Source organism: Zalophus californianus, chromosome 2, assembly GCF_009762305.2.
Source record: "Zalophus californianus isolate mZalCal1 chromosome 2, mZalCal1.pri.v2, whole genome shotgun sequence".
NCBI lineage: Eukaryota > Metazoa > Chordata > Mammalia > Carnivora > Otariidae > Zalophus > Zalophus californianus.
In genome coordinates this window covers 53,641,671-53,930,028 of record NC_045596.1, presented here as the reverse complement: position 1 = coordinate 53,930,028, position 288,358 = coordinate 53,641,671, and the positions used below count along the sequence as shown (strand labels likewise).

At 35.5% G+C, this 288,358-nt stretch overlaps 1 non-coding gene across 1 annotated transcript; it reads right to left on the bottom strand.

The window, feature by feature from the left end:
- Nucleotides 1–82,866: 82,866 nt before the first annotated feature.
- Nucleotides 82,867–82,972, bottom strand: LOC113926101. The gene has a single exon (XR_003521179.1). It is a non-coding gene; the product is annotated as a U6 spliceosomal RNA (small nuclear RNA).
- Nucleotides 82,973–288,358: the final 205,386 nt, after the last annotated feature.

Sequence of the window (288,358 nt, the reverse complement as noted above, 5' to 3'; positions counted from 1 at the left end):
AAAGAGAGATAAGACCGACACAGATGGGGTTAATAATTATATCAGAAATACATCTAGTTGCAACACAGGTAGCTTCAAACCAGATAATTTAGAAATAGTTTGGATAATTACTAATTAGGTCTACTGACAGCAGAATTTGAATTATTCATGAAAACCTGAAAGCAGAGGATAATTCATTCCTGAATACCTCTAAAACTAATTGGAAAGTTGTTTATTCTATTTTGCACTAGGTGATGTGCTGATAATTATTTCATACTTTATTTTTGAAAATTTTATTTTAGAAATATCTTCAAGTGACAAATAGAACACATTGTTAAGAATGATCTTGTGCCTCAAAAATTATCTCAAAATACTGTATAGAAAGCCACTTTTAGTTAATTACTAAACTCAAATCTATGAACTTTCTGAATTCCTCTCTCAAAATATTAGGAAGATTTCTTTGGCAAGGGTTTTCAGCAATTTTTCCTGTAGTTTATTTTATAATATTGATTTTTACTGTTTAAAATATTGCTATTTATTTGATATGTATTACATATATAGTGCTTCTTAGATTCATTTTCATTTTTTGCAAGTAGAGGGATATTCAATATTAGCTTTCAGAATGATGCCTTATATTTATAGATTATATGTTTTTATTTCATCATTAACCGTAATTTGCTTGAGTAAATCTTTAGGAATAGAAAGACACAATTTTAGTGATTAAGAGTTTTCAGATGACAGAGCTATTCAAATATTTATTGATTTAAACATTCAACCATCTTGTTTTTGAACAACTAATATGTGGCATTCTGACTTTGCAAGGCAATGGAAATACATAGTTTTGTGTGTGTGTGTGTGTGTGTGTGTGTTGTTTGTTTGTTTTTTACAATTCAGAATCTAGTGGGTATGTGTGGTAAAGATGGTAGCTAGGTGCTTTCATCTGGAAGTTCTGTTCTCCTTTCATAGTGTGAAGAAATCCCTGGGAGGGAGATGCCCAGTGAGGGCTACATTTCCCCTGCACATTTAGCATTCAGGCATTGCCATAGGACAAGATTTTTGCCTGTGGAACGTGAACAGAAATGATGTTTATTAGTTCCTGTTTGAGATTTGTGAATATAGTTCCAATTTTTTTATCTGCTCTTTGAAACTTGAGGATGGCAGGGTGATCAAAAGAAGCCTAGATTCCCAATCACCACATGGAAGAAAGCCACCCAACTGCCAAGAGAACTGTGCTTGGTCTGAGAACCTTCCTGCCCCATGGCAGCCACCCCACTAAAGACTGTGATGACATATAGCCACAAGAAGGCACTCCCATCAACCTCCACTTGTTAGAAGAAATGGCCAGACACAAAATTCCCTCCACACCTAACACTGAGTAACCTTTCCTCTTTTGAAATGCCCAGCAACTATTCACTTGCCCCCTCCAGCCAACCTGTCGGCCAAAAATATCTGGAGACCAATTAGAGAGTCTCCCCTGCTTCCAAAGGTACCGTTTTAATAGAACACTTGTATTCTTCTTTATAGTCTTTAAAATTTACTTTCCTTTCTGACACCTTTGATCCTCTGATGAAATAACAGTGATGGCACATGGGTTCTCTTGCCCAAGTTTATAAATAAACAGGCTTTGTTATTTTTGTCCCAGACCCAGTTTTGTCTTTGACAGGACTTTTAGGAGTGAGAAATAAACCTTTATTGTTAAAATACTGACATTTTGGGCTGGTTTATCTCAGCAACCAGCATTACCTTACTGATTCTGGATGATAGCCAGGAAATCATAATTTTAATATTGTGCTAATTCAAGTACAAAGGGCCTATGACAAGAAGGGAAGGAAGCTGTGGGAATATATTGGAGTGCCACCTAATGTAGTTTTGGGTGTTGGGGGCAAGTACAGTCAGAAGAGGAAACATGCAGGAGGCGAGATTTCAGCTGGGGTGTGAAAGACAAGTAAGAGTTAGCCAGCCCAAGAGGAGATGATTAGGGAAAACACGAGAGACAGTGGGAGCAGCATGCAAAAGGCACAGAGATGAATGAAGGTACAGAGCATGTGCACAACAGTAATGGGGGTGAAGCAAAGGGAAGATGCTATGGTGGGCCTTTTGTATGATGTTATCTTGAATTTTTAAGTCGCCAATCTAATAATCAGTAATAGCAAGTTTCTTAGGGGTGTGGGCATGACAACAGGGAAGGACACCAGTTAAAAGTCTGTGGCAAGAATCCAGTTAGGAAATAATGAAAGCCTAAGGAATAACCATTTCATTGGGGATAGACAAAAATGACTGCAGTTGGGAGCTCTTGGGGAGGTAGAACTGAAAAAGCATAATGCCTGAAGGACTAAAGGAATGGGTGGTGGCATGAATTAGGAATTAGTAAATATAAATTAAAGGCACAGGGCATACCTCGGAGAGGAGAAAAGATGCATTATTTAGTTTCAGATGTCTCCATGGGGACGCATTGGTAGACTACCTGAGACTGTTTGGAACACACGACAGGGGTCTTGGGTGGAGACATAATTTTAAGCTTGTCAGGAAGTGCATAGTAACTAAAATTATGAAAGCAAATAAAGACCGCATGGGAAGAGGGTTAAAAGAGTAGATAATGAAGAGGACTTATGCCCAAACCATACAGGACTGTTAAGAAAAACATCTCTTTGCATTAGGATGGAAAAGCTGGGGCAGAGATAAAGGATAAAGAAAGATAAAGCACTGAAAAATTCTGTGAGGAGGTTATTTTGAGCAGAGACCTGGATGAGGTGAAATAGAAGAGAACTAATGGGAGGAACAGAGATCTTTGTCCCTTCACCACGACCAGTTTCTTTGGAAGGTTGGAAGAAAAGGCACAGTGCAGCCAGTTGAGGACTAAATGGGAAATGAGGCTTAGTTTTTGAAGGTGTTTCCCTGAGGAGGAAAAGAGAACTAGACAGTAGGTAGAGGGAGACTTAGAGAAGACTTAACTTAGTTTTGTTTTTAAGTAAAATTAGAGAACAAATTACCTTTGAAATGCTTGGGGGAAATTGGGGGGAAATATGTGGTAGAGAGGGAGGAATTGATGGTGCGTGGTTGATGGAAAATGCTGATAATTTTGTTTTTGGCAAATAGGAAGCTATAGCTCCAGCTACATTTTTCTCCCTGAAGAAGAAAAGAAAATAAGGATTAAATATCAGATGACTTGAAGAATCACCCTAGGAGCAACAGGATGATTCATATGTTTTATAGGCTTAATATCAACATTCCTCTTTAATTACATTGATTCCCTTAAGTCTTTCAGACCTTTCTACAGTGGATTTTCTAATCCTGCCTCAGAAGGAAAGGTTGCTTCCTTGAATTTCTATGATCATAATATTGGATCCACACAGAGCAGCATGTTTTGCTGCAGTTTGGAACATTCAGATTTCTCAGACAATAGTGTTTCAATAAAATTTTTGAGAGATGAGCAAAATTAGAAGCCATATATATTTTCTAGCTTCAGTATATAGTGGAGTTATAAAGTTAAGTATGTTTTTTACTTTATAATATATTCTTATAAAAATAATCTCATACACATTTGTAGACAGTTTTTTTGCCATAAAACGTACCATTTCATTCAAAATTGCCTTGTCTCTTCACATTTTTCCATGATAGTTATGCTTTTATTATAATTTCTAATTAGAAGATCCTCTCCATATTTTTATTCCATTCTGTTTTCCCATGATCTTCAAAATCCATTTTAAGTTTTTTTACTCTATATGTTTCAGTAACATTTTGGGCTAATGATATTTCTTTCCTTCTTCAGATTGTATAGTTGTTATTATCTGTAACAAGTATTTTGGCCTTTAACTGAATTCGGTCTTACTTCATGTGTAAATTCTTTCTTCCCTATAACATGTCAAGAAACTTGAAGGTTTCCCTTCCTTCCTTCTGGTAACATAATCTACTGCTTCCTTTACAAACTGTTCCTCCTCTACTTGGCCTCTCAGCTTCGTGGCCCCAATCTCCCCCAAACATGAATCTTCAAAGCCAGCAACAGCAGATCTTGTCTTCATGTCACATCTCTCTGCCTCCTTTTCTGTTGTCATATTTATCTCTGATTATAATTAGGAAAGGTCCTTTGATTTTAAGAAAATATGTGATTAGATTGGGTCCATCTGGATAATCTGCCCATCTTAAGGTCCTAACCTCAAGCATATCTGTAAATTTCTTTTTGCTATGTTATGTAACATATTCACAGGTCCTCATGAATAGGTCCTCATGAATCATTTTGGGGGTGATTTTTCTGCCTGCCACCCCATCAGATAGTAAGGTTTGTCTGAGAGACAGAGATTGATCATTCATTTAGTCAACAAATATTTATTGAGCATTTAATATGTGACAAGCACTGACATAGGAACTTGGGATACATTATTGAACAAAACAGACCAATATCCCTGATTTTGCTGATTATTCATTCTAGTGCCATGTGTTAAAGACAGGATCAAATTTCACCTCAGTGGTAACCATGGGTTTTCCAGTTTTGTGTTGATAAATTCTCAATTTTGCTTAAATGAGTTTGGATAGGGCTTTATCACTTGGGCCTAAAATGACCCTGCTTAATACAAGCAGTAATAGACTTAAAACAATATTTATTGTGTGTAATACAGTACTACTCTGCTTTTATTAATTGTACCTAGCTAAAATTTAAGATATCCATCAATTTTCAAATTCAGAAGATTACCCAATTATTTACCCTTTGGTCATTCAAAAAATATTTACTGAATAACCACTGGTGCCAGGGTGAAACTGATGCATATTTGACTAATTTCACACAGCTTACAATGTGTCAGATGACAAATATTGAACTACTGAACACACACATATATTGATATAGATATAAGATTTCAAGTCATGATATTGCCATGAGAAAAGTTTCATGAATGAAAGAATAGCATGCCACAGAATGCCATGGGAGAGGTTAGCATAGGCTAGCTCACAATTGAGTAAGAGCAGGTTGAGGGAGTCAAATTGACAGATGATTTTCATTTTTTTTTAAACTTTTTTTTTTTTTTAAGATTTTATTTATTTATTTGACAGAGAGAGAGACAGCGAGAGAGGGAACACAAGCAGGGGGAGTGGGAGAGGGAGAAGCAGGCTTCCTGTGGAGCAGGGAGCCCGATGTGGGACTCGATCCCAGGACCCTGGGATCATGACCTGAGCCAAAGGCAGAGGCTTAACTGACTGAGCTACCCAGGCGCCCCCGATGATTTTCATTTGTAAATGAAATGTAAACTTCAGGGGTGTTTCAAGGGTAAAGATGTGCAGTTGAGGATCTCCAAATTATCATCAACAATAAAGTCAGATTCAGTACCTATCCTTCTATAGCATTCATCTTTCAAAATCTAAAAACGGTAACACATCAACTCTCATATTAAAGATAGATTTGTGTGCTTCATAAAATGTGGGTCAAAAAAGCAGTTTTTTTTTGTCAAGTTGCTTTATCCTTTTACTTACTTTAAGAATTCTATACTCAAGCTTTTCTGTCTTAGACATAGATACATAACTTGTAAAACAATGTTAGTAAAAAGTCAAAGATGATCAAAGCAAAAATACCTATAGACAGCATTTTCAAGGACTAAAGGAATTTGAAAGACAATAATTAATCAGGACAATGTGGTAGAACTAACACTGGATTAAGAAATTAGGAAACCCATGTTCTAATCTCCTTTCTGCTTATGATTCATTTCGCTTACATGGATTTCAGCATTTCATGTATAATATAGAACTTTTTTTCTTTCTAAATTTTCTTGCAACTTAATATTCTTTATGACTTTAATTCACGAAAGTACTCAAACATATGAAGGAAAGACATTCTCTTACTGTTGAGTGAGTTTTTGGTGTTTTGGCAAAAGACAATGATAGCACTGAAATATAACTGAATCCAAGTCATTTAATAGTAAACAGTTTACTGGCTGGTTTCTTTCATTATCATGTGGATTGAGCCAGGGAGGATGCTTATAACACTGGAATACCAAGAAATTTACATTCTAGGACCTTTAAAACAAAGAGTCTTCCTTATCTCAAGTGCTTTGAACTTGGCCACAGTCTGGGTTTTTAAGGTCATTCAAAAGTTCTGAAGCCAAATTGAAACTCTGAAGTTCTCTTAGGCATTTCGTTTCTATCATTCAAATAGCACTTCTCTTGGGCTGTTTAGCATTATAGCTTTGGTTATTTTTTACCTTTGTTACTTGACAACACTTTCTCTCTGAGGTCAAGAATTATCTGTGTCTTATATATATTTATGTCTTCTGAGATACCACTGAAAAATGCCTGTATTTTAGGGGCATTTGATAAATATTTGTTGAAAATATAGATTTTTTTTTTAATATAGATCTTAAAGTGAGTTCCCTTGTTCCGTTGAGGGGCGTCTGGCTGGCTCAGTAGGAAGAGCATGCAACTCTTGATCTTCAGGTCATCAGTTTGAGCCCCAAGTTGGGTGTAGAGATTACTAAAAAAAAAAATAATAATAAACTTAAAGAAAAATGAGTTCCCTTGAAAAAAAATCAAAAGATAAAATTCAAGAATATTACACATCAAAAGAGCCTTTTATTTGAAAATATTTAAAACATCCTCAAAAATCTCAATATTATGTAACAGTGGCAGGGAAAAAAATACTTGAAAATATCAGTGTCACATTCTTTCAATTGAGGTCTTAAAAGATTCTACCCTTACTGAAAGATTAATTTAAATTTCTGAGGTGCATAAATAATCCCACTATTGTAACTGAACCAATGTGTTTGCTCCTTGGTGAGTCAGAACCTATACCAGGTTGAGTTGTAGCACAAAGAAAGGTTTACTTGCAGTGAATAAGGAGATCATGGGGAATGACTTCCAAAGCTGTGACTCCCCAGCAAGGGTGGATGGCTTCCTTTTATTTAGGATTATAATGAATATTTAGATAGGGCTATTTGTCATCATATGTAGAAGCAGGCATAAGAGTGTGCATGTGCACTAGGGAAACATGCCTATACATACATTGCATGTTATGTAAATGAGGCTGAGGCTCCTTGGGTGGAGATTTTAGTATTATAATGAGCTAAAAGTAGTTGTCAGTCATTCTAGGGGTCACTCCAAGGTCCATCTGCACAGGCGTGAGTCAAGTGTTCTGCTCAAACTGGTCTGGGTGGTCTGGGTAGTCTGGGTCAGCTGGAGGAGGGGCGGTTTCACACTTTCCATTTGCTTGAGTTAAGAGAGACACTGGAAAGAAGAGCCTAAGGAAAAATATGGGACAAAAGTTGGTGAGTACAAGCAGGTGGGCAGTAAAGGTCAGGTCTTGGGGTCTCGCTGGTGACACTGTGTCACATGGTTTCTTCTGCTAAAAGTGAAAATACCAGAGACATAACTATGATGCCAGAGAAGAGCAAGAATTCAGGTATCCTCTCTTAGATATCCTTGTTACGAATATTTTGAATAGCATTTGCCAGTTGCAAACCGGAAACAGATCCCTGTGTTCCCCACTTCTGGCCCTGCCACCAAATCCCCCAGGGAAATAGTTGTTAGGAGGGCTGCGATTCATTTTATCTCATCAGGGCCTCTCATAACAATCTGGATAACATGTAATATCTCTGTATTTGGTGAAATGTGATGTTTAGTGGTGGGCACAACAGAAAGACTCTCTGTCCTCATTATGATTATGTATCCTGACAAAGTAAACATTACATTTCCTTGTCAAGTGTCTGTAGTCCTGTGCATGCTTGGTAAACATTATCCTCTACTCTCTAGACATTATTTTCAATATGGGTTGCATTTCTTTTGCGATTCAATAGTAATATCTGCTCTTAAACACACAGAGTGTGTCCCTTATTCTTTAGCTGTGCCATTTGTCAAGAGGGTGACTGAGGTGGAAATGATAAGTAGAACCATGACAGCTCACACATGCTCTTCATTCAGACAGGGGGCTCACTCAGCCTTTCTGCTGTTGGAGTCTCACACCATCTGTTCAGGCTTGTTGCTGGATAGTACATGTTCTATGACTTCTCCTTAGTTATCACACACCTTCAGAGGATTGGCCCGGAGAAAAGATTGTGTGCTTTTCCTCCATGAGTATAAATGACTCAGAAAGATACCTACTGTTTCTAAACATAAACCTCTTCTTTTACAGAAATATTTCTTTGCAACTCTAGGGTTGGACATATGTTGCATTGTGCAGTTACCTTTGGTGAGGTGAATGTTTGGGATGTATCTCTGATTGTTTTTCTTGTCAGTGGCCTAAATGTGAAGTTGTCTCTATGAGGTCCTAAAGGTGCACTGTCCAGGTTCTCCCTGTGGCCACATCACGACTTGAAGTTAAAGCTGGCAGCAAGGGGGTAAGAGTTGAAAGAATGAGCTTTTATGTCAGCGAAAAAAAGAGAATGTCAGCCCTGCTATTTACTAACTGTGATTGTGAGCAAATTGCTTAAAGTCTGTGTGCCTTAGTTTCTTCATCTTAAAGAAGACTGCCTCCATGGATATGTCATGAGGATTAGGGTGAGGTAACTGATGTAAAATGCTTCACAAAGTGCCTGGTGCCCCATGAATTCTAAATAAATAGTAGTTACTCTTATGATTGTTATTGTTGTTAAGCAGGACATTTTCAGTGTCTGGGTGCCAAAATTATTCACACCAGCCCTCCTAATTTTTCTGTTTATTATGTTCAGAGAATTTTACGCAGCTGTAGAAAATCTTGCTTACGTATTTAAAACTGGTCTCATTTATTTTCCATATTTGAGAATCACCTGTATGTACTTGTCTAGATTTTATGCACTTTTTCCCATTCTTCTTTGGGTAACTAGTTCAATAGGCATTATTGAGGAATTTCCCAAAAGAATAGGTGAAAATTGAGAGGCTAAAATTATTCATTCCACATTATTTAGTGTGAAATCTTGAAACTGATAGAACATTTGTGGACACAAAATCTTATAATCAATTAGTAACATGTTTTGAATAATGTCTCTTCATTTTACTCCCTTGCTTCCATCTCCCCTGAACACATTTACTACCAGATGGCTTTAGGATGTTTTTAGGCTATTGAACAGACTGGACTGCATTCTGCTCCTGAAGGGCTGTTACCCACATGTAGGTTGTTCATGAAACAGAAGAGTAGAGTAATACATTGTGGTAAAACAATTTTATATTCAAGGCAAAGAATATGTCTTAATTTATTTGCATTCATTAAATAAACATTCTTCTAAGTAGACACATTTCAGTTGAAGGATGAGGCTATGGATCTTGTAAATGTGTTTCTTCTGATGCCTTCCCCCCTCTGACTTCTCTAGAAATGCTTCCCTTTTGATGAAATAGAAGAAAGAATTAGCAGTACTTGCATTCAATACAAGCATTTCGTATAGATTCTGACATATCTTTATAGGCAGAAAGTTTAAACATATTGTATACATCAAACTGACTGTCCTCACTGTGTTAAGAAAAAAAAGCAATTATTTTAAAAGTCACAGTTCCATGTAAAATATTGCTTCAAGAAGTTCTTTGGCTTTGAAGTGGTGTCTAAACCTTTGCATCTTTATGAGGTCATATTTTTCAGACTGAATTTTAAAATATATCTAATAAATGTATGTACACATGTCAAGGCAGAGGGATGCTTTGTATATGAATTTAATTAAGCAATAGGCCACTTTGGGACTTGTTTTATGGAGCCATTTGTTTCATGTGAGTTCAACTGCCCAAGCTACCGTGCAATAATGGTCTCATAAAATTATACTCTGGAGGGTCTTATTTCTACTATAATGTGCTTTTACTTAAAATTTAGTTTAATAGCAACACTTTTCCTTGTATATCAACTGTATACAAGTATTAGCTATCAGAAAATTTAATAGTTAAAGAGCTCTTGGTTTTCTGTATTTACTGTTGGAAATTGTTCATTCAAAAAGAAAAAAATGAGAAAAGAAAAAATGTACGTATTACATTAGTAATAATCTTTGGATTTGCTATCTAATTATCTTTTGAAATACTCTCAGTTAAATCACTTGGGAGTATTTTTGCCCTCAGCATGTTCATTGCATATATGTGCTTGATCCCAGCTTCACCTTCTTTGAAGGTACACCATTTACAGCAGTATTTCCTGGTGTGTGCCAGAAGATGGGCTCTTTATTAGGAAGGGCTATGGTAATCAATTGAGACCTAATTCTAGTTTTTAGTAAGCTTGCAGTTTAATAAGAATCTTTATGAAGATTTGTCAATAAAAGTTCGTAAAGTACTTGCAATTTACAGCAGTGTGTACTGGATATATTTTCAAGCCATGAATTGGTAGGCCACAAATGTATCATTCTTTGTTTTTCTACAATGGAACTTAGTTTCTATCTTGAGCAAGACTCCCTTAGAGCTAGGCAAAAGTGGCCCTTGCCCAGAGTGCTGTACTCTAGAAGACCTAAATTGTCTTATATACAGGTACCCATCAATTTAAAAAAAAACACATAGGTTTTTCTTTCACTTGGAATTTAGCACTTAGTGCTTGTACCCCTATTATCGCAAATACCTGCTCTCTTGACTAGTATTACTTCTGCCCCTGGGTAATATTTTTCTTCATTTCTTGAAAAGGCAACTGTGTCCAAATGCTATAAAAGTTGTGGGCTGTGCCACAGATGGCGTTGGAAATAAGCATAGCTTCAGAGTGAGGGGAGGATCAGAGCCGGGGAAGGGTTTGGGTAAGAGACAAGATCAATTAATTGAACTGTCAAATGCTTGTAATAAACCCAACAGATTCTTGCAAAATATAGTATCATTTCTCAGTAGTGCTGAGCATTTATTTTCTTGTTGCTTTTCACATCCTAATTGTGTTTCCAAAGACACTCACAAATAGCAAGTATTCACAATATGTTGCAAAGCTTATAATATTTTACAGGGTTAAATAATTCATATTTCTCTTAAATTTGTATTTACTTAGGCTTAGATAAAACTTTCATGAAGCGTAATACTGATTGTTGCTTTACATTGGTAACTAGACAGAAATTAAATGCAAAATTGTGATGAGCTGTACTTTTATAAAATATTTGATAAAATTTAATCAACATTTTTAAAATTAAAAATTTTGGCCTTATTTAATATTTTTTATTTAAAACTGATATTCCTAACTACTTCTTAAGAGTTCTTTTGAAATTACTTAAAAATAATTTGAGGGAAGAATAATTTCAGGGATAACATATGAGGAATATTTTTTATATTCATTTCATTATGAGTGACTATATATTCAGATTTGTGTACTTTAAATTTAATGACAGTTTATTTTTTAACAATTTAAAGGAAATTTAAAAAAACCTCAAAGAGGGGGTCTGCTTAATTTTTTAAAACCTGGGAAAATTTAAACAGGTGACTGCCCATTTATTTATTATAATTTATCATAAAATTTATTAATAAGTCAAAGAGACAATGGGGAATACTCCTGTGTGACCCTGGAAAATGTACTTAAACTTGCTATGACTCAATTTTTCTTCTGTGAAATGAAAATAATAAAATGCTTACCTCATAGGGTGCTGTATGGATTGAGTTAACATACATGTAAAGTTCTTAGAACTGTGCCTGACGCACAGAGTGCTCTAAGAGGTTTTCATCAGTATCAGTATGATGGGAAGGGTAGATGTGATGGGTAGAGTTAAAGACCAGATGAAAGGAAACAATATGTAGGGTATTTTCTATTAATTATTTATTTACTTATTTATTTTGAAGATTTTATTTATTTATTTGACAGAGAGAGAGACAGTGAGAGAGGGAATATAAGCAGGGGGTGTAGGAGAGGGAGAAGCAGGCTCCCCACTGAGCAAGGAGCCCAATGAGGGGCGAGATCCCAGGACCCTGGGATCATTACCTGAGCCGAAGGCAGACACTTAACGACTGAGCCACCCAGGCACCCCTCTATTTATTTATTTTTTTAATTAATTTTTTTTCTTTTTTCTTTTTTTTAAGTAGGCTCCATGCCAAGCGTGGAGCCCAGTGAGGGGTTTGAACTCATGACCCTGAAGTCAAGACCTGAACTGAGATCAAGAGTCAATGTTAACCAACTGAAACACCCGGGTACCCCAATATTTATTTTTATTTGTGTCTGTTATTTAACTATACTTTGGATTCCATGTATAGGAAGGAGCTAATGGAATGAGGAAGGTTGCCAGTACAGGACAACTGGATAATGGTTGGATCAAAACTCTGAAGGCAGCAGGAAAGGACAGGAGAGAAAGCATTTATGAAAGAAATGCCTTGGGAAAAAGAAGCAATGCTTTTTCCTCTGACATGGGGATGAAGGTGATGGTGATGGTAAGGAAGCAGATGAAGGACTTTACTCCTCTCTGTAATGTGAAGTTGAAATTGAGTTAGATGGAATCCAGCCCATGTATTAATGGGAGGAGATAAGGAGAAAGAGAGCTGCTCTGAACCATCTAAAAGGATCGATGTGTGATGGCCAGGACTTGTTAGCATCATCAGTCCATATAATTGTCATATTGACATGTCTGGGCTTTCAGAAGTCTGGCGGTAGAGGAGAGCATGCAGAGTTTGGATTTATTTAAGTGATCATTTTTCAGGATGTTGAACTAGAAACATATTAGGGTAAAGAAATTGAGGGCGCTGGCAAGAGGTTGGTTAAATTGATATACAGATTTAGGATGGACAGTTAAGGAAATAAGGTTAGAAATAAGGTGGTAGGGCAAAAAAAAGGAGGGACAAAGGAATCAAGATCCCTTGAGGTCAAACAACACACAGAGTACAGTGGGCATGAGAGAAAGAATCAGCTTGCCAGACAGGGAATAATGAGTTTCTGGTTTCAGACGTGCAAAAATTCTCACAGAGGCTCTTTTCAAGACTTCTTAGAAAACTGTGTAAAGGAGTCAGGGTATGAGATAGAAATCTTGTCCTCGAAAGTAAAACAAAACAAAAACATTAATCAGTTGTTCATCAACCATACCTATTAATTATAAAAATTAAGCCTTTAAACCAGGTGCTTGCTTCTAATATATGTTAAAGAAAATGAGTAATGGAGGATGCTTTGCCAATGCAGCTTGCTCATAGACCTTTCAGGGGAGCAATACCACAAGTCCCCAAGAGTGCTGAATAATTATTAATGGAAGAAGTGTTCTACACTTGGATTGAATCACTCAGCCAGAAGCTGCGGGAGGTGCTTTCCATCTTGACAATGTAACAATGCTCATTTGCAAACAAGTACTTAAGTGAAATAGGACCAACTTAATGCAGAGCTTGAAGTCATGGCCTCTGGAAAAAGACTACTATCCTTACAGAATTCTCTGTGCCTCAGTTTGTGAAATAAAGATAATAATACTATGCACCTTAGGGATTGTAATGAGGACTTAATGAGTTAATATTTGTAAAAGCTCTTAAGACAGTGCCAGGCACATGACAAGACTATATAAATAGTATCACACAAAGAGGTATAATAATAATAATAATAATAATAATAATTAATAATAATAAAGAACATCAGCAAGTATCAGTAGCAAGAATACTGGAGTAACTAAAGGTCATATGCACAGTTCTCTGATCTCTCAGAGTCCCATAATGTTTCACACAACATTTAACTGCCCCAAAGAATATGACTTCAAGTTACCTTAGGTTATTAGAGGACATTTTCTGAGCCCAGAGCTCTGAAGCCCCTAATGCTGGACTCTGCCAGTGGATTTATCTTATTGTTCCTTCTGGCCATGGCTCCACAGTGTGTTCAGTATTTGCTTGGTCAACACTGTCTAATAGGGTCTATTCAGCTTGCTGGGCACTGCTGTGCATTCTCTGCTGAGCTCTTGGTACACTAATAATTATTTCATTCACTTTCATGTCCTTCCAGCTACTGCTGCATTTCTCTGCTCATTTTAACATCCCAGTTTTGGGCAGGCATTTTCTATGTAAGGTATCTTCACTCTCTGATTGCCCAATCACTCATTAAGCCATTGTAATTTTGTTTCCTCTCTCATCATGTCAGGGAATCTGTTCTTTTCATGATCACCAATATTGCCATACTCAATTTCTATTCTTTCATCTAACCTCTCAGCAAAATTGATATAATAGCCCATTTCCTCTTTATCAAAAAAAGCATTAGTTCCTCTTAGTTTCCAGCATACTGTTTTGATTTTCATCCTTTTTCTCAGTCTCCCTTATAGGACTACTTTTTTTTTTTAAGATTTTATTTATTTATTTGACTGTGAGAGATCAAGCACAAGCAGGGGGAGCGGCAGGCAGAGGGAGAGAGAGAAGCAGGCTCCTTGCTGAGCAGGGAGCCTGATGCGGGACTCCATCCCAGGACCCTGGGACCATGACCTGAGCTGAAGGCAGACACTTAACGACTGAGCCACCCAGGCGCTCTAGGATTACGTCTGTACCCAAACCCTGTGAAGCCCAGAGCTCTCTTCTGTGTCTCCTTCCTTTATATCCTTTCTGAGTAGTTTATTTCTTTCCATGGCTTTAAATGCTTCCTTTGAACTCATAGTTTTCAAATTGATTTCTCATACCCAAACTACTTTCTGAACCCCCCCGACAGTTTGGCAATTTGCAACTGTAGGGTTAAGAGAGAAAAGACTTGAGGTGGAGAACTTCCCATTTTGTGGGCAATGAATAGATCTTCATCTGCCTAATGGTGACTGGCTGTCCTAGGCACTTTCATTATTTCCCTACCACATAAGAAGGAATATTCAATTCTTGGTGACAGTTTAGGGTTATCTGACATACCAGAGGAAGCAATTAAATATGAATTTTGTAACAACCTTTTGTTTCCAGGCCAAATTTCCTGCTGGAACATCTGTCAAAAGAAGAATAGGAGCTAAGTCATATAGAATTGCCTTACTTTTGATTTCAGTTACAAAATCTGTGCAAGACTTTATTGACTTCCTGTCATATTGAGTTCTAGAACCTCCAGATAAAGGTAGCCTGGAATATTCTAAAATTTAGAGAGTTCTTGTGCTTTATTACTTGGGAGGTGCTTGCTTAGTAGAGAGTCAGGTGCCAGTGAAGTTTCCTGAGGCAGTAGCTACTTTAACAGTGGAGAGTGGTGAAGCAAGCTATTCTGTATGAAGAGAATCTGGAAGCCATCAAAAGCATCTCACACTTACTACGTCCAGACCAAATTTCTGCCCCAAATCTTTCTTCCTCTAGTTTTTCCCATTTTGAGCACTACATACCCAATTATTCAAGTCAAAATCCCTCCCCTCACTGGCTACATGTAAATGATTAGTAATTCCTATGGTTCATACTTACAAAATATATTCCAGATTTAGCTTTGCTCTCCATCTCCAACTGCCACCACTCTTGTCCAGAAAGGCATCCTGTCTCATCCAAACTATGACAATGGCCTTATTGATAGTCTCTCTTCTTCTCTTGGCTCCATTTTATTCTATATTTTACTCAGTAGACAAAAGATTTTGAAGAAAATGAGAACATGTTACTCTTTTGCTTAAACTTTTTAATGGCTTGATATTTCCCTTAAAATAAAATTAAAATTCTTCAGCCTGCTATACAAATCCCAGAGTGATCAGCCTGCACCTGATTCATCACTGTCATCCCAAGGCCTCTTTCCCTTTGTTTATTGGACCAGCCTCTCTGAACTTCTTTCAGGTCAAAACATGTCAAGCTTTTCTTAACTCACTTTGTTGATAAAACTTGTGACCATATTTAATATTGTCTCATTATTCATTCACATATCCCTTCGTTTATGTTAAGTATGTTCCCACTGTGTGCCAGGCATTTTTGTAAGTGCTAGAGATAAGAGCAGTTAACAAAAGGGGGAAAAATCTGCTATTAAAGATCTTACCTTCTAGTGTTGGGGTGATAAGGAATAAAAAAAATAAATTAATAGGATGGCAATAAATAAGGTCTAAATGTGATGACTTAAAAAAAACAGTTGCATGAGTGTATTATTTATAAATATGGATCACACAGGAAACAAAAAATCAATAACAATAAAAAGTGTTGAAAGTAGTATATTATGAGCAGTAAAATTAAATGTAGAATGTGGAAGAGAAGGAGAAAACCAATAATTCTAATCATAAGTTTTTCTTTTGATTTTTATCCATGTCTATGTAATAGTTAAAAAAAAAGAATTTTAGTTTTAATACAAAAAACCCAGAATTGAAAGCATATAAACTTTTATTAAGGGACTGCTTTTGACATGAGTTGATTTTAGATACCTCAATTTGAAATTTTATGTACAGCTTGGGTATTTGTATAACATGTATAAGCGATTCGATATTTCTGGTTTTTACTCCATATATATGTTGTCCTTTCTCTGGAATATTGTTTGGAGGTTTTGATATGTGTGTTTCAGTGAATGGTATAAAAGATAGAGAAATAGAGTATCTTCCTGTTCTTGTTCCTTATTCCTCTTAATTTTGAAGCTCAGCAACTCTAGTTCACTTTTATGTTAGTATGGATTTATTGTTGAAAATGATGAAAGATTGGCTTTCATACAGCATATCATGTGCTCTGAACAAATATAGTCGTGCAATATATATTTTAGGTTAGATTTAGTCTGTAAAAACCGGGCTATTAGATTATGTACACAGTTACACGGAGCTCTTCTTTGTTTAGAATGGCTAATGTCTTAGTATTCATTTGAAAGAAGAAGAAAAAAAAAATCACATCTTCAGCAAATGTGGCTTGTGGTGATGTCTACCAGGCTTGCCAGTTTTATTCTAGTCAAGATGTCACTGTGAAAAGGAGAAATCTTCAGGAGGGAATGATGTTCAGGGTTACCGTTCTATGCTCCCTCTTCTCTCTGTTTCTCATGTTACCTTCAGGTTGGAGCAATTTTATCCTGAGCAATGAGAAAGGAAAAATCTCATTTTTCCCCCCATGCCTCTGGCAGAAGACCAGGAACCCTCTTCTTTGCTGTTTTTGTGCTTTGGATTTCTGTCTCTCAAAGATTTGTGAGAGTAGATTTTAAAGACTGTTTTCTGTATTTCTAGTTCTGGTACTAGGTGTACAGATATTCCCTTAAACATGTGACCAAAATATCCTTGTGCAATATATGATCATGAAGGAATCTATCACTCCCCTAAAGGGAAAATGAGTTCTGTTTATATTTCATTAAGCAGGTTAGTTGGTTAGGCGCTGCCCTGAATCCAGCCAAAGATAGGTACTTCTGCTTCTATGAATCAATATACCCCAAAAATAAGATCTCCGAGAGTGAAATTCACAGAATTTAAATAGAGTTCTCACAAGAAAATGTGAACAGTAATCTTCTGTGTTCTGATCTGTTTTACTTGTCCTCGTTGAAATTTCTCTCTGGATTTACCTGGAATCCTTAGCTTGAAGGAGTCAAATACATTAAATGTTTAAAGAGTATCCTTTTTAAGGGGTAAGAAAGGACCTAAGGTTGGATGCCTCAAAGAGCTTTGACAATTTTGATACTTAATCTTTGTGATCTCATGAGTCTCCCATGACTTCAGTTCTCCTTGTGTATTCTAATCACCTAGAGAAGTGGTTAATGGTCTCTATTTTTTATCAAGCTTCTGTGTGGGATTTTTCCTTTTGTCTTAGTCAGCTTGGGCTGTGTCTTAGTCCGTTCAGCCTTCTAGAACAAAATACCATAATACCATTAAATAACAAATTTATTTTTCACAGTTCTGGAGTCTGGGAAGTCCAGGAATAAGGCACCAGCAGATTTGGTGTCTGATGAGAGCCTGCTTCCTGGTTCATAGACTGCTGTCTTCTTACTGTGTCCTCACGTGGGAGGGAGGGAAGGAGGAGAGAGAGAAGGAGAGGAAGGAAGGGAGAGAGATGAAGAAAAAGCACACTTATCATCTTAAGGACACTAATCTTTCTCATCTTATAAGAACGCTAATTCTGTCATAGGGACCCCATCCTCAGGACCTCATCTAAACCTAATTATCTCCCAAAGGCACCACCCCTAAATACCATCACATTGGGAGTTAGGGCTTGAACATATGAATTTTAGGGGGTCCCAAACATTCATTCTGTATAATTCTGCCTCTGATCCCACAAAATTCATGTCCTCCTCACATGTAAAATATACTAATTCCATCCTAAAAGTCTTAACTAGTACCAATATTAACTCTAAAGTATAAAGTCCAAAGTCTTATCTAAATATTACCTAAATCAGATGTGGATGAGTCTGGAGATATGATTCATCCTGAGGCAAAATTTCTCTCCAGCTGAACTTTTGAAACCAGATGAGTTACGTGCTGCTAAAACACAATGGTGAAATAACCATAAGATAGTTATCCTCATTCCCAAAGGGAGAAATAGGAAGGAAGAAAGGGTTGTTGGTTCTCAAGCAAGTACAATACATAGCAGGGCAAATACCATGACATATTAGCCCTCTTTGGTTTGATGCTCTGCCATTCAGACCCACTGAGGCAACAGTTCCACCTTCTAGACATACCATGGGGGTGATGGTGGGGTGATGGTGTCATCACCCCCATGGCTCAATGGGGTGGCCCTGCCTCTTTGCCCTGGTGGAGCCCTGCCTATGCGGCTTTTTGCAAGGGCCCTGCCTAGGTGGCTCTTCTGGGTGGCAGTCCTGCCCTTGGAAATCAAGGTGGAGGCAGCCTTGCCCCCCAAGCCTGTGGTGGGAATAGTAGTCCTGATGATCTCTGAATTACCTATGGAGACTTTTTTTTTTAATTTTTAATTTTTTATTCTTTAAATTTTTAAATTTTAGTTAATTTTATTATGTTATGTTAGTCACCATACAATACATCATTAGTCTTTGATGTAGTGTTCCATGATTCATTGTTTTTGTATAACACCCAGGGCTCCATACAGTACGTGCCCTCTTTAATACCCATCACCAGGCTAACCCATCCCCCACCCCCCTCCCCTCTAGAACCCTCAGTTTGTTTCTCAGAGTCCATAGTCTCTCACCGTTCATCTCTCCCTCCGATTCCCCCCCTTCATTTTTCCCTTCCTTCTCCTAATGTCCTCCATGCTATTCCTTATGTTCTACAAATAAGTGAAACCATAGGATAATTGACTTTCTCTGCTTGACTTAGTTCACTTAGCATAATCTCCTCCAGTCCCATCCATGTTGATATAGAAGTTGGGTATTCATCCTTTCTGATGGCTGAGTAATATTCCATTGTATATATGGACCACATCTTCTTTATCCATTCATCTGCTGAAGGGCATCTCGGCTCTTTCCACAGTTTGGCTATTGCGGACATTGCTACTATGAACACCGGGGTGCATGTGACCCTTCTTTTCACTACATCTGTGTCTTTGGGGTAAATACCCAGGAGTGCAATTGCTGGGTCATAGGGTAGCTCTATTTTTAAATTTTTGAGGAACCTCCACACTGTTTTCCAAAGTGGCTGTACCAACTTGCATTCCTACCAACAGTGTAAGAGGGTTCCCCTTTCTCTACAAACTCTCCAACACTTGTTGTTCCTTGCCTTGTCAATTTTTGCCATTCTAACTGGCATAAGGTGATATCTCAATGTGGTTTTGATTTGAATTTCCCTGATGGCTAATGGTGATGAACATTTTTTCATGTGTCTGTTAGCCATTTGTATGCCTTCTTTGGAGAAGTGTCTGTTCATGTCTTCTGCCCATTTTTTGACTTGATTATTTGTGGGGTTTTCAGTGTTAAGTTTGAGAAGTTCTTTATAGATCTTGGAAATCAGCCCTTTGTCTGTAGTGTCATTTGAAAATATCTTCTCCCATTCTGTGGGTTGCCTCTTTGTTTTGTTGACTGTTTCCTTTGCTGTGCAGAAGCTTTTTATCTTGATGAAGTCCCAAAAGTTCATTTTTGCTTTTGTTTCCTAAGCCTTTGGAGATGTATCTTGAAAGAAGTTACCGTGGCCAATATCAAAGAGGTTACTCCCTATATTCTCCTCTAGGATTTTGATGGATTCATGTCTCACATTGAGGTTCTTCATCCATTTTGAGTTTACCTTTGTGTATGGTGTTAGAGAATGGTTGAGTTTCATTCTTCTCTGTGTGGCTGTCCAAGTTTCCCAGCACCATTTATTGAAGAGACTGTCTTTTTTCCATTGCATATTTTTTCCTGCTTTGTCGAAGATTATTTGACCATAGAGTTGAGGGTCCATATCTGGGCTCTCTATTCTGTTCCATTGGTCTATATGTCTATTTTTGTGCCAGTACCATGCTGTCTTAGTGATCACTGCTTTGTAATATAGCTTGAAATCGGGCAATGTGATGCCCCTAGCTTTGTTTTTCTTTTTCAACATTTCCTTGGCGATTTGGGGTCTTTTCGGGTTCCATACAAATTTTAGGATTGTTTGTTCTAGCACTTGGAAAAAAGTCATTGGAATTTTGATCGGGATGGTATTAAAGGTATAGATTGCTCTGGGTAGCATAGACATTTTAACAATGTTTATTCCTCTGATCCATGAGCATGGAATGTTTTTCCATGTTTTTGTGTCTTCAATTTCTTTCATGAGTGTTCTGTAGTTCCTAGAGTATAGATCCTTTACCTGTTTGGTTAGGTTTATTCTAAGGTGTCTTATGGTTTTTGGTGCTATTGTAAATGGAATCATTTCTCTAATTTCTCTTTCTACAGTTGCGTTGTTAGTGTATAAGAAAGCAACAGATTTCTGTGCATTGATTTTGTATCCTGCCACATTACTGAATTGCTGTATGAATTCTAGTAATTTGGGGGTGGATTCTTTTGGATTTTCCACATAAAGTATCATGTCATCTGTGAAGAGAGAGAGTTTGACTTCCTCTTTGCCAATTTGAATACCTTTTATTTCTTTTTGTTGTCTGATTTCTGTTGCTAGGACTTCTGGTACTATGTTGAACAATGGTGGCGAGAGTGGGCATCCTTGTCGTGTTCCTGATCTTAAAGGAAAGGCTCTCAGCTTTTCCCCATTGAGGATGATATTAGCTGTGGGTTTTTCATAGATGGATTTTATGAACTTGAGGAATGTTCCATGTACCCCTATACTCTGGAGAGTTTTAATCAGGGAAGGATGCTATATTTTGTCAAATGCTTTTTCTGCATCCATTGAGAGGACCATGTGGTTCTTCTCTCTCCTCTTATTAATGTGTTCTATCACATTGATTGATTTGCGAATGTTGAACCACCCTTGCATCCCAGGGATAAATCCCACTTGGTCATGTGGATGATCCTTTTAATATATTGTTGGATCCTCTTAGCTAGGATTTTGTTGAGAATTTTGGAATCCATATTCATCAGGGATATTGGTCTGAAATTCTCCTTTTTGATGGGGTCTTTGACTGGTTTGGGGATTAAGGTGATGCTGGCCTCATAGAATGAGTCTGGAAGCTTTCCTTCTGTTTCTATTTTTTGAAACAGCTTCAGGAGAATAGGTATTATTTCTTCTTTGAATGTTTGGTAGAATTCCCCAGGGAATCCATCAGGCCCTGGACTCTTGTTTTTTGGGAGGTTTTTGATCACTGCTTCAATCTCGTTACTGGTTATTGGCCTATTCAGGGTGTCAGTTTCTTCCTGTTTCAGTCTTGGGAGTTTATAGGTTTCCAGGAAGGCATCCATTTCTTCTGGGTTGCTCAATTTACTGGCATATAGTTGTTGATAATAATTTCTAATAATTGTTTCTATTTCCTTGGTGTTAGTCGTGATCTCTCCCCTTTCATTCATAATTTTATTAATTTGGGTTCTTTCTTTTTTCCTTTGGGTAAGTCTGGCCAGTGGTTTATTGACCTTATTAATTCTTTCAAAGAAGCAGCTTATAGTTTCATTGAATGTATCTACTGTGTTTCTGGTTTCTAATTCATTGATCTCCGCTCTAATCTTAATTATTTCTCTTCTAATGTGTGGCTTAGGCAATGTTTGTTGCAATTTCTCTAGTTCTTTAAGGTGTAAAGTTTGTTGGTGAATTCAGGATTTTTCTATTTTTTTGAGTGAGGCTTGGTTGGCTATATATTCCCCCCTTAGGACTGCTTTTGCAGTATCCCATAGGTTTTGGACTGATATGTTTTTGTTCTCATTGGTTTCCATGAATTGTTTAAGTTCTTTGATTTCCTGGTTGACCCAAACATTCTTGAGCAGAGTGGTCTTTAGCTTCCAAGTGTTTGAATTTCTTCCAAATTTTTTTAAATATATTTTTTAAGATTTTGTTTATTTATTTGACAGAGAGAGACACAGCGAGAGAGGGAATACAAGCAGGGGGAGTGGGAGAGGGAGAAGCAGGCTCCCCACGGAACAGGGAGCCCAATGCAGGGCTCGATTCTAGGACTCTGGGGTCATGACCTGAGCCGAAGTCAGACGCTTAATGACTGAGCCACCCAGGCACCCCACTTCCAAATTTTTTCTTATGATTGAGTTCCAGTTTTAAAGCATCCTGGTCTGAGAATATACAGGGAATAAGGTCAGTCTTTTGGTATCGGTTGAGACCTGATTTGTGACCCAGTATGTTGTCTATTATGGAGAAAGTTCCATGTGCCCTTGAGAAGAATGAGTATTCTGTTGTTTTAGGGTGGAATGTTTTGTATATATCTATGAGGTCTATCTAGTCCAGTGTGTCATTCAAAACTCTTGTTTCTTTGTTGATTTTCTGCTTAGATGATCTGTCTATTGCTGAGAGTGAAGTATTGAGGTCTCCTACCATTAACGTATTGTTATCAATATGACTCTTTAATTTGGTTAACAGTTGGCTTATGTAGTTGGCTGCTCCCATGTTGGGGGCATAGATATTTACAATTGTTAGATCTTCTTGTTGGATAGACCATTTAAGAATGATATAGTGTCCTTCTGTGTCTCTAACTACAGTCTTTAGCTTAAAATCTAATTTGTCTGATATAAGAATTGCTACCCCAGCTTTCTTTTGAGGTCCGTTGGCATGGAAGATAGATCTCCATCCCTTCACTTTCAGTCTGGATGTATCTTTAGGTCCAAAACGAGTCTCTTGTAGACAGTGTATGGATGGGTCCTGTCTTTTTATCCAATCTGCAACCCTGTGCCATTTTATGGGAGCATTTAGGCCGTTCATGTTGAGAGTGATTATTGAAAGATATGAATTTATTGTCATCATGTTGTCTGTGAAGACTTTGTTTTTATAGATTGTCTCTGTAAATTTCTGTTGTATATCACTCTTGGGGTCTTTCTCCTTTTATAGAACCCCCCTTAATATTTCTTGCAGGGCCGGCTTAGTGGTCACATATTCTTTCAGTTTCTGCCAGTCTTGGAAGCTCTGCATCTCTCCATCCATTCTAAATGACAGCCATGCCAGATAAAGTATTCTTGGCTGCATGTCCTTCTTGTTTAGTACCCTGAATATGTCTTGCCAGCCCTTTCTGGCTTGCCAGGTCTCTGTGGATAGGTCTGACGTTAGTCTGATGTTCCTCCCTCTGTACGTAAGGAATCTCTTCCCACTAACTGCCCTTAAGATGGTTTCCTTGGTTCTAAGATTTACGAGTTTTACTATTACATGCCTGTTTTGTTGGTGTTGGCCTGTTTTCCTTGATCTTGGGAGGGGTCCTCTCTGCCTCTAGGACACGAATGTTTGTTTCATTCCCCAGATCAGGGAAATTCTTAGCTACGATTTGCTCAAATATATCTTCTAGTCCTTTCTCTCTCTCCACCCCCTCAGGGATCCCAATAATTCTGACATTGGAATGTTTCATGGTGCCACTTATTTCTCTGATTCTATTTTCATGGATTGGGTGTTGTTTTTTCCTGACCTCCTCTTTTTCCTTCTTGTCTATTAATTGTTCTTCTAGATAACTAATTAGTTCTTCTGCCTTGCTTACCCTAGCTATTAGATTATCTAGATTAGATTGGATTTCATTGATAGCATTTTTAAGTTCTGCCAGTTTAGCTTTCATTTCTGCCCTTAGAGACTCTATGTTGCCATTAGTCGGTTTCTCCATTCTAGCTCTTGTCTTCACAATTGCTACCCTGAATTCCATCTCCGACATCTTGGTTATATCTGTATCCATTCGTAAATCTGTGGCAGAGGTCACAATCTCTGAGTCTTATTTTGGAGGTTCCTCCTCCTAGTCATTCTGTTGAGGGGTGGTTGAGGTAATGTACAGAGTCCAAATTATTGACCACAACCCAAGCAAGATGCACCTGTTTTATAGGGACCTTAGGGTTGCTGGCCTCTTGTTCTCCCAGCCTGTCTTCTGGGGGAGGGGCCTGCCGCCCTGTTACTCAGGCAACTCTGTTTGGGCAGAGTTGCCCTGCCCCCTGTGGGGGCGGGGATGGGCTCAGTGAAAACCGGTTTTTTGGGGCTTTTGTTCTCTGGTGGCTTTCCCTGGCGGCTTTCCACATCTCTTCCAAGAATCAGAGCAGAAGAGATTGTTTTTAACCCTCTTCCTCAGAGCAGAGAGATCGCAGTCTGTTCTTCAGTGAGCTCTCCAGGCCACACTATCTCCGTTTCTGTCTATGCTGCTATAAACTGCAGCATCCTGGGTTGTGTGCACCTCAGCAGTGCTCCCAGTCCTCATCTCCTGGTTGGGGCATATCTCTGCTCTTTGTGCTTCTAAAACTGCCAACTGTCCCCCTTTTGCACACGTGGCCCTTGAAGGATAATGCATGTTTACAGCCTTCCTTCATTCCATCGTATTTGTCTGTTTCCTTAATCCCAGCAGGAGGTATTTCTTTTGGTGTAATCCTATCTCAGTTCCTGGATTCTATTGAGATTAAGTCCATGGTTCACATCAACATTCATCTCTCCATCAAATAATTGGTCAGCCATATTTTCATGTTCTCTTCTGAACATACTTTCTCATTTTTTGCAGTATGGACAGGCTGAGGATTTTCCAGATCTTTAAGTTTTGGTTTCTTTTAGCTTAAAAATTACTCCTTCAATTCATTTCTCTTTTCTCACATTCAACTGCAAGCAGTCAGGAGGAACCAAACCACTCCATCAACACTTTGCTTAGAAATCTCTTCAGCTAAATATCCAGTTTCATTGTTCACAAGTTCTATCCACAGAATACTAGAATACAGTTCAGTCAAGTTCTTTGCCACTTTATAATAAGGATAACTTTTCCTCTTGTTTCCAATAACCTCATTTCTGTCTGAGACTTCACCTTCAGAATCACTCTTAACATCCATATTTCTAGCATGCACTTTAAAATTCTTTTAGCCTCTACCCATTACCCAGTTCCAAAGCTGCTTTTACATGTTTAGCTATTTGCTATGGCAACATTCCATTCTTGGTACCAAAATCTGTATTAGTGAGAATTCTTGAAAGAAACAAAACCTATGTATATGTATATAAAGCCTACATATAAATAAAATAAAATATTATTTTTAAGATTGGCTCATGATTGTGATTATGGAGGCTGAGAAGTCCCATGGTATGCAGGTGGCACATTGGAGACCCAGGCGAGTCAGTACTATCATTCCAGTCTGAGTCCAAAGGCCTAACACCCAGGAGAACTGGTGATATAATTCCATTCTGAGTCCTTAAGACTGACAACCAGGATAGCAGATGGTACAAGTCCTAGTCCAAGGGCAGGATGAAGATTGATGTCCCAGATCAAGTAGTCAAGCAGAGAGAGAGAAAGACAGACAGAGAGAGAGACAGAGAGAAACACCGACAGAGAGACAGAGAATTCTCCCTTCCACTGCTTTTTTATTCTAATCAGGCACTCAGCAGATGAGATGAGGCCTATCTACACTGGTAAGGGTACTCTGCTTTACTCAGCCTGTGGATTCAAGTGGTAATCTCATTCAGAAACACCTTCCCAGATACACCAGGAATAATATTTAACTAAATATCTGGGTACTCCATGACTCAGTAAGTTGACACATAAAATTAATTATCACAAGTATACATTTTATTAGATCAAATAATTCCCAATATCCCATTGACAGTAAAGTTCTATTTTTTTAAATTTTTTTTACTTAGCACCTGATCTTTCAGAACTATTTCTTCTCCCAGTTTCTTCCCACAAGGGAGGCCTTGACTATAGAAAAGGAAGTGTAAAGTCAACCATGCAGACTTCTATACCAATCCTGACTGTATGCCTATTTTGGAAAAGTTGATATTGTATCAATAGCTATAAAAACCAAGAATGCTTCAAGAGCCTTGTAAATACATCAACTTAATAATAAATATTAAGCCTTTCCGGGACTATTTTCAGATAGTTGCAACATTCATTACCCTTCCTTTGAAAACATCAAATTCTAAAACAATAGCATAATGGTTTTGTGAAGAGTTATTTCTAAGATTAAATGGTGAGAGCCCTTTTCCCTTTGAGCATGTTTGTATATTATTCCTTTATAGCATGTAAATATGTGTGCATATTGAAATACCATACAAATCAAAATTAATTTTTTACTAAAGCAGGAGTGATAATAAAATCACTACCTTTATGTGTACCAGCAAATAAAAGAGAATACTCATTGGGTATACATTTGTATTTTATATGATGTTTTTGTCCCAAATCACCAAATGTGTTATGCAAAATCTAATATTTCACATTTTAATCATTGATTTTGATAAAGTAATGGCATTAAGAATTTACTTAATATAGTAATTTAGAGAAACAAAGTAAAAAAATACCTCCCCCAAAGAAAACAATAATGTGCATGTTATAGGTACAGGAAATTTGGAATGTTTTAGATTTCCCCAATAAATAGCAGACATTTAGAAAGAATTGCAGTATGCAACATGGTTATCCCAATTTTATTATGCTACCTTTCTAAGGGCAATGGGCTCTTTTCCATCCACTGCTTCCTCTTTGACCTTGGTGCTTTGTTGTAAAGGCATTTAGTTACTGCTTTTATGTGATGGCAGAAATACCTGATTTGGCAAGTGTGTACTTTATGAAATGTGATATGGCATCAATCATCATTAACCCAAATATCCCCATCACATGCAGGGCCTGACCCCATCACATCTGGTTTCCTATTTGAAAATCCTTCACTTTGTGGAGGTTTTGCTGATAACAATGCTCAGAATGATCTCTAGGCAATGGAAACTGACAGAAGATGAATTATCTGCCACTCAGGAGGATGCCCTGACCATGGAAACAATCAAGTACAACTGTCCGTTATTATTGTTTTTTCCCCTTGGCTTTCTTTATTTCTTGGATTAGTTTCGAGCTCAGCATCTGCTTTAAAAGCCTACTGAAAATCTCAAGAGAACATACAAAACAGAGAACTCCCAGGGAAATTATTCTTAGTTGGTAGCAAATGCAATCTTCTCCTCTTTGTTGTCCAAATAATATTTTGAATTGTGACACATTAATTTTTCCAAAAAAGCACTTTAAAGTTACACTTATCTCATGTGTGGGCATCTTAACACAAGAGTTTTTGTTAACTATTAAATTTCTGGACAGATTATAAATTTGTGGTTAGGAATCAGGGGTTTTATTCTCCTGAAAAGCCTTATGTAATTGATGATGTGGTATCAGTCACTAAAGACGGCTGCATATACAAAATATTTTTATCCTTTAGGATTGACCCAAAGTTTTATTTTAATATATCTAATCCTTTGCTCACTAAACGCTAATTCTGGACTGTTTTACAAAGAGACTGAAACCTGAACACAGCTTCCTCCTCATCAACAACATATAAGCAGCAGCACAGAGTTCAGGGAGCAGATAATCCTACTTCTCTTTTTGACAATTCAAGATGTTTCAGACGCCTTTGAAATAGAGGGGAACAAGTTCGATGTTAGGTAAGAGGATCAAATCAGAAAGTGATCTTTGCAACTTTGTGCATGAGCAAAGAGGACCATTTGAAAATTTAAATCACTAGACAGGGAGTTAAGGGTTGTGGAAAGGCCAAGGGATTTTGAGGTGTTAGGAGAATTGTAAAGGGAAAGATTTCCTAAAGATTTCTGTCTAGATTAGGGTGCCAAACTCAGTTGCCAATAGGAGCCAGACAGGTGATATCAGTTAAGTGAGTTATGGACAAGCTTTGTTTGCACATTAGAAATGCAGCAATAGAATTATAACTTCATGTAACCATATGAATGAATCTCACAATCTACTCAAAAGAAGGCAAACGTACAAGAATATAATCTGAATGATTCCATTTTCATGAAGTTCAAACAGACAAAGCAGGTCAATGGCATTAGAAGTTAGGATAGCAATTCCTTCGTGGGAACAGTGAATGGAAGAAGGCACAAAGGGGCTTCTGGGTGCTGATAATGTTCTCTTTCTTGATCTGGGTGCTGGTTGCATAAATGAATTCAATTTATGAATATTTATTGAGCTGTATACTTATGACTTGTGTCCTTTTATGTATATATGTTTTACTTCAATTTAAAGTTTAAAAAATATGTCCCAACAAATCTTCAAATCCACAAAATTATTTGTCTGTCTTTTTTTTTAAATCTAGAGCCTAAAGTTCTGATTTCCTTATTCTAGTCTTTAGAAGAGGTGTGAATACTGGGGTGCCTGGGTGGCTCAGTTGGTTAAATGTCTGCCTTTGGCTCAGGTAATGATCTCAGGATCCTGGGAGGGACCCTGTGTCAGGCTCCCTGCTCAGTGGGGAGTCTGTTTCTCCCTTTTTCTCTGCCCCTACCCTCACTTGTGCTTCTCTCTCTCTCTCTCTCAAATAAATAAGTAAAATCTTTAACAAAATAAAAAAAGAAGAGGTGTGAGTATTAAGAGTTGTTTCTTCCCCAAAAGAAAAACAATTTGGTACATTGTGACAGTAAATAGTGACTGGTACTACTAGGCCTTGGTATCAAGAGAAATAATAAAGTGAAGTGAGGACCATGAAAACTAGGGAGTTACCTTTCTACAGAGGACATCTGCTTTTATATTTCATCAGATTTGTACCATATGGTTATGTGTGCTGAGGGCTACCAGGTTTTCTAATTTTTAAATTAAGCTAGGAATCTTGATTTTATTTAAAAACTCCACATTTTCCGGTTTTTTTTCTTCAGATTTTCAGTTTTTGAGTAATCTTTTTAAGTACTGTGACACTAGAGGAAGGAATGGCTACAGGTCAGATTTGACCTCCAGTTTGATCCCTTTGGTGTAGGAGGGTTGGTTGACTTCTGGAAACTTCTGTGCTATCTCTGTTGATGCTGACAAAATTTAAGAAAGGAACATAAAGATGAGTGGGGACAGGAAGGAACATACACGTACTTTTTAATTGAATTTTGTGTGCGATTTATGACAGTGTTAATGATAGTTTCTTCATTTTCACCTTTGGGGATCTAGAAAATGGGGTGTGACTTACATGCTCTGGCATCTCAAATTTGAAGAATGGTGGATTCTATGGCTTTCTTCATTTTCCAAACTGCTTTGAACATGTTTTCTCTTTGATTCTTCCAAATGCATATGTATTGGTTGCTTACAGTGTTCTAGGCATTGTGCTAAACATTCAGAATTCATGTTCCCATTTAATGCTCAGATACTGTGATTGTCCACAATTTGCTGGTGAGGAAGCTGAAGCTTCCCTAAATTTATAGCAAGTTAGTGATAATCAGGATTTGAACCAGGCTTGTAGAGCTTGTACTCTTAACTACTAATCTATCACTAATCACTAATTTTATCATTGTATCTAGAGATATGTAAATCAAAAGACTTCAGGCCTGTATTATACCTGAGAAGACTGAGGCACAGAATCTTAAGGGACTGGAGAGAACTAGGGCTGCTATTTAATGAAAGAAGTTTGCTACATGCCTTTTGTTCTTGTTCCTATACTCCACCCCCCCCCCCCACCACCCCCAAGGTCATCCAGGGAGTGAATTTCATTTTAGCAGATTTCTCTAACAGTAGATTCTTTCCTGTCACATAGCAGTATAATTATCCTTTATTTGTGAGTATAATCTAAATAAAATCAACTTAATCTTAGATGATAAGGTGTAGACCAAATAAGAAGTGCACTGATGTCTGATATGCATACTGAATTAACATTCTTGATGCTTAGGATAACAACTAATGGTGCATCTCCTCTAAGCTAGTGAATTAGAAAGCCAGGCATTCATCCAAATATGCAGATGTTTAGCCTTGTGTAGGCAAAACCTCTGAATGACTGATACAATTTTCACTTTGAATTATATTCTTTGGTGCTACACAGTGGCCGAATATCAGGCAAATGAATGTATGACTTTAAAAAGAATTATTTCAATCTTGACCAACAGCAGCCCCAGTTGAGTGGGCAAAATATATATTTTATGGCTTGACTTATTCTTATATTGTACTTATTTAAATTTTAATTGGTCCTTTTGAGTTTTCTAGTTTTCTTCACTAAACCAGTGATTAAGTTTCACAATTCTGTTTACTAGATGGAATTTAAGTGATCTCAATAATCAAAACAAAAATTAGTTTTGTCTGTTCCTCTTTCTCCTATTCAGTCTGGTCAGGAAATCATAAAATATTTAATGCAACATTTGAAATCCGAGAGTTGTAGAATTATCTCTTGAAATAGGTTGGAATGTATCAAACAAAGCATTTTATTTGTAGTTTTGCTTCCTAAATGTTTACAATAAAAATAGGGAGACAGCTTTATTGTATTTTTGCTAAATTCATTAGGACTTCTATTCAGTCTGTTAATTGTCCCCTCCTGTTGTGTGGTCGTAATGAAAATAATCCATTTTTAACCAGTACCCTCCATTGTGGCCCTGACGTTTCCATGGAAATGAAATAGCTTGTTCTGACATTATTTGCTGTACATATTTACAGCACATTAGGTAACACCTGGGCATTGAAATCTTGCAGTACAATAGGCTTCTATTTTTAAAGAACACCAGCAATACCATGTTCCCTTCACATTAGTTTCTTGCCATTTTGGTGGATGAACATGTGAGCAATAATTACCAACACTGGTCTTAGGTTGGCAGTTAGATGAGATTTTTCACTAATATATATTATTATATTATATTATATTAATGTAATATACATATATAACAAGTAGAAATGTACTAGAATCTTCACAACATAAAAACAGAAAATCTTATCTTAGTCTATTTTTATTAAATTATAAAAATGCATTCTTCTCCTTAGCAGGTGTCTCAAATACATATGTGTAGTTGTATTTGTATTCACCATTTGTGCATGCCTAGCAGGTATCAGATGCTACAATGATAGCCAATGCTACAAAGATGAATAAGATATATTTCCCTGACCTCAGAGAGCTTAAATTCTAGAATGTCAAATGACAAATCTGAGTAATAATGTATAGTAAACATCTTCCAACTTGGGTAAGCCCCAGAGCTAAAAAGCACTATCACATTTAGAGTCAGATGAAAGGTATAAAGATCAAATGTCAATGATCACCTTTCCTTTTTAAATATAGTTTCTTAGGTGATTTTATGCATGGCTTTGGATGGATACATTTTGGAGGATCAGAGAAGCCATAATCCCTGCCATCTACACATTCATGCTTATCTCTCCCGGCTACTTGGCAGAACACACATACCTTTCCTTTATCTTTCCCTTGCATACCACACAACAATCTCAAAACAATTATTTAATCTCTCAAATTTATATTCCATTCCCACATCATGGCAGGCATTATTACCTAGTTTTCTGAGATTGTCTGACTCTCAGAAATCTCATTTCTTACATCAAAATTTCTACATATCTTTATTCTTTACATATTTTCCTCCTGCTTCAGAAATAGAAATAACTTTCCTCTTCAAGGCTAATATTCTCTACCCATGGTCTTGACTCTATTATCTCTAACCTCTTTTGGGTCCCAAAGTTCCCTTTGGCTGTGGTTAAGATTGTCTCTCATATTGTCACAGCAGCACTTATAGCAGGATTTAAGGCAGTTCCAAAGAATTCCTTCTGCTTCTGGTAAAATTATGATTCCACAGCTTTGACACTGGCCAAAGCAGGATTTTAGGAAGCCCCAGAACTCCACATGCTTTTAGTAAGACTATCACTCCCTATACCCATCACTAGCCACAACATTTCTCTTAGTGTGACATACTGTTGATGAGACCAAGAATCAAGTTGATTCCTCACATTCTCTAAGAAACCATCAGGATTAATTTCATCATGCCCTTCTTCGGGCACAAATTCAAGTCCCCGACTCCAGGGACATCCATCATGATTTTAGCTTCACATGGCTCAATATGTTCGCTAATCCGAATCGGTCTCTCTCCCTTCCCCAGTTGTCCACCCTCTTCTGCTGTGCTCTCTACAAAATTCCCTATATCTTTTGCTCTAGGTAGTTCTTCACCTTTTATGCCAAATGAAGTCAGATATCCTCTTAGAAAACAGCTCTCTGAATGGTGACATCATTTTCTTCCATATTCTACTGGGACCAGAGATAGATTGGATGTCTTCCATGTTTCTCATCGTCTCTTCCAAGTCCCTGTCTGTCCCTTTTTTTGTCAAAACTCCCAGTTTGTTTGAAGCAAATGACTACAGCATCCTCTACACTTCTTAAACACTCATCCTCAAAAGTCCCACCTATGTCTTCTCATAAGAAGACTGCTGTTTTATTAATTCATTCACGATGTCTGTTATTTTTCCTAGTATCTTGAACATTGAGATAAGTGCTCTAACACCCTAGACCCTCAGTTTCTTGGCTGCATTATTATCCCTAATGATTATGTCCTCTACTTATCCTTAAGGCATACTCTGAGCTTGTCATTATGAAAAACTACAGTTTCCACAAAATCTTGATTTCAAGGATTCTACTCTCTCTGCTAATATTTCTGGCTCCCTTGTTTCATTATGACTCCTACAATTCTTCTACCCTGTATACCCCTGAGGCATGCCACCTTTTTAATCTACCTATAACTTCACAAATCTTCACTTTTCTTTTTATTTGGATTGCATTGCACTACTATTTTTATCACCTTCATACTCCCTTGAATTCACTTCAACTCTGTTGTCTCTCTTTTTTCCCCACATTGCCTGGTAGGATACAAACACTGGCTAAGCCCTCCTTTTAGGCATACATGCACCACTGCAGCCAAAGGCCGCTGGAGGAAAAACATAAATGTACTCACTGGTTTCATTTTAAAATCATAATCGCAAGCTTCATGTGTTTCCTCAGGACTGCCTAGCTATCCTCCTCCATTTTAAAAGTCAATTCACCTTCTCATTCTTTCAAAAGATTACTGCACATCTTCTCCCCTTTCCTTAGGGTTTCAGTATCCCTTTCACCTTCTCATTGTGAGTTGATGACTCTCATCTTATAGCACTAAGAAAATAGAAATAATCACAAGACAAATACTCACATTTTTTTTTCACATGAAACCTGGCCACTCCCTGCATCTGGACATATAGTTATTGCCTATCTACCTTTTACCATGGATGAACTTTGCATTTGTGCATTGGATTACAGTCCTCCTGACTGACTAAAATTAATCCCACAATTTTCTCCTTTCCTTTTTTCTCTGTTTTCAGTGGTTTTGCTGCATAACAGACCACTCTAAAATTTAGTATCTTAAAACAAGCATTTTGTTATCTCTCGTAGGTCCTGTGGATCAGGCATTTAGTAAGTGATCAGCTGGGTGGTTCTGTCCAAGGATCCCTCATGTGACTGTAGTCAGAACATGGCTGGAACTAGCACAGATGGAGCAGCGTGTCAGGAGCAGCTGGGGATTGACCAAGTGTTTCTTTCACTTCAGATAGTCTCAAAACTATCACTCTGTGATATCTCTGCCTGGGTTGCTTTGGGTTTCCTCACAGTGCAGTAGCTTTAGGGCAGTCAAAACATTTACATGGTAGTTTAGGGCTATAGTGGGAGTGTCCTAGTAACCGGGGTACATTTCACTATCTTTTCTGTCCTAGCCTCAGGACGACAATATGCTTCACACAGCATCTGTCTGCTGATCCTTTTGATTATAAGACAGTCACAGACTACACAAATTTGGGAAAAGGGACATAATCCCATTTCTTAATAAGAGGAATGTTAAGGTCCCATCGCAGGATAGCATGTGGGAGGGGATATATTGCTGTAGTCATTTTTGGAAAATAAATCTGCCTCTTGATTAGTGAATATTTTCTTTACTACTAAAGTATTACCATCCACATACAAAGGCACTGCAAAAGCATTCATCAAAAAGAAAAAAAAAAATCCCTCTATCTCTATCTGCACCACCCGCCCCTGCTGCCTGTATACTTTTACTCTCTTCCGTTGCAAATTTTTCAGAAGAGTTTTCCATTTATAATGTTATTTATTCCCTCAGTGGAATCCAATTTCATTTCTACCTCTCCACTAAAATACTCTTGAGAAAGTCATCCATTTTTTGAGTCCAATTCTCATTTGACTTCATTACTTCATGGTATTTGATAGAATTCATGATTCCCTATTTTTGGAACACTTTTCTTGTGTGATTTCCCAAGCTCCACTGTCTCTGAGTTTTCCTCCCACTCTTCTGGTGATTCCCATTCCTCTCCTTTGCTTCCCTGATCTATTTAAGTTGGACTGCACCAAGATTCATTCCTCAACCCTCATCTAGTTCTCTTCTACACCTGTGTCCTAGATTATCTCCTCCAGTCCCCTGGCTTTAAATTACACCTCTTAGTCATGACCTCCCAAATTTCAGTTCCAGTCTTAAACTCTCTGTACTCTGGACTAATATGTCTGATTGCCTTTTTCACATCTCCACTTCGGTCATCACATAGGCATATAACATTTAATATGTCTAAAATAAAATTCTGTCACCGCCCCACCCTTGCCCCCCCCAAATATGCTCATTTTTCAGATTTCCTCATTGTATAAAATGGCACCCTCATTTACCCAGGGGCTGTGCAAACATCTAGGAATGATTCGTGAGGTCTTTCTTGTCTTCATCCTTGATAGACTAGTCACCCAAATTCCTTCCATTACACTTTTAAAATATACCCAGACTTTGTGAAATCCTCACTATCTCCACCGCTGCCATTCTAACAAATATATGTTACAGCTGAGAGTAATTTATTGGGGTCGACAACAAATTTTGTCTATCTCACTTCTTTCCCCCCAATAACAAAAGTTATCTTTAAAAAACATAATTAAAACAATTTTTTTTTGCCCCTAATCCTTAAATGGCTTCTCCATGTATTGAAAATAAATGCAGTGTCCTTATTATAACCCACATATGTGTTCCTACATATGCTGGTCCCCATCCACCTTTCCTCCCTCATTTCCCACCACTCTCACGCTGCTCACACCTTTCTAAACCCTGTGGCCTTCTTGCTGTGCTTTGATCCTAGCAAACCCCTTCTTTCCTCTGGACCTTTGAAATTAGTGGCTTTTTTTTTTTTTCCCTGCCTTGAACATTCCTATACATTTCCAGTCTTCTTTTACTGTCTTCACTGTTTTCTAGATTCTTTAAAGATCACAGAAAGCATAGTTTCTTTCAGTATCTAGGGAATGTAGTTATCCAGGTCATGAGACTGGAGTTCTTTCAGAGGTTCTCCCATCTTACTGCACATGAAAATCATTCATGTAACTTTCTAAAGTACAGAATTCTAGGCTCTACTTAGGCATACTGAGTCATTACCTTCAAAGGTAGGTCCATGGATCTATACTTAAACATTTCCTGCGGTGTTTCTTCTAGTGGCCAGTTTGTGGGCTAGCATTTGGGAACTACTAATAAAAGCCTAAGGATGTAATCATCAAGACAGAAAAAAAAAAAAAAAAGCCTAAGGAGCCTAAATTCTCTTTTGATGATGTCGCATATCTTGGTTTTAATTTCCTCTCATCATTATTTTTCTTATACTTCCTATTCCAATGAATGTTCTCCTGGAACATAGAAAAAGGCAATAAAATAGGATATGAGACTAATATTCTTTCTGATATTCATTAATAGTAATCCATTCACCAACTTCAGTAAATACCTTCTATTTTATAATAGCATGTAAACTGAAACATACTTGTTTTGCCATAACACATCTCAACTTTCGTGAATTTTTATTTATTTCTGATGTAACACATCATTTGGGTGCATTAACCATACATATTTTATATATTGCTCTTAAAAATCGAAGTTTGAATGTTTCCATGTATTGGTACATCTGTTTCTTCAGATAGATCTGTTTCTTCTTTTTACCTCACCAGTGTAATTTGGTTTCCATAGTTGGTTTCTTGGCCTTATATATCCCCTAATTCTTTCTAACATTTCAAAATCCCAGACCATGAAAACATGCTTGCTTCTTTGATTTAAAAAAAAAAAAAAATCGGTTTACCTCAATTTGGGACAGCGTTTTCAATTTTCCTGCATACAGGAACCCCTTTATAGCATCAACCTACTTAATACACCTCATGTTGTCCTGGTTATATTTTTACTGTCTGTTGGTTGAGAAAACCCAAATATGTCTGTGCACTCATGGATCCAATTGCTGCATGCCTGTTATGGGTCTTTTAGAAATTTAGATATGAGAAACATAGCTAGTGTTATGGAGAGAACATGTTAAAATAATTGAAACATACCAGTTCCCCTGGCTGCTTACAGTGTTTCCCCAAAATCATAAAAATGAAAATGGAAATACTACTCTCTATATAAATGACTTAGTACATATTGACCCCAATGAAGATGTTGGTAAAATCCGGGAGCAAAGAACTATGTTTAAGTTTAAGTAAGTTGTCCTAGCATCCCTCAGCCTCTTTAATGGAATTGTTAAAACTGGTCTTCTTTGACTATCTATATGGAAGAAACGAGGTGAAGATAGAAAAACTGGTAGGACCTGTTAAAGGGCAGGTCTTAAGTTTGCTTGTCCACATGACTGCATCAAATAAAGGAGTAGAAAAAAGAGGCATGGCTGGGCATAAGCAGAGGAGGCTAGTTTTGGCCAAGTCTGCTTATCACATGAATGTAGGAGTTGATAATTTAGAGAAAAAGCTTAATATGGGTTTGTGACTTCTAAACATGGTAACACTGCTCACAAATATCTGTCCTCCAAGAAATGTCCCAGGTAATAAATAAGTAGCTTAACAAATGTGGCTGCCATGTTTTTTGGCCAATACAATGCTCTTCTTTCTAGCTTCTTTCTATCTAGTAATGGCTTTATGACTCTTTTTCTAGCGATGAATTATGAGTCGCTGTCAGCCAAGTGGAGTTCCTGGAATGCTTTTAAATTCCTGATAAAATACGACACATTTACCAAGCATGCCACTTTACGTCTTGTCTTTCACCTCCTCCTCCCTGAAATTCAGATGTAATATCTGAAGTTTAGCAGTCATCTTGCAATTATGAGGCCCCAAACCAACAGGCTAACGATGGAATGACAGAAAAATAGGAAGCTTTGGTTTCTTGTTGAAAAGAAGAACCAGTGCCAGCCACTATTAATCTCCAGACTTCTAGTAATATATGAATAATGAATCTGTATTGGTTTAAACTACTGTTTGTTGGATTTTCTGCTATTTGGAGAACAAACTCCTAAGGGATGCAATCCTCCTACCCTACAGTAGGTGGAACAAAATAGGAAAGGGAGGGGAGTAGAATCTGGTAAAAGTTATTCTGCTCCTGTAGAAACTCTGGCCCACAGTTTGCAAACAACTTGTGGTCTTATCTTATTTTTCCAAGCCAAATTCTTAAGAATGCAAATAATCACTGTATCTTTGTTTTTACTTCCTATAACAGATAGTACCATGCCTTGCGGTACTTAATTCCTTTCTCTTTTTTCTTCCTGTCCAGATTGGAAAAAGAACCCTATTGATAATAGGTTCTGCATGCCAGGTGTTATAATAGGGATAGAAAGAGAATCGTGGTAGCTCCTGCCTGAGGGAATTTCACAACTTAGTAGCAGAGACAAACAAGAGCATGCATAGCTGTGACATGTCATTATATATGCATGAACGGGGAAATAGTGGAGAAGAAAGGAGCTATATCTAATGGGCAAGTGAGGAGGGCTATAATGATTTCCATATTTTTTTGCAGTAAGTTACCAGGTTAAGAAAATTCTTTTGTAATGTATGTATAAGGGAATTAGACAATTTTTAGTGTGATGTGTCTTCATGAGTTGGATAAACTGCTAAAAAAACTCAAGGGTAGAATAAATCTATTTGACAGGAGAAGTGATGTTCATGGATCTTGTTAATATATATATATTTTCTGAAACATTCCAATCTTTTTTTCTATGTGTGTGTGTATGTGTTATGAAATTCGTGTCATGCTGTATCATATAGTATGTGTTGCCCTGTAACCTGCATGTTTGCTATTTCTCATAGACATAATTTCATGACAAAACACAAGTATCTATTATCATTCATAATGACTATAGACTATTTCATAATATGAGTGTATGAGCAATTAATTTAAAGTATTCATTTATCATATATTTAGGTTATTTAAAATTATTTGAATTCAACATCCTTGTATCTAAAAAATATACTTTTACCCAATTCTGCAACTTAAAATTTATGGGAGATGGCTAGCTGAGGAAGGTCACATAAGCTATAATTAATGTAAGATAGCCCAAATGGCTTCCTCTGTGTGAGTGATGTGCATGCATACATTGCTCAAATGCTTTATCTGTTAACCTGGAGCCAAACAATGTCCTGTTGTGGGAGAAGAAAGTCCTTTTTCTATTGGAAGCTGTATCTGAGGGTCTCAGAGTCCTCCAAGGAGAAATTTTTCTCCTGTATCATTTAAATCGTTAGTGAAGTTTGATATTGGACAAAATCTAAGATTTATGTAGTTTGATTTGACAACATGACCTTTGTGTCACCACAGATAAATTCCAGAAGTGCCATTTCTGGGTGAAAGGGAATGCATTATTTTAGAAACTGTGGAACATGTAACTGGTCTATTGAACAGTCTGAATTAGGTATGGTTAAATAACCTTGTTCTATGCTCTCTCAGATTTCCTTTTTTCTTTCTTGGGGGACATCTTGGACAATTCCCTCAGCTTTTTTGGTACATTCAGGTATATATAAGAAAGTCTAGTCAATTCAAGTCCAGTTTAAAAGTCCAACTGCATGTCCAATTTATTGCCCATCTCCTCTTCTCCTAGGTGCCCCCCAAGCCAGGCTTGGGGAACTTGGAGTAGAAATGAAACAGTCAGCTCCTAAGACATCTATTCCACCTCTGTTTTCCCTCTTACACATCTTTTCTTTTCCAGCTAGTAGAACGGGGAGGTATGATAAAAAGAAAAAAAGAGAGAGAGAAAGTGTTTTTTACTTATAAGTTTCTGATTAGGGTCATCTCTTGGATCTCCCGGCTGTTTTTCTCCCGTGGCAGGCATTCTGCAGGCTGGCTCTCTTGTTGTGTTTGTGTGATTCTAGAAGGGGAGCTCCTCAGTGCTCAGTTCCTTGACATGCGACGTCTGCTTTACTGATATCTGTCAAACACACCCTAGGTCCTCCTTCCGGTTGGCAACACAGCCTTTTGTTTCTGGGTTCCCCTTGCTTGATTGTCTGCCTTCGTGACTTTCAGACCAACACGATGTTTCAAGTTTTATTGCTTTTCATTATGTCTACTTTCTCTAAGACAAAATCGGCTGGAGTACAGATGACACCACGCTCTTCCCCTTCTGCTCTATCTTCCCTCTCAACTTCCTGTGTCCACTGCTGCTCGAATATTCCTCTGTGCAGATCATTCAGTGTGCCATATTAAGAGCCCCAGCTAATGAATGAGGTTCAGTGTGCCATTTTAAGAACCCGAGCTAGGGGGGCCTGGGTGGCTCAGTCGTTAAGCGTCTGCCTTCGGCTCAGGTCATGACCCCGGGATCCTGGGATCGAGCCCCGCATCGGACTCCCTGCTCCACGGGAAGCTTGCCTCTCCCTCTCACACTCCCTCTGCCTGTGTTCCCTCTCTCACTGTGCCTCTCTCTGTCAAATAAATAAATAAAAAAATCTTAAGAAAAAAAAAGAGCCCCAGCTAATGAACGAGGTTCTGTGTGCCATATTAAGAGCCCCAGCTAATGAATGAGGTGGCAGTATCTTTAATTTATTTTCTCAGAGATTCATGATTTGGCTTTAGGGGAAGAACAGGGAGGGCATAGCTTCTCTTAGCTTAAATACTCGAGATACCCTCTTCTTTGCTGGTCTGCTGTGTTCATCAAACATGAAGAATGTGAGGCTTGTATGAAGGATAATTATTTGTTTTCTTCTTAAGAAATACTAAAAAATTACCTGACCCACCAACTCATTTTGATATTTATTGCTCTTGATTTTGCGTCCCAGACCTCAATTCTTCAGATATCAGGAAAACTCTCATTTAATGTCCTTATTCATATGAATAAATTATCTTCCCCAAAGTCACTACTTTTGACATCTAACTGTCCTTATGAGAATTGCTTACCAACAATGAATATTAAGATTTATTTAAGTTTTACTCAACAGGTAGTTCTAGAACTTCCTTTATGGATGTTTTAATCAGAATTTCTTCAGTTAGGCCGAATTTTTAAAAATGTGTTTATTAGCCATTTGTGTTTCTTATGTAAATAGCATAATCATGGAGTTTAGCTCGTTTTTCCTTTTTTTTGATTTTATTTATTTATTTGATAGAGAGAGAGAAAGAGAGCACAAGTAGGCAGAGCAGCAGGGAGGCAGAGGGAGAGGAGAATCAGGGTCCCTGCTGAGCAGAGAGCCTGATACAGGGGCTAGATCCCAGGACCCTGGGCAGACGCTTACCCAACTGAGCCACCCAGGTTCCCCTAGCCCATTTTTCTAATGGATTATTCATACTTTGAATACTGATTTGTGGAATTTATATTGAATATAATATATATTCAATATATAATAGAATTATATTCTATTATATATTGAAGATCCTGAGCATTTTATTGCTATGTACATTGTAGGTTTTTTTTCAAACTTTGGTCTTTGATTTTTCACTTTATTAATGATAGTTTTTCCTTTACCATATTTTTAGTCTTTATGTAGTCAAACTATCAAACTCTATCCTTTGAAATACGTATTAAAAGTAATTTCTCATTCTAATACATTTATGGTTTCTTTTTGTTATTTAAATATTTAATCCATTTTGAATTCATTTTGGAATAAAGTGTGATAGATATGACAATCTGCCATGATATTTTTTTTGGCTTTTTAAGTTTTTATTTTAATTCCAGTTAGTTAACATATAGTGTTAAATTAGTTCCAGGAGTACAATATAGTGATTTAACAATTCCGTACATCACCTGGTACTCATCACAACAAGTGCACTCTTTAATCCCCATCACCTATTTAACTCATCCCCTTACCCACGTCCCCTCTGGTAACCATCAGTTTGTTCTCTATGATTAAGAGTCTGTTTCTTGATTTGTTTCTCTCTCTCTCTCTCTTCTTTCCCTTTGCTCATTTGTTTTGATTGTTAAATTCCACATATGAGTGAAATCATATGGTATTTGTCTTTCTCCGACTTATTTTGCTTAGCATAATATTCTGTGGCTCCATCCACTGCATTGCAAATGGCAAGATTTCATTCTTCTTTATGGCTGAATGTTATTCCATTGTATATAAATACCACATCTTCCTTGTCCATTCATCAGTCAATGGATACTTGGGCTGTTTCCATAATTTGGCTGTTGTAGATAATGCTGCTATAAACATTGGGTTTTGTATCCCTTTGAATTAGTATTTTTGTATTCTTTTTGTAAATACCTACTAGTGTGATTGCTGGGTTGTAGGGTAGTTCTATTTTTAACTTTTGAGGAATCTCCATACTGTTTTCCAGAGTGGCTGCACCAGTTTGCATTCCCACCAACAGTGCACAAGTGGTCCTTTTGCTTCACATCCTCACCAACACCTGTTGTTTCTTGTGTTGCTGATTTTGGCCATTTGGACAGGTGTCTGGTGCCACTACAGTTTTCAATGTTCTCAATAACCTCTATCTCTTTAAATTCACCTTTCTTCACTAGTATAAGGAATTATTTTATACATTTGCTTATTTCATTTATTTATCTATTTACTCACCCATTTATTTATTCAGGTTTTAATATATCATATGATAAGGCTTCTTACATTATTTTTACTTTCAAAGATTTTATATTAGTTATATTTACTTTCAAACATTTACATTTCATGATGAATGGTATACCTTTTCCAATTTTCTCATTCCAAAAAGTCTCTTTCTTTCCTTTCTCCCTCTCCCTCCCTCCCTCCCAGCCTCCCCCTCTTCCTCAATTATGAACACCATCACTCTGTTTTATTGACATGTTCAAATAATTAGCTCTGGAAACAAGTTTCTTAATTCATTAATTTCTAGTCTTTAATGAATAATCTTCCTTTACTTTTCATATCATTATTGCATTTTTCTTTTTTAACATGTTGAATTGAATGCCCAGTTCAATTGTTTTTATTCCTTTTTTCTTTAATTATAAAGCATACAGCACTAGCTTTGGCTATAACCTTAAGATTTGGTATATAATCATTCTATCGTTACTAATTTTCAAGTAGCCTATAATTTTGGTTTCATTTTCTTTTTACCAAAGAATATGAAAATTTTTCTAACTGCCTAGTCTTTTAAAAAACTATTCATCTGATATGAATATCACTTTGCAGTCAGAGTATGGCTTGTAATATGGCTCCTTGTCAGGGATTTTATTTTCTTCAGCACCAGTTCTAATTGTTATTTTTTTCCCAATATAGGTAGTTTATATCTTTTTATTACATTTTTAAACCTCCTTATAATTTTTAAAAAATTTCATCCTCTTCCATTTTCTTCTAATATTCTTGCCTTTCCAACTAAAGCAAGTTTCTTTCTCATGATTTTCTCTCTGACATATAGTAGGTACATTTTGCAAAATTAGAAATTAAGTTCAGGAATTTTCTTCTTGTATATGGAGCTACTTCAAAGGGTATGTCTTTCCTCTAGGTCTTCTAATTGCTCTTCTTAGATATAGAGAATAAATGCCAAGTTTTATGGTTAGTTCAGGGCTTGGGTTTCATGGTCATGGAAAGATGTAGAGACAAGTAAGAAATATTTTTCTACTCTTCCTCGGGTCATGTGTTTCACTTAGGAAATTATAGTGTTCCATGAATTGTAGAAGGATTTCTTTAATCAGATACACATGCTTTAAAATAAAAAAATAGTCCTTTCTAAATTTTGACATTAGTTGCTTGGCAGTATTAATTTAAGTTATTGCAAAAATTTGCCATTTTTTTTGCATTGAAGCAGAAGTATAAAATACTATTCCTAACCTCCAAAATGACAATTTTCATAATTTATTATTATTATTATTAGTTTGCTGCAAAAGACTACTCATGTTTGCATTTTAGCACCTTGCAAAGTGCTTAGTATATACCATGTCTTTAATAAATATTTAATAAATAAGTAATCCTTGATTGCAGAGAAATGAAGAAAAAGGCAAATGATATTTTAAATTGCTTTGGTGAACTAAGATTTTAATATTTCAAAATTATACTGCATGTGGATTAAGAAATTAAGCAGATGGTCTAGAAGTAAAATATACTTAGAAGTTTGTTTTTTCAGATGCTAGGACTACCCAATGATATAAAATTTCCAGTGACATAAATGATTTCCTTGTTCCTAATTTAAGGGAATTTTTTTTCGTGCTGCCTATGAGATTTTTAGACTCTGCCTGCAGTATCTGTCACTTCTTTCTAGTCTTTCTCTGTGTCATGGACATGTTTTTAGTTTGGTAATAACTAGCAACAAAGTTGAAAGAACAATTAAATTAAAAAATCTGCTGACTTTTTTCACAAATGTTTCATTTCCTCTTAGTACTTCAAGAGAACAGTTTTGTGCCTTCCTTCTAAGGGACTGAACAGAGGTTGAACTGTGTAGAGCTTATGCTTCAAACTAAGGATCATGGAAATCGGGACCAACTCCTAAGCTGAAGCAGCAGCTGGAAAAAGACCAAAGACAGGAAAGAGTGGAATCACTTGATAATTCAGATAAAGCTAGCTACGCATGAAAGTAGAAGGAGTTGGAGATCTTAAGTACTTGGTCTGTTTATTCCTTAGTCTGATCTGGGCTTAAAGCTGAGCAACTCCTTAGTCAGGTAGCACTTCTCTTATTGTCCTAAGAAAACATTATGCACCTTACACTGTGCTGGGTACTATGAAGGTGTGAAATACAAACACTATCCTTGATGAGGAGACTCATTCAGTGAATTGAAGAGTGAAGGTTTGTTATCATGAAATTCTAATAAAGTAAGTATTAGAGATGTGAGCAGATGAATGAAACCTTCATCATGTGATACCCTGAATTCTGCCCACCCTACTCATAGGTGCTACTTTCAAAGCTTCTGTTGAGTTGTTGAGTATGCAGAGTCTTGACTGGAGTTTGAGCAAAGGGGCTGTAAGAAATATTTGTTTTATTTATTCTTATTTTTTTATTTCCTGGCAGAGCAGAGGACAGAAAAAAGAGAAATGGGAGAAGAAAAATAAGAGAGGATGGTCAAGTGACATAGAATAATGACAAAGTGAACTTTTAAGTATAGCACTATTTAATATTGAATTTTAATTATTATTTTGCATTTCATGTTAGGTACATGAATACTTTCTTTGACCTGTTTTTATGGAAACATAATAAAAGAATAGTGTTCCAAGTTTGAGTCCATAGTGGGATAGAGATAAAGGAGAGTAAAAGACAAAGTAGAGGACAAAACTCCAGCACAATAGAGGTCAGATGCAAGGAAAGGGAACCAGAAGTGACTAGGGATTCATGAACCCCACAAATTGACAGAGATCTTACTGAAGGCATTGTACCTTCTGTAGCTCATGGAAGGTAAAATATTATCTGGCTCTTAAACTGGGAAGAAAACCACAGCTGATATTTAGATAACATAATAGGAAAGGAAAAATTTGTGTGGCACACATAATAAATCACCTGGTGAAGTAAAATGGGCAAATAACTGGGAGTTCCAGTAAAAAAAAAAGTCATGTGACCTTAGCTGGGGCTTATATGGTGATTTGGATACTAAGAGATGGCACAGAATTATACTGTAAATATGAAAAACATAAAGGCACTTCTAATTTGTACCAAAAATATCACAATTTAGACAAGTAAGCGAGGTAACAGTTTTGAAAATAGAGATGGTCCCCTACCTACAATGGTTTGACTTTTGATTTTTTTTGACTTAGGATGGTGAGAAATTGATATGCACTCAATAGAAACCATACTTCAAATTTTGAATTTTGATTTTTTCCTGGGCTAGTGATAAGCCGTATGATGCTTTCTCGTAATGCTGGGCAGCAGTAGCTGTAGGTGCAAGTCAGCCCCATGATCATGAAGGCCAACAATCAATACAATTCCAACCATTCTGTACCCATATAGCCATTCTGTTTTTCACTTTCAGTATAGTGTTCAATGAATTACATGCTATATTCAGCATTTAATTTAAAATAGGTCTTGGGGCGCCTGGGTGGCTCAGTTGTTAAACGTCTGCCTTAGACTCAGGTCATGATCTCAGGGTCCTGGGATGGAGCCCCGCATCGGGCTCCCTGCTCCACAGGAAGCCTGCTTCTCCCTCTCCCACTCCCCCTGCTTGTGTTCCCTCTCTCGCTGTGTCTCTCTCTGTCAAATAAATAAATAAAATCTTAAAAAAAAAAGGGTCTTGTGTTAGATGATTTTAGCCCAACTGTAGGCTAATACAAGTGTTCTGAGCATGTTTAAGGTAGGCTAGGTTAAGGTATGAGGTTTAGTAGCTTAGATGTATTAAATGCATATTTGACTTATGATATTTTCAAATTACGATGGGTTTATTGTATCATATAACCCTACCGTAAGTCAAGGAAGATCTGTATAATGACATTCAGAGTTGATTTATGGACATTTAATGTCAGTTGCTGCCTAAGGAATATGATTTGAAGAAGTCAGAATAGTTCTTGTGTTCCCATCATGGATAACTCAAGCTCTAGGCAGATATTAAACAGTATTATCAGGTCTCATAAGTGACATCTCTATTCCCTGTCTTTAGAGTCAATTGAGAAATAGATGGGCGTTAGAAGATAGAGAACAGATTAGGTCTTGCAGATGTAATTGCAGCCAATATGTGCTAGATCGATCTGATACTACTCCGGGTCTTCCTATTCCAGGCCCGTGAGGCATAGACACCATTGCCTGGGGACACATCGCTCTTCTACTCGCCTGGGGAGAAGAGGAAGAAGGTGTGTGAATTCCCTTTTGTTGAGGGCTTGTGCTGGATTAGCTCAAACCAGTCCACCAAGTGTCACATTCCACCCCCATACAGAGGAGGAGGGGAGAAACAAGGAGGCAGGAGTATTTAGATAAGATCTTTTCTCATGGAAAACAAAAGGGTATCAAATAAATCTCCCAACTTCAATCCCAACTACTTTATCCCTTTTGAACTCTATATAACCCTTGCAGGAATAAAACATGCAGTTGTTATAACTTGATCACACATTGATGTCAATTACTTTATCAGTTCCTTTCCAGTGTGGTCCCTGATGATGCCCAGCAAGCACACTGCAGCCTTTGTAGCGCATCCTGCACCAGGAGCCAGACACCATTCTCCGCCTGGTTCTAAAACAATGCTCCTGCTCTTGTTCCATGAACCCCACCTTCTGTCCTGCTGCGTTGTTTTCCTGACTCCACTGCTGTCATGGTGCCACCCATATGGGTGGGGGAGATCTTCTAATCTGGTTTATTTAACAGCTAAGAGAAGCTTTGGCAACCAGAGGGCAGACAGAACATGAGCTCACTGGAGATAGAATTTCTAACATGAAAAAGGCATTGACAGGAAAAATGGGAAAGAAACTAAAAGATGAGATGAGAGAGATTGTGCTGAGAGTGCCTACTTAATTATTTTGCCTTAGGGCCGATTTTTATGACATTAAATTATTTTTATTTGAAATCCAGATAGATGTGAAACCCCATGGAAAAAATTAAGAAGTGTGGTGATAAGGACAATGTGAATATGCTTCACTTTAGATATCAATTATTGTGAATAATGGACAGTCAACAACTGTGAACAAAATGGTTTAATATAAAAATGTGCATACTTAATACAGCCAATCAAAGCAGATAACTATATATATATATATATTTTTTTTTTTTCTTTTTTCAAATCTAAGTAGGCTGAGAAGATCCATGAGCCTATTTACCTAACATAGAATTCCGGAATAATAAGCTTTTCAACTTTTTGTCTTCTAATGTCATTAAAACTATTATGTGTTTGTGCTCTCTGTGATGTTATTGATGACTTGAACTGTAAGACATTTATATAAATAAGTGAATGCAGTTAGAGAGAGACAGGAGAGATATTGAGGGAATCTGCTTGTTTTTTAGAACATTTGAGCTGAAAATATTCTATATGTTACAGCTCTTTCTCTACCATACACATATGCAGACTGTCCTACATTTGAAAACTCATCTCCTCCTCTTGGTGGTTGGCTGGTATTTTTGTGAAAGCAGCCATTTCATTTCAGTTGGGCATTAGCTCGAGCCATCTGCTGCAAGGGTTTCCCATGGTCTATAGCCATGACAGTGTTTGAAGTTATGCTTCAGGGTATCTTTAAAAACATTTTGCTTCTAATTTCTGTTTGTAGGTACCCTACTTTGCTCCTCATCCATAAGCTGCTTGAATATCCTGAGCACATCTATCCTCCCACTGATTCAACTTAGCAGATCAACGAAGCAGTCCATATTTATTGAGCTCCAATTAAGTGCAAAACACAGGGAGGTGGCTCTGTTGTATTAAATTTCAATGTAGGTTGACTGGCTGCATTCCAGATCCTCCTTGTTGGTAATTCTGACTTGCCATTTAATGATATGTGGTACTTTTAGATGCTGCCAATGAACTGTTCAAAAACAGAATGGTTCCTCTAGAAGAGATATGTGAAAATTATAGAAAATAATTAAATGTAAGATTTTTTTTTTTTCTGGAAAAAGCAGAAAAGTGTTTTGCTGAGAATCAGAATTATCAAAACTATTATGGTAGTGAAGTGAACTCTAGTTTCCCCAGACAAAAACATCCAGGGAGCTTTTTGGGATGAGCACAGTGCTTCCAGTTAGGTGCTATAAAACACTTTAATCCCTTTGCATTTCAAATTTTTCCAAATTATGTTCAGGTTAGACAGTTATGATGAGGCTTATGACTTAAGTATGCAAAGAGCACATCATAATTATGATTTGAGGTATGAAGGTAAATAATAAACATATTTAAATGGTCTACTATTAAGATAAAGTTAAAATTTTGTATGAGTTAGCTTTCCGGGGTGTTACAAATTTCATCTATATGACATAGAGTTGAGATCATGGATGTCAGAGCCTGACACATATGCACTGATAACTGCCTCTAATACTCAAGAACCTTGGCAAAGGCACTGCAAGTTTCTAAATCTCCTCTGTAAAAATGGGGATAATAATACCATTACTTCATTCAATTGTTTTGAAGCTGTTATCAGAGAATGTAAGTTCTTCATATAGTTCTTGACACATAAATGTTAGGTAGTGTACCTATTGTTATTATTCTTGCCCTTTTTGAAAATTACCATAAAGAACAATAATAGACTCCGAGAAACAAACTGAGGGTTTTGGGGGGGCGGGGGATGGATTAGCCTGGTGATGGGTATTAAGGAGGGTAATCGTATTGCATGGAGCACTGGGTGTTATACGCAAACAATGAATCATGGAACACTACATCAAAAACTAATGATGTACTGTATGGTGAGTAACATAATTAAAAAAATAATAGATGCATAAGCACATCATGCTCAGTAGTCACAGTGAACAGAATAAAAAATAATAAACACTGTTCATTACAAAATGACTGATACGCATCAGATGAGAAGTAGATAATACCTGATGTTATTAATGACAATAAAAATGATGGTGAGGGGCACCTGGGTGGCTCAGTGGGTTGAGTCTGCCTTCGACTCAGGTCATGATCCTGGAGTCCTGGGATTAAGCCCCTTGCTGGGCTCCCTGCTCAGTGGGGAGTCTACTTCTCCTTCTCCCTTTGCCCCTCCCCTACTCCTTGTGTGCTCTCTCTCTCTCTCTCTCTCTCTCAAATAAATAAATAAATAAATAAAATCTTTAAAAAGAGTGGTGGTGAAAAGAGCAAACTGTGCTTTGAAAGGTTTTTAAACCTTGATTCCTTCAATTTTTCACATGAGACTCTAAATGTAGTCTCTATCTCATAGACTTATACGACAGTGTGGTGAGATAATACATGCAAATCAGTTATGGGCAGCATAGTGTTCGGTACATGGGAGGTGTCAAAGCATGCAGCATCACCATCGTCATTGCTGGCATCATTATCACTAGGTTAATCTTGTGTTGTGGCCATCTCTTTTGATTGATTTAAACTACTTGATAAGACACTCTATGGAGGTTTTGAAGTGCCCCTCATACTTCTCCTTCTATATTCTGAACCAGTTAAAGGATAACCATAGAAGATGACTGAAACAACAGCTTCATAACTAATAAAGCTCGGCTGGAGGATCCTACTTAAACCTGCAACTGAAATCAGGATTTCTGCTCTTTCCCCAGCTGAACTGACCTTTCCACCCTAACGTGTAGGTTTCTATCCTTTCTAGGCAGAGCCTACTCTGATAGACTTACATCACATGGAGCAGAGCAGAGTATTTGTATTCAGAGGTAAGCTAGATGGGAGAGTGCACCAAGAGGAGTTTGAGCTACACCTTCTCAGAGCTTATTTCTTGATCTCATCCCTAAAATGAGCCATTCCTCTTCTCTAGTGAAATGTGAATGAGAGGATGTGGATATCTTTCCTCCAATACCATTCCCTCCTGGGAGGGCAGTGTAAATTCCTCCCTCGGTGAGATTGCGAGATATATGGAGGTAAAGCCATACCTATCAATCTGGACCGACATGACACACTTTAGACTCAGCAAGCCTCTCCTAACCCCCCCCTTTTTCCTGGATCATTAAGTAAGACTTAAATTTCTTGCACTTGAGAATTTACTAGCTGGAAAATGGGTTTTTGATGGACAGCACTTCTCTCTCTTGCCGCAATAGTTTGGAGATTAAAGAAGATAACTGCCTTGGAGATGCTCCAAGAGCCTCACATAAAAGGAGCCATTATGTTCAGGTATCATGGACTAGATTATGGGTCTTGTAGATTGCTAACAATTTTAATAGCTAGTTTGTTTTTCTTTAGCAGTAATTCCTTCTGATATTTTCCATTTTTAATCAGGCAGAACTTACCTCCAAATTTCCTTTGTTTGTCAAAACATTGTTTTCTCCAAAAAAAGTTGAGGCATCTTTCAAGAACAGAAAAATATAGTCTTTAAGATTTCTTGACATTTATACCAAAATAGCAATATAGCTGAAATCAAATGGGAAAACTTAGAAAGCTAGAATGATAATTGCAAAAAAGGGGAGGGAATGAAACAATTTTCACCGCTTTTGTTAAAAAGTTTATACTTGTCATACTATGCTACATCTTATTTTTGAAATGCATTGAAAGTTGTCACTGGTTTGATCTCAGATAGTATGGCTGCCAATTCCTTCCCCAGCACTCTGCCATTTGGCTTCTTTCCAATGATGCCATGTGTAGTTTTCCCTTCCCTCCTCCTTTTTCTAAACAGAGAGGAAAACAGGTCCATTTGGTATTAGCCTGCAATCTGTATAATTGGAATTAAAATTCAAGACATGAATATGTTTTTAACTCAGACGGCCAACTGCATTCACAATTCCTCAAGTTTCCATTTTTAAAAATCTTTAAACATGATAGTCTTAAAGCTTATAAAAGAATATGGTCTGGGTCGAAGCCAAAATTGGAGTGATTTTTCTTTATCAATTTTTGGCTTATTATTTTTATTTTTTCTTAGATGTCTTAAAAGTGACATGTTATTGTACTCTTCACTGGTTTCTAATTTGTCAAGTTCACTTTAAAAAAAAAACATTATCCATTTACCAGATGATCTTTATATAGTGTATTTTATAAAAGTTATTTCCTAGTATGTGAAACTTAGAGAGGGAACTCAGATTTTCTGTGTCTTGATAGTATCCACATAAATCTTTCCTTCAGTGAACAGAGCATTGATTACTAGGATATTAGGAGACAATAGTGTTTCATATTTTTTTCTTCTAAACTTGTCATTTATTCTTCCATGCTAGTGAGCAATCCATCTAATCTGTATGTCAATAGATATATCCACATACTATGGGTAGGGTCATTAGCTACCTGCTAACTTCTAAGAAAAATTAATGTACTTATTTCACAGGTCCTTCCTTCTAAGGAACTTGAATTGATCTATACATATGTCATTGGTCCTCACCAAATGTTGGGGGGAGATTTGGCAGATGTCTTTATGTTACAAATGGTTCCTCATGAGGCCTTACTTTGTTTACCACCTGGAAAGCTTGTGGTGGACACAGTGGATCTGTCACCAAGACAGGGGGCACTGTCTATAAACCTTTGGGGATGGGGGAGTGCTATGTGCACAATGGGGACATATTTTCCCTGGGTTTTGCAATCCCTTTGTGACATCTGTTCTTATTTAATGAACTGTAACCACTGATGCACTCACTAATGCTCTTGATCGGAAGAATTTCTGGGCTTTAAGATGGGGAGAAAAGAGGTAGATAAAACAGCTTCTAGCCTTTTCCTCTCTTCATTTCTTATTTGTCTCCCCCTCCCCAAGGGTAAAGGCAAAGTGGGTGAGCAAAGTAAAAGGACAGTCAGTCTTGGACACTGTAGAATGTACGATAGAAACTACAAAGGTGAAGGTTTAGATCTCTAAGAACTTTGCCCTTTTCTTTCTAATGCCCTCTTTATGTTGAGTCCAGTATAAATAAATATATCGCTTGCACTGATCTTACGAGCAGTGAGTCAGAATACATAACACATTCCTTGAGCATAAAGATGTTGGAAATTCAGTCCACAGTAGCTGATCTAATAGGCTGATGATCAATAAGCATATTAACCAAGTAGACTCATCCTAGACAGTTCATATCAGTGACTGGTTGCTCCTGCTGCCACTCGCTGAATAAGTTTATGGATGTTTTGGCTCCAAATTTTTGAAAATGAACCTCTCTGGATGCCAGAATTGCTGGTCTGCCCTGCATGTTACAGGTAGGAGCCGGGCTGTCTATAGATGTAAGTGAATTTGAGAAGCAGTGAAGTGGAAGGGACTCAAGGACTGTACCAGCTTGCTACTTGGACGGTCTCCAACACAATGTCAAAACAGCAGGGACTCTCTGTGCACCTGCCCAGGCTGCACTTAAAATTAATGATTATTTGTGAGAACAGACAAGGAGGAAGATCTACTCTGTTCACAAGTTTGTGGTGTGGATTAGCTTCATTGGTATCTAATGGCTGACTGCCACCAAGCTGATCTTTTTTTGTACTTTCTGGCTCCTTCTTCAGGATGCCAGAAGCTCTTTGTTTAGCTAGTGCTTTATCTAATTCTGGCACAATCAATTCCACCTCATTCTCTCTCAGCATAATTGGCAGGACTCTATTGTTTATAGGGAAGGTATTTTCCCTCTAATTTAATACCTGGAATCTTTCTATGTTTCTTCCATTAAAAAAAAATATTTCTTTGTCCCTTTCCTATTTTCTTTTTTTTTTTTCCTCTCTCTCTCCTCCTTCAAGCTATATGAAAAATCTATCATGTAACTGAATTACCAACTTCTATTGTTCTTTCCTTTTCGGGTCTATCTTCCTACTTATTTTTCAAAGTAAAATTAAAAAAAAAACCTCTCATCTCAATGTGCTTCTTTTCCTTTAAAATGCACAGTGAAACAGTAATTTATGCATAAGCATAGAGTTTGTTCATTGTTTAGTAATATCTATATTATATAATGAGGCTGGTATATAGAACATTTCAGTGATACAAAAGTCCCCATAGTAAGTATAAAGTTATCTATTGTAATGTCCCATAAACATATTTTTATTGCAAGTCCAATGGGAGTCCTGCTCATCATTGTCATTTTCATAGTTGTGTTTATCTTTAGTGAGTACCTGCATGATACAGAAGATCAGATAATAATTTATCTTAGTAGCTTTTAGGGCCGTTGCCTCCAAAAATCTTGGCTTGCTGTTACCTCTCAGTTAAACTTTTGAAAGTATGCCTCCTACCAGTCAGAATGGCTAAAATTAGCAATACAAGAAACAACAGTTTTGGTGAGGATGCCGAGAAAATGGGAACCCTCTTACACTGTTGGTGGTAATGCAAACCGGTGCAGCCACTGTGGAAAACAGAATGGAGGTTCCTCAAAAATTTAAAAGTAGAATTACCCTACAATCCAGTAATTGCCCTACTAGGTATTTACCCAAAGTATACAAAAAATACTAATTCTAAGGGTACGTGCACCCCGATGTTTATAGCAGCATTATCTACAATAGCCAAATTATGGAAAGAGCCCAAATGTCCATTGACTGATGAATGGATGAAGATGTGGTATGTGTATGTATACACACACATGTATATGTATATATTTCACTATATATATATATATATATATGGAATATTACTCAGCCATAAAAAGAATGAAATCTTGCATTTGCAATGACATGGATGGAGCTAGAAAGTATTATGCTAAACAAAATAAGTCAGTCAGAGAAAGACAAATACAATTTCACTCATATGTGGAATTTAAGAAACAAACAAAATGATCATAGGGGAAAAAGAGAGGCAAGCCAAGCAACAGACACTTAACTATAGAGAACAAACTGTAGTTACTAGAGGGGAGGTGGGTGGGTGGACAGGTTAAACAGGTGATTGGGGTTAAGTAGTGCACTTGTGATGAGCACTGGGTGTTTTATGTAAGTGTTGAATCACTAAATTGTACACCTGAAACTATTACACTGTATGTTAATTAACTGGAATTTAAATTAAAAGAAAGTGTGCCTCCTATATATATTCTAATTTATAAATCATATACCTATATATATCCACACATATACCTTTATATATATGATTACTACTGTAACATAAGGTACATTGTAAAAAATATATAAGCAGACATTTAAAAGTCTACAGTGGAATGAATAAAAATAGAAGTTCTTCTATTTTGTTCTTGCACTCCAGTAGATTATATTCTGTATACCCAGAGATGCATACTTTGGGGATTTGTGAGTCTCATATCTGAGTGAGCATTAGAAGAGTCTGGAGAAATTTTAAAATTTCCATTGTCTAGACCCCTCCCCATATCTACTCAGTTAGGATCTCTAAGATTGGAAGGTACTGGTGTATTTATTTGTGAACACTTCGTGATTCTGATGATCTGCTATAGATGGGATTCATTGCTTTAGGACAGATGTTTTTTAGAGAGAGTCACAGTTTGACATGAAATCCATCTGGAGGCAGTGAATAGAATGTTGGGATTCCCAAGGGTCTTTTGACATGAATGAGGCATTAGGCATTGAATTGGCTCACCCAAAAAGATACTGAAGTTCTAACTCCCAGTATCTGTGAATGTGACCTTATTTATAAATAGATCTTTGCCAATGATCAAGTTAAGATGAGGTCATCAGTGTGGGACTTAATCTAATATGATTGATATCCTTATAAAAATGAGAAATTTGGACACAGAAGCAGACATCCACATAGACACCATGTGAAGATTGCAATTATGCTGCTGCAAACCAAGAAACTACCAGAACACATCCTTCTCTACCACCCTCAGAGGGAGCATGCCTTACTGTCACCTTGACCTTGGATTTTTCCAAGATTGTGTGAAAATAAATTTTTGGTGTTTGAACTACCCAGTTGCGCTACTTTGCTAGGGCAGCCCAGGGAAACTGATGTAGAACCATCAGTTCTTTTCCCTGATGCAGGGAAAGAACCATTTGCAGCCAAACCAACCAAAACAGTTTGAACCAAATTAAGCCAAAAAGGCCACACCACCCTACTCTCTAGTTTTTCCTATTCTTTTTCGTGTTTCTTTCCAACATGAAGACATGAGAGAGTGTCTACTTTTAGGATGAATAGTTTAAATATAAAATGTTCTGATATAATTGTGCTTTAAGAGAACAAAGTATAAATTATATTCCAATACGAAAGGAAACAAAAACTTAAAAAGAAATAGAAATGAAAAAAGAAGATGAGCAACTATACCAATACAACCACTATAGACATTTGGTATGTTCCCATAACTTTCCCCCTTATGTACTATTTAAAAATATATTGAAGAACTTAATTAAACGTAACATATTTTATATGGGTGGATAGATTGAAAATATTATCTATATTCATATATTTTACAAAATGTGTATAGACTTTGACTAAACATATCTATTTATCTATGCTCCTTAAGAGTAATAGGAAAGAAAATAAATCCACATAGGCAAAATGAATGAGAGAAGATAACAGCAGAAAAGATGTGTCAATAAAATAGTGGAAAAGAGAAAACAAAGAATAAATGGTAATTGACTTAACAGTTCAGAGAAAAGGGAAATCTGATTGCCTGCACTGGAGGAGTACAGTGCAATGAAGTGAGTCATTTCCTTCTGAGAACACCTTGAAATACCAGGAATTAGAACCAGTAGGTACATCTAAAACTGGAGGAAGGACTTAAGACAGGAAAAAATAGTTGAACATTCTTATTCTTTGCAGATTCCACATAAGGAAAGTGATTCTCTCATATTTTTTTTTGCAAGGTACTTGTTCTGATGAAATAAAATCCCGGCTTAACTAAAACAATTTATAATCTGGGCAGTTGAATGTCTTAGAAAATGGCCGTAATTTTTTTTAATTCTAGTTCTGCCTGCTTTAAAAGTTCATTTTTTCCCATCATCTGGTGAAACTTATTAATATGCAAATAGTGATTTTGTAAAAATTTTTTTCTCTTAGATATTAAAGGGAGAAATGCAGAGACTAAAATATCATATTATCAGAAAGAATTTTTACAAAATATAAAATAATAAAATGATATATTTTTATAGGATAAGCCATGCCTCAAAACACTGAAATGTACTTGTTAGAATAATGAGTGCAAAGTGCAATATGACCTTTTTATGTGAATTAGGTAAAATTAATTCTGTCCTAAAAATAGCATTACTCCTATTACCTTTATTTAGAATGATGCTTTTAGGTAAATAATGAACTATCAAACAAAGGATGCTTAATATGTGCACAATTAAAACATGTTAATGCCAGTATTTGCTAATCAATACAGATAATGCTCAGTTGGTTTTTGTTATACATGGTTCAAACTAAAGACATTTCTTGGGAGAATAGTATTTTGGTCATTACAATTTCAATTATGTGTTAGAATCATTAATTCACAGATCTTGGGTGAACTTTACTTGAGGTGAAACTCTTCCAGTTTGTTCTATCTCATCTTACAGGGATGGGGTTGCAGTACTACCTATCATATACAAGGATATAGTTAGTATGCTTATAATGATGATTATTTAAGTTATAAAAAAGTTTGGCTTGGGATTTAAAAAAAATGAATCTACATGATGCAGTATGTCCAAAGTTCAACTACTCCTTAGAGACAGAGACTCCATTAATTCTGAATATACAAATATTTTTTTAGAATGAAGTATGTACAGTGCTTTTCTAAGAGCCTTGGCGTGTCTAGGAGTGACCTGCATAACATGTAGTGACTGTTAAATAGTGAACTAAACCAACTAACACTATAAGCTTACTTTCAAATAATTCAATTCAAAATAAATAGATGATCTTATATTTCCCTGATAGTCTTCTTGTTCCTTTTTTTTTTTTTTTTTTGAAAGAGAGAGAGAGAGAGTGAGCAAGCTGGGGGGAGAGGCAGAGGGAGATGGTGAGAGAATTTCAAGCAGGCTCTACACCCAGTGCCAAACCCCACAATGGGCTCGATCTCACAACCCTGAGATCATGACCTGAACTGACATCAAGAGTCAGAGCCTTAATTTACTGAGCCACCCAGGTGCCCCTATTTCCTTGGTATTCTTAATGGTCTTTTAGAGCAGGGCTATCTGAAGCTGATGAATTTTTTAATTGTCGAGTATCTGAATTCTCGATAGGAACTGAAATAGGCAGAGATAATGAAGTGTAGATGGTTTCTCCTATTGACTATAAGGGTTTTAGGTTCCTCAGGTGACTAAAATTGTTGGAGATGTTACAAATGACATGGGAATTTGTCTAGAGGAAATATCTGTTACAAAAAGTAAGAATCGATCATTTCCTTGGAAATACTAGCTCCTCTTCTGTTTTATTTAAAATTAATTTTTTTTCAAAAAGAGATCAAGGATGTCTGTTTGGGTTAATTCTATATTGATACACCTCCCTTTTATACTTCTCATGTAGCATTTAAGATCTTTTAATGGGTAACTAATTCCTAGCAAAAAGTCATTGATATTTGGTACCATTTTTATTTTATTTTAAGATACTTTGTGACCTATACTTTTCCCTCCTTTCTTTTCTTGCTCATCATCTAGGGAAAATATGTATATTATTATGTTAGAATTCAATCAGGTTTGCAGTTTTTTAGTAAAAATTTAATTATATAGATTTTATTTAAGAAAGCAAACTAATTTCATTGTTTTCTTCTATAAAAACAACACACTAAAGAACATACTCCTGATTATTGCAGAGTCTTAAGATATTTTAAGTGGATTATTTGGAAAGCATAATATAAGAAAAATGATTGATTGATACTAGAACCAAACTTTATATTTGAGTGTAGTTTGTGCATATTTTATAATTTCAATGAACTAAATTTATTGGGGGAAGAATAAATGGTTAAAGGAGCTATTTAAACCTTCTCAAAGCCCATTGGCTTGAACTTTTTCCACCAAGTATGTCATTTATCATTCCTACTGAGTGAGTAGAAGGTTAGAAAATTGTCACATTGGTGCCAGCACTTAGTAAATTTTTTTGAGGGAGAAGAAGGAAAATCTAAGATGGCAGATTAATACACATTCAAACAGAATAGGTTTCTAAATATTGAAAATTCATTTAAAAATATTTAGTGATGACCATTTAGGGTTATTCTGCTGTGGCTCAAAAATGAACAAAATAGACATGATCTCTGGTCTTCTGTCACATTCTAGCGGGAGAAACAGACAATAAAACAAGGAAACAAAAAAAATTTAATGAACTGCAAATTGTAATCGAGTGCTATTTAGAAAAACAAACAAACAAAAACAAACAAAAACATGGTACCAAGGTAGATGATAACAAGGAGGATTTTTTTATTCTTCCTTTCTTAAAACTTAACTTTCACTTTAAACAAGGGCAAGGAAGATAGATCTTTGACAGTGGCATTTCAAAGACTGGTGAAATGGAACTATATATGCAAAGAAAATGGAGAAGTATTTTCAACAGAAGGAGCATCCTGTTCAAAGACTCCAAGCCTGGAAAGAGCTTGGTGTGTATTGGCAACAGGAAGAAGAAGCATGTGGTTGTAGTTGAAAGAGAAATGTGACATTCTATGGGATTGAAAACTGAGGACAAGTTAGTGGTTAGAACAGATGGGTCCTACAGGCCAAAAAGGAGGCTTTGGTTTTTATTCTAAGTGCAAAGGAAAAGGCTTGAAGGGAAGTAAGATTATCCAATATTAGTTTTAAGAAAATTCTTTCTGCTCTTTGGAAAACAAATTTGAGGGGAATAAGAATGGAAGTATGGATTTAATTGAGAGTCATTTGCTAAAACTTGGCCAGAGACTTTGGTAATCTGGACTAGAGAGGTGTGATTGGAAATAAAGAGGATGAAATTGAGACATGTTTTAGAATCATAAGTAAGAATCATTGATGTGTTTGGTGTGATGCAAAGAGGATGAAGTAAAAAAGAGGAACCAAGGGTGATTTAAGTTTCAGACTTGTCAAATTAAAGTTTGATGTGAATTTCTAAATTGGGAAAATGTTGAGGGGCAGGTTTTAAGAAGGAAAGAATAAAACAAACATCTATTTGGCTCATGTTATGTTTGAGATATATGAAACCTTTGAATAGGAAGTCAAGGAAGATGGTGAATATGTACATTTGAATCTCAGTGGATGGGTTTTTCTCAAAGTCATGTGAATGAATGCATTTGCTTAAGGAAGACGATAACAGGAGAAGATAAGAGAGTCTAGGATCAAGGACTTCCCATCATTTAAGATTGTGAAGAGGAGCAGGAGATAGCAAAAGGGCTGAACCACAGTAGGCAGTGCAGGAGAAGAACCCTTGGAGAGAGTTGTGTCCTGAAAGCCAAGAGAAGAGATTATTCCAAGATGGAAGGGCGGCCTTCTCTCATGAGAAGGCTGCATACAGAACAAGAGAGATAAAGAATATTTGGCTACATGAAAGTGACTTTGACAAGAGCTGTTCTGGTGTCATATATTTTTGCCATTCCACCAAGTCAGCTTTACTCATCTTCTTACTAAAAATGATAGTAAATAGTAACCTCAAGTGAGCATATGAAATTGCCATGGGAAGCTACAGATTTTTGTGAAAGAGAAATAGACTTGACTTTATTTAAACATAGCCAATTTGATTTCAGAAAGTTGGATGGAAACAACTTACGAGATTTTAATTCAATTGCTCTAAACTCATAGACCTTTTCCTAGCTTGTTTGCTAAAATATTTGAGGTTGTTACTAATACCATGTTGATCCCACTGTCAGATATAGGGATGGCAAAGAGTCAAGAAATAGTCAGTGCTTGGTTGGGTTATTGTTTGTGTCCTATATCTACACTTGGTTGCAATGAGAAGTAGAATTATCCCAAATGCTTCAAATGAAGAGAGCTTTAGTGAGCAAATTATTTGCAGGAAACGCATATTAATAGCAAGACACATGAAGACCTACAACAATGGGAAATTTTTGCTACCCCTAGATCTCATGGGACAAGAAGAGGAAAGGGTGTTATTGGCACCCAGAGAGCTGGTATTATGGACGAAGACAGCTCAGTGGAAACAACACTCCTGGAATGCTGAATTATTGCCAGGGACATTGCAGTGAAAAGGAGGGGGAGTCAGGAAAGAAATAACCCCTCTGCCTCTCATCTCATCCTTTAATCTCCCAACTGTGTCCTCTCTTTGACCAAACCTAAGCGGAGGCAAATATCATGGTGATATAGTCTGTGGAGTTCAGCCACTTAGAATTCAGGTCAAAAGAGAAAAAAAAAATTTAGAAAAAGAAGGTGGGTGGCTTCTGGTTTCTGGACAGCATGTAAGGTCTGTGGAAGTCATCACTCAATCCTAACAATAAGTAAACAGCAGAACAAAATGAAAATTAACAACTCTTTTTGGATCCATCAGAGAATTGAGGTCACAGGGTAAACCACTGCTCCCAAAATTGGAAAGACAGACAGATATAGAGAATAACAAGTTACCAGAGCAGAGACCCAGGAGCAGAAACCTCTGTGGGAACATCTGCTGGGTGGGAAAACCTAAACTGTAACTGACAAATTGCAGGAGGCTCAGTACAGACAAACTGGAGAGTTAAAACTCCGGGAGGGCAAGTCTTATGAGGGAACACCTACACTTTTGTGAGTTTTACTTGCAGGATGTCTGCCAGGTTATAACAATGAAGATTGGAGAAAAATCCTGTTGGGCTTCCAGTAGAGGGAGGGAAAAGTAACCATCTGAAATATATCAGAGCATTCTTTTCTTAAAGCCAGCATTCAAGAGAAGCTATTTTACCACAGCCTGACCTATTGGGGTTTAGTCAGAGCCTAACTGACCCACGGGAAGGGAAATATTCAAGTCTACCCCTCTGGCCATCCTGTTCCATGTTAAGGATGGGTGAAAACTGAGAAGCATTTGAGAAGTACAGTCCAGGGGTACAGATTCACTACAAGATTGAGACCTAATCAAAGGACGATAGAATTCTTCCCCTCCCCCACACCTCACCACCACATTGCTAAAGGCCTATTTACCACAATGCCTTTCACTTAGTACATTAGTTCTCAAAAATAAATTACAAGACATATTAAAAGGCAAAAATCATACTTTGAAGAGACAAAGCAAGCATCTTAACCAAACTCCAATATGAAAGGAATGTTAAAATGACCAGACCAGGAATTTAAAACAACTATGATTTATATACTAACAGCTTTAGTGGAAAAAGTAGGCAAGAACAAAAAATATGCAAGAACAGATGGATAATGTAAAGAGAGAGATGGCAATTCAAAGAACGAATCAAAAAAGAAATGCTAGAGATAAAAAATACTGTAACAGAAATGAAGGATGGCTTTGACAGACTAATTAGCAGACTGGACATGGCTGAGGAAAGTGTCTCTGAACTTGAGGCCATGTCAAAAGAAACTACCAAAACTGAAAAGCAAAGAAAAAAAAGGAATATTTAAGAACTATGAGACAACTATGAAAGGTATAACACACACACAATGGGAGTATGAGAAGGCAAAGAAAGAGAGAAAGCAACAGAAGAAACATTTGAAAAAAGAATTTTCGGTTGGTAGACAGCAAATTGAGAATAACCAGAATACTGGGTTATTTTACTCCTATTTTTTTGTAAGAGGAAAATAGTAAAAATCTCTTCTGCTTTTTGATTGCTTGTGACTTGGTGGGGGAGGATAAAAGGAAATCAATACAATTTATATATGAGATAAGGTAGAGAATTATTTGCTACATTTGGTGATGTAGAGAAATGGAAGGAAAGAGAAAGGTAATAAAAGTAATGTGATAGTGAAGGATGGGGCAATGTCCTATGTCACCTTTTGCCACATCCCCTTAAATCATTAATAAAGTGTGAAATTCCTGCAAGTGTTGGTGTTAGGGGGTCATTTCTGTATAACTGTGTCAAGATTGAGCGTAGCACCTAGGTTAGAACTAGGTAAATACAATTCATAGAGGCAAACATTAAGAGAAATGGAACCATAAGAAAGTCAGATGTAGGGAATGAACCCAAATCGTGGTTTGGTCTGGAATCCTTCATTTGACAAATTGCAGGTTAGAATTTCATTTACCTAACTTAGACGATTCCGGGTTCCTTAAGTGTTACAGCCTTTCCTAGATACCATACCCTCCTGTAAATTGCCTCAGTATTCACAAACCATGTTTGTTTGTTTATCTTAAATAAGGAGGTAAGTGTCTATTGGGAATTAGGAAATTAAATTGGGTTCTGGGACCCTATACGCAATGGGAAACAATTTAATCCAAAGCAAAAAAAAAAAAAAAAAAAAAAATCAACAGGGTTGGTGAAGCTGATTATTATAGCTAGTTTGTGTGTCTATATCAGTAGATTCTCAACCCATGGGTTAAACTTTGACTAGAAAAATATTCAGGTTTTTTTTTTTTTTTGGTAATTACTTTGTTCTTTCATATTGGGTTGGTGGTTTGGCATGAGGAAGGAGAAATGTTATTCTGTTGAGTTCTGTCATTCCAATCTTGCAAGTTTTACTTTGTGCTTCCCAAATGTGTATATTAATTATATGGCTAGAAATACAGCATTAATTCTTGGCAATCACTTCAAACACCCATTCATGGGATCATCTATCTGTATTTATTATATAATTGTATCATTGCATTAGCTTCTTATGGACAATTCTGGAGCTTTGTGCTCATTCATCTAGATATTCTTTCCATAAATATTTATTACATCCCTACTGTGTCTGAGGCACAGTTTTCAGTGCCATATTGCCATGGCCATATATGCCATATCCATGCCTATATCATAATGCAAAAATTAAAGTGAAGTACTGAAGACATGTCAGTGAAAGAGAAAGGAAAAAAAAAGAGTAGATTAATGAATTTCTCATCCATTTTCCCATGAAGTTGCCTCCTAAAGGTATTTCCAAATTGTGTTTGTGATTGTTAATTCAATTTTTTATTTACAGTGAGGTTATTGATGACTTGCTTTTATCTAACTAAATTATGGTTTTTAATATTAATGGTTATATTTATTTTTTCTGATCTACATAAAATAATAATTTCATTATAAAAAATACAAACATTTAGAAAATATATAAATCAAATGCAGCAGTTCACATATTCTCCCTTTGTAGATTTAATATTTAGCTAAATGGAATTTTAATAATACATCAGTTAGTAACACAGTGAATATTTGAGTTAAATTATTATGGGATAGTTTTATTATAAGCATTTTTTTCTTTTGTTTCTATGATATTAATGCTGCTGCAGACTTCTAATTCTTCAAAAATACTTGTTTATACTGCTGAATACTTGCTTTTCTGGGGAGAACAGAGGCTTGCTCTCCTCTTACAAATTGTTTGTTGACAGTGTTAAAATTTCAGGGAGTAGTTTGAGACTGGAAGTGGCCTATATACTTTATCTCCTTTAGGGCTTTTACTGCTAGGGTTTGGCATGATAGTCCGTGGTAGTAATACTCAATTCACGTCTAGTTGGCAAATTAACACATCAACTAATTACACCTGGGCTTTGGGCTGCAGCTCGTGTTGGCAAATTTATACAGATTTTCATTAACTCAAATGGAAAGATAGGGACAGACACGATTAAGGGCACCAAGGTCAACTCCTTTTTGATGCTTGGAAACATGAGAAATTATGATTTACTTCTGTCAGTTGATTTCTCCAGAGTACCTCACATACACGAATTTTTCCTTTATTAATCATTCCTTCTACTATCGTTTGAAAGATTGTCTTTTTAAATATTTTTTACATTCTCTAAATTAATTTAACACAGTGCTATATTTGTTTAATGGGCTATTATTTTCTCTCTTTTAAAATGTTAAATAAATGTAAAATAGGAAGTGAATTCTTCTCCCCAAAATAATTCATATACTTGCAGTTCTTATCTATATTGCTAGCACTCCTCAATATTCTATAATTTAGGACTTATAATTATTTTTCAGTTGAGAATTATTTATTTTCCCAATGTCCCTCTCTTTCTTTATTTCTAGAGAGATGTTATAAAATGACATATTTTATATGGATAAATAAGTACAAAGGGTGCTTAAATATCAACTTATAGTTCCAAAATCAAGTTTTCTCTTTAATCAGCTTTGAAATTTCTGGATTTCTGTTGTGAGAAATCATGGCATCTTACACTTTTTTTTTTGTCTGTACTCATTTCAAATACATTTCTTAAACTTGTATTCTAGACTGTAGGTTAGACTGTGAGTTCTGTGGAATCAGGAACTATATTTTATTCTTCATGTCTTCCCCAGCATTTTGCTCAGTGTCTGCACATGGCACAATATGGAAAAGCATGGGAAATACACCTAAGCCCAGTAGTGGAATTGTGTCAATTATACTCAAAAAAAAAAAAAAAGTACACCTAAACCAGACTTTGGATTTGAAGTAGATCAGAAAAGATGTCCTGGATTAGGCCACACTAGAATTGACCCTTAATGAGTTAATTCAAAGAAAGAGAGTGTGGGAGGATATTTTAGGTATTTAAGACATGCTATTTGAAAGTGGTGATATAAAGGAGATCATTGAAGTATTCTGTGACTTGCATAGCATTCGATATGACTATGGTGTCAAATGAATAGATGAGGCTTGAAATATTTGTTGAGGCAAGATTGCAGACATCTTGTATACCATGCTCATAGAACTTGAATTGTATCCTAAAAGCAATGTACAATTACTGGTTTTAATCAGATTGGTGATAATCAATCCCCTTCCTCCCTCCCTCCTCCACTCCCTCCCTCCCCTCCTCCCTTCCTTCCTTCTTTCCTTCCTCCCTCCCTGTCTCTTTCTTTTTAATGATCAATGCCGGGCTAGGGTGTATATATTAGGGCTGTGTAAGATTGAAGGAGATAAGCCTTTACAGAAGACTGATTTCTGCAATTCATGAAATAATGATTAGAACCTAAAATAAGGTATAGGTCATGGTAATGCAGAAAATGGGCAGATCTGGGAGATGTTAAAGGAGTTAAAATTGAGAAACTTTGGTGACAGGATACAGAGAATAAGGGAAAGAGTAAAATCTAAAATGATACTTGAGCTTTTGTTTCCCGTGTGGATACTAGCACTGTTTTTTAATATTGGGAATAGTAAAGCTAGATAGTTAGAGAAAGTGAGTTTGGTTTTGTGCATTTTGAATTTTAGTTGCCTATGTAACATCCAGATATAGAGACCCAATAGATAGACATTTAATTGAAACTTGGATATAAGTACCTGGAGTATTTTAAAGCATCATTATTTCACTGGTAAATATTTCATTTATGTATCTTAAAGTGCTTTATTAGTTGATTTGGGAATTAATCTCAGGAAGCACTGGTAGAGGAGAGAAATGAGAAAGGAAAAGGAAGTAAGTTAATACAGAGTGTGCTATTAGCAAATTCCCTGTGTGATAAAACTGAGATTTTGTCCCACTGGGGTCCTACGACAGACTGTGTAGAATATGCCTGAGTAGTTCCACCTGAAAGGTGAGGCTGCTAGATTATTTATCCACTAACTATTGTCTATCTCTGGTAGAGGCTGCTTCCTGTGAGCTAGCTCACCACACTTGTGTCCTACCCTGCATGCAGGACTCTAGCACACTTCTGCAAATAAAGTATGCCCTCAGACAGAGTTACAGATCCTGGTAGTAAGAAGCTATGCCAAGGGGATATAGCTATGGGAGGCATCAACAGCTCATCCTTAATGTGAGGTAGATCTTGTTTGAAAAGATGGTTCTGAAAGCCATCAGCATTTAAAAGATAATTAAAACTAATACAGTATCATAAGATCATTCAGAGAAGAGGGTCTAGAATGGAAGCCTGTAGGACACTAAAATTTAAGGGAGAATATAGGGAAAGATAAATCTGTGAAAGAGAATGTCTACTATCTTTATGTGGTTAATATGTCCAAGAGACTTGCCTTGAATATGCTTAAAACAGTGGAGTCACCATTTATCCACTTATTATTTCTTTGATTGATCTATCCACAAATATATTTGCTTCGTAGTAGCTATGGCCACATCTAATTCCTCAATGCATCTTTAGTACCTTGTATGTACCTTTAGTACTTGACTTAGAATATATACCAAGTATTTTTTCTTTTAAACAACATATTTCGGACTACTGAATTTACCTAATACACATTTTAAAATAAAATTAGAAAATGTAGTTTAGGAAATGTTTGTATTATCAAAACTTAAGCATTTTAAAAAGAATATTTTAATTCCATATTTTTGTTTTTCAAATACCTGATTTTTACTCTTATTTTCTCTTTTAAATTAACAAACTTTATATTTCAGAGAAGTTTGAGAGTCACAAAAAATTGATTAGAAAATGCAGAGGATCCCATATACCCCCCTCTCTCTACCCACACAGAACCTCTACTACCGTGGCCATCCTATACCACAGTGGTACATTTGCTACAGTTGATGTACCGGAATTGGCACATCACTATTATCCAGATTCCATAGTTTACAGTTGGGGTTTACTTTTGGAGTTGTACGTTCTATGGGTTTGGACAAATGTATAATGACATACCACCCTTATAGTATCATACAGAGTAGTTATATTGTCCTAAAAATCCTCTATGCTTTATTCATCCCTCCCTGCCCCCTTCAGTTACTTCTCAGAAGACAGAAACTGATGAACAGAGAGTTACAGGGATTTATTCACCTATTCCCTTTCCATAGATTTATTTCATGGTCTTGAGGATTTGTTCCAAATTGAAAGCACAAAAATGAAGACAGTAAGAAAGAAAACATATGTTTAACCTATAATGAAGTGTTGGTTTTCTCAGTTCATTTTATGTTTTTGATAATATTTGATTCAAGTTATTTCTCCAGGCCAACATATGTAAGTCAGAAAACTGCAGAGAATGATTCCAAATATTTCTGGCACAATCAATTATGGCTTTTCTGCCAAAATGTTTCTTTTCCTTAGATGTACATCCTTTGCATCATTTTGCCTGCATTCTACTTCAAGTCATAAGTTATATTTATATGTAAGGTCTTTCTCATTTGCTTGGTAGCAGTTGATGAGCAAGCAAACCCCTAATGATGATTTCTGTGATTATTATTATTTTTGAAAATGACTCAGAAAAGAAAAATATGTACTGGTACAAGACATGACTGAAATGAATTCTTTTGTTTTCAGAGAGCTTTCCAGCGTTGTAGTTACATTACAAGCACACTTGGAAATCTGCTCCATCCAGGGGGAATTGGCTGTGGAATATCAGGAAATGTAGGCAGAAAATTTAGAAAAGGATTACGTTTTCGAAAGAGATTATGTCCTAGTTTTTACTGAGGGTCAAATGAAAAGTGACATTGATAGATTGGAGCAAAAATGATTTTTGAATGTGTGTGGCATTTTGAGATGCAGTGGACATTCTGTGTCCCCATTTTCTTTGTCCGTCTTCCAAGTGAGGGTTCTTCATAGTGTAGTCTTCCATAGTCTTTATACATTTTTTTAAAGGAACAGTTAATCTCTACCTGCGATGTTTAACCAAAAAAGAAAAAAAAAAGCTTAAAAAGTCTTTGAGTTTTTTCCTTTTACCTATTTGTTGTGTATTCTCAAGTCCTTTTATTTTTTTTTAACCTTTCACTAAGAATGAAGATGATCATGTTAAGCAAATATTATTACTGTTGGCTTCTAATTTTTGTAGAATATAGCAGTTTGATTCTTCATTTCTGTACAGTCCTTCACAACGGTGTATCATTAAGTTGACACTTGATTACACAAATTTAACAGCCCAAAAATTCTTCTGAGAGCTTATTAGCATCAGCAAATGGTTCTGCATTCCTATCTTTCAAAGATTTGAAGCTCATCTATCCATTTTCCCCCTGAAAGTTAAAGAACTTTAGAATGAGAAAAACATCACCATTTTTTCGAATAGTGAAACAATTAAAATTTTTTACTTTAACTTCTGTGAGACTTAATTTCCTCACTGTAAAATTGGGATAGTAATCACTATCTTGGGAAGTGATGGTAAAATAAAAATATGTGTGAAGTACCTAATGCACTACCTAGTACACGTAAGGTTTTCCTTAATGTCGGATGATATTCCCTTTCTCCTCCTCCTTATTCTTCTTTTTACATCTTGATCTAGATCAATGGTTCTCAAACTTTAACATAAATCTAAACCATGTAAGGGGCTTATGAAAACACAGATTGCTGGGCCCTGACCCCAGAGTTACCAATCTAGTAGGTGTGGGGTAGAGTTGAGACTGTCTGCTTCTAAGAAGTTGCCATTCTCGTTGAGTGAAGAGCCAGCACTTTGAGAGCCACTGACCTGGAAAAATAATGCAAATGTAGTGAACTAGAGCTTTGTCACGCTCAAAATATTTTTTCTGTAGTTATCTCTGACTAATAAATATTATCACTTTATATTTTGAAAATTAGTACCCATCTACTATAAAATATTAACCTATCTATATCTAAATAACTCTCCCAGTGCCCTCATTTATGTAGACAATAGCGTAAAGGTTGCTCTTCTGAAATTATGCAATATTTTGGTGAATGTTAGAGTTCAGGTCATGTTAAAAAAAAAAAGCAAGACTTTCCTCAGTTGGGCATGTTTGAGACAAAATGAGAGTGGTGGAGTTTATTTGTTTTGTCTGAGCAATTGACTGAGCAACAAGCAACTGCCTGAAACTTGAAAAGTCTGTTTTTTGTATGTCATTATTATGTAAGGAGACTTGCTCACCACGGTAGGTATTGTTATTGTACCTGGATATAATTTAGAGAATATTTATTTGAATTGAATGATACTTCCGTTTTCATTTTATCTGCCAGATTTATTTGTCTTGTTCAGTGACCTATCATGTCACTGGTAATGAGAATGTGGATCACACAATTACCATTATAACTAGCAAAAAGGAAAGATCTCCACTCTAAAAGATCACATTTAATCAGAAATAGCTTGTCATAAGTTAACAAAATCCTTCACTCTTTGCATTCAGCCAACAACACTGCCAAGTGTCCAAAATCTAAATGTAGAACATGACACGTACACAGTGCAACTGCAAATAAGAATAATTCCTGATGAAAAAATAGATATTTAAAATGTGAGTGTCAACTTGTATTTTTGGCATCTTCTGAGTCAGCTTTTATGTAGTGTTAATGCAATCTCAAGCTATATATTAAAATACTCTTGTGGTTAAAAATAACATATGCAAAACTCTCACAGTGTGGTTAGACTCTTGTAAACATCAGGGACAGGTTTCAGAATTCCTCTTTTCTTTATACTCACACCCTGGGTGATCTCATACTATTTTATTGTTTTAAATACTGTGTACAGGCTAAATTCATATGTATGGCTTGTATTAAATCTAGGTCTTGAACTCCAGACTCTTATAACTAATGGTGTATTCAGCATCTCCAACTGATTATTGAAAAGGAATCTCCATTATAACATGTCACAATCTGCTTTTTCTGCATACTTTCTTTCCCAGGCACTTAATGGTGGCTACTCTATTTAAACCACTAAGTTACAAACAATGACTGCCACCTTTGTCTCTATATTTTTCTTCTACCTTATATCCTCTCCACGAAGAAATATTATCAGTTCTACTTCAAACCTGTAACCAGAATCTGGCAATGTCTCACTCATCTGTTGTTACCACATGAGTCCAAGCCCCATCATCTCTTACCTACATTATTATAATAACCTTTCTACTTATCTGTTCATATTTATTGCTTCCTCCATTGTATATCTTCCCAAGAGCTGTAGAATTAATGTTTTAAAACATATGGAAGATCATGTACGTTTTTTCTCAGAACCCCACAGAGGATTCCCATCTTTCTCAGAGTAAAAGTTAACATTTTACACATAATTGAGGCCACCACTAAGTATGTGAGCTCAGCTCCAGCTACTATGGTGTTCTTGAAGTTCTGATACCAAGATCATAAAAAGACATTACAGATAAAAGGTAATTATGGAACAGTATGCATCCACACACAGATGCAAATATTCTAAACAAAATTTTAGGAAATAAAATCCAATAATATATGAAAGGATATTAACTGATGACCAAGTGGAATTTATCCCTGAAATGCAAGCTCATTTTAATATTTAAAATAACAAATCAATATAACTTAACAGATCAATAAAAGAGAAAAACCTATTATCACCTCAATAGATGCAGAATAATATTTGACAAAATATAACATCTATTCCCAAGTAAAACACTCAGTAGCCCAGAAATAAAAGGAAACTTCCTATACCTGATAAAAGGCAGCAATGAAAAACATACAGCTAAAACCATACTTAATGGTAAAAGACTGAGTGCTTTCCCTCTAAACTTAAGAAAGAGGTATTTCTGATCTCACTCCTTCTATTCAACATTGTACAGTAATTCAAGTAAAAGGATGAAAAAACACCTAGATTGGAAAGAAAGAAATAAAAACTGTCTTTATCGGCAGATGACATGATTGTATGTCTAAACAAGCTAATCGAATATACAAGGAGGCTAGAACTGATTGAGTTTACAAGGTTCAGTATATGAGATCAGTATACGAAAATCAACTGTATCCATATATTAGCAATGAACAATTAGAAATTGAAATGATAAAATAATGCCATTTACCATAGCATCAAAAATAAGAAATACTTAGTGATAAATCTGACAAAAGATGTGGAATCCACGTGCACTGAAAACTATAAGCTATTGCTGAGAAAACTCAGTAAAGACCTATATAAAAAGAGATACATACCCTGTTCATAAGTTAAATTGATCTTTAGATTTAACACAAACTCAGTGAAAATCCCTGAAGTCATGATTTGGGGAGTAAAAATTGATAAGTAGATTTTTTTTTTAAAGATTTTGTTTATATATTTGGCAGAGAGAGAGACAGCGAGAGAGGGAACACAAGCAGGGGGAGTGAGAGAGGGAGAAGCAGTCTCCCGGCGGAGCAGGGAGCCTGATGCAGGGGCTCGATCCCAGGATCCTGGGATCATGACCTGAGCTGAAGGTGGATGCTTAACGACAGACCCACCCAGGTGCCCCTGATAAGTTGATTTTAAAATCACATCAGAATGCAAAGCATGTGGAATGCCAAAACAACTTTGAAAACGGATCTTGAAGCTGGAGAAATAACACTCTTCGATTTCAAGACTCATTATAAAGGTACATTAATCAAGGTAGTGTGAGATTGGCATAAAGACAAGCAGATAGATCAATAGAACAGAGAAGGGATTCTAGAAATATACACATATGGACAACTGATTATTGACAAAGATAAAAAAGCAATTCCATGGATGTGATAACATTTTCAACAAGTGATTCTGAAACACTCACATATCTATATGTGAAACAAAGCAGCACACTTCATACCTCACACTATAGACAAAAATTGACCAGGTTTGGATTATACAGCTTAATGTAGAACCTAAAACTAAAAAGTTCCAGGAGAAAATCTTTGTGACCTTTGTTTATTCTAAGATTTCTTAGATACCATATAACAATATATAGCAATAAAAATTGATAAATTGAACTTCATCAAAACTAAAAATGTCTACTCTTTGAAAGATACTATTAGGAGAGTGAAAAGACAAGCCATAGACTCAGAGAAAATATTTGCAAATTATGTATCTGATAAAGCCCTGTGTCCAGATTATATAAGGAATTCCCAAACTCAATAAGATAATAGCAACCCAATAAAAATATGAGCTAAAGGTTTGAACACACTTCAAAATAGATATAGATATTAAACAATCACATGAAAAGATGTTTAATATCATTAGTCAATAGAGACATGCAAATTAAAATCACAATGAGAAACCACTAAAAAATTACTAGAATGGATAAAATTAAAAAGATATATCAAATGTTGAAAGGATGTGGAGGAATAGTAACTCTCATCCACTGCTGGTGGGAATATAAAATGGTACAGACACTCTGAAATATAGCTTGGCACTTTCTAGAAGTTAAACATGCCCCTATCATATGATCCAGTCAGGTCATTCCTAGATATTTACTCAGGATAAATGAAGGCATATATCCCTTCAAAGACATGTACAAGAATATTTACAGAAATTTTACTGGTAATAGCCAAAAATCTGGAGAAAACCCAAATGTTTATCAGCAAATGAATGCTTAAATAAGTTGTGATATTTCTGTACAATGGAATACACTCAACAATAAAAAATATGAATTAGTGATACATGCAAGTATATGGATAAGTCTCAATGTAATTGTGCAGAATAAAGCCCTATAAAAGAGTACATGCTATATTACTTATATAAAAATCTATAAAGTGCAAACTAATCTGTAATGACATAAAGTAGGTCAGTGGTTGGATGGAAATGGGGATGGGATCAGGAATGGCAGTGGGGGCATTACAAAAGGGCACAGGAAACCTTTGGGGGTTGTAGATACATTAATTTCTTTGATTATTGTGATGAATTAACAGGTATATACAAATGCAAATCTGATCAAGCTGTAAATGTTAAATATGTAGGATTACCCTATGTTAATTGTATCTACTACATGTTGTTAAAACAAGAAATAGTCAATGTTTGAATTTAAACGTGTTTTTTGCTCAGATGGCCAAATGTAAAAAATGAAAAATTATTTAGGATTATATACATTGTAACCAGTGTCAATCTCAACTTCAATGTTTTTAATATTTTGATTTTAAGAAGTACATTTTTCTCATGATCATAAGTAAATCATAAGCACAAAGATCTTAGAAAATTTTCCTGGTGCTTTTTTCCCCTACAATGAAATGTAATTTTAACAAAAACAATGTGTTTGCTTCAGTAAAGGAAGCATACCGATAATCTATCCACAAAGCATAGGCGTGTCCAAAAACCAAGAGTATAGGAGGCAGGATGCCAGCTTCTAGTTCATCATCCCTGGCGACTAGTCACTCCAATAACTGTAACCTGAGGAGGGCCATTTAACAGTGTCCCTCAAAGTTTAATAGGGACAGCAGGGCTATATATTGGGGGCAGACAAATGTGATAACAGGTGAGCCTTTGGTCATCCCTTTAAGTAAGGTAAATTTACAAAGGAACTTATTGGTTGCTAGCTATTTTCTACTGCAAGTCTGTCTGAAGATCTAGTGGCTGCAAGTTTGGCTAATTTAACCCAGGAGACTTAACCTAGGTGTGAATAGCTGCTGTCGTTGCTATAGAATGCATACACTCATATTTCAATACGCTTAGTGTGCCCTGTGTAAACTTTAGGTGAAAATATTATGGCATAGATAACTAATCTAAGAGATTCTTTATACAATAATGAGGGAGTAATGTAAAAAGAAAGTAAACTCAATATTGGCTTCAAAGTCATTTTGATTCCTTTTATGATTTAGAATAATAGATAAGTGGTTAAATAATACCTGAACAACTATCCTATGTGGCGCCTGGCTGGCTCAGTCAGAGGACCGTGCAACTCTTGATCTTGGGGTTGTGAGTTCAAGCCCCACACTGGGTGGAGAGATTGCTTAAAAATAAAATCTTTAAAAAAAAAATGAACTAGCCTATAACATGGACACTATTTAGGAATAGTCCAGCCCTGGAGTCCTAAGTTCATGAGTTTGATCTAGAACACTGTGCTTTTCTCTAACCCTTCTTTCTCCTCAAGCTGTACACCCGGAGGAGGTTCCAATTTTCCCTGCATATGCATTTAACCCTTTTGCTGTTCCTCCATGAATTCTTTTATTATTATTGTTGAGGTATAATTGACATATGTTAGTTTCAGGTATACAATATAGTGATTTGATATTTGCATCTATTACAAAATAATCATCACAGTAAGTCTCATTAACATCGTTACCAGACATATTACAAAATGTTTTCCTTCTGATGAGAACTTTCAAGTTTGCACCTTTCAAATATGCAATATCATATTATTAACTATAATCGTCATGCTGTACATTGCATCCCTGTGACTTGTGTATTTTATAATTGGAAATTTGTACCTTTTGACCTTTTTCATTCATTTCTCCCACCTTCCATCTTCCACTTCTGGCAACTACCAATCTGTATCCACAGGCAGTTTTTTGTTGTTGTTGTTGTTTCTTTGTTTTTGTTTTTTCAGATTCCACATATAAATGAGGTGAAGCAGCATTTGTCTTTCTGTCTGACTTATTTCATAATGCCCTCAAGATACGTCCCTGTTGTTGCAAATGACAAGATTTCGTTCTTTTTTGTGGATGAATATTCCATTGTGTATTTATACCACATTTTCTTTATCCATTCATTCATCAATGGACATTTAGGTTGTTTCCATGTCTTGGCTATTGTAAATAATGCTGCAATGAACATGGAGAAGTAGATATCTTTTTAAGTTAGTATTTTCCTTTCTTTTTCCTAAAGTTTTTATTTGAGAGAGAGCAAGAGTGAGAGAGTGCCTGCGTGCGCGCACACACACACACACACACACACACACACACACACACACACACACACACACACGAGCGGGTGGGGGGAGGGGCAGAGGGAGAAGCAGGCTCCCCACTGAGCAGGGAGCCCAACACAGGGTTTGATTCCAGGACCCCGAGATCATGACCTGAGCCAAAGGCAGACACTTAACCGACTGAGCCACCCAGACACCCCTAAGTTAGTATTTTCATTTCCTTTGGATAAATCACCAAAAGTGAAATTGTTGGATCGTATGGTAGTTCTATTTTTACTCTTTTGAGAAACTTCCATACAATTTTCTGTAGTGGCTATGCCAATTTACATTCTCAGCAACAGTGCACAAGGGTTCCCTTGTCTCCACATCTCGGCCAGCATTTCTTTTTTGTCTGACAAGCTTCTTAATGCACGTATATTTTTAGTATGAATTCCTCTTTTGTGGTATTTTTTTGTTTTGTTTTTTACCTGTGTCTCCCATTCATTACTCATTACTCACTTTGCAAATTGGTCAGAAATAGGCCATTTCTAAGATATTTAGACTGAATTATACTCTATTAGTTGACATCTTCAAGCCCCAAAGCATTAGATCAGTTCTGCTTATTGGAGCTGCTAATTTTGAAAATGTCTTCTTATGATTACAGTTATTTCATGTAGTGTTGGATATGCATTGGAATAGTCACTGTGTTTGATGATAATGGAAGGACTCTAATGTTTGTACAGTGAGGCTGTTCAGGCCAATCAGCTCAAATTCTTCCATTTTGACCTACATTTGAATCCTGCTTTCAGTTGTGGTCTATTTAGGGCAGTACTAAAATCTAATCAGCTTGGTATAAGGTGTTTATGTTTATAGTTTTCAGTGATGAGGAGGTGTGATTTGCTTCATGGTGTTTGTGTGTGTGTGTGTGTGTACGCAATAATTTGCTACATTATTGTTGCAGTGTTTATAGGATCAGTCTGTGGGTTTTGCAAAGATTGTGGAATACAAGTACAAAAGTGTATTTTTTTTCAAAAAAGATTTTATCATATTTAATGGGTTTTGAAATTTTTTTAAATTCTGAAGTTAGAACAGAGGCTAATCCTTATGAGTGCCAAAGATGTGGAAATTGAAGCAAGTCCCATCAGTGCCTTCATTCTGAGAATAATTTTCCACGCTGGTTGCTATTCTGTGCCCTGCATGAGTGACTCAGTGTGCACCTAAGGACCATTTTAATGTGTGGCATCTGGATGGACACCTGGAAGCTGTGAAGCTTTGAACTAAGGAGCCATTAATGCTAAAAAAAAAAATTAACATTAATGTTGATTATCCTCTTTAACTTGTTTCACCCACAACTGCTCAATCATTCTGCAACCAGATTACTGCCAGGTCCATATGTTTCTGTGTCACTTAGGCTTGACTAATTAAAATATTCTGTTGTAGGTGCTGCATAAATTTTAAAAGTCTGAAATGTCTCTCTAACCAATTGAAGAGACTTTTAATGTTTTATGATAATTAGTGTATACTTTTCTTTTAACCTGCCAAATACCAAATATATGATCTAAAATTTTATGTTCTCTTTGGTTTTGATTCAGAACAAAAATCTATGCATATCAGCTGTGTTCTAAATTTGCCAAACTGAAATACTCTTTATAAACCTGATAGAGTTTCCTTAATGTTTTCCTTTAGATTTACTCTTGTTAATGAATATAAGAATATTTTTTAGCCAAAGAATCTATGAGAAAAGGATTAGTCCTCACTGGTAAGGAAAGAAATGCAGACTAAAACATCAATCAAATACCATTCCCTTCTTTCAAGTTGTCACTGATATGAAAAGATAATAATCAGTGTTCGCATTCTCAAGCACTGCTTATGTGAGTGCAAATTGGCAAAATATTTAAAACACAATTTGGCAGCATATAGTGAGTGCCTTGATGTTTTCATTTTGTTTCAGTTTCATTCAAAAAGTATTATGAGAAAATAATCAGATATGTACAAATATTCATTAAAATATTTATCATAGTGTTATTTTTTATCATGGTGTTATTTAAAACAGCAGAACGTAGAAATTTAAAGGAGTAATAATGCAAAAACTGTTCAGTTAATCAGTTCTTCCATATGATAGACAAATGCCTTGTTTACAGTGTTTTTGAAGACTAATGCCAAAGGAAATTTTCCTTTTTTAAATTTATTTTGTTTTTAAGATTTTATATTTTTAGTTAAAGCAGAGTTAACATATAGTATTAGTTTCAGGTGTATAGCCTGGTGATTTGACAGTTATATACAGTGCAAAATGCTCACCACGATGAGTGTGGTTACTATCTGTCACCATACAAATTATTACAGTATTATTTGTTAACTATATTTCTTATGCTGTTCTTTTCATCCCAGTGACTTATTTATTTTATAACTGAAAGTTTGTGCTTCTTAATCCCCTTCATCTATTTCACCTATTCCCCCACCCCCATAACTACCAGTTTGTTCTCTGTTTTTATGAGTCTCTTTCTTTTTTTGTTTATGTACTAGTTTGATTTGTTTTTTTTTAAATTGCACATATAAGTGATATCACATGGCATTTGCCTTTCTCTCTCTGACTTATTTCACTCAGCATAATAACTACTAGGTCCAGCTATGTTATCACAGATGGCGATTTCATTCTTTTTTATGGCTCAGTATTATTTCATTGTGTGTATATTATATATATATACCACATCTTCTTTAGTCATTCATTTATTGATGGGCACTTAGATTGCTTCCATATTTTAGCTACTGTAAATAATGTAGTAACAAACACAAGGGTGCATATATCTCTTCAAATTAATGTTTTATACCAAAGGGAATTTTCTTGATATGATAATATAATGTTAAGGGAGAAAAATTTTCCAAGTAAACCAACCCACCACATACGTATTTACAGAAATACGGAAGGACAGTGCATTAACATTCCTTATCTCCAGTGCTATTTTTACTTGTTCATTGATTTATTTTAATCTATTTATACATTTCAGTAAGGATCATTTCTTTATAATCAGGGAAGAGTTATCAGAAATAAACAAACATAACAAATAATTGTTATTTTTAAATAGCTTTAAAATTTATCTCTTCGTGAGTGAATATAGTACATTTAAATGGTCCTATTTAATTCTTAAAAATATTTTTAAATCTCTCCAACAAAATTCTAAACTTCTTGAGGTTGAACCTATGTTGTTTCCTTCATTGTTATCTTGTGTAGCGTCTTTCAGAATGCATAAGAATCAACTCTGTGAAGTTTTAGTAAAATACATATGCCCAGCCCTATTTCTAGAGATTCTCATTTAATATGCCTGTTTTGTCACTAGGGATTCTGGTGTACACAAAATCTCAGAGTCAGGAGTTCCCTTTTAAGATTTAACTAATAATGTTAGTGAACGATATTATGCTATTACTTACTACCTCATTAATGGAAAGTATTTATTAGAACTTAGTTTGAGTTTGTTCAGATAGGTTCATTTAGGGGCGCCTGGGTGGCTCAGTCTGCTAAGTTGCTGCCTTAGGCTCAGGTCAGGATCCCAGGGTCCTGGGATTTAGTCCCACATCACTCCTGCTCCCCCTGTTTATTCTCTCTCTCTCTGTCAAATAAATAAATTTAAAAACAAAAACAAAACAAAAGAAAAAAACCAAATAGGTTCATTTGGACACTGGTTCACACTGTAAGGGATACCTTGGTATAGAGATTAATTTAAAAATTAATTGTCTGACTTCCCTTTGGAGGCTGGCGGGGTATAAATAGATACACAATAAAAATAATTTTTCTCCACAGATTCCCAGTCAGGAATCTCTATGTAGACACTAGTTGGGAAATAAAAGAACCAATAAATTAAGTCAGGTCACACGTAATTTGTTTAAGAACATATGCATTATTTTCATTCTCTGTTATGGAGCAAGGCCTCATATTTCTGGAGTTTTTTTTACTTTTCATCCACTTCTTCCAGCATCACTAAAGAAAATAATTTTCAACCTATTCTCTGATACTGCACAAAATAGAGCAGCAACAAGGATCAACCCAATAACACAAACATTGAGTAATTCGGTTATGTAATTAATTGTTTGAAACCATACTCCCCAAACACATGTACAGACACACACACACACACACACACACACACACACACACACACACACACAGGTAATAAATATTTTTCACTTTTGATTATTATTTTAACTGATTTGTGTTAGTAACTGTTGTCCGCTTACAGTTTCTGAACAGTCAGGCCCTGCTTCAGAGTCATGCTTAAAAGACCATGCCACTCTGACACAGTCTTAAGTGGTTTAAGGAGATTAAAGAAGTGATCTCCCTAGTCCTAATTTGATCCCATGGGAATATATTCTTGTTAATTTTGGTGCTCTCCTCCTTTAGCTATGGAAATGAGCAAACTATTTTTAGTTAATGTAAGGACATAAAACCAGAATTCTTGCCTTGTGAAAGGTGATTAAAATTTAAAATGCTATTGCTAGTTCTACCTTAAATTCATTTGCACTTGAACTATTAATTTATTAGTTTTTAGGAGTGAGTGCTGTTAAAATAACTAAACAAGGAGGCCATTATGCCGAGGTAGCTCCTAGGCGGCGTTGGCAGCCTACCTGAGCAAGCCAAAACCTAAGCTGGAGTCAATGAGCTTTGGTCTGAGAAAATGAAATTTAAGAACAACCAATGACAGGCAAGTAGACTTTCCCACAGAAGGCAGATGCTCAAGCCATAGCCAATCAGTTTCCTTGCTTTGCTTCTGCATCTTTTCTATCAAAACCTCTTCCCCAGATCCTGTCCTTTCTGGGAGTGCTCTTAATCATTTGTGGTTTGGCGCTGACTAGTTGTAATCTATACACGCAAACGCTTGAAAATTTTAATTTAATTTAAAAAAATTAATTTTTTCTCTTGTTTAGTGTTTATTATTGGATTAACTTAGCTCCGTAACAGTCTCCAGGATCATCATTATGCACATTTATAGACAGAAGTGAAGAAATTGAGACTTGGCTAGGGAGAGGGGCTTGTCCAGCATCACACAGCTGGGGTGGAGAGGTGGAGTCTGGGGTAACCCCAGGGTCCCAAGTCTCTCTCTCTTGCCATTCTCTCTCCCCAGAAAGGTGGTGGTGCCCTCCTGCATTCGGTCAAGGCCAAAACCCAACCAGCTGTCAAAAACGTGTACCGCTCGGTGAGGCTACACTAGATAGGCCACTTACTGAAGTGACAAAGACAAAGGGACAAGGCACATTTCATGGGAACAGGACATTTTAACCCCCCATTTAAAGCGCAAACATTTTCATTAGAACCAAACCAGCATTAAACCATTAACAAGTCTTCCTGCTTTTATTCTCCATTTACCTACTCATTTTTGTCAAGATCATTGCTTCACTATTTGAAAGTGACAACCCAGATTCGTTGGTGAACATGTTTTGTCCTCAGACATTACAGTCCTAGAAGTTTCCTGTGGCCAACTTCTGCAGCTCCGAACTTAGGTTTTATTCAGTTGCCTGGCTTTTGAATGCTGATACATTTTTACAATGTTCTGTTTTTGCCACTCCCCATTTCATTCAGTGGTTATAGTCCCCTAGGAATACTCCTTTTGTATTAGGGTGAGTTAGTGTTGACTTCTTAACATGGTGCATGGAGAACTGTGACCGTCTGTGAGGCACAAACGTGAACAGATGGCAAGACAGTTGGCCTATGGGATGGAGAGCTGAGTTCTCAAATGCTCAGGGTCAAATCACCGTCGAATCTAATTCTCTTTTGGCTCCTCCATAGGCCAAGAGCGGCTTGAAGGGTGTGCAGAGCCTTCTGACGTACAAGGTAAGACCAGTGGCCAATGGCTGGGGCAATGAAGAAGGGGCTCCTGGCTTACCCACCCTCTTCCTAGGATGGGAACTCTGGCCTGCAAAGGGGGGATTCCCTGAGAGCCCTGTCCCTAACCAGCCACTCAGATCATCTGCAGCAGCATCTGCCTATCACCCAGCATGTTGGAAAGGTAAATGTGTCCCCCTACCCACACACACCCCCCCCCACCGCAAATGCTCACACCTGGAATTACTACCTAGTCCTCCTCCCATTCTGTCTCCACCCAGACATCTCACTCACCTGCTCACCTACCCCAGTTTACCTTTTAACAGAGCTTAACGTAACTAGAAGTTTCTAAGCAAGACTTTTCAATGCTGAATTGATACTTACAAACTCATTGATCAACAGATAAAAATATTTTGGGAAATGTTTCTTTAAATATTTCCAGAGGTATTTCTTTCATAAATTTCTCCAATGTTTAAAATACTGTTTTCAAATTCTTCCTTGAGTCTACTTAAAAAGCCTCCTGAATCGGTTTAAGCCTGGCCAACCTCAACTTTTTTTTGTTCCTGTATAGTAGGAACATATCTAGTCACCACATTTATCAGAATATTTTAGAACTTAGGGGCGCCTGGGTGGCTCAGTAAGTTAAGCGTCTGCCTTTGGCTGAGTTGTGATCCCAGGGTCCTGGGATTGAACCCCGAGTCGGGCTCCCTGCTCAACGGGGAAGTCTGCCTCTCCCTCTCCATCTACCTCTTCCCCTGCCCATGCTCTCTCTCTCTCAAATAAATAATCTTTTATTAAAAAAAGAATATTTTAGAATTTAAATATCAAAGAAAAAATGGAATGTTCCTAGAGAGGGTTGTTCTTAATAAACTGAATGAGAATATACTTGGCAGGTAAATAGTCATTAGAAACAGGATTAATTCACACCAACACATTATGGTAGTTAATTTAAAACCTCTGGGTGAGAAGAAAAAAAATGTGAGGCCCTATCAAATTTACTGTGTGACAGGAAGCACAAAGTGCAGATCAAAGGCCCCACAGTGAAATCTGGGAAAACTTAGTTAACCCTCTTTGGTGAAATTTAGAGCAAAGCCCATGGTTCCTTCAGCAGAGAAACCTATTTCCATGTTAGTTCATAATTTTTTAATAACAACTTTTTGTAATAATTATTTTCTAGACATCCAAAATTGAGCAAAATGCTCCAATATATATATTTTTTTTTTTTTTTTTGGAGAGCGAGTGTGAATGGAGGTTGGAGGGGGAGCGGAGGGAGAGGGAGAAAGAATTCTAAGCAGGCTCCATACCCAGCACTTAAAGCCCGACCTGGGGCTCAGCCTCATGACCCTGAGCTGAAATCAAGAGCCAGCTGCTTAACTGACTGAGCCACCCAGGCACCCTAAAATGCTCCAGTATCTTGAAGACACATCAGTTAGCTTTGTGTAGGTAATTAATTTTGAATACAAATGTCTGCTTTAGACTCTCATGTACGTGAAAGGTATGGAGGTGGTCCTCACTTTGCACAGCAGTGCAGAACCATAAAAAATGATTGTACAAGTTGAAACTGGGAAAGTGATTCTCAAACAATGGGGAAAATTATCATTGTTTCATAACCTTTAATTTTTTTTGCAAAAATATTAAAAAACTCTCTGATTTGGTTATAAATCTATAGAGAAATGAACAAAATGTTAAAACTATTATTTAGGGCACTGTTATTTAAAAATTAGAAACAGAAAACTGTTTTATTTTTGGAAAAGTCTTATCAAGAACAGTTTGAACAGTGCTTGCTTTCTTTTTGTTTTGTAACTTGTGACAGAGTATTTTTTAATGGCTTGGTAATTATTATACTCTTTTTCTAAGTTTCAACAGAATATTCTTTGTGTTGTCAAGGTCGTGAGATATCTTTGAGAGTTTCTTTAGTGTGAAGTGTTTTTGCCAGCATCACTTCCTCTGGGGCATCTTTATCCCATTCTTTATGAGCACCCTCCTCACTGATGCCAGTAGGCTCACCTTCGCTGTGTTTCTCGGGCTGTGTCTGTTAGCAACACTGTCAACATTTCCATGGTCAGCTCTTTCGTCTAAAATTTCATTTATGTACAATTCAAATCTGGCAAAGTTATTTTCAAAGTGAGGTAGAAGTTTCTACCATACTGCACACATTTTGCTTGCTGCCATGATGCTTGAGTATTCTCAGTTGCATGCTTTATGTCATGTATCTTTCCAAACTCAGCTAAAGAAATGACATGATCTCCAATTGAAGCTTCAGGAGTCTGTCCGAAAGTCCAACTAAGATAAGAAGATTTAAAAGTTGAAATACCTCCTCAGTCCAGAAGCTGGGTTAATCAAGTCGCGTTTGGTGGTAGAAAGGCAGTCTTCACATTTTCATGCAAGTACCCTAGAAAATTAGAGTGATCTAGAGTAATGTCCACCAGTATTAGTGCTTTAAGTGTTCTAGATTATTTTGCCTTTTGTATCTCTACCACTGGGAGATAAGGAGGCAGCACGACTACATTTTTGTTGTCTATGCATGAGTAGCAGATATACAGTGACCAATCACTAACAGACTTTGAAAGAAAGAAATGACATGATTTGTCACTGGTCGTGATTTGCATCTGTTATTTATGTAGTGATTTGTGGAGTGAAGAGATAGCAGCCGACTCTTTATGCAGTCACTCACAGTTAATATATGCCGGTAGCTGAAATTTGAACAGTGTTTTCAGGGGACTGGTGTTATTTAATTAAACCAGAATAACTGAAATAAGGTTCAAAATGAGAAATACTTTTACTAAGCTTAACAAATTTATCTGAGGATTCTGTACTTAATTTTTCTCTTCATAAAAATGTGTTCAGCTGCTCATTTTTTTTTTTTTTTCCCAAATGATGGCATGGAGCTTTAAAATGTAAGAAATAATTTTAACTTGGTAAACTTTATAAATTATTTTAACTTCCTTACACTAATAAGGAGGATAGTAGGTGGAATCTGCCTTCCATCCTTATGTGCAGCTCAGGAAGGCAACAGGAAAGGAAGATTTATTTCCATCTCTGCCTGCATATGGTCGGCCAAGCAGCCACTAAAGATCGCATCTCTAGTGCTCTTGCATGTATAGCAGACAACTGCACTTTGGACTAAACACGGACCTTCACTATGTTAGCCAGCTTGGAGTGGAGTCTTGAAGAAGAAAATATGCCCATAATTACATGCATAGCATCCTTGAGAAATTGCGGAAATCTGGGGGAGTAGGTAATAGGCCCAGGGAAAAATCCTTCTTCTGACAAATCAACAAAAAGGAAGGTTTTCCTCAGGTTCTAGTAAGTTAGAACATTTTTTTAAGACAGGTTTACTGAGACATAATTTGCCCAACATAAAACTTCCCCCTTGTAAGTGTATAGTTCAATGAGTTTTAAAAACAAGGAACACTTGATAAATTTGCATGTCATTCTTGAGCAAAGCCATGCTAATCTTCACTGAGTTGTTCCAATTTTCATTCCAATTTTTACTGCCAAGTCAAGCACTCTCAGAATTTTAATTTTTGGCAGAAATTTGCCATCTAATATTTTCCAGAACATAGGGGAAGGAAATGTTAGGATTTATTTTTATGATGGACATTGTATGTATATTTAATATTTATTTTAGAAGCATTTAAGATAATATATAGACAGATAAATAACCAGATTCAACCAAAATGTACTGAATCTTCACGTTAGTTTTAGTATGTAGTTGTAATCCATATTTTATTAGTAAAAGAAGACATTTCCTGAAGGTTAAGAAACTCGACTGAGGGGAAAGACTGGTACATTTTGGACCTGGGATGTGATCTCATATCTTCTGACTCACATCGCATTGGGATGGAAGTTTCTCTATCTGGTGATGATCCATCAACTGTGGTAAATAATAGGTATTATTTATTGAGGCCTCACATAAGCCATTCTAAGTTCTCTGCATGTGGCATTTCATGTTGTCCTTATGAAAGCTCTCTAAGGTAAATGCTATTATTTTCAGTAGTGCATAGATGAAGAAATTGAGGTACAGTGACTTTAGGCACACTGTCCAAAGTCATAAAAATAATAGGGGACACAGTTGGGGCCCTAGTTCCAGAGTCCATCATACTCACTTCATATTCTCTCCCCTAATATCCACCGAGCACCGAGGGAAAAGACAAAGACGGGTCTCTTGTTAGAATTTTCCTTCTGGAGTAGAAGGGCAAAAGACAGAATGGGAAGGGAAAATTTCCGTTACTCTCTGGACAGGATTTTCCAAGTATCTCACAAACTATATTCAAATAGTGAATCTTTTCCATGTAAAGATAGCTATTTCTAAACTTTTATATTTTCAGATTTGAGGTCTTGATTTATGAATTAAAAAAAATTGAACTAATTTTCTAGTATGCTAAAGGAGAATGGGAATTACAGACAGAAACAAACGTGCCTAACATTGAGCTTCAGGATGGTTTTACGTGTCGCTCTTTCTGCCTGAGATTGCTCTGTCCCCAGATATGACATGGCTGATCCCCTTATATCATTCCATATCTTTTCAAGAGTCATCTTCTTATACCTTCCTATTTACAGTACTAATCCTCCATATTCTGCTTTAATTCTCTTTTATTTTCTCTCTTCTACTACCTAGCCTAAGTTCAGACCAATACTTCCAACTCAAATTCCAGATTTCAGGGCTCTTCCTTAACCTCTTTTTAAAATTGTGTCGGCATCTTTATCACTGAGAACAGTGGTTTTTAAGGGCATGGAAAATAATAGAAAGTCTCATCATTGCTCATTTTTTTCTATCTACTGCTGCACATGAAATAGTCTTAGAGTAACAATGCTAATACTACCATCAATGATTGCTGAATTATCAGCCTTGTTTTGCTTTTGCTTTCTGTGTTATTTTCCATTTGTTATAGCTGCTCTATACCTATTGCCTGAGAATATAGCCATTTCATACCATATTCTCTGTCCCTGTCCCTCATTTAGTCTTAGTGCCACAGGTAATTTTGTATTTATGCACTACCAGCGGTTACATGAATGTCTCTCTAGTCATTTTGCTTGTCTGAAGGTTGTTCTCCAGTAGATTCCTTAGTAAGGGCTCAAGGGAACAATATTCCTAGAATTATTGCACACTGGTAAGAATTTACCTAAGCCCTTTGAACTTGAAAATCTGTTTTGTTGGATAAAAACAATCTTGGCTCACACCTTTCTTATTCTCAAATATCTTAAATATGTTAACCACATTTTCTTTCCTTTGAAAGTCATGTACTCTTTTACCTTTATATTCTAGGTACCTAAAGGTTTGTTTCTTCCCTCCCTCCCTTCTTTCCTTTCTTTTTAAAGTCACTTAATTTTACTGCAATGTGTCTTTGTTGTTATGGTTCATTTTCTCAGCAATACTATGTGCAGTTTCAATATGCAGTTTTATATCTTTTATTTTAGGAAACCTTTCTGCAATTACTGAATTTGGTATTTGTTCTGTTTCCTTACTTTTGGTTTCATCTCCTTTCTTCTCCTACTATCCATATGCTCAACTTTTTTCTGCCTGTCTTCAATATTTTTAACTTTCTCTTGATTTCTTCTTTTCTTTCATTACTTGTTCTAAAGTTTTTCTCTCACTTTTTATTTTGTTGAAGCTATCATTTGCTGCGTTTATTCCCTATTTATGTTATTTCTCATTTTTGGAATTCTTTCTTTTCTTATTTCTAATTATATCCAGACTTATAGAACATTGTTTCTGAGCTTTTCTAGTTCTGATTTATGTTGTTTTCTTTCATGTTTTATAGCATTTTCCTAATGTTTCTTAGCTAGTTTTGAAATAGTAGGTTACAGTTTTGTTCTGTTTTGTGGACATATTTTTTAGCAGGCTTTTATTGTCTGCAGTACATTATTCTGCTTTTTTTCACTCTTTTTCTTATGATAACTTTCTATGGGATATGACCTTGATACTTATGTTGCTCATGTTTGTATGAAATGAATTTTTCTAAGGCAGGGCTTGGGAAAGTTTATATAACTTTACAGAACTCCCTCTTCTGTTGTTTTCATGTTGTTTAAAAATGTGGTAATGTGCTTTCTGTGATTTCATCTGGACTTTTCCCCTCTTTTTCTTTGTTGTTTCTATACTGTTCAGTTTTGGTTCCCCTTCTAGCAATTTCTTTTCAGTGTGGGTTCTTGTCCTGGAAGGGACAGTTCTGATGGGCCAGTTCTGAGACTTAACAGGTGTTCTCTCTTCCTGGTTGTTCAGTACTTCTTGGAAGGGGAGAGATTATATTCACAAACTCCTTATACTTTCAGCTGCTGTTCCCACATTGCTCTCTGCTTTCCAGTGAATATCTGTTGGCAGTTTTAGTGTCCTATTCTCAGACTCCAAAGATACTGCTCTGTTGCTTTCTTCCTCTTCCTCCTGTAGAGATGCAGATATCATGAAGTTTTTAAAGTTGTAGCTGGTTTGCCTCTGCCCCATGTATTTTGGAGTTTATGGGGATAACTATTCATCAAGTTTTATTTTATTTTATTTTTTAAAGATTTTATTTATTCATTAGAGAGAGAGTGAGCAATCGAGAGAGAGAGAGAAAGAGAGAGGGAGCACAAGCGGGAGCAGAGGGAGAGGGAGAAGCAGACTCCCTGCTGAGCAGGGAGCCCGACCAGACCACCTGGGGCTGATCCTGGGACTCTGGGATGATGCCCTGAGCTGAAGGTCAATGCTTAACTGACTGAGCTGCCCAGACGCCCCTCATCTAATTTTGTTTTATTTTTTAAAATTAAAAAAAAATATTTATTTGAGAGAGAGCGAGAGCGAGAGAGAGAGAGAGAGCGGGGGGAGGGGCAGAGGGAGAGGGAGAAGCAGACTCCCTGATAAGCAGGGAGCCCTATGCGGGACTCAATCCCAGGACCCTGAGATCATGACCTGAGCTGAAGGCAGAAGCTTAACTGACTGAGCCACCCAGGCATCCCTTGAATTTTATTTTAAATGCTGTCCTGGCTTACTGGTTTTGCAAACTAAGTGCTCTGTTTTTTTATGTGGGGATTTGGTGGGATTAAAAGACTGCATAGCCATCTCTACCATCTTCCCAGAATCCTCCCTCCTATGTAGATTTTCAGCATGTACCTTTAATTGCATGGCAGCTATTGACTATCCTCAGTAAATTCTTTTTAATATTCATTGGGTTACATAATATGTACATATATATTAATATATTAAAGCCTAAAATTACCAGTCACTTAACCTGAGACTTTTAATGGTCTTTTATAGGTAGTATTATTCTGGAAGACCCAGGTCCATCTTGAAATAAATTGATATAAATTTCACCTCAGAGTAAGTAGCAAATTCTTTTTTTTTTTTTTTTTCTTTATGGTGATACAGCTTCCAGAGTCATAATACTCCCTGGTACAAACATTTTTGTGGGGAAAAAAACTCCATCTCGACTGATTGAATGCTCAGGTTTCCCCTTAAACGACCAAGTTTGAAGTGTTTTAAAGGACAGCTTTACTCAGAAGATGGAAATATGAAAAAGAATAAAAAGGAAAGCATTGCACTTCCTTGGAGGCAATTCTTTTCCTTAGAGGTAGGGTGTTTGTTGTAGGCTGTAGGAGACGATTGGCCTATTCATGGTATTAGTGGTAACCATTTCTAGACAAGGGAAGGCTTTCACAGATAACTCTTAGAGTGCTGTGAAATGATCCAAATTGGAAGGCAAGGAAATGAAAACGTGTACTTGCTTGAAAGACCGTGTATGCTCATAAAAATGAGCTGTTATGGTGGTCTTTCATCCCAATCCCTGCAGATAAAAGCAATCTCCACATGATTTGCTAAAGCCCTCTTACTTCACTTTCACAGAGCAAGGAATCATGATTCAAAACAAGGTAGGTTTTTTTTTTTTTTTAAGTTGCTATGGTGAGATAACAAAAAGAACTCTAAATGTTCATGCAGTTGGAATATTTCTTTTATCATGCCTTCTGATAACTACATATATGCTTTTTTTTTCTTAAAAGGAGGAAATGCTTAAGTGAATTCCTACTCCTTTAAGAGATCCCCACCCCCGCACAGTAGTTAGGTTTTGCATACTATGGACAGATTTCCAATGTAAATCTGGTTTTCTTCTTTTTTCTTTTTTTTGAATAATAAACAATAGAAAAGGATTCTTTATCCATTATAAAAGCGTACATGAATTTTGTCTCAGTCTGCTAAGTGTCTCTATTTGTTAACACAATCACAACGAACTGAGAAATGCTCCTATGTGCCACCAAGTACTCCTGATCCCAAGTACTCTTCAGTGTTAATTCATTTTTCCTTTAAATGAATTTGGATTCCTTTGGAGGGGGAAAACAGACTTTAAATTTTATTTATTTACTTATTTATGTAGTGCTCTTTGAGATGCCTATGTGCATGTGGATGTAAGAAATAAGAAAAAGCCTGTTCATTGATTTTTTTTCCCCCGAAGACATTTGGGGGCCAGGAGAAATTTTCATTTTGTAGTTTCTATTAGGCATGAGTAACTGAGAATTTTACATGAGGAATAAGAGATGTGGTGCATCTGGACTTTTCTCAGGCTGATAATGTTAATGAAAAATAGACTCATGGAAATAATAGTGTCTAGTATTTAACCTGATATGCAGATTGTTGGACAATATTATCCTGGATGGATGCATGTTTTTTGGGTGCTCAAATCGAACATTCCTTAAGATTGAGCAGGTTTGGGGGATGCCTGGGTGGCTCAGTTGTTAAGCATCTGCCTTTGGCTCAGGTCATGATCCCAGGGTCCTGGGATCAAGCCCCACGTTGGGCTCTCTGCTTAGCGGGGGGTCTGCTTCTCTCCCTCCCTCCGCCTCCCACATACACTGCTTGTGCTCTCTCTCTCTCTCTCTCTCTGTCAAATAAATAAATAAAATCTTAAAAAAAGATAGATTGAGCAGGTTTGGGATGACGCCATTTACTCTATAGATTTAACCAAGATTTTACCAAAGTATAAAACCAACACAATATATTCATTTATTCATCCATTCAGTAAGCACTTATTAATCATGTGTTTTAGTTTAGTTGTAACATATGCTTCCATCCTGCTCTCTTCAAGTTTTGTTTATAGAGATATTTTTTACCTAGGGTGTATGTTGCTTTGTTTTGTTTTTTGTTTTTGTTTTTTTTGTGTGTGACTATTTGAGCTGATAGTTATGGTGCCTGTATTCTGCAGTGAAATTTCAGGGTGATCTCTCACCAGATATTTAATCCACTTTCATCTTCCTGGAAAGAGGGCGGAAAAAAACTGCTCTTACTATCTGCTGTTTCTGGAAATGAGATTAGAGCAGGTACAAGTTAACCAGAACTTGGGAGGTATCTCACATTACTCAAATGGATGATGCTGAGGAGTGACAATTATTATGAGGATCAATATCTTTTTATAGACAATGAAGCTGAAAAAGATAACTAGTTAGCTTTTTGACTGTATTGGGTATGTACAAAAATTTACCTCAAAACAGGGGTTAGGTAATAGAAACAAATGAAAACTGTTAAGTTTTGCTAGGAATCAGCAAGATAAGCATGAGAAGCCTTTCTCATATAAACCCTAAAGCTTGGCTCTAAACTTAGCTTTACCCACAAAACCAGGTGCTAGAGCTAAATGAGCATCTTTCCTCCCATCCTGCTGTCTTTTCCAAATTAGAGGAAACATTTCAACAGAAAAATGGTGGTTGGGGGGCACATATGATGGGTGTACCTTATGACTGGCCAAGAAAAAAAGAAATGATGATCATTTCTTCCTGCCAGTGGCATATTACAAGGGACCTGAAATAAAATAATATCACAAGGAAGGGGTTGCTCTCTAGTTGGGTCAGAGAAAACTTAGGAATTCAACCTAAAATATGATTTCCTAGAGGAAAAACTATATTAACATAAAAAGTTAATGATAGAATTGAAATTATCCTTTGATAGATGTCTGCCTTGCTTATATATTTGCAATGAGGTAGTAAAGTGTGAGAAATGTCCCCTACTGGCTTTGTAAAAATGCGAGTGTTGTAATTAATTAAGATGATATATTGAAACATTGGCACAGTTTAGTGTTTGCTGATACATATGTGGCACGATTTCAGCCAGGGTTATTGTGGTTGTTATCTAATCTCACAACATATGACTTTTTAGGACTGTCATCTTTTTAGAATTTACAAAGGAAATAAAAATCAGGCTCTTATCTGACTTTTGTTCCTGAAAAACTAACGAGCAAGAGTCGTTATTCATAATAGAATAATTAATTGGGTTTCCACTCTGTGCCAGACAGTGAGCTGGGATCTGGGCTCACTTAGATAAGAAACAGTTCTTTTTCTCATGGCACTCACAGTGTAGGGAGAGACAGGTAAACAAATCATTGCCATATAAGTTGATAAATGCTATAATAAATGTATGAACAGATGCCATGAACATAGAAGAGGGCGTATTTAAGTGCCTCCAGCAGAAAGCAAGGGTTATCAGAGTAGTTGGTACATGCCTTGTAACAAGACCTCACAAAGTTGAAGAGGAAGGGAGAGGAAAAGCAACTTAAAAGCATTAGCAGTGGCAAAGATACACAAAGTTCAAATGAAGACAGGGCCAATTTGAGAAATAGCCTTGCTATGATGCCAAAGAGTTAGAATTTTTTAAAAAGATTTTCTTTATTTATTTGAGAGAGAGCAAGCATGAGCAGGGGGAGGGGCAGAGGGAGAAGCAGATTCCCTGCTGAGCAGGGAACCTGTTGCAGGGCTCTATCTGGGGACTCCAGGGCTTGATCTGGGGACTCTGGGGTTATGACATGAGCCAAAGGCAGATGCTTATCCGACTGAGCCACCCAGGCGCCCCTAAAGAGTTAGAATTTTACTGAAGAACATAAGAAGATATACTAGTTTATAGATACAATCAACATAGCTTAGTCAAATTTTAATAAATATTGATGGCCCATCTACTATGTGCCAGGCTACCAGGCACTTTTTAAGTGCCATGTAATATACTAAAGTTGGAGCAGAAGAATTAAATGGGTGTGACAGTGAAATGGGGGAGGAAGAGGAGATGATTGGTAATAGAAAACTAAAAGTGGCTTAAGCAAAAGAATGTTTATTCCCACAGATTGATGAATCAGCAGATGAGCAATGCCCGCCCGTGTTGATTTAGGAGCTTACACTGTCGTCAGCACCAAGGATCTTTCCATCTTTTATCTTTAGCTTGTGACTTTATTGTCAAAAAATGACTCCCAAAGCTGCTGTTATCACCCACTTATACAACCAGTCCACATATAACAAGGAACAAGAGAAAGGCTGAGAGTTTTAGTTTTCCATTTGTGAGGCATGTCTTTCTGGGAAGACCCCTAGAAGAATCTCCTCTGTTTCATCTGTCTCATTGGAGATAACTTACCATACAGACATCAAAATTTTCAAGGGAGGTTGGGAAAGGGAATAAAATTTATTTTCAGCCTTTATTATAGGTGGTGAGATTTGCGGTGAGGGAAGGGGGTAGAAAATGGCTGTTTAATTAGCAACCGACAGTGTTTGACTCGTCTTAGGTAAAATTTGTATTTGAGGGTCAAGAGGAAGAAGACATGGTGTTGAAGTAGATGAAGAAATGGGAGAAGACCATGTAATGGTGGTGGATTTGACAAATGGAGGTCACTGCTGACTTTTACTCCGGAAATTCCATGGAGTTTACTATTAGGAGCCAAAATTCAGTGTGCTAAGAAGTGAATGGGTGGTGAGGAAATAGATGTAGAAACTGCTTTCCTAAAAACAAACAAACAAACAAACAAACAACTTCTAGTAAAGAAGACAGAAAGAAGAGGCCTATGTTGGAGTGAGATTAAGGAAAAGCTTTTTATTCAGGGCTTGGGAGATAATTGATCATATTTACATGCTTTGGTGGGGGAGTGCACATAGATAGGAAAAAAAATCAGATATAAGAAGTGGGTGTGATAATTGATAAGTTCCAGAGTAGATTAGGATAGATGAATGCAGGGAGGAGGAATTATTTTTAAATTCAGGAGGAGAAGGAGGCTAGAATATGGAGTTAGGCATAATTAGCCTATAGATGGTCATTAAAATCTAGCCTAAGACTAGAGTAGAGATCAAGTCATAGGTGAGTTTGGAAATTAAGGGAACTCAGGAGCTGCTGCATGATGACTTCTGTTTCTACTGAAAATTTGGAGATAATGTCAGATACTGAAACTCTGTATGTGTAGAAGGGGAGAGGGTGTGATGGGTGATAATGGTGGGCTAGAATAGTTTAAGATGTGGGTATAAATTTGGAATAGCCAAAGCATGAAATTAGAAATAGTTTTATTAGGGATCAGCGAAAGGACTGTTGGAATGTATTCAGTACCATACTGTCATTAAAAACACACCTTTAAATAATGCAGACTTATATGAGTACATTTTCTTCCATGATGCTCAATAGCCAGTGAGCACAGTAGATAAAGTCATTACTTTGAATGAGCCAGGGTTAAACATTATCAAGGAAGAGAGGATGTGAATATAATTGAGCACCCTAGAATATCATTAAAGAGAGATCAGGACATTGAGTGTAAAATGAGAAAAATGAATCTATGAGGAATGCTACTAGACTGGAAAAATAGAAAAAGTCTGTGATTTTATATTGTGTCTATATTCCTCACAAACCCCCATTTCTTTAGTACTTAGTAGTCATATTTATCTGTCTGTATAGTCAATCCCCAACCATACTTAATTAGCCCAAGGGTCAGTACTTGGTGGTTTTCACTGGCCTGTGAATCAACAGCAGATTATTGAGAAATAAGTTTGTTTCTCCCATGAACTGGAATTCAGAAACAGTCATTAAATTTGGGTTAGGCTGGCATTGAGGTAATGCAAATAAAAGAGATTTATAGTCAGATTCTGCTACTGCTATGTGGCAAAGCAGAGAATGCTGATATCCAGTAAGAAAAGAAACAAATGGAGAGACCAGAGATGAACAAATAAAGAAAATACTACTTGGGACCTTGATGCCTTTGTAGTTTCTGATTCTAATACCTTTTGAAGTTTGACTTTATTCATACCATTCATTTGATTCCGTGAGATATGTCTGCATTTTAGATTAAGTTTTCCTTTTATGCTTGAGCTAGTTTAAGTTGGCATTATTTAAATCCCAAAGGGTCTTATGAAGGACTAGATCAAAGGACTGGAGGTCTACACTAGTCAAAGAAGAGATTTAGTGCTAATGGGTGTTCTGGAGAGGTAAAATAATAGGAACGTTTATGAGAAAACTGTTAGAAGGATGGCATGAAATTCAATATTTTTTCATTTCGAGAATTTCAGAAGTTAAGTAGCTATCGATGATGATACTCTATTGTAGGGCAGTAGAAGAATGCACTGAAGAGGAGTAGAGGTCAAGTGCCTCTACAAAGAGCCAAGGAACTATTAAGATAGATTTTGAAATTAGCTAGGAGTTGCAGTGAAAGAAAGAGTGTGAGTTGATTGATAAACACTTCACTGAATATGGAAGTGTGATCTAAAGTTTGGTAGATAATTTCAAGTATTGTGGAAAGGATGAACTAAGATGACATGCACCTCAAAAGATGATTCCTGGAAGTACAAAATCACAATGGTATAGAAAGAACAGTAAGGAAAAGAAAAAGTCTCCCTTGCATTCTATCTGTGAGCTGCTTGGCTACTAGAGAGTGAATAATCTCCAATGAAAAAGTTATTTCTTATTCAGTGTATTTGAACATCATTATTTACTGATAACAAATCCTAAGGGAATCTTATGGTATACAAAAAAACCCCCTAAAAAACCAAAAAAAACCACAAAACAAAACAAAACCCCAAAAAACTAAAAGCAGGAAATCCTCAGAAAGAAGTTCACAAAGAAAAAAAAACCAACTATTAATCCTAACATGGTGTTTGACTAAAGAATTATATATAAAGAGCCTGTATCTATACTTCGGTGAATACACTTACCTGTTCACTTTCTGGAATGAGAATATTAATTTTGGTTGTCAGAGTATAAACTCCAAGGGAGTCCCACTTGCATATCAAGTGCCAGGCATCATGGAATGATCACCCACATAAATCACATTGTCCAAGAAGTAGGGAAAGGCGTCTTAGGCCATATAGTCAATGCCACTGTATTTATTTTTCCAATTCTAGCAGTTGCCTAGTGGTGATGTCCTTTAAGTAAAGTGGTCAAAGAGAACAAGAGAACAAGAGGAAAGGAAGACAGACTTTTCAAAAATAATGCTTTAGGCTTTAAGTTTAGACTTAGATCTTTGGATATTTTCAAAACTTGCTTTCACAATGCTTGTGATTTATTCTGCTTCATCTGCACTCCTCCATCGCTTCGTATAATTGGCTTTGGTTTAGACAACCTCAGCATCCTGTCCTCTGCAATTAATAAAATTCATTTTAAGTTTTGGGTGTTTTTGTGAATGTATACCTTGCTTTACTAATGGAGCTGGAAGATCCTCAAAAGTGGGACATTTTAGTTTTATAGTCACAGTTTCTAAACTAAAGCAGTGTTTGAGCATATACTAGGTATGTGGCAAATGGATATTGCCTAAGGGATTGACTGATGGAATTACCAAGTGCAAGGCAAAGATATCCAAACAGAGTCTATGAGGAGAGGATAAGGGAAAGGTTATTGTTGCTAACTGTGTTTCTGTATCACTTCTACTACCAAGAAGATTCATTAGTACATTCTCTGAGAAGGGAAGGATTTTAACCAAATCTGATATTACTAACACATCCTTGTTTTGGTAACCAAAGCGTAAGCAGCATAAATGCAGTTAGTGCATTTTGGGAAGGGTAAGACAGATTTTTAGTTTGTTTTTATTATTTATTTATTTATTTAGATTTATTTTTTTAATTAATTAATTTATTTTTATTATGTTATGTTAGTCACCATACAATACATCATTAGTTTTTGATGTAGTGTTCCATGATTCATTGTTTGCATATAACACCCAGTGCTCCATGCAGTACATGCATGGAGTTGGGTATTCATCCTTTCTGATGGCTGAGTAATATTCCATTGTATATATGGACCATATCTCTTTATCCATTCATCTGTGAAGGGCATCTCAGCTCTTTCCACAGTTTGGCTATTGCGGACATTGCTGCTATGAGCACTGGGGCGCATGTGGCCCTTCTTTTCACTACATCTGTGTCTTTGGGGTAAATACCCAGGAGTGCAATTGCTGGGTCATAGGGTAGCTCTATTTTTAATTTTTTGAGGAACCTCCATACTGTTTTCCAGAGTGGCTGTCTCAAGTAAATGCTTGAGAGAGGAGAGTAACTATATTGTAATCTGTGATTTACCCCCATTGTGCTAATCATTTAGAAACTATCACATCAAAATGAGCCCCAATAAAAGATAAGAAAAGCCATTTTTATTCCACATCTGCAACATTCTAGGCAGGGTATTAATAACTGCTAGTATTTATATATTACACTTAATTTCATAACATCCTTATTATAATAATTCTGTGAAATATCATTATGAAGACCTTTAAGGACATTATTTAACTGCAAAGAAAGACAAGTTGCAGACATTATTTGACTCTCCGAGAAACACACAAGTAGATGGTAAAGACAGAAGTCTAATTTAGATCTCTTGACTTCAGAGGTGGATTATTTTGTTGCTTTGTGCTATTGGAGAAAGTTCTGTATTCTCCTCCCAGAAGCTTACTAGGTGCTGAGCCAGTAGCAGTGGTGCTAGTAGCAACAGCAGCAGTACTCGGAGTAGCAGGTGCAGCAGCGACAACAGCAGAGTAACGGATATTTCGTAAACGCTTGCCATGTGCCAAGAACTGTTCTGCATGCTTGACTTGCAGTAGCAGAGGAGGAACATGATAGGAAAGGAGGTAACGATACTCCAGGATCATTGCTTAGGTTATCTACGTGTGGGCTTGGTTTATCTAAAACACTTTTCTTGGCTGTCACAAGTAAATTAACAGTAGGCCATGTAGTCCCATGTATAATTCCCAAACATTTCTTTCCTCCAGCCTCTTAAACATCTCTCCATTCTTCATATACGTGGGAGAAAAAGCAACAGCATATCTTTGTTCCATATATATTGCCTGTTGGAAAGCAGTTTGGCAGGGTTTGTTCTTAATAGTCAAGGGCACAGATTTCATTTTCATGCCCATTATGCATCAGTAGCTCAAATCAGATATATTGTGAATCACGGCTGCCTTACATTTCCTAAGCTGCTGTGTTAATGTTCCTTTGCTTAAGACTGCTACATGCTTGTTAGTGTCCAATGGTAACTGGTTCCTACTGAGTCAAGGCATCTGTAAAGAATTATCAAGGATGTTATATATGGAGTTAAAAATGGACACTATTTTGGACTGCGACAAAAGTCATAAAAAGACAATCATGTGAAGTGTACAAAATAGGAAAACTCAAAATTACATGAAGAGTTACACATGTTTACAGAAATCTTTCTCCTTTGCCATTTCTGAAAGTGCTAGATTTCCTTCTGCTTTCTGCCTTGAAATTACTTCAACATCAACACATGTCAAATAAAACCATTTTTTCCCAGTCTCCCTGCAATCTCATTTAACCCATTTTACGTATAAAATGTCTCTCTAAGAAGCCTACTCATTCCCGTGTACAAAGGCAGCTAAGACGGGGAAAGATGGTAGGTTGTCTAGAGATATTAGAAACAGGCTTGAAGGAGAAAATTAACTCACCTGAAACGTTTGAATAAATTTGAAAAACAATTAGGAAAAGTTGAAGTCATTGTGGGATGCACAATAAATACTATGGACAACATCTCCCTTTTATAGTTTATTGGAGTAATATGCTATTTTATCTATTGCCTTCAGTTCATTAGAATTTGTCAGTTTCCTGAACCTAAATAGATATTTGAAAAATTAATTTTTATGTTTAAAGATGGATAATGTTTCACCTATATCCATTCTGAAACCATGCAAGAGGTATAAGAGTAAATAGTAGTGATATGGGAAACATTTTGTATAGTGATTCAAAATTGCTTCATTTCAACTTAGCATAATATTTAGAGTACAGATCTGATTGCAGTTTGAACTTATTTCTGTATGAACACCCTGTGAAAATTATTAGTACTCAATTTTTTCTATTATTAATATATACTAACCTATTATCTAATTTTGTACAATTTCTTGCCTATTCTAACTACCCATGATATTTGAAGTTCCACAGTAGTATATTTCCATGTTCCTTGGTTTGATTATTTCAAGCAAAATGTATAATGGAGGAAAAGGTATTTGGTATAAACATTAAGAAGGGCATGTGTAGGGGCGCCTGGGTGGCTCAGTCAGTTAAGCGTCTGCCTTCGGCTCAGGTCATGATCCCAGGGTCCTGGGATTGAGCCCTGCATTGGGTTCCTTGCTCAGCCAGGAGCCTGCTTCTCCCTCTGCCTCTGCCCCCCATTCGTGCTTGCTCTCTCTCTCTAGTGCTCTCTCTCAAATAAATAAAATCTTAAAAGAAAAAAAAAAAAAAGAAGGGCATGTATACCCTGAGGGGAATGAAAGATAAAAAGTCTAGAGAAAGGAGTGCTGATTGTAAGCTTGAGTAGTATGGGTCCTAAAGTTACCTCTAAAAAAATAGGAATATCTGAACTGATCTCATGTTAGAAATACAAAGTTATATATATAGTTATATATATTCTGTATATTCTGTATAATTTTCTGTACATAATAGTAATAATAGCATAATATGCACCATACCAAAGCTTATCAAACACTTTCCTGTACGTGATCTGATTCAATAGACAATTACTGGCAAACAAGACCTACTAATTGGTGGAAACATTCCTCCTGGATTATTCATGTCAAACTTCATCGTAAGAAAGGGTAATTGCTGCTTGTGATGTCAAACACACACTTTCTCCAAAATAATCAATATTCTCTTATTGTTGATTTTAAGGAATCACCTGTACCCAGTTATCATCCTATGCCTCACTTTGCAGATGAATTTAGACTTGTGGTATTCTTTCTTTTTGTGTCAGCTTTATAAGGTATACAGTAGATATAAGAAACATACAACTCATGGTAGCACCAGCCCTGTTAAAACTTTTGTGAACTTTCTTGCAGTCTTTTTCTTTCTCTATATTTATAAAATTGTGATAACAATGTTTAGATAATATTTCCTCTGATTATTTTTGCTTTATATTAAGATGTTTTCCATAGGGCACTTTTCATAATAACTTTAAGGCCTGTATCATATTTTATCTAATAGATGTATAATCATTTCTATGACTGTTTCTATATGTAATGATAGATACCTTTATATAAAAATATATTTCCCTATTTTATATTAGATCATTGAATTAAATGAAATGAACCTGTTTTGACTTGTGTTATATCATTCCCAACATTCTTCTAAAATACAGTGCCACCTTACTGTTTCTCAAGCAAAGTAGAAATGGACACATACTACCATACTCATCAGATTTAGGTATTAATATTTTAAGTCAACACTTCTTTGTCAAGTAAATATAATATATTATGATTATTTAGATTTACATTTCATTTATTCCCATGTGTGGAAGTATTCCCCTCTGTTCATATACTAGTCTCCATATTTGTGAATTATCTCTTGTCATATTTCATCCATAAATGGGATGGAGTATAGTGCTGTGGAATGAACACAGGCTTAGAAAGCTTGTATATAATATAATACCCCATTGACTATGTGGTCTTTAACAAATAACTTAGCTTTTTTGATTCTCTATCCCTTATCTGCAGGCTGGAAATAATAATACCTACTTTATAAGGCTGTGTTAAGGGTTAAGAATATATTTAAATGCCCAGCACAGCAACTAACAGATGTTTAGTAAATGTTGACTCCTTTTCTTCTTTTTTTTAATAATTTTTTATTGTTATGTTAATCATCATGTATTACATCATTAGTTTTTGATGTAGTGTTCCATGATTCATTGTTTGTGCATAACACCCAGTGCTCCACGCAGAATGTGCCCTCTTTAATACCCATCACCAGGCTAACCCATCCCCCCACCCCCCTCCCCTCTAGAACCCTCAGTTTGCTTTTCAGAGTCCATCGTCTCTAATGGTTCATCTCCCCCTCCGACTTACTCCCCTTCATTCTTCCCCTCCTGTTATCTTCTTCTTTTTTTTTTTTCTTAACATATATTGCATTATTTGTTTCAGAAGTACAGATCCGTGATTCTGGACTTTACTTTCATGACTACTAAAGGAGCTATAATAATAACCACCTGATGTTTTGACTGTAAATACTAATAATTCATTATTAATTTTTATGCTTATTTACCTGTGTTATGGCCCTTTCACATATTCGAAGTGTTAAAATACTCAACATTCAGCCTTAGGGGAAAGAGAAAACATAAACACATTTTATTACTTTTCTAGGATAAGCATCATTTTAATGTGCTAGTAGAGCCTAATGAAGACAGCAGCAATAGCTAAATTTAAAAGGCATAAAATGAAAGGGATATGTTACACATGACACAGTTTACTAATTTGCCAATCATTGATGGACATTAGTGGGTTGATGGATTTTTAAGTATTAATATATACCAAGATTATAAAAGATGATATCTTGTGAAAAATTCAGGCAACAGTTTCATTGAATTTACAAACTGGCTTCTTGCAGGCAGCTAGTTAACTGTAATCATTCTCAAGCTTAAAAATACTCAGGGTTAAAATGACAGGCACTAATTAATTTTCCAATTAGTTAAGGATTGATTCAGGATGTCATTCTTAAACTGTTCTGCCATTTAAAGAGCCAATCATTTATGTTGACAGAAGTTGCTTTGTGTTTAACATTTCCATTAGGTATGCAGCCTCACCCTATAGCTATCAATCATCATGGTTTTGACCCAGCCTATCCTAAGCGGAGTAGTAAATGGTTGGTCAGCCTTCATACACATGTCATTCTCTTAAAAGGGAGATAGTTTATATTAACAGTTTTGATCAAGCTCTAATTACCAAGAAGGTTTTTAAAAATGTAGGTTTTAGATGTTCATGGAACACTGTGGGACTGACTATTTATTAAGATGATGGAAACTCATCTTCTAGTGTGTGATTTTCAGAAAAAAACCCCTCAGATCTCAAATTTTCTGAACATAATTTTTTTCTCATATGTCAAAATGGGATATTAATATATTTTACTACTTGGAAAGGTTATTTCTTATTTCAAAATGTATAATGTGTAATAATCCTACTCTCAGTACCTGACACCAACTAGTCCTTCAATACAAGTTGTGAATGAATGGTTGATTCCTGAATCATTTCCTTAAACTTAGTTTCCTGTAGAAAAGAACTAAAGCAAAATGTGTGATTCTCATTTGTCATATAGACCTGTGTCATGAGGTACCAACAGTATTACATTTTCTATTTAAATTAAAAGCCTCACATCAGCTTTGAATGTTTATTTTCAGCTATTAACAGTTTGTTACCCAAACACAATAAAAATACACTTTAAGTAATATATTACTTTTATAAAACATTCTTTTAATTTTGAGGGTCAAAATATTGCAAATCATATTGGTAATAAATTAATGAGCCAAGATTTTTACTTGCAAGATGACCATTTCCATTGGCACAGAAATAAAAGTTCAAGGAAGGATGACATTTCTTTACACAATTTTCACATGAGCATTATCCATGTAAGTGCCTAAATCATAAACCTGAGCACTGTATTTTATCCTATTTCTGAAAAAAAAGTTTTATTAGTGTACAAGTCTCCCACATAAAATTCACTCATGTAATGTCATTTCACTATTGTAAGTGATCCCCACTCTTTTACCTAAGTTTGGCTATCACCATTTCTTACCTGGATCTTTGAGTGGTCTTTCAGGTGCTTTCCTATCTCAGGTTTTGCCTTTCCTTGTCCTAACTTCCATACTGCAAATATTTGCAAAGATTGCCATTTTTGCAAAAGCAAGTCTTACTGTTCTAGTTATTCATCACCACTTCACAAACCACCTCAAAATTCAGGGGCTTAAAGTCAATAATAATTCATTTAACTTATGAGTCTGCAATTTGGTCAGGGATGGGAGAGAAAGACCCATCTCTGCTTCAAGCAGTACAGGTGAAATAACTTCCAAGATGGTCAATTGCAAGTCTGTTCTGGTTGGAAGCTCAGCAGAGGGCCAGGGACTTTAGTTCCTCTCCTCATGGGCCTTTTTGGGCTGCTTGGAATTCCTTTAAGATCATGGCTTGTTTCTAAGAGCATCTGTCCCCAAACACAGGAGGTAGCTGTTGGCTACAAAGGCAATAGGCACAGCCTCACTTCTGCTGCATTTTATTGGTCACAGTCGCAGAGTTTTGACTCAATGGGACACGTGTCAAGGAATTGGGGACCATGTTTTAAAACTGTCACAATGAATGTGTCACTTCTCTGTTTCAAATTCAGCAGTGCCTCCATACATTATCTCATTTAAGTATTTTGACCAATCATAGAAGCATAACTTGTCATGGTCTTTATACAGTTTACCTCTTAGCCTCATTTCTTTCTACTTCCGTGTTTTCCACTCCTGCTCCTATTTCATTCTTGTTAATACGTGGTGCCTGACTTCCTACATTTGTCATCCCTTTACATTCTATTGTTCAATCATTACCTCTCTCACTCTTTCTTCAGAGCTCAGCTCAGAGGTCTGTTCTTCTGGAAACATTTATATGACTGCCTCTGTGCTTTCCACTCTACCCCCACCAAGTCTGACATAGATGTCTCTTCTATCGATCCTTATGCATATAAGTCAGTAATATATTGTTATTATATTTTATTTATTTGACTTTATCACTGGATTGTGTGCTTCAGAAAGGCTGGTAGGATGTATTATGTGTCATGGTATCCTCAAAGTTTATTGAATGAATAAATGGAAAAATGATCAAATATATACAGCATAGGGTGTATAAATGATTTGTTTACACATAGACAAGACTTATATGTTAGTCATGCACTTCTGGAGACCTTACATAGTTGAAAAAAATGAATATTCAAGATGAGTTTTCAAATAGAAGTTAATATAAACTTGGATTGATGTAGTCTTAGAACACATAAGTATACAACTATGATAGCAAGTTTACTTAAATACTTTTTAAAGGATCTCATAGTTATCCCTAGCACTTTATAAAGTGCTTTCTAGTAAGTGAGCAGCAGGGTTGTTTTTGCCTTGTGTTTTATAACATTTAACATCTACTCCAAAGTTGAGGTAGGATTTTTAGCACTAGCATTAGTGAGAACACTCCATATATGCTTGAATTACATCATTATAGGATGTAAAATACTTTCAGTTATCATATACATGACAGTTAAAAAAAGCACAAAAGTCACTAAAATCACTTGCACAAGTTCCAATGTGTAAACAGTCCATTCTCATTATTCACTGATTCTATATTTAGAATTTGCCTGCTGGCTAAAAGTTATTTGTAACCCTAAAATCAATACTTGTAAGGGTAGTGCTTTCCCCATCAATTGTAGACATGTGCATATGAAGAGTGGCAAAAATCCAGTCATCTGATGGCATATATTCCAGCCAAGGTTGAACAATGTGATGCTCTGCCTTCTGGTTTCAGCTTTCATACTGTAAACAACTGTCCATTTGCAGTCTATTTAGTGCCATGTTTTTCACATTTTGTGCTTTATGTTAGTGACTTGGCTGTTTAAACTGGCACCCAAGCATAGTGCTGCAGTGCTTGTAGTGTTCCTAAGCATGAGAAGCCTGTGATGTGTCCTGTGGAGAATATAGATGTGTTAGATGAGTTTTGTTCAGGCATGAGTTATAGTGCTGTTGGCCAGAAATTCAAAGTTAATTAATCAACAATATATATTAAATAAGGTGTCATTGTACAAAAATACAAATAAAACAAGGATATGTAGAGCTCAGTTGATGAAATATTGAGACTGGAGGCTCACAAAGAGCTTAATCCTATATTTCCTCTATGGGCAATGATTCTAGTACTTGCTGATTCAATGTTTGTGGTGACTTTATAGAACATAACTAGAACAAATAACCAAAACATGGTTCACAGGACACTGACAAGGGATGAGATTACTTCTGCTTAATCTATAAACTGCTTTGCCAAATTGCTAAAGATGAACACAATTTACATATCACTTAGTCTACCGATTTTAAAATGATGGATACTTGAAGATAATTTTCTATCCAGTTCATAATGCTTCACATTTTGCACATAAAGCAATACTTTATTGATACTATGTATATATTGATATTTCACTACCACATAATTCAAAAACACAGAATATACAACTAACAATTTTTTAAGTTCAAATATTTTATTAATTCAAACTATTTGTTGTAGTTCCAAAAAAACTATTATTTTTCCTAAAAGTGCTGCTTAAAGAAGGCTTTCTATTTTCTTTGATGTAAATAGACATTTGCTAACTGGAGATGAGCAGTTCATATGAATTTAAATATTTTAAATGCAGTTTATTTCTTTTTCTTTTTTTTTTTGAAGATTTATTTATTTGAGAGAGAGAGCGCACAAGTGAGCATGGAGGGAGGAAAGGCAGAGGGGGATGGAGAGAGAAATTCAAGCAGACTATGAGCTGAGCATGGAGGCTGGCCTGGCGCTGGATCTCATGCCCTGAGATCAGACCTGAGCCAAAACCAAGAGTCAGATGCTTAACCGACTGCACCACCCAGGCACTCCTGCAGGTTATTTCTTAAAGTAGAATATCTGCGATAATACAAATTGAAGGTGGAATCTGATGAGATATTAAATCTGTTTTATTAGTAGAAACACAGGTATATTACATTTTCACATGCAGATTATGGTTTTAAGATGATTTCAAGGGTAATTTGGGGGTGTGGATAGAATTATGTGATCCTTAACTCATTGGAAATGGGTTATATATGGGTCTACTTGACTGATACATGCCCTATGAGGAATATGTTACAGAGATAGAGATAAAAAAATGTTATATATCACTAGATTATATTGATGTGAATCATGGCAAAATTTCTGATTGGGATTTCCCTCAATATTTTGAGCCTCCATTACTCAATGGGAGAAATTGATTAGTGTATCTAATGGCTTGGTGGAAATTGAGATTTACTGCCACTGTGCTATCGCAAAAAGATAACTTTCTGTCCATTTCATGATAATATTGCAATGAATATGGTATATCAGTCCAAAAACTTGATGTTTCACTGGAATTTTCTAAAATTTATTTGGGATATATTTCACACACACATGATTATTAAAGCAAGGTTGTGATGATTGAGTAAGTTTGGGCTTTTGGACTGGGAAAACTGAAAAATACATTCAGGTGCTGTAAATATAAAAATATAATAATCCAAATTATTATAAACATCTTATTAGGAAGACTTTCAAAGTCTTTAAAAAAAGAGTAATTTTGAAGAACTCTATTATTTTTACTTAAAGAAGAGAAAGTTTTCAAAACTTAATGGAAAGTTGTTTCCTAATGTATACCATAGCATTTGATCTAGTGCTGTGAGTACTAGTTTATCCTGGGATGCTTGTGTAGGGTATGCCACTTAAGTTCCTTTTACAATAAACAATAATGGGGTGGCTGGGTGGCTCAGTTGGTTAAGCATCTGCCTTTGGCTCAGGTCATGATCCTGGAGTTCCAGGATCGAGTCCCACATCAGGTGAGGGAGTCTGCTTCTTCCTCTGACCCTCCCCCATCTCATGCTCTCTCTCTCAGATGGATAAATAAAATCTTTAAAAAAATACAATAAACCATAATGAATAAACCTCAATACTTCATCTCTGTTAAGCCACAAAGTATACCCTCTAGGAGTCACATTAAAGCTACCTACAGTCATTCTGAAATGTACTCTTAAACAGAAACATGGAAATTTAACTAGGCCTGGGTCACCCCTTACTATGTTAAAGTAATGAAAAGATCCCCTGACTTATGGGAAAAGAACTAACTTCTCTTCAAAGTATAGGGGTGGAGGGAAACAACAAAGTAATAGGACACACTAAATTTTTCTGGTTGATGGAGTAGAATTTTATTTTCAGTAATCATAAGTACATTAATTTGAAAAACATGTTATTGGCATGGGGAAAAGACAGATAAGATCTGTGGCTTCTAGACATTTCAAATACTGTGAGGCAAAAACTTGTGCCCCTTGTCACTCTCCATCCCCTCGAGATTGCAAACAAAAGAGTAATAAATCTATAATTTTTCCAGAGAAAGGAAAGTATCTACTAACCCAGCTAAGCACAATGGGTATAATAAAATCAGAGAATTTGTCTGCCTTTCATCTGATAAAATACTTCAGAAAGGCCAGGGATGCTTTTAATGAGTGGCCTTGAGCAATTCATTTAACATGTTTCAGCCTCCATTTTACTCTTTTCTAATCTAAAAGATTAAGACGCATCTACTTCCCAGCAGTGTGGAGGCTTAATTTCATTTGATTCAAAAGCCTTTGGGCTTTTTCCATGATCAGCTGTATTTGGTTTCAGAAAGTTTTGAACTGTCAAAATTAGTCACACAAAAGTGATGTCACAGAGTATCTCCTTTCCTAAAAGTTCTGATTCCTGTATTATCGTTTAAATTTCATGCTGTGATAGGTACTCTAAATATCTTTAGTAATATACATATGTCACATATCTCTTTTGATATAGTCTGACCTGGGAAGCTCTTCATGACTAATGTGGTTTTCTTCACTGGCTTGATTTGCAATTCAACCCACAATGAAGAAAACATCAGTGATTCAATTCCCTTTTGTCAAAGCCCTTGGGCATTACCTGTGAAGAATGAATTTTCAAATATACTGGGCCACATGTAAGACAATACGTAATATGCTATGTCATTTTTGAACATAGTTTCATTCAACCACAATATAATGACCAGGCATGCCCTGTGTAATCAATATCCTCAGATAACAGGGTGAAAAAAGGCAATGTGGTACAGATATTATGATTACAGAAAACTGTTAGTCTGAGAAAAAGACTTTTATCTTATTATCAGCAATGATCTATGCAAAAAGCAGTGGATATTAACATATTAACTTCCTTCACTGAAGTTGCAGATATACTTTTGACTACAAGACAAACAGATTATAAATCTGTTTCTCCTGAACTGGTTTGTGTTATTGACTAAATGTTTGTGTCCCCCACCCCCTCCCATTTATTTGTTGAAACCCTGACCCTTGATGTAATGGTATTTGAAGATGGAGCGTTCGGGAGAGAATTAGGTTTAGATGAAGTCATGAGGTGGGACACTCATGCTGAGATTAAATGTCCTAGAGCATACAGTGAGATGGTAGCTGTCTACAAACCAAGGGAAGACATCTTTCAATAGACATAAAATGACTGATTCAAAGTAACTCATGTCTATGTTTTCCTCTTCACAACTGTGGTATCATTGTTTATTTCAAATTAACTCATAAATATAAAAATGGGTAGTATCACAAGGGTTGGAGACACAACTTAAACCTGAATTTAGCTCAATGATTTGAAATAATTAGGTAGTTATTTTCTAAATAAAGGTTCATAGTTGAGTCCGTATGTATTGGAAGCTGGCTGTATAATTGGAAGCTTGCAAAATTAACGATGTAGAAGAAATGTTTATTAAAGGATAGATCATTCTAAAATCCTTAATTTGAAAACCATATTATTAAATCTCAATAGTAATCACAGTAATTGTTTAGAACATAAACTAAGAAAAACTTTTGTGGAGGAGCATTCTATCAGTGACATTTAGAATTGACAGTGCAATAATAAAAAAAGATAAATTTTAATAAGTTTTTAAATTGTTTTAAAATTTTCTACATGCAATGCTTTCCTTTCATGCTTACATTTGGTTGCCTACACTTGCTTTACAGGTTTTTTTTTGGTTATAATTAGAAAATATAAATAAGTACATAGTATAGTTCCAGATGTTTCCAATAGATGTCATCTGTCATTATTATAACAGTATTTTAAAAGAACATTCTTGCACAAAACATTTTCTGCATCCCTGATTTTTTGCTTTTGATAAATTTCTTAAAATTGGAATTTTGGTTCATGAAGTTTCCCTAGAAATATAACAATGCTCCTAGAAGAAGTATATGTTCACAAATAGTGGAAACTATCCTTAAAGAATGTCTGCTAACATTGCAAATGAAAACTGTCATTTCCTTTCATTTACCTTTTTTTTTTGATCATTGGTGGGATTGAAGAAATATATATTTATTGTCCTCTCACTTATTTTGAGAATTTATTTTTAATGTCTTTTGCCAATTTTTCTATTTGAATATTACTCTTATTGTTTTATAGTGACTAGTCAGCAATGATCTTTACTAGGAATAGTAACAACGTGCTTTTCCTTTGGACCAAATACAGAATTTTTTTTAAAGATTTTATTTATTTATTTGAGCAAGAGAGAGATAGCAAGAGAGAACACGAGCAGAGGAAGAGGGGAGAGGGGCTGGATCCCAGGACCATGGAAACATGACCTGAGCCTATGGCAGACGCTTAACCGACTGAGCCACACAGGTCCCCCCCCAATTACAGAATTTTTAAAGAAGATTTTGTTCTTTGAGTATGAATTGAAGTGGATATAAAATGTGGTCCAATTATAATCCATGGTAAAACTTTGCATTTTATACACACACGCATAAGACTTGTTTTAAAAAATGGCTCCAGATAATAATTCTGTTAGTTAAAATTTGTCCCCAAGGAGCTACTGTAATAGCATTTATCATAGTAATATTATAATAAAATAAAGATGAAAGCTTCATAAGTGATGGTAAAGACTTTAGTGTTGTATTAGATAAGATGAATGAACATAAAAAAGAACGCCAATCCAGTTGGTATTTAGCAGATAAGCTCTAGAGTAATAACGGTTAAATGAGGAGGAAAAACTTCAGTAACAAGTCACATAGAGAAGAAGCCCATAAATGCCTCTTTCATGTGGGCAATTTGTAGTATTTTGCTGTACCCGATTTTCTGCGTTCAGTTGTTGTTACTTGTTGTTGTGTCTGTCTCTTCCTTCTCCCAGAGTTATTGCTATCTGCTACACTTTCTGAATTGGAACATTCCCAACAGCTATCATACAGTAATTGATTAATAATGTTGAAAAATTGAATAAGTAATTGAATTCCAGGTCCACTGTTCTCCCAAATGAACTCTGTTGCTTTCTATGATTACAAGGGCATTGGGTGTTCTTTTGCTGATCTAGGGTTCGGAGGTGCTGGGAGCAGCAGACAAAAGTCACAGTGACATCAGTTTGGCCACAGATGCTGCCTAATGGTGTGTTAAAACTCTGCAGTGAAGAATAAGTTGCTGACATGATGCCTCCTGAAGGGACACACAAATGCTGACGCCTTTGTTTTTTTAATTGGTCAGTTGTGTTCTATAAAATTTGGCATGAGAAATACTTTGCCCTTTCAGGTTGCTATGGACAGAAAATCCCTAACCAAGCAAAATCCAGGTTGCTCATGTGTGATTGAATGCATCTCTTCCCTTTAGGGGGAAGATGTACTTTCCTTTTTTGAAGCCAAGTTTAATGTTCTGTTTGGTAAACATGTACCAAGGTGATCCTTTCATCAACTAGACTGTTGAGATTACTAATTTGTATATAGGAAGGTGAACAGCATGATAATCCAAGCCACAGGGAATATGAAGAGGGGAGAAGTGAGGAGTCTGTTGACCCATGATGTCTAAAAGAAAGACTTGCACTGGAAAAATGGAAATAACCAGGTGCCGGTGTTAAAAATAAATACATAAATAAAGCCGTCTGGAGACAGAGGATATCCTCAGATTTTATAAAGACTAAAGAAATCATTCTGCTCTAAGTGGCTGAGCTGTTGTGATACTCATTGTAAATTTATTATAGAGGTTGCAATTTATATATATTCATACAACAAACATTAAACATCTACAGTGTCAAAACATGTAGGTTATAAAGTGAACTTCTAATGAAAATGGATATGTTTTTCTAATATCGGTTTTTAAAAAATCTAATAGGTAAGGAAAGCGAAATGAATCATTTATTGATCAATCAAGTAGTATATGAAGTTTTAAGAGTATACTATTATGTTATCTATTTTTAATGATAAAAATGGAGGCTTAGACAAACTTATGTTATGAAGTTATGCTGCTAGAAAGTAGAGGAGATGAAAGTTAAACTCAGATCTGCATTGTTAGCTAATGGTTTTAACCATTTTTCATTGTCTTGCAACTTCTCATTCCAGGATTTACATGTAGTTCTCACCTCTACTTTATGGTAGAAAAGTCAAGATAATTAACTAGGATATGCAAAAATATACAAATAACTATAACATAAGGCAGACTATAGTCAATTCGACCATAAGAAAGCTTGAAAGGAGAGAGGGTTCACTTTGGCTATGGCTTCATGACCAATGTGAGATTTGAACAACCTTGGAAGATGTAGTAAATAAAGATCATAGTAAATAAAGATGGGAGAAAGGCACTTTAGGCAGAAGGGCAAAAATTAAAAGCAGATATAAAAAGTATGGCATTTACCAGTGAACATGAACTAGTCCAGTTTTACTAAGAAAGTTGAGTTATAAAGAGAGAAGCAGTGAGGGTAATATTAGGTAGACAAAGTTAGAATATGGAAAACCTTGAATTCTTGGCAAGAAAGGGAAACATTTGTTCTGTGGGTATTTGAAGTTTTCTGACAACTGGAATGCCATGTTCAGAAGTCTCCTTTAGGAAGATTAACTTGTTAATACAACGCAATATAGATGAGACTTGGGAGATACCAGAGGCAAATTTACCAAGGAGACATTCTTACTAGGACACCGCTTAGAGATATATATTCACAATAATTTTAAAAGCCCTATGGGAAAGAGAAAGTAATTAGAATTGAAAGCCTACTATGGACCAGCACTCTAATGGCCATCCTGGATGATTAAATACGCTGTATCATTTACATTTCATTATTTCTGTATTATGGTAGCACCTTAGAAATTGAGATAAAGAAATGAGAGGGATGCTGCAGAGAGAGAATGAACATAATCGACAATGATAGGGTATAGAAACTTTCCAGTCAAAGATAATTCTCAAGGTTCAAGTCCACAGTTCTAAATAGTGCTATGTCAAGATGGTTTCAGTTGCAGATGATGAAACCTCTCTTGGAGATTTTGAGTCTGAGAGGTCAGCTTCTTTTTCTTAGGTACAGTGGCTGATTGTCATCTGTGTTTGGTCAGGGAGGTTAGGGTCAGGAAGAACATTCAACTGATGGTAAAACAATAGTGATTACAAAAGCAGCCAGGCATTGTGCTAAATGCTTTATCTCATGTACTTTGCACCACAATCCAATGAACTATACAATATTATTTTTTTTTAAATTTCCACACCTATTATACATGTATTAGTCAAGTTAGAGAATAGAAACTGCGTATTTTAGAAGAAAGGGATTTGCTATGTGATATGCTTACAAAACTTTGGTAGGGCTGAGGATTAAAGTCCAGAGAAGAAGACTACTAGATGTGAGGAAATTAGGAATTGCTAAAATGACAGAACAATGCTGGTGATTGCTATTGCCTGCAACGCAAAATGCAGGTGATTTTCAGGAGCTCTCCTGAAGCTACTAAAATTTTCATGATACCTTCTTCCCCTCCACATACCTGCTACCATTGTAACAGAACAGTGGCTTCTCCTTCTCCTCTACCTTCCAATTCTTGTACAAGTTCTCTCATTGTTTGGAATGTGAACCTGATCTCTGATGACCAGTAAATCTGGAAAATGTATTTTCTAGGCTTCCAGTCTCTGAGGAAAGAAATTAGTGTTCAATCTTGATGGAAAATACTGAACACACACACACACACACACACACCACCCAGAGAGAGAGAAAGAGTGAGAGCCTGAACTTAGTGAATTAAATAATCTGCCCTAGGGTTCTAGTTGGCAAGTAATAGAAACAATATTTAGGACCAAGTTTAACATCAAAATTCATGGTCTAACTATTAGATGGTACAGCCATTGAGCCTGGGACAGAGCAACAGAGTAGGCATGGCCAGATTGGTAAATCAATACTTGGCCTGTGCCATGAGAAAGACTTCAGTGAAAGGCTCTAAATGGTCCTAAACGATCCACAAAAATTTCTCAGATAGAGTCAACTTTAACTATCTTCTAGGCCTAGAAATCTCAAATGCACCCATCCAAGTTAGACCAGTCTATCTATACTTTCACTCCTTCCTGATTTGAGTGTGAGGGGATCTAAAATATCACCAAGTGAATGGGGAAAGAAGTTAGTGGGATAAGAGCTGAAACCTGCCACATCCCTTCCCCCCACTGCAGGCAACAGTCATCTACAGGACAGAGTAGATGGGGTGAAGGAAATTCTTACCTTTGAATGAAAACTGAATCATAGAATAATATCTAATATTAGAATTAATGGATTAAAGTTGCCTGGAAAGTTGCATTGCCTAAGCCTGGGAATAAAACTCATGACATTGACCTTAGTTTTCTTTTCGGCCAAAGGAAGGTTACCCCCACTGAATAAAGTTTAAGGAGGGAATGGAAGGTAAAATGCTATTGCATTTAATCACATTGGACATGTTGTATGTTCAAAACATTGTACATGTTGTATGTTCAATTACACCCAACATTTAAGAAACCTAGACCAGCTTTTGAAAAAATTATGGTCCCCAGGATGATAGGGCTACATGAGTCCTCTTTAGACTCCAGACTACAGATAGGCACTGACTGAAAATTAAGGAAAATAGGCGATGATGGGGAAAATATTTTCCTGAATTCCACAGAATAAATATAGGTTAATCCACTTTAGTCATTTTGATGGACTTAACAAGGTTATCTGAGGCTTTGAGAGACAGGGACAAAATATATAATATGACCCAAGATCTATGTTACTACTGTATAACATGACACAGAATATTCTATTCATTTGTAATTCTTTAAAAATAATGGTATACATTAAAAAATATAAAATAGAATTTTGTTTATCTAAAAAAAAACAACTCATGAATGTTTCACTTGTTTTGGTGCTCAAATCACTAAGAATATTGTTAAACAAATATTTTTTTTGCTATATCTTGCCTTTTCTTGCTTAGACAAAAACCTTGTTTTTTTCCTCTTCATGTTTTCACAGTATTATTCTGTCACCGATAAAATTCCATCGACATGTTTTATATTTGAGAATTTTTAAAGTCATGTTCTCTGTACATCTTTGCTATAAAACATGCTAATAAATGCATTCTGATTTATTTTTTCCCTCCCAACAGGTTCTGACTAGTTTTAAATGAGAAATTATTGGAAATGAAAATAGGAAAACGTGAATATTTTCTTTCTAAAAGTTATGTAGCTCTGGCAGAAAACAGCATGGGGATTAAAATTATGATTTAAAACAGCCCTCTCTCTATGCATGTGTGTATATGTGTTATGTAGGGAACAACTATATATGTATATATATCACAGACACACACATATATATGTGTCTAGTAGCCATACACACATAGACTTCTTTCATCGATTATTTTGATTAACCCACCCTCTAAACTTAAGGATTTAAATGAAGTTAACTCCAACCCTTTTTTCTTTTCCTTTCAGTTACAAAGTGCTAAAAAAAGTATCTTTAAAAATCAAGGGGCACCTGGGTGGCTCAGTCAGTTAGGCGTCTACCTTTGGCTCGGGTCATGATCTTGGGGTCCTGGGATGGAGCTCCGCCTCAGGCTCCCTGCTCAGCGGGAAGCCTGCTTCTTCCTCTCCCTCTGCCCCTCCGCTCTGCTTGTTCTTTCTCTCAAATAAATAAATAAAATCTTAAAAAAAAAATCAGTTCTATTTAGTGATCATCGTCAATAAACAGATTATATTTTGGCTGTTTTGGAAGAAACGTACATATATTGAAAGTAGCCTTTAACTACTGTAGATTATCACCCAGGCTGTTATTTAGCTGGGTATACATTGACACCGTTATACTATTTAAATAATTCCATACTGGATACTAAAACTCCACTGTGTCTCTCTGAGAATCCTCCACTATCCCAGCTGCCATGGAACCTTCCCCACACCCTGCTAGACTTCATTGTAATTCAAGAACTAAAGGATTTACCAGCACTGCAGGGCCTGTAGAACTCTTTTCGGTATGTGTCTGCCTGGGTTATACTGGTTGTTAACTGTAACATCACCCCTGATTATTATAAGTAAAAATGAAGGAGAATACTTAGAACAAAATTATATGTGTTATACATTAAACAAAACATTTTATAATACATTGTAAAAGTCTGCAAAAGTTATTAGCTGCTTTAAGATTCATTTTTTTAATACTGCAATTCTCCTTGATGCTGTCTTCTTTCTTTCTTTCTTTCTTTCTTTCTTTCTTTCTTTCTTTCTTTCTTTCTTTCTTTCTTTCTTTCTTTCTTTCTTTCTTTCTTTCTTTCTTTCTTTCTTTCTTTCTTTCTTTCTTTCTTTCTTTCCTCCTTTCTTTCTTTCCTTTTTTTTTTGAAATGACCACAGATATCTTTTGTAGGCCAAATAGCATATTACACATCTGTCAATACCACACTTTATTAGCATATAACTGTATTTACAAAGCCTCTCAGAACACTTTTGGATTGTTCTGGCTGCTTGCTTTATGTTCATTTCTTTCTTTAATGTGTTTATATTTTTCCAGTCATTTATATAAATGAGAATGTACTGGAATGAATAGTTTCACCCCTCTGAGACACAGTTTAAATTTCAAGGTTAATATTGAATTCTATTCTTTATTTCAATATGATAACAAAATTAAGTTTGAAGCAAAACACTAGTAATAAATGTTTCTGATAAAAATACTGTATTTATGAAATCAATAATAAACAATGGGACATTAAAGAGAGAGATGGCCCCACCATTAGAGAAGCCCAGGATCTTTATGGTGAACTTTACTTGTTTATTGGAGTAATTGGGTCAAATTTTAAATTCCCTTCTAATGATATTTAGACAATTTGCTTTGAGATTCTGTTGGGCTCACCAAGTATTCATTGCACAATCACAGAATTCATAGAGATATTTCAGGTGCTTGTGCTGACTTCTAAGCTTTTGACAAAATTATGGTCCCCAGGATGATAGGGCTACATGAGTCCTCTTTAGACTCCAGACTACAGAGGTGAATTAAAAGTAGGTGTGAAAAAGGAAAAGGAACATCCATGGTGTTTTGGTACCAAAAAAAATTCAAATTGTGTAACCACCCACACTCCATTGCTGTTTTCCCAGTCACCACTTGACATTGTTATCCCTTACTTTTTTCAGTAGAAGTGAGGTATGCACTTAGATTTGCCTGATCTGAAAGGAGAGGACTATCACACACACAAATGGTAATGTTAGTTCGGATATTCAGAGACTAAGGATGTATTTATGCATAGATTACCCTCTCATCTCAAACTGGCTAGGTGGTTTAAAGGTTTATTTATTTATTGTTTTTAATGAAATTAGAAGTTTGGGAAAAGTTAAGGTAAACATATAAGATGGGATTAATGAAGAATTAGTAAAACAGGCAAATCATCAACCATGATTATTTGTATCCCTAAGAGAGGGGCAGTAAAATAATAATGATAATGATGATAAAGTAGAAGAATTCTTTAAATTTAGAAAGCATGGAAATATGCCATATTTCCATAAAACTAGATTTAGGGGTATTTCAAAAGGAAAAATGGCAGAAAACTTATTTGTATTATAAATTATGTAAAAATGATTTTTTAAAGATTTTATTCATTTATTTGACAGAGAGAGAGACAGTGAGAGCAGGAACACAAGCAGGGGAGTGGGAGAGGGAGAAGCAGGCTTCCTGCTGAGCAGGGAGCCCGATGTGGGACTCGATCCCAGGACCCTGGGATCATGACCTGAGCTGAAGGCAGACACTTAATGACTGAGCCATCCAGGCGCCCTAAAAATAATTTCTATAATCACAAAAATCAGTGGATAAAAAGTATTCAAGGGAGGATGGTCAATAACTAAAAATTGCAAAGGTAGAAAAATTCTCCCAAGATTCTGACTTTAGAACATGATCCAATGACTTGAAATAGATAAGACAACTTAAAATAATATGTAACTTAGTCCAATAACAGAAATTTACAATCCTTCGAATCAGTTTCAAATGAGGAAAAACAGGTTCACCTAGAAGAATAACATTTAAATACTACACAAATTGCCTTCTAATTTTAAGTCCCTTAAGAGATGAACTATAATATCCAAAAAAGAATTAGATTCAGAAAGAAAAATAGGAAAGTGATTAATTTATGAATGGCTGATAACATAAATTCATGAAAAAAACATATTTCAAAACTCTAATATAAAAGACCAAATGCAAGGTGTAGGTTAAGGGAACTCAGTATAATCAGAGAGTGCTTGGAGATGGTAAGACGTATTATACTTTTCCTTGATGAATTATCAAAACCATTTGAAAGTTAAATATGTGGAAAATATATACCTTTGGTTCAATATTAAGCTTTTCATCTGAAAGAATCTGTTGGTTGAACTGAATCAATTTTAGTAGAAATGAATGAAATATCTGTTTGCATTTATGCTGGTTTGCCCTAATGAATATCACCAGCTGATCACTGTCAAGAACTGCATGTCTATTGCCTAGTTTATTCACATAAGGAAAATTTTCTATATTATAATTTTGTCTTATTTCCCCAATATTTTGGGCAAGAAAATGAAATATTGTACCATGATAATACCATTAACTCTTTTCCTTCTAAAATAACTATGCCTTGAGATTTTAATAAAAATGGAAATGATTATCTTCTAGAAATCATACTAATAGCCAACAGATAAAGCACGTCCAATCTGCCTGTCACTCTTCTCTCCATATATAAATTTACTTATGCTTTACATCGACCCTAAGAGTTAGATACTATTGTTACTGTCTTCATGTTACAGATGAGAAAACTGAGGCACAAAGTAGTAGCTTGCCTGATCACATAGCTAGTAAGTCTCAAACCCAGGTAATTTGGTCCAGCAGCAGATTCTAACATGGCTCTTAATGATCCCCACTTCCTGGTATACATGTTTATTAGTTTTCTATTGATTCCTTAACAACTTATGACAATTTTAGCAACTTAAAAGTACACATATCTATTATGTTATAATTTCTTTGGATTAAAAGTTTAGACACAATGAGTCTTATAAGGTTGAAGTCTTGGTATCAGCAGGGTTGTATTCTTTCTGGAGGCTCCAGGAGAGAACACTTCTAGGCTCTTTGAAGTTTGTAGCCAAAATTATTCCTGTGGTTATAGGACAGAGGTTCCCATTTTCTTGTTGGCTGTAAGTCAGAGATCATTTTGAATTGTCTGCACCCCTTCACATGTGGCTCACTTTCTTAATCATCACAGCCAGCAAGAGCAGGTAGTCCTAAATCTCTGTGACCTCTTCTGCCTCACTTCTCTCCTTTCCTATTCCACCTCATGTCTCTGATAAGAGCCAGAAGAAATGGTTGTCTTTGAAGAGCTCATGTAATTAGCTTGAGCCTCTCTAGAAATCCAGATATATAATCTTCCTACTAATTAAGCCAGTTGATTACTATAATTCCATTTTCAAAGATCCTTCACGATAGTGCCTAGGTTAGTGTTTAATTGAATGACTAGGGGATGAGAATCTTATGAGGAGATTTTTTAAATTCTGTGGGCTACACAATATCTTGTGAAATCTCCTCTCTTTAGGATGGGCTGTCCTAGTAACTCACATGACAGATACAATACATGTAATAGGATGCTACTTCCATAATAATATTTGTGACTTTCATCTACTAGCAGGCACTAGCTGGCTTTGATGAAGCCAGCTGTCATGTTTGAGAGGGCAAAGTGTCAAGGAACTAAAGGTGGCTGCTGATCTTTAGGCATCAAAGAATTGATGCCCTTAGTCTAGCATCCTGCATGGAAGTAAACCTGCCAACAAACCACATAAATTTGGAAATGGATCCTTTCCCAGCCAAAACTTCAGCTCTATCTCTGGCCAACACATTAACTGCAGCCTTCTGAGAGTATCTGATGTAGGGACACAATTAAGTCATGATGAAGTCCTGATCCAAGGATCAGGAATTGGGATAATAATAAGTGGATAATTATAAATGTAAGTGGATAATGCAACATCCACTATAATAATAAGTGTAAGTAAGTGGTTAATAATAAATGTGTATTGTTTAAAGCCATTAAGTTTGTGGTACTTTGTTATGCAGCAACAGCTGACTAATGCATCTGGCTTTAGAGGTTATTCTGTTTACTACTAAGCTGTACTTCAAGTATGAGATGCAATTCAGTTCACATACAAGGTTTAAATGCTGTTTTCCCCCCTCCTATACTCATTCATCAGTATATTTGGCAAATACTAGAGGCAATTATAGACATTCCCTGTGTATTTTGCAGATAAAAAAACAATAAAACTGGCTTGCAGGATAGTGGTGGAAATAGACAAAAAGAATAACATGTGCTACAGTAGAGATTTTTACACAGAGCTATTGGAAGAAAAATGAGAAAATGCTTAACCCTGTTTGTTCTTTGCAAAGAAAGCTTTCTTTTTTTTTTTTTCTTTGATTCTTGCAAAGAGAGCTTTCTGAAAGAGACAATATTTTAATTGGTCCTTAAAGGATGCTTAGTCATTCCTTAGACTGATAAGGCCAGTACTGATTCACATAGGGAGAATAGAACACAGAAGAGAAGACTGCTCTAGGCAACTCTAGGCAATTGGGTATCCATAGTAGAGTAGCCTGAGGTAGGTAAGGGCCAGATCATGAAGAGGCTCCTTGGGTTTTAATTTTTAACTGTCACTGAAGGATTTTAACCAGAGAATATGCAAGATGAGAGCTCAGTTTTAGAATGAAGTATCTGAGAATAACACAAGGAATAAATTGACAAGATGGAGATGTGAATGAATAAACTGACAGTAGAGAGACTAGCTGAGTGTGGTCATGATCCTCAGTAAGAAGTATCAGAGGGCGTCCTGGAGTGATATTAAAGAAGATAGAAAATCAAGAAAGAAACCTTGACTTCAGAGGTCAGTAGGAGTAAATTAATTAATAACAAATTGGTTGTGCTGTGAGAGAGAGGCAGAAGTATCTGAGAATTCCATCTTATGGCTTGAGCAACTAAATGTATGACATGTAACTAAGACAGGGAAAACAGGAGGGTAGCAGGGTTTTTAGGTTGAGGTTGTAGCTTAGTGAGGAATAATTTCAGTTTAGGAATAGTTGAGAGGCATATGAGCTAATGGACATTTAGTAGGCATTTTTTTATCATGGTATATGTCAGGAGCATGGAAAAATAATAAATCAGAGTTGTAGCTACGGATTTAGAAAGTAGCAATGTTGAAGTGATGGGTGTGCATAAAACTTCTTGGAGATGTTTTTGAGAGAGAAGAGAAGATGGATACAAGATTCAGTACAATAGTAATATATGAAAAGCAAACACAAAAATAAGAGCATGTAATAAGGGACTCTATATTGAAATAGATATAGAGAACATCAGGAAGGAGTGGTTCAGCAGAGGCTGAAAGAGGAAACATTTTCAAGAGATTATACTGTCTCTCATCAATTTATCACTTTTTTTTTTGTTCAGCTCTTTATGCTAATTTTGAAGAGTTGATTTATCCAGAGTTATAAAATTGTGGCATAAATAATTAAAAAATAAATACATATATTTTATTTTTATATTGGAATTTTCTTTGGTTTATTCATTTTAAATATGAGGTAGTATACCCTAATTTAGAGCTTGGGTACTTACCATATAGCCTGGTTAGAACAAAAGTTTACTAATCTCTAGTTATATGGATTAGACAAATTTACCGTGTTGAATCTCAGTTTCTCCATCTTTTAAAAAGTGAATCATAATATGCATTGCAGGTTAAAAAAGATTCAATGTAAAATACTTGGGACAATGCCTATAACACTGTTACTACTCAATATTAACTATTATAATTATACATCTCAGTAAAAATAATGTCTTAAAACAGTGAATCCATATAGTATCATATATATTTTGAACCATTCTGGCTTTATTATACTATACTTTTTTTCATTGGCTCTATAAAAAATACATTTTAAAATTTGATTTATAGTGGTAACTTAAGTTGAAACTAGGAGTCAGCCAAGAGTAAAAGATACAGTGTTAATGTTTGGTTTCCAAGGTTTTCCTGGAACAATACAGGATAAAGACAGAAAGCCTGTGTGTCAATGAAAAGACCGGCTAAGTACAAGTGCATACTGTCAACTTATTAGTATAATTTTCCAGAGTCACCATTTAGATAATCCCCATGTGAATATTCAAGATGATTGAAAATCATGTTTTAAAAACGCTAGTAAATATCTCAATATTTATATATGATTGTAGAAAAATATTTGTGGAAACTTTTTCTTTAAAAATTTTTGTATTAGGATTGTTAAGATGGCAGAGTAGTAGGAGGACCTTATGCTTGCCTCATCACAGCTAGATAAATATCAAATCATTCTGAAAGCCCAGGAAATCGATCTGAGGACTGAGAACAAACTGCACAATTAGAGGGAGAAAAGAGGCCACATAGTGGAATATAGAAGGTGTGGTAATGTAATTTTGGGGAGAAGAGAATAGTGGGTGCTATGGAAGGGAGGGAGCCCCTGATCACAGCATGGGGGAAGATAAAGCAGGACACAGGGGATTGCATAGAAAAACACCTCCCCAAAACCATTGACTGGAAAAACGAGAGGGGCTGATTGTCACAAGTTTTGCAAGCAGCAGAGCTGAAAGTCTGAAGTTTTAGAAGTCCACCCCATCGCCAGGTTTGAGACTGGTGGGCGGACTGGTGCTACTATGGAGAAGGGGGGCAGAGGCCCAAGAGTGGACAGCATGCTCTGAGGATCCCCTGGGTCATGCTGGGAAAGAAAGGAAGGGCATGAAATATTCAATGTCCTGAATGGGAAAACTATGCAGCCAAGAATACTTTATCCAGGAAGGCTGTCATTCAGAACAGAAAGAGATAAAGAGTCTCCCAGGCAAACAAAAACTAAAGGAGTTTGTGAACACTAAACCAGCCCTGCAAGAAATACTCTTTGAGTTGGAAAGAAAGACCAAAAAAAAAAAAAAAAAAAACCACACACACCCAAACCTAGAAAGGAAGAGAGGAAATCTCCAGAAACATTGACTTTACAGGTAATAATAGATGGCACTAAATTCATATCTAACAATAATCACTCAATGTAAATGGACTAAGTGTTCCAATCAAAAGACATAGGGTATCAGAATGGATAAAAAAAACAAGACTTATCTATATGTTGCCTATGAGAGATTCATTTTAGACCGAGAGACACCTCCACATTGAAAGTGAGGGAGATGGAGAACCATCTATCCTGCTAATGGACATCAAAAGAAAGCCAGAGTAGCCATACTTACATCAAACTAGATTTTAAACCAAAGACTGTAACAAGAGATGAAGAAGGGCACTATTATCATAATAAAGGGGTCTATCCAACAAGAACATCTAACAACTGTAAATATTTATGCCCCCAACTTGGGAGCAATGAAATATATGATTTAATTAATAATAAACATAAAGAAACACATTGACAATAATACAATAATAGAGGACTTTAACACCCCACTTATAGCAATGGACAGATCACCTAAGCAGAAAATCAACAAGGAAACAATGGCTTTGAATGACACACTGGACCAGATGGACTTAACAGATATATTCAGAACATTTCATTCTAAAGCAGCAGAATACACATTCTTTCAAGTGCTCATGGAACATTCTCTGGAATAGATCACATCCTGGGTCACAAATGTGGCCTCAACAAGTACAAAAAGATTAGGATCATACCATGCATATTTTTTAGACCACAAGGCTATGAAACTTAAAGTCAACCACAAGAGGGGCGCCTGGGTGGCTTACTTGGTTAAGCATCTGACTCTTGGTTTCAGCTCAGGTCATGATGGAACAGGTCTTCTGATTAAGCCCCACCAGTGGTCTGCACTCAGCGGGGAGTCTGCTTCAAGATTCTCTCCCTCTGCCCCTCCCCCCACACTCTCACTTTCTCTCTAAAATAAATAAATCTTTCAAAAAATAATAAAGCACAAAGAAAAAATTTGGAAAGGAGGTTAAAGAACATCCTACTAAAGAATAAATGGTTTAACAAGGAAATTAAAGAAGAAATAAATACATGGAAGCAAATGAAAATGAAAATGACAGTACACAACCTCCGGGATGCAGCAAAGACAGTCATAAGTGGGAAGTATATAGAAATACAGGCCTTCCTCAAGAAGCAAGAAAAGTCTCAAATACACAATCTAACCTTATGCCTGAAGGAGCTAGAAAAGGAACAGCAAATAAAGCCTAAAGCCAGCAGAAGAAGAGAAATAATAAAGATTAAAGCAGAAATAAATGATACAGAAACAAACAAACAAACAAAAACTCCAGTAGAACAGATCACTGAAACTGGTTCAAAAGAACCAGTTCTTTGAAAGAATTAATAAAATTGATAAACCTCTGGCCAGACTTATCAAAAAGAAATGGGAAAGGACCTAAATAAACAAAATCATGAGTGAAAGAGGAGAGTTCACAACCAACACCACAGAAGTACAAAAAATTATAAGAGACTATTATGAAAAATTATATGCCAACAAATTGGGCAATATGAAAAAAATAAACTCCTAAAACATACAAACTACCAAGACTGAAACAGGAAGAAATAGAAAAATTTGAACAGACCCATAACCAGCAAAGAAATGGAATCAGTAATCAAAAATCTCCCAACAAACAAAAGTCCACAGCCAGACGGAATTCCCAGGGGAATTCTACCAGATATTTAAAGAACAGTTAATACCTATTCTCAAACTGTTCCAAAAAATAGAAATGGAAGGAAAACTTAAAAACTCATTCTACAAGGCCAGGAATACCTTTATTCCAAAACCAGGCAAAGACCACACTGAAAAGGAGAATTACAGGCCAATATCCCTCATGAACATGGATGCCAAACTCTCAATAAAGTACAAGCAAATCAAACCCAACAGTACATTAAAAGAATTATTTACCACAATCAAGTGGATTTTATTCCTGGGCTGCAAGAGTGGTTCAATATTCACAAATCAAACAATGTGATATACTACATTAATACAAGAAAGGATAAGAACCATATGATCCATATGATCCTCTCAATAGATGCGGAAAAAACATTGGACAAAATACAGCTTCCATTCTTGGTAAAAATCCTCAACAAAGTAGGGATAGATGGAACATACCTCAACATAATAAGGCCCATATAAAAAAGACCCGCAGCTAATGTCATCCTTAAGGGGGAAAAACTGAAACCTTTGTTTCTGTGGTCAGGAACAAAGCAGGGATGTCCATACTCACCATTATTATTTGGCATAGTAGTGGAAGTCCTAACCTCAGCAATCAGAAAACAAAAAGAAATAAAAGGCATCCAAATTGGCAAGGAAGAAGTCAAACTTTCACTCTTCGCAGACAGCATATAATACTCTATATAGAAACCCTAAAGACTCCACCAAAAAATTGCCAGAATTGCTACACAAATTAAGCAAAATTGCAGGACATAAAAGCAATGTACAAAAATCTGTTGAATTTCTATACACCAAAAATGAAGCAACAAAAAGATAAATCAAGGAATCAATCACATTTACAATTGCACCAAAACCCATAAGATACCTAGGAACAAACCTAACCAAAGAGGTAAATGGTCTGTACTCTGAAAGCTGTAGAACACTTAGGAAAGAAATTGAACAGGACACAAAGAAATGGAAAAAACATTCCATGCTCATGGATTGGAAGAACAAATATTGTTAAAATTTCTGTACTACCCAAAGCAACCTAGACATTTAATGCAATCTCTATCAAAATACCACCAGCATTTTCCCCAGAACTAGAACAAACAATCCTAAAATTTGTATGCAACCACAAAAATCCCTGAATAGCCAAAGCTATCTTGAAAAAGAAAAACACAGCTGGAGGTGTCATAATTCTGGACTTTAAGCTATATTACAAAGCTGTAGTGATCAAGACAGTATAGTATTGGCACAAAAACAGATAACATAGATCAATGAAACAAAATAGAAAACCGAGAAATAGACCCAGAACTATATGGTCAACTAATCTTCAACAAAGCAGGAAAAAATATCCAATGGAAAAAAGACAGTCTCTTCAACAAATGATGTTGGGAAAACCAGAGGGCTATGTGCAAAAGGGTGAAACTGGACCACTTTCTTACACCATACACAAAAATAAACTTAGATTAAGGACCTAAATATGACACCTGAAACCATAAAAATCCTAGAAAAGAGCACAGGCAGTAATTTCTCAAATATTGGTCATAACAACATCTTTCTATACAACTCCTGAGGCAAGGGAGACAAAAGCAAAAATAAACTATTGGTATAACATCAAAATAAAAAGCTTCTGCACAGCGAAGGAAACAACTAACAAAAATAAAAGACAACCTATTGAAAGGGAGAAGAGATCTGCAAATGACATGATTAAGGGTTAGTACCCAAAATATAAGAATTTATATTAACTCAACACTGAAAAACCAAATAATCCAATTAAAAATGGTCAGAAGACACAGTCATTTCTCCAAAGAAGACCTACAGATGACCAACAGACACATGAAAAGATGCTCAACATCACTCATCATCAGGGAAATGCAAATCAAGACCACAATGAGATATCACCTCACACATGTCAGAATGGCTAAATCAAAAACTTAAAGAACAACAAATGTTGGTGAAGATGTGGAGAAAAAGGAACCCTCATGCCCTATTAGTGGGAATACAAACTGCTGCAGCTATTGTGGAAGACAGTATGGAGGTTCCTCAAAAAAATTAAAAATAGAACTGCCATATGATCCAGGATTCACACTACTGGGCATTTACCCTCAAAATATGAAAACACTAACTTGAAGGGATATATCCACCCCTGTGTTTATTGCATTATTTACAATAGCCAAACTATGGAAGCAGCCCAAATGTCCATCAATTGATGAATAAATAAAGAAGATATATATATATATACACACACATGAATATATATATGTATATAAACATACACATACATACATACATACATACATACATACACACAATGGAATATTATTCAGCCATAAAAAGAACAAAATCTTGCCAACATGATGGGTCTTGAGAGTATAATGCTAAGTGAAATAAGCCAGCCAGGGGAAGACAAATACCATATGATTTCACTCCTACACAGATTTTAAGAAAGAAAACAAACAAAGGGAAAAAAAGAGAAAGACAAACAAAAAACCAGACTCTTAAATACAGAGAACAAACAGATGGTTTGTTTGGGAGGGGAGGTGAGTAGGGGGAATGGTGGAGAATAGGTGAAGGGCATTAGGACTACACTACACTAATCATGATGAACACTGAGTAATATATGAAACTGTTGAGTCACTACATTGTACATCTGAAACTAATACAACACTATGTAAACTACACTGGAATTAAAATTAAAATGTGAATGGAGATAAAATATATAAAACAAAATAATCAGTTGTTTTTAGATCAATCGTATATCACACATTGCTTTTTGCCATGTTAGATACTGATTCCTATTCTGTAAGAACTCAACTTACAGCCTAAATTCTAAAATTACACTACCTTTCTAAGTCTCAATAAATGTAATAAGGAAATAATCACTAATAACAAGAATTAATGACGCATTTACTGTGTGTTAGAATTTTTGCTAAATGCTCTACATTCTTCTTTCCTCAGAGTTAACAAATCTCTATGAGATAGAAATTATCATTAGTCCATTTAGATGAGAAGGCTCAGAGCAAGAAAGGGAGGTTAAGGAAATTTCACAGTATCACACTGGAGAAAATTTGTGGGACAAGGTTTCACACAAAGGAAAAGCAGTTAAGACCAGCTTCCTTTCCCGCTAGCTTGCTTAAATATTATAATATACTGCTTCTCAGCAAGGATTTTTAAAAAAGGGAATCATCACAAGTTTTATGTTTTTAGAAAATTCAAAAAGTTCAACATATTAATATTATAAAGAATATAGGAATATTAATTCTGAACTTCATTTTTATTTGTTCTTCATCTACAGAATAAATAAAACAAAAACAAACAAACAAACAAAAAAAAACCCCAGTGATTTCTACTAGATTATCTAAGGACAAATACCCCTTATTTAAAAAAAAAAGTTGATTTTACTTTTTAGCCACTGATATTTATAATCAGAATAAAATTGATATAAACACTATGAAATCTAGGGAATAAGCAATATGTGATTCATTTTATATAATCTTGCATATGGAATTTAAGTAATGTACAAATGGCAGTATTTATTTTTAAGGAACAGAAAGTGATGATTAAGCTTATCCAGATGGGCACAATAAGCCAAACCACAGCAGGGCTGACCTGTTTATTTCTGCTTTCTCAACAGCTGAATCACTCCAAGGTATGGCCATTTTGATCAGTTGCTACACAATAGCTCATTATTGCAACCCAAAATTTTCAATCAACTATAACAAAGTCAACTAATATGTCTACTTTTTAGTAGCTTTCATTCCTGCTATATATTCCATCTAGTGTATTTTAATTTAATTTATTGTGTTCTTCATCTCTTTGTTAAGGGTCTCGCTGATGTTCTCCACTCTTTTCTCAAGTCCATTGAGTATCTTATGATCATTATTTTAAATTATATTTATTAAAAATATCTAAAAAATATTTCTATCCTTCCCATCAAATTATTACTTTCAATTTGCCTGTTTTCCTTTGTCTACCATTTAAAATCAAGTATATCACATTTGTCTGAAGTGCATTTTGGAATATTTTCTATGATAGTCTTTGTTCATTATTTCCCCAATTGTATTTTATTGTTCAGAATGTTTAACTCTCTTGAGAGTGTGAGAGACATAAATATTGACGTATTCATCCTAGATTTCATTGTGATAAATGCTCTAATGAAGCATTCAATGCATTTATTTTTAAAAACACATGGCAATTCTATTTTTTGAATCATCATGGACTTAATTTACATATTATGTAAATTCACAGCTTAGGTTCTGATTTGCACCCTCACTTGTTGTATGCTATAAAGCTTTCACTTTTCATGGGTACCAACTAACCTGTAAGGCTACTTGCTATCATTTTTCTGACCTCATTTGCTTCTTCAATTAGAGGAGAACCCTAGCTTCCTGCCTACTATTGTGTCTTATGTTTACAGTGATTCTGTTTCTCCACTGTGGCTACAGAACCTCAGGATGCTTTGGGCAAGGCACTGTTCATCCAGATCTGAGTGACAACTGCTTTTATTTCTTTTTTCTCCTCCCTCCCCTCCCTTTTCGCCTCCTTCTCTTCCTTCCTTTCCCCTTCTTCATCCTCCCTTCTCTCCTTTTTATTTTTTGGTATACTATAATAATGTATGTACAGTATGAAGAATAAATTAGAAACAATCAATAGTGAAATCACCATCCAAACCAAGAAACAGAACATTGCTAGCACCTACGTGCCCTTGCATAATTTTCCCTGATCATAACCACCTCCCTTTCCCAGAAATAATGACTATCTATATTTTTGTGATAATTATCTTGCTTTCCTTTATTGTTTTACTTTCTAAATATGAATCCCTCAATAATATAGTTACTTTATTCTCAAATTTTATATATATATATGTAGAATTATCCTGAAATACTCATGTCTTCTTTTGCTCATATTATGTTTTGAGTTTCATTCGTGTTGTAGGTGTATTTTATTTTATTGTGGAAGTATACCACCATTTATTTGCCTGCTTTACTGTTGCTGTACTGTGCCTTTGGAAGTTTATCTGGAGTATATAGTTAGCGATGGAACTATTGGGTTTTCACACCTTCTACTTTAATGAGTAATGCCCAACTCATTTACAAAATAGTTGCAACCATTTCCTTTCCTACTACTGGGGTATGAAGTTCCTCATTGCTCCATGTCCTCACTGATAGGTTAGTGTTGTTAAATTTTGATTTTTGCCAGTCTTATATGTATGTGCTTATATATGCTGTTTTTTTTTCTTTCTTGCAGATAATAGATTTAAGGCTACATAAGAGATTAATCATGCAAATTTATTTTATCTTTAATATCTTTCTGAGTGTTTGTTTTTATTAGCTCCTGGTTTTATTGACCTGGATTTTTAGTCTCTATTTTATTTATTTCTGCTGTAATCTTTATTATTTATTTCCTTCTACTGGTTTTGAGCTTGTTCATTTGTAGTTCTTTTAGGTGTAAAGTTAGGTTGTTTGATGTTTTTATTATTTCTTGAGGTAGGTTTGTATTGCTATAATTTTCCCTCTTAGAACAGCTTTTGCTGCATCTCAAAGATTTTGAATGGTTGGACTTTCATTTTTATTTGTCTCCATGTATTTTTATTTCCTTTTTGATTTCTTAGTTGACTGATTCATGTTTAGCAGAATGTTACTTAGCCTCTATGTACTTCTGTTCCTTCCAGATTTTTTTCTTGTGATTGATTTCTAGTTTCATACCGTATGATCAGAAAAGATGTATGATATGATTTCAATCTTTTTAAATTTATTGCAACTTGTTTTGTGACCTAACATGTGATCTATTCTGGAGAATGTCCCATGTGCACTTGAAAATAATGTATGTTCTGCTGTTTTTGGATGGAATGTTCTAAATATATCTGTTGGTTCTATCTGGTCTATGTGTTATTGAAAGCCACTGTCTCCTTGTTGATTTTCTGTCTGGATGATCTATCCATTGAGGTGAGTGGAATTTAGGTGCCCTACAGTTATTGTATTCCTGTCTATTTTGATATTTTTCTCAGTTTTTGAATATAATAGAGTACCAAGTTATAGAATAAATGCCACAGTTTTTTTGCTCTTTGAATACACTGTTCTATGGTGAATCATTTCCTCATTTCCTTCTATCACTTCAGCTTCTCTTAAATTAGAAGAAACTTTTCTTCCCCTTCCAAAGGAACCATCCTTTCCACCAATTTTCTCAACTCACGTATCCAGGAAGGGGTCCGATGAAGTGATTGAATTCTGCTGCTACATCATAATTATATATTCATTCATCATCACTAAATGCCTTCTCTCCTGAATACTGTTCTTTCCTCTTCCTTAACATAATTATTTCTAACTCTAGAATAACATCTTTCCACCATTTGTTACCTGGTCTACATTCTTTATTCTTAATAATATTTAAAGAATGAGAATTGAGAAGTGGAAAAGAGAGAAAAGAAGTAAAGTTAACAGAAGCTTTCAAAACACAGATCTGGGAAAACAACTATTGTAATTTCTTTTTTGCAAGGAAGAAGGAACTGAATGTGTATAAAATATTTTGATGGTGCCAAGTCAGAATGTACAGTGATGTTCTGATATGTGCTAGTATGAAGTTTTCATGAATTGAGAATTGCCCTTCCAGTGTTTACAGTTTCTCCCCTTTGCTAGTGCAAGCAAGTCTATTAAATCATAACAAAGCTTATTTTAAATTCCCAAGTTACACAGCTCAATGAATTATGAAACCAAGAGTGAACTCTCTCTATCCTCCCCCAATTCTCTGCTATTATCCTTGGTGATTATCCATGTTAAAACCCTACCAGTCTGACATCCTCTACCATCCTCAACACTTAAGTACTCATTTCTCTTTCACGTCAGCCACCTACAAACATGGCCACCTCAAGTGGATCTCACTGTCACTTGGGATCACTGTATATCTTATACCTTGTATCTTTCCTCTTTAATCACAGTCTCATGCTCCTCTATGTCCTCTACTACCTACTACTGCTACTCAGTTATTCTCTCATGATCTACTTTGCATTACTGATGCACCATTGTCAGTTGATTTTCCACTTTCTGATCTTTCCTGATTCTTTTATCATATTCCTAGAATACCTGGATTTCTTGACTTTCTTATATACTTTATTTCCTCTGAACTTAAGAATGCCATTGACTTTATTGGGTCCAATTCTTGGTATTTGGTAATAATTATAGTATAGCACAGTATGTAACCTTAGGTGGACCCTCTACTGCTGCTAAGCAATTCATTTGATTATATCTTATTGCCACTATATTCCATGTTTACTTTTGTTAGAGCTTTCTATAACAATCTCTCAGCTAAATTTGGTTTCTCCCTACAACATAAAGTGCCACTGTTGACTCACAGAAATAAATGTATTTTAATACATTTTGTATGATAAAGACTTTTCCCTAGAATCAATTCTCCTTAGGTTAGGTAGGGCCTGAGACTCTGCTTGGCTTTAGTGAGTTAGGACTGAATAGTGTGTTTTACTCCTATTATTTCCTCAGAAATTTCTTTCTGTTCCTTACATTATTATGTGATCTTTTTTTCTTTATAAAAAATGCATCTTCTTCCTCCCATTTCCTAATGTAAGTGTTATGCAAAGTTCTTTTTCTCCTCTCAATATGAGGTTTTTGCAGTTCATCCACTAACACGATTTCATGTTTTTTCTCAGTGAGAACAGCTCCAGGTACATGTTCTTAGCCTTAACTGCCTTCCAGAAATCTAGATTTAAATTTTATATTGGTAATATGGCATCTCTACCAGAATGCACTAAATATGTAAAAAAATTAAACTCAACATTTACCAGTAAACCATTTACTCCTCTTGAATTCTTCCTGGGGTCTACCTGCTCCTTGTTATTAATGGCACCGTCATCTATAGAAACCAAGAACTGACTGACCTATCAAAATTATGTTAACTTTCCCCTCTGTGTCTAATTCTTTCTCCCATAATACCTAACAAGTAATAAATACCATTGATTCTTCCTTTGTAGGAAGTTGTTATACCCACACTTTTATGACCACTCACACAAACACACATTCTATCATCCTAATCTTTCATTTCTTCTGACATTACGATGTCTTTTCCCTGACCACCTTCCACCTGAATTATTTGCAATAGTAATCTCATTTTTTCAATTGACCTAATAAGAACCCAAATGAACAAATATGCATAGTTCTATGAGTAAGGCATCATTCCAATAATGTTACTCTCTTATAAATAAACTTTTATTTTATTTTATTCTTTTTGAAATTTTTTATTTTTTAGTTATATATTTTTCCAACTTTATCTTTTAGTAGTCTGCTTCATTCGTACTTTTGTGTGGACTCCTTATTTCTCTTCGTTCCACATTTCCCAACATCATGTCTTTCCCAACAACAGTCTTCACTGTTATTCAAGGGTAACCCCAAACATTTTCAATTATGCATTTTTTTACACAGAAAAAGTTAAAATCCAATTCTCTAAACCAACCAGAATTAATCTTTACTTCCTTCGAATTTCTTTGTCATTTAGCACCACTCTTCTAGAAATTATTATATTCCTTATTACTGTGGATATTTATGCAGATTTTTTCTCCTATATACAATATTAGTATAAGTTTGAAGAAATGATTTCTACTTGATTTTTGTAACATTCAAAAGAGCATCCTTCACACTTGGAATAAATTCACCAATATTTTCTAGTGATATTGACAAGTTCTGCACAGACACACAAATTCCATAAAACAAAATATTCAGCCAATTTAATTAAAATAGACAATTTAGCTAAAGAGTCATATACGCTAATATTTTGGAATCATGTCCAAAAAAGTGACCAGTAAATTGATGGAATGGTGTCACTCTTACCACTGATTTCACACGGTAAAGAGATAGAAAAGATAAGGAAAATAAAGGGTGTAACCTGTTAAATTTAGAATTTTTCTGTTATGGTACTTTATACATGTAATGGTGGCTTCAAGAAAGCAGGCCACTTTATTGGATTATATCTAATACTGTTTGAAAATAAACCAAAGACCACATTTTTAAATATCTTGGAAGCATAATTCTAATTTTGTTGCCAACATTCTGCTATCCCATTTGTTATCAGTATCTATTATAGTCTGTCATTTTAATGGATATGAAACATGTCAGAAACACAGCTTTAATGACAGCAGTGAAATTGTCTAATTAGAAATTATTTTCATTAAAATACATTTATTTCTGTGAGTCAACAGTGGTACTTTATGTTGTAGGAATTTGAAGGATTTGTTTTTTTTTCATTTTTACAATTAAAGTGTCATTTTATATAAATCTTGTCTCTACCAATTACCCATTGTGTACCATTGGATCAGGTAGTCATTTTCTTTTGAGCCTTTCTTCATCTGTAAAAGGAAGATCACCATTTTAAGTATTTGTGAGGACTAAGTTGTTTCACACATGTAAAGTTTTTCAAATGGTTCTTGGCGCGTGGTAGGCACTCATTAGGCAATAATAAATACAGCCTTGCCTTTTAATAATTGTACTCCTCCGTTGTTTTGACTATTTTTTTTTAAACAAGATTTTATTTATTTGACAGAGAGATAGTGAGAGCAGGAACACAAGCAGGGGGAGTGGGAGGGGGAGAAGCAGGCCTCCCGCTGAGCGGGGAGCCTGATGTGGGGCTCGCTCCCAGGACCCTGGGATCATGACCTGAGCCCAAGGCAGACACTTAACAACTGAGCCACCCAGGAGCCCCTTGACTATTTTTATTCGTATCAGTTATTATTCTCTTTAGTCTTCACCTATAATCAGAATTGGGCACACACACTTTTTTTTTTTTTTATCTTGAGCCATGATGGCATCAAAGGTAAATTTTCCAATAATTACTACATTGTGTGGGGCTTTACCATTTGAAGGTCTGAGCTATTATAAATTTTTTAATAGAGAGAAAACAGAATATGTTTAAGAGTTTTTAAAAATCAGGGGCACCTGGGTGGCTCAGTTGGTTAAGCATCTGCCTTCGGCTTGGGTCATGATCCTAGGGTCCTAGGATTGAGCCTCTCGTGGGGCTCCCTACTCAGCGGGGAGTCTGCTTCTCCCTCCCCCACTCCCCCTGCTTGTGCTTGTGCTCTCTCTCTGTCTCTAATAAATAAATAAATTAAAATTAAAAGAAGAGTTTTTAAGATCAATATTTGACTGTAAGCAGATACATGACTTCATTCTTTTTACTTTTAGTGAAGTAGTTAATGACATCGGTACGTTGTTTTTATTTACTCTGAAATACTAGAATTCTAATATGAAAGTGTCAATTACACTTTTAGTAACTTGGAAGTCAATTTAATGTGTTTATATTTTTGAATTTTCCCCTGGAGGGGAAAGAAAAAAAACAACCAAATAAATGTAAAAATAACAAAATTACTCATTAAATCTTATGAAACATGGTTATTTAGAACACTAGGTTGGGAGTTAGGAGGCCTGTGTTCTAATCTAACATTGCTATAAAGTAACCTTGTATTCTTGTCATTTATTCTTTTTAAACCTCATTTTTTCTCATGTAAAAAAGTACAGATTGAACTATATGATCCCTAAGCAACTTTTCAAAAAAGTTCAACTGTTCATATTTTAACCACCTCTTTTTTCTAGAAAAGTTCTATAGGAGAAGCTTTTAAGCTAGGGCAGCACCCATCTGGTGAGGATCTTGTCTCATGGCACCTGGAACTGCCATGAAGATGCCCTTTGGAGAGAAATGTCCAGCACTGTCAAGTTGGCATGCTTTGCTCCTTTTCTATGTCTTTTTGAATTCACTGGTGCCAAATGTTCTCCGTAGGGGTCTTGTGAGTGTGAAGAGTTAAGAGAGCCTATGAAGACCCCCAGTATTCACAGTGGTATAGAGGTGGGATAGAATTTAAAACTATCTGGGAAAGGCACTATGACATTAAAAAGGATGGAAGAGGAGATATTGGCAGGATGTGAGAACTACATGGAAGGGCCAATATATACCTATGGCTCGATGGAATGATTTGTGACCTTGACAAGGGGTAATCCTTCCCATTGTGAGTGAGTAAAGATTGGAGAGAAACCAACCATAAGGAAGTACCAAGAGGAAAAACTACTCAATTCCCTCAAACTTCATGAAATGGACCTAAAATCCAATGAGCAGTGTCTTTAGTATATATGGATTTCTTTTTCATGTATTATAAAATGTTGAGGTTGTTTACATGGGCTTATCCACTCCATGATATTTTCAAGGTCCTAGGACCTTTCTATTTTTCCAATATGCCATGCTTAACATATTGATACTCTGTCCTTAAGTAGGCACTTCAAAGTTGTAACATAGCTTCTTAAAATACAGTATCTTATTCATATTCAGGAAGGAAGGAATGAGGGTGATATTACCATTGAACCTATTATAAAAAAGCATGTTATTTCTCAAAAGTTCTTAGTAGGCTTTGCTTATATCTCATTGCTCAGTGGGGCTGAGAATGTTCACTTTTAGTTACAGAAATGAGTGGGATAATGGACATTTAGATATTCCAGTTTCCATAGTAGAAGGAGACAGGAAGAAACAGTGTTGGGAATGACTATTGTTGTGGCCAACAAAAAGAAGTTGCCACAGTGAAGGATGTGCAAGCCATATCACATGAGAAATGGTTGCAAATGCCTAGTATATTTAATTAGAAAGGGAAGATTTATAAAAGCCATAAAAATATTTTCAGGCTTTTAAATTTATGTTTTATGCAATAAAGATCATCTATACTTTCTGTAGAAATTAGTTCTATATCAGATAGAGCTTTATCAGAAGAGCCATTCCACATGAAATGGATTCTCTTATAAGGAAAAAAAACTCCAGTGTTTAAAGTTTAAAGAAAATGTTTTAAGAACAACCTACAATACATACCATAGAGGAGATTATTATATTATTTCAAGGAGAGACAAATTTCCTCCCAAATTTCTTTCCAATGTGTTTATGATATGATTCTAGTCTCCATTACATCTCTTCACCCTATTTAAATGTCACTTGTGATCTCTGGAAAGAGTTGCTATTCTAACATAGTAGCAAGTTTATGTTAGACAGATTCTTAAAATTATTATTGACAAGGCTTTTCATTTGACTCTCAAAGAAAGGCCAATTATCTGATTTTAATCAATTAAACATTTAATAAGTTTTGCTTTATATAAAGCCACCACATTTTGCAAATGTGTGAAGTTATAAATAGGCAAGGTGACATATTAGAAATGTCCATTGTTTTAGAAGACTTCTCATTATAATCTGACCGTTTGATGTACTCCAGAGTTATACTGTTGCTCTCATAACTCATGGAATATAGTTTGTAATAACAATCATCTTTTCAAATTGGTCATTACCAAAGTTAATGACCTGTTTATTAGAACATCAACCTTGGCTTTGCCTCAGTCTCTTAATTAACACATCTGTCATTTACTACTAGTGGCTAAGAATTTCTGTGTAGAGGACAGCTCTAATAATGATGGCACCATTAAAGCTACATCTCTATATATGTGGATGGATCATCAAATTTGCATTGGCCTATTACAAACAAGATCCTGTGAGGTTTTAAATAGTTTTGGCAGCCCAAAATGGTGAAATCTAAACAGCAAATAGAACAGCATTAGCCTCCTTTGTGGAGCATTTGCATTGAAAATTATTTATTATCACTGTTGAGAAGGATAATCCCACAAAACGATTTGCTGTACCTTCACGTGCAGAGAGCCATTCTTACCCACACTGGTAAACAAACCCGCCCAAAGTACAAGCCCTTCCAGATACACACATTTTCTTCTGCCATCTCCATTCATTTAATCATTCAACAAATACTGTCATATTACATCTATGTAGATGCCTTTAGCAAGCTAATAACATACTGACATTTCCAATTGAACATCTGTAATATGCATGGGCATTGAAATGTTGGCATTTTTTAAAGAAGGAAATATGGTATCAATTTCCTAAAATGAGCTGATAGTAGCTTCTTAAATCTTCATTTGGAAAACTAGACTGGAAGATAATGACACAATGACAAAACAAAACAAAAATAAAATGTAGTTGCCTATATTAATTTTTGTTCTTAAAATGTACTGAAAATTAAATGCTTATTAAAATTCTGATATCAAGGGAAAATGTTGTATAACTTTGATATAACATTTATCTTCTCAAATAACCATGTAGGAAACATAAGTCACCTGGAAGTTATGTTTTGCCCTCTCTTTTTAGAGATAAATTCATTTTATTATTATTCAAAATCTATGTTTAATTATCATGGAAAGCCTAATGCAATAAAATGGTTTACAAATTACAAGCATCCTGGTTTCACATGTACCTCCATGGTTCCTTAGGGTCTGTGAAGGAGACTGGTCCATAAAATGATACTATAAGCTTCAAATGAGGGTAAAAAAAAATGGAAATAAGGCAACAAAGCCACAACAACCATTTATTTGGCCCACCTTTTACTCTCTCTGACTTGACATTAATATTAGAAAAAGATTACTGGTTTCCTTCAGTACACATTTCTTTGGGCAAGAATTTACAATATATTTAAAAGAATCATGAAATACAAATTTTGTCCATTTATAAATTTGAGGGCAGTAGACATGAACACTGTACTTAAAACTCACTCACTTATAGACTCCCAGTTACAATTCACTGAATTATAAACCCATATCCAGCCCACATGGTTTGGTCCCAATTCATCTCTCCAACCTCATTTTCTTCTATCCCTTTCATCCTAATCAGTGTAATTTCTGTCTCTTAAAAATACTACATAAATTACCATATCCAAGAACTCTACTCTCCCAGTGTTTGGAATGGTCCTTTCTACTTCTCTTTATTAAGCTCTTCACTCAGATGTCACTTCTTCAGAGATTTTCTTCATAGAACTAATTACTGTCTAATATTATCACTTATTTCCTTTGTGTTTATTTTCTCTTTATCTCACTAGAATATAAATTCTTTGAAGCAAGGCCTTTGACTCTCAGGTCTCTACTGTATCCCCAGTGTCTAGAATAAATTTTGGTGCAGAGATCAAAACATATACAGATTCCAAAATATTTGTTAGCAATGAACTGATATAAGTGTTTGCAGAATAACAAGTGTTTTAATGAGGTATAATTGTATATAGTCAAAATGACAATCTTAATTTTATAGTTTGAAAGTTTGGCAAATTATTTATATTTATATTTATTTGTATTATATTCATGCAACCAATACCCAATTTAAGATTTAGAATAAGGCAAATGACTTTTTAAACTTAAATAAAAACTCTTTCCTTTTAAATATACCTACGGGTCAATATTTTATTTCTCAGAGAGTTCTAAGTGGTGAAAGCTGTTATCCAGTTGGTTGACTTGAACTTTGACATGCAAATGTTCCTAGTCTTAGGGATCCTTCTCGCAAATCCAAGTAAAGCAACTTTTTAATAAAAATGGATGAATTGAAGGTAAGTTAAAAAAAAAAGAAAAGAAAAAGAAAGGGGAAACCCCCATAAAATTAAGTTCATCTTTGCAAGTTGTTTACTTTGTTTCTGGGTGTGGTTGGATTGGAACTTCTAAAGTTACCAAAAGTAGTATGTGCCAACATGGGTTCCTTGGATAAGTTTCACGAGGTCCATTATGTTCAAAGTTTTAACTAAAAGCCCAATTTGAAACTTCTAATGGTTGTCAAACTGCAAAGAAAGGGAATACTGTCTTTGATGTTCCTTTGGCCCCAGGCAACCATATATCTCATTTTGTCCAAGAGAGTCTGTGTTTGTCTATAGTTATTCCAGTGTAACTATTAGTGGTACTCCCTTTTATTCTAAAAGGTGTCCTCAGATGATAAATTATTTGGCCACCCAACTTTTGTACCCTTTTTTGAGAAAGATATATACTGATCTTTTAGTACAATGAAGTTCTCTTTTTAACCTAGATGATAGATTTTGATTTAAAAAAGCAGTTGTACTTTCAAGAAACAAGACAGCACGGTAGACATTGATTGCTGCCTTGACCTCATTATGCTGATAAGGGCATTTGTGAATATTGTCTAAGTTAAGGTAATAAACACCCAGGTAGAAGGTTAATGACACATTTAGCATCAGTGGGGTGCCGGACAGTTTTTCACAGAAAAACCAGTTCAAGCTGGTAAGCCTTCTGTCCTGTCCGTGTAGAACAAAAACAGATCATGTTTCCACAAACTGAATATAATTCAAAAGCTAACAGCGTGCAGAGAATTCAGCAATTGGCTGACTACATTGTTTTGCCAAAAAATAACAAACTTAAAATGTTGTCAAGTCATTTTTTAACAGCAATTTTCTGTAATCTTTTGGGCCTCCTGCTATGTCTCTGCTAATCTGGGCCTTACTGCTGGCTGATGCTAAAGACGGCTTTATGACAAATTTATGAACTGATGAGTCATTTTCCACATTCATTCAGCTAATGAGCAAAACAAGTCATTATTTTTTAAGCCTGATTACCACTGCCTTATTTAATACAAGAAGCACATACAAATGCTGTTAAGCTGCTTTCTCATGAAATAACACTCTGCTAAGACTAACAATATCTATAGGCTAAAATGCCTAGTGTAATCAAAACTGGAAAGGACTGATTCAAAATTTCTCAATGATGTCTATTAAATCCTTACATTTTGGCATTAGGACATACTGCCATCATTACAAATTAGGATTCCAGTGGTTTAAATCATATGAATTATCAGTAGCTTTCACATGCATGGGCTTTCAATTAATTAGTCAAAAAACCATTGAACACTCACTACAGAAATGAACAATGTGGGGGTTACTGGTGGGAACATCATAATAGAGGGAGAAATGTACAGTGAAGTAGAAGACATCAGTGCAAAGAGTAGCTGAAAGTGAGGCAGTGAGGAATAAGAACTGAATAAATGAAGATGGCAGGATATTCAGAGGAACTCAGGGGAGAGAGGGTTTGCAGTGAATTTAGAGGAAGAGTGAGTTGAAAGACGGTAACAGCAAGATTGACTTTAATGTTCAACCATGCTTAAATTTCCACAGCTAAGGAAAATGTGACAAGTGCAATGCTTTATTTCATTTTTGACTGGTCATGGTTTTTTTTTTTTTTTCCTCTGCATTTGAACTTGATATAAGAGTTTGTGAGGATGTCTGGGAGGTTTCAGTGTCAAAAAATAACTTCTAGCCCTAACATTGCTCTCTATTAGATTACTACTTGATTCTTAAAAGCACTATTGAGACAAACTGAAAGGAAAATTTTAATTATTATTATGAAGAGTATAAATGGCAGTCAAGAAGGAAAGAAAGACACCTTCAATGACTAATCCAAAATTAAGGCCTTGGTGATGATAGATCTTAAAACTGCAAGGAAGGAAATGACTCGAAACTGTCAGATTCTAAGGTTAAACAGAATGAGTCTTTGGTGGGACAATATTAGCATACAAGCAATGATTCTTGAAGAATGGGCACTCCAAGTATTCTTCTTAATTCAGAAAGTGATTATGCTTACTGAGATTTAAAATCTTTCTAAAATATGAATATTTTTATGTTGGTAACAAATCAAACAATTTGGTAATAAACACAATGCAATTTCAGTCATGACTCAAGATCTTGGGATACAATTTACCTGTACTGACATCATTTTTGGTAGGAGGAGCAATGCCCACTCTGCTTCCCCCAAAATATCTGCATCTTAATCCTTAGAATCTGTGAATATGTTAATGACATCACAAAATGGAATTTGCAGTGTGATTAAATTAAGGACCTTGAAATGTAGAGAGTATTCTGGATTAATGTGTTGGGCCCAATCTAGGGCCATAAATTCTTAAAATCAGAGAACCTTTCCCAGTTGTGTTCAGAAAGAGAAGGTGATATGACTACAGAAGAATGGCCAGACAAATGCAAAGTTGCTGGCTTTGAATATGGAGATAGAAGGCCTAAGCCAAGGAATGGAGGAGATGGGCTTGAGAATCTGGAAAAGCCAAGCCTCCAGGAAAGATTGTAACACTGCAAACACTTTGATGTTAGCCCGGTGAGACTCATGTCAGACTTCTAATCTGCAGAACTGCAAGATAATAAATTTGTGCTGTTGTAAGACACTAAATTTGTGGTAATTTGTTATGGCAGTGATAGAAAACCAATTACACATCATTTTTTATAGCAGTGAACTTGTGGCAGAAAGAATTCTAAGAATGATGTCCCCCATCAAAAAACTTCCCTTCCTGGGCGCCTGGGTGGCTCAGATGGTTGAGCGTCTGCCTTCAGCTCAGGTCATGATCCCAGGGTCCTGGGATCGGGTCCTGCATCGGGCTCCCTGCTCCTTGGGAGCCTGCTTCTCCCTCTGCCTCTCTCTCTCTCTGTCTCTCATGAATAAATAAATAAAATCTTTAAAAAAAATCTCAATACATATTTAAAAAAAAACCAAAACAAAACTTCCCTTCCTAATCCCTGGAACTCTAAATATGATGAATTATCATGAGCTTAAATACATTAGAGTTCATAGCAAAGGGGACTCTGCAGATGTGATTAAGGTTACTAATCAGTTGAGTAAAGAATAGGGAGATTATCCTGGATTTTCTGGATGGAGCCCAATGTGGGACTTTGAACAAAGAAGTTGGCTGAGTCTACCCAGACTTCTGAACCACAGAACTGTGAGCTAATAAATGCATGTCCTTTTAAATTACTGATTTTGTGGTAATTTGTTATGTAGCAATAGCAAATTAATACAGAGCCCTAAAATTTATTGACCACCCTTTAATACCAAGCATCACACAGGGCCATCCATATATTATAAAACATAGTGTAGCAAGAAAGACAGAGTGTGGTGTGAGGTTAAGCCCAGGTAAAATCTACTTCTCCCAATTACTAAATTTATTACCTTGGGCAAATCGGTTAACTTTGATAAACTTCGTTTCTACATTTTTAAAATGAAGCTAAATGTGCCTGCCTGTTAAGGTAGATGGGAGAATGAAATGAGTCTCTGAAACACATCCATGAAAATGGCAGGTGAATAGTAGATGATCAACAAACAAAAAATGGATAAGTTGATATTCAGGAGGACCTCCAATTGATAGCACTCTTCTTTCATTCTTGGGTTGATAAGTAGAGAAGTAAATCAGAAAATAAAGATGAAGGCCAATATATCACCTTTTTTTATTGGTTGAAGCATGTGCCTTTAGGTCTACTCACTAACTGGACTTGCTAAAACTGAACCCTAGAATTAGGAAGAATTAATCTTCTAGTCACAGAGCAGGCCACGAACTTCCTCACATGCCTCACATGGAGGGAAAACAGTAGCTGTGGTCCCTGCAGGCAGTTTCATCTCAAGAGAAAAAGGGTAGGGCTGAGTTAAGGGTGCAAGTTATTCGGAGAGAAGGACAATGCAGACAGAGGGCAAGGGTTTGCTTAGAGAAAATTCTCCTTCATTGAAATCAGAGTTATGGTGCAGAAATGGGCACTAGGATTTTTAGTAACTTTTCTATGCTTACCTAGCAAAGATATAGTAGAGTCAGAACTTGAATCCACGTCTGTCAGACTAGGGCTTTTGCAATTTCTATCATACACTGCCTACATTCTGCAGGTGTAGAGGGGAAGCAATAAGGCAGAATCTGAAAGGAAGATCTATTTAAATTAAGTAGTTAAATTTAACCTTTTCTACCAATGTTTATCTATATCCTAAAGGAAAATATGCTGGTAAACAGAGGATTTTCATTTAAGTAAATTTCTACTGTAACATTGAAGACAAACTTCCCTAAAAGAAATAGATGTATGTCATAGAAGAAAATAAGTATAATGACAATGATGTTTGCAGCACATTTTAATCAGCATTCAGATATTAATAATGAGAGTCTTCAACCTGTGGAAAATTTTTATTTCTCCAGTTTGACCTTAAATGATGCACAGGTTGAATTATAGAAGTTGTTAAGTGGAATTGGAAGCAATTTTATTTTCAGGAGTTCAGAATTAATACATGATATTCAGCCACAATGTAGTAGTTTCCTGGGTTGGCCTTCCTGTTTCAATTGGGTTTCTCTGCAGTTAATTAAATACCACCATGAACCATACCACTCTGTACCAAAGTCACTATAAAAAATCTTATGTGATTCCAGTTATGATGACTAATTTAAATTTTTGTCTGTCACATTTCACAAATTGCCAAAAATCGTGTTAATTTTTAAAAACAAAATTAGAAAGCTACAAATCCCACAATTACAAATTATTTTCTAATTCTATTATTTTTCTGGTGCATTTTTTCTTACTATGTGCAGTGACAACAGTTGAACGTAAAAAGTAATTTAAAGATATCATTTCATTTGATGAATTGGAAGAAATGAATTTTTATAGATAATAAAAACTTGCAAGATTGTTTTTATAACAAAAGAACATGATACTTTGATAACAGTAAATATTATTTTCTGATATTTCTGAGATAGTTACTAAATCTTCCTATTCTTTCACTCTGCAATCCTATAACATAGGACATTGAAAATACATTATTAGGTGATTGTATAGCTCCTAAAATAGTTTTTTCTTAATAAAACTGTCATATTTCATAAAGAGAGCCAAGAGATCTAAACTTTTGCATGAGTGCCTTCTGGCCCATGGATCAAAGAGCCTTCTGAAAGATTTTTTTTTTCCTAAGATGTGTTGCTCAGAAGCCTAGCGTTTCAGAGGTAATCCTTGGAGCAGGAAGATGTCAACTGATAATATAATTCACCCTGGGACCAGAGGCAGAGGTTGACTTCAAATGCTTGATTTTACATCTTCCCTTCCCAAGCAAAACGTCATGTAACTAAGGTCGCCACTGAAATATTCTGTGCCTCAAGTACCTATTTTAGTGTCATGTGACCTGTGGGTGTTCAATAAACACAAATTGATCTTAAAAAATGTGGGCTGTGAATACCATGAAAACAGAAGGAATTTCAGAATGATTACAGGATTCATGTGTTTTGATGTTACTAGGTTACATATTGCCAATGTTTTATTTTAAAATTATTCCTTATCATAGCACCAAATTTATCATATTGTAGGACTCATTTTGGCACAGCATCTGGCTACAATATTATATTTATTTTCTATGGATTTTAGTTTGGTTATTCCTATTATGAGTAGGAGCCTCTTACATGGATTCGAATTCTCTGCATTCACAAATCTTTGTACTAGTCTGACCCCACATTACCAATTCCTTTGCAACAATTGTGTTTGCAACAGCCTGAAGAAATTCAAGTTCAGTATTGAGGGAGAAATTTCAAAGGGCTAACTAACATTTTCTCTTATTTACCACATAGAACTATAGGATTACTTCCTTTTTAAATAGTCTATTCATATGGTTATTTTTAACATTTAAAAATTCTCATGTAATGTTTCTTTCAAGTTTTAACCTGAAATAGAACAGTTTCCTTTTGGAAAGATTTATTATCACTATAGATACATCTCTTTGGTGAAAATATGCCAACAAACTTTTATGAGATGTTGTAGATGGAGGATATTTAGAGAGATATATGAATTCCAAATAAATTGTACAACTAATTATTGGAAGATATATCTCCTTTTCTTTACTTATATTAGTGGGCCATAAGCAAGTTCAGGAAATCATTTAGAATTTAACAACAGTTGATTTTCAGCCAAATACATGGAATCAATGATTACATTCTATCATTCATTCAAATTTGCCTCCATCATATATTTATTGAACATCTATTATATGTCAGGCATTGTGGTTAGGTGCTGGGGATATAGCCAGGAATAATTCAGAGAAAGTGTTATCCATTTTGCTTGGCAACACATTTCTACTTCTCTTTTTCTGTTGTTTCTCAATGTGCATCTATTGTCAGAGCCTCCTGTACCATCACATACTTATTATCACATTTATTGCATTACTACATGCATTATTACATAATACATATTATTGCAATGCTCAGTTTATTGATAAAGGAACCAGGATCGAAGAATCCAAAAGTTGAGCATCTCAACAGCAGGCCTATATACTCATTGTACTCAACTTCTTTTTCTCCAAAGCTCCCCTTTTTAAACCATTTCTGCCTCTCCTCACATATACAAACTCCTCTGATTTTTTCCATTTCTTTATTTTTTATACATTTCCTTTCTCCTAGCTGTACATAATTAAGAAAGCTTCCTCCCTCCTTTCTCGCTTCCTTTTCTTCCTTTTATAATGAGTAACTTTTGTGAACTAAACATTACATAATTTGACCCCCACGCCTTTGCAGTAGATATTATTATTAACTTCATTTCAGGAATAAAAAACCCAAGACTCAGAGAAATTAAGTGAGTTGCTGAAGAATACAGAAGTAGCAAAAGACAATGTAGAATTTTACAAAAATATCCAAAAAACATGCCACTTAAACTGTTTTGTGCATGGAATCATATAGACTTTTGTGAAGTAGTGAGGTTTCTCAAAAGATTAGTGATGTTATAACAAATTATTATCTTATAAGATTATTAAAATGTCTTTTTATTATTAAAATAATGTAGTAATTTACTATTTAATTGATTTATAGAAATAATACATGCCAATATGATCTGCAAACTATTTATTGATCATTTCAAAGATTCTCACTTGGTTTTAACCGGTAATACCATCTATTTCTCCTTATGTTACTTGACTATAATATTAATATAATCCAATAGAAAATAAATCCAAAATAATATTTTTCCTCTTAAAAGAAGAAAGAATAAAACAAAATGCAGAATTAAAGTATAAGAGTTTTTTTCCAATGGCAATTAATATTTCTTAAGCCTCTGTTTTTTATTAGACATTGATTCATTATTTATTTCCAAATGTCATGACCAGATTCCTTATATGGCCATTTATTTTACATAGAATCAAATTATACAATTTATTATCTTAGTAAGAACAATTTACATATTTTTTCTAATAATTTGGAGTAGAGTCAGCTCCTGAGAGTGCATTTAAATAATTTATAGTAATTACTGAAAATTAATTATGATTAAGTTAATTGTAGGTATAAAATCTAGATTTCCCTGTAAGGTATTATCCCTCCAGTAGTAAATAGTATTAAATATGGGTAATAGAGGTCTGAATGAGGTTTTTACAATATACTCTGAGTAACTGAAATTCCACTTCAAAGGATGAAGCTTGTGTGATTATAAAATAAAGCATGTTGTCTTCTGTAGTTGGTGATAAATAAAAAGTGTTTTATAGAGAAAAGATTCCCCAACACATTACTGCAAAGATTAAAATCACCAAATATCTCAAGTCATAGGTAAAACAGCATTCATGAGGGGAATCGGGAGATCTTCTGAAATTGTATTTGTGGCAGACTTTAAAAGACTGAACGGATAAGACAGATATCCGGATTAGTCAGTGTGAAAAGGTGACTTTTGCTCTTTTGGGTCATTTCCCTTAAGGTAGTATTATTTAAAGATTCAGGGATTTGGGATAGTGGTGGTGGTAATACCAGACCCATAGGCAGAATTCTTTGTTGTAATAAAGTTTTCACAATTGGTCAGCACTTTTTCCATAATTCATTGACCATCAGTTATTTATGGCCAGGGAGATTAAGGAATAAGGAATTTCAAGTAGAATCACAAATACATTTTCAGAGAATAATAAGTAAGATAGATAAGCACAGCTATGTCACTGCTAAACTCTTTTAATATAGAGAATTTCAATATCTATCTTAGATTTAGGTGCCATTGAGTGTCTGGCTAACTTGATCGAAAGAGGAACAAAAGATTAGTGGTGGAAAGAATATATTGAGTGAAAATGATCTCTAACGTTCCATTTACCTCTAAAATTCTTTGATTCACATACATTCTACATCTAAAATGACTTTCAACCTTGAGAACTTAGGTCATTATTGCGGTTTTATTTTGAAAAAGCAATGCTAAAAACAAAGTTATTCTGTTATAGTGTCAAATCAGTCCCTGCTGTTTATTCCAGGGACTACTACCTGAGAGTCATCGCAGTGCGGCAGACGGTTGTTTATTTATTGACCTGATCAAAAACAATTGAAATTAGAAGTTGTGTTTCCCAGAAGGTGTCCTGATCCATGAATGAACAACTAAGTTTTAATATAACTAGAATTTATACAAGTAACACAGTGTCCAGAATGCAAGAAACATTGAAGTCATTGTGGTTACAGCGTTGTTAAATCCCCATGGAGGATTCTAAGACACATTCCCCACTAATGAACTTCTCATGGAAAGTGTGTCACATAAAAATAAGTGGGGCTGGATGACTGAGTGAAATGAAAAAGACATTTGTATTATCCAATGGAGAGAGAAAATTGCTCTCTTGCCAAATCAAGTGAAGTGAGAGAGAGAGGTTAAGGAGTGGGAGGGTAAATGCTGGGAAAAGTAATTATTTCATTTTCTTTGTGTCAGAGGGGAACATTCTCTTGATTTGTATGCTACCATAGCTACATCTATTCCATGACCTCCTGCAGGTAAGAAGTGAAAGTACCATAGGCTGACCCAGATGGGAATCCAATACCCATGCAAAGCGTCATGAGTGTTCAACTGACATAACCCTGAGATGTAATTTGGAGACATTTCCTGTATTCATTTGCTAGTGCTGTTGTAACAAATTACCACAAACTGGATGATTTAAAACTATAGAAATTTGTTCTCTTGTAGTTGTGGAGGCCAGAGTCCAAATTTAGGGAGTTGACAGAGTTGGCTTCTTCTGGAGGCTCTGAGAAAAAAACCTGTTCCATGCTTATCCTAGCTTCTGGTGGTTGCAAGACTCTTTGGCATCCCTTGCCTTGTAGCTCTTATCATCTAATCTCTACCTCCCTTGTCACATGGCTTTCTTCCCTCTGTGTATCTTCACATGATCCTCTCTGTGTAGGCCTGTGTGTCCTCTCTTCTTATTAAGGACACAGTCTGCATTTGGGGCTCACCCTAATCCACTGTGATCTCATCTTAAATTAACTAATTACATCTGCAAAGACCCTCATTCCAAATAAGACCACAATCTGAGGTTCCAGGTGGATATAAATTTGGGAGGCAAAAACCTTTCAACTCAGTAAATTCTCCATGCTCAGCACAAAGAGTAAGGTTGTTGTGTTTTTTTCTTTTTTTAATGTTCAGTTCGCCAGCATACAGTATATCATTAATTTTTGATGTAGCGTTCAACAATTCATTAGTTGCCTATAACACCCAGTCTTCATCACAACACGTGCCCTCTTTGATACCCATCACCCAATTACCCCATCCCCCAACCCCTCTCCCTTCTGTAACCCTCAGTTCATCTCCCTCTCTGATTTCTGCCCACTCAGTTTTCCCTCCCTTCCCCTGTGGTTCTCCAAGCTATTCCTTATGTTCCACATATGAGTGAATACCATATAATTGACTTTCTCTGCTTGACTCATTTCACTTAGCGTAATCCCCTCCAGTTCCCTCCATGTCAGTGCAAATGGTGGGTATTCATCCTTTCTGATGGCTGCGTAATACTCCATTGTATAGTACAGTTGTTTTTGAAAGAACACCAGATCAGTCGCATTCCTTCTAATCTCATATGGAACTTTGGGATAGGAATAAATGTCAGTGGCTGTAGATGTAGGTTTTCCCGACTGAGATTGTACAGATTCATTTTGCTTTGCAGCGATACCTTAACATTGGCTCTATATGCTTGATGTGGTATGTTTCTAATAATTAAATATCTTCATATATCTATATGTGTATTCTGTATTTTAAAGATTTCTCAGAGTGGTGGAAAGAGGGAGGAATCATGGCTTTAATAATCTGGTAGAAAATGTTTGAAAAATTTCACAGATAATTTTTATACTTCAAAACCTATTAAAGAATACCTTTATATTTTGTGTTATGACAGGACACTTTTCCTGATGAAATAAGGAACGAAAACGTTTTTCGTTTCACTTGGTCGAACATATGATATTTAGCAACAGAATAAAAACTTTTTACCATTTTTTTTTTTTTTTTTTGATGAGCCATTGTGTGTGCACTCTCTGTCTCTCTTCCCTCCCCTCTCTCCCTGTCTTCCTTTTTATAACACAGAGCTTACCTGGGATGGTGCCATCCAGTCAGGGATAACAAGGGTTTCTCAGGTACTCTTTCATCTGTGTGGGGACATAGGACTAGTTCTCACTAATGGAATATAATGAATTGGCTTAAATGTGTATATTTTTTCTTCAAGTGCTCTTTCCCTTTCCTCTGGCTTCATGCAGAAAATCATGGTGACGATTCAAGCCAGGAGTTGAGCACAGCAGACAAATAATATTGGAATAAGCCCAGGTCCCACAATTACCATTTTGAAGTGAACTACCCATCAAAGAGGAGGATACATGACGGGCTTTGCTTAATGAGAAAATAAACTCTTATTGTGATTGAGGCATTATATGTACATCCTAATTTTGTTGAGCGATACAACGTAAGGATATATTCACACAGAGTGATCACTTTGTTTTATAATTTAAATAGGAGTTTTATTATAGGTAGAAAAAGTAATCCTTGTTGGAATACATTTGATTTTTAGATTTGTACAAAACAATAGGAAAAAATCCTAAAAATCTTCAGGAGTAGATTTTTAAAAAAATACTATACATCACTGTATTTGCAAAAATTTGAGCCATTCTGGAGCAGCCACATCTCACAGTTCCATAATTTCAATTCTAATTTGTTGTTTTATTATGAGAAATGAATATTCACGTTGAACTGTGATTTTCAGGTTCTCTCACCTTCTATATGACAGATGCAATTGATTGCTTTGCTCTTTATTCTTATGAGGAACTACGTACGTCTTTGTTAGTGCTTCCTGTTATTTCAAAACAGAAAAACAACAATTTGAGTTAACAGCTTCAAGGGCATCAGATACAGTCTTGCACAGTGATAATTCCGGTACTCAATCTCTGAGATGTCAACGTAAAGTGAATATAATTCAGTGGTATGGTATATAGTACATTCCTGGTCAGGTGAATAACACTATATGCTGCAGTTGGTAAAGCCTCGTTAAACTGATGAACTATTCAAATATAAATATAAATATAAACACATTTAACCATTGTGCACACGTACGTCTCTCCCTGTCACTTAAAATAACTGAACAGGTTTGAACATAGATATGCATCCTCCTTGTCCTGAGGGAAGCATTAGAGAGAAGCTTATTCAGCAGCACTTTTACAGTCGCGGAGGTTTGCTCTTGGAAGCTAAATAACTTCCTACGTTCCAGAATACCTGAATTTCTCCCTGAGGCTGGCAGAAGAGAAGTGGTAGGACAATAGCAAAAACTATAACTGCTTATATAGAAGCTGGATGCATATGCTCCTGTTAGTGAGGTTTAGGCTATTTCTGTGTAAAGGGCAACATGATGTTACATTTCAAAATGACTTTGTTTTTATTGTTCTTTTTTTAAATTTAATTTTATTATGTTATTTTATTGTTCTTAACAATATATTTATGTGATAGATGAGTAAGAAAAAATTCAGATAGATAAACTAAACCTCAATTTATACATATGTGCTGCTTTTTAAAATATAAATACATAAAATTTTAGAACTTTAAAGGTCTTTAGAGCCATTCACCCTCATTTAATGGAACAAATATAATACTTGAAATTACTTGCTCGGGATCATGCAACTGGTCAGTGAGAAATTCCAAATATCTTGCATCTGCTTTGTCTTCATCTTTTTAATTGTTCATCTAATTAGTTTATTCTAATGAGCACTTTTAGTAAAGATTTTTAATTTTTTTCTCAACCAAGCGTTTAACATCATAATGTTCATGCTTTCTCTAACTTGCTGCCTTTATGAAAACTTATCGGATTAAAGAGGAATACAGCATTTTGACTTGCTGTTTTGACTTGAATTTCTAACTTTTATAACTACTGTTTAAGACATCTGATGAAAATTAGCTTTCTTCAAAATAAAAGCATTTCTTCCAGAGATAGTGAGGAGATTCTCCCATTAGAGAATGTCTGAGGCTACTAGCATGGAATTCAATGAAGCCATTTTATATTTTGGTAAAAATTCGGCCTACTCTAGGCCTACTCTATAAATATGTAACAACAACAACAACAAAAAACAATTTGGCAAAACTAATACAATCTACTTTTCTTTCTCATTTTAAAATCTGTATATAAGTCAAAATGCTTATTTATTTTCTCTTATTTCCTCAGGTAAATATCTGAGTTAAAGAAAGAATGGTAGCTTTAGCATTGAATTTTTTGGTCTTTGTCAGGTTGTCACAATATTAGTATTACTTAAATGTAATGCTTTTGCTTATAAGTTTGAATTAAACATGAATTCATTACCAGCACACGCCTGGTGGCCAGTTTCTAAATTATATTGCTGTTGGGTTGAATTATTGTAAATAAGACTGTGCCAAATGTAATCAATATATTATTCTCAGGTAATCAAAATATTTAAAAAGCAGAATCTTTAGCTGACTAACAGCAAACGATTTTTATTTCATGGTAGTAGATGATTTTTAAAAAAAATACCAATTTGAAAATGAACTGTTTTCAGATTAACACAGAAGTGTGGATTGAATAAAAGTTTTCTTGCTCTTATTTGCAAAAGCCATTAGGCTGAATATCTGAAATTATATGTAACCAAGAGTGCTATAAATTATTTTCTTTGTGATGAAGGTCGGATCCATCATTGGCTGTGTTACCTGTCAAAAATCAATCAATCAATCTAACCAAGCATTGATTATTATATTTAATCATGTTTTTGTTATTTCACTAGATAACTTTTCATGAGTGGGAGGAAAGATTCAGACCTTAAAAAAAGTTTAAAAATAACTGTCATTCTTCTAGTCTGAGGAAGGGTTGGGAATTGCTATCAATTATAAAGGTAAAAAAATTCTAATTCTGGGGCGCCTGGGTGGCTCAGTTGGTTGAGCGACTGCCTTCCGCTCAGGTCATGATCCTGGAGTCCCGGGATCGAGTCCTGCATCGGGCTGCCTGCTCGGCAGGGAGTCTGCTTCTCCCTCTGGCCCTCTTCCCTCTCGTACTCTCTATCTCTCATTCTCTCTCTCTCAAATAAATAAATAAAATCTTTAAAAAAAAAATTCTAATTCTGAATTTCCCTTTACTTGAGTTTAACATTTTATCAAAGATCTATAGCTTTGCAATTATTAGGTTTCTAGTTCTTATGTGAGGAATATGATAAATAAATATGTCATATATCACACAGATCACACATATAATTGCATACATATCATCTATCTATCCATGTATTATTTTTCTATTTATCTATCTCTACATATCTTTGTCTTCTTTGCTATATATTGGGGATGTCAGAAAAAAACATTTTTTCTTTCCTGCTCAATCACATTATCTTTTAGAAGGACTTGAAAGAATTTCAAACCCAGCCATAAATTCTTCCTTAAAGATATTGTGCTGCCTTTTGGGACTATGGGAAGATATCTTGATGTGGTGAGTTTCTTAGGGTCTGAAAACAAAGGTTTTATGAGGTAACTTTGGCTTCTTGGTACCAAGCTTGTGGTAAACCAAGACATCATTTAGTTCTTATAAGTATTACAGAAAAGTGTCTATCTCAAAACACTTTGGCTGAGAAAGGCATGCGTATAGGTGGGGAAATGTCATAGATTCACTTGCTTATTACTCAATGGTTAGTATTCTTTAAGGTTTTTTACAAGATTTTCAATGCCTTATTATCTGAGCTTGAATCCAGATGGGAGAAATTCTTGAGTTATGCACAGTACAACACTGATTATGGTAATCACATACTTAACAGCAATTGTTGTGCTGCTTTTTCAGAATTTGCAAAATCTTGTAAAGCTGTACCCTCTTTCTTCATTGCCCTTTTGTCACTGGGTGTGTAGAAAATTTTTAACTTATAAGAGGTAGAAAGGAAAATGAGTTAAAATCACAGGAGTGAAGAGTTTCTTTTCATGGGTAAACAAATATGCACAAATTCAAATACAATACAAATAGTCATAAATGCTTTTATTCTCCTTTCTGCCTTCTACCAACTAAAAACTGAAAAGTCGTCTCAGAAAAAATGTAAATAGAACATAAAGTATTTATAAACATGTAAATAAATTTTTTGTCCTTTCCCACTCTGTTTTTCCCCATGTTCTTTTTCAAATGTAGAAAAGCTCTCTCAATTTATATTTTTCCTCATTTCAAAAAAATTAGTATGAATTAACATCCACACAGTGGGAAGTGATAAGGAAGCAGAGGAGATGCAATTGCAATTCTGGAAGGTTTCTCCTGTCCATGTGGAAATCAGCTTACCAGAGTATGTTACTATAGGATATAGCTGTACTGTATTCTGCATAGTAGAGAACACATACTATATAACATATAGTGCATAATGAATAATGCATGGTATAGAGTATAAGCTCAGTTTCTACTTGAATATTATAAAGGAAATCTCAAAGATTTAGATTTCAGATAAAATTTCAAGTTGAAAATCACATTCTCCTCTGGGATGACATTCTCGACATTCTCCTCTGTGATGTAGTTATAATACTTTCCAGTTTGATGGGTATTTGTCTAGGCTTCTGATTCAAAGAACATAAGGTACTGCAAATATTTTCCCCAAGTTGCTGCTTCCAGAGAGGACCCATCCTATGTCTCTCAGTTAGTGCTGATCTGAGAGACAATAATGATAAGTCAGCCAATGGCCCAAGGTGAAACTGAGAAGTCGTCAGTGGTTTTTGGATTGTTGGTTTCCATCTATATTCGTTTTCTAGGACTGCATAATAAAATAGCATGAACTGGGCAGCTTTAAGCAACAGAAAGTTATTGTCTGAGCTCTGGGAGTATGAAATCAAGGTGTCGGCAGGGTAGTTTTTCTGGAAGCTCATAGGGATATTCTGTTCCATGGCCCTTCCTAGTTTCTGGTGGTGGCCAGCAAATTCTCTTTGGTTTTGTAGCTACATAACTCCAATCTTTGCCTCTGTTCTTGTATGGCTTTCTTCCCTCTGTGTATCTCTGTCCAAATTTCCTTCTTCTACAAATCACTAGATTAGGGCCCACCCTAGTCCAGTGTGACTTCATCTTATCTTGATTACATCTCCAAAGACCCTCTTTCCAAATTTTTCATTCATAGGTATTGTGGGTCAGATCTTCAGTATATCTTTCTGGGGGACACATTTCCACCTACAATAGTCCACCATTGCACACATCTAGCTGTATTTTCTGAGACACTCTTGTGACATTTATGTGACTGGTCCAGTATAGCATTCAAGATTTATTGCAAACTGTATTGGGAATAGCACATACATCTTCTGTCTGATACTTTAAAGTTGATTCTGCTTCACAAGAAGATAGTCTAGACCTGTCTTCTCTTTTGGAATAAACACAGAATATTCCATAAAATAAAGTCATTATCTGAGTCCCTGTTGTCTTTTCCTATAATCCAGAATTTTCTAATCTTTTTCACACCTTGGCACATTTATTAAATAGCAGTAGTTATATGGCACACTGAGGTATAAGGACTCAGTGGAGCACCTGTTCCCTGCAGTGTCCCGCAGCTTTGCCTCCAGTCCAGCCCTATATCTCCATATACCTCTGCACAGTACACAGGTGTTTGGAAATATTCAGACATTATTTTTATATTCTCTTTTCTCAATATGAGGGATCAGGGCTTTGGTTTTTGTTGTTGTTTGTTTTTAATCTGGGAAATTTCTTTATCCTTCTGTAACTTTGCAAAAGAAAATTACATAAAGAGTTTGGAATATAGCAACAGAAATGGCAACAGAAATATGGCTCCAAAGGAGATGGGTCTGTGTATAGGGCATAGGAGCTGGGGACTGGATGCCTGATGGTTGCTAGTCACCAATGGATTAATGGGTACTATGTTTTAGTCCAACCAAACTGTTCCACTAGATAAAAGATGAGAAAAGTGAACCTTAGAGCACTTAAGTGATAAATCAGTATTATAAAACAAACCATAGAGAGAGAGAGAGAGAGCGTATGCACAAGCAGGAGGAGTGGCATGCAGAGGAAGAAGCAGGCTACCTGCTGAGCAAGGAGCCCTGTGCAGAACTCAATCCCAGAATCCTGGGATCATGACCTGAGCGGAAAGGCAGATGCTTAACCAACTAAGCCACCCAAGCATCCCAAGAAACCAGGTCCTCTAACTATGTTTGAGGAAATGAAGATTCTCTAGACTTTCAGAATAAGGTTCTCTTCGGTGGGGCCTAGGAATCTCCATTTTTATCAAGCAGGTTAGGTGATTTGCAAATAGATTGCCTTTCTGAAACTACCTTTTTGAAGCTAACTTGTTTTTTGAATTGTTTCTTCAGAAATATATTTAAAGAAAATACATTTTTTTCCATTGCTGAGAGAGTTTCTTTTTTATTGTTCATTGCATTGAATGGCAAATAGCAAAGGCTATTTATAAATTAAGTAATGTTTGATCACCTCTTCTTACTGTTAGAAACAATACTTGTGTAGACCATTTGGGAAAAATTGCAAAATTTCAATAATAAAATATAATTAATCATAATTCTGCCATTCAGTGATTACCACTAGATTAAGAATTTGATGTGTTTCTTTCTACCTTTATTTCTATTTTAATATAGGCACATGTGTGCTTTAAAGTATTCACATGTTGCAACTAAATCTTTCATGAATATTTCCTGGTATTACTAAATAATTATGGGTTTTTGGGATAGAGTTTTTACTCCTTGCATGTTTTCTATCTTATCAGTATGCATTAGTATAAGTAAGATATTTTATTACTGTAAATTTAGGTTGTTTCTAATTTTTTTTTATCATCTTTAGGTATATATTTGAACAAATCTCTTATTATTTAGTAAGGATAATTTCTTTTTTTTTAAAGATTTTATTTATTTTTCAACAGAGAGAGAGAGAGAGAGACAGCGAGAGAGGGAACACAAGCAGGGGGAGTGGGAGAGGGAGAAGCAGGCTTCCCGCTGAGCAGGGAGCCCGATGCGGGACTCGATCTCAGGACCCTGGGATCATGACCTGAGCCGAAGGCAGATGCTTAACCAACTGAGCCACCCAGGCGCCCTAGTAGGGATAATTTCTAGTGCTGAGAAATATAAGGTCTAAAACATTGTCCAAAAGTACAAAAGTCTTAAAATACAATGCCAAAGTAAAAATACTTAAAGCTTTTTATATATGCCATTATTTTGTCTTTTGGAAAAGCTATATAAATTCGCATTCCCTGCAGTAATGTGTGATTTAGTTTTTTTTTTTTTCCATCTTATCAAAGACTGGGATATATACTTCATGGGAGGATAGGGTGTAGTGTAAGGCACAGTTTTGCATTGTGGGGGGATTTTGTTAATAATTTTATATGAATATTATGTGACCACAATTCCAAAATTATGTTCCATGAGACTATAGACAAAAGAGCTTTGTGGTCGAAAAAGTTTGGAAAGCACTAAATATTAGATGTTCCTTTTGGAGATTCAAAATGTACATTAACTTAATAAAGGCTAAATCATCTGTAGTAAATAAATACTTTGGAACCAAGCTAAACTCAGTGTTTCCAAGACTCAATGGAACACAAAATTCTTTCCTAATGTAACATACCATAATTCAGATATTTCACAGAATAAAGATTGGAATATGAAATCCTTGCCAGGTCTACCTTAGAAATAACCATATGGTATGGTCGAGGAGTTTAGAATTATTTATTTTATTAGTGTACATTGATAAGAAGATTAATCTCTGTATGATGTCCTAAAACACAAGTTGGCCTATATTGTGAATGAATTTATTAAGTGTTTGGCTATTAAATGACATTTGACTCTATATGTATTGAAAATAAGTGTATTTAATCATCATGAAAACTATGTAGAGGCACTTTTTCTTATGAATTGGCTATTTTTTGCTTTTCTAGGTATAAAACACTGGTATTTTAATTTTTTTTTAAATCCCCCAAACTAACTCAACATCTTAAAATAGAAAGTATTTTACTTGAAATATCAGAATATCGAATGTTGGTGAGGATGGGAGCAGTTGGAACTTTTACACACTCATGTTAAGAGTGTATATTTGTAGGGGGAACTGGGTGGTTCACTTAAGAGTCCCACTCTTGGTGTTGGCTCAGGTCATGATCTCAGGGCTGTGAGATCAAGCCCCATGTCTAGTTGGCTGAGCACTCAGCATGAGTCTGTCTGCCTGAGATTCTCTCCCTCTCCCTCCTCCTCTGTCCCTCTCCCCACTCACATGCTCTCTCTCTTTCAAATAAATAAATAAAATCTTAAAAAATAAGAATGTATATTTGTATAATCACTGTGGAAAACATTAAGGCATTATCAGGAAAAGGTGAAGATATGTACAATGTATAACCAACAATTCAACTCCCAGCCATATACCTTTGAAAAACACTTGTATATATACCCTGAGAAATTATCACATATGGGTACCAGGAAACAGAAACATATACAAGAGTATCTCTAACAAGACTGTTTGTAATTTAAGAAAACAAGCAAACAAAAACCCTGAATTGATGCCATGAACAGAAGATGTGATATATAAATTGTATCATGTTCGTACGATGGAATACCACAGAGCAGTGAAAATGAATGATAACGATGCATCTAACAATACAGTGGAGAACATTTTAAGTATATATTTCTTAAAAAATATAGACTTTACAAGTTCCAATCATTCAAAAGTCAAAGCAGGCAAAACAGAGCAATCTTTCCATGAGAGGTACAAATATATGTGGTAAAATTATAAATAGAATAGCAATGTCCTTCTGGGACATGGAGGGAAAAGAGATTGGGAATTTTGGAGGGGCACATATGAAACTTCCAATGTTTTTCTAATGATCTTCTTCTTAAGATGGTGGTGAGTTAATGGATGTTTATTTTTATTCTTTACACATCTTTGTAATTTATACATATTATAAATATATGTGCTGCTGAAGCAAGCACTATACATATTATAAATATTATTTTGTTGTTTTTTTTAAAGATTTTATTTATTTATTTGACAGAGAGAGAGAGTCAGCGAGAGCAGAAAGACAAGCAGGGGGAGTGGCAGAGGGAGAAGCAGGCTTCCCGCTGAGCGGGGAGCCCGATGTGGGGCTCGATCCCAGGACCCTGGGATCATGACCTGAGCCGAAGGCAGACGCTTAACCGACTGAGCCACCCAGGCGCCCAATATTATTTTATTGTTAACGTCCAGTACATTTTTGTAAAAAATAACAAAAGTTTATTAGATGAATCTTTAAAATTTTTTTTTACAAGTTAGTTTCATGACCTTGAACAAATCTAACTCCATATGATCTGACAAGAATTTTTCAGAACAGACTCAAGACATAATATGTAATTAATGACTTCAAACATTGCATGATTTGAGGAAGAGTACACATAAATCATTCTCCCATTCCTATTTCCTATTTTAAGAGAAAAACAATGTTGATATTCATATGTACCTATATATTTATAGATATAGATAGATAGGCATCTGTTATATTTTCAACACACATATATCAAATACCTACAATTCCAGATGCTGTTCTAGACATTTGAGATACATCAGTGAATCTTTCCCATTTGAGTTTACATTCTAGTAGGAAGAAAATAGAATACAAACAAATATATAAATATAGTTCTGGTAGGTTAAGGAAAATATGCTCTGGAGGAAGGAAAATAGAGCAGAGTAAAAAGATTGGGTGTGCTGGGAGGAGGTGTTGTGATTTTTAAAAGCAGTCAGAGTAGGCTTTGATTTGGTTCAAAGCACTTTCTTACCCCAAGAATTTTACATGAGAGTTGCAATACTCCAAAAGGCAAGGTATCAGTTATCACAGTAGCTGGGATTAGTTAGCTATTAGTTTAAGCCAAGGAGGCCTTACTGAGAGTGGCACAGAAAAAGAAAGGAATATGAGGGTGAAAGCATAGATAGGGGAAGAAGATCAGCAAAAAGCTTCAGCTACATTGATTTTTTTTTCCCCCAGAAGGTCGTTTACACCAAATCTCGCCACATATGGTTGAGGATGATCCTTTAAAACACAGTGAGCCTAACTGTCACAAATCTGAATTCTACAACAACTGAAAAGACCAATACAAAAAATTATTTTTTAGTGTCCTGTTTACTCCTGATAAAATTACCTATTTATTTTTTAAAAGGCAGGACTTTTCCCTCAGAAACCCTGACCTCAAGCTTTAGAAGAAGCTTCTCTTGCTTCTTCCATAAGATGACCAATACCACCTGAACCTAGAGGTTGTATACAGACTGGAAGAAAAAAACGAGTTCCATGTTAAAAAGGGATGAAAATCAGCCTCTGCCTTACCCTCCCTCTCAACCCCTTTGAACATAAAGCCAAGGAATGTCTTGATAGAAGGAGTGGAGGAGGAACCTAAATATGAAAGAAGGGAGTTTACCAGTCTGGCTAAAGAGAACACTTGATGGGGAGTTTGGGACATGTTTTCTACTCAGTCTTGTATTTGTATTTAAGGCTGTAAACATTTTGCAGCCTTTTCCTTACTTTTAAAATAAAGGAGCTAGATGATCCTTGAAGATTTTTCCAACTCTAGAGTGCTATAATTTCAGTACAAAGGTCTTAATAAATAATGTATAATTGTCAACTATGAATCTTTCATCTGTGACCAGATAGGTGATCTATCCCAGTTCAGAATCCTAATTACTCCAGGAATGAAAAGCAAGAGTTCAACTTTCTTTCTTTTTTTTTTTTTTAAAGATTTTATTTATTTATTTGAGAGAGAGAGAATGAGAGACAGAGAGCACATGAGGGGGGAGGGGCAGAGGGAGAAGCAGACTCCCCGCTGAGCAGGGAGCCCGACGCGGGCCTCGATTCCGGGACTCGAGGACCATGACCTGAGGCGAAGGCAGTCGCCCGATCGACTGCGCCACCCAGGCGCCCAAGAGTTAAACTTTCTTGACTGTTTACTGAGGGATGGAGGGTGCATTCTAGATAATTATATTATTTAACTCTGTCCTCTAATGATTATTTGTGAAAAATTAAAATGTCTACTTATTTCTTAATCAATTCAGCAACTTTTTGTGGGCACCCATTACGTGTCAGATACTATTAAGTGCAGAGGATATGTGGGTGCAAATAAGCCCAAGATCTTGTCTTATCTTTGCTTCATTTTCTTGGTTTGGCATAAAGAAGTCATTTCTTTTCCAAGCAGCCTGAGCCTATGGATTTGAAAGCTTTCAACATGATAAATTCATTTACATGTAACATATAGAGGGAGGCAGATGTGAAGAATGTGAAAGTTGTTCTCTTTGAATTATTGTGCTATATCACCTACAGAAATGTTTTATGTGTCATCATATTTCAATATTTACTGTAGAAAATCTATGAAAAAGTAAGACCTGTCAACTGCTGGTATTTATGATAAACTTTAAGAAAGGAAAATAAAAGCAATCATACCAACTTAGAGAAGAACATCACATTTCCCAGCCTATGCAACAATAATGATTTACATCTGTTATTATCTAAATTCAAATGGCTACTAGAATCTTATGCTGATTGAGTGTCATCACTGAAGACAACATGGAAACAAATGCCCAGATCAAATTGTTAAGTGCTGTCAGAGACACTAAAGGTCTTTGACAGATCACAGTATACGAGCTCCGTGCATATATATTTAACTCCACTTAAAGGACCATGGTGCCCATCAACAGATCATTTTGAAATATGAAATGTTTAGAGAAGATATGAGCATTTAAAATGTGTTTTATACATTTGAAAAATTCTGTTGAAATTACTGAAAATTTCTTATGCAGCCCAGAAATTGAAGAAATAAATTAGAATTGGTTGGCTTGAAATGTACTAGAATAATTCAGGAGAATTGGGGCTTTTAGAACTGACATAAATCAATGAGCATACTTACTCAGGATTATCTACGGGCAGGAAACAATCAATGAGTTGGGTGGAATGCTTTCTGAAAGCACAGCACCTTTCTTAGTTTACAGTCTAATATTAGTTTCTTTAAAAAAGGAGATTTTTTACACAAAGCATTTTAGCTTCAATTTTTGGTCTAGCTGAGAGGAGAGAAAATAGCTTTTCCCTGGATAACTAGTAAATGCTTATTACATTTCTAGGCCCAAAATGTGTAAAGTGCAGAGAGGTTTCAATAAAACCCTTGTCAAATCTTTCTCTCCTTTTCTTTAGGTCTTTCCTTGTCGGTTGATTTTTAACTGAGAATTGATTTTAACTGACCTAGCTGTAGGGTTGGTCACTGAAGGTGGGTCGCTGGGGCTAAAGGATTCCCACAGAGGTAAAGAGGATTTTTAAAAATGACCCTTTGGAGATAAAGTACTGCAAATATCACAATGAGTCCTATTTGACAAATCAGTGCCGACTAGTAGCATTTTCCTCTCTCCTCACATTTTATTTTCAACTGCCTTTTTTTTTTTTAGGTTGCTTGGTGTGTGTGTGTGTGTGTGTGTGTGTGTGTGTGTGTGTGTATTATGTTACCTTATTAGAATAATTTGGTTTAACATATCATCAGTCATTAGATCATCCATGTAAGGCCCAAAGTTCACTAGTATCTTCAACACCATTTGATATGTCACTTTAAAAAATAGTCAATAGCAGTTATTGTGACTTTTGCTATTCTCAGGTGTTCCAATTACATATTACTACTCAACATTTTACCCTAAAACCCAGAAACTCAAAACAACTATTGATTTTGATTATAATTTCAGGAGTCAGGAATTGGGGGAGGACTCAGCCAGGCAGTCCATGCTTGATCCTCCTGGCATCGATAGGGGTGGCTAGGGCTGAAAAATCCACTTTCTTCACACACACGCACACACACACACACGTGCGCGCGCGCACACACACACAGACACACACACACCTTCACACACACGGTTGGAGCCTTGCTACTTTGTGGACTTGCTCTCTCTTCACATGTATCTCATTCTGCAGGATCTCTCCAACTGTGACTTGAGGATCTTGAAGCATGGTGATCTCAGGAGAGTCAGGTTTTTTATATGGTGGCTACCTTTCCTCCAGAGTGGGTGTTCCAAGAGACTTGGGAGAAACTCCAAGGCTTATGACCCACCCTTGGAGGATATGCAATGTCATTTCTGTCATATACCATTGGTCAAGAGGAGCCCCAGACCAGTAAAGATTCCTGGGGAGGTAAAAGTAGGCTCATCATCTCTATGGGGAGTGTGGCTATGAACTCATGACACTCTTCATCTACAACACTGATGTTCAAACTTGCTCTCCCATAAAGGCTTCTAATTAGCTCCCTTGAAATAGGTGCTTCCCAGAATGTAGCTTTTGTTATAGTAGAGGTAGTATGATTTTAGGATAAAGTTGGAATTAAATCCTGTGTAAAAAAGAAAACCACAGGCCCCAGATGGTGTCACTTAGGCCAAGTCCTTAAAACAGGGCTTAATACCTAATCTAATTGCAGAAATGTAGTCTTAGCTAGTCAGTCAGGAATTTTCTGATCAATGCCAATGAAGTAATCTGCCACTGGGGCCCTCTCCAGCCTCCAAAGGAAGATGAGGTAATCTGTATGATAAGACCCCCTGTTTTCCCCCTACGGGAAAGCAAGCAACCTTGCCTGGAACAATCCTTTTGTTTTGCTAATTACTTTCTTGCCCCAGCCTTGTTCCCATGAAAACCTTCCATTTTGTACAACTCCTCAGAACTTCCCTCTACTTGCTAGATGGAATGCTAAAAGATTTATAAATTGTTTAATAAAGCCAGTTAGAGTGTCAAATTTACTCAATTGAATTTTGTTTTTTAACATCTACTTCTTCTTGCTCTCTATGTAACTTTCATTATTTAAAATGGCTGAACCTCAGAGTTCTCATATAGAAATGTGGATGAAAACTTTTTTGAGAAAGAGAAGGAAATCAGAAAATGTTCCTGATGTGTGTAATGTAGTGCCTGGCATTAAAAAAAAAAAAATAAGTTTCAGTTTTCTAGTTCTTGCCTTCGGTTTTTTTTCCCTCACATGAGTGGTTTTCCCTGATAGAAATGACAGCGATAGATTGAAAACTCTTACTCCAGTCTGTCCTGAATGCAATCTGTCCTGAATGCAGCTATTGAGAACATCTTTCTAAAGTATTTCTTTAAAATGTGACTCATGTTTCAAAAATGTTTTATGATGCTATATTGAAATCTAATAAAACCTAATCTGTCTGGATAGTCAAGACCCCCTGTAGTCTATCTCCAAGTTGTCTTTTACAGGCTTACATCCACTGCTATCCAGCATGAGCCGAGGACAACATACTGTACACTCAGTCCTCAATCAGTAACCATTTCTCAAGCTCATGCTAAGTTCCTAAAACTACTATAGTTTCCAGAGATATAAACTCATGTTTATATAAGACATATCTTTCCCTATGCTACATTTTTGCATCTTATGTTCTTACCTGAAATTCTGGCTAACTCTTGAGCCTAATGTGGTTACCACCCATACATTATATTCATGAATAAGTCTAAAAGCTGAGTACATTCCCCCTAGCTCCTCCTGCTTTCCAATTATCTTGACCATCAACATTTCTGTGAATTTTTTTCTTATGCTTCCACCTCCCATTTTACCATCTTTCCTTGTTTAACTTTTACTACTGGCAGGCATGTTTCTATCTCTATTTCCTAATAAGACAATTGAAAACTAACTTTGATCCTCTATTCTCCCATTCAAAACTAGCCTTCTGTTTACTTCATATTCAGGTACTGCTCCAAGGATAATTCTTTTAACGTGGTTTATTTCATCTTCACAGGAAGAATTCAGCTACTCTACTCCCTTCCTTTATCTTACAGGTATCTTTAAAAAGCTTATATATATATATATATATATATATGTCTTTTTTCCCTAGATGACTAAAACAAAAGTAGTATTTCCTTTCTCTGGAAACCACCATAACTTTGGATCATTGCCTTATATTTTAGTTATTGTATGCATGTCTCCTGTCAATTATATTCAAATCTAGCTTTTTCTTATATTTGAATTCCTTATAGTAAAAGGGATATTGATATGTCTAATTAATATGTAGAAAAAATATGAATAAACCATTTTCACCAGTATAAAATAAATAAGGTAAGTTAATCTTTTAACAAATTATTTTATATCATTTTTAATTTCTAATATTTTCATTTAGATATGTCTTGTGTACAATCAAGAATAATTCTAATCAATTAATATGATATAGCAATAGCTAGTACTAAATTCAAAACAGTAATTAGGAGAAACATTTACTTTTTCTTTTCATTTATTTTTGGCTGTAAAATAATTATAGGTTTTTTTTGATATATGAAAACATATTTTATAAAATATATTAAATTTTGTTTCATTAATTTCAGGTCTTAATCAATAATCTCCTTTTCAGTAAACAAGTTTTATGTACAGGGTGCCTGGGTGGCTCAGTCAGTTATGTGTCTGAGTTCAGCTCAGGTCATGATCTCAGGGTCCTGGGATTGAGCCCCACGTCAGGCTCTCTGCTTAGTAGGAAGCCTGCTTCTCCCTCTCCCTCTGCCCCTCTCTCTGCTTGTGTGCTATCTGTCTCTCTCAAATAAATAAATAAAATCTTTAAAAAAAAGGTTTTATGCATTTGGTGTGTTAGTTTTTATCAACTTACTAAATCATTTACCTCTGTCCTCAACATTTCCTATTATCCTGATACTATATTGCACCTAAGAATGCTTCATGTTTAAGGTTATCTCTGTAGAAGAGAAAATATCTAAAGCTATCTCACACTCAGGAAGTTTTCTAACTTGACGAAATAAAGGATTAAATATCCTGTTCTAAGTGGTATGTGGTGTGTGTGTGTGTGTGTGTGTGTGTGTGTGTGTGTGTGTGTTTGGACAATTTTTAAGAAAACCTTAAGTACTTGGATATAAGGTTGGTTGAGTAGATACTTCACTCTATTTATGAGGGATGGAATGTTTCTCTCAAGCATACTTCCATTTAAAAATTGTCATGGACAAGGGAAAAGATAATTCTTAACAATATGGTCAATATGTTTCAAGGATAGCTAGAGTTAGGAATAATTTTTCAGTGTGAAGGGCTTTGTGCCTCTCCAATCATACCACATAGGAGACTTTGTATTCTGCTTCACAGATTCTACCTTTACAGGTTTGTAATAACCTGAAAAGTTGAGTAACTTGGAGGAAGTAAGGAATATTATGGTAGAATCACTGCAACAGGATAAATCCCTCTCATCTACTCATTTCAAAACAGACTATAATGCCTAAGAAACATGCAATATGAGTTATTTAGTTGTTCCTTTACACAATAATTTATTGATTTGCTCATTAAATATTCTTTGAAGCCTATTTTGTATTTTGTATAAGGTGCTATATTAACTCTTATGAGTATACGAAAATGTATCCAACTTTTTAAAAAGCTTATAGGCTTATGATAAAAAATTCTATGCCATATAGTCTATATTTGTTTTGAATTATAAGATTTTAATTTGCTTATTTCTATAACCATTCATTAACATATATTAATGATAATCCCTGCTTATGCTTGATATTCTAGCATAAACACTTATAGTACATTCCTTTATTTTCTGAAGTGTGTCAGTTTGGAGGCTAAATTATACCTAAGATGCTTTCATGGGGTCAGCAGGATTAAAATTATTTTCATAATATACTATAAAATTCTTTTACTTTTTCACTTTCATTTTCTTACAAGTGGAGTTTTGCAGAGACTATACAATGTGTGATATTGCAGCAGATTAATGGCAGAAGCAGAGATGAGAATATAGCTCTTTTTTAAGCCAAATATTAAAGAGATTATATGAATGTAAAACAATGCCAGTTCTCTTACTAGTTGTTTTGTTTGGGAAAATATATTTTTTTATTAAAGTATATTATTTGTGGTAACATGTCCTAGGTTTATTTTACTTGTATTAGTTTTGAATGGATTTACAAATAAACATATATTTTCATTCTCAGTTTTAATATCTAACATGGCAAATATTCATAAATATAACCCATGTAAACATAAGCCCATTGGGGCTCTCAATAGCATTTAAGAGTATAAAAGGGTCCAGAGGCTGGAAAGTTTGAGAATTACGTTACTATAATTTTTTTTCCTGTACAATCTCAATTACCAGTTTGGGTTTACTTCAGTTTCTTTTAGAATCATGTAATTTTATTTTTCCAGATGCGAACAGACTTTCCCTCATTAATTCATGTGTTCAAGAAATACCATGTGGCTATTAACTGTGCTGAAAACTGAAGATACTAAAGTAAATTAAATACATTTTGTTATATAGGAAATAATTTTTAATCAGGTGTTTAAAAATGTAAAATTCATCTGTGACAAGCTACAAAGGGAAACTACATGGGTTATATCTTCCTATAATATTCTGATTTGACCTTAGGGGGAAGGACAGGAAACTTTCCCCTGGGAAGTTACATTTGAGCTGAAATATGAAGGATTCATAAGCATTTATAAGATGTTGAGTGCAAAGGGGATCACAGAGGGAGAAAGTAGAAAGAAGTCCTATGGAAGGAGGAAGCATGAATAAGCAGAGTGGACAAGAAAGACCCACCAAAGATGAATCTGGCACAAACATAGTATAGTAGGGTGGATGGAACCAGGATAACAGCTTCAGGTAAAGAGGATAGTAGGGAACAATCTGTAAAAGATTATATATAAATGTTGAAGAGTTTTTCCTTAAAAGAGCAGTATGAAGCCACCAAAAAGTTTAAATCAGGAGAGGGGTCACCAAGGAGTCTTTTGGTTTCATGATTTGGTCTGTGGGTATGAGTGTAGTTGGGAGATGATGAAGTTTGAACCTCGCTGGTTGTTTTCTAGAAATGGAGAAATAGGGGTAAAACTGATGTCGCTTGTCAATAGACAAGGTATGGGGAAGGATGATAGGACTATGAACAGACTTTCTTTCATTAATTCAAGCATTTAAGAAACATTTAAGAATTTAAGAAATTGATTGCACTTCGAGATTTCTGGACCATGCAACTAGCTGTATGGTGAGACATTTCCTTGAGAAGGGGAAGCACTGATAGGTAATGGCCTAGAACTTCCTTGGGCTGACAAACATGGGCCTACAACCCTATAGTGAAGAATAAATATGATGAATGGTAAACTTCAGGCTAAATGAGACTAATAGGCCAATAACATCACTCTCACTGAAAAGTGTTGTTTTATTCTCCTGAAATAGAAACATAAATCAAGCTCAATGGTTTTGACATCCATTGTTTTTAATAGTCCTGGCTTCACTTTTTTCCCCATTCTCTGTGGCCAAGGACACCAAGAATCAGAAATTGTAAATTTTCTCCTTCAAATCAGTTCTTACTGCCTTTATTTGCCTAGTCAACAAGAATGAGCATTTAGAATGTATTAAAGTTACTTGAGGATTTTTTTTTTCACTTTTGTATTTATGTAGACTTAACAGCATCAGTAAGTCCCCATCAGGTGTCCTTGAAGAGTTGTATGACAAGGAGGAAGGCCAGGCCTGGGCCAGGTCAACTGATTCATATCTCTGGGAAAAGATTCACTCAGATCTCGGACGACATTTGAATCAACCCTCAGACACCTCCCCAGTACGTGAAAGTTGGAGAAAACTCTGAAAGAACCTGTGGAGAAATTTTAGAATCTGGGTTTTGTGGATTATGGAATCCTCAATGAGCTAGCTATTCACATGGAAACTCGGAGACCAAGTTGCCTTTGAAAGCTTTCAGAATTCTATTTTTGTTATGACTTAATGACTCCATGACTGATTGGACTTCTTGATTGAGAAGTTGACTTTCTTAGTATTCTTGGATTGCAACTTGCCTTCTTGTTTTTAAGAGAATTTTTTACTTGATAGCCCCACCTGTATAACATCATAATTGTAGATTCCTTTTTTTACTTTGTCACATGTGTAACAACCTGGTATTGTACTTTTCTGTTTGAGGAGAAAACTCATCCTGTTATCAGTTAGAATGATTGTTCTAGGTTCATCTGTGACCAGTAATACTTGAGACAATTAATTTGTTTGTGTTAAAGAATTTTAATTGATTGCATGATGATAGTTTTCAGAGTATCTAAATCTTAGACCCTGGGACATATATTGTTAACATTTACCTTATCCCCAGTCTTTTCAACTAAGTAATATTTGAGTCAAATTACTATATCTATTTGCCCCATTTTGAGCTTTACTATAAATCAACAAAAACACATTAAATTAAACTACATAGGATTGGAATGTAAAGCAATTCATATACTTATTGATTTGAAAATATGAAATGATGGGCCTTTTAAATTGAAATACATTACAAGTGATGTAAGCTTACTGCAAATTAGATTTCTTAAAATTGACTTACCTGTTTACTTGTTAGAATTGATTTATGTCTTAGTTCTTGATGAGGCCAGTACTGAAGAAATATAACATTACTTGTCTTACAAATATTTCATAATTAGAAGTCTTTAGTCATTCTGTCAGGAGTTTTGCTCTATCCCCTCTTAGTCTGAGTAGTGTTTATTATTCCTTAGGTGATTTTTTCCACCTGCATGGTATCAATTTTAATAACACAAAAGCAAAAGAGGCAAGTTGCCTTAGTGATATTATTAAGGAAGTTTTTGAATCCACATTTTCTTCATTTAATTGGAGGTATATTCTACCTTATAGCCCCACAGATGTTATATCGAAATACCCAATAACAACACATTTAATTTAATAATACTCACTTTATAAATATCAGTTTGAAGCTAAGTCAAGCTTTAGGAATGTCTTCAGTCTTCTAGCTCTTCATACAGATGTGTTGGCTTATAAGAAACAATTATCATATTGAAGATTGTGTCTGCAAATTCTTTTTCTAACTGTAAGTTGATGGAAGTAAGAATGTTTTCAAAAGAAACACACACATACACACAAACCAAAAAATGATTATTAGTTGGCTTTTCCTTTGCAGTACATGAAGCAAAGCATTATTTTAAAGGGAAGATGGAAGTGACTGAAAAGACTGTTTAGACTTTAACTCTTCTGCATGAAGGCCATCCACCCCAAGCCTATCAATCACATATGACTACCAGCCAGTCTTCCCAGGCTGTAATTTCTCTAGCAAAAGATAAGGCAATGCAGCCATCCCAGCTTTGATGAAACTTTTATGAAGGAAAATTTATACTAGTTGTACCTGATGCTCAGTTGGGAGCTGATTAAATGATTTATATTTTGCCTGATCAGAAAGCCAGGCAGATTAAAAATTGTGGCAGTCCCCTTTCAGAGTGCACATTGTTGTCTTCAGGTCATTGCTGAGAGAAATTGTGAATGTGGTTCAAGGACAGCTCAGCACTTTGTACTTTCTCAAGGCAAGTCATTACTTAAATGGTTGGATGTATATTTCTAAGAGCAATACTTTGAAAGCTGACTTTCCCCTGTAATTACAGCTCTGCCAAATAAGACGTTAATTTAGAATTGTTTGGAGTTTTAAGAGACAGGGCATGCATTGAATTTACTTAAATATCTTCCAGAAGTCTTAGCTTTCAATTTGAAGACACACATAGCTTCAAATTAGGATTTTGAAGATGCCAATAATTTGCTTGGAAACTAGAGAAGAACTGAAACACAAGAGGAGGGAAAATGTGGCCAAATGAAGGCAGGTGTAGGAGAGTCTAGTTAGGCAGGAAGAATCTGCTACATATTATGGGCCAGAAAGACAATGATTGAATCTAGAAAGGCAGAACGGCCTGAACAATTTTTTTCAGCCTCTGCCTATTTCTTATTCTGATACATTTCTTTATTCATCAACAGTGTTTAAATAAGTCATTTAAGTGAATATCAGTAACAGCATTTATTGGGAATTCACCTTATACAAAATTCAATAGGTTTGGAGATTTAAGGAACTTAAGTTATAATAGGCCTCAGATTTGCTGTCAGGAGGGTTCTTTTACTAGAGATAAATTTGGGGGACTCTCATTAAGGGAACAGAACAAAAAGTAGTTCACACATAGTTCATCCCTCTTCACTGATGGTGTTGCCATTGTTCTTTGCATGTATTTGTAACTCTACCCTCAGCTCTTTGTATGATGATAATGAGGATGGTGATGAGAATGATCATGATGTCATCTCCACCTCACTAGATGATTGGTTTCATTCATTTTTATTCCCAGTGTCTACAACACTAACTGGAACAAAGTAGATTCTCCATAAACATTTGCCATGTGATTGAAAATATGAATAAATAAAACAAGTAAGTCATTAAAGGTCTTAGTTATTAGAGGTCATAGATTTTCTAGGGGATTGGAATCCAAGCAGGAAAAAAAAGATATTTTAATTGAAGCAAGGTAGGCGTCTTACTCATTGGGCCTACTATAACAGTATACCATAGATTGGGTGGCTTATAAACAGCAGAAATTTATTTCTCACAGTTTGGGAACCTGGGAAGTCCAAGATCAAGGTACCAGAAGATACAGTGTCTGGCAAGAGCCTACTTCTTGGTTCACGGACAGTGGTTTTCTCACAGTAAAGTCACATGACAGAAGGGGCAAGGGAACACTCTAATGTCTCTTATAAAAGCATTAATCACATTCAGAGGGTACCACCTTCATAATCTAATCACATCCCAAAGACCCCAATTCCAAATACCTTTACTTTGGGGATTGGTTTCAACATAGGAATTTTAAGTGACATAAACATTCAGTCTATAGCAGCTGGTGAAAGACTCCACAGTATAACCACCCACCAGGATTCCATACAGTTGTACTTTTCAAATTGGGGTATTTGATCATTTAAGGCTATATAGTAGTGTAGATGGATTTATTTGACATGTCAGGAGTATTCGATGACACTTCCCAAACTGTTAATTTTTCTCAATAGTCAGTGGTTAAAATACACTCAAATTTGAACACACCTATTAAATAGAGCAAAATGAAAAAAAATGAACTTGTAAGTTGAAATGAGAATTTAATTAAGTTTCTCACTTGCAATCATCTCCTTGGGCTATACTACTACACCTCTTGTGGACATAAGCTCATTCTTCTCTAACGTTAGGTATATTTCATCCATCAAATATCTCTGTAGCAACTACAGTGAAAATGTTGGTAAGAACTACTGTACTATGATTCTGATACAGACTGAAGGTCTTGGTAGCCTTTTGTATTCTCTGTAGATTGTGGTGTGGGGTTAGTTAATGCTGCCAAGTGACTGGTTTGGGGATCATGAAAAGTGGGTTTGGAAATTGAAGGCAGGCTCTAATAATCCCCTGTTCTTTCTCTCTTACATTTCAGGAAGTTTGGGGGTTTATTTAATATATGATTTTGTTTATTTGCTAGTTTTCCTCAATTAACTTGGACTACTTGAGGTATTTTTAGGTTTTGTTTGTCAACCAATAAACACCTCATCTCTCTCTACTCTGTTCTCTGCTCCAGTAAGTGTTAAATTAATAATGGTGGTCTTGAAATCATACTAGGTAATATCTGAAGAAATTTACATCTGGTGGCCATTTACATTGTACCTGCTACACCTCAATCACCCCCTGAGAGAAGAGTGTGAAGAAGAAAATTAATTATATTTTTAGGGGTGATTATTCTTCAGAATTACTTGTAGAATTGAGCAGGGACAGATTCAGTGGTTTAGAAGAATGCTGTCTGTTTTGGCATTGGACAACTGAGAAGAAACTCTGGTAGTTTTGCTAACTTATAATATAGACCTTATGTCTTAATGGAGGAGTATATATATATATATATATATATATATGTATATAGATATATATTCATAGATTCAGGGTTAGCAGAAACCTATTTGTTTCAAAAAAGGGAGAACATAAATGGGCTATCGTGCTATAGGTTTCTGGCTCAGTATGGCATGTCAACTTTAAGAGTGCTGTAAGAGCTAAAAGAGAGTAGGAGCATCTGGAAATGGGAAGATAGGAGAGCTGCCTGGATTCCTGACATGAGGTACCAGTTACATTGTATACTGGTGTTTTTTATGGGCACCATCAACATATTTAGACATAAAATTGAAATGGTGTAAATGTTATGCAAGAGTCCTAGAGGATGCCATATTGAACCAACAGATGGATAAGATGTATTTAAGAGGCTCAAAGAAGTGACTCCTAAAATATTACATTTGAGAACTTTTAGAATTTTTACATTTTTCATACCAACACTTTATTTGTAAATTCATATTTCATTTGGAAATAAGTGCCACGAACAATATGGTATTAATAAATGTTATTTTCATTTCTTATTGTCCCATACATAGTATGTAGCAGAGGTATAATGGAGAAAATTGGGAAAAGAACTCAGATGGAATATATATAAAATTATTTTATGATATCCACCTATTGTTTTTAATTGAAAATATGTTTACTAAAAGCAGTATGGTGTCGAGATACACAGTAGGGATAAGTTGACTCTGAATTCCAGTATTTTCTATATTAATGAAAGCTGTTCATGATGAATTTAATTTCTTTCTTCTCTCCTTCCCCAGTCTCTTTGGAAGCCTGTGAGTTAAAGCAATGTAAATGATATGTGCCTTTTGTGATTTGAATGATGAACAAGGTTACAGAGGTACGTTTGGATAGTGTAGTAGAGAATGCTTTAAATGATAATATTCATACATCAATTTTCAAAGAACTGTTAGGGGTAACACTTAAACACTTCTCCTATAGAGGACATCTGGCTGGCTCAGCTGGTAAACATGATCTTGGGGTTATAAGTTTGAGCCCCACATTGGGTATAAAGATTACTTAACAATAAAATCTTTAAAATAATAATAATAGTAGTAATAATAATAATAAAGTAAATAAATAATAAGCAATTAAATGATTTTCATACAACTTTAAAAACTTGTTTATTTTAATTAGTTAACATACAGTGTAATATTGGTTTTAGGAGTAGAATTCAGTGATTTATCACTTACATATAACACCCAGCACTCATCGCAACAAATGCCTTCTTTAATAGGCATCACCCAACTAGCTCCTCCCCCACCCACCTCCCTCCTTCAACCCTCAGTTTGTTCTCTATCATTAAGAGTCTCTTACAGTTTTTTTCTCCCTCTCCTTCCCCTTACCCCCACCTACCTTCCAATATGTTCATCTCTTTTCTTTCTTAAATTCCACATGTAATTGAGATCATATGGTATTTGTCTTTCTCTGACTGACTTATTTCATTTAGCATAATACACTCTAAGTCTATTTGCATCACTGCAAATGGCAAGATTTTGTTTTTTTCTGATGCTTGAGTAATATTACATTACATATATATACCACACCTTCTTTTTTTTTTTTACTCATCTTTAGTTTTTATTATGTTATTGTACACGATTTTGGTTAGTATATTTAAAGTCTGAAAAATACCATTTTTAATTAAAATTGAAAGATGTCAAACCTTCTTAGTAAAGATAAGAAATAGCTATTTTATAATCTAGATCCATGTTCATCTTCGACTTTCTTTTAAAATGGTAGCCGAGGCAATCATTCATACACACCACTTTTTCTTTAGTGACTGTGAACTTTCAAAAAAATGACAGCAGTGAGGTGGGTGTCTGTCGCAGGGGTGGGTTTTTGAACACTAAGTTCACTTAGGCAGTGCTTAGGGAAACAAAGTCAGACCTTCCCAGAGAGCTTATGGCAGTAAGGGTGTTCTTCACGATCCTGTTGGTAGGGTCAAGATGTGAACTTAGAACAACTCCTAGCCTGACTTTTCTGGCCTTGGAAAAAGAAGGTTGATTCTAAATGCTAACTTGATGGTTTCACTCTGTGACATTTCAAATTCAGGTCATCTTTTTTTTTTTTTATTTTTGTTATTGTTATGTTAATCACCATATATTACATCATTAGTTTTTGATGTAGTGTTCCATGATTCATTGTTTGTTCATAACACCCAGTGCTCCATGCAGAATGTGCCCTCTTTAATACCCATCACCAGGCTAACCCATCCCCCTACCCTCCTCCCCTCTAGAACCCTCAGTTTGTTTTTCAGAGTCCATCATCTCTCATGGTTCATCTCCCCCTCTGACTTACTCCCCTTCATTCTTCCTCTCCTGTTATCTTCTTCTTTTTCTTTTTTCTTAAAATATGTTGCGTTATTTGTTTCAGAAGTACAGATCTGTGATTCAACAGTCTTGCACAATTCACAGCGCTCACCGTAGCACATACCCTCCCCAATGTCTATCACCCAGCCACCCCATCCCTCTCACCCCCAACCACTCCAGTAACACTCAGTTTGTTTCCCGAGATTAAGAATTCCTCATATCAGTGAGGTCATATGATACATGTCTTTCTCTGATTGACTTATTTCACTAAGCATAAGACCCTCCAGTTCCATCCACGTCGTTGCAAATGGCAAGATCTCATTCCTTTTGATGGCTGCATAATATTCCATTGTGTGTATATACCACATCTTCTTTATCCATTCATCTGTCGATGGACATCTTGGCTCTTTCCACAGTTTGGCTATTGTGGACATTGCTGCTATAAACATTGGGGTGCACGTACCCCTTCGGGTTCCTACATTTGTATCTTTGTATACCACACCTTCTTTATTCATTCATCAGTTGATGGACATTTGGGCTCTCCATAGTTTAGCAATTGTTGATAATGCTGCTATACCCATCAGGGTGCATGTACCCTTTTGAATCTGTATTTTTGTATCCTTTGGGTAAATACCTAGTAGTGCAATTGCTGGATCATAGGGTGGTTCTCTTTTCAACATTTTGAGGAACCTCCATACTGTTCTCCAGAGTGGCTCCACTAGTTTGCATTCCTACCAACAGTGCAAGAGTGTTCCCCTTTCTCTGCATCTTCACCAACACCTGTTGTTTCTCATGTTGTTAATTTTAGCCATTCTGACAGATATGATGTGGTATCTCATCATGGTTTTGATTTCTTTTTCCCTGATGATGAGTGATGTTGAGCATCTTCTCATGTGTCTGTTGGCCATTTGGATGTCTTCTTTGGAAAAATGTCTATTCATGTCTTCTGCCCATTTCTTAACTGGATTATTTGTCTTTTCTGAAGGGTGTTGAATTTGATAAATTCTTTATAGATTTTGGATACTATCCCTTTATCAGATATAATGTTGGCAAATATCTTCTCCCATTCCACAGGCTGCCATTTAGTTTTATTGATTGTTTCCTTTGCTGTGCAGAAGTTTTTTATATTGATGAAGTCCCAATAATTCATTTTTGCTTTTGTTTCCCTTACCTCCAGTGATGTATCTAGTTAGAAGTTGCTAAGGCTGAGATCAGAGAGGTAGCTGCCTGTGTTCTCTTCTAGGATTTTGATGGTTTCCGGTCTCACATTTAGGTCTTTCATCCATTTTGAATTTATTTTTGTATATGGTGTAAACAAGTGCTCCAGTTTCATTTTTCTGCATGTTGCTATCCAGTTTTTCCAATACCATTTGTTGAGGAGATTGTCCTTTTTCCATTAGATATTCTTTCCTGCTTTGTGGAAGATTAGTTGACCATATAATTGTGGGTCCATTTCTGGATTCTCTATTCTGTTCCATTGATCTATGTGTCTGCTTTTGTGCCAGTACCATACTGTCTTGATTACTACAGGTTTGTAATATAGTTTGAAATCTGGAATCCTAAGGCCTCCAGTTTTGTTTTTCTTTTTCAGAATTGCTTTGGTTTTTGAGGGTTTTATCTGGTCCCATGCAAAATTTAGGATTGTTTTTCTAGTTCTGTGAAAAACGGGTGGTATTTTGATAGGGATTCCATTAAATGTGTAGATTGCTTTGGGTAGTGCAGACATTTTAACAACATTTTTTCTTCCAATCCATGAGCATGGAATGTTTTTCCATTTCTTTGTGTCCTGTTCAATTTCTTTCCTAAGTGTTCTATAGCTTTCAGAATACAGATCTTTTATCTCTTTAGTTAGGTTTGTTCCTAGGTATCTTACTGTTTTTGGTGCAATTGCAAATGAGATCAATTCTTTGATTTCTTTTTCTGCTGTGTCATTAGTGGTGTATAGAAATGCAACAGATATGAGGAATTCTTAATCTCAGGAAACAAACTGAGGGTTGCTGGAGTAGGGGTGGGGTGGAAGGGATGGGGTGGCTGGTGATAGACATTGGGGAAGGTATGTGCTATGGTGAGCGCTGTGAATTGTGCAAGACTGTTGAATCACAGATCTGTACCTCTGAAACAAATAATGCAATATATGTTAAGAAAAAAAAAGAAGAAGAAGAAGATAGCAGGAGGGGAAGAATGAAGGGGGGGTAAATCGGAGGGGGAGACGAACCATGAGAGATGATGGACTCTGAAAAACAAACTGAGGGTTCTAGAGGGGAGGGGGGTGGGGGGATGGGTTAGCCTGGTGATGGGTATTAAAGAGGGCATGTTCTGCGTGGAGCACTGGGTGTTATGCACAAACAATGAATCATGGAACACTACATCAAAAACTAATGATGTAATGTATGATGATTAACATAACAATAAAAAATTAAAAAAAAGAAATGCAACAGATTTCTGCATATTGATTTTATATCCTGCAACTTTGCTAAATTTATATATTAGTTCTAGCATTTTCTTTTTTTTTTTGTGGAGTCTATCAGGTTTTCTCCATAGAGTATCATGTTGTCTGCAAATAGTGAAAGTTTGACTTCTCCCTTGCCAATTTGGATGCCTTTTATTTCTTTTTGTTGTCTGATTGCTGAGGCTAAGGCTTGCAGTACTATGTCAAGTAGTAAAGTTAAGAGTGGACATCCCTGCCTTGTTACTGACCATAGAAGCAAAACTCTCAGTTCTTCTCCATTGAGGATGATATTATCTGTGGGTCTTTGATATAAGGGCTTTATGATGTTGAGGTATGTTCCATCTATCCTCACTTTATTGAGGATTTTTATCAAGAATGGATGCTATATTATGTCAAATGCTTTTTCTGTATCTATTGACAATATCGTATGGTTCTTACCCTTTTTATTTTTACTGGTGAGATGTATAACCGTGATTGATTTGTGAATATGGAACCAGACCTGCAGCCAGGAATAAATTGCACTTGAACATGATAAATAATCTTTTAATGTACTGTTGGATTTGATTTGCTAGTATTTTATTGAGAATTTTTACATCCATATTCATCTGGGATATTGATCTGTAATTCTCCTTTTCAAAGGGGTCTTTGGTTTTAGAATCAAGGTAATGCTGTCCTTGTAGAATGAGTTTGGAGTTTTCCTTCCATTTCTATTTTTGGAATCGTTTGAGAAGAATAGGATTTAACTCTTCTTTAAATGCCCAGTAGAATTCCCCTGGGAAGCCATCTGACCCTGGACTTGTATTTGTTGGGTGATTTTTGATTACTGGTTCCATTTCTTTGCTGGTTATGGGTCTGTTCAAATTTTCTATTTCTTCCTCTTTCAAATTTGGTAGTTTGTATGTCTCTAGGAATTTATCCATTTCTTCCAGATTGCCCAGTTTGTTGACATATCATTTTTCATAATAGTCTCTTATACTTGTTTGTATTTCTGTGGTGTTGGTTGTGATCTCTCCTCTTTCACTCATGATTTCATTTATTTGGGCCCTTTCTATTTTCTTTTTGATAAGTCTAACTAGGGGTTTATCAATTTTATTAATTCTTTCAAAACACCAGCTCCGTTCTGGTTTTTTTGTTTTTTGTTTGCTTGTTTCTATATCATTTATTTCTGCTTTAATCTTTATTATTTCTCTTTTTCTGCTGGCTTTAGGCTTTATTTGCTGTTCCTTTTCTAGCTCCTTCAGGCGTAAGGTTAGGCTATGTATTTGAGATTTTTCTTGCTTTTTGAGGAAGGCCTGTATTGCAATACACTTCCCTCTTAGGACTACCTTTGCTGAAGGCCAAAGGTTTTGAACTGTCGTGCTTTTATTTTCATTTGCTTTCATGTATTTTTTAAATTTCTTCTTTAATTTCCTCATTAACCCATTCATTCTTCAGTAGAATGTTCTTTGTTTTTTTAAGATTTATTTATTTATTTATTTGACAGAGAGAGACACAGCGAGAGAGGGAACACAAGCAGGGGGAGTGGGAGAGAGAGAAGCAGGCTTCCCGCTGAGCAGGGAGCCCGATGCGGGGCTCGATCCCCAGACCCTGGGATCATGACCTGAACCGAAGGCAGACGCTTAACGACTGAGCCACCCAGGCGCCCCCAGTAGAATGTTCTTTAACCTCCATGTATTTGTGGTCTTTCTAAATTTTTCCTGTGGTTGACTTCAAGTTTCATTGCATTTTGTTCTGAAAATATGCATGGTATGATCTCAGTCTTTTTGTATATGTCGAGGGCTGATTTGTGACTCAGTATGTGATCTATTCTGGAGAATGTTCTGTTTGTACTTGAAAAGGAGGTGTGTTCTGCTGCTTTAAAATGAAATGTTCTGAATATATCTGTTAAGTCCATCTGGTCCAGTGTGTCATTCAAAACCATTGTTTCCTTGTTGATTTTCTGCTTAGGTGATCTGTCTATTGCTGTAAGTGGGCTATTAAAGTCTCCTACTATTATTGTATTATTGTCAATGAGTTTCTTTATGTTTGTTATTAATTGACTTGTATATTTGAGTGCTCCCAAGTTAGGGGCATAATTATTTACAATTGTTAGATCTCCCTGATGGAGAGACCCCTTAATTTCAGTATAATAACCTTCTTCATCTCTTGTTATAGTCTTTGTTTTAAAATAGACTTTGTCTGACATAAGTATGGCTACTCTGGCTTTCTTTTGATGTCCATTAGCAGGATAGCTTGTTCTCTATCCCCTCAGGCAGGTGTCTTTAGGTCTAAAATGAGTCTCTTATGGGCAGCATATAGATGGGTCTTGTTTTTTTTTTTTTAAATCCATTCTGATACCATATGTCTTTTGATTAGAGCAATTAGTTCATTTACATTCATAGTGATTATTGAAAGTTATGACTTTAGTTTCATTGTGTTACTTGTAGAGTTGGTGTTTTTGGTGATGTTCTCTGGTCCTTTCTAGTCTTTGTTACTTTTGGTCTTTTTTCTCCACTCAATGAGTCCCCCTTAATATTTCTTGCAGGGCTGGTTTATTGGTCACAAACTCCTTTAGTTTTTGTTTGTCTGGGAAACTCTTTACCTCCTTCTATTCTGAATGACAGTCTTTCTGGATAAAGCATTCTTGGCCACATATTTTTCCCATTCAGCATGTTGAATAAATCCTGCCACTGTCTTCTGGCCTGCAAACTTCCTATGGACAGATCTGCTGCAAACCTGACCTGTCTTCCTTTTAACCTTCCTAGGTTAAGGACTTGTTTTCCCTTTCTCCTTTCAGAGTTATTTCCTTCTCTGTGGATTTTGTGAATTTGATTATGATATGCTTTGGTGATGGTTGGCTTTTGTTGAATTCAATGAGAGTTCCCTGTGCTTCTTGGATTTTGATGTCTATGTTCTTCCCACGATAGGGAAGTTTTCAGCTTGAATAATTTGCCTGAATAAACTTTCTGCCTCTTTTTATCTCTCTTCATTTTCTGGGACTCCTGTGATATGAATGTTATTCTGTTTTACTAAGTCGCTGAGTTCCTGAAGTCTACCTTCATGATCCATTACCTTTGTTCCCCTCTTCTTTTCAGCTTCATTATTTCCCATAATTTTATCTTCAATCACTGATTCATGCCTCTGCTTTGTCCATTCTTGCTTTTATGGCATCAATTCCAGTTTGCATCTCTGTTATAGCTTTTTTAATTTCAGCCTGACTAGCTTGATTTAAGTTCTTTTATCTCTGCAGTAAGGGATATTCTAGTGCCTTCTATGCTTTTTTTCAAGCCAAGCTAATATCCTTATAGTTGTTGTTTTAAATTCTGGATCAGACATCTTACTTATATCTGTATTGATTAAAATCTCTGGCCATCATTTCTTCCTGTTCTTTCTTTTCAAGTGAATTCTTCTGTCTTGTCATTTTGGAGGGAAAAAAAAGAAAAAGAAAAGGAAAAGAAAGAAAGATAAAATAAAAATTGTAAAAAATTTAAAAAGATAAAATAAATAAAGTAAGCCAGATCCTAGGTGTGTTTTGGTCTGCTTGTTATGAGAAGCTTGATAGAAAAAAGGTGGAAAGAAAGTAAAAGAAAAAGATTAAAAAATTAAAAAAAATACATATAAAATAAAATTTAAAAATAAAAAAATAAAAAAATTTGCTCTTTCTGTATCAAAAAAGCACACAAAACAAAGACAAAAAAATAAAAAAGAAAGAAAGACCCCAAAGGAAGCTGTATCCTGTTTCCTCTAGAACTGAAGGTTTCCATCACTCTATGATCCATAGACTTGGTGTAGGTGAGGGGTTTGTGCTGGTCTTCCGCTCTGATTCTCAGGTGGAATTGCCCTAGTGAAGATCCAAGTGCATGGTGCAGGTGGGCGGAGCTTGGCCAAGCGGCTCTGTTTTCCCCTTGGTGGTGCTGTTTAGCACACTGAGGTCAATCAGGCTGGTAGGCGTGGGGAGAAAATGGCTTTGCCACCATCTCTCCCCTCAGAACAGGAAATGTGTACCACCTGTCTTCAGGAAGCCCTCATAGATGGGCAAATAATGACTCCTCCTGTGTCCCTGGTTTCTATCAGATCCCAGCCTTCATCCTGTCTGTGTCCAAGCTGTTTGCCTGACAAACAACAGTGTTTTATCTCAGGTGCAGCTGTGTTTTAAATCCCTACAGTTTAGAGATCCTTTGGGGGCGGGTCTTGTTATGCTGTGGTGGGTGCTGGCTTGTCCCAGAAGACAGTCACAGGACCACGCTGGGGTTCTGAGTTTATGGTAAATAGCAACACACAGGGTGCCAGGGTTGCTGCCCTCAGCGGGAGTCTTTGTTCCTATACTGGTAAGCAGGGCAGCTCAATGGTGTCCATAGGGTCCTTTGCTGGTGGAGAGGCAGTATCACTTCTACCCAATGCACTCCAAGCTAGGGAACTGCTTCTTCCTGTGTGACCCTGGGGATGCTCAGGCTGCCGGCTGCTGGGCCTCCACCCTGCTTCCCCACCAGAGCTCCGCTCAGGCTTGACACCGCCAGTGTCCCAGAACTCTGAAACTTCAGACTCTGTGCTCCAAGGTTTATAAAAAACTGGTGGTTTTGTAACATTCTCTTTTTTCCCTGTCAATGGTTTTGTGAAATAGTTTTCTTGTGCAGTCCTCTGTGCAGGTTTTCTCTCTCTCTCTCTCTTTTTTTTTTTCCTCTGCACTTTCTTTCTTCCTTCTCTCTCCCTACTCCCTCTGGGATCAGGGCTCCCTCACCAGGGCAGCACCCAGGGTTCTTTTCTCCCACGAATCAACTCCACAGTTCCTACCATCCATGGGTCCTTTTTTAGTTTGTACATGTACAGCTTTGTTCTCTAAGACTTCTGATGGATTTTTTGGGTGCTCAGAATGATTTGATATTTATCTAGTTGTGTTCGAGGGATGAGTCAAGCTTAGGGCCACCCTACTCCTCCACCATCTTACCTTTCTCCCTACAACTTTAAAAACTTAAGAATTGTATTTTTTTCTGTTGTTTAGAGGTTATTGAACAAATTATTACCACTTATAACAGCTCATAATAAATAAGGGTACACTAGAGATAATTTTTACACACTGAAAATTTTTCATTCAATGTTATAAAAATCAAAGCCTAAGTTAGTTTGTAAAGAATCTGGTTTAAATATAAGATTTGACTGTGAATTTACGAAGTTTGTGATTAACAACTTCCCTGCTTTTTTACATTGGAAATGACCAAACTTTTAGTCAGCTCTGTGGAGGCTATTATTTGGCATCATGTCTGTGTTTGTCTCTTTTGATTCTTTAGTTTAATTTTTAGTTCAATTTGTTATGCATATACACCACTGTAATGAAAACTGACATAATGGGTTTATTCAAAATTAAATGATTCAGGAACTTAATATAACCATGTAGGAAAATAAATTTCCAAATGATGCAGCAGAGAAAAGACAAATTGCTTATGACTCAATTTATTTTGAAAAAAAATTGATGCAGCATCTTGGGAAGAAGTAATTATTCCTTCTCTATTAGTTTTTTTTTTTTTAAACTATAGCTATGGCTTTCTTACTAATCTTATACTTCCCATCTTCCCTCATGTCCTCCTAGCTCTCTTTATCTTTTATTGCTTCTCCTGTGAAAAATATTAAGTTTGTGTAACATGAAATGATAAATCAAATACGAACCAAGGTTACAATTCAGTATGATCACCTCTGTAACATTTAAGTTTGTAAACTGGCCATCTCATGAGTCCATGAAAATGACATCAGTGCCTCCTACTTAAATAAGCTTTTATTTAGGCATCTTCTTGCACAAATGGTAGAGTAACTGGAGTCATAATGTACCCAAGTCCACATGAGTTCACTCCTTGGTGAGTCACAGATACATACACCATGTAGAGTGGAGTGGTCACACAAAGTAAACTTTATTTGCAGCAAATAAAGAGATGTTGAGGAATAACTTCCAAACCTGTGACTCTCCAAGCAAGGGTGAATGGGTTTCCTTTAATTAGGGTTAGGATGAATGTTGATAGGGGAGCCTTGTCATTGTATGTAGAGGCAGGCATAAGACCATGCATGTGCCTTAGGGAAACATGCCTATACATACATTGTATATTATGTAAATGAGGCATAGGCTCCTTGGGGGAGACTTTAGTATTACAATGAGGGAAAGATCATTGTCAATCATTCTAGAGATCACTCCATGGTCCATTCACTCAGGCACAAGTCAGGTGTTATGCTCAAACTGGTATGGGTTGGCTGGAGGTCTTGTCTAGCTATCACTGGAGGGGCAGTTTCACTTTCCATTGCCTGAGTTAAGAGATAATATGGAACGAGGAGCTCAAGGAAGAATGTGGGACATAGGTCAGTGAGTACAAGCAGGTGGGCAGTAAAGGTCAGGTAATGGGGTCTGGCTGGTGACAATAAAGGACGGTATATAAGAGCATCTCCTAGGTGGTATATAAGAGTATGTGGGGGATCCATCCAAGACTAGCTCCCTGAGGTCTTCCGAGTGAGACAGGTTTGCTGACAAGCTTGAGGGAGGTGGTCACTGCCTGTGGTAGCAGCCATTTCTTCAAGTTTCAAGGAGGATAGTCACAGCTAGTATTTTTCTTTTATATCTAGGAGAAGAGAGGCAGAAAAAAAAGGAGGAAGGAAGGAAGGAAGGAAGGGAGGGAGGTGAAAAAAGAAAGATCTAGGTCCATCTCTAACACAGAACTTTTCCTCCAATCTGTAAAATTCACATGAAAGATTTATATTAGATTCAGAATCCAATCCAGTAAACTTTAGTGAGTACCTACTATGTATTAGAGGCTGGCCCAGGAATTCCATTATGTACCATTATATGAAGTATGACATATTCCAAGGGTCAGCAAACTTACTGTTAAGAGCCAGAAGGTAACTGTTTTGCCTTTGTGGGATATATGGTCTCTGTTTCAACTGCTTGATTGTGCTTTTGTAATGCAAAAAGTCATAAACTGTAGAAACTGAAGAAGATGACTGTGTTCAAATAAAACTTTTTTACCAAACAGGTGTGGGAAGGATTTGTCCTGCACGACATAGTTTGCCTACCCCTGATTATTCTAACTGAAAGTAATTTGAATAACTGTAATGTCTCTGGATAAGAGATACTGCATTACTTATTTCAAATTGTATCTCAATTATGGGTTTTAGATTTTGTTTTGTTTGGGGGAGTATAGGTTAGATTTTAATTATATGATGTCTAATGAATTTTATGATGAAGGACTACAAAATGACTAAATTCTGCCTTGGTCTAGTCATTCATTTGTTATGTGAATCTGTGGGCTCATTATATACAATGAATAGTACCAGCTAGGAGGCAGGAGTGTAATTAATTAATCCAGTGCAGAGCTCTGTGAAACTGGATTTGATGCACATGTCACAGCCCAAAGGGAGATGAGTGACTCTGCATCCCCTTAACTCCAAATCTGTTTCTCTTCTCACTGGTCATATGATAAAGGAAAGTGAAAGAATAAAGCTCAGGTTCAGGCACAACCAAGCAAACCCAGCTCCGTGAACCTGCCTGCTAGTAAAGGTGGACCAGTGTTCTTTAATATTACCAACCAGAGGAGTATTCTCCTTCTTGGCAAGAACAAACAAGGTTGGGAGAAGAAAGACTGACTTTCTCGTTGAGGAAGTGGTAACAGGAGCTACCCTGTCTTCAAAAAGCCTACAATTTATTTATTTTAATTTCTTTTTGCTTAAACAACAGAAATTTATTTTCTCATTCCTCAGTTTGGAAGGCTGAAGTCCAAGATCAAGGTGCCAGCAGGCTTGGTTTCCTCTGAAACCTATTTCTTGGTTTGTAGATGGCTGCCCTCTTCCTGCCTCTTCACATGGTCCTCCCCATACACACATACATATGCCCCGGTTGTGAAATAAATTGGAATAGAGCCCTATCCTAAAGACCTTAGTTTAACCGAACTACCTCTCTAAGGACTGTATCTCTAAATACAGTTATGTTTTGAGGTACTAGTAGTTGGGACTTCAACATTTGAATTTTGAGGGGACACAGTTCAGCTCCTAATACCTTGAGTTAGGGTAAAATGCCCCCTGATGGCAGCAATCTGAAGTTCTAGCCCTATGTTCTCTTTTGTTTGTTTTAGGTTTTTGAGGGATTATTGACGTATAATTGATAAATAAAATTATATATATTTGAGATGTGCAATGATTTCCCATTATAAAGAGAAAACCTAAGTCCTGAAAATTGACTCCCAAATATGTTTCCCAGGATTTAATGGGAACTTATCCAAGTTAATATGAATATAAAATGTTGAAGCCTATGATATAGAAATAAAAGAGCCTATAAGAGACTACATAGTACATGGCAGTATTATAAATTTGAATGCTATTTCTTATAGAAGACAGAAATAAATGGTATCACATAGAAAACGTCTGACTTCCAAAAGCAATTGAGTGAAGGTGCCTTTGCAGAAGAGCAGTAATGTGGCTCAGATTTGATTGTAAGATTCAGATCTTGAAGTTCATGTCACTGACTAGTCATATTAATAATAACCAAAAGAAAAGGAGCAGCATTGATTGCTGAACTAATTGGACATTACTTGAAACTTGACAGTGCCAAGCCTGGCTCCTCTCAGAGAGAGAGACCAAGCACTAGCTTAATAGGTTTACTATTCCCTTTGGGTTGTTATAAGCAGAATCAATATGTACTAATGACTGCAGCAATAAATTTGGTCATACTTCATAGGGTACCATTCTGCACTTACCCAGTTGTTGGTTTGACATAGAGTAATAGAGTTTACCCTTTTTAAGTTGTAAATTACTATGAAAATGCTGAGCCTCACAGTAAAATGCATTTGGGATGTTTTTAAGCTTAGGAAATATTGGTAATACTTCCACTAAGCATACTATTAAAATAAATAAATAGTATTTATTGCCTGGTTCCCAGCTGCAGCTGAATGAAAAGCAGTGGGAAAAGAGAAAAAAGACATACATATTTATCAAATGCACAAGGCTCATGTTTACTTAATTCACTTTCGTAGAGTTGCTTACACCAGAGAACAAAAAGAGAACTTTCTTTTTATTTCTAAGTTTCATTTCAGTGAAGATGATATGGAAGATGGTACTAATAGTTATGATTGTTATGTTAATCAAAAACTAATTGTTATAAAATATTACCTATGACTTTTGCCCAGCATTAATTTACTACCACTTTGTCATGCTTTTCAGTTTAAGTTTCATCAAGACTTCTAGATGATGTTTTGGTCTATAAGGTTAAATGAAGAATTAGTCTCTCAGGGTAAGGTAATATACCCACATGTGTTCACATATGTATATGCATATATGTCTATATTAAATTAGTTTTATACATGCTGTATATATAAAATGGTATATTTATGTGTGTGTGTGCGTGTACATGTGTGTATTCAGAGATACCATGAGATAAAGTAATTTTCAGCCCACATTTCATTATAATTAAAAATTATATCACACAATATATTTAGGAAACGTGCATTATCTTTGGTAAATAGAGACATTGATTTGTATGGATTTAACATACTACAAAAATGATCACTCAATCATACATAAATGATTGTAGAATAACGTGTGTGTGGGTAGACAAACTAATCTGTTAGCTTTTTATAACTTAGAGAAAAACTTTAAATCCTTTACTTTCCTTGAATGCATGCATAATATGGATAGCAAAGCAAAGAGAGTTTGCATAGAAAATAGAAAATAGTAAAGGGAAGTCAATTTAGAAATAAAGTTGGATTTCATTGTTCTCCATCTCATCTTCCTCCTGAGTAACTTTCATTTCACTTACTCTTTTTCTCACAAATTTGAGATGTGACCACATTTTTTCCTAGTACTATAATGGTGGACATATCCCTTTTTAAGACAATATTGTGAGCTTCTTGAAAGCCTAGAAAAAGTTCTATTTTCTTTTTAAATTCTCAGATAACTGGCACAGTGTTAGGTCTATAAATGTTTGATAAATACTTGTTGAATTCAAAATTATAGAACACATAGGCAAATTATTTGGATCTGACCTTAGGCATAACTAGAAAAGTTAACGAGATTATGGAGGTAAATTAAAATGAAAAAGAATGGGATATGTATATTTGGTTTATTCCCAATAATCAAAGTTCTATGATTTTCTTTCAACTTTTTGAGAGATATATTTATTTTAAATAACAGGTTAATTTTTTGTTTAACATATTACGCTTAATTATGTTGTCTTGATAACAAAAAATATCAAAGTTATGTATTATTTTATGCAATGAGCTACATATAAGAATGCTGTGGGGAAAAAAAAGAAAACTGAGTTGTTTCTGCCCTCTGATGAGCCTATTTTAAAACTTGTTTCAGTTGGCTCTTTTGAAAATGAAGAAGTCATTCTGATGAAATTCTAACCAAGCTATATGTTTTTATTACGCACTTGAATGTCTATTGATACACTAAGCATCTGGTTATCCTGAGATATGGTTTAACTGGGTAGAACAAGTATTTTTTCCTATACAATCCACTGATTATCTACAAAAGAATTATTTCATCATTCTGGTCACCGTGCATCCTAAATGAGGTTTTGCATTCAAGTGTTGATACTTTCCTCATTAATATGGAGTCATTTGAGACTGAAATTGCAGGTGGAGTGGTGTCTGTATGTGGCATTAAATGTTGACAGATAGTCTCCCTGTGATGGGATAGTGGAGTAAGACAATGTGCTGCCATTTGAATTGGAAATGCACATACTGAATCATTAATGGTTTTAGAGTATAAAGCATCTGATATGTTAATTTTAGGAAATGTATACTTTTATGGGTATCAGACTCTCATACTTGCTCTTTAAAAACATTCAGTAAACTGTGTATCTCATCTAACATAAACATTATTTTGTTGCTTTTTTTTTTGTCTTAAAATTAGAAGCATTCCAAACCAGTAACTTAAATGTCTGAATACATTAGCTAAATATGTTCCCAATCCTCTCAGACCTTTTATGTGTAAAAGAGATCTAAAATCTTTCACATAGATTGTGTGGCCTACCTGTAAGCAACTTCGTGTATATTTGGTAACAAGAGATTAAACAAAACAATCTCCATTTATATTCAGAATTAAGAACTGGTTTCTAATTGTTCCACATTATTGAGGGAAATTTGCTCATGGGTTATTTTAAGACAGCGCTATCTCTGCTAAGACTTGATGAATAACAGAAACACTAGATATGCTATAAGAAAGTAGTGATACCTAATGCTTGTAGTCATTTTTCCTATTATAGTTGTTTGTATGCATACTTTACTCTTTTTTTTGCATACTTTACTCTTAACTTAGAATATAATATACCACATATTACACTTCATTTATCCTAACTCCATTTCAGAATACCTAACAGTGCCATGGAAAAAAATATTGACGTTAGAGTCAGGATATCTGTATTTGAATTCTGGGTTTATCACTTTGTGGTTGTACAAACTTGAGAAACTCATTTAACTTCTCCTATGCAATGTTATTATCCCTAAATCTAAGATAATAATATGTATTTTACAAACTTATGAAAAAAGTAGAGTCTACAGAAAAGAATATGAGCTTTGTAACTACAATATACAGCACAAATTAAAGACACCAGTATCATTATTGACACATAGAAGACAGTAACTACCTGATAAATTACATGTGGCTCTCGGGGGTCAGCAGAGAGTTCTGCAGATAGTAAGTCTGCTGACTTAACCATTTTCAATATTGAGGCTAAAATATGTAATGTCACTGGAACTTGATTATAGTGGTATATGGGCCCTACTTATTTGACACTGTGGTAAATGGCATTTCTATTTAATCTGGGGAAGACTGTCAGAGAACAAAGCCAGTTCTATGCCTACAGCAACACCCGACAATGAATTAATGGTATATCTATAGTACTAGCATCCAGTCTATTTAAATCGGATGGATGGCTGCTTTTCCTGCAACCCATCCGCAGCAGTTTATAAAGGAATGTAATTCAGCTGAATAACGTAAATCTCCCTCTCCTGAGATCCCTTGTTCAAGTCAGTTGGTTTTTCTGCTTGAGGCTGGCTGTTAGACAACTCAATCTATCACTCATGTTTATTCATATCTTAATGTTATCTATATGCTCACTTTAAAATCTCAAAGTAAAAATTGGTCTTTGGTATCATACATTTCTGTTATAAGAGAAATAATTTATTTTCCTAGGTCATTTCTACCATAATATGCAATTTATAGAGCTTCTAGAAAAGCTTTGCAAAGATTATGGAGTTGTTATGGCAGCACCACTTGATTAAGACTATACACATTTTTGGTTTGTTTGTATATTTTTAAACAAACATACAATTTCCTAACAACACAAAACAAAAATTCCTACTTTCACTATGCAAAGAATCCAGTGGTACACTTCTTCTGAATTGAATTTACTTTTTTAAGGATTTTATTTATTTATTTATTTATTTATTTATTTATTTGTCAGAGAGAGAAAGAGAACACAAGCAGGGGGAAGGAGAAGCAGACTCCCCACTGAGCAAGGAGCCTGATGCAGGACTCGATCCCAGGACCCTGGAATCATGACCTGAGCTGAAGGCAGATGCTTAGCCTGCTAAGCCACCCAGGTGTCCCTGAATTAGATTTCTTATAACTCTCTATGTGGAATAAGAATTTGCATAGAAAATTAGTTACTATATATTAAAAATCTACCTATTTCCTTCTTGGTTTATGATTTTCCATAACCTAAGTATCCATCCATAAAAGAGGATAGCTTGGGAAGTTTGCATAAAAGTTTCAAGACATAGCAGAAAAACTAAATTTTCAATCTTAAATAAGCTGCTGCCCACTAGGTATGAGCTGGATTCAAGTCACCCAATATTTCTGTTTCTCACTTTCTTTATCAGTAAACTAATGGGTGGTAGAGTTTAAATGAACTAAAATATGTACTATGTACTAATACATAGGAACTCAAGTAAAGTAATAAAATTTATTTTTACAAACTTAGTCTGTGGACATCACCACGTGGGAAAAAAATTTGGAGTGATTTTGCATGTCAGAGAGAAAGCAATTGTTTTAGTAGGAAATTATATTAGAGGCACTTAAAAGAATGAAAGATGTAATTCTCTAAAGTAGAATTTGATCTATGGAATTATTTTATATAATATAAAAATCTTTTTACGAAGTTTAATATGTAAGCTTGCACCTTAATTTGATAATCTAAAAAATGGCTATATTTAGCACCAGGATTATCTAAATGTGCAGTTTCTCTAAATTAACTTCACTAGATAATTAACAGACTTTCCTTAATATGGTACTACATATCCTTTAAACATGGTGGGCTTATAAGGTGGAGGCTTTATCTGTGGATACTCATGAATAAACTGGGTGAATTATAAGCCAAGAATATTTTTCTTCACATATACAATTACTTACAATTTTTATTTATGTATGAAATAATATGCTTCTGTCATTTTTTGGCTTTCTAAAAAGGGAGTACATTGCCTCAAATCAAATGGGAAGACCACTAAAAGCCAGGGAGCAATACAAATATAATGAATATACTCCATTTACCCAATAGGGAACAAAAAAAAAATATGATTGTCAACCACCAAACTGGAAAACTGCAGACATTCTGAAAATTGCTTAGAGCTATAGTGGGACTGTTTCTAAAAGGCACTTAGGAATCATTGAATGTTTTTTTTAGTTAACCTAAATCTCTTGCTGAGGTGGAGGTTATGTGACTCACCTGCCAGTTTACTTTCTTTGCTAATTATTCCCAACTCATCACATCCCTCATCTCCAATCATTACTAAACCAGAGAGTAGAATTAATTCCTATTAATCATGCACTGAGAAGTATGATCCATGGGCCATTTTGCCCATCATCTTTTCAACTTCTCAACTTTTCTGGATTGTTTATATTTGTCTGGCTTAGCTAAGACAAGTAAATTGAAACTACTGGGAAAGATTTATCAGAAAGCTCTCCAGGGATATAGACTAGTTGACTTGGATCTTAATGCAAGAAGCAAAAAATAACAGAACTGTCATTTAATTGTCCAGGACAACATGATGAATTATGATGACAGAGTCCACATAGAATGGTTCTTCTTCTTCTCTAACCCATCTTCTTGAATATGCTACATTAGATGAGCTTGCAGCACCAGTCATGTATCATATTAATGCCTTTGCATTTCCAATGATTGTGTTGGCCAGACATGAGTTTCAAAACCAATTTTGTATTCATCACTCATCTCAATAGGAAACAATTTTAGTAACTGAAAGATTCAGGAGTAACAGGAATTGAATGGCATCTCTCTCTCTCTCTCTTTCTCTCACTTTAATATTGAATGATGTGAGGAAAGAAAGTTGGGATAGAAAAAAAAATAAAAAAATCAAGAGTTTCTCTTTATTCAGTGACCTGTTAGTGGTTTGTAGTTTGCAAAAGTAAAGCTTTATAATTACTCAAAGGATTAAATCTCAAGCGATAATTCCATCAATGAAAGGTAATTTACTTTCTGCCTTTACACATGAAATCATATAACATGGTGAATCAGTTAGTATGAACAGAATAGGGTTACAACAAATAAAAACTAGACAAAGTGAGGATCTATGATTTTTCTTGAACTCCTAAAGGACTGAGTTCACAAAAAAATCTAAAGAGACAGGTATATCCAGGGATATACTGTACCTGAGGTCTGCTTAAGTGGAACAAACACCACTGACAGCCATAGAGGTAGGACAACTTCACTGGTAATTTTAGTAAATTGCTTCTGAAAACTGAGCATGAACAACAAATGTGAGAAACTCCTGGAGGCTACAATCACAGGGATCTCCACGTTTTTGTGGACTTTCTCTTCCAGAACCCCACCAGGTTCTCACAATGAAGATCCAAGAAAAATGTCCTCGAGGCCCTGGCAGAGGGAGAGGAAAAGTAGTCAACTTGTAACTCCCCCTGATTCTTCTCCATAATACAGGCTCCCTCTCCAGAGAGAAGGGCTTCCCACAAGGCCATGCTGAAATCTTGTTCTACCTGTTTTCCTCTTATATTCTTGTCACAGTTATGGGGTGAGGAGAAACAAAAACAGTCAACAGGAGGTAGGGATTCAATGAAATAATTTGGGAACAATACCTAGGGAAAGGAGTAAATGCCAAGAAAGCAAAACAAAAACAAAGACAAAAGCCAACTCTGCTCCTGCAAAAGAAACAGAAACACCTGTGAAGTATGAAACATCCCCAAGACACAAGCAATTACAAGACTGAAACTTAATCAGAAGATCAGAAGATTAGGGAATGTCTTTTCTCCTCCTACCCTACCACCGTTCCAGTGAAACTTCTGTATTATAACAGTGGATTATAGCTAAAGGAGCTTCAACACATAGACTTTCCCTGAAGAACAGTACAAAAGGAAACCCCAAAGCCAAGAGGGGAGCCAAAAACAAGGACATTAGAATTTGAAGACTCTGGAACCTACAACTACAACAAACATTAAACACAGCCCAACTCCTAGCCAGATCAACATAAATCCTTTCACTAAAGGCCTACTTATCTCAGTATATTTTACCCTATACAACATGTGTTACTTTCAACAAAAAGAACAAATTCCAAAAGCAAGAAAAAGCAGTGTGAAGAGACAAAGCAAACATCAGAACCAGATTTAGGTATGACACAGATGTTGGAATTATCAGATAAGGAATATAAAATAACTATGATTAATATGTTAAGGGTTCTACTGCAAAGAAATAGAAAACATGCAAGACCAAAAGGCAAGGTCATCAGATAAATGGAAATTATAGAAAAAGAATCTAAAGGAAATGCTAGAAATGAAAACCACAGTAAAAAAAATAGAGTATGCCTTCAATGGACTCATCTGTAGGCTCCACATAGCCAATGAAAGAATGGAAGATAGGTCAATGGAAACTTTCCAAACTAAAAGGTAAAAAGAAAAGATGAATTTAAAAGCCCCAGAAAATCCAAAAGCAGTAGGGAAATATCAAAATAGGTAGCATATTCATAAATGGAAAACCAGGAGAAGAGATAATGGGGTAGGGAAACATTTGAATCATCTTTTTAAAAAAGATTTTATTTATTTATTTGAGAGAGAGAGAGAGAGGGAGAGGGAGAGAACAAGCATGAACAGAGGGAGAGGCAGTGGGAGAAGGAGACTCCCCACTGAGCAGAAAGCCTGAGGCCAGGCTCTATCCCAAGCCCCAGATCATGACTTGAGCTGAAGGCAGATGCTTAACTGACTGAGCCACCCAGGTGTCCCTGAAGAAATAGCCTTAAAACTTTCCAAAGTAATGATAGACACAGAACCACAGATTCAGGATGTTCAGAGAACATCAAAGAAAAGAAAAAAACAAGAAAATGAACAATTAAAAATAAAAACACCTAGGCATATCATATTCAAGCTACACAAAACCAAAGACAAAGAGAAAATCTGGAAGAAAAACAGAGGAGAAACACCTCACCTACAGGGGAACAAGGATAAGAATTTTGACTTTCTTTTTTTTTTCTTTTTTAAAGCTTTTATTTATTTGAGAGAGAAAATGAGATAGAGAGAGAGCATGAGAGGGAGGAGGGTCAGAGGGAGAAGCAGACTCCCTGCTGAGCAGGGAGCCTGATGTGGGACTCGATCCTGGGACTCCAGGATCATGACCTGAGCTGAAGGCAGTCGCTTAACCAACTGAGCCACTCAGGCACCCAAGAATTTTGACTTTCATCATAAACCTTGCAAGAAGGAAGAATGGAATGGATGGGATAGGAGAGTAGCCAATGCCAATAAAAGTAAACCAAAGCCTTATTTCATGAAAAGGTCACATTGCATTTAATGTGTTTTTATAACTTCTAAAAGATTGATACAATGCTATAATAAAATATTCATAGAAAACTAAACATTAAATGTTTATGAACTGAAAAATGACAAGAAAATATTGATTCACTTTTTTGACATCAAATAAAATATATATTTGGCTAGCATATTATATTTATAAAATATTTTTATTTTATTTTATTAATCTGGAGACTATGTATTAGGAAATATAGAAATAATTACCTTTGTCAGTCTTTATCCCCTCGTTGGATGCCATGATACCCAAACCTGAGAGTGAGGGTGTTATGACTGGAAATAACATAAAGGAATGAGTACATTTTCATGTAATACTAGACCATTCATAAGGCTCTCGTGTACAACATTTCATCAATGCTGCCCAACAACTGCACAATGCAGCCATTATTGCAGTCCTTCTTTTCTAAAGTAAGAAACATAGAGAATTTATGTAACTTACTCAAAATCACAAACATAATGGAGTCGGAATTCAAATTTAGAATTTCTCCCAGAGAGTTTCTCCACAAAGGAGTCATAATCTCAAGGCTCTATAAAGAATAATTACATGAACTAAAGATGAATTGACTCAATTTTATCAAGATTTTCCACATATGCTAAGATGAAAATTATGCCTCAGAGAACTGTACATCAACAGTTGAGTCTCTAAGCTTGGAATGACTTGCTTAGCATAGAAATGTTTGTGTATACACAGCTGGCTATCTCCTTGTCATCTGCTTTTCATAGAAAGCAGTTCTTAGGAGATGGAAATGAGACATTGCCTGTGAAGTGCTCCTTTGCAAAATATAAATTCAGCAATTACCATCAGGGTGGAAGTTTTGAACAAGAATATAAGAATGTTTTAATCACCAATGACTATAGTTAGTTAAAAGGAGATGAGAAATTCAGGACAAAAACAGATGGAGATGTTTAAATTTGATAATAGTTTTCAATGACATACTTGTTTAAAAAATGAATAGTTGATGTGTTAAGAGGAATAATAAAATCACTACCAAAGAACATCAAGAAAGAGTAAATTGGTTCTAGAAGTGTTTTGTTGTGCTACACTTAGAAAATGTGTTTTAAGGAAGAACAGAAAATTGACCAGATGAGCATTTTATGACAGAAACCTAACTGTGGATAAAGAAATAACAAGTCACATAATTGAAGTCCTGTTCTGGAAGAAATAATACACTTAACACTTTTCTGAGAAAGTGTAATGATAAGGTGAATATTCAGAGAAAATGACATCTTTGAAAATACCTAGGGATTGCAATCACTAAAGACAAAGGCAGAGAGAATCACATCCAACCACTTATAGCCCTTCAAAGAACTGCAACACCAACAGTTGCCAGTTGGTTCATTTATAGAGGAAAGCCTTTTTATGAGGAAGGGATAGAATTGGAGTTTTGGCCAAAGAATAGACATTTGTCATGTTCTCCAACACTCTTGTGTATGTAGATCTAATGTTTTCAAAGCAGGCATTAGTTATTTCAGCCCACTCGGAAAAAAGAATGAGTTGGCTGCATATATACATCAATTTCTTTCATGTTTAAATGTTTTCATTTTAAATATGAAAATATGAAAATCACACATTAAATATATGAAATATAGAAGACTACTTCTATTTCATGCCAAAAATCAGGACAATTTAGTAAACTAAGAAAAGTATCAGTAACGTTAAAAGATACAGTGTGGCCATAGGTAGATTATATGGAGCTGAATTTTTTAGCTGGATTTTATGTGGTAAGAAAAAAAGTACTCTTGGAATATGTTATTCTCAAGAAAACAGAAAAATGAAACAATAATATTGGAAAAAGTTCAAAAAATTCATGGAAAGAATAAAAATACGTAAAGACATTCTATAATTTTAGCCTGCTTAAGGGGGTGATGAGAAAAATCTCAAAAATATACCATTTGTTTTAAATTAAAAAAGCTATTCTCATGGTTTTTATGAATACACATAATTAACATTTGAATGATGCAAAAGTGTTCATAAAATACTTTTCTACATCCTATCTCATTTAATCCTCACAATAATCCCAAAAGACAGAAATGAAGGACATATTGGCTCAGAGATATTAGTTAGCTTCCTCAAGGTGACAGCAATAAAGGATGGAGTTGAGATTTGAACTCAGGTTTTTTGTTTGATGTGAATTCTGCTTCTTTCAGTCCAATGCTTCTCATGCCCAGTGTTTTTACTTTGTTTATAGATTAGTCAAATTTAGTCAGTGATACTAGACCACCTTCAAATCTTTTCCATGTATTTTTCAACCTATCTCCCATTTTTAAAATGTATGTACTCTGCTTCAGTCACTTTGTTTGCTTTTTATTATCTTATGATGATCCCTGCCACCATTTTAAAATTCATTAATTAGTTGCATCACATGGATTGATTTGCAAATATTGAATCACCCCTGCGGCCCAGGAATAAATCCCATTTGATCTTGATGAATAATTCTTTTAATGTACTGTTGGATTTGATCTGCTAGTATCTTGTTGAGAATTTTTGTATCCATGTTCTTCAGGGATATTGGCCTGTAATTCTCCTTTTTAGTGGAATCTTTGTCCAGTTTTGGAATCAAGGTAATGCTGTCCTTGTAGAATGAGTTTGGAAGTTTCCTTCCATTTCTATCTTTTGGAACAGTTTGAGAAGAATAGGTGTTAACTCTTCTTTAAATGTTTGGTATAATTCCTCCGGGAAGCCATCTGGCCCTGGACTTTTGTTTGTTGGGAAATATTTTTTATTACTGATTCCATTTCTTTGCTGGTTATTTTCTATTTTCTATTTTTTCCTGTGTCAGTTTGGGTAGTTTGTATGTTTTTAGGATTTTATCCGGTTCTTCCAGATTGTCCTTTTTTTGGCATACAATTTTCATAGTATTCTCATATTTGTTTGTATTTCTGTGGCGTTGTTTGTTTCTCTCTTTCATTCATGATTTTATTTATTTGAGTCCTTTCTCTTCTTTTTGATAAGTCTGGCTAGGGGGTTATCAATTTTATTAAGTCTTTCAAAGAACCAGCTCTTAGTTTCATTGATCTGTTCTACTCTTTTTTCGTTTGTTTTTTTTATCATTTATTTCTGCTCTAATCTTTATTTCCCATCTTCTGCTGGCTATAGGCTTTATTTGCTATAGTCAAGACACTATGGTACTGGCACAAAAACAGATGCATAGATCAATACAGCAGAATAGAAAACCCAGAAATGGATCCACAACTATATGGTCAACTAATCTTCTACAAAGCAGGAAAAAAACATCCAATGGAAAAAAGACAGTTTCTTCAATAAATTCTGCTGGAAAAACTGAATAGCAACATGTAGAAAAATGAAACTGGACCACTTTCTTACACCAAACACAAAAATACATTCAAAATGGATGGAAGACCTAAATGTGAGACCGGAAACCATCAAAATTCTAGAAGAGAACACAGGCAGCTACCTCTTTGACCTTGGCCTTAGCAGTTTCTCACTGGACATGCCTCCAGGGACAAGGGAAACACAAGCAAAAATGAACCATTGGGACTTCATCAATATAGAAAGCTTCTGCACAGTGAAGGAAACAACAAAACTAAAAGGCAGCCTGCAGAATGGGAGAAGATATTTGCAAATGACATATCCGATAAAGGGTTAGTATCCAAAATCTATACAGAACTTAGCAAACTCAACATCCCAAAAAAATTATCCAGTTAAGAAATGGGCAGAAGACGTGAATAGACATTTTTCCAAAGAAGATATCCAGATGGCCAACAGACACATGAGAAGATGCTCAACATCACTCATCATCAGGGAAAAAGAAATCAAAACCATGATGAGATACCATGTCACACCTGTCAAAATGGCTAAAATTAACAACATAGGAAACAACAGGTGTTGGTGAGGATGTGGTGAAAGGGGAACTTTTTGCACTGTTGGTGGGAATGCAAACTGGTGGGACTACTCTGGAAAACAGTATGGAGGTTCTTCAAAATGTTAAAAATAGAACCACCCTATGATCCAGCAATTGCACTACTAGATATTTACCCAAAGGATACAGAAATACTTATTCAAAGGGGCATATGGCCCTGATGTTTACAGCAACATTATCAACAATAGCCAAATTATGGAGAGAGTCCAAATGTCCATCAACTGATGTATGGATAAAAAAGAGGTGGTATATATATAATAATTGAGTATTACTCAGCCATCAAGAAGAATGAAATCTTGCCATTTGCAATGACATGGATAGAGCTAGAGTATGTTATGCTAAGTGAAATAAGTCAGTCAGGGAAAGATAAATACCATATGATTTCACTCATATGTGGAATTTAAGAACAAAAACAGATGAAAATAGGGAAGGGGGAAGAAAAAGAGGGAGACAAACCATAAGAGAATCTCAACTATAGAGAACAATCTGAGGGTTGATGGAGGGGAGTTGGGGATGGGCTAAATGGGTGGTGGGTATTAAGGAGGGCACTTGTGTTGAGCACTGGGTGATATCATATGTAAGTGATGAATCACTAAATTCTACTCCTGAAACCAATATTATCCTATATGCTAACTTACTAGAATTTAAATAAAAATTTGAAAAAAATTTATTAGTTACAAAGTTAAAATGGCCTTTAACAGGCCAATGGGATAATCAAGCTTAGTTTTCTTTAGATTCTTCTCCAGGATTACTTGAAGAGAAGGATCATATTTGTATGTTTTTATTGCTCTCCTCTATGTTACATTTCCATATATCCTGCATACAGAACTCCATGGAAACTGGCAATATACTTTAAGTATGGAATAGTCTATTTCTATTTAGAAAAAAGATGGTAAAACTATAGCTGCATATGTCTGCATAAAAAATCCTGTATGGTGACTAACATAACACAATAAAATAAAATAAAATAAAAACATAAAAATAAAAAAAATAAAAATCACCCTTCTTAGGTATATGGTTTGGTGAACTTTGGCAAACGTATGCAGGAAGGTAACCAATACCAATAACAGGATATAGAATGTTACCACAAACACACACAAAAATAAAAAAAAATCTTATTCATAGTTTTAAGATATAACTTTCAAAAATATAAAATCATGACTCATAAAATAGAAAATTTATAAAATGAATTTTATACTCACATGAATCTCTTATAAAATACAAAATTCACATGTATGTGCCCAAGATTTTATTCAACTTATTAATTGATAGGGTAACCATTAAGATGTTAAAACCTGTTCAAAATAGAATTTTAGTATGAATATTTATATTCTCTACCAGGTTACATTTATTTGCATTGGCAAGAATAAGATTCATTTGCATTGTTGTAGGCAAAATAATAATCTAGTTAATAAAAATTCAAAGGTGTACATCCTGTCAGAATCATGTAATACTCAGATATAGTCCACTAAAAAATGCTCAGCACTGAGGAAAGGATGCTCAGTACATTCTCTTAATTATGTCAAGTCTTGAACAATAGTACAAAAACCACTCAACTTTTTATGTTCAAACAGTTGCATTCAGATATTCTAAGGAATGATAGATAGGTACTTGGTCTGTATTAGCAAAACAATAAAACATAGTGTAGGTGCTTTTTCCAGAACAAAAAGGACACCATCACAAATTTCAAGATTAAAGCATTTAAGGAACAGATATTGGTCACAATTTTAAATAATAGCCTTTTTTTTACAAGTTTTAGAAATCTTATCTTTTATACTTAGCCAAAAGTATAGATTTTACATAGGTATACTCTAAGGGAAACAGATTTTATTTTCTTTTTCCTTTTAAAAATTTGCAATAGACCGTACATAGGTGATATGTACTGCCAATAGAGATAGAGCATAAAGAATAGGCTGATTTATGTCATGTTTGCATAACCTTAGTTCCATTATCTCTTATATCTATTATCAGTAATGCCAATTATAAACAGTGAAAAACCTAATTGCGTATATAAATACAAGATAAAAGACATCACTTCTCTGGTTATGTGGAAATAAAAATGGAAAACTATAATTTTTGTTAAATTAGAAACTAAATTAATTGGAGATTAATCTTTTCCCTTTGCCTCATAAAATTTTAGTTTTTAAAAAGGTAATTACTCAGCAACTTGTTTAAAGCTATCATTCGTAAACTGTGTGACAGGTAATATATTTCTCTAGTATTCTTTCCACATTTTAGGAGGTACTTAATTTTGTTTTTGGTTTTTACATTTTTATTTCAGAGGAATGTTATTAACCATAAGTCTGTGATTTATTTTATCATCAGTGCATGATTTTTATTCTCTCCAAATACTAAATAATATGATCATTTCTAGCTCTGCTCACATAAGAGCATATTTATATTACTATTGCTGATGAAACACAATTTAAGAATATTTCAGACCATGTTTCTAAGTTTATACTTAGAGTCAAATTTTATAAATTTATATATGTATATATAAGTATCCATATATCCATATACATATAAATAAGCATATATATTCATATAAGTGTATATATGAAATCAATTGAATCTCACTATTTGTGGTAGGTATGTTCCATAAAGTTGCTGTGAACACTAAATTAGTAAGTACTAAACCATTGCTCTTAGGGGAAAAGCGTGTGTGTGTGTGTGTGTGTGTGTGTGTGTGTGTGAGATACCTCACATAGATCATGATCTTAAATCCTAAAATAACTCATGCTGGTAGATTCTGTTTTCTTGATTTTATAAAGGAGAAAACGGGGTTCAGAAGTGTCCTGGAACTACCCTTGTAACAGTTGCCAGAGTTGAGATTCAAATGCTTATGACTGGCCTAGAGCCAGAGCTTCTTGCTTTATACTATGCTGCCCCTACCCTCTTTTCCTCTGGTCATATCTATATGAAAGCTGAAACAAGGCAGAGGGGTGCCTTGTTGGACCTCAGTTGAGAACATGTGCGTCAAGCAACTCAAATTTTTCAGTTCTGAGCATGTTTGGGAATAACCTGAAAGTACTATGAATGTTGATTTTAGTTTTCCTAATAAATTTTAGCAACTTGGCTAATTCGCAACAATGCAATCCACAAATAATAATTGACTGTATATGTGCAAATTTGACTTATTTAAATTAGGTCCGTGCACCCCAGTGTTTACAGCAGCAATGTCCACAATAGCCAAACTGTGGAAAGAGCCAAGATGTCCATCGACAGATGAATGGATAAAGAAGATGTGGTATATATACACAATGGAATATTATGCAGCCATCAAAAGGAATGAGATCTTGCCATTTGCAACGACGTGGATGGAACTGGAGGGTGTTATGCTTAGTGAAATAAGTCAATCAGAGAAAGACATGCATCATATGACCTCACTGATATGAGGAATTCTTAATCTCAGGAAACAAACTGAGGGCTGCTGGAGTGGTCGGGGGTGGGAGGGATCGGGTGGCTGGGTGATAGACATTGGGGAGGGTATGTGCTACGGTGAGCGCTGTGAATTGTGCAAGACTATTGAATCACAGATCTGTACTTCTGAAACAAATAACGCAACATATTTTAAGAAAAAAGAAAAAGAAGAAGATAGCAGGAGAGGAAGAATGAAGGGGAGTAAGTCAGAGGGGAGACGAACCATGAGAGATGATGGACTCTGAAAAACAAACTGAGGGTTCTCGAGGGGAGGGGGGTGGGGGATGGGTTAGTCTGGTGATGGGTATTAAAGAGGGCACATTCTGCATGGAGCACTGGGTGTTATGCACAAACAATGAATCATGGAACACTACATCAAAAACTAATGATGTAATATATGGTGATTAACATAACAATAAAAAAATTAAAAAAATTATCAGTATTACAAAATGGACATTTTCACACAGACACAATCGCAGTTGGTCCACCTCTATATATTCTGTCTATAATAATAAATGTTCACAACTGTTTTATGAAGCATAAAGAAATCTCAGGGCATCACTCCTGCTTCCATAGACTTGATTTCAGTTCTTTTCTTAATTACACTTCTAAAAAGACATTCATTTGTTAAATCTAGCATCAGAAAAATACACAAGGCACATTTAGTGAATCAGAATTTTAGTTATTTCTTTGCCCTCTCATTAATTTTTAATATAGTATTTGATAGTTCTTATTAAGTTATCTCATTATTTATATAAATTACCAGAATAAAAATAATTGCAAAGCACTTAGAAACATATTAGGTGAAAGTGCTTGCTTCATACAATAATTTTATTTCATAGCATAAAAATGTAGATCTGTTGTAAATGTTATTAAAATCAGGAAAAGGATGTTTTAAGCTTTGCTTTGGATTTCCTGCCACATACGTTTTCTCAGGAATTTCAAAATAAGCAGGTAGATTCTCACATTTCTGTTATAAAATGTATAAAAATCTGGAAAATAAGTACATATATACACATTTTTATATACCCAACAATCCATTATCATTTCCAGGTAAGGGTTTAAAATGTAGGATGGATATTCCATTTTTATTAAAATTCACCACAGTTTTGCCATAGTTCATGTAGAAATAAAAGAAAAAGATCTAATATGTTTAATAGCACATTTCAATCATGTCTATAAAATTAATTTGAAAAATTTATTTCTCCCAAAGCTGATGGATTGTTGAGCTCTGAAATGAGAATAATCTTTTTTTTAGGTATTCTTCCTCTTTTGCCTTATATGTCATTACTTTTTTGGGGGTCTTTTAATTTAGCTTTCAAGATTGTTGGTACTATAGGCCAAAGGTCTAAATTGACAAGAAAATGAATAAAGCAATAAAAAAATGCTAGTTTGTCAACCATGTTAGATCTGTCTAAGAAGATAATTAGAATATCCTAAGTAATGTGACTTTCATTGAAATAATGACCGGCAGATACTAGCACTGCATTTTTAGTAGTGTGTCACAGAATTCCCTTACTTATCATCCCAATAAAAATGATTAAAATAATGCATAAAATATAAATTGCTTTGATAAATTGACAGGAAAGTAAAGGCTTTTTAGAAGCCAAGTCTAAGTAAAAACAAAAACTCTTTAGGGACCACTCATGTGGCTATAGGTTGAGCTGAAGACTAGGCACTGTAAGTACAGAGGTGGATGATTTTGGGGACTGGACCATCTCATCATGTAGATTATTCATTACAATTTTACTCATTGTTGCTTTTGTGCCACCAGTACTTATGTCAACAGTGTGTGTTGTAAATGAAAAGGCAAATAATATATTGGAATTATTACAGAAATAATTTTGAGTACAAGAACTTCTTAAATGTTCTCCTGAGGAGTCCACCAACCATACTATAAGAACCACTCAAAGTATTATTTTATTTTTCTAAAAAATATTGTTAGGGAAACAGACATTTTAAAGATTGAATTTAATTTATTTATTTGAGAGAAAGAAAGTACGAGAGAGAGAGCAATCAGGGAGAGAAGCAGAGGCAGAGGAGAGGGAGGGGGAAAGAATCTCAAGCAGACTCTATGCTGAGCGTGAGCTCAACACAGGACTCAATCCCACAACTCTGAGATCATGACCTGACCTGAAACCAAGAGTCAGTCTCTTAGCCAACTGAGCCACCCAGGTGCCCTAGGGAAACAGACATTTTAAAAATTGATTATAAATTTGGTTATTTCTTATTTTAGTTCTGCCATTATTTTGCTTCATAACTTTGAGGCAATGATATTATTATTTGCATGACTATTTAGAATTTTAGAATTGTTATGTATTTTTGACAAACTTATATTATTATAAAATGTACTTATTTGATTCTAATAATACTTTTTGTCATAATATTTACTTTGCCTGAAGTTAATATAGCTATGCTAAATTTCTGTTAGCATTTGCAAAATGTCCTATGTCAGGAAATAGATAATTCATGGGTCAAAGAAAAAAATCCTAAAGAGCAAATTAAAATATTTTTTACTGGAGTGCCTCGGTGACTCAGTCAGTTGATTGTAACTCTTGGTTCCAGCTCAGGTCATGATCTCAGGGTGGTGGGATCGACCCCCCATGAGGATATGTGCTCAGCACAGACTCTGCTTGAGATTCTCTCTCTCCCTCTCTCTCCACCCCTCCCCCTGCTCACACACACACACTCTAAATAAATAAATAAATAAATAAACAAAATCTTTTTAAGGAAATAAATAAAATATTTTGCACTGTGAAACAATATCAAAATAGCATAGTACCAAGCATGTAATTCATCTGAACAGCACTTTGGAGGAAATTTAAAGCATTAAGTTAATCTATTAGGAACAAATGTAAGGTAAAAATAACTAAAGTAGACGTCAACTTAAGAAGTTAAAAAAAGAATAAATTGAGAACCCAAAAATTGTAAAGAAAGGAAAAAATGAAGCAGAAATATAATAAAATATAAAACATAAATACAGTAGACAATACCAATAAAAGTATTAGTTTTTAAAAGATACTATACTCTGGAAAGTTTGACCACACAGAAAACAAGGATGGTAGAAAAACATTCAAAATGAAAATGTGTAACTAGAGACACAACAGTTTATTTAAAAATATGAGTTATTAAAGATAATTTGCAATAATTTAAAAATGTAGTGTTTAAGAAACATATAAATCATATAAAAATAAATCATAATCCTATAACAAATAATCCTATGTAATTAAATCTTGTGAACATATTTACTATTAATTTAAAATTTTAAAAACTAAAATCTTGCATCCCACTTAGTTTCATTAGAAATGTCTCCCAAATATTCAAAAACAAATAGTGATAATCTTAAGTGCTATTTCTCAGAGAAAGAAAAAGGTCATTTTTGTAATGCTAACATGACCTTGATTACAAGAACCTAACAAGAACATTAGAGGCAAATAAAATACAAGCTAATCTCAGACATGAACCTAGAATCAAAAATTCAGAACAGCATTAGCAAATAAAATTCAGCAGTGTATAAAATGAGTAAAATGTTCTTTAGAAAAAAATGAATCCTCTAGAAAACAGTCTTTAGAAATGATTTGGTATCATATAGTATTCTTGAACGCAGTTATCCTATGGCCCAACAATTCGACTCCTCAATATGTATGCTAAAACCCACCGAATATGGGTGCCATTAAACATGCAAAAATGTTAGACTGACATCATTTGTAGTGACAAAATAAAAAAAGTAAATCACCCAAATCCAATCAGACCCGTCAATACCAGAAAAGATACATGTGCTCTAGTATTTTTTTTTTTAAGATTTTATTTATTTACTTGAGAGAGACTGAGAGAGTAAGAGAGAGAGAGAGAGTGGGCAGGAGGCAGGAAGGGGCAGGAGAGGGAGAAGCAGACTCCCTGCTGAGCAGGGAGCCAGATGCAGGGCAGAATCCCAGGAGCCCGGGATCATGATCTGAGCTGAAGACAGCTGACTGAGCCCCCCAGGGGCCCCTACATGTGATACAATCTTGAAATAAAATACAGCCCCCCAAAAAGAACAATTTTGTTAATTTTATCAACATGTAAACAAAGATTCTCTGGAACACAAAGTTGAGTCAAAAAGCAGTTATGGTATGGTGAGTAACATAACATAATAAAATAAAATAAAATAAAGCAGTTATGGAAGGGTAGATACAGTATAATTTCATTCTGTAAGTTTTGAAAATGTGCAGAACTAACAGTATAATTTTAGAGATACAAACATCTAGTCAATTTAAGGAAAGTAAGACTATAGAAAACACAAAATTCAGAAGAGTAGTTACAGCTAAGCAGAGAAGTTTACACAGACCCAAAAGTCAGGATAGTGTTCTTTTTTTAAACTGAGAGATTTAGTTGATTTTCATGTATTATTATTTTATATACCTTAAATATACTCTATAAATATTTGTGTATACTTAATATTTAATAAGAATAATTTTTTAAAAAGTGCTAGAAGTCCCCAGGCTAATTGTTCATGCTTTATTAACACAGTCATCACAATATGTTATTTATGCAGGACATATTCAAAGATTTATCTTCTCAGTAATGTGTTAAATTAGAACTGTGACATTAGAAACATAGACTAATGCATTGCCATTTCTCCTCTCATTTAGAATTGGGACTATCAGAAGATAAATTAGTTCTGTGGTCTCCTCTTTAGACTTGTGCTAGGTAAAATGAGTTTCTTTTAACAACACACTGTCAGTTACCATCTCGAGTTTAGATTCATGATTATGCCATTTCCTCTAGCTTCTGTAATAATAGCTGAGAGAAAGACACCAGGAATGTTAATGCTTAGACTTAGCCAGATCTAATGGAAGAAAATTTACCACTTTAACTTCTTAGTAACCAGGATTGACTGGCAATTAGCCACCTCTTTCATATCAGTATAAATACAGAGATTAAAATGAAACCAAGTATTCTAAAGGGTCATTTTCCCATTAAAAAATCATTAAAATAAAACAGGCTTACTACCAGAGCTTTAGAAAACATAATACAAAGAAGCAGAAGAAAAAGCCTAGAATATCAATAGCAACATTTTTGGTGCAGTTCCCTTAGTTTTCGTCTTGTAAAAATATTGTGCTATTGGAAATACATTTTCTACTCTGCTTTTTTTTTCCACTTAGAATTTCCTCATGTCATTATTTTTCAAACACATGATTTTGAAGCATTGCATAAACTTTCCTATGCAAATGATTAACGTACTTAATCTCTAACCTATTAAGTGCTGCATGTGACTCTTTTTTGAACAACAATCTTTGATCATGTATTGATTGTTTTTTTGCGTGGCAGAACAAAATATTAATTTAGGAGTGTTCCTAAGTTTTCCATCAACCCTGCTCATGAAAGGAAATTTCAGCTCTTTTCCCTGAATGTATTTCTTTGTTTCTCTTAGACTGCCTCCCTCCCTGCAAGGTCTTTCCTTGTCAGGTCCATTCTTTTTCATTTTGCTGGTAAGAATCAAGGAACCACGGAGGTAATGCAGATGCACTTGGACAAGTCTAGTGGGAGGAGCTTTTCCATGGAGTGTTGAAAAGGGGCAGCTTCACAGAGTAAGGGAGTAAATAGAAAAAAAGGGGGGATTTTTTTTTTAAGAACTGCTAATATGGTGTAAGATAAGTAACTCGATAAGAGTGTTATCAAAGTAAGAGAAATTGCTTTGTTTTGAAGATATCTCTTGGTTGCAGACTTGGTGTTTTTTTGGCTGTGACATTATTCTAAAACTGGACTATGAGGGTCATGGCTTCATAAGCTTCATACATCTAGAAGGAAAAATCACTGTCCTCTTATTACCTGTCAAAATTGCTTTCTCCAAAGGTTAGGTCTATGTATCCTCTTTACCAGCCTTATATAAAAATGCCTTTTGAACTGATTTCATAAAACATTGAAATGGTATCATTTTGCAAAGATGTTGGTAAACTTATAGGTGGAATATGATACCTGGTTATTTAATTTTCATTTCTTCATTAGTGATGTGGGATATTTTCCAGTTTCTTCATACCTTAAATCTCATTTGAGAGTGATTTGGTCATGATCATTGTTGATTCATTGGGCGTAGATAAATTATTTCTTTAATTAATTTGTAAATGTCAGTGCTTTTTTAAGAGTATTATCTCTTAATTTTCATATCTGTTGCAGTAATTTTCCTCATCTTTGTCATTTGATTTTAATGATTTATTTGTTAGTTTTAAATATAGATGTGTTAAATTTTATGTTGTGAAATTAATTGACTTCTTCCTTTATGATTTAATTTCCTTTATGATTTAATTTATTGTTACATTCTCAGAAACTTCTTGTCCATTCTGAGTTTTCAACAACTATATGAATTTTCACCCACAGGTTTTAATGTTTATATTTATTACATTTCTTTTGTCCACTTAGAATTTATTTGGGGACAAGATATGAAGAAAAACTTAATTATTTTCTAAAGTCTTGACCATTTACTCCACTATTAAAAAATTAATTTTTCTACTCATTACTGATGCTGCTTTATTATATATAAAATTCCATAGTATATGGAGTATATGAGGCTACCTGTTCTATGCTATTAATATACTCTCTGGCATAAATTTTATAATTACAAATGTAGCTTGTGTTTTAGTATATAAGAAAATATTTCAGGGCGCCTGGGTGGCTCAGTCGTTAAGCGTCTGCCTTCGGCTCAGGTCATGATCCCGGGGTCTTGGGATCGAGTCCCACATCGGGCTCCCTGCTCGGTGGGAAGCCTGCTTCTCCCTCTCCCACTCCCCCTGCTTGTGTTCCCTCTATCACCGTGTCTCTCTCTGTCAAATAAATAAAATATTAAAAAAAAGAAGATATTTCAATAATAATCTTTCTAAAAATGTCTGCTATCCTCACTGTTTTCCTTTTTCATAATGTTCAGAATCACTTTACCTTGTAAGTTATAAAAACAATCTCTGTTGGAAAGTTGATTAGAACTAGATTAAATCTCTAGATTGATTTGGAAAGTATTCTCTTTCCATTTATCAATATGTTCAATACCTCAATAAAAGTTTAGAATTTAGTTTGTTCATTTGTTCATTCATTCACTCGGTGTATCTTTGTGTATCTTTCTGCTAACTGGCACTGTGATGGGCACCTTAGATTTAATGACATACTGACACTTCTGTATTCTAAGCCCCAGTAATAGATGCCTTGTATTCATGAGGTAATAGAAACAAGATAGAATAAATATTTTTTTTTGCTGATGGTATCAGAAAAACAAATCATTCCATAAACTGAAGACATAAACTAGGTGGCGAGGAAGCTCAAATAGATTTAAAGCTTCAGCTGGACAAATTTATGGAAATATGAATTCATAGCTAATTGTTGCATATTGACAATATAGATTTTAATTTTGGAAAGTTTTAGTCACAAGGTACCTAGAAATCTAAGACAAGGAAACCTTTTATTCTTGAGGATGTGTCTTGAACGTGGCAGGTATTCTATGCATATATATAGGTTTGAACTGATTGTAAATGAAGAAAATAATACATAGGTTACTGTTCTTTTCATGCATAGGAAATTGTCTTTCTCTAGTGTGTTATCTATTTTGTCTCATATAACTGCTTCATTCTGTACAATTTTTTTCTTTTTTTTTTTTTTTTTTTTTTTTTTTTTAAAGATTTTATTTATTTATTTGAGAGAGAGAGAATGAGAGACAGAGAGCATGAGAGGGAAGAGGATCAGAGGGAGAAGCAGACTCCCTGCTGAGCAAGGAGCCCGATGCGGGACTCGATCCCGGGACTCCAGGATCATGACCTGAGCTGAAGGCAGTCGCTTAACCAACTGAGCCACCCAGGCACCCTCTGTACAATTTTTTTCATCCTGCAAAGAAACTAAATCAATATTTTTTTTAAAAGTAAAGAAAAGATATTCACTCACAGAGTAGATTCCACTTTTTATCTTTTGGGTAGAATGATATTATCACCATGTCTAGAGATAATTTTAGCCTTTTTCATAGAATGTAATTTGTTGAAAATGTAGCCTCCAATTGAAATGTTTCTGATTACAATGTACTTGTTTCTATGTAATTTTGGTATCTTCCATTATTTCTGTGAGTATACTCAAAAAACAATTTCTTTAAAGTTTTCATTTCTTTTGAGCTGCTCAATTGATTTTTATAGATTCTTTGGTATCAGAAAGATAAAAATCTCAAATAATTGCTTGCCTTTTCTGGGTTTGCTGAAATTATTTTTATCAGCAATGTCATGGTATCCCATTGTGACTCTATGTTCATTGTTTGTTGCCAAAATAAAGTTCTCATCTCTCATCTCATCTTATAACCTTTTGGTACACTATTATTGTTAATGCAAACAATCATTTAAAATATATTATCTTCTCTGATCACATGAAACATATTTTCCATACACTACTGACAAAGAAATTGAGGAACAGAGAACTTTTTGTCATAGTATTGGAGCAGATCTTCAGCTGAGAATTCCCTGTTACTTTTCTCACTACTAATTTAAGGTTAATGGAAAAATCTCCCTCTGTTAACACCTGCATTTGTCTTTAATTTTCTTCCACATCTTTTTCTCTACAAATTTAATCACTAAATTTTTAGAGAATTGTGTTGTAGAGAGTTCATAAAATGCTTTTCACAAACAAGATGTCAGTTGGTTCTGTGAGATTGGTGGAGCAGGGTGTTACATTTTCTCCTGGATGAAGAAAAGACTAAGAAATTAAGTGACTTCAGTAAATGATTATTTTCCTATTATGCTCAGGGAAACAAAGAAGGGGCTTACTGAGTAAGGACTAGAGTACATGGGGCAAAACTGAGGGCTAGTGAGAGGTCACAATAGGAAGAAAACTCTAGTATATAACATAGTAAAAATGGCTAATGTAATTTGAAATAAATAGTACTTTTTCAATTACGTTATAGAGGAAATAATACCCTGGAACGTAATTTGTTTGCTTCTAGTTTATGATTTTTAGCTTTGGTATTTTTCATTAAACACAGTATTCAAAAGGGCATATTGGTTTAATAAATGTGTTCTTTGAATCAATTTGCATCTTATGGAAGACTTTATAAGTAATTAGCTAGTGAATGAGAAAATCATGGTTGTCTGCTATTCGATGAGGGATAGTAATTGATACATATAATATTTTAAAGAAATAAAAAGCCCAGAAAAGTACAAAGAATAATATGAAAATACCAGTTTTTCTACCATTATTGAATTTAAAACTATTGTTTTTCACATTTATTTCATATTTTGTTAAAACATGTATGAAAGTATTTTAGATAAGGTTGAAATGACCAGTGACACCATCCCCAAATCATCTTTCTTTCTTCTTCCCCCAAAACAACTACTATCAAGATTTTGGTGTATGTGGAACAGTATAATATATAGAGTATTTCCTTATAGGTCTTAACATTTTGCCATTTTGCATAAATAGTATCAGCATTGTACACTATATTCTGCAATATAATTAGTCTCTTTTTTTCTCATCAAATGAATATTTGTTGACTACATATTATGTAAAAAGTACCATTAGATGTGGATGAACAAGTACAAACTCCTGCTCTCAATGCACTTAAATTCTATACAGATGGAGGCAGAGAAAACAAATAAATGAACATATAGTATGTCAAAAGTTGTTAAAAGTTATGGTGGAAAATAAAGCATAACAAAAGAATGGAATATACCAAGTGAAAGTGGGGGAATAGTGTTGCTATTGTAAATACAATAACTTTTTACTGATAAGTTGAAATTTTATCAGATACCTTGAGGAAATAGATGCAGACAAGTGTTAGGATTCCAGGCTGAGGAAATAAAAGATATAAATAAAAAAGCCCTGAGACAGGAACATGCAAGGAGTAATGCTAATGCTGAATGATTTTGAGAGAGAGTGGCACAAGTTGAGAAAAGTGATGTCACAGGGATTGGATTTTACCAAATAACTATATATTGATCATGTAACAGGACACTTCTAAGAAAGAGGGAGTAGTCCCGATGAATCACAGACCTGTACCTCTGAAACAAATAATACATTAAAAGTTAAAAAAAAAAAGAAGATAGTAGAAGGGAAAAACGAAGGGGGGAAATCGGACGGGGAGATGAACCATGATAGACTATGGATTCTGAGAAGCAAACTGAGGGTTTTAGAGGGGAAGGGGGGTGGGGGGATGGGTTAGCCCTGTGATGGGTATTAAGGAGGGCACGTATTGCTTGGAGCACTGGGTGTTATATGCAAACAATGAATCATGGAACACTACATCAAAAACTAATGATGTAATGTATGGTGATTAACATAACAATAAAAAATGAAAAAAGAAAAAAAACTAATGATGTAATGTATGGTGATTAACATAACATAATAGAATAAAATTAATGAAAGGAAAAAGACAAAGAAAGAAAGAAAGAAAGAAAGAAAGAAAGAAAGAAAGAAAGAAAGAAAGAAAGAAAGAAAGAAAGAAAAAGAAAGAAAGAAAAAGAGGGAGTACTATTAATGACTGGGTTGGGACAACAAACATAAAATAGGACTCTGCTGGGCAAAATGGCATTTATAATCCCCCTATGTTGAAAGACTTTACCGCAAGTTGAGATGAAGAAAGCACTGGTTTTGTTCAGAATTGTTATAATCTAACCCTTGATTTAATGAGATCTCTCTGTTATGTTGAGTGGACTGAAGAGGAGACTAGAAGTTGGTAGATGAGTTAAGAGGTTACAGCTAAGATCCTGGCAAAGAAACAAACAAAACAAAACAAAAAACAACAGTGCCTTGTTCTAAAAAGATTGTAAAGGAGGTGAAAGAAGTTGTTCAGTTCTGGATGCTAGATTTACTGACACATTTTCCCATGTTGTTTTTGATTGATGTGTGTGCGCGTGCGTGTACGCATGTGTGTGTGTGTGTGTGTGTGTGTGTGTGTGTGCGTGTGCATGCGAAGTGACTGGTTTTAATTCCAGGCAATAATTCCTGTGGAGTAATGTAATTTTGATTTGTGTATTTTTTTTAAATTTTCGGAATACTAATTCTTCATTGCTCATATAGTCAACTTTTTCTACAAGTCTATTCAAATATTCCAATTTTATGTATGGTTCCTTCATTTGTTCAAAAATTTATGTAAATTAAATGCAATTGAGTTAGTCAAATTTAATAATGATTTACTCTAAGGCTATTTTTTTTCTATCTTTTTAAAGAAATAACCACCTGAAAACAAGATCATATAGATTTATCTTTTAATAGTTTTGCTTCTAAGTCTATACTTCCTTAGCAATTTATTTTTGTTTATAGTGTATTCAGGTATCAGTATATTTTTTTCCTTGTGGCAATTCACTTGTATCAAAAACATTCATTGAATAATTTGAATGTCATACTATATTTTCAAATGTCCATATTAGCATTCATGTATATTTACTGTTTTTTCTCATTGATCTGTTTGTCTCTTTCTGTGTCAATATACCACTCTAAATAAGTTTTGATAACTTGTGAGGCAATTTTCCCTACCTTATTTATTTTTTAGAATTATGTTGGTAGTTTGTGGTGTCATTACTCAAGTACATGAGTTTTAGTATCAGTCTTTCAAATTGTGTTAAAAAATCTAGGATTTTCACTGACATTATATGGAATTTATAGATTTATTATTGGAAAATTTGGCTTTTAAAAATACTGTGTTTAGGGACACTGGGTGGTTCAGTTGGTTGTGTCTGACTCTTGTTTTTGGCTCAAGTCATGATCTCAGGGTCAAGAGATTAAGCCCCGTGTCAGGCTCCACACTCAATGTGGAGTCTGCTTGAGATTCTCTCTCCCACTTCCTCTGCCCCTCCAGCTGGTGTGTGCTCTCTCTCTCTAAAATAAATAAGTAAATCTTTAAAAAAATACTGAGTTTATTATACTTTGTCTATAAACATAACATATCTCTACATCTTTTGTATTTTTCATTAGCAATTTGTAATTTCCTACATTTTTGTACGTTTCTTGCTCTTTCTTCTTATATATCTTTCAATTTTATTACTGTTATGGACAGTATTTTTTTCTATTACTTTATTTATGACTAGTAATGGTATTATTTTTTGCTTATTTGAGGATATGTAGAACTGCTTATTTGAGGATATGTAGAACTGTTCTGCATGGAACACTATTAGAGGTTATCCAGTGAAATACTAATTAAAGCCTTGCATACTATAGTGATTAAGAATATGGGTACTGAAGTCAGATCAACTGTGTTCACATCTTAACTCTGCCACTTATTAGCTTTTGGGCCTTGGGCAAGAAACTGGTTACTTAACCATAGTTTATGCCTCAGCTTCTTTTATCTATCTATAAATGGGGCTCGTAGGATTATTTTGTGGAGGAAGCAAATTAATATATGCGAAACCCATAGTACATTGCCTTACAGATCAATGTCATTTAAGTAATAGCTATTATGATTGTTATAATTATTATTTTCATGGGTTGTCAAAGATTATAAATGCAAATTTTTGCTTCATTTTCTCTCATGACCTTAGGAAATGTAAATTCTCTTTTCAGTGTAATGATGAGGTGTGGGAGAAACCAGAACATATAAATATATTTTAAATGGTCATGGATGATGGAATATAAACATTAAGAAAGTCACCTGAAAATATTGAATAAAACCTTCAAAAATCATTTAAAACCACTGGAGTATTTAAGTCTACAGAAATTATGATGCCCATTCTTTGCATTCTCAATTAGGTAATTTAAAATCATGTGTTACCTTTGATTTTTTTTCTCTCTATAATAATCTAATCAATGTTGTATTGGTTCTTCCTTGAAATGTCTACTTAACATTTTCCCTTCTTCAATATTTCCACTATCACCAGGCTCTCACTGTCTCTTGCATGGATGATTATAAGAGCCTTTTATTTCCCTGCCTCTGGTCCTTTGTCTTGCCAAATTTAGACTTTTAACTCATACAATCAAGCTTATATTCACTATTTCTTAAAATTCCCTTTATGTTATTATTGTTACATACCTAAATTATAGATTTGGTCATGTCACTGACCAGAGGAGAAAGCTTTGATGAGCTTCCATTTCTTCCAGTCCCAAATCCAAACTTCCTGGTGCCATTCTACTTGTACAGTCTCCACCATGACCTCTGTGACCTTAATTTTCATCTCTGTTTGCTGCTTTCCTCAGTCATTGAAATTTCATGTAGCTGTATCTTTGACCATGACATTATATCTGGGTTGACTCTTGCACTTTTTCACCTCTATTCAAGTCCACTTTACCACTTAAACTGCTCAACTAGAATAATTTAACTTTTATGATTTAGGTTATATGTAATTTCCTGTCAATTTTTCCCTCCCTTGCCATAATTATTCTGTCCCTCCTCTGTATTCAATGAAATCCTCACATTATATAAACTGCATAAATTATATATGTAATTTTCCACAGAAACCCAGAATCACCAATCAGTATGTAGGCTGTTAATTTCTGATTACTATTTTATAAATATTTAAAATACTTTAAATCAATTTTAACTTTTAAATAAGTTTTAAAATTAATATATTAATCATTTACATATGACATATATGTCCAACATAAAATAATTAGTATGGGATGTTTTTCAAAGTATTTGATTATTTAACAGGTATATATTTCTGAGTCTAGACCTAACACTAGATTCCTATCTCATGACATATAAAAAAATAGACTATTATCTTATCAAGACCCAAAATTTATCTGGTTTTTTGTCTTTCCTGGGCTGCTAAAACTGTTATCACATTATTACTTCAGTAGTCTCACTATGATTGTTAAATTTGTGCTAAAACTTTCCTTGAGAGATCAAAGTGTTTCTAATATTTTGAAAATATTAAACAAAGTATTTCTGAATTTCAAGAAAATTTTAAGGCATATATCCTTAATTAACACATCTCTTCATATTCCTCTGTTTCAATTTCTTCAATATTGCTAAAACGTAGGGTCATATCTGTTAGATACCTGCTGAATTTGCACAGCCACATGAACAAATCTACAATTGATCCACATGCCCCTTTATTCTGAAGACACACCTTGTTAAAATGGAACAAATTAAAAAAAAATGAACAGACCTAACCTTTTGGTTCCAAATCTAATTTACTGTGATAAGTCTAGATCCAACTTGACTCTAATCCTTGTAAGAGGGTTAGTGGTAGCTCCTGAGAACTCATCATTAGGAGTAGGACTTAACAAATAAGATTTCCTAGTCAGTTTCTATGACATCTGCTTTCATTGCTTGCATGTTCATTTGGTGCTAAACACATCCCTTATACTGAGGTACCTTTATTATGAGAAAGAGGAAATTTCTTTTTGAATAAAAATATCTAAAAGTTATGGCATACAAGCAAGTAGAATTAAAAGCATTATCATCTTGCATATCATTCTGTTACTGGGTCACTCGGTTCTTGTCCCAGATGTACCAAAGAATTGGGAAACCCAAGACCAGGAAGGGGAGATAGAGTTTATTGAGTAGATAGGTATAATATACTTTCAAGAGTGAAAGTGGGCCACTGCCAGAGCAAAAGTGGCAATGGCCTCAAGAAGCTCTAGCTGCATCCTTTTAAGCCTGCTTCCTGCATATGTATATTTGGCTTGGATTGACAGCTGGTGGTTATATAACATTTTGGCTTCTGAGCATGTGCTTACCCATGATGCATTCTGTCATTATTGTTCGTTCTTTCTTTCTTTCTTTCTTTCTTTCTTTCTTTCTTTCTTTCTTTCTTTCTTTTTTTCTTTCGTTCTTTCTTTCTTTTCTTTCTTTCTTTCTTTTTCTTTCTTTTTTAAGATTTTATTTATTTATTTAACAGAGAAAGAGAGAGAGAGTGTGTAGAAGCAGGGGGAGCTGCAAACAGAGGGAGAGGGAGAGGGAGAAGCAGGCTCCCTGCTGAGCAGGAAACCAGATGTGAGACTCAATCCCAGGACGCTGGGATCATGACCCTAGCCGAAGGCAGATGCCCAACCAACTGAGCCACCCAGGTGCCCCTATTATTGTATTTATTTATGTATTGTATATTTATGAGTTTCTAATTAGCTTTTGGGGTGACCTTAAGGGCAAGTTACACTTTTGTGTTCATGCTCAGGTCTTGGAAGTTCCCTTGTGGCTTCTGAGCCAGCTCTGCAGCTAGGCCTTTCCTCTTCTATTAGCCTTTAGAGGTGGCTCTGAAGGTGTGGCTGTTAACTCTGGGTGGGTGGGGGGGGGGGAGGCGGCTCCGAGGGTGTGGCCAGCACCTTCTTTATCCCTCCTCGCTCATGTCTAACTGCCTAACAATTCTAGCTGGAATTACTGGCTTTCCTTTATAAATAAATCTTATTTTTCAAAAATTTCTATTATTTCTTCGAAAAAGAAGTGTCTTGTTTAAATATTACCTCGAAGAGGTTTTTAAGAGCTCAAAGTTCCTTATTTCTTGGAGTATGTCTATTTCACTATTTAAATTAGTTTTAAGATAGCATATTTATTGGCACTTGAGAAGGTCAATACAATAATATTCTTTTATTATTTACTTAAGTTCTTAACAAATTGATAGATAGACCCATAGGTGGTGGTGGTGGAGGGAAAGTCAGTTTTGTTGTTTCAGAAATGTTGAGGAACTGGCCACATGTGTGACCATGCTTCCTAATGCTGAACCACATATACAGACAGACTGATACAAAGCAGGGCTGGACAAATCCCAGGCCTTCCAGGCAAGGGCAAAGCCTTTTCCACTGAATATTTTCTATACCTTGGAGCACACCAAAGAAAATGCTGTCCATGGGCAGGCATATAGTGAAGGGATTAAAAAAAAAGAGGAGGGAGAGAAGACTAGTTAAGCCTGGCATTCCCACAGTCCATTCCCAAATTTATGCAAGCAAAAATGTATTTCTCCCCTTTGAAGAATTGAATTGTGGGGTAGAGAAATGATAAGAGAGTTAAACTAATTGATGTTTCTCTATGCTGAAAGAAAGTCAGGAGAAAGGAGTTTCACTCCAACAGTATGTATCTCATTCAATTTGTAATGTGAATGGGAAGCAGTAAAACTTGTTGAACGAGGCCAAATTTTACGGCCCAGGCTGTAGATGGGCTTTGGTTCCTCCTGGCCCTCGCCTTCAAAACATGGCATCCTCAGGGCTGGTCATCAAAGCCAAAATAGACTCATTAATCTAACTGTTGCTTACAACCAGCAGATTCCCTTAGCAATTTCATCTCAAATTCTACCTGAGTCATAATTTGGTCAAATATATTCTTGGTGACTTTGGAGAATGATATCATCAGCTTATGCATTTAAATGCCTCACCAAAGTATGATATTTGAAACATTGTCTTACTGAACTCTTGTTCCCAAGAATTTCAATGTCTAAAGAGTTGGAGTTTTAGCTGAGCAACTTATGATAAATGAAAATTAGGAAACAGATCATCTAATACCTGTATTCAGCTATTATTAAATTGATTACCCTCAGATGCCACGCTTTTCTCAATAGCTATGCTCTCTGAGCTTCCTTTCATGTCTTTTGATAGGTAGATAGATAGATAATTGATTGAAAGATAGATATACAGATATTCTAGTCATATATAGATATTATAGTTTATACCCTTTAGGATTTTTTTGGAAGGACCCAAAGGGGTAACAATGTTACTACATAGCCTGTAATCTGCATCTTTTTTTTAAATTTCTTTAGAATAAAAGGATGAAAGAAAAGAAAAGAAAAACCTACCCCCCAATGGAGCTGACTTTTCAGACAAATGTGGGTTAAATGGAAGAAAAAGTGCAGCGAGTACATTATCTGCTTAAAATCTCCCACGAGTGCCTGTTGTTTCAATGGTGTGTTGTGCTGTGGAATTTCATTCCTTCTGAGCACACCTTTCTCTGTGGATTTTTTGTTAGCAACTCACTGGGCAGATGCCACTGTGAAAATAATTACTGACACAACATAAAACCCATAAACACTATTCAGGCGGGAGAGGTTTTGAGCACATTAGGGCTGGGAATAAAGGAGCTATACAGGCATGGGCTGGGGGACTTTTCAAAGGAAAAAGAGATCATTTGATTGACTCTCCTGTTTGCTGGGCTTATCATTGGGAAATATGCTGAACATTCCACACCTCCAAACTTTCACAAATGAGACCTGCTTGTTTTTCTATAGTATAGATTTCAAACTTTGTTTTGCATTTGCTACTTTCCTTCCTGTTTGCTTACTATTGTTTCAAGATGATACACATAACTTTTAAAACAGTGGCTATTTAATTTTCTGTGGAGGCTGAGCTATTGCACGGTCTTAAGAACAATGGAGTTTTTCAAAGTACTTTCCTTTTCTTAGAAAGTCATTGCCCCATTAGTATACAGATTATTATTCTAAGTCCAATTTATGAGAGTGTTGCCATGTGCAATTTATAGTATTCTGCAGCACATTAAATAATACTTCTTAATATCACTGATAAATTGCTTAAATATCTTTGCACATTATATGGTCTCTCTATGGAACCACTCACTTAGAAATAGCAGTTCAAATATATGTGTGGTTGCACAGAAAGTGAATAATGCAGCATCTCAATTTATAGTTTTAACAAGTGTCTGATTTTCCCTGTTCTAAGAGTCCATTATTCTAGCTCATTGCTTGGTAGTATTTTTTTCTTCTTCTTTATTGTCTTATTCTCCCTTAAGGAGATCATTTATAGTGACATAGAAACACTTACCACTTGCTTTTAATCTTATGGAATGGATGGCTTTCAGTTTCTGGTAAAACTTAAAGCTTTATATAAAATGAAATAAAGTGAATTCTTTTTTAAAAAATTCATGTAGTCCTACTTTCAATAATTACCCTTTTAAGGGGGTGGCAGTAATTGAAAACAGATTAAGTATGTTTATTATGCTTAATCTTAAATCTTTTCTAACCACTTTCTAATTCATTTTTTAAAAAGATTTATTTGTTTATTTTAGAGAGAGAGAGAGCAGGGGGAGGGACAGAGGGAAAGAGAGAGAGCAGCTCAGGTGGACTTCCCGCTGGGAGTGGGCCTTGATCTCGTGACCCTGAGATCATGATCTGAGCTGAAACCAAGAGCTAGAGGCTTGACTGACTAAATAACCCAGGCACCTCTTTGATACATTTTTTACATAGGCAAAAGTTTGGATGGAAAAGAAAATTTGGACTGCCATCACAGCAGTCCTCTTTAGCCAATTTGAAAGGATAAACAGAAAAAATTAAAATATTTAGGGAAAAGCTTTGATCCACTTGAGTCAGATCCAGTGAACCACTGGTGTCTTGTAAGGAACGAACTTTCTTTAGAAAATGTTTATATCTAATTCCATTAAAAATTCTTAAGACTCACAAATTTCATTTTTAATAATTTCTTAGTTAAGAAATCTTAGTTATTTCAGGTTATTAGGAAATATTAGGTAAAATGTTATTATAGTAGCATATTTTGTCTATTATTACTTTGTTCCTCAGTTTATGTTGTTATTAAGATTTCCATGTGATGGTATGTATAAAAAGAGGTTTTATCCATTCTATATTTAAGAAGGAAACAACAGAAAACAATAGAAATTTAGATTTAGAATTTAGAATAGTTAATAGGATTTTTTCCCTGATTCTTTAATGGCACTGTTTATATCTCTGAGCAAGCTACTTACCTTCTGTGCACTTGAAAAGCAAAATTATTTGGTCCAAGGTAGATTTCTCATGTTTTGTGTGTGGGTGTCTCTGTGTGTTTTTAATTTTATAAAACAGAAAGCAGATTTCACAAATTGCTGAATCCTTTTATAAGTCAAATATCTGTGAAGGTCAAGTTGTAAGCTATTTAAAACTGACTCTTTAGTTTCATTATATCTGTGAGGCTCCCAGAAAATTTGGGACCTTAATGATAGTATCTCTTCATCATAATTTCACAATGTAATTGATTAGGCCAGAATTTCTGAATGGGTACAGACTGAACATTTCTGAAATGGTCCTTTATTTTGTAGAAAGTGCCTGATGTTAATATATTTGATTGAGAAAGAATTCCAATAGCTTCACATCAACTCTGTGTAAATAAAGAGAAAGGAGAATGACAATTTAACAGCTCTGGGTAGATTCAGTCAAAGAACTCATGAAGTGCCTTAAAGTGCCACTTCAATTATTAATAAAAAATCTGGACTAGAAGTGATAGATATGAACTAAACTCTAGAAGACAAAAGAAGCAGAGGAAAGTCAGAAGGCAATTCTACTAGGTGAAAGCGAACCATTTGCCTGTCCATTATATAAATTACATCACCAGATTTATTTGATGCTTGCATGGTTCCAAAATACCTGTGGAGATCAGGTTTCTAATCTATGCCAAGTAAGTCAGAATAGCTTTTTGATAGAGGAGTTACTATATGCCTTATCAATTTGTCCTTTTGGGACCCTTTCATGGAAAAGCAAATTTGAGACATGATTTTTAATTCAATTTAAAATATTTTGCCCCTGAATTATTTCCAAAACTAAGATACTTTGGTCTTAGTATCCTAAGTTATATTATCACTTTTTTTTTGAATGTCAGAGGCATGTTAAAAGCTGATAAATACTCCAATATGCTTTGACATTTTTCTCATTGTTCTGTAGTTTAGATTTTTGCAGCTATTTGTGTGAACACCGCTAGTTAGCATTAATTGTTAATATATATATTTTTGTTTTTGTAAAAGCTAAGGAATAGGACATTTTTATTTAGTGGACGAGATATCAGGAAATCGAAGGTCATCAGTACCAGGGCTCCAACAGCAAAGAGCAAAACCAGTAAAAAATTCTATATCAGCAAAATTTTATAAGAAAGCGGTGCATAAATTTATAAACTCCTCTAAACTGCAAATTAATGACCTACATATATTTAATTCTATGATTATATTGTTTATACTGTGATTCTGCAATTTTTTGTTGAGGAATCTCATTTGTTGAAGATAAATGCAAAACTTTCAAAACTTTGTCTTTAGTAATTGATACAACTGTGCTTTGAGAATTTACCTTTATTTTGGCATAGTGAGCTTTGTTAGCAATAATTCAGAACATTACCATGACTTTTCTGGTACTTTCAGTTATTAAAACAGTTTAGTACAGATAATATTTTAATTTTGTTTTGGATGCAATGCCTCCTCATCTTGCTGCCATTACTAGTACAATGGTATTGCTAAACTTCTTTCTATGCAACTTGGCCTATGATGTGGAGATAACATGGCAGAATTCTTTTTAGAGTTTCCCCTCCTTGTTTCTTGCACTTGCCTGTCTGATGTTGTAGCAGGGAAGGGGAAACAGCCCTTGTTAAGCTCTCCGTCCTTTCTTGTCATTGCAATTGCTGTTTCCTTACATGAACATCATATGTATATGGTGAGAGGTTGTTTGGTTCTGAATCTTTATTTATCTTTAGATAACAAATCATGTTGTGTATGTTTATGTGTGTATTTAAATTGATTACTTAGTTGCATGTATATTTTATTTTCAATAGTATATGTAAAGTCCTTGACCCTAACAACCATCTATTTCACTTCCTTATATGCTCCTATTCCCTGGTATAAGGCTGGGCATGTAAAAATGAAATGAATGATAGGTTAACAACTACTTTCTAAACCACTATTAAAACAATGATTAAGTGGTTAAATTGATTGTGATGCTTATTGATGCTTATTCAGATTTCCTGTGTGTATAATTATCTGACTACTGTGCATACTTTGTAAAGATATGATCTATATAGACATGCTAACATAGTCATCATTTTTTACTGTGGTTATATTCAATGTGACATGACAATTTTATTTCCTTTAACTCATCTCCATCGGCTCTTAGGGTTGATAATAATGTACATACACATTATATTTTTCAGTTTACTTTGGTGGAATGTCCTAGAAATCTTCCTCTGACTTTCCAGACAAATCTCTTCACTTCTCTATTCTGCACCAATCATTCTGGAAACTGACCCATAGAAAAGATCAAATGGCTCCTTTGACTTCCAACTTCTGATTCAGATCAATAGAAGGCTTTGGCAGGAGATCTTGAAGGTAGGATTACTGTGAGGTCAGGGTTTATATTGACCTAATCCTTTTTTGTTAGATAAGTTTAGGTTGGCTGTATTTCTGTATTGACATCTACAGCTTCTCTCAAGGATAATTCTTTCTCTTGTTCTGTAAGTAATCTTTCTTCCACTTCCAGGTCTAGGGTGGCAAGAGCTCCCCTTCTGTTACTAATCTTGGTATACTGCACCATTCCTTGTTGCTTTTCCTAAACAATGTTCATACTTTGCTAAATGCTCCCTTTATTAAGTTCTCCTAAAATCATCTGATTTGAGTGTACCATCTGTTTCCTACTCATAACCTGACTTCTATGAAGGATGGCGACATTTATGAATCCTACTACTTAACTTTGATCACATTTCATCTCCCAGATGACTTAGATGCTTATTATCACTAGTAGAGAAATGTCTAGGATTAGATCTTTGAAAATGAGTTTCTCTAGCAGAGCCTTTCCACTTGTGGTTAAGATGGAGCAGTAGGGTCTGGGTTTATCCTCTTGTATGAAACAACGAAAGAAAAAGAAGAAAGAAAGAAAGAAAGAAAGAAAGAAAAAAGAAAGAAAGAAAGAAAGAAAGAAAGAAAGAAAGAAAGAAAGAAAGAAAGAAAGAAAGGAAGAAAGAAAGGAAGAAAGAAAGGAAGAAAGAAAGAAAGAAAGAAAGAAAGAAAGAAAGAAAGAAAGAAAGAAAGAAAGAAAAGAAAGAAGGAAGGAAGGAGGGAAGGAAGGAAGGAAGGAAGAAAAGAAAAAGAAAGAGAGAAAGAAAGAAAAAAGAAAGAAAGAAAGAGAGGAAAGAAAGAAGGAAGGAAGGAAGGAAGGAAGGAAGGAAGGAAAGAAAAGAAAGAGAGAAAGAGAGAAAGGAAGAGAGAGAGAAGAAAAGAAAATTAAAAAAAAAAAGAAAAGAAAAAATGTTTTACAGACTTTGAAAAGCAACAAAGAAAAACAATTCCCGAGTAAAGGGATTCAAACAAAGAGAGCCCTAAAATTTTTGTCCTTTCATTTTTGAAGTTTCCAGGTGGCAGAAGAGAGAGTGAAACCCAACAGAGCCAGTGGTGTTCCTGAGTTGAGGAGACAGAGCTAAGAATTCAGGAAGGCCTAAGTGGTTAGAGTTTTCAAGGCAGAACAATGGGAGGAAAGAGCTATACAGAGTGAGTTCTACAGATATGTAGGGGGTTCCCTAAGTCTTTAAATGGGTACTAGTTGGTGAATGGATATGAGGAATGATGTGAGAAAGGGGAAAGAACCACCCAGGGAAAGGAATACACAGACAGAATAACTTCAGTCCTTACACAGGATCAGAGCTCTTTCGTATTCTCACCAACCAAAGTGGAAAAATTTTCATTATAAATGGGCTGGGGTTAGAGTACTCATAGGGTATTACATCAGTGGTAGAGCAAAATTAGCTCTAGACTAATGACTATTCTGGTTCTAACAAAGCTTAAAAGTAAGCCTCAAAAGGCTGAAACTATTTCCAAGAAATGTAACAGAATTCCAGAAGGAGACTCAAGAATTAAAGGAATATAAAAATCTCTATCAAGGCAAAATTCATAATGTGTGATATCCAATAAAAGATTATCAGTCATGCAAAGAAACAGAACAATGTGATCCATAATGAGGAAGAAAATTAGTCCAAAAAAAACTCCAACAGATCCAAAAATGGCATTGATATTATAATTTATAGACAAAGATATCAAAAGTTATTATAACTGTTAATAATAAATGTAGGAATGTTCCTCAAACATCTTGGGTTCAAATCTTAATATCTGAAACCTTGGGCAAATTTCTTAACTTTTTTATAGTTTAGTATTCCTCGTGTGTAAAATAAGAATAATACTATGCCCTACCTCAAAGCGTTATTGTAAGGAATAAATGGGAATATACAGAAAGCTCATAAAAATGTGGCTCGCATATATTTTTTAAAACCCATTAAATTTTAGCTATATTTGTGGTCTTAAGAAACTCAGGTTATCAAGGAAGGTTGCAGGGACCTCGGTGAGGCATTTCTGCAAAGTTAGGAATAAATGACCTTTGAAACAATTCCTTATTTTGCCCAAATTATTTTGTCTGAGTGGTCTCATAATACCCCTAATCATAATATTTTTTTCTTGACTACTTCTTATTGAATGAGAAAAATGATAGAAGAGGCAAGATTCTGACTACTATCTAGGTCACCTCTTTATTATTCAGAAAAACCCAAATCTGGATTGACTTGAAAATTATGTCTTTAATAATATGGAAAGGGATTATTCACAGTTGTCTTTTACAAAGACATTTTCTTTCCTCCTGATGGTCTCTAAGAAACAATTTTCAAAATTTGGCATCATTAAATCCTTTATTGGTGACCTGCTGTCTGATGCTTGGAAAAAAATTGACACAAATATTAAACAGAAGGCAGAGATGAAATGAATCTCAAATTCATAGCTTAATCCTTTTGATGGTTGTTGTAAATGCTTAATAATAATATTGATTTACTGAGTTATTCAATAGTGAACTGTTGAATACTGAATTATTCATTGAATAGCTACTATATCAATAATCATTATGTGAGGAACTGTTCTAAGTTGTACTCTTGTCAGGTTTCTTTTCTCATTGTTTCTGTCTTCTGTCCTTAACCTGATGGTTGTTTGATCCCATCCAAACTTTACAAATCTTTTATGTTCAGTTCAACTCCCGTCTTCTCAACCAAGTCATCAATAATGATGAAGTCCTCTTATGAACTTCTAGCCCTTATTGTCTCAATCTGTCATTTCAAAATAATTATATACAGTTGTCTGATGCTTTTTCTAGTATTTAAATTTTGATATGCATATTCTGACTGTATGAATTAAGTTCTGTAGTGGCAAGGTTTTTTTTTTTTATTAGTGCAGTACTCATCAAAGTGTTGAATTAATAATTAATATCTTTCCTAATGATGGTCTCTTGGACAAATTCTACTCTGATTTCACTTCATAAAATGCACTGAATCACATACTTGCATTCTTATAGCATCTCCTGGACATCCTAAAAAATTTAACAAATTCTGCTTTGAGAACATTTTATGTTCTGAAGTGTATACACTCTCTCTTCTTTGTGATTCTGGGTGTCTAAAATTATAATGCACTTTACTTCTCCATAACTGACTTTAAACCTGGATGTGATAACATGCCGATCTGGTCCAATTTTGAATGCTATTTGCAATCTGGATAATTGCATGCCCTTTGGAATGTACTTGATCATACGTCTAACTAAATTTCTCATGAAAGTTAAAACTTTTCCACAAAAAGAGAGAGAATATGCCTCAAACTCTTTGAGGATTTGTGTTTGGCATGTCCTTTGCAAGTCCCTTACTCAGAAGGAATATATATGAGATGGATTGCTGCCTTTATCAGACTCCAAACCGTTTTAATCCATAAAATAAGAAATAAAGTTTGTCCATATGAGAGAAGCACTATAGTTTGTGGGCTAGATGAGGTGGACTCTTGGTTATAAGCATTTCAGAGTACAAATGTTCACTCTGTTCTTTACTCTTTCACTTAAGAAACATACCAATCCAGGGACATAGATGCATGAATCAAAAAGAACAACCTGGGGTTTATTTAAATTCATTAAAGAGGTTAATTATTTTAAAATTTTGGTATCTGAACTCTTGTTAATGTGAGTACCTTCAGGTTTTACTCTAAAGGCTTTTTACTGACTCCAGAGGTCTGAGGCAAGGCAAGCCAGAAGGGCTAGAGATGTTAACTACTAATGACCCCCACCCACCAGCTGCCCACAAATGACAAATGGGAATTGGTATGTAAATACTCTAGCTCTCTCTTTCCTCCCACTGTAAAACTCTAGGACATATTTCTCACCCTCTGCCAAAAAGTACGAGGCCAGATTGAATTCTACTTGTCCACAGTGTTAACCTGCTCATGAAACACCCTCTATTGGCTTTCTTCCTTTCCTTGCCTCACTTCCCCACTCTCCTGGGATTATCACCTCAATAAACCACTTGCACAGAAATCCTAATCTCATAGTCAAGCTTCTGGGAGAACACAATATAAGCCAGACACCAGAAATGATTATCTTTTCTTTGCATAAACTGTTCTCAAAGCTGAGCACACTTGAGATCTTGCAGGGAAATGATGAAAGAATAGCTAGAATTGTTAGCCCCTCACTGAAAAGGCAAACTGTAAATCAAGATTGTTGTCTTTCTCAGGAGTCTGTCTTCATTGTGTTTCACTATTAAAAATGTTTTAAAAAGATAGAGAAAATTAGTATGCTGAATCATTACATTTCATGCTCTAAATATATTGTCTAGTTGTCATCAATATTTGTTTAGCACCATAGTAATAGACAATGTCATCCATAAGCATTTATGTCTGGCAACTTGATTTTCATAGGTTTATTGCTTAGACAAACTGACTTTGATATTTTTCACTGAGCCTGTCAGTATAAACAAACTGCTTTTAGATTTAATATTTTATTTGATTCCTCAGAAGACAGTTATATTGATATTTTAATCTAAGGTGCTTTTTTCATTTTGGAATACTGAATTTATACTATCCGAGGTTTGTGAAGGAAATTTAGGTTGATTTATTGTTCTTCTGAAATGTAAGAGATGCCATTTGGTTCTCTGACTAGACAATATGAATAAAAACATCACTTGGATTCCATTCTGAGTTTTTCACTGATTTATAAGTCTAAGTGCAATCTAATTAAGTTTTATATCTCTCAGTTTCTCTATATGCCAAGTGGAGAATACTACTTACACTCCATTTTTTAATATCAATATATGATTAAAAGATTCATGAGATGATTTGTCAGAGAATAATGTCTAATATGATTGGTCTACTTAACCGACCAACAGTTTAACTAAATTTTAATTTTGCCTTTGATTTCCATCCCTAAAATTCTGATAAGAGAGAGACAAATGAATGATACGGATGACATTATATCACTAGGGTGTGGTGGGGTAGGGAGCTTTATGAAGTTTGGCTTCATATAGTTCTCATTGCTATTATACCCAAGATACCTGAGGTGCCCAGCCCTGCTGGGTACTGCTCCAATTAGCCGCCTCTTCCTCAATTTTTTTTTTCAGGACTACTAGTTTCACCTCTGCTAACATTTTGGCCACTGACATTAAAGTGGCAGCTGCTTCTATATTGTCATAATAAGCAGAGACATTGCTCAACTCCAAGGGGCACCTTGGATATATTATATATTATATATTATATATTATATATTATATATTATATATTATGTAGTTAGGAACCCCTGTCATTGAGCTACACTGACTGCAGTGCAAAAAGCAGTCTCTTCTAGGTACTGGGACTGACTGCTCATTCACCTCTCCTTCCACAGCTCTCTTAAGAGTTGTGAATGCTGTTAATAAGTAATTCTAAAGGCTAGCAAGAATTGAGTATTTCCCATATGCCAACCACTGTGCTCACCATGTTTCCTGCACTCCCTTATGTAATCGTCAAAACAATTCTGAGAAGTGTTATTTTATGTCCATTTGATAAATGAATTGAGGCACATACCTGAAGCTTAATATATAGCTGCCCCGCCCTTAAGTTCCTTAGATTTAGAAGGAGATGGGCATAGTTTAAATCCTGTTTTTGCCACTTACCAGTTCAGTAGCCAAAAGCAATTTTCATAATCACTCTAAATCCCATTTGCCACTTCTGAAGCATGGGTCTAATAGTAGCTGCCCTGCATAGCTTAGGAGAGTTTGGTGAGTTCACATGAACAAATCATAACTAGATGACATGTTGTGTAGAAAATAAATTGTAATTTTATATTTATTATTCACACATTTTAGTTAAAGGAACATAGCTGTATTTCTTTCTCACTCAGAATCTCCAAAAATAGAAAAGAAAATCTCAATGCATTATACCCAATGACAATTTCAGTTTCATGGATTGAATAGTCAAGAAATTCACCTGCCTCCTTTTTGTCTCTTTCTTCTACTTCTTCCACATACACACTAAACCAATCATATTGACTTTTTAAATAACCAGGACTAAGATATTAAATCTCAGGCTAACAAGGTCTTGGAAAGTCCCCAGGTTTATGGAGGAGCAAAAGCAATTGCTTTCATTTCAGTCAATTCCCTACAACAGAGAAGTTTGTTGGGAAATGTAATTTTGACTATTAAGAGAAAAACCTGGTGAATATTTTTTTGTCTTTCAGAATTTTTTTTTAAATAAAACAGACTTTAAAGAGCATGCCTGAGAAAAAGAGTTCATAAAATTTATTTTGAACAGACTTCCACAGAGGGCAAGTATTTTCATATAAATGGAAAAGAGATGGGTCCTTGAAAAAAATTTCTATGGAGGTTCATTCCCTTTCAAGTTAAGTGAGGAGAGTGATTGTGTCTGCTGATTATTTTTATGTGTTAACTTGTTTAGGCCAGGGTATTCAGATATTTAGTCAAATACCAGTCTAGATGTTAGTGTATTTTTTAGATGAGGTAACAATTAAATCAGCAGACTGAGTAAAGCAGATTACCCTCCATAATGAGGGTGGGCCTCATCTAGTTAGTGACAGTCTGAAGAGAAAAAAGACATGTCCCACATGAGAGAGAGAATTCTGCTTTCAGCCTGCCTGCATACCTGAGCAGCAACATTAACCGTTCTCTGAATCTCCAGCCTGTTGCCCTACTCTGGAGATTTTGGATTTCCTAGCCTCCAAATTTACATGATCCAAGTTCTTAAAATTCATCTCCATGTATTTATCTATCTACACATATTATTGGTTCTGTTCCTCTGGAGAACCCTGACTAACATATTGTCTTTGCCATCCTTCATAGCTCTCAACAGCACACAGTGGGCACTCAGCAAGTAAAAATGAAGGGCAGCAAATGCTTTAAGATGAGGCATGGAAACAAAGACTCTCCCACAGAAGACAGACGTACAGGAAGCTTATCTCTCCAGGAACGTTTACCCCAGTTCAGGAGTAGCCCCCAGTCACTCTTAACTTTTTCTGGATGCACCCTGAGCTTTTTTTTTTTTTTTTCAAATCAACACTGAGCTTGATTTTATTGCTTTCTCATGAAGTTGAACACAGCCTTTTTCACCCCCTGCCCTCCCCTATTCCTTCTCTCTTTCCCCACTCTCTCACCCCAAAAGGCATCTGATCTATTCCTGGCTGCACCTTCTGAAATCTATGAATGGTGAAATTACATAATTAATAGACAGTTGAATAAATAAGTAGTAGAGTGCCAGAAAGTCCACATTATATTCTCTTCTGTCCCTTCACCCCCAGCTTTCCCCTTGGACAAACACAGTTATGGCAGCAGATACAAAGGCAATTAGCTTTGAAAACTCTGGCATGCAGGAAGTCCCCATACAATAGCTTGGAATAAGGAGTTGTGTGTATTAAAAGGCTTTGTGAGTATTCACCACCATCTGCTCCTATCAGGACTGTCAGTTCTGCATCAGTCCCTCTCTCTCTCTCTCTCTCCCACCCTGCTCCTACACACTATGGGGGTGTCCTGTGTTATCCTCGGAACAGCCATCAACTGGCAGCCTTTTTAACATATGTGCAGCCAGTATTGCTGCTTTGAGCAGCTTATCAACTTAGAAGCCCACTAAAATGACAGAAAATACTCTATTTTTACATGGGGAATGTTTTCAATAGAAGGGGCCTCCATGTTTTCTTAAAGTAGGAATACCCATTCTGTCCAGTCTCAAAGTCCCCAACCTTATTTCACTTATGTGCATGGGGCATTGGCGTCAAGAACATGAAAAATCATTTCAGTGGGTTCACTATAGCGATTCCTATTTAAAATTAATATTTTTATTTTTAAAGGTAAAGGATTTACACATTTGCCTCAAAGATAACCTGGAGCTTAAAATATTTTAGAATAATATCTATACAGCCAAAATTGGAGAGGTATTGTGTTTGGAAGTCTTCTGAAGGATGGCAGATCGATAAGAAAAAACAATGTGAGAAAAAGTATGCGTTCCTGACTTAATTTTGTGAAATTTTCATATTGAAGAATCTGTAAGAGCTCATTCTGTGGTCTTCTTTGGAATTAAGAATAAAGACCTGAGCACCCACAGCACTGTCTTTCAGAATAGCAAATAACTTTCTATCTGTTGTATGTACCTGAAATTAGAATTATTGCATGTAGCAAAAACGAAGAGGCTCACTGATTTGGATGGTGCTGAATGATAGGGGAAAAAAATGTGTGTGAGGGTGCTGTACATATTGCTCCAGGAATAGAAGGCTGATGGATATGTTCTCTATCCATATTTTGCTTAAGCCAAATAGGAGAGATTGGTTGTTTTGTAAGGTGTCAGAGTAAACTGTTGTCATACAATGTGGAAGCTTCCTAACATATGTTATCACTGGTCAGAAACGGAGTCTAAACAAAGAGAGGCCTTTTCACAGATTGCTTATTTTATTTTTACATTTCTCATTTTGATTGTCTAATATTTCTTTTAATGAGCAACATAAGCCAGAAGAATTCTCTTACTGTGCAAATGAAAATAATTTTTGGAATGTAAAAGCCCAATTTAATTTCAATCAACATTTAGTTGATTTACTTTGTTAAGAGAAAATGTATTGAGGTGCCTGGGTGATTCAGTTGGTTAAGCATCTAACTCTTGATTTCAGCCCAGGTCATGATCTCAGGGTCATTAGATTGAGCCCTGCATGGGGCTCCAGGCTGGGTGTGGAGCCTGCTTAAGATTCTTTCTCCCTCTCCCTCTGCTCTTCCCCCACCCCCACTAGTGTGCATGTTCTGTCTCTATCTCTCAAAAAAAATATATATATATGCACACACACAAATATATATATGTACATACATATATACACAAATAGAAAAATAAGTAGAATATTTTATCCTCTTGGCTCCATGTCTATGATTGTTGATAATGAGCTGATGGCTATCTAATTTTTATTTTCAGAAATTAATGTAAAGATGTATAGTATTTTATGTATTAAATATAATTAATTATATATTGAGTTTCCATTAAATTTCCATTAAATTTCCCTAGTCAAAAGTATAAGGAAGAAATTGCATAAAGGGAGACTTCCTTATAATTTTTAAATCTTATTTTTCAGTTAAATCCTCTTACAAGTTAGGCACTAAGAAATTGGGGAACCAGCACGTCCAGGCTCATCTTGACCCCTAGTTTCTGGATTTCTCTGAATCTTCTTGGTCTGGACCCTTGTATTTTTATTCTTCTCTCAGGGCAGCTGGAGACAATGCATTGTTATTCTGCTAGCAAGCTGAATAACTTCAGAGATTTGTCCAAGTTATGGTGAGTCCTATCACTTCCTTAATTGCTGCTGGATATAATCTAAATTTAAGGAATTCAGAGGTTTAGCTTAAATTTAAAAAAAAATTCCTTTGAGGCAATGACATCCACAAAAATTTATATATGCAGGCAAGGTATGAGATACAGATACAAAGTGAATATGTGCTGTTTGGTGGTGGCAGGAGAATAATTATTCCTTTTAGGGTAGGACTGAGCTGAGACCAATGCAAAGGAACAGTTGAAGTTATAAGAATGAGAATAATGGAAAGAAGAGGATCTCAGAGAACCATGAGGCCGAGGGATTAGCTTTGCCAATGAGGGTAATGGAAGATTCCTGAAGACACAGAGGAGTATTTAGAGAAAGACTGTGGAGGAAGTCAAAGGGGTTCATGTGGAATACATACAATTTTCTCAGGAAGGAAGAGGGTAAACTGTGGAGAACAGGGGAACAAGAAGTTAGGGAGTTTAGAGAATGAAAAAGAAAAACAACAAAAAATAGAAGAGAAAAAAGAAAAAACATGCCTGGGTGGCTCAGTTGATTAAGTGTCTGACTCTTGATTTTGACTCGGGTCATGATCTCAGGGTTAATGTTGTGTGCCATGCTCAGTGGGGAGTCCGCTTGAGGATTCTCTCACTCCCTCTTCCTCTGTCCCTCCCCCTTGCTTGTGCTTGCTCTCTCTCTCTCTGAAATAAATTAATTAAAAAAAAAGAATGAACAAAATAGGGATAGCTTCTATCAGATGTGAGAGAAGTTAATGTGAGGGAAATGCAGTAATTTTTAAGAATTCTGAGGATATGGCTAAGCGGAGACAAACATGGATGGTAATGATTCAATCTAGACTAGTTTTATGAGTTTTCTAGTTATTTTTTTCAAGTCTGGAAGAGTAAGTAGATGAGGGAGGTAAAAAACAAAAACAAAAACAGCAATTAGTGATATCTCACTAAATTCTAGGCACTGAGAGAGACCTCACTGCCTCAATCAATTAAGGGAGTGCTATGACTTATGCACGGTTGAAGTTTGGTACTGGACAGTCCTCTGAAAGAATTCAGGGAGGAACAGATGATTGATGGGGGCTCCAAGGTACCTGGGGGAGCCAGTGAAACTCCGAACTGGGGGTATATAGGGAAGCCAAGGAGCTAGAGGTCCTGATGAAGCTAGAAGGGGTCGAAATGAGAGTGAGCAAGGAATGAAAAAACAACAGGAGGGGGCGCCTGGGTGGCTCAGTCTTTAAGCGTCTGCCTTTGGCTCAGGTCATGGTCCCAGGGTCCTGGGATCCAGCCCCGCATCAGGCTCCCTGCCCCGTGGGAAGCCTGCTTCTCCCTCTCCCACTCCCCCTGCTTGTGTTCCCTCTCTCGCCGTGTCTCTCTCTGTCAAATGACTAAATAAAATCTTAAAACAAAACAAAACAAAACACAACAGGAGGTCATGATCAAGAGGGAGATTTAATATTGGGGTTGTTTTTTCCCTCCTTGATGAAGTAGCCCAGGAAGTGATCTTGCTTACTGAGAGTTAAAGTAGAGGAGAATATTAGACTTGAGAAGGCCAAGGAACTCTCTGACTTTTTTTTTTAAATCTAAGAGTCTCTTACTTTTTGACAAATGAGTTGAATAAATTACTGAAAATTAGCTAAAAAAAAAAAACCCAAAACAAAACAAAACAAAAAAACCCTCCAGCTAATTTGGTATGATTATGAGGTTCCTGTGTTGTGTTTCCAAATCTCTGGTAAATGAGAGTGTTCTAAATTAATCTTATGCTTAAAACTTAGAGTGTTACAACTCCAGATATAGATCCCACTGTATTCACAGCTAAAATTCATCATCAAATTGTTTAACTGGCAATTACAGCCATTCATTGCAATTTCTAAAACCTATGACGACTACAACACATAGTATGAATTTGTTTACTTCAGATGTTGATTTGAATGCATGCAGTGAATCATTTTGTTGTACACCTGAAACTAATACAATATTACTTATACCTCAATTAAAAATAAATAAACAAAATATTGATTTGAACATTCTACAATACAGTAAGTTCCAGGAATACAGACAAATGCATACTATAATGGACTGAGATCGGAAACAAAACACAGGCAAAAATCCACCAATTTCTGATTTCTTGTGAATTTTGCCAGTAAATATGTTTTTTTCTGGGACCAACAAACTGGTTCCACAAAAAGATCTCTCATCTTTTAGAGATCATGCCTGTTATTCTCTTTCCCACCTTGTTTCCATATCCATTTGTTCAGCCCGCTGAAATATAGATTAGTGAGATGTGGTATATAATTATATTTTTGGTGGGTTACTAATGTTTTCCTATTATTATTTTCTTTGAACATTCATGAGGAAACAACTACCATGCAGGACAGTGTAAGAATTCTTTAGTACCTTAACTTTTGGGGCTTTTATTTGATATTTTTAAGATTGTATATGCATAAGGATGTTAACGCCAATTAGCAGAAAATAGCCTTTGAGATTTCCTACTGCTTCCTATCTTTTTTTCTGAACAAGGTATATTGGAGGTGGAGATAATATATTTAGCACTTTTATGGCCCTGGTAACATATTCGCTTTTAGAGGCCCATTTAAGAGCCTCCTTTTGTTTCGCTTCCTCTGCGTTTAATCAGTCCAGCATGATTACCTTAATCACACTGATGTTGCCTCATCCTGGGGTGTCCCCTTGCTCCAGCAGCAGACCTAATGAAACAATGGAGAAGGAGGTACTGATATGAAAGGTGAAGTCATACCAGATGAAGGGAGAATTTGCTAAGCGAGGCCTACATAATAAGTGGTTTGTGGTGAAGTGTCACTCCATCAGTGGGAACTTAGAACCATGGAAAGATTGTATCCCAAGCTAGGAGGTACAGATCATGTCCTCTCATAGAAGAAGGGGTGAGTTGGGGTGATGTTGCCACAACTCAGTTCAGATTCAGAGGGCAAAGATAAGAGATAAAAAGAAAGCTGGGATAAGATATATCAATCAATCAGAAAACTTGAAACTAAGCCCTTAAAATGAATAAAGGGATTTTCTAATGTCCCACTGTAATATTTCATACTTCGATTATCCTTAATTTCCACTTGTAGGCTTTATTCCTTTTTTCTTTAAGCGTTAAAATATTTTGGTGCAGCTGACAAAAATGAAAGCGAGTTTTTAGAAGGCTAACCTATAGACAGTTATTAGCATGATCCCCAGATGATGTACATGGTTAGGTTAAAGTGCAGATTCTGATTCAGTAGGTCTGGGGTGGGCCCAGGGTTCAGCATTTCTAACAACTTTCCAGATGAGGTTGAAACTGCTGATTGCTAATTAGATGTCAGTTCCAGTCTTTTCTCACCGCTTTTATTTATCTACTAGTGCCTCCTGAGCTATCAGATAAACTGCAAAACCTAGAAACATTCCTGGATCACCTGTATTTATATCTGTATTCCTAGAGAGTTTTCTAAAAGAGCACCGGTATATAAATTTGTAGGTGTCCTTCAGTCCAGCAGTTGCATGACTTTTGTTCTTAAAAGTATGGTATTATAAGTTTATTGTCATAGGCCACATAATAATAGCAGAATCAATATTGAGAGGGTGTCAGGATGCTTGTATTATATTTTATACTCTGCATCTAACTGGTTATGTTAGACTAATAATCTTTCAGTACCCTTTCAACTTGGTGATTCAAAGCCAGTGAGCACAAGATAGACCTATTTAGCCCAAGAAGTCATTCCCTAGTATTTATTGGCTTTGAATAATAAATGCAGCTCTTCCTGCATGTTTCTCTGCTGAGGTTGCTTTTTCCAGTGGGAAGATGTTTCTTCAAGATCGCCGAAAGCCTAAAGATTTTTAATTCCTCCTAAAACTACTTCCCCCACCATCTTTCAATTCAGATCTATTTTAAGAGGAGAAACCACACCCACAGGCCCCCGATGATCAATTATTTCCTCTGCCTGGATTTTTGTTATGCAACCCAACTAGGTTGCTCTTCTACAGGTAGGCTCACAAGATAAATTGCCTCCCTTTGGCTGTGTCATTTTCTTCAATTACACAAACAGCAGCCAGAGAATCTGGAGGAGATGAGAACTACAAGAATTCTGGGAGATGCTAACGATTAGCACTTGCATTATTAGTCTCTGGAGGTTCTTAAAGCTCAGGGTCCCTCATGGCTCTGTCAGAATAGCAAAGTGACACGGGAGCGGGCAGCAGTCAGGCATCATTCATTCAGCTCCCAGGATAAAGCTCTCCCTGTGCACAGGGATGTTTGCCTCCAGAGTCCCATGATCTGCCCAGGAATCAACAGACACTGCATGGCTGTGATGAGTTTAACTATATCTAATCAGTCTGGAGGGCTGATAGCTGTGAAAAACCTTGTTACCCTGGGAGGGAAGCCTATCTTTCTCTAATAAAACAGAATGTAGTTACTAAAGCACTCTCCTTTGTATTATTAATTTTTTGAAAGTACAAGTTTGAGGAAGTCTTTAGAGACACCAAGCTTATCAACTCTATTCATCTTCTGAGAGAATAAATTTCTTTATGAAAATAATGCTCTTGGAATGCTATTTTGTTTGTGGTTCCCCTAGGAGGGAGCTTCCTATCTCCCTGCCTATTCTGCTCCATTTAAGAATGAAGCTCATAATGATGCGATTGTCAAAAGGAAAGAAATACATCCTAGGATCTCATGGACTGAAGTAGCTAAGAAGAGTCAAAATTTTCCAGTAAAACCTTCTGTACTATCATTGTGCAGACACTTTTCCAGCTTGCACTGTCAGTGGGTTCTGAAGCACGCTCTGAAGTGGAAGTTCATTGACAATAGGTAGGTAAAAGGCAGAGCAATCCACATACCAGTGAGGTGTGTTCACCTTGAGATAGGAAAACGAGAAGTAGACCTCGTTGTAGCATACATGACGTGAAGAACATGGGGAAGGTATGGGCTTTGGAATTGAACACCTACACCTTAAAACACACATCTGCTTTGTGGCTTTGGGTACATTTCTTTCTATTTTTGTTTTCCATTTTTGCCATTTGTACAATAGGGAAAATGGTACCTTCTGCACAGGCTGGTTGAAAGGATCAGATCAGATTGGTGTGTTAATTTCCTGGGATGTAGTACATGATCAATGAACGTCAACTTTGCTAACACTATTTCAGAGGCAATGTGTGCTGTTTCTGCCTTTGTGGCTCTTGGTTCTTATGCCATCTCATTGAAATTATTTTTTCAAGTCTGTTTAAGTTTTGATTTTCTCTTAGACAGGGAGCATATAATATTAAGATCACTAAATTTAGGGTCAGAGTGTTTGGATTCAACCAATAGTTTTTTACACCAGTCAAGAAGAGATGGGAATACTTCTCAAAGTAGCTGTGATGATTAAATGGGAAGCCTGAATAGGTACCCTCTCTTGGCAGACTGCTTAGCACCGGTCTTCTATTGCATGGTCAGTGCCTAACAGTGCCTGACATATATTTTATATGTATAATACCATAGCTTAATGAATAAAAGAATCTAGGGATGAGCGTGTGAATATGTGAGTAAAAAATGAGCATTAGATAGAAAGTCAGAGACTTGGGTTCTAAATCTGCCTTTGACTTTGCCTGTGTCACTGTGTGACTTTGGGGATATAATTTAACTATCTGGGTTCTGGTGTCTGTCATTGAAAAGAAGGAATTGAGTTGGATGAACTACTTAATATGTAATGTGTCTTTTAGCTTTAATCTGTATGACACAAAAATCTGAGATTTTGTCAAGATCTGAGGCTTTTGATTTATATGAAAGCTTACATTTCAGCAACACAAAAGTGGCATGGTAAATGATAGAGCACATGCATTTTTCTCTAACATTGTAAGTATGGTAAGAGTGGATGCAAGAGTAAGAGGTTCTTGAAAGATATCCACCCAATGGTTTCATTCACCTGTGTAATGACAAGTGATTAGTTTTGGATAATGGAAAACAAGACAGTAAAATAGCCTAATGTTCCAGACTTACTAAAAGTCAGTATCTTTCCCTGAGGTATCTCTTCACAGTGAAGGACCTATGGGCCCTCAGGATGAAAAAACATGCCTTGGCTATGTTTACAAAATAACGCAGGGCTGCTGTATCACATGGTGATTTTAGGACAGCGGTTCTCAAAAGTGTGGTCCCTGGATCAGCTGCATTAGCAACAGTAAGAAACTTGTTGGAAATGAAAATTCTCAGGCCTCACCCCAGATCTTCTGAACCAGAAATTGTGTGGGTGGAGGAGGCAATCCATGATCCAGGTAATTCTGATTTACACTAAAGCTTGAGAATCACTGGTTAAGGAAAACAAAATTTTCCTTGCTGACTAGTCTTCTGAATCTCAGTTTACCAGCTGTTCAGAATTAATCTTGATGAAGTGCTTTCTCATAAAACAGAAGCTATTTTAGTATTTCACTATATATTCTGTATAAATGTTCACATCCTCAAAAAATACCCTATATTCCTCCACTTTCTGAACATAGTGATTCTGTACCTTTTTTTTTTTTTTTAGAGAACAGTGAAGTTATCTGATTTGAAAAGCAGTGAGGTCATATATTTTTACTTACAGTGAGCATAGATACATGTATTCTTCTCTCTTTTCCTCTCTTTTTTAAAAAACAATATGCTCTCAAGTATCTAGGGTAAACAAGACTTCTGAAGAGTTTGAGATGAAATCACTTTGTTTCATATACCAAGGCCCCAGCAGCTGTGTTTCCTTTGAGCTTAGAGTGTCCACAAAGGCTTCTCATCACATTTCCCTTTGTCTTGGTTGAGGCAGAAGGAGAGATCAGGAGCAGAGGGAACAACGGCTTCTCTTTTGCAGGTTTTCTGTGTGATTCTATTTCACTTCCTTCACTCTCCCTTAGTTTCAGAAATAATGAGAAAAAATTTCTCTCCCCTGTACTTTTTATCATAGAGCTAGAGAAAAACCTCATTAAAGTAATGAACTGATTCCAGCATGATTAATCATGTCCCAAAGTCATTGATATCCACAGGTAATGAAAACACTCAACTACCCTAAGCTCTGGTTGTAAGATAAAGTTATCTGCTCCTTTTTCGGCAACTGTGGATATGCAGGAGGGAGCAGGCTTTGGCATAGCCAAACTTAGATGAATGATCTGTTTCATCTTGTGCTGCAGCTGGATCAATTTGGTCACCAGGAGTAGACAGATTTCATCCAAGCCTTTTGACAGAAATTCATTTGGCACAGAGAAATCATTGAGGAGTTTGCAATGTCTGTTTTCAATGAAATGAATTTAAACATGGAAAAAGGAGAAATCCTGCACTTAGGCAAACATAATGGAGGGGAAGAAAATGAAGGCTCACCAAACATTTCAAGCTATTCTGTCAAAGAAATACAGTTTATGGCTAATCAAGAGCTGAGGTCGGATGATAGTGGGTAGTCAGTTAGCTGCTTAACTTGGTCCAGGCCTTTGTTTCTAAAGAGTTGAGTTTAAAGACATTAAGGGGCATTGTTGATATAATTGTTCTCAATTATAGAAGGGAGTATATATGAAATTCATTTGTACATGGTAACTGTTTACCCTGATTTATGAAATGGATTCTGATCAGCATTTGTCACAGGGAAACAGTTGCTTATATTATTACTGCTTTTTTGAACTGAAAGTAGATCTGAAATCACATGAATCATCATCTGTTTTTATGAAGCTCTAAAACCAAAGGTAAAACAGCAGATGTTTGGATTTTAGTTAATAGGGATAAGATGCTTTATTGTACTACAAAAGGAAGCTTCATAGTCACTGGCAATGGATGAAGATATTTTGAAGCACATAACTTCTTCCAAAGTGAAACACACAAATAAATAAGTTATTAGAAGAGACCTAGAAATATAGATTGACTGTAAATGGAGTTTACAGCTTGATATATGTGAATTGAGTTGCAATACCAATAACACAAATGCTCAGCCATAATAGGATTCCTAAGAGAGTGGGTGGTTATAGGTCTCCAAAGCCATAATAGCAATCCCCTCTCTCTTTAATGGCTAATCTTTCTCCAATCATGTTCTGTAGGTAATGCTGTATATGGGATTTAGTCATTTAATTATGAGGCTAGGAGAGAAAGGGCCATAAACCAAAGCTCATGTTACTCAAGTAGAAATAAAAACTGGCTGTCTTAAATTCATCTCATTGTGGTAAAGGCAGAAGGTTACTGGGAGATATTGAAGTATTTTCATTCTAAGGTAAAAAGTAAGAGTTCATTCTCCACATTTTAAAATTAGACCTTTTCCAAGTTTCTTGGTATTTCACGGATAGTCCTCAAGGCTTACTATGTAAGCTACAAGTATCATTATCCTTTAGGGTATTTACACACTTGAACTATTTCAGTGAAGATCTGTTTATTCAGCACCATGTGAGGTATTGTACTTCCAGAATACCCGTTTTCCTATCACTTATGTTAAGCCCTTGGTATAAAGTCAATGGACTCAGGTGATATTTGAATCTGTTCTCTAAGGAGCCAGTTCTTACATTCACAGGGCAAGCATTTTCGTTTCACACCATCTCTCACACAGCTTATAGGCTTTTCAAGTTTTAGAGCAATGGGTTTCACCCCTGACTGTGTATTAGAATCACCTGGGGGGAGCTTTAACAACTACCAGTGATTGGTTCCTCCTGCATACCAATTAAATCAGATTTGCTGGTGGTGAGTCCCAGGCATTGGTATTTTTAAAACTCTCCAGGTGATTTTAATGTGATCCCCTACCCATGATTGAGAGCCAGTGTTCTCTAATTTTGACTAGAGAAGCAAATGTGCATCTCATTCTTTTTCATCTATTCACTCGTTTTCTTCTGGGCTTAACATAATTAAGTGATGGCCAACTCTTTGCATCTTGTGCTATAGATTTAAACATCTCCTTTATTACAGTATTTACTTTTGTCCAAATGTGTTTTCATTGATTGAAATATAACTGAAATTACTAGAGTCTTGGAAAACACTTAAGATTCAAGTTTTTGTTTCTAGGTTGACTTCTGTGATCAAACATTCCATCTCAGGGCCCACTACTTAGAAAAAAAATGCCATACAAATGAAAGATATTAATAACACAAAAATATAGCATGATACCACTTTATTGCCCTTATTTTCATAATATTTCTATTTTATATGCTTTTGTTACATCTTTACCTTTTGTCACCCTTCCTGATTCCTTGTGTGACTTGGCTCTTCGATGTATCTTTTAACTAGAAATTTTCTTCTGGGGAAGGATTCATTTTTGCCCATTAAGATTTTGACGTACTATGAAATATTTAAGACTTTGAAAATAGCATAAAGAAAAATGCGACAAATACCCATTTACACGTCACCCAACTGAAGAACTAAAATATCATCAATACAATTGGAGCACCTCTGCATCTTTCTCCTTCGTTGGGTTGCCAGGTTTAGCAAATAAAAATAAAAGCCACTAGTAAAATTTGAATTTCAGAAAAACAACCAAAAACCTTTTAGTAGTTCCAAATATTGAATGGGACCTACTTATACTAAAAACACTGTTGTTATTTATCTGATATTCAGATTGCACTGGGCATCTATTTTATCTGGCAATTGTACTCCCAAATCTACATACATTTTTTTATACTTCCTGTAGGTATGCAATGATTTAAAAGTTTATATAAATGACATCTTGGTATATATCTTATTATGGGTATATCTCTGTAAACTTTTTATTGACCCAGTAACATTTTTTTTTTTTAAGATTTTATTTATTTCTTTGACACACAGAGAGATAGAGAACACAAGCAGGGGGAGCGGCAGGCAGAGGGAGAGGGAGAAGCAGGCTTCCCGCCGAGCAGGGAGCCCGACGCGGGACTCAATCCCAGGACCCTGGGATCATGACCTGCGCTGAAGGCAGACGCTTAACGACTGAGCCACCCAGGCGCCCCCCGGTAACATATTTTTGAATAACGCATTTCATTCACACAACTCTAGTTGATTTATTTTCCTTTTTTTAAAGATTTTATTTATTTATTTGAGAGAGACGCAAAAATAGTGACAGAGAGCACAAGCAAGCACGAGTAGGGAGGAGAGAGAGAAGCAGGCTCCCCATGGAGCAGGGAGCCCAAAGTGGGGCTCAATCCCAGGACCCAGGGATCATGACCTGAGCCGAAGACAAGACACTTAACCGACTGAACCACCCAGGCGCCCTAGTTGATTTATTTTCAATGCCATGTAGTATTCCATCGAGTGACTATTCCCCATGTTAATTACCCATTCTTTGGGTGGCCATAAAAAGCGGTTTCTAAATTTTGCAATTACAAATATTGCTGCTATGAACATTCTTTTATGTCCTCTCATGTAGCTATTTGAGGTACTTTGGGATTTATATCTAGGAGTGGAATTGCTATGTTGTGAGTTGTATATAACATGTCTGTTCATCATTAATTGGCCAATATTCGGAAGGGGGGAGAAACTAGGCTTTTGAATATATTGGAAATTATAATGTTGATTAATTTATTGACAGTGTGTATTTTCAGGTTCTTGTCCTGAATGACATATAGAGCTCATGTTATGATTCAAAAGTGCTAGGAGGTAGGTGGTACAAATATTGATAATAATAAGGACTCTAGTTTTGACAACAGATGTGTTTTAAATTTTTTCTCATTTGATACACATTACACTCCTGAGAGGAGGTGTTTTTATATTTTATAGATGAGAAAACTGAGGTTTAAAGAGGTTATATAATTATCTCAAGTCTCTCAGTTTATCAGCACATGATAGACCTAGGTTTGAAGCCTGAATTTTCTAAATTCAAACCTTAGGATTTTCCTCTTTATTAAAACTTCTAAATGTATATAAATATGAATCAAGTAATTTTGGAATTTCATGTTCAAAGGCATCTTTTTAAATACTTTCTCACATTCAACAAATTGTTTAGGTAGCATGCATTAATAGTCTAATTGCTCTGAGAAATGTGGCAAAAACATATATTTCTTAACTTGGAGTACATTTTGTCTTAAAATAAGTTCCAATTTGCATTTAACTAATGGGACCAGATGCAGCCATGCTATCTCTTCACTGCATGGTTCCAAGACTGATTAGCAGATTGTGCTCTATCCGTATAGACAGTGATCCACAAGAAAAAAAAATGATGGCAATCATCATGCAAACATTGCTATTCCTAATGTTTGCAAAGACCCAACAAACAAGGAAGCTATGAACAAAGTTCTGGAGATTATTCTATACCTATGGGCATTAATTTATTTAGATTATAAACATTTAATTTTATTCCTCTTATTGTAGATAGAAAAAAATAGATATTTCAAGAGATTGGGAAATTTACTCCAAATTTTATTAAACCAATGAAGTGGAAACAAAATTTTTGGTTTCTAACACTTTCAGGAGCTTCCCTGGTGTAATCAGAAACTGGCCTCTGTATTCAGAGGGCAAGGAGAGAAGAAAGTCGCAGACCACTCCAGATTGGTAGGTAGCAGTTTTAATAAGCAGAGGAAACTTACGTACGAGGCTTGTCTTCTGCACCAGCAAGATAAATCAATCACCACACCTTCCCACCAAATCTTAAAACTCTATAAAGAGGCCTTAACTGGGTTTAGTCACGTATACCATGCAGGTGTTCTCAACACCACATCATTATCTAAAGGATACGTACGCTCTTGGAGCAGCCTCTGGGATCAAGAAAGTCAAGTGGAACCCACATTCCAAGGACAGGGGAAGGGATGAGGAGCCTCTAGTTGCCTGGGTCCAGCTCACAAGTCAACTGGCAGTCACATCTTTTCAATGACCTTCCCCAACAAAAGTCCAGACTTTAAGTAAGAAAGCAAACTGTCAGTGTTTGTTAAAGCTTTCATGAGAAACTTGTGGTCTGTAGTAGGCAGAGTAAGGCCCCCAAAGATGTCCACATCCTGATGCTTGGAAGTGCCTTTACATGGCAAGATGGATTTTGCAGATGGATTAAATTAAGAACCTTGAGAGATGGGGAATGGCTTGGATTAGTCAGGTGGGTCCCATCTAATCATATGAGTTTTTAAAAGTGGAGAACCTGTCTCAGCTGGAGTTGGAGGGAAACTCGACCATGGAAGAATAGTCAGAAAGATGCAAGATTGCTGGATTTGCAGTTGGCCAGCAGAGCTATGAGGCAAGGAAGACGGACAACATCTAGAAGCTGGAAAAGGTAAAGAAAAATATTCTCTCCTAGAAGGACTGTAACCCTGTGAACTTCTTGATTTTAGCAAGGTAAAAACTGTTTTTATATACCTTAATAAGCCTGGCTTAAAAAATGTAGTCTGTTGGGGCGCCTGGGTGGCTCAGTCGTTAAGCGTCTGCCTTCGGCTCAGGTCATGATCCCAGGGTCCTGGAATCGAGCCCCGCATCGGGTTCCCTGCTCTGCGGGAAGCCTGCTTCTCCCTCTCCTACTCCCCCTGCTTGTATTCCCTCTCTCGCTGTGTCTCTCTCTGTCAAATAAATAAATAAAATCTTAAAAAGTAGTCTGTTTAGCTGTATTTTACTCAGTGTTTTACAACCTCACTTAAAACTGAAATGTACTTTTTAAAACTACTTTTAGTTTTATTGAAAAATAACTGATATATATCATCATTAAAGTGTACAGCACGATTTAACTTACATTTATTGTGAAATAATTACTACAATAGGTTCAGGTAACATCTATCATCTCCTATAAATACAGTAAGATGAAAAAAATTTCTTGTGATGAGAACTCTTAGGATTTATTCCCTTAACAACTTTCCTATAAATAACACAGAGTGTCCTCCATAGGTATCAGGTTGTATATTACATCCCTAGTATTTACAACTAGTGCTTATACCTGAAATCTTGTATTTTTTGCTTTAAAGTTTTTAAACTCCAGTAAACAGTGTCATATTAGTTTCAAGTGTACAATATAGCGGTTCAATGTTTCCATACCACACCAGGTGCTCATCACAAATGTACTCCTTAATCCCCATCACCTATTTCACCCATTCCCCCACCTACCTCCCCAAAACTGGAATGTACAATCATCTCACACAATTTAGAATCCATTGAACTAATGAATCTCAGGGTAAGAAATAGAAATCAAGTTCTTTCACTGTGTCCTAACCAGGTACTAATTAATCCATAAAGCCCCAAAGAAAATTGCATAACAGGAATTCTCTTGAGGCTCTGAAAGGACTCAACTCTGATTCAATTTTTAAACTATATCCTATGAGAGCCATGAATTTCGGGTCATTGTATGCATAGGGTTAAAGAGTATTCTGCCCTAGCTAATCTTTCCAAAAGTGAGGGAAAAAATTCCAGAGTGTTGTAAGGGGGCTTCAGAAATCAGGTTTTTCTTCTGTGAAATCATGTAACCTTGTAGTATCAGTTCATTTCCTAAGAATTCCCTCAATTAACCAAGTTTATATAAAGAAAGGAAGAAGACTCTTTAGTACAATAGACTGATTTTTAAAATACCATTACTTGAAAATTATTAAAATTCTGTATCATATAAAGAGTTAGGAATTTTGTTTAGTGGCTTTTGCTTTTCTAAAAAAGCCTGAAGTGTTGCACAAGACATATTGGTATATTTAAAAATACTCATTTTTCCTCTTTCTAATAGTATCTTTTACATATGTATATAAATAGCATATAGTAGTCCAATGAGGTGTGTTGGCCTCTGGTCTGTAAAATTTTCCTGAGCCAGGGACTGATTATTTGGGCAAGGATTTCTGGGTGAGCCCTGTTATTTATGGTCCTCTTATGGTGTGAAGTGACTATATATATCCTTTTCTGAACCTTTGAGTGTAATGGAATAAATGAAGTTTACAAAGACTTTCACAGAAACAGTGAATTTTTTAACCCAGTTATAAAAATATCAACATTGGTAGGAATAGGATTTACATTTCTTTAAAGTAACTTTAACAGCTGTGTAAAGGATGTATTAGCACAGTCCCAAGGCGGTGGGGTAGTGTGGGTAATTGTGATAGTCCTTATTGGAGTTACCCAGAGTAATAGGATGTATTGCAGTGGGCCAGGTGAGCAATGATGCAGTGTCAGAATAGTTAAGATGGAATTTAGCAACTTGGTGAGCAATTCAATATATAGCAAGACTGAGCTAGAATTTAGGGATGATTCTAAAGGTTACTAGATATTCTCAAGTCAACTGTCTTAATCTGCCAGGTCTTGGGGCAGTATTTTTGGTTTTGTTTGAAAATACCGGTTTTAGAGCATATTGATGTACTTCAAACTTTGCACAGGTGTACCACCAAACTTGTCAACACATGAATTTTATTTTTGTTCCACCTAATGTTCTGGGAACTACATTTTAGAAGACACCATCTTCCTAGGTTCCTTATTTCCATGAAATATTGTCTCTTCCTACTATTTCACATAATTCCATTTTCTGGAGTAATTATGTATATCCTTAAGAGTGACAAGTTCTTAGGGGATAAAGTCCACTAATCTTAATACCTCTTCTTATCTGACTGGAAAGTCCTTTCCTTGAGTCATGTCCATTCATGCATTCCAAACCTCCACATGCTAAAGTGGCTTTCTTAAAGACATTTTAACTAAAGTATGTCAGTAGAAAAAAAGCAAAGAAAAAAATCTGAGAATAAAGCCCCATTGTTTGCTTTCAGAACTTTGCCCTTCTACCAAAGTCAAGGTCTGCAGAAAGTGTTGACAGTTTGATCTGTAATTAAAAGAAAAGGTATTTACAAGAACCTATTCATATACTTTATGGTATCCCCCGGGATCGTTTAACTGACTAATTTGGACAGACTAGACAACAAATTGAGGGCCTGGTCTCCTCTCCTTTTATAACTCTGTAAATATAATCCCAAATTGATTGGTTTCTAATACATGAGAACCGAATGAAAAATTAGATTGGCTACAACCCTGAAGTGAGCACTTTACTGCTTTGTTGCTTTGTCTATTTGATCCTTTTCCTTTTGATTTATCGATAAAGTAGCCCATGTGGAAAAAATAATAGAAGGAAGGTAAGAGCAAGGATCAAATGAATCCAGACAAACTGTAAAACTGAGCAGTCTTTGAAAAGTACAAGACTTAGAGTTGGTCTCTAGATATTAACTGCATTATAAACAACATTAACATGAAATCAAATTTTCTCAATTAAACTTATGAGCTTTTTCTATATATTTTTTCTTTGTATTAGAAAAAATTTGTTAATGTTTACCTCTTCATTTGTACCTAAACAGTCATTAAAGAACTGACTTGAAAGCAATTGTCCTAGGAAATTAGAAGGGTTCATGTAGGGTAGCCCCCTTGTTTTTATGAGCATAGGCACTAAAAGCCTTAGAGACTTACGGCAGTGCTGGGGGGTGAGAAGTTCTTTTCCTTGACTCCCATTCCTGCATTCAATAACTTTACTTAGAATTTCAATAATTATCATTAGCTCAATATCCTGCCAGTAGAAGGGTTTTTGTGGAACTAAAATACCCTCCCAATGGATTTGTAGAATTTTTTTCGAACATCTTAGTATCAAACTTGATTATAAGTAAAATTATTGTTTAATTCTAGACCCCAAAACTAAGTCTATAGAAATCCACACATCAAAAGCAAAACAGATACTAAAAATTTTTTTGTTACACCAAAGTACATTGTAAACATGTATTTAGCTGGTGGGCATCAAAATTTTCATAAAGTACTTGACTTTATTTTTACTTAGTTGCTATTCAATAATGAGTGAAAGTCATCAGATAAGGTGCCATCAGATAATGGCACTAATAGACCGTTAATACACAAGCCCTTAATGTTCAAAGAACCAGGGGTGTTAGTAAATAAATAAAATCTTTAAAAAAAAAAAAGGGGTGCCTGGGTGGCTCAGTTGTTAAGCGTCTGCCTTCGGCTCAGGTCATGATCCCAGGGTCCTGGGATGGAACCCCGCATCAGGCTCCCTGCTCAGTGAAAGCCTGCTTCTCCCTCTCCAACTCTCCCTGCTTGTGTTCTCTGTCTTGCTGTGTCTCTCTGTCAAATTAATAAAATCTTAAAAAAAACAAAAATAAAACCAGGGGTGTTAGTAACTTTGAGCTAGTGAGTATTAATCCTTATAATACGCCAAACCTATTTCCAAGCTATACTCTTGAGAGAGTACACCTTATTTGCTTCCCTTCCTATAAGTAATGTAAATTGTTGATTTGGTCTTGTTTGCTTATTTTCTTGTTTTTGTTTAAGTGGGAAATGGCTCTTCTGGAGCCAGTTGACTGAATTATCAGCAAGAAAACTTTTCTCTTGGTTTAGGTGTTCTGAGAAAAATTAGCTTAAGGTTTTGCCTACCCTTAGGCAAAATTATTAAGGAAAAATTTTCCGCTGTTCTTTCACCTCGCCATTAAGCTACCTCAACTAAGCTTAAGGTTTTGCCTACTCTTAGGCAAAATTATTAAGGAAAAATTTTCCTCTGTTCTTTCACCCCACCATTAGCTACCTCAACTAAGAAATAATACAAATACTATAATGAACTGTGAATAAGAGCTTACTCATAACTCATTAACTAAGTCAATATGTACTGAGTACTTTCTGAGCAGATCACAGACAATGAGGATGTAGTAGCAACAAAACAAATGTGTATCTTCATAAAGCCTGAAATCTAGAATATAGACAAGTAAATATGTATAATTGGAAAATTTAACAATTTCCTTCCATGTTGGAAGGGATATATTAAACACGGAGGTGAGGTGTGAATAACTTACCTACTTAGTAGCTAGGAAGAAAAGATGGTTTTGAAAATTCATTCTAGAGATGTTGAATCCATTTAAGCACAGACTATTGGCTTAGTTAAATGGACTACACAATTATGTACTCTTGATTGAAAGAGAGGAAGTGCTAAGTGCTCTCTGTGGAGAAGGCAGTCATTACTAGAACTTCAACTGTATGAAAACCAGAAATGTACTTTAAAATACTGAGGTAACTTAATTTTCAATGTGTAATAATAATTTTTAGCATCTCTCCCATGACTGATTGTAAATCCTTTCAACAAAGGAGATGGACATGCTGGATTTTTCCTTTTCTTTTTTTAAAGATTTTATTTATTTATTTGACAGAGAGAGACACAGCGAGAGAGGGAACACAAGCAGGGAGAGTGGGAGAGGGAGAAGCAGGCTTCCCACTGAGGAGGGAGCCCGATGTGGGGCTCGATCCCAGGACCCTGGGATCATGACCTGAGCCGAAGGCAGATGCTTAACGACTGAGCCACCCAGGCGCCCCACGCTGGATTTCTTATGGACTATGATGAATGAGGAAGGAACATGGTCTCTTTACCAGCTGATTTGAGACCAAGTCAGACGCTATAATAGCTGAAGTGATAAGGAAAGTATAAGATGCTTACATAATAAATGCTCAACTGAGATTTAGGGGATTACTTCTCTGCACATTGGTGTGTATGTGTGTGATGTAATGGGTGTATGAGATTGTATATATAAAAATACTCCTAATTTTTGCATATATACTTCTCTTTAGATAAGAACAAGGTTCATTCAGAACTATAGTAGGCCAGAATGACAACATGGAATATGGGTTACATATGTACATCTTATCAGAATTTCTCAATATGATTACTAAAACTAAACTTTAGGTAGGAGTTTGAATTATTATGTTATGATGAAGTATTTGGGACTAGGGAGACCTGATGTTCAGCAGAAACAACCTAAAATAATGAATTAATAACCCAGTGAAAGCTGTGGTCTATCCTTTCTTCCCTTCCTCCCTCCTTCACAAATATTGTGAAGATGTCAATGTTACCTAGAGCAATCTACACATTTAATGCAATCCCTATCAAAATTCCATCCACATTTTTCAAAGAAATGGAACAAATAATCCTAAAATTTGTACGGAACCAGAAAAGACCCCGAATAGCCAGAGGAATATTGAAAAAGGAAAGCAAAGCTGGCGGCATCACAATTCCGGACTTCCAGCTCTATTACAAGCTGTCATCATCAAGATGGTATGGTACTGACACAAAAACAGACACATAGATCAATGGAACAGAATTGAGAGCCCAGAAATGGACCCTCAACTCTATGGTCAACTAATCTTCAACAAAGGAAAGAATGGCCAATGGAAAAAGGACAGTCTCTTCAACAAATGGTGTTGGGAAAATTGGACAGCCACATGCAGAAGAATGAAACTGGACCATTCCCTTAAACCACACACAAAAATAGACTCCAAATGGTTGAAAGACCTAAACGTGAGACAGGAGTCCATCAAAATCCTAAAGGAGAACACAGGCAGCAACCTCTTCGATCTCAGCCACGGCAACTTCTTCCTAGAAACATCGTCAAAGGCGAGGGAACCAAGGGCAAAAAGAAACTATTGGGACTTCATCAAGATTAAAAGCTTTTGCACAGCAAAAGAAACAGTCCACAAAACCAACAGACAACCAACAGAATGGGAGAAAATATTTGCAAATGACATATCAGATAAAGGGCTAGTATCCAAAATCTATAAAGAACTTCTTAAACTCAACACCCAAAGAACAAATGATCCAATCAAGAAATGGGCAGAAGACATGAATAGACATTTTTCCAAAGAAGACATCCAAATGTCCAACAGACACATGAAAAAGTGCTCAACATCGCTCGGCATCAGGGAAATCCAAATCAAAACCTCAATGAGATACCACCTCACACCAGTCAGAATGGCTAAAATCAACAAGTCAGGGAACAACAGATGTTGGTGTGGATGCGGAGAAAGGGGAACCCTCCTACACTGTTGGTGGGAATGCAAGCTGGCACAGCAACTCTGGAAAACAGTATGGAGGTTCCTCAAAAAGTTGAAAATAGAGCTACCCTATGACCTGGCAATTGCACTACTGGGTATTTACTCCAAAGATACAAATGTAGGAATCCGAAGGGGTACGTGCACCCTGATGTTTATAACAGCAATGTCCACAATAGTCAAACTATGGAAAGAGCCAAGATGTCCATCAACAAATGAATGGATAAAGAGGTGGTGTGTGTGTGTGTCTATATATGTATATATATGTACATATATATACATATATAGACACACACAATGGAATATTCAGCCATCAAAAGGAATGAAATCTTGCCATTTGCAATGACGTGGATAGAACTGGAGGGTATTATGCTGAGCATAATAAGTCAATCAGAGAAAGACATGTATCATGTGATCTCACTGATATGAAGAATTCTTAATCTCGGGAACAAACTGAGGGTTGCTGGAGGGGTGGGGGGTGGGAGGGATGGGGTGGCTGGGTGATAGACACTGGGGAGGGTATGTGCTATGGTGAGCACTGTGAATTGTGTAAGACTGTTGAATCACCGAACTGTACCTCTGAAACAAATAATACATTATATGTTAAAAAAAAAAAAAAAAGATAGCAGGAAGGGAATAATGAAGGGGGGAGATTGGAAGGGGAGACGAACTATGAGAGACTATGGACTCTGAGAAACAAACTGAGGGTTCTAGAGGGGAGGGGGGTCAGGGGGTGGATTAGCCTGGTGATGGGTATTAAAGAGGGCATGTACTGAATGGAGCGCTGGGTGTTATAGGCAAACAATGAATCATGGAACACTACATCAAAAACTAATGTTGTATGGTGATTAACAGAACATAATAAAATTAAAAAAAACATTCTGTGCTGAACCATGGGATTTATTTAAAGATTTTATTTATTTGAGAGCACACGGGAGTATGAGTGGGGGGAGGGGCAGAAAAGAGGGAGAAGCAGGCTCTCCACTGAGCATGGAGCCTGATGTGAGGAATAGATCCCAGGACCTTGAGATCATACCTGAGCCAAAGTCAGATGTTAACCCACTGAGCCACCCAAGTGTCCCAGGATTTACCTTTTTTGGAGGATCACTCTATGGCAGTGTGACTAGTGCAGTAATGCAGAGTGGAGGTGAAAAACAAATAACAAACAAATATGGACACAAGTTAAAGGCTATTGCCTTAATCAGTGTGAAAAATATATTACCTAAAGCAATTGCTCTTCATATTGAAAAGATTGGGAATTTTTTATATACTTTAAGGAAGCAAAGCTAATAGCTTCATTTCCTATCAGTTGTGAAGTGCTTGAGAAGAGCAGAAGTTGATGAGCACTTCCATTTTTCTGAATTTGGTAACTGAAGGATAATGGTCTTTCCTGAAGCATGGAATTTAGGAAACAAAGAGACGGTTTGGTGGTATGAGAAAGACCAAGTCACATTCCAACATTTAATGTAGAGATACTTGTGGGATTTCTAACTGAATTTCTTAGGACAGTGGATATAAGGATCTAGAATTGAAGAGAATTTTGAGAAGGAGCTAAAGGTTGGAGTGTCTATCACTGGGGATTCTACTCATGGACCTCATCTTTCTGTGGCTCCTGAATTTAAAAGAGCAAAATGGATGCTCTTTGTGTTTTCTTTCTTTCTTTCTTTTTTTTTTATAAGACCCACATCCTTTAATATATCTTATAGGATCCTGCACTGATCTGACCCTGCTTGTTTCCTGTTTCTATCTCACTAATATTCACTCCAGCAACACATCATGAGACTCTTTAGCCTTTATGAAATCTTTATTTTCTATTGTTAATCCAATACACTATGTTCTCTCTCGCCTTTGGGTAGTCCTACAAAGTCTTTCATCTCTTTTGGATATTATTCTTTCCCTTCCTTAATTGACTAACACCCAATCATCCTTCAGACCTCCATTTAGATTTTACTTCATCTGGTATGTAGTACTTAACCCTCATTCCCCTCACATACACTTACTTGTGTTAAGGAACCCTGCTATGTGCTCCCACAGCACACAGTACTTTTCCAACCCTATTGGTTTAATGATGCCTATTGTCTGGATCCCCCAAAGACACTAAACTATAAAACTGCTGAGTTCTTATTTTTATTAATCGTCTCATTCTGAGACTCTAGCATATTTTTTTAAAAAGATTTTATTTGACAGAGATACAACGAGAGAGGGAACACAAGCAGGAGTGGGAGAGGGAGAAGCAGGCTTCCCGCTGAGCGGGGAGCCCAATTCAGGGCTCGATCCCAGGACCCTGGGGTCACGACCTGAGCCAAAGACAGACGCTTAACGACTGAGATACCCAGGAGCCCCGACTCTAGCAATTTTTGGTGTTGGTGTACAGAAAGATATGAGTTTTTGTTTTGAATGAATAAGTAAAAAATAATAAGGAAAATCTGGAAACCAAATTTTAAGATAGATGATCTCAAAATGGGTCTGTAAAGGAAATAAGAGGGAGAGCACACAAATCAGAGAGGATTTCATAGGATCCAAGAAAGGAAAGCGCTTGGAAGAAGGAAGAGGCCAAAGGGTTAAACATTGTAGATATGAAATTAAAAAGCAACAAACTGTCTACTGACTTTTGTAATTTGGAACTTAACTTTGGAACTTTCACTGATGAATGTGCCCTTGATTTCAACATCATATTATCATGGCTTTTCTTTTGAATAAATGAAAGTAGGTTTTCTCATTAAAACACACATAAAATCTTTATCCCCCAACATGAAAGAGAAATGGGTAGCCATAAATCTAGTCAGTGCTAGCTTGGTATTGTAGATTTTTAATATACACTAAAAATGCCTAATTGTTACATATAACATAGCCAGACATCAAAAGATACTTAAGTAGTTATAACTATAACATCAATTTGATACCAAAATTCTTTGTATGTTAGGGAATGTAAGTGTAAATGAAATAATTTGTCCTCAAAACTGCAAAGGGATTCCTACTGGTCCTAACACAGTTATAAATTAATATGTTCTTATTAAAATGAAAAAACAAGAAATCAGATTAACATATAGTTAATATGTACCTAACCAAACAAATATTCTTATAGGCCATTCTTCTGTTATGTGGAATTAATTTTCTTAAAATTTCCCATAGGATATCCAATTTTAAAGGGTACAAGCACATTCTTGTTACCAGTCCTCGAAAATATCTATTTTAATGCCTTCTGAGCTATGTCTTTTAAATTTTATTTTTGGTTAGGTAAAATTTTTAATTTAAAAAAATAAAATTTTCCATTTTTTTTCAATTCAAACTTTAAAATAAAAGTTCAGGAATAAACATCCCCAGGTACATCTGTGCCTTAAAGAAAAGCGAAATGATCTCATTTTTATATACACATTTCTAACTTTTCCTTTCCACCAGAGTGTTTAATTGATACTAGTCATTCAAAATAAAAAGCTCTTACGAGCTAAACCTCTAAAGCATGTGTGCCTCTACCAAACACATTAATTAAATGAAGGCAAGAAGTAGCATAATCAATATGAATATTATAAAACTTCACAACAGGGAAATGTATAAACAAGATTAAAATGTTTTGAGTTAAAAATGTTTTAACTTTGAGATGTCCTAGAGTACAAAACATGTTTTAAGAATATATTTACTCTTAATAATTACAATGTTTAATAATACTAGTTAATAACCTACATTTTATATGCCATTCTTGTAGAAAAATTTTAAATTTTTTTTTATTATGTTAATCACCATACATTAAAGTTATTGGTATTCTTAAAGAAAATTGATAAAAGGTTATATCTTGTTCAGTATTTAAAATGTTTAAAACTTGGTTTGCATGGTTTTTCTTCAGTTGTGTTAAATTAATTTAGATGGTGAGCTTGAGAATAACATCACACTCGATTTCTTTCAATCTCCAGGCATGTAGTAGGATTTCAGTGAAGCTCTGGAAAATAAATATGTGCATAAACAAAGAATATATAAATTAGGGGAAAAGCCAATTCGTATGTGAAATCCTCGCCATTTTATAATTAAAATCTAAGGAGTAAGAATGGAATAGCACTATTATAAAAATCAGGGGTCTGGGATTCAGCCCAAAAACTGTATTTGCATAAACCTTTCATGTTATGTATTCTCACTTGTGGAAAGTAGAGAATTTGTTAGATTTGGAGGAGGTGACTTTCAGCCCTATGAATTTTCAATTTGTCATCGCTACCCAGCAAGGCAGTATGCTGTTGAATCCTTATCTGTGAGCACTCAGGTAAACATTTCTCTAAACATCTGACTTTTCTGTGGTATGCTATTTCTCTGCGGCAACATCTAAGACCATTCCAAAAATCACCATGAAGCAAACTGTGGATAGTGTACAATAGCAATCACATTGATAGCACATAAAACCAATGCCAACTTATGCATCTAATAGGTGAGGTTACAAAGCCAACCGCTTGGCACATATATACTGTAATTATCATCTGCAAGATTTTAGGATTCCAAAAGTCTCAAGAAAACTGCTGGTTGGTTGTTGGATTTTGAGGTCATTAATTTTTAAAAAAGATTCCAGGATCAAAATAAACCTGACTGAAGATGATATAGAAGATGCTACAGGTTAGAACATCTCAATTATAATCCTCCTTTGACACTGAGTAACCACATTAACATTCATTTATTTACATTATTGGTATAACTAAAAAAGAAAAGGAAAAAGGGAAGGAGCGGAAAAAAGGGGAAGAAAGAAAATAATAGCAAACATTTACATGGTACTTAGTGCCAGGAATGCTTCTAAACACTTTACATGTAAGAAATACTTAATCCTCAGAACTTTGTAAGTGTATTTGTATGCATGTAGTGGACACTTGTCAAACTGGATATTCTTGGCTGGTTTATTGTTTGTTTGTTTGTTTTTTAACATTCCTTCTACAGTTGGGGCTTTCCCACATCATAAGATTAACCTCTCTAACATGTAATATTGGATTTTAAATTCTAACAGGTTTTGCAGTGATGATGCAAGCGTAGCTAGGTAAGTCTCAATCTAGATGAGGCTTCCTTCTTTGGACTGGTAGTGAGCACAAGGGGCTAAGTTCTTTGTGCAGATATGACCCCATTGTGGGCAGTGGTAGCCATAACAGAAAAGTTGAACTTTGGGCAATTTGGTACTTGGTCATTGCAACCGCGGTGGTGACAGTTTCTTTATCCCACAGATTCCTGGATGTGATTATATCTCTGGAAGGCTTACCTCAAGATAGTTCTCCAGGCTTCAGTGATTCTGTGACTCAGCTCAATCACTTATTTATTTTTTTCTGTTTAACTTAGCCAGAGTGATTCTGTTTACAATCATGGCCACTAAACAATATTCTGCATGTATATGTATAAATGTACAGACACATACATTTATATAAATTCATATGTACTTAGGTATTATGTGTGATCTATATATTATCAAAACTAATTATACTCCCTCAGTACAGTTCAAAGGTAACATTTATTGTTTATGTGATGCTGGGCACTCGGCTAGGCCCATGGGGGGGAGCATTGTAACAAGTTCTCATAGCCTTGTAGGATAAGATGGTGGGCTTTTATTCCCACCCCCTTCAAGATTATGAGTAACTGAGTAGTAGAATCTTTTCATCACTCTTGAGAATCCTAAGGAAAGAACTGGGCTACATACCCCTTATAATGATGAAAACAGCACTTTGGGCCATCCCAACCTGCAACTAACTTAGAATTATCACTTTTATTCAGAGATGAGATTTCCTGGAAACACAGTTTGTTTACTTTATAATCTGATCTGCAAAATACAGTGCTCATTTAGATTTTTTTGGCTTGTTTGCTTTTTGAAAAAATCTTTAACAGGGGACCCACAGTACTGTCTGCTTTGCCGCTGCTTTTGTGGTTGTATATTTGCTTCTTCCTCATTGTTTTCAACCCATGTAGTCTCTTTAGAGTCCCTTCTTTAGGTAAGCCTGTTCATATTCCTATCCCTATACATATCTTTGATTATTCCATAAGGAACAAAGAATAACATTTTTAGTATATTTAGTCTTTGTTCTAACACTGCCCCAAATGAAGTTTGACCTAGTTAACAGTTGTAGTAGAGTAGTACTCTTTAAAGGCCCTGGTTCTAGAGTCCGATTGCCTGGAGTCCAATCTCAGTGACACTATTCTCTGGGTGTGAGAATGTAGGTGAAATACTAGGGCTTCTAGTACCTCAGTTTAACCATTATTGTCCTACTTTTGTAATGTTAATCTCTCATAGAAATTAACTAAATTAGTCTGATATAGCACCTTGAGTAGGACATTGAGGTGCTGTCTAAATACTGGCTGCTATAACTATAATTCTGATGGAACAGAGTAAGTGTAGTTAAGACCTGCAACCAGACTCACACTAGATCTATCCCAGGCATCTCAGTCGTACTATGACCCTCAATTATTCTTCCTTCTATGTCTATAATACCACTCTCCTTTTAGTTACTCAACTAGGAATCTAACAGCCATCCTGGACTTCTTTTTCTTCACTCACTACATTCAATTAGCAACAAGTTCTACTACTCTAAGTATGTCTTGGACCCATCAAAATCTCATTTACATTGCCAGTTTCCTAGTGGAATTGACCTCCTACCACTTCCTTCTTCCTTTGGTCAGTGTCAATCTAGTCTCCATAGGGCAGCCATGATGGTATGTTAAACTTGTTTAATAAAGATGCAACAATGATTAAAAACCCTTTAATAATTTCACTTCCTTTGAAATACAATTCCCTACACTTTCCGTGGCACACAAACCTTACGTGATTTATGTTTATCTCTCTAGTCCCATGCCTCGACCTCATTTCTTTACACTCCTACCATACTAATCTCTTCTCATTTTCCCCCTTGAATGTGTTACAGACTTGTTTATTCAGGTCCTACAGATGCTTTTTCTCTTTTATGGGTTGTCTTACACATATCTTTTCATTTAGCTCATTTGTCACATCAATAAGTATTCTTAGGGAATGTTCCCCTAAACTAGACCAAATACAGTCTCACTGAACCCAGTATTTTCCCCCTTTATTATCCTACCTCAGTCTTTTATTTTCTTTGTCAAAGCTTGCTTTCCTATGCTCTGACTTGTGTGGGCTAAGATGTATCCACATTGGTAAATTCTATATAATGAGCATTTTACATATGGGTGCTCAGAAAATAATTTTGTATGAATTACAGATTAAAGCCAGACTAACAGACCAACCTCTGAGTCCCTTACTGACTGCTATACATTATTCCTCCTAGAAGATAAATTATTCATAATTTTCAATGATCCTGAAGCTGGAGGAGTATATTAAATGACCAAATGGAAAGTGGTGGGGCCAGAGATCTCTGGTGTGCCACAACATTAAAGAATGTAAAATGAAGAGCGGTCTGTTTGGTTGAAGTTGAGAGGTGAACATAAGTTGGCTTTAGTGAAGGAAAAAAATATTACATGTTAAGAAATTTTCTTGTGCTACCAAAGCAAGCAAGGGGCCATTAGAGTGCAGCAGGAATCCCAGAATCCACATAAACTATGTTCACTGTTGGGAGGCAAGACAAATGTGGTAAATGCATGGGATGGACTTGTCAAACTTATCTGTAAAATGGTTTGGGGAGACTTCTTGGAACATTCTGGAATATAGCTCCAAGTAATTGGCATTTCTAAAGTGAAACTACCAGGTTATAATCTGAGCACTTTCTCCTTCACCACATGATGGCATATTATTTCCAAAAGTGTTGTTAATATTTGAGATTCCCACCAAAGTGTTATTGCTGCATGTGCACACCATGCTTGATAGTGCTAGATCTTTAAAATGTGCTAATTTGCTGTACGTGGTGTAAGTCCTTATTTAAAAGGCATTTGTTTGACCTCTAAATTTTGAATGGTTTCTGGCCATTTTGGTTTTCTTTACTTTGTGAAGTTTCTGTTCATGCCCACCAATGTTTCTATAGTTTCATTTTTTTTTGGTATTTCTTTTTTTTTCTTTTTCTGTTTATGTTCATATGACTTCAATTTGACAACAACTTTTTTTATGGTGTCTTGGCAAGCAGAAATTATTTTAATACTTGAATTTGATTAATCTTTTATTATGGTTTGTGCTTTTCTTGTACCTTGTAGAAGAAAACCATCCCCATCTCAAGGTTAAAAGATATCATCTATATTCTATAACATTATCTTTTTGTATTTGTATCCATCTGGAATTCATATATGTAGATCTAATTTCCTTTATCATTTTTTTAAAGATTTTATTTATTTATTTGACAGAGAGATACAGCGAGAGAGGGAACAGAAGCAGGGGGAGTGGGAGAGGGAGAAGCAGGCTTCCTGCTGAGCAGGGAGCCCGATGCGGGGCTCGATCCCAGGACCCTGGGATCATGACCTGAGCCGAAGGCAGACACTTAACGACTGAGCCACCCAGGCACCCCTTCCTTTATCACTTTTTATGCTAGAGTTATTTACTAGTCATTTTTCCCTAGTTCCTGCAATGATATCTCTACTTTATGTGATTTCCACATATGCATAGGTATGTTCCATTTCTTTATTCTGTTTGTTTTTGTTAAAAGCATGGATGTTTAAAATTCAGAATATGGACCATGGGTTAAATAGCTGAATCTGCTACTTGTAACCTTGAGCAAGTTGCTTAACTTCCTTATAACTCTAACTTCTCACTTATAAAATAGCTATAGTATCTTCGTCATAAGGTTATTATGTTGTACATATAGTAAGAGCCATATGTGTAACTTACAACATCTTAGATGTTTCCATGACAATACCACACTGTCCTCACTAAAATAGCTTTGTAATAAGACATTTTGTCAAGTCCCTTTTACATCCTTTTTAGTGTTTATTACTGGTTTGGCTATACCTTGCCTTTTGATCTTGCACACATATTTGAGAATAATGTTGATGGAATCTTTGGAAACCCATTTTTATTTTCATCTGAATTGTATAAGATAGGTGTGTCATTTTAGAAAGTTTACTTTGTTAATGAGACTCTATTCTTGAGTGCTGTATCTCTATTTAGTTATATCTTGCAAAATTTCCTTTTCTATGGAAAGGTCATAACCTCTTTTGTAATTTTATTATATAGCTCATATTTTTGTTGCCATTAGAAAACATCTATTTTTATTTTTATTTATTTTTTTAAAGATTTTATTTATTTATTTGACAGAGAGAGACACAGTGAGAGAGGGAACACAAGCAGGGGGAGTGGGGAGAGGGAGAAGCAGGCTTCCCGCTGAGCAGGGAGCCCGATGTGGGACAGATCCCAGGACCCTGGGACCATGACCTGAGCCGAAGGCAGATGCTTAGTGACTGAGCCACCCAGGCGCCCGAAAACATCTATTTTTAAATGATATTTTCTTAATTATTTGTTTCTGGGTTTGATGCTACTTGACTTAGAGCAGGAAGGAAAGATACAGGTCAAAACAGTATCTGATATAGTTTGCATTTCTGTGGGGACTTTTTTTTTTCCCCTCTCCTCTACTTTTCCTGGTTTCCTCCATCTCATGTTCTCTCTCATTCCATTTTTCTTCTCATACCTTCTCTGAGCCTTTATCTTTCACTTTTGAACTATTTTGTAGAGTTCGTTGTTTCATTAAATTTTTTGAAGTCCTCACAATATCTTTAAACATTTTCCCATAAGTCCTTTTTAACTGCTTGTTTGTCCTGTTCCTTTTACTCATTCTTTTTTGAGATGTCTCTGTCTAGTTTCCTTGACATATCTTTTTAATTGTTGCTCATCTTTCATTTCTTCTTGGGCCTGTTTTTGATGTTTGTGTGTGGGTGCATATGGGGCATGTCAGGGGTAGGAAAGAACCAGAACTCTACTATCAGCTGGCAGGAGTTATTCCTATGGCACAGGGTTGTAGGTGAGAGTACATTCTTGTCACATTTTCTTACTCCCAGCCCCCTTGAGTCAGCATTGCACAGCTGCTGATAATGCGGAGCCTCTCTCACTCCTGCCTCCTGAATCAACAGACTGCTTTCTGTAAATACCGCTTGATGTGTTCCTCCCTTCTTCTACAATCTGGTTTCTGGGGAAATTCTCATCCTCGGTCCGTGCACAGTTTCTGTTGTTCTAAAGAAGGAATTGCTAGGTTTTATCCCTCAGAGATTTTGCTTTCCTCCTGAAAGCTGAAAGCTTTGTCTAGATTTTGCCTTCCTCCTGAAAGCTGAAAGCTTTGTCTATAGCCTAGGAGTATTTGCTCATTCATATAGCAAATATTACTAAGTACAATCTGCCAAGTACTTAGTTAGTTTCTGGACAACATTTGACAACATGAAAATTTATGGAATATTCCCTTAACACTTTCATTCTTGCGAAGAGAGTTATGCATACACAAAAATTATAATACAATAAATTAATTGCCATGATGGAATTATGTGCAAAATGTTGAAAGGCAAAAAGCATGCCTAAATGCTAATTAACTTCAGTTAATTCCTAACACAGGCGATAGACCTACTACATGTAAGCTACTGTGCTATGTGAAGAAGCAGCAGTGACTAAGATAGGCATGATTCTTGTCCTGATGAAGTTTATAAGCTAGTTGGTGACAGTGACTTCTAAGCTGGTAAACTTAAAGAGAATGTTCTAAACAGTGGGAAGAATGTGCATAAGAAAAGAAACATAAGAAAGTGTGGCAAGTTTATGAAACTATGAGAAGGCTAGTAGTGGATCATAAAAATCCAGCAGTGCTTGTGGTGAATGATGTAGCTGGATGGGTAGGTTAGGGCCATAGAGAGAATACATAGTGTACTATCAGAGCAGTTGGTTTGATCCTATAGATATGGAAGTGGGTTCATTGAAGGATTTTTAATAAACAATACTATCAGATTAGTATGTTAGTGATAACACTCATAAATAAATATGAAAGATTTCTTTAGAGGAAGTCAAGACTAGAGCCTGGACCAATGAATAAGGTGTCTATATTGACAGACAAGGAAGAGGAAAGTTCTGAGCATAGGTAGTTGAAATAGGTTGAGAGAAAGAGAACAGTGGCAACAAAAATGGAAGATTTTTTTTTTAGCTAATCAGCTCTGGGGGACAGGACTTCAGTCCCTTTCAGGTTTCTGATGGAAATAAAAGGATACGTTTTGGTGTTAACCATAGGAGGAGATGTCTTATGTTTGGTGGTGGATATAACACTTATTAAAAGGTTTCAGAGAAATCTTACAAAAGCAAGTTTCAAAAAGTAGTAATTGGAATAAAGGGAACTAGGAAGTAATCAGATAAGAATTTTGTCCATCTCTATCACTTTCTTCAGCTGAATGAGTTCTCATTTATGTTTCCTTCTACAAATTTGGTATTCTCTTTCTAAGGTGGCTTCTTCAGTAAGGTTCATGGTGTTTTCTTTTTCCCATTCTATAACATCAGATTCTGCTTGATTTGGGTTTGACATGAACTAAAATCTTGCCCCAAGATTACTTCTGGTGCCAAAGGATGGACTAGATATCTGTCCTATGTCCTATTTTAAATTACTGATTGATAGAATAAAAGGACCACTTCTGGTTGAATTGGTGGTAGTTCTTGCAGTATATTGGCTTACTCCTTTCAGACTGTGGATGCAGTAGACCCTTTTTAAGAAGGGTAAAGGGAAGGGTTAACACTGAAATGTATAGTATAGAATATTACCAAAGGAAACATAAGTAGTCGTGTTGGTGGGAGGCAGATAATGAGCTTAATTTTGAGTATCTTGACTTTGAAAACCCTTGTCATTCAAAAAGAGGGGGTCTACTATAGCTGGATACTGTGAAAGGTCAGAATATCTCCAAAATGGTCTGAGATGGAGGTTCATATGCAGAAGGATTATTGAGGAATGCCCTCAGAATCAACATCTATTTGAGGCATGAAGAAAGTAGAATTGTGCAGGTGAAGTAGAACTGAGATGCATTTCCAAAATAGACTTTAACCCATCTCAGGAAAGCGCTGGATCTGGGATGGTTCTTCAGAATTGTCCTACATTAACACAACAATGGGGACAGACCTTTATTTAACAGTTATAGGATGTGGAATTACTTAAGGAGGGGGCATAACTTTGATTAAGATAGCTTTTTTTTTTCACTTTTATTGATATGCAGTGCTACATGTCAATTAGAAGTTTAAGGTGTACAGTATAAGGACTTATATACTGTGAAATACTATGATTTTACTTAACATCCATCATCTATAGACCTAAATTATTTTTCCTTGTGATGAGAATTTTTAGGATCTACTCTCCTACCACATTTTTTAAATTTTTAAAAAAAATTTAAAGATCTTATTTAAATTCCAGTTAACATACAATGTAATACTAGTTTCAGGTGGACAGTATAGTGATTCAACACTTCCATACAATACCTGGTGCTCATCACAAGTGCACTTAGTCCCCATCACTTATTTCACTTACTCCCCACCCCACCTCCCCTCTGGTAATCCTCAATTTGCTCTCTATAATTAAGAGTCTGTTTTTTGGCTTGTCTCTTTCTTCCCTTTGCTCATTTGTTTGTTTGTTTGTTTCTTAAATTCCACATATGAGTGAAATCATATGGTATTTGTCTCTCTCACAGACTATTTCACTTAGCACTTATTCTTTAGCTTCATTTATGTCATCGCAAAGGGCATGATTTCATCCTTTTTATGGCTGGATAATATTCCATACAATCACTTCTTTATATGCTCATCAGTTGATGGACACTTGGGCTATTTCCACAATTTGGCTATTGTAGATAATACTGCTATAAACATCAGGTTTCATGTATCCTTTTGAACTAGTAGTTTTGTATTCTCTGGGTAAGTGCCTATTAGTACAATTGCTGAGTTGTAGGGTAGTTCTATTTTCAAATTTTTCAGGAAAACTCCATACTGTTTTCCAGAGTGGCTGTACCAGTTTGTATTCTCAACAACAAGTGCAAGAGGATTCTCCTTTCTCCACATCCTTGCCCAAACTGTTTCTTATATTGTTGGTTTTAACTATTCTGACAGGTGTGAGATGATACTTCATTGTAGTTCTATTTGTATTTCCCTGGTAATCAGTGATGTTGAGCATCTTTTAATGTGTCTATTGGTCATCTGTGTCTTCAATGGAAAAATATCTATTCATGTCTTCTGACCATTTTAATTGGATTATTCAGTTTTTAGATATTAAGTTTTATAAGTTATTCATATATTTTGGATACTAACACTTTATCAGATATGTCATTGCAAATATCTTCTCCCATTCCTTAGGTTGTCTTTTAGTTTTGTGGATTGTTTCCTTTGCTGTGCAGAATCTCTTTATCTTAATAAAGTGCAATAGTTCATATCTGCTTTTGTTTCCTTGCCTTAGGAGACATTTCTAGAAAGAAGTGCTATGGCTGACATCAAAGAGGTGATTGCCTGTGTTTCCTAGGATTTTTATTGTTTCAAGTGTCCCATTTAGGTTTTAATCCATTTTGAATTTATTTTTGTATATGGTATTAGAAACTGGTTCAGTTTCATTCTTTTGCATATTGCTGTCCAGTTTTCCCAACACCATTTGTTGAAGAGACCGTCTTTTTCCCATTGGAGAATTTATCCTGCTTTGTTGAAGATTAGTTGACCATATGGTTGTGAGTTCACTTCTGGGTTTTCTCTTCTGTTCTGTTTATCTATGTGTCTTGGTGCCAGTACCATACTGTTTTGATTGCTACAGCTTTGTAATATAACTTGAAGTCCAGAGTTGTGATGCCTCCAGGTTTGCTTCCTCTTTTTCAGGATTGCTTTGACTATTTGGAGTCTCTTGTGGTTCCATACGAATTTTAGAATTGTTTGTTCTAGGTCTTTGAAAAATGCTGGTGGTATTTTGATGGGGATTGCATTAAATATGTAGATTGCTTTGGGTAGTATAGACACTTTAACAGTATTTGTTCATGTAATCCATGAGCATGGAATGTCTTTCTACTTCTTTGTGTCTTATTTTTTTCAGTGTTTTATAGTTTTTAGAGTACAGGTCTTCCACTTCTTTGGTTAGGTTTATTCCTAGGTATCTTAATGTTTTTGCTGCAATTGTAAATGGGATTGATTCCTTAATTTCTGCTGCTTCATCACTGGTATATAGAAATACAACAAACTTCTGTACATTGATTTTTGTATTCTCCAATTTTACTGAATGTGTTTATCAGTTTGGGGAATTTCAGATGTTCTATATAGAGTATCATGTCATCTGCAAATAGTGAAATTTTACTTCTTCCTTGCTGATTTGGATGCCTTTTATTTCCTTGTGTTGTCTGATTGCTGTGGCTAGGACTGCCAGTACTATGTTAAATAACAGTGGTGAAAGTAAACATCCTCGTCTTGTTCCTGGCTGTAGAGGAAAAGCTCTCAGTTTTTCCTTATTGAGGAGGATATTACCTGTGGGGATTTCATGGATGGCCTTTATTAGGTTGAGGTATGTTCTTTCTAAACCTACTTTGTTGAGGGCTTTCTTTTTTTTCTTTCCATGAGTGGATGTTGTACTTTGTCAAATGCTTATTCTGTGTCAATTGAAAAGATCATATGGTTCTTATCCTTTTATTGTGGTGTGTTACATTGACTGGCAAATAATAAACGACCCTTGCAACCCAGAAATAACATCCCACTTGATTGTGGTGAAGGGTTTTTTATTTTTTTTAAATGTATAATTGGGTTTGGTTTGCTAGTATTTTGAGAACTTTTGCCTCTATGTTCATCAGGGATGTTGGCTTGTATTCTATTTTTGTGGAGTCTTTATCGGTTTTGATATCAGAGTAATGCTAGCCTCATAGAATGAATTTGGAAGTTTCCCTTTTTTTGTCTTTTTTTCTCCCTTTTTCTTTGTGTCTGTGCTCCCCAATCCCACCCCACCCTACCCCTTCTCCTCTCCACCCCCTCCTTCTTCACCACCCCTCCCTTCCTACCAATGCCCTCTTTATTTTGGAACTTCTCATTCTAAGTTGAAAGCTTTTTGAGAATATGAAGCCAATATGACTTATTACCATGATATTTGCTGCAGAGCTATACAAATTTCTTTCCTACCTAGCAGGTACTAAGTAAGTTATCATTGCAATGTGAGTGAAAGAAAGCTGTAAAAAAGGACCTAACCTTGCAGGGAGTGCGGAGGTGGGAAATGGAAAAAGTGTGTTGCTAACCGAACTGTCTTATTGGTGTCTGTAATGAGGTTCTGCTAGTTGTACTGATTTTTTCTTTTTTTTTTTTTATGTGCAAAGTATAAGAAAACAAAACTTTAGTAAAATTAGCTATGGTTTATTGATTTACAAGATACCAATTAAATAACTTGGATTTCATGGATTTGATTTGATTGCTTTAGAAGGGGCTAAATGTCCGTTTTGGCACCAGTAGATGGAGCCTTCTTTTGAGATGAAAATGCCAAGGTTATTCACCAAAGTTTCTTAAATAGTTTACGAGTCCCTGTGGACAGGATGGGAATTTCAAGTTAAACCTTAGATTCACTTTTAAAATGTTTCTTCTTACTCTTTGAAGATACAGGATTTGAAAAGTTATTCTAAAATAGAAAATTTAAAAATGGAGAAAAAAAGTGACAAAAATACCATGGGAAGTATGCTTTCTTTTTAGTTTAACAACTTGAAAAATATAGAACTTGATTCTGGCTCTGGTTTTAGTTAAGCTCTTAGCTATTTGAGAAGTCTTACTCCTAACTTTAAGTGGCAGGCTAGTCTTTGATCTCTAATTTTTCAGGTAAGCAATTTTATCTTTTTAAAATTTAACAATAAAAATACTGAAATAATATTGTGAAATATTTTAGGATAGAAATTTTTAATCTCTCTCATTGCCTCAATGCCAACTCAAGGAATATTCACAATTTTAAATTTTCTTTTCAAATATTGCCTTACTTTGATATGGTAGAAAGAATATTTGAATTCTAGTTCTCCTTGATTTGCTGAGTGAATAGAGCCTAAATTTTATTGTCTTGATTTTTCTGCTATAAATCGGGAGAGTGATATCTAAAGGCACTGTCCTATCAGTTAAAGGAAAGAAACTAGTGTGAAAATAATTGTAAACAATGTACTAGATGCTTTGGGTAATGGTAAATTGAAACATGCTTAAACTTGTAAAAGTAAAAAAAACTTGTAAAAGTAAAAAAAAAATTAGTAACTGTGATATACTGTAAATTAGGAAGTCTTTCTATTTCTTTAGAAGTCAAATTACTCTGAAGAGAATGTTTTTAATAGTTGTGCCAAAATTTTTACTTCAAATCGGGTTAAGATAAAATCACAAGAGACCATGTTGCTTAAGAAAAAAAAATCATTAAAGGGGATAAAATGTTACCATTTTTGCTTAATAACCATAAAGGAGAAATTATGGTAGACAGGAAAGCTTAATCTAACAAAAGGAAACTTGAAATTACTTGGGAAGGAATCAGAAGGGCTCTGATCAGGGCAGTGTGTTTCAAATGGTCAAGAATCACTTGGAAACCAAATAAAAATTCAGCTTCCTTGGCACCATTTTCACATAATCTGACTCAGATTTGGGGATAAAGAATCTGTACTTTAGGGGAAAAAAGCTCTGTATTTTAAACATCCCAGGTAATTTTGCTACATGGGTAGTACTTATTCATTATCAATATATATGACTTTAGACCTTTTCTATGTTCAATTCTACTTGACCTTATTTTTAGGAAATAGTAAAGTAAAAAAAAAAAACAAATTTTATTTATTTGACAGAGAGAGAGAGAGAGACAGTGAGAGAGGGAACACAAGCAGGAGGAGTGGGAGAGGGAGAAGCAGGCTTCCCGTGGAGCAGAGAGGCCGATGTGGGGCTCGATCCCAGGACCCTGGGATCATGACCTGAGCTGAAGGCAGATGCTTAACCGACTGAGCCACCCAGGTGCCCCAAAATGATCAAATTTTAAACTGAGTTTAGTTTAATGACATCTCTAGTTAAAAGCACTAACAAAAATATAGATAGAAGTAATTGAAAGAAACTTTTATTTTGCTGTTCTTATGAATTGAATTGGACTTGTGTAGTAAAACGTAAAAACTGAAGCTAATAAGGACTTACACAAATAGAAAATATTGTATAGATTCTGCATGATGACATAAGTTGCCATACAGTTCTGAATAGCTGAGAAAGTCTATGTGACTTTTCCAATGTTCATATGAATCACTAGAGGGCAACATATACTATACCTTTAAGATCACATATCTCAGAATTGTTTGTAGTTACAGGGAGTGAATGCAGGGCCTAAACTGGCAGAAGTCAGAAAAATAAAAGCTGCAACTATAATTACTGCTCAAATCATCAGATAATTTAGTTAACTGCATGAAACCATCAATAGCAGTTATTTATCTGTTGAATGAATTATTAAAGTTTTTCTCTTGATTTTTGGAAAAAATCAAGTAGATATGGTCCTTGTCCTCTAAAACTCATGTACACAATCATGCAGAATGAGTCATAAAAAATGGAGTCCTTTTCTCTCAAACATGCATCAATTACAGAAAAGCCACAAAATCCCTTTTTGCTGTATAGAGTGTCCTGCATGTGCAGTGTGGCTTATTCTTAATATTGTATTATCTGGGCTCATCTCATCATTGCTTAGGTTTAAAAAAAAAATGAAAGAAGCTTCCAATGAAGAATAACAGTAATTGACTTCTTTTCAACCAGAATTAGGGAAAAAGAAAACACCTTAAAAATCATAGTTGATTTTCACACTTCAAATTTTTTTTTCATATTTTTATATCTAGGTGACAATTTTTTTTTTTGTTCTTTAATGATTAAATGTTATAAAGCCATTTTGGAGGAAAGTTGGTTATAAGAATAAATGAATGAAAACACAAATTGATGAAATTTTCTGACCCTAAAAAAAAAAAGTGGGGAGGAAGTTAGAGAATGGAGATGGGGAAGACTATAGTTGTGGAGGTAGAGAAACATAGTGGGGAAAAGGACTGCATATCTGAAGCTGGAACACTATATTCTAAAAGAAGCAAAGCCTATGTATTAAAATATGTATAATCTAATCCTGCTGTTTAAATACAGCAGATGGAGAGTTACCAGTTAAGTTTTAAGCACTTAATATATGCTAGACAAAATGCTTTCTATTTCATTTTCTCAAGGAATTTATGGAATGAGAGCTATCACCATATACATTTTATGAATGGGAAAGCTGACATTTTAGAGGTTAATTTATTGGAAGAGCTGAAACACAGATCCAAGCAATGAGTCCAGAGCCTGTGGTCTTAACAACTCTGCCTTTGTCCTTCTTCCGTGGATAGATGCTTCTCAATAGAAGTAGAATAAAGTTTTAGGCATCTCTGCCAGAAAATGGGCATACAAGTTTCACAAAATTAAGTCCCCTCCTAGTTTACTGATATAAAAATCTACATGGAGACATTATCCAGGTCCATATTGCTTGTGTGTATGAAGTATTGAAACATTTATATGTATGTATTAATTTGGCTTAAAAACAGTAAACCTGGGTTCAGTTTCAATCTAAGAAGCCCAATGGCACAATTCAGAGTTGGCGAATATATATTAACATGAATCTGTTTTGTGATTTTAGGGAAACAGTGGGAGACTAAAGAAAAATTAGGCATTCATCCATTTATTTAAAGCTTTTTTAAAATTTTTTTTATTGTTATCTTAATCACCATACATTACATCATTATATTTAAAGGTTCTTAAACACTGCTTTTGGAAGGGATTTGTGGATGCTAGAGGAAAACTAAGGCTTTACTCCAGCCTCAAAGAAACTAAATAGTCTTTACTTGACCTCTGACTCGGTATCCTGCAATTTCATTTTCTTGAGTTAGAGCACTGGTCAAGTGAAACTATATTAAGGAGAAAAAATCACAAACAAGCAAACACCATAAAGCTCTGAAATGCTGGTGGACTTTCCGAGGTATGTCTAATTTTAATATTTCATTTCTTAGTATCGACCTTCTAAAAATTCAGAATTAAACTCAAGTCTCCAACCTTACCATGCAAAAAATAAGTCAAAACCAGTCTGTAATTTACTTAAAAAAAAGTGATCTTAAAACTTATTCTCGATTTGAGTTATGGAGTTGCACAAAGTTACACCTTTCAAAGAGCTTTCCAAAACATTACTCCCCTCTATGTATCAGGATAGCCTAGGTAGTCACCAGAGTGTAGATTATGCTGCAGTAACAAACAATCCCCAATTCAGTAGCTTAAAACCAAAGCTTTATTTTTCAGTCATGCTGCCATTCCTTCATGGGTCAGCTGAGAGCTCTACTCCTGGACAGACATCATCCTCACTTTTTTTTTTTTAAAGATTTTTATTTATGAAGGAAGGAGGGAGGGAGACGGAAAACATGAACACAAGCAGGGGAGAGGAGCAGGGAGAAGCAGACTCTCTGCTGAGCAGAGAGCCCAACACTGGGCTTGATCCCAAGACCCTCATCCTCCCAGGATGAGCCACCCAGGTGGCCCTCAACCTCACTCTTGAGCAGCCTGCCTCAGGACCTACTGTCTTGACCGTTGCTCTGAACATGGCAAAGGGAAAAGAGAACTCAGAAGTGTCTCACCTCAGTAATATACCTTTTGGGCTGCAGGTGGCTTATAACTAATTGTCCAGAATTACATAGCCCTGCTTAACTATATGGGTGGGAGCTTCCTCGAAAAAAGCAATCCACGGTGGTTCCCGATGAAGGAAAAACAGAAGTTATGTGAATTGGCAGTAGTGATAACCATATTCCTCAAACAGAAAAATACCTTTCCTTTTTACCCAAATAAGATACTTAAGTTTTACATATGATTTGCAAAAATCGAGTTAAAACTTTTGACAATATGGAAATATTTTAAGGGTAAAATTTAAGCCATTAACATCTTAGAGGTATCTTGTTTAATTAGGCTTAGAAGAAAAAGGAATCAATTTCTTTTCTGTCCAGATTAGCTTTGAAATTTTAAGTTTTTATCCCAGTGTGATAGACTAACATATCTATATGTATATGTGTGTGTGTTTAATTAAATACATATAAAGTTTACAGGTCCAAAGACTTAACCAGCTTCAAGGTAGATCTATAGTGTCTTTGTGATAGTTCAAGATAAATTGGTAGTCTCTCAACTGCTCTATCTAGATAACTTTCAAATTTAATTGTGTACATATGCCTACTTTAAGAGAAATATTTTTTTACTGTATTAATAGAATAGTTTGGCAGTGTTAATGATTCTTTTTCTTTAGAAATACTATATATATTCCATTTTTCATTTTCTGGTTTTCAGAAACCTTTCTTTCTTGCTCCCAAATTTCATGTAATAGCTAGTTACCATCTCTTCCAGTAACTCTTATATATTATTCATTAAAAAGAACTTCATGGGCACCTGGGTGGCTCAGTCAGTTGAGTGGCCAATTCTTTCAGCTCAGGTCATGATCTCTGGGTCCTGGGATCAGGTCCCACGTTGGGCTCTGTGTTTAGCGGGGAGTCTGCTTGAGGATTCCCTCCCTCTCCTATTGCCCCTCCCCTCCCACTCACAGGTGTTTTCTCTCTCTCTCTCTCTCTCTCAAATAATCTTAACAAAATGACTTCAGAATTTTATAAACCATGAAAACTACTCAATGGTAAAAGCCTATTCACTTGTCATCTTACTTAGACTGATAGAATTCTTTTCCTTATTACAATTCATTTTATAAAAATACCTAGATTTTTTTCCTTTGCTATTTTTTTCCCTTAAAATCAAGTTTGAAAACTAATGGGATATATACACAAATAACGCTAAAATAAAGCCAGTTTTAAGGAGGTTGGCAGTAGAAACACAATCACAATATAAACCTTAAGTGTCCCAGGATATCTGTGACACAGGCAAATAAAATTATAATGTTCACTGAGAAATGTACTATTCCTGGTTTCAAAACTGAGGATTTCTCTTCCTCTGCTCCTCCATTTGCTTGCATTCTCTGTCTCTAAAATAAATAGATAAATCTCTATATAGTTTTTTTTAATTTGAGTTTGAGTCCTCTTCTGTATTTAAAATATTTACTTTTTTCCCCATATTGACTTTTATTTTTTAAATGATTAAGCATATGTTTACATTCTTATTGTAATGGTGGGCATTTGAGAGAAATGGTAGATGGAAGAGCTGAAGAAGAAAAGATAGTAAAACAATAAGAATGAGTTACATATAAACTTTAACATTTTTCATGAGATAATGTTAATAAAAGAAAAATCTACAGAAAAGTAAAAGAGACAAGGAGAAGTTACAAATGAAGTATAAGAAAATACTTGACTTTAAAAGAGGAGAAAAGAGGGGGCACCTGGGTGACTTAGTTGTTAAGCGGCTGCCTTTGGCTCAGGTAATGATTCCAGGGTCCTGCTTCTCCCTCTGCCCCTCCCCCTGCTTGTGCTCTCTCACTTTCTCTCTGTCAAATAAATAACATCTTTAAAAAAAATTAAATAGGAGAAAATAGGAAAGTATAAATTCAAGAAATATATTTCAGAGAAGATATATTGGTTAGGTTTTTTAAATCACTTAAAACTTTTTAAACTATAACTATTGTCAAGTTCTGCTATACAGAATCTACCAATTTTTCACTTAGAATAGAATAGTCCTTGAAATATTTCTTATACCACTAGGGTGCCATTCAGTAAATTGCTTCTTCATAAGCACTAAATTGCACACTAATGTCTTGAGAAAGAAAGCTGTCTACTCCCTAGGATTATAAATACTATCTCATTAGTTCTAAAAACACACCCATGGGGACGGAAAATGGAAATAGGAAATATTTCTCTCATTTTAGAGGTTGAACCATTGAGACACTGAACATAGAATATCAGCATTATCAATACTCCAAATTCTAGAACTCTCAACGTAAAACCTAATGTTGGAACTACTAAGTAAGGAATTTATAACTCAGCAGTTATCTGCAGGTCCATATTTGCAAAGCATGTGCTGGGAACTATGAAAAATCTGACTTCTTAAGCCCCTATTCAGTTTGTTGTATCAAGGATTGCCATGGTAATGTGAACAAAGGAAAGAAATGGCAAGTGAACAAAATGAGGCAGTAGTATGTTTAGATAAAGTGGGTGAACGGGGGCACCTGAGTGGTTCAGTCTGTTAAGCATCTGCCTTTGGCTCAGATCATGATCCCTGCTCCTCCCTGCCCCTACCCAAACCCCTGCCTTTGTGCTTTCTCTATCTCTCAAAAAAAAATCTTTAAAAAAATGGGTGAATGGATGAAGCTTAAATGTTCATAATATTCATCAAGGTAATATTAATCCTGAAATATACATGACTGAGGAAGGGGTCAAAAAGAAATTGACTCCGGACAAGAATATCTTCTAGAAATTCCACATTTTTACTTTAAAATTCCTTCTATAACTTATTACAACTTTCTGGCTTTTATTTTCTGAAATTTTTCTTAATTTCAGGGGATTTGCATTTTTTTTTCATGACTTGGTGGGTTTTTTTGTTGCGCTCTGGGAGGGGGGGTAAGATGGAGCACTGGCAGCTTAGCCCTTAAGAGCATGAGTCCTTCCACATACTGTCCCAGTGTTTCAGTGTCCATAGTGTAGCTTCCTCATGACTACGGCAGAAGCGCTGATGATACTGGGAGCCATGCTGAAGTCCATGGATCCTTACGGGGTCGCCTTATTCTGTTGGCCCTAATGCCTTGGTTCCTGCTGGCGTACTTTTGCTCCATGTCAAGATCAGTAGTTACTACAAAATTGTCTAACACCATTTCTCTAAAGTGTTTCAGTTGTTTACATTCACACACATGCTCAGTTTTCTCCAGACCTCTATCTTCTTCTCAAAGTCTGATTCTTCTTCCCAGCTATCAGAACCATGGGCCTCACCAGTCCTCCTAACATGTCTGGAATGTCACAGACAAAAATTCAAGTCCTAGTCTCAACTAGGTGATGACTAAGTTCCTACATAAGAGCTTGAATGCAAACAGATGTGTCTAGGGAAGTAATGCTTAACTCCATCACTAACATCTAAGCCTAAACACTCAACCTACACTACAACTGTGTTTCCCCAGAGTAATATGTGGGTGCTTAGCATACAACTGAAGAGGACACATGAGACTGTGAGCTTGCTTAAAAGTATATTCCAGTCTTTTTGGTTTCATTTATTTTTCAAAAATGATACAATTTAGTCCCTCCCTACAAGTCCCCTCTCTAAAATTATAATGGTGTCCCAGAGTCAAGTTATGTTTTCCTGTTTCCAGTGTACTTACTTCACTCATCTTTTAGATTAAAAAATCAATAGAGTCCTGATTTTTTTCTGGGGGAAAATTTAGAGAAATTTTGGAGGATTTGGAGAAACGCCTGGGTTCCGTATTTCTGATGGAATATAGATTTCCCATTTAAATTCTTACTTAAAAACTTTACTGAGTATTTCAAAGAAGAATTTAAACTGGTTAAATTAGAATAGAAGACATATTAAGAAAGAAAACTTAATTTTATTGTGAAATAAATTTGAACTCTAGCTTCCTAGTACTTTTTCCTTTGAGACCTGAAAGTGAGTGCTGAGGATCATATTAGTGGCAACATTGCTTCCCTTGCCTAAGTGATCAATTTCAGTTATATCATTGCTGGTTGAGGATGGCCTTGTGCTTTTAAAATATTTTCAGTGATTGATGGTGCCAGAGATCTTGAAGTTTACAGCACTGTGTTTTACTCTCTGTGACTTGAGTTGGTCTCTTTGCGGTCCTTTGCCAATCCTGACATTTTTCTGACAATCATTTGCCTTTTCACTCTGTTGATGTTTCCCTTTGCGTTCAGGAGCTTTAGGGTGTTGTTGTTGTTGTTGTTATTGTTTTTAAGCTTTAGTTTTGATGCAATCTCATTTTATTTTTGTTGCCTGTGCATTTGATGTCATTCAAAAATATTGCCAAGACCAGGGTGCCTGGGTGGCTCAGATAGTTAAGCGTCTGCCTTCGGCTCAGGTCATGATCCCAGGGTCCTGGGATTGAGTCCTGCATCAGGCTTCCTGCTCAGTAGGGAGCCTGCTTCTCCCTCTGCCTCTCTCTGTCTCTTATGAATAAATAAATAAAATCTTTAAAAAAATTATTGCCAAGACCAATGTCAAGAAGCTGTTTCCCTTACATTTCTTTCTAGGAGTTTTTTCGTTTCAGGTCTTACATTTGTCTTTAATCCATTTTGAGTTGAATTTTGTATATGGTGTGAGATAAGGGTCAACTTTCTTATGTATGTGGGTATCCAGTTTCCCCAGCTCTTACTGAAGAGATCATCTTTTCCTCCATAGAGTGTTCTTGGCACCCTAAGATCAATTGACTGTAAATGTAGGAATTTATTGCCTCTGTATTCTGTTCCATTGGTCTATAAATCTGTTTTTAAGGAGTACTTCCCTATTTTGATTACTATAGCTTTATATTAGAGTTTGAAGTCAAGAAGTGTGATACTTCCAGTCTTGTTCTTGGTCAAGATGTTTTGGGTTTTTGAGGTTTTCCATTGTTCCTTAAGAACAGCTTCTTCCTCCACCCACAGACAAAATAAATAAACTGTTACATATGGATCAACATCCTCAAAGAAATCCAAAAAGTAGGTGAGAGAATTTTACACAAGGAGCAACTACCCATTCTATATGGGTATTTGGGAGTAAATACCATATAAGCAAATACCCATATTGAATCAAGTAGGAAAAATAGACACATTGGTACCATAACCCCCAAAACCCTCACCCCCAACACAGTGCCATATAATCAGGAAGGAATTCTCAACTCCTACCTTCTTTTGGAGGAGCAAAAAACAGAAGAGGGAAGAACCCTCCTAAACTCATTTTTTGAGGCCAGCAACACCTCGATACCAAAGCCAGACAAAGCTATCACAAGAAAACTATAGGCCACTAACAGATGCAAAAGTCTCCCACAAAATATGAGCTAACACAATTAAATAGGACATTAAAAGGATTATATACCATGACCAAGTAGAATTTATCCCTGTGATGCAAGGATGGTTCAACATAGACAAAAATGTGATCTATCACATTAACAGGTAAAACAAACCACATTAAAGATAAAAAAAAATGATCATCTCAATAGGAAGATGCATTTAACAAAATTCAGCATCCTTTCATGAAGAAAAAAATTGAGTATGAAAGGAATGTACCTCAACACAGTAAAGGCCAATGAATGGGAAGACATTCTGTATTCCTATTTTAGAAGAATATTGTTAAATCTGTGCTATAAAAATTTATCTACAGACTCAATGTTATCCCTGTCAAAATTCCAAAGGCATTTTTCAGAGAAACCAAAAAGCATTCCTAAAATTAGGAATGGAGAAATATGTACAAACAATTTATCTTATAAGAAGTTAATATCTAAAATAAAAAACTGCTATCGCTTAAAAAAAAAAACTGACCTAAAAATGGGCAAAGGTCTTGAATAGGCATTTCTCAAAAGATACCAATAACCAGTAGGTAGGCATATGAAGAGGTACAAAGATTTGTAATATCAATAAGATATTTAAAGTGCCATTGCTTAAATGTGTGTTGAGGTACATTCCTTTCATACTCAATTTTTTGAGTAGGAAGATGCATTTGACAAAATTCAGCATCCTTTCATGAAGAAAAAAAGTGAGATGATCATTTTTTTTTATCTTTAATGTGGTTTGTTTTACCTGTTAATGTGATAGATCACATTTTTGTCTATGTTGAACGATCCTTGCATCACAGGGATAAATTCTACTTGGTCATGGTATATAATCCTTTTAATGTCCTATTTAATTGTGTTAGCTCATATTTTGTGGGAGACTTTTGCATCTGTTAGTGGCCTATAGTTTTCTTGTGATAGCTTTGTCTGGCTTTGGTATCGAGGTGTTGCTGGCCTCAAAAAATGAGTTTAGGAGGGTTCTTCCCTCTTCTGTTTTTTGCTCCTCCAAAAGAAGGTAGGAGTTGAGAATTCCTTCCTGATTATATGGCACTGTGTTGGGGGTGAGGGTTTTGGGGGTTATGGTACCAATGTGTCTATTTTTCCTACTTGATTCAATATGGGTATTTGCTTATATGGTATTTACTCCCAAATACCCATATAGAATGGGTAGTTGCTCCTTGTGTAAAATTCTCTCACCTACTTTTTGGATTTCTTTGAGGATGTTGATCCATATGTAACTGTTTATTTATTTTGTCTGTGGGTGGAGGAAGAAGCTGGAGTTTCCAGTTCTGCCATTTTGCTGACTCACAGGTCATTTCTATTCAGGAATTTCCTGTGGTAGACTCAGCTATTTGGAAGAGCTCTGCAACTGACCTAAGTTCTAAAGAATATTGAAAAAATGAAGATGACTCAAATTACATTTTGTAGACTGTTTGGAGGGAAAATGATCTCTTTGACCACCTTTGACCTCATTGTTGAGGGTACTTTTTTTTTTTTTTACAAGGATCCACATATATTTGGTCAGTTAATTTACAAAAAGGAATCCAAGAATACACAATGAGGAAAGGACAGTCTCTTCAATAAATATTGAGAAAACTGGATAGCCATATGCCTAAGGGAAACTATAAGGATGTTTTAATATATGAATTTTATTTTAGTAGATATTTCTATGATCATCTCAATAGGTGCAGAAAAAACATTTCACAAAATTCATCCATTTATGATAAATTCTCAAAGTGGTTATGTAAGGAATGTATCTCAACATGATAAATGCCATATATGACAAGCCCACAGCTAATATCCTACTCAGTGGTGAAAAGCTGAAAGTTTTTCCTTTAAGATCAGGAATAAGACAAGGATACTCAACTCTCACCACTTTTATTCAACTAAGTATTAGAAGTCCTAGCCAGCACAATTAGGCAAGAAAAACCATCTAATTTGGAAAGAAAAGTGTCATAATTTGCAGATGAAATATTATATAGAGAAAATCCCAATTGAAAGTGTCAGTAAAGTTGAAGGATCAATATATAAAATTCTGTATTTTTATATGCTGATAACTATCAGAAAGAAAAATTAGAACAATCTCATTTATAACTGTATCAAAAGAAATAAAACTCTTAGGGGTACATGCAATTAAGGAAAAGAAAAACCTATATTTTAAAAACTACAGGACATCGATGAAAAAAATTAAAGCTACAAATACATGGATAGATATACCATGCGCCAGGATTGAAAGAATTAATATTGTTAAAATGTTCATTCTACCCAAAGCAATCTACAGACTCAATCCAATTTCTACTACAATTCTAATGGCATTCTTTCACAGAAATAGAATAGAAATAGAACCATAAAATTCCCCCAGTAGCCAAAGCAATGTGAGAAAGACCAACAAAGATGAAGCTGTTGTGCTCCCTGACTTTATATTACAAAGATAGAGTAGTTAAAACATATGATACTGCAGACACATCGATCAATGGAACAGAATAGAGAGCCCAGAAATAGATCCACATATATGTGGTCAGTTAATTTACAAAAAGGAATCCAAGAATGCACAGTGAGGAAAGGACAGTTTCTTCAATAAATATTGAGAAAACTAGACAGCCATATGCAAAAGAATGAAACTGGACCACTATCTTAGACCATACACAAACACTAACTCAAAATCAATTAAAAACTCGAACATAAGACCTGAAACCACGAAACCCTTAGGAGAAAATCTAGGTAGTAAGCTCTTTGATAGAGGTCTTGTCTTTGATTTTTTTTTTTTTTCTTAATTTATTTTAGAGTGTGTGCAGGTGAGAGGGGAGAGGGAGAGAGAGAATCTCAAGCAAATGTTCCACTGAGTGCAGAGCTCAGTGCAAGGCTGGATCCCAGGACCCTGAAATTATGACCTGAGCCAAAATCAAGATTCAGATGCTCAACTCACTAAGCCACCCAGGCACCCTGTTTTTTGTTTTTGTTTTTGTTTTAATCTGACACTGAAAGACAGAATGGCAAGAACAAAAATAAGGAAGTAGAACTGCATCAAACTGAAACTCCATAGCAAAGGAAATCATCAACAAAATAAAAAGATAACCTACCAAAGGGGAGAAAATATTTACAAATTGTATATCTCGTAAAGGTTAATATCTAAAATACAAAGAACTACAAATCAATAGCAAACAAAACAAAATGATCTGATTTAAAAAGGGGGCAGAGGATCTGAATGAACATTTTCCAAAGAAGACAAACAGAAAGCTAACAGGTACGTGAAAAGGAGCTCAACATCACTAGTGATAAGGAAATGCAAACCAAAACCACAATGAGATGGCTGTCCTCATGGATAGGAGGTGATATCAAAATATTGAGATTAAATGTTGGCAAGGATGTAGAGCAAAGAGAATCCTGTGCCCTGTTGGAGGGAATGTAAATTGGTATAAGCCAGTAAGGAAAACAGTATGAAGATTTCTCAAAAAATGAGAACTATCATATAATCTGGCAATTCTACCCCTGGGTGCCTGAAGAAAACAAACACTAATTTGGAAAGATATATGAACCCCTATGTTTATTGCAGCATTATTTACATGCCAAAATATAGAGACAACCTTAAGTGTCTGTCAACAGATGAATAGATAAAGATGATCTCTCTCTCTCTCTCTCTCTCTCTCTCACACACCCCACACACATATATATGTAATTATATATAATGGGATATTATTCAGCCATGAAAATGAAATCTTGCCACTTTTAACAACCCTAAATGGACTTTGACGACCTTCTGCTAAGTGAAATAAATCAGAAAAAAACATACCATGTGATCTCTCTTGTATATGCAATCTAAAAATATACATATTAAAAAAACTCAGTAGATACAGAAAACAGATTGGTGGTTGCCAGAGGGAGATGGTGGAAAGTGGGAGAAATTGTTGAACTGTTTGTTATTGTTTGTTTAAACACAGTAAATTTTTAAAAAGCAGCCTAAACTTCTTTTTCACTAAGTATTAGAAAGTACTATAAAGTGGTTAGCTCAGCATTTTCAAAGGCCTGCTTTTGAACAACTTTAGAACAAACTCAAAATATATCAGTATAACAAGTTTTCTTTTGCTGAAAAATTTAGAGTAAAGCACTAAAAGTTTTTCAATGTATATGAAGATTGTAAAGGAAACTTAAGTTCCTTGGAATCTTTGGGTCTTTGATTAAAAAACATTTCTTTATCAGCCCACTTACAAAGTGGGCCACTGGGAAAGGAGGAGATATGGAAACAGAGGAGCTGATTAATTTTTTTTTAAATTTTCTTTTAGGAGATGGTTAATTTTGAAAAAGTCACAATGTTCTCTGGGGCACCTGGATGGCACAGTCGGTTAAGCGACTGACTCTTGGCTTCAACTCATATCATGATCTCAGGGTTGTGAGATTGAGCCCTGCATTGGGCTCACGCTCAATTCAGAGTCTCCTTAATCCTCTCTCTCCCTCTCCCTCTGCCCTTCGCTCCCCCCAACCAAATCTTAAAAAAAAAAAAACAACTATTTGCAATATTCTCATTCCAAGTTACTAAAGTGGCTTATAAATTTTTTTAAAAGACTTATTTATTTGAGGTGGCGGGGGGAGCACACATGGAGGAGAGGGAGAGAGAATCTCAAGCAGAGTCTGTGCTGAACATGGAGCCTGAAGTGGGGCTTGATCCCATGACCCTGAGATCATGACCTGAGCTGAAACCAAGAGTTGGAAGCTCAACCAACTGCATCACCCAGGCATCCTGGGCTTATAGAAATTTTGCTTACTTAGGTCCTATGTGCAAAGGATACATTGGCATGTACTTTTATTTCAGAGCAGTGCATTTATCTATATGATATTTTGTTCTACAGTTCATCATATGGCCTGTGGATTCATGAGTTGGGACTCTGTTCTGGTATTTATCAACTCTTCTGTGGACTTTGTATGAGCTATGCAATTTATTCCTCTAATGCAATCTGTGGAAAAATACAATAAAGTGTTGGGGAGGGGTGTGAGGAAGAAAGGCAGATGGCATGAATGATGTCTATTTTTCTGACAAAGAGTATAACAAGGATGGAAAATGTTACACCGTGAATCTGTTGCAGTGACAAAGATTGTAATGAGAATTGGTATGAACATTACCGACTGCATTCTCCTTACACTCTGTGGATTGTAATCTTCGCATCCTCCTCAGAGGCTGCACCCATCTTCCACTGACTGATGAGTCTTCCCCAGAGCTCTGCTTCAATTTACTTTAAAAATATTTTTGATATAAATGGACCATTAAGAAGAGCAAGTAATAAAAAAAAAATCTCAAAATTGATGCTGGAGCTTTAATTCTAGTGACTGGTCAAGAAGAGATCTTTTATTTGCTAGTGCAAAAGGATATTAGTTGGCACTTCAATAAAAGCAGCATTTCAATCAAAAATTGTCTTTACCTTGGGCAGATAAAGCCCAATGTTTGTGGTTTTTGCAGCAGAAGACATAGGTAGGAAGTTGGATAAAATGGTAAAGAGAAAGTTTCATATAGAGTAAGTCTCAGGAGTTTTGGTTCTTAAAACTGCATTACGATATCTTATTTTAATAACAGTATGTAATATTATCTGGTGATATTTTAAAACTTTAAATGAAGTTACAAATTTGTGAGAATTGTAACTATGGGCCTATATAGCAATATATACCATAAACTTACTCTTAGACAATAGCTTTACCATGTTCAGTTTATTCTACAAAGACATGTGACAGTTTTATTACTGAGTCTTAACAAACTTTAAAATATGCTATTTTAAAGAAGTTATTGTTTAGTTTTTAACTAATAAAAATATTAGAAAATGTTAAATATATTGTAGCATAAACTATTATAAGCATTACCAAACTATAAGCAAAGCTTTCACATGTAATCCACCATTGTCTTGATGTTCCAAACTCGTGGTAAGTCAAGAAAAATAAAGGAAATGGGGGCGCCTGGGTGGCTCAGACAGTTAAGTGTCTGCCTTCAGCTCAGATCATGATCCCGGGGTACTGGGACCGAGCCCCGCATCGGGCTCCCTGCTCAGCAGGGAGCCTGCTTCTCTCTCTGCCTCTGACTGCCGCTACCCCCTGCTTGTACTCTCTCTCTAATAAATAAAAAAAAAAAATCTTTATAAAAAAAGAAAAATAAAGGAAATGATACTGGAAATGTGGTAAAAACAAGTAACATTACTTCAAGGCAACTCTTTAAATCAGAAAATGTAAGAATTAACGGGAATAGAACTAAAACTAATTAAAATTCAGAGAGTTGTCCCCATATAATCAAATAATAACAAAGTACAAATAAAGTTATCTACAATAGCAATAAAACCATAAAACACCTAAAAGGAAATGACAAACTCTATACAAAATAGTTATAAACTGTCAATGAATACAAAACAAGGCTCAAAAAAAAAGGAGAAATATACTGTATTTTTCAGCTGAAAATTCTGGTTAATATTCTGATATGGAAATATATAACAATTCTATATCTCATGTGGTTGAATAATTGCTATAAATTAGCTAATAAAATTTTAGAAGTCATTTATTATAGTATATAAGAGATTATACTCTCAAACTATGCCCCAAATGAATTTGTATCTAATATGGAAATAAACTAAATTAGATCTAGATATAGGTTGTGTGTATATATATATATATTTTTAAAGATTTTATTTATTTGACAGAGAGACAGCGAAAGAGAGGGAACACAAGCAGGGGGAGCGGGAGAGGGAGAAGCAGGCTTCCCGCGGAGAAGGGAGCCCAACATGGGGCTCGATCCCAGGACCCTGAGATCATGACCTGAGCCGAAGGCAGACACTTAACGACTGAGCCACCCAGGCGCCCCTAGGTTGTGTATATTTCAATGTTATATCATAAAATTGTGTTTCAAAGCTGGAGAAATAAATTATTCAATAAATTGATTTAATGCAATTTGGTATCATATTGAAAATACAATAAAATCATATCTCAAATTTAAATGTATTTCAGATGTACGCTCGGTCTCTATAAGCTCTAAAATTATGAGTGAACTAATATAAAATATAGAGGTAGATACTTTATAATCCTGAGATAGTGTATTAAGGCTGAAACTTCTTTATGGTGACATTATTCATAGGGGGGCAAAAGGGGAAAAAATTAGATGGCACTGTTTATCACTTATAGATTTGTCAGAATCTTAAAGATAATTGGTGAGATCCATGGAAACAAGAAAAGTGTTTACAGGGGAAATTCAAACTCTTTTTTTGGAGTACAAATCAACAATATCTACCAACACCTGACATTTTCAATTTTTAACCCTGTGATATCATTTGTAGGAATCTTTCTTAGTGGGTATAATATTACAGAGTGTCCAGATGAAGAATGGGAAGGTTCATGGTAACTGATACCAAGAAGCAATTTTAAAACATAAGAGTAAATCTTTGAGCACTGACATTTTGAAAATTCTAAAACACATTCCTAAGTGAGAGAAGATTAAAAAATTACAGAACATGTATAAAAAGTATCCTACTTTTGTGAAATATGTAGTCAAATATACAATTCATATGTAAAAAAATGAACATATTTTATATACTATTTTGAGGAGCAAGTATTTTAGAACTTAAAATTTAAAACCTATAAAATAATGTACATAATATTTATATACTGATATCTTGGATCTCATCATGCTACATCCCCGCTTAAAGTTCTTTGATTTTTTTTTTTTCTAGTTTTTCTTTGTTTTGCCATTCACTTATGAGACAGATTCCAAATCTCTCTAAGTTGCCAGACCTTTCTTCTTTGGACTAAGGCTAGATTTGTGTCTGTTACTGCCAATTATCTCTTATTCCTTCAACATGGGACTATTCTTTCGGATGAGCGCATCATGGAAATTCATCCTCCAGGACTCTGCTCATATTATTCCCTCTGCCTAGATTGACCTTCTGCCTTCCTTCAGAAATCTTCAGCATCAGGGTCATTTCTAATGTCATTACTGTTTTGAAGTTTTTTCTAAGATCCCTGAGGAATAACAGAACCCTTGGGTAAATTATATAGCACATCAATCCCTTGGTTTCCCCATTTATAAAATGGGAGTCGTATGTGAGACAGTTATCTATAAGAGACTTACTATAGTTCCTGACACATGGCAGGCACTCGATAGATGGTAGCTGTTATCATTTACCCTTTTCTGTACGCCTATAATCAGATCCTTTATAGTGGCAATTATTAACTTCTGTCTTATCTATGTAATTACTCTCTAGATCTTCTATTGTAACATAAACCTGTTTTGTGACTAATACACATTCTCATATATTATTTTCCTTCAGTAAATGTTGATTGAATAAACAAATAACTTGGATATTCATATTGACAAAATTCAGATGAGACAGCTGTAAATAATAAAAATTAAAATTCTGTATTTAAATAAGGTACTCCAGAGGAGAAATCAGAAATGCATTTCTTCTCAGGAAAAGTAAGTAGTTGATTGATTTGCTATTGTTGAGCTACTTTAGGGTAGAAATCAACTTTCCTTTTTTTCTAACCTGGGCCAATCCCTATATAGTAGTAGTAGTAGTCTCTCAAGCCATGTATCTTGATCAGGTTCCCGGTCTTTTAATAAAAGATGTAACATACTCCTTCCTGACCTAACAGTAAAAGCATATGGCCCTGATTCTGACAAATGATATAAAAATACCTACTCAATAGGTACTGAATATAACCTCAAACTTATGCATCACATTTAAGAGTAAAAGGTAGTAACTGAGTAATACCATATTGTCTAGGAGTTATGCAGTCAGCTCTTTTTCTTTTTTTTCCTTTTATTATGTTATGTTAATCAGCATACATTACATCATCGGTTTTTGATGTAGTGTTCCATGATTCACTGTTTGCGCATAACACCCAGTGCTCCATTCAATATGTGCCCTCTTTAATATTCTACAATGTATACTTGATTTATTCTGACCATCACATAGCTGCCAGAATGGATCCTAATCCTTTATTCTTGGGACCTTTACTCCTCTGTCTTCCCCCAGAATACGATTGTTTTTAATAAGCTGTACTTGGGCATAACACGTCAGCCTACACTGAGGTATGATAAAAGCAGCAGCCCCATGTCTCTCCTAACGTAGTCACTATGAAGATTTTTTTAAGGATATTCATTAGATTAACTATATATTGTCTTGTGAGAATGCAAGGGAGTAATTTCTTAGTACCCAGGGCCTGGGAATAGTCATGCTTCCCTTGAGTAGCTAGCCTATTTATAATTTTGTAAACAGTCTAAATCAAACTGTATCTGTCTTTATTGGTTACAATAAGCTTGGAGCCAAATTGTTGATCCTTGTGAAAGATTTTAAAAATACTTTGTTAGTAAACCTTACTTTATATTTTAATGTATTTGCTATGGTTACTATCCTTTAACATATTTTCTTATTATGGGTGTTTAATTTGAGGAGAGTTGAAGCGTTTTGAAGGTCACATTTATACACTTAATATTTCCATGTAAATACATATGTATTTACATTATTAGCATTCATTAAATATTGGTAGGTATCATGTCTCTTGGGAAGGTAATAGACTTGGAATTTTAGAGAAAGTCATTGTCTACCATGTCAAAATCCACTTAGCCAAACAAATTGGTATCATGAGTTACAATCACATTTCTAACAAGAATTCTTCCATTATTTGCTTCTTTTATCTCTAAAAAGATAATTTTAAAGTTAACCAATCACTTCGTAATATAAAATGGAATACTGAAAATCCTGTCATAAAGTTGTAAATTCCACTTTTTATATGTAATACCTATGTCCTTGTTGAACTAAGAATCTTATTGGATGGATTCATATTTTATCTTCTATAACACAGTGCCACATGGAGTATTTAATACTTATCTGGATTGAAGTTTCTAATAAACACTCTTGATATCCCAAGTTCACAAAATGGCCAAGCTAATGGCATGAGAGAGAAATGGCTGCATATTCTTCTTTTTTCTTCCTCCTTCCTCCCCTCCCCTCCTTCCTTAATTATTTGGTCACTCTTGGAGGATACAGTGTTTTGACTGAAACAATCAGATTCTCATTTCTGGAAATTTTAAATAGAATACAAATTTGATTACATGTGGTAGCTGAACTGTTAACATGATAAAAACTTAAGTGCTAAGAACACAGTTTAGGGGGAATTATGGGTAAGTTGAAGCTGCATTTAGAAAATGAAAAAAACAAAAATAGAGAAAAATAAGCAACAAGACCCCTTTTGGCACATAAACTAATCAGAACTATGTAAAGCAAGGTTACCCAGATTTTCAGTGATGTTCTCTTTCTGGTTTTTATCCTTCCTGAGCTTTCCGGTGAATTTCTCTATCTGCTCCATCTATTATGACTGGATTTTTGTTTATGGGAAGACTTCTTAGGACCTAAATGAAGTGAAGCAATTCAGGAAAAACTGATGAGAGTTCTCTGGGGCAGGTCTTTTTATTTATTTTTTATTTTTTTTTAAAGATTTTATTTATTTATTCATGAGAGACGGGGGGCGGGAGAGAGAGAGAGAGAGAGAGAAGCAGGCTCCCAAGGAGCAGGGAGCCCGATGTGGGACTCGATCCAAGGGCCCTGGGATCATGACCTGAGCCGAAGGCAAACGCTTAACCATCTGAGCCACCCAGGCGCCCTGGGGCAGGTCTTTTTAGAACTAAACTCTCAATCCATTTACAAAAACAACATGAACCTATAAGCAAAGAATGGAATGAAAGAGGTTACTTCTGATCTTGCCTTTTATTTAAAACAAGTCCATTAGATGGAATGTCATATTAATGTTAATTTGAATAGCCTAATATACTGAAAATACAAAAGAAAGGAGGAATGGAATTTTTAATTTATTTCCACTTGTTGAAGCATTGAGTTGATATAAAGTAATTTTGAAGAAACCTAATAAGTAACCATGGATTTTTTGGGGGGAAAAGTTGCTCAGTGAGGTTTGGTTCACCTTATCTGCAGGAGTAGCTAGACATTCAAAGCATCCAGAAAGACTTAAGTATCAATAATTAAGTTGATGAGAAATACGAGAAACAAGTAGTCTCCTTATCAGCTCCACTTAGGGCTAGATTTAGGATTTAAAAATTTCAAACTTGAGTACTGGCTGTGGATTCATTTCTTGTTTTCTCTGGAACAAAGGCATTTAGTCCAGCACTCCTGTGAGATAAGAATTTGATGTATTAAATGAATGCAGCAACTCCATCCACACTGGTGGCACACAAGGTAGAGAATTGATTTTATTTATTGGCAAAAACAAAGTCACTCTTGCATGAATAGTAGACAGATATTTCCAAGAAATACCTTTTGTTTTTAACCTCCTCCTTTGCTTTTTAACCATTGGCTGGCAAGCCAATGACTCACTGGTCAAGGATAAAAATTGAGTTGATGGAAATCATGGGTTTACTCTTACAGAAACTAATTCAACTTCATTTACATTTTTGTTTAAAGAGCCAGCAGAGTGAATCTTGGAGCTGTAATTAAACGAAGGAAAATGATTATTGATTTTGTTGCATTCAGAAACTGCAAACACACTTCAAAAGGCTGTAGTCTGTTGTTTTTTGTATGGTCCCATCACAACCTCAGCTTTGCATGGCTAATTTGTATCTTAAATTATTTTATTGCCCAGAATAGAACAGCTCAGAGAAGTCTTTCATAGAAAAGCTGCCAATAAAGTTCCCCAAAGACCTTTTAAACCTGTGAAGTAAATAAACACAACATAGGGAAATATACTGGTGTTATTCAGGGTGTGCAGTTTTTAATCACCTACATGTAATTTTAGGGTGAGATTAGCTGTAAACAGACTCAAATTATGAATACAATATTTTAAAAGTCTCTTCCAGAAAAACTCTTAAGATATCATGCACATAAATGTATTTTATACTTAGATACAAAGACAATTTCAACATCAGTGCTTGTACTTCTGTAAGGTTTATTGAAATTGATTTTCTGTACATTTTTGATCATGTATAAAACTACAAAAGAAAGGTTTTAAATGTTTTTATTCTGTAATTTTGGAATTAGTGTGGTGAATATTCAGAGTATAATACAAAACAAATGACATTAAAACTAATTGGAGGTCGTGTGTGTGTGTGTGTATGTATATATGTATATATGTGTATGTGTGTATGTATATATAATATATATATATCAAACAAGATATTTAATATTTTGTTAGAAAATAAGTTCTTTCATTTAGATGGTTAATGAGTGAAGAAGTTCATTAAACAGAAAAAACTCAATAAATGTAAAAACTCATATGCTGTTTGAAATAAAATTTATCCACATATATTGGTGGGCATTATTTTTAGAGAAAGCCTCCTGATCATTTAAAAAATTATATATATATAATGAAAGTTCATGAAAGAAGTACCATTGTAACACTTGGGTTTAAGGACTGACTCCACCACTTACTGGCTTTTTGACTTTGGGCAAATTATAAAACATTTTGGGGACCTTTCTTTTCTCATGTGCAATATGTGAATGATATCTTTCTAATATTTTAAACTTTTTTTATTTTTAGAATCAAAACAGCATGTAAAGTACCTGAACTTTGTCAGCTGTTCTCATTATTACTATTCAGTTTTTCTTAGGGTGTTTTAAAAAATCAAAGAGTTATTGAAACTTTTGGTTTTTCCTTGAGTGTTCTTTACCATGTTGATGATCATTTTTCCTTTTTTTAAAACACATTATTTGAAGGCTCTGAGTAGTTTGCTCACTAATTTATTAATCTAAGAAATACTTACTGAATGCCTAATGTGTATAATGAGGATGGCTTAGTCTGGGGGATTGCAATAGAAATGCAGAGAAGTAGATGGATTAAAAGAACTCACATGGAAGTAGGCTAGATAGGACTTGATTGTGGGATGTAGGAAAGGAAGAAATAAGAAATGCCTTCTAGGCTCAGAGTGTCCTTTAGCTGTAATTTGACTGAATGTGAACTTGTACAGTTAAATGTACACATAACAGTTCATATATGTTAAAAATGGAATAGCTACATAAATGCCATATTATTGCTGATATAAAGGAACCTCCACGGAGATGTATGTTTTTCCCTTTAGATTCTTTAGAAACTTTAAATTCTTTAAATGTAAAGAGAATCATCTTCATTTAACAGATTCTTAAGAGATTAATATGTTCATTTACTCCCAAAATGTTTCCACAATGAGTTTTTAAAAACTTCTGTTACTGAAGTATAGTTGACATACAATATTATATTAGTTTCAGATGGACAACATATTAATTCAACAACTCTATACATTATTCAGTCACCTACAGTGTTATTACAGTATTACTGACTGTATTTCCTATGCTGTAGTTTTTATCCCCAAGACTTATTTTATTATTGTAAGTTTATACCTCTTAATGCTCTTTACCTATTTCATCCATTTTCACACCCTCCTCACCTCTGACAACCACCAGTTCTCTGTATTTATGTTTGTTTGTTTTTGCTTTTTTTTTTTTTAGATTCCACATAAGTAAAACCATATGGTATTTGTCTTTCTCTGAGTTATTTCACAGTATAATACCCTCTAGGTCAATCCATGTTGCTGCAAATGGCAATATCTCATTCTTTTATGGCTAATACTCCTAATGGTGTGTGTGTGTGTGTGTGTGTGTGTGTGTGTGTGTGTGTGTGTGTCTGTGTGTGAGAAAGAGAGAGGTGGTGGGGAGGGGATAATTTATTCATCTACTGATGAATGCTTAGTTTGCTTCCATATTTTAGCTACTATAAATGCTGCAATAAACATAGGGGTGCATATCCCTTTTTGAATTAGTATTTTCAATTCTTTAGGTAAATATCCAGTAGTGGAATTAGTGGATCGTATGGTATGTCTAGTTTTAATTTTTTGAGGAACCTCCGTACTGTTTTCCATAGTGGCTGTACCAACTTACATTCCCTGTCAGCAGTGCACAAGGTTTCCTTTTCTCCCATCCTTGCCAACATTTATTATTTCTTGTCTTTCTGATAGTAGCCATTGTGACTGGCATGAAGTGATGTCTCATGTGGTTTTAATCTGCATTTTCCTGATGATTACTAATGTTGAGAATCCTTTCATGTATCTATTGGCCATTTGTAGGTCATATTTGAAAAATAAATTAGGTCCTCTGCCCATTTTTTAATCGGATTTCTTTAGTGTTGAGTTGTATATATTCTTTAATATATTTTGGATATTTACCCTTTATCAAATACATCATTTGCAAATATCTTCTCCAGTTTACTAGGTCACCTATTTCTTTTGTTGATGGTTTCCTTCATTGTGGAAAGACTTTATTTTGGTATAAGTGTACTAGGTTTTTATTTTGTTTCTCTTGCCTGAGGAGACCTATCCATAAATACAGTGATAAAGCCAATGCCCAAGATAATACTGCCTATGTTTTCTTCTAGGAATTTCATGGTTTCAGTTCTCACATTTAGGTTTCTAATCTATTTTGAGTTTAAGTTACATAACCTTTTTAAAATATATTTTTAAAAAATTGTATAGTTGACACACAATGTTACACTATTTTCAGGTATACAAGATAGTGATTCAACTTCCCTATACATTATAGTATACTCAGAATAGATATAGCTATTACTGTCATTACAATATCATTGACTATATGTTCTTTATACTGTGCCTTTTATTCCTATGGTTTACTCATTCCGGAACTGTGAGTCTACATTTCCCACATCACTTCCCTCTGGCAACCATCAGTTTGTTCTCTGTATTTATAGGTCCATTTCTGTTTTTTGTTGATTGATTTTTTTATATATATTCCACATATATGTAGAATGATATGGTATTTATCTTTCTAAGTCTGATTTATTTTGCTTAGCATAATAGGTCCATTCTTGTTGTCCATCCATGTTGTCCTAATGGTAAAAATCTCATCCTTTTTTATGGCTGCATACTACTTGTGCACGTACGTGTGTGTGTGTAGACACATCTTCCTTGTCCATTTGGTTTTTTCATATCTTAACTATTGTAAATTATGCTACAGTAAAGTTAGGGGTGCTTGCTTATATCTTTTTGATTTATAACTCAATACCAAAAAACCCCCCAAAACAATCTGATTAAAAATTGGCAGAAAGCAAATAGACATTTTTTCAAAGAAGGTATGCAGATGGCCAACAGACATGAAAAAAATGATCAATATCACTAATCATTAGGGAAATACAAATCAAAACCACACTCAGGGGATATCACCTTACATCTGTCAGAATGACTTAAAAAGACAACAGATGTTGCTAAGGATGGAGAGAAAAGGGAACTTTTGTGCACTGTTAGTGGGAATGTAAATTGGTACAGCCACTGTAAAAACAGTATAAAGGTTCCTCAAAAAATTAAAAGTAAAATTACTATCTGACCCAATAATTCCACTACTGGGTATTTACTCAACAACATTTTGAGTTTATTTTTTAATATGGTGTAAGAAAGTGATCCAGTTTCATTCTTTTGCATGTAGCTCTCCAGTTTTCCCAACACCATATGTTGGAGAAACCATCTTTTCTCCATTATGTAATTTTGTTATGGATAAATTGACTATATCATTGTGGGTTTATTTCTGGGCTTTCTATCCTGTTTCATTGATATGTGTGTATTTTTGTGCCAGTACCAGATGGCTTTGATTACTATAGCTTTGTAGTATTTCTTGAGATCTTGTATTGTCAAAAGTCCAGCTTTGTTCTTATTTCTCAAGATTGCGTTGGTTATTTGGGGTCTTTGTGGTTCCATACAAATTTTTGGATTATTTGCTCTAGATCTATAAAAAAATGCTTTTTGTATTTTGATAGGGATTGCATTGAATCTGTAGATTGCTTTGGGTAGTATGGGTAGTGTGGGCATTTTAACAGTATTCTTCAAATCCATAAGCTTGAGGTATCTTCCCATTTGTTTGTGTCATCTTCAATTTCTTTAAACAATGTCTTACAGTTTTCAGAGTATAGGTCTTTCACCTCCTTGGTTAAATTTCCAGATATTTTGTTCTTCTTTGGTGCAATTTTAAATGGGATTATTTTCTTACTTTCTGAAGCTTTGTCATTAGTATATAGAAACAAATTTCTGTATATTAATTTTGTATCCTGTAACTTTATTGAACTTATTCTAATAATTTTTGGTGGAATCTTTAGGGTTTTCTATATATAGTATTATGTCATCTGCAAATAATGAAGAGTTTTACTTCTTCCTTACCAATTTGGATGGCTTCTATTTCATTTCTTGTCTGATTGCTGTAGCTGGTACTTCTAGTACTATGTTGAATGTGTTGGAAGTGAAAATCCTTGTCTTGTTCCCAATCTTAGAAGAAAAGCTTCCAGTTTTTCATGATTGAGTATAATGTTAACTGTAGATTTTTTGTATAAGGCCTTTATTGTGTTGAACTATGTTCCCTCTAAGCCCACTTTGTTGAGAATTTTGTCATGAAGGGATGTTGAATTTTGTCAAATTTTTCTGAATTTGGTTCTTAGCCTTTGGTTTCACATGGGTTTGAAAAGAATCTGTAATATAGTTTTGAATGGAATGATCTATATATATTTGTTAATGTGATGTATCACATTGATTTGTGGTTATTGAAACATCCTTGAATCCCTGGTTTAAATCCCATTTGGTCATGGTGAGTGATACTTTTAATACATTGTTTAATTCAGTTTGCTGATATTTTGAAGGTTTTTGAATCCATGTTCATCAGAGATATTGGTGTGTAGTTTTATATTTTTTATAGTACCTTGGTTTTAGTATCAGGGTAATTCAGGGTAATGCTGGTCTTGGAGAATAAAATGGGAAGAATTCCCCTCTCTCTTGCTTTTTGGAATAGTTTAACTCTTCTCTAATGTTTGGTAGAATTCATCTGTAAATCCATCTGGTCCTGGACTTTTGTTTGGGAGGTTTTATTTTAATTATTTAAAAAAATTTTTTTATTAACATATAATGTAATATTTGTTTCAGGGGTGGAGGTCTCTGATTCATCAGTCTTACACAACACACAGCACTCACCACAACACCTACCCTCCCCAATCACCCAGCCTGTTTCCTTTGTTGTGCAAAAGCTTTTTATCTTGATGAAGTCCCAATAGTTCATTTTTGCCTTTGTTTCCCTTGCCTTTGGAGATGTTTCTAGCAAGAAGTTGATGCAGCTAAGGTCATAGAGGTTGCTGCCTGTATTCTCTAGAATTTTAATGGATTCCTGTCTTAAATTTAGGTCTTTCATCCATTTTGAGTTTATCTTTGTAATAGAGCTTAAGTCCAGAATTGTGATGCCACCAGCTTTGCTGTTCTTTGTCAACATTCCTTTGGCTATTCAGGGTTTTTTTTGGTTCCATACAAATTTTAGGATTATTTGTCCCAGTTCTGTGAAAAAAAGTTGATGGTATTTTGATAGGGATTGCATTGAATGTGTAGATTGCTCTAGGTAATATAGACATTTTAATATTCTTCCAATCCATGTACATGGAA